Genomic DNA, 288358 nt, shown 5'->3' with positions numbered 1-288358 from the left:
ACGCAGCGGCCTTCACGTTCCTTTTCACGTCATCGTGGACCACGCTCAGTTGTGCCGGCTCTGCTGCAAAGTGTCTGCCCCACTCTTGACTCACCCTTTCCCAGCTTTCGCAGTCGTCGCCTTGATCGAATGCCAATTCCAAGTCATAGCCCACCACTGGCTTTAAGCCCACGATTTTGAAACACACCGTAGTGTACACCGCGGGGCTGTTTTGAGCCTGCAGCACCAAGCCCCTGCACAAGAGCGCCTCTTCCAATCTGTGAAACATCACAGACTTTACCATGACCCCGATCAAACCAATTTCCAGGGGCGAGACTGTTCTGCGTTTCGGAAATATTTCCGGGAAAAGATTCACGAAGGGAATAGGTCTGTCCATGGCTCTGTTCAGTGTATTTAGACTGGACACAATTGTTTGGTTTGGTTTGATTTTTATTTATTCTTATATTTTTTTTTTAAGTTGCATTCTTTTATTTTCTTCGGTTTAAAATTCCTTTACTGTCTTCCTTTCGTTTCTTTTCAAACTATGTTTTTTATTCAGATGAGTCCCATACTGTGTGCTCATCACATGCCCAGTAATCCGGCCTTAACATATGTTCTCCAGTCTTCACAAAAGCACTCTGACCACCACTGAAAGGATCCGGCCACAATGGGAAATCTCCAACCCAGCAGAGACTGAGCCCGACCACCAGCAAAACGGTCCGACTGAGAAGAGTTCAACTCCGGCTGCCTCTGAAATTGTCCAACTCACAGCAAAAGCAAACAGAGAGAGCCCGCCTTCTGACTCTGTGTGCTTCTGACTGCCTTTGAGAAAGACAGACTCCACACGTTGCCAGCCGACCGACGAGCTCATGAGCGAGTGAGGGAGCGTGAAGCACACAACCAGTCACAGATCTAGATGTAGTGTTCACAGCACAGCCAAAGGCAAAGCCGTTAGATGCAGTCTTTGGAGTGCAGCCGAAGACAAAGCCACAGCAGGCTTTGTGCACACCATGGCCATGAAGTCTGACAAGATGCCTCAGCGGAAGGAGCGAGCGACGTTGCCTTATAGAGAATCTGACACCGCCGTGGTAAAAGAGGTGGATTTGCCCAAAGACAGGAGAGCCCTGTTCCTCGCGTTGGACACCGAGGCTCTGCACGACCACGAGACGGTCGAGCTGGCTTTTCATGCTTTGCGGCCCTGCGAAAGGTCCATGGTGCAGCTTCTCCTCTACCTCACGTACTGCTGCAAAGGACAGGTGCTCCAGTTGACGTTGGAGGACCCGGATTTTTCGAGCATGTCAGCTCCAGTCAGGGAAGATTTCGCACATGGACGCCTCATTTGTTTCGTGTTGGATATGAACAGGGGCGACTTTCTGGAAGCTTCTGACTTCGCGACCAACGGACGTGAGCCGCCTGGACGTTGGGATCGCGATGAGAACGACCCAGCCGAGTACGTGTCCGGCGGCAGGCTGCTGAGTTTCGTGGAGGCAGACGCGAGCGTGTTTAGAAGCCCTGGAGGGGGGGGTGAGGCCGACGCGGCGGACCAGCCCTTCGACTCGGGTTCCGACAGCGAGCCTGATGGGGGCGAGGACGAGCCCGGCCGAGACGAGGCGTTCGAGGCGGCCGACATCGACTGCGAGCTCGGAGAGGAGGCCTACAACGCCTTCATGAGACTTCAGCTCGTCAGGCAGAAAGCGGCATCCCTGAACAACGCTATGATTGTAATGAGGGACCCTAAAGCAGAACTGAGCCCTGTGTTCGAGTGGTTAGACATTCACAGTGACACGCTGAACCCCGATAAGATAGACAGGAAAAGGGTCAAGGAACTTCAGGGCTCTATGTTCATGCCCGCCAGCCAGGGCGGGAAGCAGACAGTCACGCTGCCCGAGGCTATTGCCGATCTGACACTGAAGTCTCTCGCGGAGGCGATAGGGAGGATCACGGACACCCAGAGTCGGGGGCAAGGCAAGGAGCTGTTCGAGCGCCTGATCTCGAGACTCACTGAGGACAATTGGAGAGGGCACAAAGTGGTGCGAAAGTACAACTCGGCCATCCCGAACGATGCGAGGTTCTTGGAGGAGGCGAGAGCCTTCACTAGAGCGCTAGCACACGGAACCTCGGCCCAGGTCTCTGTGGGCAGGCTCCTGGTGTTTAGGTACTCGGTCGAAAGACTGATAGACAGGGACAATCCTGACGCTTTCCTAAACTCCATGCTCCACAGGCACATGCCGGTGGCAAAGCGTCGCATATCGAGAGTGCTGCGAGAGATCGAGGCCAACCGCAGGACCCGGAATCTCGCCCGGCTGTTGAGGGACGGCCGGTGCCACTGCACTCGTCCTGGCCCGGCCGTGGACCGAGATTGTCGAGGGAGGAAGTGCCGGGAAGACTGTCAGACTGCGTACGCGTGCTTCTACAACATATCAGAGCAGCACCCCTTCTCCGTGAGCAGATGCGACTACAACCATTACTTTGCACACCTGTACCCTCACCTGGGAAAACTCGAACGCCTTAGCAAGGACATGAAGGTGAAATACGGAGGACACAGGCACTTTGAGAGCATAGCCAACATGGTCTTTGATATCCTCGCCAAGCGCCGTTCCTCAGACACCAATCCGCTGTACGCTGGGCTCCAGGACCTGATGGGAGAAGGGATGCTCAAATCGCGCTTGTCTCTCGGCCGTGCTCTCCCCGACATACACAGGGAGCTGTGCCTGGGAATCCCGGCGGACGACTACTTCGACGACTACGACAAGGACCCGCGTTCACTGAACCCGGTGAAAGTCTACGACCATGCGCTGGTGCGCTACATGTTCTCTGACAGCCTCCAGGTGGGCAGGCTTTTTCAGGCCTCCACCACCTTCAATTACGTGGTGACCAACACCGCGCCCAGGTACACAATCGAACGGATCATGTTGTTCAACGTCACCGGGCCCGGGGAGGGCAAGAGCTACGCCAACAATGTGCTAAACTGCCAGTTCAAGCAGGTGAAGGGCTGCATAGAGACGCTCACGTCCTTCACCCCGCAGGCTTTCAAGTACAAGCAGCAGAGGAAAGCTTGCGTGGTGATGATAGACGATGCTCACATCACCCACGAGAAAAACCTAAAGGCCCTGGACAAGGAGTCCAGCGTGATACCCAACACGTTCAAGAACCTGCTGGACACCAGTGTCTTGGAGAGCGACGTGGTGGGCAAGGATGCGTTCAGCGGGAAAGTGGACACCGTGAGGTATCAGGCGGTGCACAACTGCGGGTTCGTGTGGAACACCAACACACTGGGGTTTGTGAGCGATGCCTGGGCAGACCGCTGCATGATCATGGAATCCGAGTTCTCTGCCCACGTGACTCGGACGCGCAGCTCGAAACAGCTTCAGGACACGGTGGAGAAGCACTCCATGGACAAGGTGGCCGCCCTCTGCCTCTACAGGCAGAACCTGGTGCAGTCGGCTACCATGATCGCGGAGTCAGAGATCATGCAGTTCGACAGGAGGTTCGATCAGGCCAGAGACGCCTGCGTCAAGGCCATGTACGCAAGTCATGTCGTGTGCTCGGGAGCCCTGAGCAGGAGGGTGTCCTTCTGCATCAACCAGCTGGTTTTTGCCGAGGCCATGAAACTGGCCTGCCACTTTGTGTTCGACGTGTGGATCCCCCCGTGGACCGAGGTGCCCGACGAGGAGAGCTTTCCGGACCTCGGCAGTTTCGTAACGCACCTGAACAGGAACCGACTTAGGGCCCTTGACAGGCTGTCTTTCGGACAGATCTGCCTGGAGACCAACGCCGTGTACAAGCTGTGTGCGGCCGCCTGTCTGCCGGACATCTGCCCCCGCGTGCTGGACGGGCAGGGACGTTTTGCCTGCAGGGCGCTGGGTCACCTTCTTTGCCAGGTGCGAGAGAGGGGCCTGAAGACCGTTGTCAAGGACGGTCAGATGTGCGTTTCGGGCGTCGATGCGGTGCGATTCTCCGGCCCCGAGTTCAGAGGCAGCAACGACGCTGCTCACGAGATGCTCCAGCTTTGCACGAACTGCACATTTCCCGAACGTGGCAAGTCTGGTCCCAGGAGCCACAGGCTCTGCACCTGCAAATGCGCCCCCTCTCAGAACGTGCAGCAGGGCAGGCGTGGGCACGCTCGACCCAAAAAGGTGAGTTCCGTCACCCTTTCTCTCGAAGCTGTCTACGACATGCTGGCTCTGTACGCGCCCGGGGCGCACTCGGGCTATTGGAACCAGCTGGGCGAAGCGATGATGGACGCCTACAACAACGAAAATGTCGAGAAGACAAACGCATTCGGGACCGCACAGGCAGCCGAAGATGAGGAGGAGGATCGGCGCGCGAGGCTGGTGTTTTCTCTGGACTTCAGCGATGACCCGGTCCGCTCTCTGATACTCGAGGCGGCGGCTGGGGTGGACCCTCTGAACGAACTCTCATTCAACAAATGCGCCATCGGAGGACAACTGTTTCGCTGCACTGCGCCTTTGTACTACGGAGGGCTGGTGGCGAGAGCCTTCAGACTCAGGGGAGAAAACCCGCCACGGGGATCGCTCGACCACCGACATGAGAGGGAGTCCCAGAGAGGCCCCACAGACACGTTTCACGGACCTCGCTTGAGCGTTTACTCGACCGAGTTCTCGGGTTTGCCGGTGAAAAACGTGAGCTCTTTCTGCACCACGCGGACTGTGTACCACCAGGAGCGAATTCTGCTGACAGCGGAAAATGGCGCCCGCAGGCCCATCGTCGAGCTGGAGCCTGATTGGGAGTGGCTGGAAGCCTCTGAGGTTTTCAACAGACTGCACGGTTGTGACGCTTTTACCGTCGAAGGTTTGAAACGAGACTATGCGGTGGCCATGACTGTAGTCAAGGGGGAAGACGCGTCCAGAGCACCGACGAGATCGCGAAGGTTGGCCCGTGCGATGAGCGTTTTGCGTGAGGGCAACGGCCGTGCGGCTCTGGAAATGAGAACGTGGCCTTCTTGTACTAAGGAAACTCGGCTCGAAGCCAGGACTTGTGGACTGGGAGGGACGCGCAAACATCAGAGCTCCAGATCATTCGGCTCACTGAACCTCAACAAACGACGAAAACGTTGACGAAGAAACTCAGAGCACGACAAAATTTCTGGACAAATGTCTTGTATTTTTAATTCATTTTATTTTTATGAGATCATCCCCAAGTCACGTTGAAATAAAAGTCTTCACACAAAAACTATTCTGGGTTTGTTTGGTTTTCATTTTCACTTTTCTTTGTTTTTTATTATACAGCCGGTTAAAATCCCACACAATATTCACAATAGCCTCAGATGTAATTTCCAAAGGCCAACTTTCTCCTCATTTAGCTGAGCTTTTGGTCCCCCCCCCCCCCCCCTCAACAACAAAAAAAAAAAAAGAACAAAAGAAAACAAAAGAAGAAAAAAAAGAATAACATAAAAAATAAAGCGATAGGATCTGAGTTTCACACCTTTTCATTTAGTATAGCCACAAACGTATAGTGTCCCACATTGGACTTTGGATTTTCTGCGATGGACGTGGAAGATCTAAGGAAAGGCGTGGAGGACCACCTGCACCTGCACACTCTCTTCGACTCAAGCACGGGACTTCACTGGCTTTTTGTCGTCAGCTTGTTCTGGGAGTACCGAAAAAGCGGGTTAGACGCTGCTGGTTGGTTAGCGGACAGCCTCCTGAGACTGAACACCAACACCGATGTTCGTCCGCTGTTTTGGGGCGCGCTGGACAAAATGGACAGATGCGTTGCCACGTGCGACACAGAGTTGACGCTCGTCGAGCTTTTGACGAAAAGCATCACGGAATCTCAGCCAAAGCCAAGCCCTCCTAAGGAAACGAGCTCACCCTACCCACGTGGCCGAATGTTGATGTCTGTGGATCCGACCGATGTCACCATTCATAGTCGAAATCCGCTCTTGCAGGGGCTGCTTGTGTTCCACCTTCTCCTCTAGAACGTATCGTAAGATCACGCTCTGCTGCTCTGAAAAATGGAAGAAAGGATGATGGACGGCTCAAATCCTGAGCTACCTTCCGAAAGGTCTCTGGGCATCGCCGCAGCCGCAGTGAAAGTCCCAAGGAACGGATTTCCTGCGTCTAAAGAGAAGTTCCTCCGCCGAAGAAGGCGGTTGGCAACCATTTTCTCAGCGCCGCTGACTGGGATAGATGAAGAAGAATCAGAGCCCGTCGCTGATTTTGAAGCCAAGACCTCCACAGAGGACTGCGCCGGCCAAGTGCAAGTACGTAAGAAAAACGAGCTCACCCCAGCCACGTAGTTGAACGTTGCTGTCTGTGATAACTAACAAGCCTTTTGCATTCTTAGGAACTCTGCATCACCGAATCAACCCCAGCAGACGCTTTGGTCTCTCCACTGCAGACTGGGAAAGGTGAAGCCGAATTGCAGCCCGTCGCTACATTCGCATTCAAGCCCTCCGCAGAGAACTACGTCGGCCAGTTGCAAGTGCGTAAGAAAAACACGCTCGCAGTCGAAGGCAACAGTTTGTACTCGTGAAACAAAACAGGCCTTTTGCATTTACAGGAACTGTCCCAAAAGTACTACTGGCCTCTTCCCAGCTACACGTACGAGGACCTAATAGAAGACCAGTGGGGTATGGCCTGCGGATTTCGTTGCTTGTGCTTTTCATCTGCCACCTTTCATGGCGGCGTAACCACAGTGGATGTGCACGCAACAGGTACCACTAACGTGACACTGTGATCCGTTTCCCCTACATTCCATCACTTTCAACGCGACCTGTTGTCTCACACAGGGATCGGCACCTCCAAGAAGGTGGCAAAGGTCGCGTCAGCGAAGGCTGCGCTGGATGTCCTGAAACTCCTCGCCCCGCTCGCTGAGAGACCCTAGCCGGCAGGCTGAACGCAATGGATTCTGAGTCTTCACCGCCAGATGACAACTCATCTCTGTCTCGTGCGCCGCCCATCGACCGACCTTGCATATGGAGCCTGGTCCTCACAATTGACGCTCTGCTGATGGTAGCGGCGTACCTTTTGTGTGTTCTCTGCTCATATGGCAAGAAGCGCAGACGATACAGCAAGATGCCGCCCGTTACTGTGTAATTGTCGCTGTGACACAGATGAGGTTGCTTGTCTCTAAGTCTGGAATAAAACAACACTCGAATATGAATTGAATCTGTGTATTTTTTATTGTGTCGAGAGCTTGACATTGTGAAAATGGTAGTTAAAATGAAAAGACAAAGCAAGACAAAAATGAAAAACAAAACACGGTATTGTGCGCAGCAGGACCGCATTAAAGGGTCCTTGTTGTCTTCTCTGCTCCTTCTCGGGCTCCCGCTTTTAACCTGTGAAAGTTTGGAAAGATTGAAAGAGTGAAATATGCAGCCGTCCCCTGCTTTCTTTTGTACAAAACCTACATGAACAATCTTCTTTAAAATAATATTTTTCAAGCACCTTAGCTCTGCTTCACACAACCTAAGGGTGTGTTGAGCGACGCTGAGCCTCAGGCGCTGAGCCCGCTAACACTTTTGGCTCTGTGTCCCACCGCGTGCAGGTCTCGTCGGCCTCACGGCAAGTTGAAGAGATGAACGGTTGGCGTTCGGTTATAGTCTGGTACACACCACCGTCCCCTTGAGCGTGCGGTTTGTAGATGTTGCCAACTGGCCTTCTGCAGAACCTGTGCATGATGAGCACCAAGCCCAGCACCAACAAAGGTCCTGCGACCATTGCGTACGCCGCCCAGTCGTTTCGCTCGTACATCCACCGGAAGCTGTAATTCTCGTTCACCATCGTCTCGCTGTCCGTCAAGTTAACACAGGGCAATTAGTATACCCTTGGTCTGCCTGGGTTTGGGTCGAAAGCACCAAACAGCACAGAATCTACGAGCACAACAAGATGCTTTCCACAGCTGACGACACAGTGAGGAATCCCTGAGCCCTCTGAGCTAACTTTGTCTAGCACATCGTTGTCCCGGCTTCGGCGAAAGGTTGGATCCGACCACCGTTTGAAGCGTCACCCCTCATAGTCGTGTTCAAAAGCGGCTCCCGCTGGTGCTGCTTGAATTTCACCTTCTCCTGTGGAACTCATCGGAACCTCACGCTCTGCTACTCGGAAAGATGGGAGAAAGAATGACGAACTACTCAAACCATGAGCTACCGGCCGCAAGCTCTCTGGTCATCTCCACAGCCGCAGTGGAAGTTGACCGCGAGAGCGGCTTTTCCGTCGGCACCCGATGCGGGACGGGATTCGATTTGACCAGCAGGACCACCGGACTATTTCTGGACTACATTACAACTCCCCATCGCCCCGATTGTGCCAGCGAAAACAGGGAACAGCAAGGAAGGCTGAATGGAGACAGGCTTGCACCGACGGCAGACAAGCTAGGGCAAACGAGCGGCAGCTTGTCGCCTCTGGGACCGTCGCCTCGGATTCAGCGGGGATTCTCGCCTTCCTCTTTTCTAACCCCTGTGGAGCAGCCTGTCCCGAGGATCGGGGTTCCTGCTTTAAGAGCGAAGATGCCCAACCAGAGAAGGCGGTTGAAATCTCACGGCTGCATCAGGAAAAGACTTTTTTAAAGGTGTAACGCATACCCGGCGTGGTGCGAACATGTCTTCTCCCACACTGAAATTGTTCTCTCCAGCTTTGTTTACTCAGTGTTTTGCATTAAAATGCTTTGAAAGATGCCTATCATATGTGTCATTTGTATCACATAAGGGTCTCCGGCATTCGGCTTCAGAGCCTCTAGTCCCTTATACCGGGACAAAAGTGGCCATAAAGAGGGAAAACACACATTAGTGAGTTGAGAGACTATAGACTTTTAATCAAGAAAGCACATTCAACAAAATATGTACATGGTTTTGGTAGTACGTGAAAAGCTATAGCAATCCCATGTTGGGGAAAATGAAGGTCGATTTATGTAGATTGCCTCCTCGTGACTACTGCTTCGGCGGGGCGTTCGAGGGTCCTCGAGAAGCGGCTTCTTTTACGCGGTGGGCTTCGTCGGCTCATACCCCATGGCCACAGGGCCTGGCTTACTACCGGGGCTGGTGCTGCGACCGCTTTCCCTTCGAATGCCCTCCGTGGACCCTGACAGAGAACATCGGATGCGTAGGTGCAGTCTGACGATAGGTCTTGGGTGAGATTGGGACCCTGCACCTCCGCATCCAGCCCCCCTTTTCCTGTTCCTTAGCACCAGCCACCACCACACTTCAGGCAGCACTTCCGCACATTTTGTGAGAACGGATGACGACTTGGCGTTGCACAGTTCTCATAACACATGCTGTAGCAGCAATCAGCTTCTTTTTTAGGAACAATGCGTCTCAGTACTTTATCTTCACGATCACCAACACCAGCAAGGGGCAGGTGACAGTGGACAAGAAAAGAGCCACTGAGGCAGCTGCAGTTCCGCGGACAGCTGCCCTCTCGCACTGCCGCTCTCTCAGTGTACACTCGACTGCTTTGGACTCAAACTTCTCCACGTATCTCTTGATGGTGGCGTTCAGCGTCTCGACCGCTCGTGTCACTGAAACCGCTCGGTCGAGGAGATCGAGGTGTGCGTCTGTTACAGCTTGCATCTCGAGGACCTTCGCCCTCTCGTCCTCTCCTTTTGAGAGGGTCTGTGGTTCGCCTGCCACTAGTATCTCCTCTGACCTGCCCCTCCAACTCTCTGCCTCGACCCCCTTCGTCAGGGAGTAGGAGGCGGAACGGGTGTCGTAGCACAGAGGCCCAAAGCACGCAGACCCGCACACCAACGGGCATTCTGGGCCGAACTTGCTGCCGCGCATTGCGTGGCACACGGAAAATGTGTCTCGGTCGACAAGGAGCGCCTCGCACAGGCCTCTCCTGTCGCATCTCGGTTCTCTGTAACTGAAGCTCGAGTCGTTCACCATGCCCCTGTCTAGCCAGCACGTCCGATTTTCCACGGACGAGTCCACAAACAGCATGAACCAGCGCGACAGCAACACGGGTTGCCACTTTTTCCTCTCAACGTCCAACGCAAGCCCACCGTGGGTCGAAAGAGAGAAGATCGGACGAGCAGCCATTGGTATGTCTGTGTGAAATTCTGAGGGTGATCCGGGTGCACAGCCCGTCATGTCGGCCCTCATCAGGCCCTGTGCGCAAACCGCAAGTCTCTCTCTGGCCCCGACAAACGCGAATGTGACGGCATTCAGCTGGGCCGAGAGAAGCAGGGCTCCGCTCTTCCACGCGTTCATCCTTTCCACAAATGGGCTGCCACTTGACCTAGACAAAGAGACGTCGTTGTCCGCGTAGATTTGTGTACGAAATCCTTCCGCTGTTCCCTTGGCGGCTGCCTGGGTCTCTTCTATCAAAGACCTGTGGTACTTCATCACGTCCACCGACCTCAGCGCTTGCGGACCACGATTTTTTGAGCCGAGCTCTCTATCCAAGTGCGCGTCGGCCAGAGCCATCAGGTCCCCGAAAGCTGCCTGTAGCTCCCTCGCTGTCCGGATCTGGCTGCTGAGGGCTGTGGACAACGCGAAATCCGCATCTCGCCAGCTCCCTGAGCCGCAGATGATGTCGCAGCTCAACCGCTCGCCGTTGTCAGGTAGGCCTTGGCAGGCGACTTTGGCGCACTCCGGATAGTCCACTGAGACGAAGGACGTCAGATTCCAGTTGAGGTTGAATCGGTATGAGAGGAACGCCTGACCGTCTCCCGCTCGCAGTATCTTCCATCTCCCGGGTCTGAGTATGACCCTGCGATCACTAGGCACCGAGGGTCCGCTTTCCCCGGTCACCACGGCCCCCGGGGTTGGGCGGAAAAGAGTCAGAGCGACCGTCAAGAGAAGTAAAGCTGACGTAGTCGGCCGTTTCATTTCAGTTTTCTGTACCTTGGAGTCCGAGACCGGGTGCAGATTGTGCAAAGGGCGGCCATCATGGCGCCATTGATTAGTATGGATACCATGACGGCGGTCACACACAACGCCGAGGAGCGCTCCATTGCCAGAGCTCTGCGCTCATACGCCCTGCGTTCCAGCGCGTCGTCTCTTTGAGCTCGCGTCTCGAGCTGCAAAACCTCAGAGGCCAACCTTGCCAGACTTCCGTTGGCGTATTGAAGGCAGCCCAGGAACCGGGAGAGAGGAGATCCCCCTTCGGGAGGAGTATTGCAATGGTGAGGCGCGGGCGAGATTGAGGTCGACAGGGCGAGGGATTGAGCCTTCCGAGCGCAGTCTCTCGATGCGGAGTGGACTCGCTCTCTGGGCCTCGCGAAAAATCCGGGGTAGCTCTGCAGCCCGTGCCTGGGTCCCTCCGAGCCGAAAGAAAAAGGCTCCAAGTTGCATGGAACAACAGTGAGAATGGCTCCGTGCTCCGCTCGTAACAGAATCCTGAGCAGGACATTGTCTCCTGAGTGGACCGCAAACTGCAATGCCGCGGGGTACCCCGTCGCTCCCTCGGGCCAGTCTCCTTCTGCAAAGTCCGCGAGTTCCAGGCATGAACCGCTTTCGGCGAAGCACTCGAGCACCAAACTTAACATGTCGCGGGCTTTCCAGGGCCCAGAGATGGCCGGGTTAGTCTCCTCCGAACCCCCTTTGCCCGACAGCCACTCCGCCTCTTGTTTTGTGAGAACCAACGGAGGTAACTGCTGTGCTGACTCCAGCAGTTTTCGAAGTACGGCCTTCATCTCGGGCTTTGTCGGCGAGGGCACAGACACCTCCAATCTCACATTTGTCTGATTCCCACGAACTCGTCGTGAGCAGCATCCGATCCCCCAGTACTCGCTCTGGGTTCTTTGCTTGCAAAGCGGCCTCTTTTCACTCCGCGTTCTTGAGACCTGCGTCCGGAGCCCAGCCTGCCTCAACTGTTCAGTGGTGCTCCCCTGATAAATGTAGATCCTGTCCGCGTGGACGAAGGCCACTATGTTCCCTCTGGGAGTAAGTCTCACCACTCGTGCCCCGACAGGCACCGAGTTGGAGACTTCCACCCGCTCTCGTAGGAGCTGGGCTCCACCGCCCTCCAGAGGGTCGCCGATGTTCATGCGTGAAGACAGACCCAGTCTCAATCCCGGAACTCCCGGGATAGATACGAAGCCTTTGGCGAGGGGATCATTCTCTGCAGCTCGCTGAAAAAACATCCCTTCCTCTAGCTTGTATATACCGTTGACCCTGACGTGGGACGAACCCCCGTCTTCGAACAAGGAGCTCCTCGTGTAACTATAGTGCAGGGTCCCGAACTGTCGCGCTGCTGAGTCTATCGCTGCAGCGAGCTCCGCAAACAGCGGAGTGCCACTTGGCCTTCCAAACGTATGGTCCAGGCATCCCAGTGAGTACCGGGTCACCCCCCACCTCGCCATGTCTGAGACAATGTCCCCGAGCTCGCCTGCCGAATACAAGTGGCTGGCTGAGCTCTTTCTCTCTGCGTGCCTGTTGCTCTTCCTCATCGCAGTGCAATCAGCGTTGAGCTCGTAGCGGGCTGTCGGCAGCGTCACAGCGATGCCCGCGCCGTTGTTTGACCTGCGGCCGAGCTCCACGAAAACGGACAGCCCCGTGAACCCGTGCAGTGCTTCCTCTGCAATCAATCTGGTCGAGTGCGGGTCCCTGGAGTCGTACTTTCGAAAGGGCCAGCGTCTGGGTTTAGTCCACTCGCAGGGCCTCTCCAATCTGTCCATCCAGGAGTCCAGGTCTAGCAAGGCACCGCGCTGAGATGCCACTTCACCGGCTTCCTGCAGGGCGGCCTCGGCCTCTTCCACCTGACTCGTTTCGAGCCACAGAGCTGGCTCCGGGGTCTCCGATCCTTTCTGGGAGACCTCTGCTGGCCTCAGATCTGCAGGGCACAGCGCATACACCGTGTCTCGCTCTCGACACATGGTGCAGTTCTGCCCAGAGGCTTTCATGGGCCCGCAGTCGAGCAGAGGTCGTCCTCTTTGCTGTCGGTACAGAACCTTGCCGTACTCCCCATACAGCGTCCTGATCTTTGAGCACTCAGAGTAAGCTTTGGTGCATGCGAAGCGCTTTTCGTTCCCGTACCTCACCGACATCAAGTGAGCGAGGGTCTCTCCGGACAGTGCGGGCAGGACGTCCACGCGAGACCCGTACATGTTGCGCAGGACTTGAAAGTAGCTCCAGAATGTGGGCTCACGTGGGTCAGCATCCAACACTGCGACTTTCAGTTCGGGGCAACCACTCAGCAACCAATCCAGCACTGCGGACGTCTCCTCCACGCTCAGGCCTCTGCCTTTCGGCTTTGGACGAACGATCCTCACTCCAATCTTACCCCCCCATTCTTGACGAATCATCTCGTGCAAAGTCTCCTTGGTCCGCAAAGGCACGCTTGGGCCAGTCAATTTCTTCTGGCTTTTTTTGCTCGCTTGCCGCACGGCGAGACTAAGGTAAGGCCCATCGTCACGTCCTACGGTGTCGTCCAGAAGCACGGGCACCTCGAGCAGCATCACGTCACAGCTCTTCACGTCAAGAGGCGGATTAGGCGAGCCGCGCCTGGGGGACGGGGAGCCGTTGAACACTTCGGTGGTGGCCGAGCAGAGACGCTCAGTCTTGCGTGTTGTCGTACCCCACAGCGTTCGACCCCTGGCTGCGCGGATGCTGGACTGCTCGCCCGACACCACGAGCGTCCAGTCATTGAATCCGTCGCTGGGGTAAGCGCGCCTGAGGCCGATCAGAGCGCACACGGGTGAGCAAGGTCCTGCGGGGGAACCATACCGCAGAAGGTCTCTCGTGCAGTTGCAACCAGGGCTCAGGCAGCCTATTTTGACGTCTGTTGTTGAAGACGGCCCTCCCGTGGCAAAGTCGACTCTCAGGCTTGCAGATTCGAAAAGTCCGCAGACGAAACCTTTCACCAACAGGGAGACGTCCAGCTCCTCCACAAAAGAGCCATCCGGGTAGAAATATTTTTTGTAGTCCTTGTACCACAGGCCCGCGTTAGGGGCAAACTCGTACTTGGCTTTGTCCGCAAACACCACCTTGGTCCCGTTGCCCTTGAGCAGCCAACGACCTGCCGCGTTCCACTCGAACGTGAAAGAATGGTTTTTCGTGCGCATGCCAGAAGGAAACACGATTTTCGCGACAATTGTGACCTGTGTGCCTTCCTCCACCCACAGCGGCCCGGCAGGCTCTAGGAACACGGTTGGCTCCGCACGAGGCCCTTTGGGCTCCCCCATCAAAGGCTTTAAGACTTGCTCGTACATTTTACGGGCCTCTACGTACGCACCGACTCTGTTCAAGGCGAAATACAGGTTCTCGGCCAGGTCTTGGCCCATTATGCGGAAAAGTGGAGCAAAGTCCGCCGTGCATATCTGGAAGGTACGGGCGATCGAGACAGAAACAAATGAGCACACACTGTAAGCGGCGTTTTCGTCTAAATCGTAGATCCATGCTCTGGTCAGCTCGTTCAAAGCATGATGTAAGACGGGAGAGCGTCGCACGTCCCTGGATCCCTCAAGCAGAGCGTACTCCTCAGGCCTGCCGCATACGGTGTCGTGCCATACGGTTCCTCGGACGATCTTCGTCTCTCCTGGCGGACACGTACTCCTGTGGAGCTGGCACGTCTGCTCCGTGCCGACACTCGTGACGAAGTATCCCCCAGGACAAACCTGTGCGCAACTGCGTTTATTCTTAGATGGTTGCGAGATCAGGGGCTGCCCGAGCGGACAGTGATGGGCACACGTTTTCCGGCCGTAGTCTAAGCATCGCACAAGCACAGACTTAACTCTGAACCAATTATCGCAGTGCGTTTTATATTTCAGGCAATTCTTGAGATTGCTCGTGTCTAACACTTGTTGCTGCGAACGAGCGACGGTCCAACATTTGAAGAAGACCGCCGCAAGCAGCAACCGCGCGTGCCACCTTGATAACTTGAACATTCTTGCTGTAATCATTTCATTTTTGTTTTTTGTTTTTCTAGTCGACAATGGCAGCCACGGCCGACGTGTCTGTCGACTAAGGGCTGATCAGTTAATTCGACCTAGCGAGATTGCAGGCACGCGGAGCTATGGCGCCACCCCAGCGATTTCATCCACCGCAATGCAAGACGATTCTGAGTCTGTTCGACGGGACTGGCAGCATATGTAGGCCTTTCATTGCGGCCGGCTGGACGGTGCGCAGGCTCGATGTGGACGGGAGGCACGGGGCGGACATAGTGGCGGATGTCAGGCAGTGGGACCCGAGCAGGGACTGGCAGGGGCCAGCGCCTGACGTTGTTTTTGCCGGGCCTCCATGCGAGAACTACAGCTTGGCCAGGACCAGAGCCAGTAGGCCGAGGGACCTGAGGCTCGCAGACTCGCTGGTGACCAAGACCTTGGAGATCATAGAACACTTTCACAGACAAAACCCTCGCTTGCAGTACTTTGTCGAGAACCCTGATTCCAGCATGCTCTGGAGGCGATGGGTTTCTCACCGGCTGTACCAGGAACCAGGCAAGCACTACCTGAGCTCCTTCGTCGAGTGCATGAATGCGACCAGAGGCAAGAAGAGCTATAGGTACTTGACTTGGGCCAAACGCAAAAGTTTCAGTTCAGGCTGCGGAGACATACATGCCGTCAGGCTGGACTATTGCATGTACGGCACCAACTACAGAAAGAGGACAAGGCTGATGACCAACAGCCCTTTCGAGGGTGCGCAGTGCAAAAAGAACTGCTCTGGTTTCAGAGAGGGCAAGCATGGGGAAGCGGCTCAGCGAGGACCCTATGACAGAGGGGTTGGGCAGAAGAGCCACTCCCTGAACGAGCTGCACGCGTATCCCGCGCGACTGGTGGACGCGATATTTGCACACGTCAGCCGGGCCGAGTGGCGCGCACGACACGGGCTGAGCCCGCCGACTGCAGAGCCTGTCTTGAGACCGGTCTCAAGACAGGTGAAGCTGCAGAATAATATGAGATGTGACTGAGTGGATGAGATGTGCTGACACAGTATATCTCGGGGTCCATACCGAACGTCCGATTGTGGGTCGTTTCAAAAACTCTGACCAAAAAGAAAAACCCGACAGCCTCTGTGTCCCCTGCCTTGATATGTCTTGGCGATCGTACACATACACTTTTACTTGCTGCTTGATTTTCTACTAAGTGTTCCAAATAAAACTCTAACTGGAAGAAAAAAAAAAACAGTCTGTGATTCTTGTCTAACCTAGTCTGTCTCGAGATGTCTGGCTAAGTTTGCGTATGACTTTATGTGCTCAAAGGCTCTCTGCGGTATCCTAGGCAGAATAAAATGTTGAAACTCTAAACAAAAAAAATAGAAAAGAAATAATGAAAGCAACACATACAAGACTCAAATGTGATTGGGTGCACATTTTATTAGTTCACACATCTGTAGTGATCCATTTGTAAGACACAGATTTTCAAAGCAGAGCAACAGAACAGAGAAGGGAAAAAAAAAAAAAAACAGTAGATGTCAAACAACCCCAGTTTCCTGCAGTAAGTGCCTTACGATCATCAGTTACAAGCAGTTCTGGCATGTCTTCCTCCCTCAAGCTACGAAACATTTGGCTTTGGTATGTGAGTCAAAGACCAGGGCGCAAAGCTTGGTCTTGGAATGTACCCTTCCGTGAATCGGGCATGGGTAAGTCTCGGACCTCTCGTTGGCTTGCACATACACCAGCCCCGATCCGGTCATCTTCAACGTCACCGGCACGCCCCACTGATCTGAAAGTCTCCTAGCCTCGCTTTCTGCCAGTGCTTGCTCCGGGGCCCGGGGTGGCTCAGTTTCAGGACCTGGCCGGGTTCTCCCTGCCCCGAGTGTGTGTTCAAAGCGCCCCCCGAGAGACGTCACGTCGGGAGCGATAGGGTTCGAGGAGAGGCCCACAGAGAGAGCTCGGGGGTCCTCTAAGTGAGAATCCTCTATGTCTTCTCGAGCGTTAAACGTGTCCACGTACTCGAAAGCATAGCCGTCCTTGCCGCAGTTTGGAAGTCTCACGCACTTTCTGCAAAAATATGGAGCTCTGTCGATCGCCGAGCGCCTGCTCGAGCTGGGATTTGGGCCCTTCACTCTCAGCCATCCTGATCCGGATGCCCTCCGCTCACTGACTGCTTTTTTGAGATCGCACAGCCCGCATTGAGACGGGTCGTCCGGGTAAGAGAGCACAGTGTAGCGCAGGGACCTTTTTTCCATCTCTTTCAGCAGCTGCCCATACGCTTCTATCCCGTCGAAGCTGCACAGTTCGATCGGCAGGTACCACAGGATCCTTAAGCTCAGCTTAGCCATGGCCGTGGACACCTTTTGATACGCTGCGAATTTCCCCAGCGATTGGCACAGGTCCGTCAAAAGCTCAGGGTTCCCCTGGACCTCCGCCTTTTTCACCTCAGCCAGCCTGAGCACAGATTCCGCTGCCACGAGAACCAGGCTCGAGACCACGTTCTGACACACGCGAGCCTTGGTGGCTCGGTCCGTCCTGCTCGAAAACTTCTCGCTGCATCCCTGACAGCACTTGAGGTCCAGGTCCAGGTTCAGCCTGCTGACGGGTCTGCCTGGCAGAAAGACCTCGTTGTAACAAGGGGGTGGTTCTTCGCAGGGCGACCTCGTGATAAGGGTGCTTAGGTGGCCTCTGGAGGTTACGGTGTACCTGCGCGAAACCTTTCCTGTTGACCGATTGACCGGGTCTTCCATGAGAAGCACCGGGTTTATCGATCCCCATCGACAGCGCTCAGGCAGGGGACCCAGGGCTCCCGAGGCTCGTTTCAGGCAATAGTCGACCAGGTCGTTGAAGCGTAGCTCAGCACCCGTGAACATGGTGTATGCGTAAGGAAATCCCTTTGGGCCGTCCGTGAGCGTTCCGGTCAGATTGTTGAAGGCGATGTAGGTCTCTCCGACCCCGTGGGCCTCTCCCAGATCCGGTCCGCCTGACTCTTTGTCTGTGCCGCCCGCAAAGTCCTCCTCTTCGCCGTCCTCTGGGCCGCCCTCATCCTTCTTTTCACCGGAGCACCTGTTTCGTTCGCAAAGAGGGGTCTCCGCCTCAGCAACGGAGCTCTTCGGTTCCTCACCTGTGGTCTTGCCTTCAGAGCGCTCGGCCTCTAGGGGATCCACGGCAGGGTCTGCGTCTCCTTTGTAGTACCCCCATCGCGAAAACGACAAGTGGTCCGATCCCACAAGCGGTATGCCGTGCAGAGCGACGTGCTCTTCCACGCTGCGGTCGAGCAACCCGCCCGGAGCCACCATGTCCTTCACTTCGGGCGGCCCGGACCGGACCTCAGACGTGAGGTGCAGGCTCAGAGCTCGGCTGAACAGGGCGTAATGGTGCATCACGTCGTACTGCCTGCGTAGCATCTCCTCCACGGAGCGCATGAACAAGACTTGCAGCCGGGCTCCGAGCCTGGTGTCTTCATCGTCCTGCTCTGGCTTCTTCACGTAGTGATTCAGGAAAAGAAAACAGTCCACTCCTTTGGACAAGCACAGTCTGGAGAGCTTGTCCTGATCCGCCGCCTGCTGCAGGACACTAAGGTGCTGGTGGCCTGGGTGCTCGCGGCCCGAATATGAGTCTGTGTGAAATCGCACGTCTCGATCGAGGGTGCAGGCTTTACTAGAGGACCCAGGCAGGACGAGGTCTATGAGTGCTTGGACGACCACGATCGAGTCGCTCTCAAAGTTTCGATTCAGGATCCTTGCTGTGCACCTGTCTCCGGGGCGCAAGTTCAGAGCCATGGAAGACGTGTTCCACACGTGCCACTCGCTCTCCGCGGATCCTCTCGTCAGGAAGCAGATGGACATGGAGTAGAACGAGGGTCTCAGACGCTCTGTCTGAGGACCAGGGAACTGTTGCTGCTCTGTGCCTGTCACCCTCTCTTTGGCACGCTTCATCGCGTGAACAATATTGGACGGGAGGGTAGAGAGCTGCGGGGACGTCTATGTTCTTTTCCTTCTTGTCTTTATTTTTTCTAGCAATCCGTGAAGTCAGTCTAGGTTTCTGGGGCCGACAGTGGCGCCTGTCTCCGAATCTCGATGACCCGTTATAGAACCAAACAATGGAGGCCTTCTCGGAGAACGATCGTCAGGGCTTTCATTTTGTGGGCAACAGCGAGGCCCGCGCTCACCGGGTGCGCGACCGCACATGTAGCACCACAGTTTGTCAGCCAGCGTGATGTATATCCCGTGGGTGAGATGAACCTTCGGAGAAAGGTCCGTTCCGTCCGGAGCCCACACAGCCTGAGGGTGAGCGATTAGGCCCCTGGTGAACCTTACTTGGCCTAGCTCAATGTCGATGCGCTCTTGCGTGGAGTTTGCAGGCAGGGCAGAGCAAGTCCCTCCTGAAACAAAAACATGCTGGTTCAGATAGGTCTCGCCCGGCGCCGCAACGCCTTTGTCGAAGCCGCAGGAGAAACTGATCCCAGTGTTCGTTGGCCTGCTTAACACCCGTTTCATCGTCCTTTCTTGGCATTCCCAGCAGCAGCATTGCCTGTGCGAAAAACGAATTGTCATCCGGGTGGACGTCTCGGCCTCCATTTGTGCTGTTCATCCACTTGAGCCTGTGTGACATCAAAGTACGAGCCTAGACCGATCGGAACATACTCACCGTCCCTGCGGACGATGTTGCTGTATACTGTAGGTTTGTCTCCCTGTCGTCGCTCCATCCCCTTGACTGGTTTGACACCTGCTGCAAGCATGGCTGTATAATATTTGTGAGACAGAATCCTCGAGCCTGAGATAAGAGTTGCTTACCTGGCACAGATGTCTGAAGCTGGTGTTAAGAAATACAAAAGGGGATAAAGAGTCTGAAAGGGAAAGGGCCTACGGACAAACGAGGACGAAGAGGAAGATTCAAATAAAGGTGACGGCAAAAGAAAAACGAGAAAAGAAATAAGAAGAACAAGAAAAGGAGCAAGGTGACAGAGGATGAAATCAATAAGAATGGGCGAGGAGAACGAGTAAAACGAGTGCCCACTCACGTCGTTGCTGCTAGACAGAAAGTGAGCGAAGGACGAGCCCTTGTACCCGGGATCGAATCTGTACACCCGGTTCTCTGGGCTTCCCTGAACGCTCACGGTCCTCTCAGTCTGAAGGAAGGATGGCAGTCTCTGGAGTTCCTCCATGACGGCTTCCACCCCAAGCCTCAGTGTGGTGCACATGTGTTTGTTCTGAGCCTGCACCATGACGTTGATGTCCAAGTGCAAGAGCACCGCCGCCAGTATCAGCTTCATCGCCAGGCTCTTGCCGCACTGCCTCGGGGCGAGGCATAGGGTGTACGGGTTTGCATATCGAGCGAACTCTTTTTCTACTTCAAGCAGGTGGCTGCGCGCCGGGTTCTGGTAATCGTAGCTCTCTGAACCCAGAGGCGCTAGGTTCAGCGCACTCAGCAGGGCGTGCTTGTGCCTGAAGAGGTCGTCTCCAAACTGCGCGTTGGTGACGCCCAGCACCACTCCTCTCAAGAGTTCTAGCTGAAAGGGCTCCATGCGCATGCCGTTCATTTGGAAATATTCAAACACCCTTTCTACCATACATCGAAATCGATACATGAGGCGATCGGAAGCATCCCCTTCAAGATTTCCCGAGGCCCGTAACTCGCGCACCCTCGCCTTTGCGCCTTCCAAACCCAGCTCCCGGATCAAGACGGCTTGCGCAACCCGGTCTGTCATCAGACGGTTGTATTCAGAGACCCTCTCCCGCTCGGAGCGCCTGGTCTCCCCCTCCACCTGATCCTTGTAGAGCCTGAGCCGAACGCAGTCCACAGCCACCGCCAAAAGCGCAGGCGCCCCAGAGCCCGGTGCTGGATCGTGTTCGATTTGGTTTTGCAACCAAAGGATGTCATCAGGGTTTGACGACAGGGCTCTCCACAGGCCCGGCCGCGTGAGGCGCGACGAGATAGATCTGCACGCAGGCTCTGTGCTCGCAGAGGGAGAAGAGGGTGAGGCGCTGTGTCCGGCAGAGCTCATAGCACACAGTACCTGGGCTTGCCAAACCCTGGACGAAGAAAGACGCCCCTGCAAGGCCACGGTTAGCGAGTTTGTGCTGCCGCTAAAAATCCACTTCAGGTACTGCTGGCTCTTCTCTGGGAGCCCTGTGAGAGAAGCATCGATACCAAGAGATGCGCATCGGCCGGAAGCGTTAACCGATACCCAAAAGGTTCGCGCCAACCGCGCGATGATGTCCGGGGACTTCGATCCCGAATTCTGCTTCGAAGAGTGGCCCGCGGAAGCCTTTGGGGTGAAATCATTTTGGCTCACAACTGACGGAAGGTTGGTTGTCGTCGACTCGCCCCTCGAAGATGCAAAGTTTTCTTGTCTGAGGCAACGCAATCTCACGAACGCTCTGGCCCTTTGGGAGGTGCAGCCTGAGCTGTGCTCCCAGCTCACCAAGGCCTCGAGTGTGGCGCACTCTGCCTTGATTGGACTGTGCGGGGATGCATGCCGCCTGAGTCGAGGCCGCTTCTACAACCTGTACGCCAAGTACCCTCTGCCCCTGGAGAAGCGAGGCAGCGGCCTCGCCTGCAAACCTCCCGAGAATCGGGGGGCGCCCATCGAAGAACGCGACCTATCTTTCAGAGAGATCCGTTCGGGTAAGGAGTTGCTCTCGATCCTCAGACCTCTCTACGCCACATATTTCGCCCTGGTGGAGGGGGACCCGGCTCTCGAGGAACTCCGGCACAGGGTCGATCTGCTCAAGGCTTGGTGGCTAGTTCGCGAAGAGCGTTCTGAACTGAGCCTCTCTGTCTGCCTGCGTGGCAGTCGGGTCGCCAGATGGGCGTTAGCGTGTGCTTTCTTCCTCACCGACTGTTGAGCCGCGTGGCATGTCTTTTGGACGGACAGAAAATACAGTTTATTAAGCCCGGATGCTGTTCAGCAGGTCAGGTCTTGTTCTTCCGAGGCAAACCGCGCACCTCATGCATCTGAAGACATGGACCATAGGAATATCAATCTAATGGGACCGTTTCTCAACAGGGACGAGACGGTCAGGTTGATGCTCGGCACGAATTTGGGCAGCTATCGCGTAGTCCTCATGCAAGGCTCCTGCAATGTGTGGGTGCGAGGCAGAGATTGCACGGTCCAGTACCAGGCACACAAATGCACGGAAGGCTCTGGATGGTACGCCTACTCGAAATCTCAGTCAAGAATATCAGGTCTGTCAGTGGAGGACCTGATAGAGCTTTGCGTCGAGGACACAATCTGCGAGGAGCAGGAAGAAGAGGAGGTGGTGAAGGAGGACAAGGAAGATGAGAAGGAGGTGGTGCAGGAGGATGATAATGAGGCAGCGCGGTACGACTACGAAGTGATACACAAGCTCTGGGCGCGCAACAAAGGCCGCAGCTATGGTGAAGAAACGAGCCCATATGGTGGAAGGGCTGGGGGGCATCCTGACTCACGAAAGACATGCTGGGGCTCCGGGGGGGGCGTGCCGTACCTCCAGGATGGCGAGAACTCGGTTGATGAGGATGTCGAGAGTGGTGATGAGCTAGACTTCTTGCCCGAAAAAATGGGCAACCTCAAGCTCGTGGCAACGGATCGACTCCAGAAACGCCCCAGCAGCCCAAATCCAGCTCACTGGGACCTGGAAAGACGCCAGCCGGGCAGCCCCCCTCTGCTCCGTTGGGACCTGAAACCCAAGGAGCATCCCGTCACCAGGAGTGCCTTGCCCCGCGGCATGGAAAAGTTTGGTGGTACTCCTCCACTCCGGAGACATCCTGAGCCAAGAGAGCACTGTCTCACCATGCCCGTCTCGCCCACAAAGGCACCCGCGACTCAGGTTCCCAGTGACCTGAAGCTTGAGAAGTGCAGCATGCACAAACACGCTTTTTCCTGCGACAGCTCCCAGAAACCGGCGTGCCCTGGACGAATTCGAATCCCCCCGATTTTTTGTGGTGAACAGGAAGCAGATCCGCAAAGTCCGAAATCAGAGGATGACAGTGAAGAGGATGGGTACGGAAAGGTCTACGGCGAAAAGAGATCTTAAGCGACGAAGCAAGCACCCCAGGAAGAAGTTGCCGAATATATCAGAGAGTACAAGGCAACGTGGTTGAATTGAGTGTATGTGTTCATTTATTTATTTTTTGTTTTGTTTCTGTATCCTCTTTTATTTTCACCCATATCCATCTGGACCACTTCACGTCACCCGTGATATCGTGTCAGGAGAGCAGTAGTTGAGCTCCGTTGAGACAAACGGGTTTTGTCGGATGAGCCTTTTGGTCTCCTTAAGCCCGAGTAACACAGGAGTGGTGGGCAGTGACGAGAAGCCTGTGTCTCATCTCTTTGTCTGTTTCAAGAGAGTACATTCACAAAGAAAAAGAAAGGAAAAAAAAAAAAACTATTCTGACACGACAAGTTACCAGGAACCTCGACCCCACCTCTAGGTTGGATCAGACACACGGTTCAGCAGACAACAGGAGTCTCCAGAATCTCCCCTCGTCCGCCACCACGGCAATGTCAACCACTCCAGGACACGAGTTTTACTCCTCGGATGTAACGCACACAAGAGCTTCATCCTTGACAATCACAACAGAAACCGTGTCGTTCACCAACGCCCGTGGTCTCGAAGGGGACGGTGTCCTCACCACGTTCTCACCCAGAGACAGGGCCAGCTTGGAGCGCGGTGGAGAATCCGGTCGAGGGGGGACGGAGGACGTGCCGGACTCTGTCATCTATGATCAGCTCTCACGGAACCCTGAGTCGCTGAGTAATTCCAACTTCGTGTCCGATTCGCTGGAGAGAGGGATGTCCGCTTCCTCCGATCTAGACGAGGAGGAGAGCGAAAGGTTGGATGAAGATTCTCTTTCTGACTGCAGCCTGCCCGATTGGTACGACCCGGCACTCAGGTGGCATGCCCCCGAAGTCGTAGAACGCATGCGAGGCCAGGGCCTAAGCGTTGACGAAGAGGGATTCTGGTACGACCCGGGCTCCTTCTACTTGGACGGCTTTGAACCTAGAGGCGTTGTGTTTGAAGACGAGAAGTGAAGTTCTGATCCTGATGTATCCCTTGACTCTATTTTTCCTACCTACAGAATTGAACAGTGTTTGCTTTTGTATGTTTTTTTGACTTCATTGTATGAGACTCAATAAAAGTTCTGCTAACTCACAACCTGTGCACGTGTGTTTGGTGCCTCTGAATGAGAGTCCATGAGCTCCTGAGGCTTGTACAGTGAAAAATTATTGGGAGCGGGAGATTGGAGCAAAACAAAAGAAAAAGTGAAGAAAGGAAACAAAACAACGAGAAAGACCAAGCAGTTCATCTTTACCCTTTTACTTTGTATTTTATTGAGGGGAAACAAATGTGACGATACAAAGCGGCGGCACACACAGACAGAGGCACACACAGACAGAGAAGTAGCATTTCACATACAATGAATCTCTCCGCATATTCTGACGGATCTGTCTCCCCCGTGAATTTCGTCTCTGGTGTGGCAGAGCAGCAGAAACGCAGAGAGCACGTCGTCCCTGGTGTACTCGCCACCCTTTGACTTTTTGCCTCCGGTGAGAACGGTCCCACCTACACCCTTGGCTGACTCTGTTATCACGACAGTGGCCATCTCATCCCTCAGTTTGCCCAAGAGCCGCTTCCCGTGCTCTGCGTGCAACCTGTCGGTCAACCTGCTGTCAGGCAGGAAGATGGTGTCTCGGATATCTAGAGCTCGAGCGGTTGCATCTGTGGCCAAATTAATGCCACTCCTTGACCTCCTGTACATATGTACGGCCATGGAGGAGCCGGCCCTCGTGCTGGAGCCAGCGCCGCGACAGACGCCAAGGGCCGCTTCTACGGCCCTGCCCTTTCCGATGGCGTGTGCGTTCCGAGACGTTTTGTGCACGGTTGCATGTCCAAGCGTAAGTGGCGAGGACACGAGGAGATGGTTCTCTCTGCCTTCGCCTCTGCTGAGTCTGTGCGAGGCGGGCCACTCAAGTACCTGGCCCTGGTGAGGGCGAGCTCCCGGAACGTGGCCTCTCTACACACGGTGGTCGCGCTCGGCATGACGGGCTGGATGATGGAGTTGTCGGGGGGTAGGGCTGAGAGCTGCACCTGTGGGGTCTGGGATCAGGCCCTGCAGCTCATCTCGTGCTCCGTTCCAGACGCGGAGACCACTCTTAGCGTGCAAGACGAGAACCAAGTGAGCGCGTACATCTGCACCCTGATGCATGTGAAGCTGGGCTCCGAGGGAGAAGTGCCTCGAGGGCGAGCTCCTGACTACGGAAACATTTTCAGAGATCTTCTGGTGTCCGGCTTAGAGGGGACAGAGGAGGAAGGCGTCGAGCCTGTACGGTCGCGCGTTGAGGATCGTGGATGGGAAACCTACCACTAGCTTGCCTCCGGCGATCTCCACGGCACAACACACTCCGGCGCAAGACCTGGAACCTCCCCCGAACGTCGGGTCCAGACACAAGTAAGCCCTGGTCACAGTCGATCGAGCGAGGTCTTCCAAAGCAGAACAGTTGTTGGAAAGGAACCTGTTGATGACAGAAGCCTCGAACGGGATAGTTGTGTCAGTCTTGCGGTCCTCAGACGAGGTGCTGCTGCTGCCTGTAACCTCACTCTCGAAACCCTTGGGCGAGACCATGTTCATGAGCTCCTTAAGCTGCTCATCCACTGATATGTGTTGTGGGCAGTAGACGCCGAGGCAGCAGCAGGTGAGCCCCGGATCCCTTTCGTGGTACGCGCACTTGAAACTCTGGGACACCACGTGGTAAGCGGGGCTTCCCAGGTCGTCGCGGATGTCCGCGACCTTGTTCAGCCAAGGCGTGTTGTTGACGTGGCTGGTGATGTGAACCTGTTTCCTTCCTCTGAATGCAATGTTGGGCAGGACTGCCAGAAGCACTTTGGAATTCACAAAGCCAACTTCGTCCACCAGGATGAGATCGGCGCTCTGTCCCCTGCTTGCCTGAGAAGGACAGCAAACAAAATGAAAGAAGAGCAAAAGTTTTTTTTTTTTTAAAAAAAAAAAACAAAAAAAAAAACAACAACAACAAAAACATAGAAACACTGTAGCAGCGTGAGTTATACAAGTGGGAGAACAAAGAAGAAGGAGAGGAGAAGAAACAGGAGAACAACACAGAGAAAAAAGAAAGGGCAAATGGGACAGGAGAAGGCTGATCGGGAGACGAATCGAGGTTTGACGCTAAGGAAAGCATCGATGGACCGCTGGCTCTCAGAGTTAATAGACGACCCTCAGTGGGTAAGCCACTGCGTGGAAGAGGGATGCACTTTTGATGACCGATACATCCTGGGCTGTTACGTTTGCTCAGCGCACCTCAGCAAGCACTCCTGCTCGGGATTCAACTGCTCCCTGGTGCGCGCGATGGCCGCCCGGGTTTCTCTCGCCTCGTCATCAGAGGAATGCTCCTGCCCCGTGGTGGGGCTGGCAACATTTCGCAGAGAGGACCCTGACTTCAGGGGACCCTGGTACTCTGGTACGGATGTGACCGTGGGCTACGGAGCGTTGGAAGCGGACCTGCGGACGGGCGGACCCGTAGGCAGGGTGCCGTGGGTTGAAGATCAGCGCAGCGTAACGGCACGTGTGCTGAAATCCTGCCTGCCGGCCATGATCGCGCTGTTCTCCACCATCCTCTCGCGTGAATTTTCAGATGAGTACCAGGCCCTGGAGCGTGGGGAGGGTCAAGTCCTTTCGGAGCGTTGCCGCTGGACGTCTTGCGTGTTCAGACTCGCGGGTTGCATCGAATTTCAAACCGGAGGAGAGCGGGTCAGCGCGGACCTAGGAGATCTGGAAACCGTGAAGGACGCTGCTCTCAAAAGTGCAGCTGCCGTATCGACCCTTTTCTGCTCACCCGAAGCGAGGGTCAAGCGCTTTGTGAAAAAACTTGTGAACAAGCAAAGCGACAAGCATTCGAGGAGAGATGATTTTTACACTCTGGTGATTATGGCCTCCCTTTGCTTCTTCCCGTACTTAAAACTCACCGTGTTGAGCGAACTGTTCAAAAACAGGACCCTGGTGCTCATGTTTTTCGACAAGACCCTCGTCAGGCACAACCAGTGGTCCATACTTGCTACCAACGTCCACCTGCACGTGAAACAGCCTTTGTTTAAGAATGCATTCGCGGACGGCGACCCGGGTCGATACCTGCCTTTGGTTGTAAGGGCCGCCTTGGGCGATTATATTTCGTCATCCAGTCTGAGAAGTGAGCTGAGACCAGGAAGCCGATGCCCACCGGGAACGGAAACCGCCACGAGCCAGCCCAGGCCCCGCTCAGAGAAAATGGAAACAGGGACCGAGGCCGCTCCAGAGGCAAGCGGATAGAGCCCTCTCTGGCGGGCTTCTACGAGATGCATGAAGGAAGAATCGAGGAGAAGAGAATCTGCGTGAGCAACGAGCCGCCTTCGGCACAGCGTTGCAGACAATATCGCGTGGGGTGATGACCTACTGCCTTTATCCGATGTCTTCGCATCTCACGCTGCTCATTTTACCTCTAGGATGGTGTTTTGTCTGCTGTGTTGTACCTACACTACATTCAATAAAATCTCCAATGAAAATGTGACTGGTGTATTGGTTTGTGTCCCTTGTTTTTACCCCCCTCACCTTTTTCAGAAAAAAAAAAAAAGAAAAGGAATTCAGGTTTGGTGTAACAGTTTTATTTCCCATATTTAGTCTCCCTTCTGGTACAATGAAATTATGAAAAGAAAGGTAACAAAAAAAAAAAGAAACTCAGAACCAACATCAGCAAGGCGACTCCACAAGCGTTCCGAAGCAGCACAGAGACATCGAAGGGCCCTAGACCTCATTGTGGCTCTTCTGTCTTGGTTTATATGCCCCCACTTTTTTCCGCTTGGAACACAGAGGTCTTCTCCATTCAACGCCTTTGGGCCGTGAAGGTTTTGGTTTATTCATTTCCACGCTGCGGGAGCCGTCTCGTTCCTGGGAGTCTGTGCTCTCAAGAGGCAGCTCTGCGCGTCGCAGAGCACGATCGGATTTGAGCTTCTGCAAAACCTCTCTCTTCCACTGCAGGTTGACCAAGGATGTCAAGGGAGCGTGTCCGAATTGCACCAAAGCGTCGTATGAGTGCCCTGGGTCGGCGCTCGCTACCCTATCTGCGAAAAATCTCATGAAAGCGATCTCGCATCGCAAGCAGTTCCACGATCTGCTCGAAGGGCGAGTGGGCTGAGGCGATGCGTTGGGCAGAGTCCGGCGCTCCCCCTCGTCCTCTTGCCGACAGCCTGTATCCAACGTGGCCGTTGTCAAACACGTAGATCCCGTCGCGAGACAGTTCCACTGGCGAGTCTCCCATGAGCACGTATCCATGAGGCAGCTTGCGGAGCGTGCAGTATGATGTGATGTGAGCGAATAACCAGATGAGAGAAGCGACCTTTCTGTTATAAGGTGTGGGTCTTGTCGTATGTTTTAGCTGCCTGTTCACTCCCTCACTCAAAGTCACCCCGATCAGGGGGACCCTGGCTACCCGAGACACGCTCCTCACCAGGCTCCACGAGGTCTCCACCGAGAGCCCCGATGCCACCAGGTGCTTGAACAGCACAATCCTCTCAGCCGCCATGTTGTATCTGTCCGTATGTCTCCGGATTGGGTCCAGCAAGGCCATGCACACGTAGGAGAGCAGTTTGTCGTTGGTACCCGTAGAGGCTGTGGAGGCCAAAGAGAGCTTGAGCTGCTCCACCGCGAGGCCCACTCGTGCTCGACTGTCCTCCTCTGCCACCCCGGACCGGCAGTGCCCTTTCACGGCTCCTGTTCAGCGAACCATAAAAGCGGTGGAGCCAGCGCACGGGATGGGCACTCAGGTACCTGGGGGCTTCCAACTCCTCTAGCGTGCGCTTGTACGAACAGAGCCGATGAGCCACTTCTTTTCCAAGAGCGATCTGTTTGTTCATCTCGTCCCGACGCTTCAGGGACTCCAGCTGCTCGAGGAACCTCATGGACCTCGCGCCGTCGCCCGTACTTTCCGCGGGCCGCTCCATTCCCGGGAATGCACCTCCGCTCGGCCCGGCCCTGGCCACCTCTCCGAAGCCTTCGGGGTCACTGAAATCTAGCATGGTCGACCCGACCGAGTCCAGGTCGCAAAGGGGCTCCACGCCCTCGTGCCTCAGCGTGAAGTGGCAGCATGATAACGTTCTCTGGGTTTCCTCCCAAGTGTCCAGGGTAATGTCGGTTTCAAAGTAGCACTCGGGGCACTCCTTGGTGTCTGTGGCCAGCCTCGGAATCACTGGGTAGCGGAGCAACAATGCGAAAAAATCCCTGAGGGAGTCCAGTGCGAGCAGCAATTCCTGGGTCGAGAGCGTCCCAAACTCTCTGCTCAGCCTAGCATACACCTCCAGCGCTTCGGAGAACGTGAGGGGCTGGCTTGGTTGCCTGACGATGGTTTCCCCTTCTTCTATCCCTCTCACAGCGAGCCAAAGGGTGAATTCGTTCACTCGCTCTTTGCCCGGGTCCGATGGGGTGCAGGCGGCCGTGCGGGGCTCAGCAAAGGTCCTGGCGAATTCCAGCAGTGTTGCATCTGCCTCTCCCAGCACGCGAGCCAAGCAAGCTCTGTCGTACAGCTCCGTCAGGGACCTCCGAGTTGTCACCATGTTGCTCTGGTCGCATCTTGCTTCTGCGCCACCAAGGCTTCCAGTGCGCCCGGAACCAGAGTGTTCGCGATGAGCCTCTGACCCTGCCACTCGGCTAGACAAAGCATGAGTCCTATCCATCGCGGGTCCCCTGAACACGAGGGGTGCTTCACGTCCAGCCTGAGACCAGCCGATGGCCAGAGGGTTGTTAGTTGGGCAAACGTGGCCAATCCGCTCTCTGAGAGGAACCGCCTGGGTGAGCCATAGATACGCCGTGGTCCTTGACTCCAGGAGGATAACGGTCCGCCCAACTCACGGTCCAGGCTCTCTGGGATTTCTTCTAACTCGTAGGCCCCGGCCTTTGTCACGATCATGCAGCGAGAGAGTTCTCTGGCGCGCTTCAGTATCTCCCCTCTGCCACCCCTCACCACCAATGTGACACCAAACTTGCCTGGAGGTGCATCCATCGACAACACGTCCCCCAGCGCTAGAGTGCAAAGGACCAAGTCCAAGATCTTGTCCCCCGTCGTGTCTGCAGAACCGTGCTCAAACACTGGCCTCAGGCCACATCCGAATGTCAAAACGGTGTGAACGTGATACGCCAGGGTTGAAAATGCGCAGGGTCTGTAATAGCGCACAAGCTTGCCTCTTCCCGTCAGCTCGAACTGCCTTTTGCAGTTCACATTGGGAGCTGGGGCGAAAAAAATGTGGCCCTCCACAGCAGGGACGTCTGGGACCAATTCGATCTCCAGTCGAGAGTTCAACGTGAGGATACTCGAAATGCCTTTCTCTCGCCAATTGCATTTTACTCTCACAGGTGCAGGTATTGGTGGCACAGGTTCGTCTCCTTTTCCTTCATCTCCAGCTTTTTCTTCTTCTTCTTCTGCATCATCATATACTTCGTCAACGTCAACGTCCTCTTCTCCTGCTTCTTTGTCATCATCCTCGTCTCCTAGCTGCCCAAGTCCATTGTCACCGTCCCTCGTGTTCTGTTCCTGTGCATTTGTTACTCCTGTGTTGAGCATCAGGTTGGCAGCCCTGTGCATCCTCTGGACAAGCGACGCCTTTGTGTCCACCGAGCACCAAAACCTGTCTCGCTCAAGCACGAGTCGACCGTCGGGGCTCCTCTGCCATCTCGGAGGGCTTGGGCCGAGATGGGGAAACCATTCGCAGTGTCCTCGAGCCAGCGCTTTGACCGGCTCTGCATTACCCGTCTCCCACCTGAACTTCAGCTCGGCCACCTTTGCGCAAAACGATCCCGGGTCTCTCTTTGACCATGGCGAGGGTCCGTTCCAGGTCTCGGGGCCACGTATTCCCCCAGGCACTCCGTTCATTTCGCAGAAGGCCCTAAGCGAATCTTTGTTTCGCATTCTCAGAATGTTCTGCTGCTCCTCCGATGGTTCGGCATCCTCTGGTGCGCTCACGAGCACGTGCAGGCCAGGGTCGCCCCGAATTGCAGCAGCCCTCAGGGTTCTGGGCTCAGAATGCAACACCAAGTTACCAGAGTTTCTCACCGGTATGACACCTCTAGACCTTTGGACTAGAAGCGCAATTGCCTTGTCCTTCTGTGAGCTGCCTCCACCCGGGTGCGACACAAGGTACCCCGTCCTTCTGCTTTTCAGCGCGTCCATGTCCCTTGGCAGCGAATGGGTCCACCGACAGGCAAAAGTCAGAGAGTCTGCCTCTGGAGTGTACACCGTCACAGAGCGACTCCTGAAGGGCCCAGTGGCTCCTGCAAACCAAGCAACTGCTTTCTGCAGGTAACCATATAGCCCGCATTGCGAGCATCTGATCTCCAGCTCCGCGTGAATTTCTCGAGAGAGCATGGCACGCGCGAGCGCGCCCGCAAACTCTCGGGCAGAGCTCACCTCGGCCCGAATGTTCCGCCTTTCGAGATCATCTTCGCTGTCATCCTCCAGCTGGTTGTTGGCGTCGTCCTCAGGAATTGGCTTTGCGTACCACCGTCCGGGTTTCGCTATCTCTATCAGGCTGGAGATGGGCACGCGAGACTCACGCTGGAACAGGCTAGTGCCACGATTTGTCACGACGCAGAGGCCCCTCGTCCACTTTTTTTCCAGGGGGCACGTCAAAACGCGCGAGCGCAGCGTGTCAAAACCTCTCCATTCTCTTGGATTCAGTGCCCTGGCATCCTCGTCTTCCATCTCTACTCTCCCGAGGCCATCGCCTAGGTGACCGAGGTTCGTGAACTCCTCCGGAGGAGCTCCGCAGAACCATTTTACCATTGCGATTTCTGAGTCATCTGGGCCCAGGGACCTGGAGCTCCGGGACACCGGGTAATCTCGCTCCCAGTCTCTCAGGCGCCAGGTCTCGGCTGGGACTTTGGTAAAAGTCCATCGAGTTTCCTTCAGCCTCTTCCAGGAGCTCTCGCTCGCTGCATAGCCATCCAAGGGATCCCTGCGCCCCTGACGCATGAACATCTTGTCGATGGCGGAGGCCTTGTCCAGGCACTTGATGCGTGCCCTGGGCTCGAGCGGATCTGGGTCGGGCCACGAGGGGTCTTCGCTCGTTAGAGCGTCGGTCCGGAACAGCGAGCAGCTCTCCACTACCACCGCCACAGACTCCAGCTTCTGAACCAACGGGCCTTCACCCCTCAGGTAGAACAAGGGAGACTCAGAAGCGAACGCCACCATGTGCCCGTCTATCACAGACACCCCGGGTTGTCTGCCGGACGCCGTCGATTCAGATCTCGAGGCCCCCTCGCTCCCCAGTCTGAGGAAGCTCCAGTCACCCAGGCTCGTCGAAACTTTGCTCGGGAAGCGCTCAACCCTCTCAAACAACAGCGTGGGTCCCAGCGTCTCCGAGTACGCTCTTAGCAGGAGATCTTCTTCGTCCCCTCGAGGCAGCAGCACGCTCCCGGGGTGAAGCTCGGAGGCGCTCAGGGGTATGGGCTCGCAGCACCTGGCCAGGAGTGGGGCCAGCCTGTGGTCTCGAGAACAGAGAAAGGCTCCAATCGTGTTGACCCTAAAGCTCCCCGAGTGGTGAAACTCAGCGTCTGTTCCCCTGGTCCAAGCAGATGCACCCCTGTGCCGGCTTAGCGTGAACAACCGGGGGGCCGAGTGGCAGCTCAATCTGCAGCTCTCAGCCAAGTGGCCCAGGAGAGCGTACGCTGGGGGCAAAAGGCCCCGTCCATGCAAGACGAACTCGTAATCGAGCATGATGTCACCGGTGCTCATTTCTGGCACGCAAGGGTGCACGGCTCGGTAAAAGTGAGTCAGACAGGCACTCACGTCGAAGTCCTTCTCTGCCCCCCTTGTTGCCAGTACTCTCGCGCAGTGCCCTAGCATCACTGCCTCGTCCAGGCATGCTTCATATGCGGAGCCGCACTCCCCGGGGCACCTGTCGGCTCTGTCTAGAGCAAAGCGCTTCGGGCGAGCGTTCGGCGCCAGGTTCAGGTTGTATTCGCACAGGGGACGGGAGAATGTATCTTTCGGAAAGCCCTCGCTCGAGTCCTTCTCGTCCCTTGCCACCTCAACCGAAGGAAAGAACTCTCCGTCCCCAATGGCACTGCGGCATGACTGGTCAGCCTGCGCGATGAGCCAGGAACGTGCGTATGGGGGCTCTACAAAACAAGGGCCTCTGGTGAAAGGCTCGTCCACAGCCACCTCGAACTCGCAGCGCCCAGACGTCCTGCGGGAGGATGTGAAAAGGCGCGACAGCCTGCGCTCCTCGTAACCCCTGGCCTGATCGCTGCGAATGGCTCGTTCCACGCCGAACGCGACATCCACAGCGAACGGGGATCGTACGGGTCCGGGGTCAGAGCGGCTCAAGGCAGGCTGGCTCTCCGTCTCCGGGGCATAATTCAGCTGAAAGTAGCATTCGCACGTCTGAGGGATCCTCGAGGAGAGGCCGATCGCGCAAAGGTCGTCGGTGAGCCTAGTGCGATGGGCGCCGCTGGATGCTGGACGCACGCCTTGCGTATTTGGAATCTTTAGGACGGCCCTGTGATGACCGTGTCTCGAGTGAAACACCCCGCAAACCCTCAGTATGTTCAAGTCTGTGGGCCCCAGCGTGCGTATGCCTATCGTGAGCCATTTGAAACAAGAGCTCGGCCCAACTCCCCTTCCGTAAAGGACTAGGTGGCCTGTCCTTTCGGGCACCTCTCGGGTTGGTGGTGAATCTGCGCGTGCCGGAGTTTCTAGCTTGTGGATCTCCTCGGTGTCCGAGTTTGGCGGCGGCCGTCTCGGGTTCCCATGTAGCAGCGCTAGTTCCTCTTCCAACTTCCTGTGGATCGGACTCTCGGGCGATCCCAACGGCTCTAGACACGTGAGACGAGGGCCGGTGCCCGGGAGATACTCAGACACGATTGTCCTGAGCTTTTGTAGGATGCAACAGTCTCTCGCCTCAAAGCGAATGTTGCTTTGATTCAAACCATGTTCAAATCCCATACTTTCCACACTGAGGTAACAAAGAATCAGTGCTTGCGCCTCTTCCTGCCCCAAGGGATCCGAGAACCAGAGGCTTGTTGGTACGTCCGGGCCCACCAGCCTTGAGAAGGTTTCCAGCGCGTACAACACCGCCGTGCAGCTTGCGCCGTCAAACTGAGCCGGCGTGATCACATCCATCGTGCCAGGGATCAGACATACGGCTCGGTCGAATAGGTACTCCTCTGACCTGCAGCCCTGCGGCACCACCATTTCGTATCGGGGGCTCCTGGTGACGCGCAGGGTGGGCGTCCTGCTTGCAGACGGCGACCTATCTTTCCCTCGAACGAAGCGCGAGGATATCAGCAAGCGAGGCACCCCAGGTGCAGCCGTCTCGATCTCTAGCACAGAGTACCCGCAGGGAAACCATTCTGTAAGTCGTCCGCTGGGGACTCTTCCTACTGTCCCCATCCTCCTTCTCCGTTCCTTCTTAGCCTCTTCGGGTTGCCTTCCTGTTCCTTTGCTCCCACCTACGTCTCCGCTCCTGTCGCTCGTGCTACTCGTAGCACAAGATACGCCATCCCTACCCACATTCTGCCTCGACTTGGGCACGATCACCAGCGCGTCCCTCAGAAGGTGCCTCAGCACAGCGACGTGGCCGTTTTCCGCGAGTACAGAGAATGCCAGTGGCGTGGAGATCACCTCCTTCAGAGCCTCCAGGCCAGAAACTGTGAGGAAGTTTCTCTTGATCACTCCGTCGAGTTCCCTGTGAGGGTTCGACATCCCACCAGCACAGGGGCCTTTCATGGGCCCCGCGAACAGAGGATACATCGGCTCCAGGTCTCTCAGGTCCAGGGGGACAGCGGCTTCTCCGGGCAGCACGCATCGCAAGGCGAACCGTGTTCCAAGCCCACAGTCTCCTAGGGCCAGGGCGCACAACGTGCGGACGACCTCTTCTCGGCAGCCGAATGAGAAGAAGAGGCAAACGCGAGCCTTCCAAGAAGACACCACCTGGTAGAGTGACTGACCGTCAGAAGTGTAGATGCGACCGGAGATCACCTCGGCTCCGCGCACGTCCCTCTCCTCGACTGTGTAGCCCACGCTTGTTTCTGGCCACCAGTGGGAAGAGCTGCCCGAACTGCTCTCCGAATGTGTCGAGATCACCAAAGAAGGCTCGGATCCTCCGTCGTCGCGCGCTCTAAAGGCTACGTCTGAAAACACGGACAGCGTTTCCCTGAAAACGGCGAATGCGCTGTCTGAGGGCCGCAGCCTTCTGGGAGTACGAGGCTCCGCGAACTGCCGGATACTCAGCACTCTGCCTTCCTCGTCTGCGGTGACCAGTGCACCGTCGCCCAGCCATGCGGCATAGTGCGACGAGGTTTTCGATGGCATCAGAGGGCTCGGGGAAAGGCGCCGCCGACGCTCCCGCTCGTACACGATGTGGCATCGCGACCTGTACCGCTCAAACCACTCGGGACGAAGACTGGCACGCAGGTTTCGGCCCCGAATTCCGAACAAGTAGGCCAGCTCATCGTCCGTGAGTTTGGACTTGCCAGCGCGGAGGCATGCATACACGTAGCAGATGTACTTATCACACATGCGGACTAGGGGGCCCAAACGCCCCCCTCCCGAACGTTTCAGAGGGGACGGGGCTTCAAGGGAGCTGCTCTCGATCACTTCTACCCCATGGATCCGGTCACCAGCGTGTCTTTCTGCTCCGCCTGGAGCCGAGTGGTCGAACATGCTGGCAGATTGCCGCAGATTACGCTGGCCCAGGCCGTGGAGTCTGTGTTTCGGAGGTATGAGGAAAGGACTTCCACATGTAGGAAGAGGGTCGAATCTACAGACCGTGAGACTTACAGAGGAGAATGCAAAGAGTCCAGAGCGCCGAGGTTTGAGCAGGACGAGGTCGAAATGAACACAGAGGACGAGTTGCTCGATTTGGAGTCTGGATTCGAGAGGTCCTTCGTAAGCCTGAGGAGTATCAAAAGCGAAGAGAGCATGTCTGTGCTCTCTCAAGGCAGTGACGTTGAACTTGAATCCGAATGCGAGTACAATGTTTCCTGGGTACCCGTGAGACGGGAAAGGTACCGGCGTGCCAATTCTGTAAAGAACGGCAGCCTCGGTCCGGGAAATCCTCCGCCGAACGAGCCCGCCAGGTGCCTCAAGTGCGAGGCCTACGACGCCCACTGCAAGGCCGCCGCCGAAAGTTACAGACGGACCTTGAGTGGCTACACGAAGACCGTCTCCGAGCTTATGTTGGGCTTCAAGACGGTCTTGGAGAGGTATCCTGAGCTGAGGGTGGACACGGGAGATGAACGCGTTCACTTCATGGTTCAGGCCGCATTGGGTCGTAATAATCTGGTCCGAGAAATGGTCCGTCTGTCTGCAAGGAGGACGTGCGAACGCACTCTCGGGGAGTCCAGGCAAAGAGAGTCGTGTCAACACGACTCGGCAACCGTGTGCGAAGCGCTGAACTCCTGCTACACGGACGCTGAGGCACTGCGGATGATCCTGGAGCGCTACACCGACCTGTACGTAAGGTACATGGAGGTGTGGAGGGGGATGTGTGCCAAGATATCAAGGGATGTCACACCGCTGGAGTTTCTCGAACTCGTACGGGAAAGGCCTGGGGTGAGCCAAGGTGAGCCGTGGAGCGAGGCCAGAGCATACGTGGGTCGCATGCTCGTCAAAGCGTCTTCGCTGGTGCCAAAGTGTGTGGGGGACGATTGTGCTCGGATGCTCAGGAAGTTGGACGTCGAACTTTCTCGAGCCAGGCCTCTAAACTCAGGGAGTAGCAACAGGTTCCTCGTAGGGTACCTTGAGGACGTGCGTGGGCGTCTGGACAAGGCAGGCTCCGGTGTGTGGAGCTGGGATTGTCACATGAACGATGCCTACTTTGACATCAGGTGCGACTTAGCGGTTCTCGAGAGCCTCATCGGCATTGGTGACATCTCAGTCAGAAGCCTGCTCTATGAGAGATCCCTGCTGATCTCTCAGTTGAGAAAAGTCATGATGAACGAGGGCTCTCTGGAGGTCAACCTGAGCAGGGCACGCTGCAAGCTCGCTGAGGCCAATGCTCTGAGGCGTCGCCTGGAGGCCGCCGGCCCGGTCTTCACGTTCTGAAGGTATCCATATGTGTGTGTGTGTGGGGGGGTGGTGGACACAGACGGTATGGGACACGGCGAGATACTTAACACATAAAGCGGTGAGAGCTCGACTGACCACCCCCCACCCCCTCATCATGGATGTCAACTGCGATTACTTGGTGGTCAGTGGTTTTGACACTGAACCTGACGACCAGATTCACTCTTGTCCACATTGCTCATCTGCACGGTACCTGCGCAGGGCGCTGGTGTACGAGCCCGCAGATGGGGAATGGAGCGGGATCTCGGCTTCCATCTCGGTCAGGCCGGTCACCTTTGAGGAGGCTTCTTACGGTCGCATGGTCCCCTACTTGCTGTCGCATGAGACACGGGACGATCATGGCACCGGACCAGAGGAAGGGGACAAGACCTTGCTTTACTATGTTGTGCATAACAACCTTGCCTCAATTCAAGGCCCAGTGCACTTGAGAGACACGCCGGAATACGGAACCTGGTTGACGGAGGTCGACCGGTGCTCCGTGGCGCTTGGACGGTTGAGAAGCGCGGCTTCCGCATGTGCTCACCTGCCAGACCTGAAGCGATTCGTGCTGGAGCAGAAAAACGACGACGGCCTGCTGCACCTGGCTAGCAAGTGGCTCGCACAGGCCAAAAATTCAGCCGTCGGGATTGAAGCGTTTGGTCCCTTTTTCATCGACGTGGCTTTCGCGCCAATTCTTCACAAGATCATGAGATCTGACTGGCTTGCCAAGCGCAAAAGCAACTGTGGCACCTCCAACGAACTGAAACCAGGCTGGGCGCAGGAATTCTACAACGCCAGCAAGGTCTCGCGCTCACCAGATGGTAAGATGAGATTCGTAGGCCACCCGACTTGCCTTTCTGTGCCGCTTTGCGTGGCGGGGGAGGGGAAGGGGCCCAGCGGCGTGGCTCAGGCCATCCTGAGAGAGATGAGGCTCTGCGGATACACCCCTTGGTCCGCAGTGCACGCAGTGCGGTGCCACGAAAGCTCCTTGCACGGGCTCTCGTGTCCCGAGTGCCGTCGGGTGATTTTTACCCATTGTGCATTTCTCATGGAGTGCGCTGCACTCGAGGCTTCTCTTGAACACGACTGGCTGGTCCGCAATGAAGCTGTGATTCAACTGTGCTGGGTGGTCCATTCCCTCCTTTCACTCGAGATCCGAGCCGCGGTCACTGTAGGAGACCTTTCGGCTGCCTGCAGCGGAGCAGACAGTGAAATGGATTTCGAAGATGTGATGACAGAAGGAACGGAAGAAGTGGAAGGAGAATGGGATATAGGAGAAGAAAACGAACAAGAAGATGAAAAATTAAAAGAACAAGAACAGCCAAATGAAGAAGGAGGAGAAGGTGCGCCGTTCGACACGACACGCTGTCGCGTCGAGGCCAAGGAGATGGACACTTGGGCATTTTTAGTGACCGCGCACTGCGTTGCATTTCAAACCCACGAGCGAAACTGCTCGCTGGATTTGGAAAAATTGGCAGTGCTGTACGCAAACGATCATTTCCCGTCTACTCTTGAGTGTGAGAACGGGGAAGAAGGACACACCCAGAAAACGAGCGCGAAGCCGGACCCCAGACTGTTTGAGATGGCAGCCCTGAACAACGCATTCAACTCTCCCAGGCTCAAATCAGGGAATTGCCTTCAGGAGCGGGACATGCGGGTCCCTCCGGCTGGGAAAGTGTTGTACGGGCTCTCTGCACCAAGGAGGTTCTATGGTTCGGGTTCCGAAGACCAAGCCCGGATACCCAATGCCTTCGTTGACATAGCCGGACGTATCGAGGCCCGGGGTCAGGATCCAGAGGTGATAGCGGACGCCTTCGGGCTTCACTTTCCCAAAGTGTCACCGTGCGCTCTCTGCCATCTGAGCCTGAAAGCGCCTCAGCCTAGCTCGCTGAGGGCAGACGCGAGCTTATTTTGGCCCGTGTTTGTCAACCCCACGAGGTCCTGTCACAAGCTGTTCAAGGCCCTGGCTCTTCCCGTGTCCCCGAGTCCTGCGTACGCACTGGAAACGTTGGCACGAGGATGGAGAAGGGTGCCGGACCGTGTGCGAGGAGAAATGCCCACTGCCACTGGAGGCTGGGTCACGATCCCTCGTGAACATTACGAACGTTATTTCAAGGGCCCTTTGGACCTCTTGACGGGCGCAGGGTTGATGAGCGAGAGCGAAAAGGGGATGATGCTCGAAGCTTTGAGCAAAGGCGTTTTGCCATGCTTCGCTGCCGAAGGGGAAAGCTTACCCGACACGCTTGTGAGTTCCACCCTGGCGTTATCATTCGCGGCCAGTGGGTTAAGGCTCTTTGCATCCGTTGACCTGGCTGGAGGAGGAGAGGGACGGCAAGGAGTCAAGGCAACAGCTCGTTCCGCAGTGAGAGGGACCGTGGCGGGGCTGTTGTACTTCGCGGCGTGGTACGTGCTGGTGTATGGTAACGCTCTGCACTCTGGCCCATGCGCGCTCAAAGTCCTAGCGCGCGAGGCTGGAGGAAATGATGCAAACAGGCACTTGTGTGCGGCCATGGAACTGAAAGCTGACCGTTGCGCCAGAATAACTCCTGCAAGAGGAGACGGTGGAGGGGACGCGGACCTGGACCTGTTCTGCGAATACTCTGTTTGGGGGTACGACGACGGCAGCATCGTGAAAGCTATGCTGATCATATTCGAGGGACTGCTCGATGCTCGGACCGTACTGCGTGCGGCCCAGCTGTACGTACCCGAGCTCACTGCTCAGCTGCCTTTCTCCAAAGCCATGAACTCCGTCCCCAGCACGGTAAAAAGCGCGATCGAGGCAAGGGACGCATGGTTTGCTGCACGCCAAGGCGGAGTAGAGTCGTCTCGGGGTGATCCGCCTTACATATACCTGGGCGATGTGGCCCATGGGATTCACAGCAGCCTGAGAGGCGCTTTAGATGACGGTGACGAGAGGCCCGTCGCGGCTCCTCCGGCGAGCCTTGACGCTCAAGACTCAGACCCGTGGTACGCATGCCTCCTGTATCTTAACGAGAGCGACGACAGAGAGGGGTCACATCTCAGCTACGTGATACAGGACCTGGAGAGAATGACTGTTCTGAACGACCCGGAATGCTGGGAAAACATACTGGAAGGAGAGCTCCCAGACGTTGATTTGGGCATTCGTTGCCCAGACTCTGCAGACGGCACACGGCAAGTCGCGGCCCGTTCGGAGAGTGTCGCTCGAGGCTCCCCACACGTCGCAGGCGGGGTCGCTCCCGGGAATCCAGCCGTACAGGGAGTGGCGCGTTCACAGCTGGATAGCTCTCAGTCGACGCTGGAGAAGTTGCTGGTGGTGGACTCTCTGGATAATCTCGGCTTTGCGGGCCAGAGCATTTTTCCCAGAGAAACCGCTGACATCGATGACTGGCGGCGTTCTGACGGGGCGAGCGCAGCCCCAAGTTTGAGAAGGCCATGCCTGACGAACGTGTGGAACACGACTTACACAAGGACGCATTGGGACGGCACGCGAAACTCGAAACCTGCCCTACGCAGCTCGCGGTCACGCTCTTACCGAACCCTGGCGGAAGCGCTCTGGGTGATGTTCATCGGCGCGTACGGATGCAAAGGGTCGCACTCAGCTCCCCTAACGGTGGAAGCCCTCGCAGTGATCATACACCTAGCCTCCAAGATCATCGATAATGGATCCATCTCCGGCCTAGGGCCCTGCAAGGACATAAGGGCTCTGTGCTGCCACTTGTACCCCGAGCCGCGCCAGTTCCTGCCGGTCGCCTCCGTAGCGGCCGGTATGTTTGGATGCAACGTTGCGGTTTGCTCCCGGGAGACCTTTTATTGCATTCATAACAGCCATCACGAGAACTCGTGGGTCCAGGGTTTTCTGGAGTGCGACGGGTCCTCGTGGCACCTGAGGGACGCGCCGCTGCACACAACTCCGATCGAACTGCTGTTCGAGATCGGACCGAGGCACAGAGCGGGCTCACTTCAAGCCTATGCGAGGCTACACGACCTCGAAGTGATCAATGTTCCTTCGGACGGCTACTGCGGATTCCACAGTGTGGCTCAGCTTCTGTACGGTCGCATGGCCACGGATGAGATCCGCGTGGATTTGGTAAAGAGGATGGCTGAGTTTGTTTTCCTCAACGCAGGAAGGTCAGACATTAGAGAGACGTACCTCCCGGAAACCAGAGCGCGAAACATCTCTGAGCTGGAGCGGCACTTGTCTGAGGAGAAGAGGTGGCTCAGCGTACAGGAATTGGGTTATATGCTAGAAGCTCACGGCAAATGCTTGGGACTACTCACGGACACCTCTTACCCAATCTACGACAAGGCTTGCGCTCACATCGTATGGACACAAAACCATTATGAGCCCCTGAAACCGAAAATGGAATGTCAAAGAAGATGTTGAGCTGTGCTGTTTTTGGTCAGATATGTTTGTCCTAATGAGCTGATGGGAATGAATAAAAAAAATAAATAATAATAAAAACGTACACCAGAGTTTGTGTTGTATGGCTCAATTCTTTATGTTGTACGACAGGAATACATAGGATATATGGAACAGGGTAACAACTCTGGTAGAAAGGACCAAAGATACTGCACAGTCAGAAGGCACTTTTTTTTTTTGTGCGAGAGGAGTACACAGGAAATATGGTACATGGCGACCACTTCGGTCGAAGTTACTCGAGCTACAGCTGTCAGAAAACACATTTGGCACACACATATTGCAGTCCATCGAGTAGGTGGATGAAACCTAATAGTACGTGCTGCTCTGCGTGTCCTCTCCCTGCTGAGGGAGCACTGGTGCGCTTTCCTCTGGCCCGTCTCCCGAATCAAGTTCCTCGCTTGGCTCGGCAAAGGCGGAGAGTAATGCCCTGGTGATCAGGTCACACCTTTGCGACGGGTTCATCTGAGCCAGGGTCACAGGCCCAGTCAGGACGGGCTCGACCACAATTGCCCGATTCCACTTGATGACCTGATTTTGTATCCGTACGACAAACGGGCCATAGGGTTGCACATCGGGCCCTTGGTCGGTGGGCAGCGAACACGTTTTGTATCGTCCGTCTCTCCCCAGCACTTCCTCCAGGGGCCCTTGTGGCCCCGTGGCTCTCTCAGAAAAGCCGCAAAGTGCGTACACCTGGTGGACGAGCTCCTCGTCATCGGGCAATGTCCACTCTCTGAAGTGACCTCTCATTTCCCCTGGTCGGAGCCACGATGCGCAGCCGCGCTCAGTACCGTGGACCCTCTGTCTGCGCACGGGGGGGGCGTAGGTGGGACCCGGGGGCGCTCCAAACACCGTGGCGTAAGCCTGCTTTAGTTTGTCGGCTCCCGCTGTAGGCACGTATTTGTGCAGGTTTAGCTGGGAGAGGGTTTCCCACACAGCGGCCAGACCTTCCAAGGCACCCCAAGCGGGACCGTTACCATCCCAAACGTACAGCGTGTCGGCCAGGCACGCCAGCAGGTCAACCCTGAATCCCGTCTCGACCCTCCAAATTCTAGCGGGCTGTATGCGCTTCATGGTGAAGCCGAGAACCCTCAGGGACAGGATCTGAACTCTCAGTAGGCACTGTAGCACGTGGTAGGCCAGCAGGATCATGTCGTCGTACCCGCATGACATGATTGACCCTCTAGAGCACCCTAGGTTCACGGACCCGGGCCTCTCGCCCACAAAGACACCGACAGCAGTGTCCTCCGTGTCTTTGGTCACGGAGTGTAGGGCGAAGGTGCGTGGAACAAAGGAGTGGACTTGCAGGCGTGTGTGCATGTCAAGCAGCATCACCAGATGCTTGTAGGCCATGTGAATCCTGTGTATGATCAATCCCAGGACATCCTGGACGGTGCACACGGCACCCAGGTAGTGGGTCTTTCTCCCTATCACTCGAAGGAGATGCGGCGTGTCTTCCTTGCACAAGCACGGCAAACTGTCCACCAGAATCTCTGTGAGCTTGTAACCCAGGTCCGGTGGAGCGGCAAGATCCACGGGAAGGTACATCTGCTCCGAAAGCTCGCAATCGAGCAGGTTCCGCTCCACCGTCGGTACGTAGGCAAAGCCCCTGGGCCACGAGAGGTTAGTGCACCGGGCGCGCCCCCGTTTCATGGTATCTCCATCCCTGAATGAGTACTCTCTGCCCAGTGTCCACAAAAACTTTTGACAAGTACTCGCTCCGAGTACCAGGTCCAACACGTCTGACATCCGGTGCTTTTGGTCTTCTGTGCAGCCCTGGCCCCAGGCGTCCCATCTCCCAGGCTTTTTGAGTCCGTGGCACGGCCTGCTTACACAGGCCTCTGCTGAATCGCGTTTCACAGTGGGGTTTCTCATCATATCAGTTATGTCCCTCGAAACAAGGTATGTGATGGGGTGAAAGCGTGCGCGGTCGGCGGATTGCCTCTCCCGCCGCGAGAGCCCTCTGGATTTCCACCTCATGCGATTAGCTGACAGCACGCGCTCACGTTCTGCTTGTAGTTTGGGACTCTCCGCGCGCGCCACCGCGCTGAGACTGTCACCTTTGCTGCAACTGTCCTCTGTTTTGACGCGACCCTGAAACGATCGCCTCTCTTCGCTCCCTACGGGGTCGAGGCCTCTCGGCGTGACGGGCGTCCCTCGAAAGCCGGCCTGCGTTGGCTGTTGCGTCTCTTCGTCCAGACCCTGCTCGGGGTAAAATGACTCTTGAAAGACTCTGTGCGCTGTCTTGGCGCTTGGGAAATCGTCCATGTCTGTATTAGTCTGGAAAGGGTCTGAAGCATTGTCTGTAAAAATGCTGTCCAAGGAGCCTGCCGTGAGCAGCGAGTCTGCCGTGTGGAGGGAGTCTCCCGTGTGTAGGGAGTCTCCGGAGTGGAGGGAGTCAGCCGTGCAGAGAAAGCCGATTGTGTCGAGTGTACTGATCGTATGAAGGGGGCTCACACAGTCATTGCTGCAAGGTTCAAAGTCCTTGAGGGCGAGGAGAGCCAGAGTCGCCTGCTGGTCCTCATTGTCAGGGTTCGCATCAACGTCCAGGTAGGTCACGGTTCGGGGCTCGGTGAAAGGCCCGCTCGACAGCCCGCTCGAAAGAGTCAGTTCGCTCGTGATATTGTGGCACATCTTCCGAATGTTCTCCAGGCCGCTGAATTCTCCTAGCATCTGCCGGCTTACAGATTCAGAAGTCTCTGATAAGAGTGACTCGCTAAGCTCCATCGTCATGCTTTTTGTGATGCACGGATGGCACTGCGTTTCGCTCTTACGCTTCCTCCTACCAGCCTTGGCTCGAGGCGGACTGGTGGCAGGAGCGCATCCCAAAACTTGGGAATCCAGAATTTCTGCGAGGGTCTTACAGCTCTTCGGCAACGTCCTCCGAGACCCCAGCAACGACAGCTCGTCCTCCTTCAGGACCTCAATCATGCAGACGAGCCCGGGAACGGCCGCGGTCTCATCACATCCCATCAACCAGACGAATCGCTCTCTCAAAGAGGTACGATCCCTGTACCCTGGCCCCAGCCATGCGGGTTGCGGCCAGTGCCCCTTCTCTTCAGACCTCATCGGTCGTCCGAGGCGATTCCACACAGCTGACCACAGCTGACCGTCCACCATGCCAGTCCTGCAAAACGAAGAGATGGCAGCCTCCGTTGTCGAGCCGTCTTCCGGGAGCGGATCGAGACGGCCCACAGTGGGCTGCGAGCCCTCGGTTCCTTTACTCGAGGCCGTAAAGGTTCGGCAGTCCGCTCCGGCGTGCAACACGCTCAGCGCCAGGTTCAGGCACGCAGCACGGAAACTCTCTTCATCATCGGTCAGCGCAGAGGCCCGGTAAAGCCCTGGCAGGGAAACCCAGGGAAGCAGCGACATTGTCTCCCCTGTGTGGCGGTTGATGATAAAGGCGCACGGGAGCTTGGAAGTGCTGCGATGAGAGTCGGCATCCTTGGCATTTTGGTACAGAACTCTACAAGGCCTGTGATCAATCGAGCAAAGTTCCCTCAAGGAGTCCAACACGCAGACCAGCGCTCTGCGAACCACGATAGCATGGACCTGCTCTCCTCGGACCTCCTTCAGCCAGCTGTGTAGCGGCAGCCACCCGGCCCCCAACGTGGTCACCAAGTGCATGACTGTTGACGCGGCTCCAACTGCCTGCTCCAATGCGATGCAATCGAGCCGTGGGTAGTGCCGCCCGACCCCCAGTGAGCAGCTACGTTCTTCGTCTTTCAGCGTGTCCCTCAGCTTCGCTCTGCGTTGGTTCTCGTGAGCCCTAGTGGCCTCGTGCAAAGTCTGCTCCAGGTGTTTGTTGGAGATCAACACGCTCAGGATGATGGAAACGTCCCCATGGAGCGTGGTGCGCAGCTCGCGCACCCTCACAAGTGGGTTCCTCAACCGCCTTTGGCTTGCCGTTTCGGGTCCGGACACACGTAGCTCATGAAACAAACACTGGTCCCTCAAAAAACTGTACAGGGGTTCGGGCATCCTCAGGTCGAAGCGATCAGACGATGGAGTCCACGACCGTCCCTGCGGCACCGTGGCCAGGTTGAAGTAGTAGGGAATGGACACGTGTAGCCTGCCGCTAGCTCTGGAGCTCTGCTTGTCCTGATATCTCCACCAGAGCTTGAGCACACTGGCGTGGACGCGAAGCTCAACTTCTGGGTCTTGAGGCAAGCAGTGGGATGCATCGGGACCTAACGCTAGAAGTAGATGCGCAGCCATGTCTCTCAATTCGCTTGGGGACTTGTGAAACGTGTAGCGTCTCCTTTTCACGAGGCTGACGAACAGCATCACAAAGTACGGCGTGTGGAGAACAGCCAAGTGTTCCAACCGTCGTAGGTTCAGCCCCGCTTCCAGCGGTGCGGGCTCAGCGCGGCAATCTTCCACCTCCAGCACGTGGCGACATGCAGTTGGGTCGAAATACAGTTTTGCCCCTCTGCAAAGCTGACAATCTCTGCACTGGCCCGTGGCGAAAAATGAACTTAATCCAATAGAGCCCCTCAGGTGTTGCGGGTGGTAGAAGTAATCCCTGCGCTCTGCCTCGAGGCGGTTATGCTCCCCCGAGGAGTACCCCCGTGCAGCTTGATTGCAGAGGTACCGCAGGGCCTCCTCGACACATTCAAAGCCGTCTCGAACGACGGCTAGCTCCAGAGCGCCAGTGTGCAGTGCCGCGGCTGCAGCCAGCCACTTGGCGACGCCGTCCTTCGGATCCATAGGCGCAACTGGTAAAGAAAAACAAACAGAGGAATGGGTGAAGTGAGATGAAAAGAGGGAGAGGTCATGTTCTTTAAGTTATTCACTGGGTGTTCATTATGTTGCTTCATCTTAACCCAACGGTGGCCCTCGTCTATTGGAAAAGTCAGTGAATATCCTTCGCGCTATCCCCCTAGCGGCCCCTGTCCTCCCAACGCAGCATCACAGTTTGTAAATGTTCAACGAGGTGTCACCGTCCGAGACTGTGTGCGTCACCATCAGTTTGTATCGTCTGTCCCTCCCATGGTAGTACAGGGTGTGTTGCACGGCAATGGCGAGACAGCAAGCCCCGTTTGTCTTTTTGAGAGCCCAGGTCGTGAACTGGTCCCACAAGCCCTGGGGCTCTTGTGCACGGCGTGACTTGGAGCCGCTGCTGAAAGGTGTTGGCTTCAGGGCACCCAGGGATGCCGGCAGCTCGTACCAGAAAGCAGGCGAGCCTGGTCGTGGGAAGCCCATCCTAATCGAGGCCTCTGGGAGCTCGCCGATGGCCGCTGCGGCCAACCCCGCATCTCCTTCGAAATACGTGTGTGCAAAGCAGGAGGTTTCACCCAAGGGCGGCTCGGGCAGAGCCCCAGGAAAACCTTCCATGTCTATAATGATGTAGCGCACGCCGAGGCTCTCGTTTTTGTAGTCTACGGTGCGTACGGCCACGGGCAGCGCACCGACAAACCCGAAGAGCCAGGCAAGCACGTCAGACTCGATCTTCACAGGGTCAGGCACGTGGTTGGACCAGACTACTGCCTGCATTCCCCTGATCTTTGGAACCGCCTTCAAGCAAGCGCTCATCACGTCAAAGGAGTTCCAGCGGAGATCTATCACGCAGGCTTGTTCCGTTCTCATGGAGATCAGGTGGTGGTTGCAGGCGACGGCATTCTCGCCTGACTCTGCAGTTATAAGGTCGAGCGCTAGGGCTTCTCCAAAAAGCCTGTTTCCGTACTCGGGCGCGGGTGCTGTGATGCTGCGCCCAATCACGTACAGGGCGCTGAAGTTGTCGCGACCCGGGAAGAGCTCCAAGGTTATCTCCTGGGGCAGCGAGCTTTCTAGGCAGCACGGTTCTTCCCCCGACGAGGCCGGTCCCCGTCTCTGGATGCAAAAGTTAAACTGCTCCACCACGCTGAGGGGTCTCTCTGCGGTGCAACCGAAGTGGGATGGGCGTGACTTGTAAACGTACAGCCCCGGAGGCAGGGTTCGGGATCGGTCAACCTGGTAAACCAACACTGCGTCGCAGCATTTGGGATATCTCGCGCTCCGGTTGCGAATCAGCCACCTGTACGCCGCTGCCACCGGCTCCATTTCGTAAGCCCAAAGGACTCGGGACTGGGCTCTGGCGGTCTCGCGGGTGGAGCTTCTCACACCTGATTTTGTTGCGCACCGTCTGCTGCGGCGTTCCTCATTTGGAACATCTTTGCCAGACTCCTGGTTGTCGCGCTGACCTGCGGACAGGCTGGACTGATGAGCGCAAGTGCAAGGCTCGTCTTTTGTCCCGTGCCGCAGCAATGAGTCCACCGCGTGCCTAAAGTTAAACCTGTGGTGGAAGCAGTTGGTCGAGCCATCTCCGAGAGATCTCAGGCTCAAGCCTTCCGCTCCGGGGGCATACAGCACACCGTCAATCACTGGTACGGGGTCTAGCGCCAAGGCCTTGTACAAACAGCAGCACAGCTCCCCTTTGGCTTCCATCTGGGACCGAGCTTCCACGGACAAACACGGCAGGTGTTTTCCGATGATGCTGCAAGGAGGGGAGGAAACTCCTCGAGAAGGTCCTCCTGAAACATTCACGGGTAGGGTCCCCGTCGAGCTGTTGATGGAGTGCAAGAAAAAACGTCAGAAGGCCTCAGCGCAGGCCGCTCTCAAGTCTACAAATCTCTACAGGAGAATTTCCACCATCAGCTATGTTGGCGGAGCGTCCAGGGTCAGCAGAGCGCGAGCCAACAAGAGGTCTGGGTGCACCAAGTGCCTGGCATGTCTGGTGACCTTGGTCAAAGGCGGCAAGCGAAGGAGCAGAGCCGGCGTCAAGCTCCGATGTCCTTGTGACGCCAGGGTGTGCGAGACCTGCTTTGTGAACGACCCCCACTGGTACCTGACGGAGCCCCACTTCAGCAGCTGCCCTTCGATCCGCGGGTTCATCTGTTCCGCGTGTGCCTGTTTCGCAGGACTCGTCGAGAAGCCATGTTGCCTCTGGATGTGCTTGGGCTGTTCGGACGGGGTCCGGGAGAACGGCGTAGACTGCTTGCAGTGCTCAAAACCTGCGCCTCGAGGGAAGCCCCGCTTGCGTCGCGCTCTTTGGTGCGAAACGATGAATGTGGGTCGACAGGATGCTGGGGAGCCTTCCTCAAACGCCCTGTGTTGCGACAAGGACAAGGTCTCAGACTGTAAGGAACTGATCAAGGTACGCGTCCTGGAGCGCGTGGCAGAGAGCAGGCACCTGTCGTCGACAGACCTTGCCGTCCTCTTTCCGGAGTGCAAGCCTCCGCTGGGCAGATGCTCGTGCGGGGCGAACGGCGACCCCGATCCGATGTGCCCACGCTGCACCCCCGTGCTGGCCGTGATGGAGCTGCTGGCCAAGAACCCGAGGCCGCTCATGGCATCTTTTGCAGAGCGTGCGGTACCAGGGCGAGCCCTGGCCCGTAACACGTACGACAGGGTGCTGCTCACTGAGATGCTGAATGACAGAGGGCTCCCTTGGTGCGCTAATCGCAACTCTTGCAAAGGCATGCTGGTGAATGCAAGGACGGGGCCCTTGAGGACTCTAATGTCCCCCGAGGCTTACAAGCGATTTGTTTTGGAACGAGTTAAGGCACAGCGGTTGGGCAATGGGGAGCCGGAGGTCACGCCAAAGACATCTTGCTGTGTCCTGTGCCTGCTGTTCAACCAGTCTGCGGCCGTAGCGCAGATGTGCGCTTCTGAGGGTTTCAGGCTGGAGGCTCACCCCACTGAGCCTGTGTACTACTTCAACGTGAAGTTTGCACCTGACGTGGGCCTGCCTGAGGTATCAGTGAGAGACTACCAAGGCTTCCTGATCAACTTTCAAGGGTCTGTTGGAAGCTACAAGCCCACGTTTTACTACAACTGGAGACATATGTTGGAAATGTTACGCAGAGACGCCTCCGGAACAGTGATGCTCGTTCACCCCGGACAAAGGCAGCCTTAGACACTTATCAAAACAAGTTATGAAACGAGTCTCTCTAAAAACGCGATCGTTGGAAAAGAACAAAAAAAAAAAAAAACAGAACAACAAAAAGAAAAGCGTTTCCAAACAACTACATGGTAAATGACAAACTCACATACCTGAAAGAATCTCTCTTCAGTCCTGAGCTGACAGCTCTGCGATCCAGGTTCAGCTGCACAAAAATGATATTGGCCAAAGAGGAAAGTCCTTTCAGAATTCCAGATGAGTATTTGAAGCAAAATGCCCTCCTCTTTCTTGCTCCTTGCAACGTGACAACCTGCTTTGCCTCAGCCCTTGGGAGAATTCCTCCTCCCTCCAGTCGGATGCTTGAATTTATGTGGTCAGATATCACTGTCTCTCCCCCTCCCTCTTTCCCTGCAGCTTTTCCTCCTTCAGACAGAAGACTCCACCTTCTAATTTCTCTATGTTTCTTTATCTGCCTTAGTGCCCTCCTTCTGCTGCTTCTGTCAGAAGTCCAACAGGAGCACAGCAAACAGAGCTTTCTGTGTCTAGGTCTGCCAGGGGAAACCTGCTCTCTGGTGCAAACAGAGCTACACCAGAAGACTGAGATCCCAGGCTCTTCAAACCAGAAACTGTTTCATGCAAACCTAGAGAGGTTTAAGTAAAATTACCTGGCTCTGTAAAAACACCATGGAAGCGAAGACTCAAAAAACGATCGATCCTTCTGCCATGAAAACATTCCGGGAAAAGTATTGGATGTCCAGCCATCGCCTGGGCAAGGGGGGCTTCGGCAAAGTGTTTCTGGGAAAGAGGCGGAGCGACAGGATTTCCGTGGCCCTGAAGTTTGTCCCGCTCTTGCGTACGAGATGCTGCGAGGTCGACGGGACCAGTAAGCCGCTCGAAGTGGTCGCCTTGGAAATGGTCACCAAAGACCCTCCGTTTCCGGGGATCATCCGCATGCTGGACTTTTACAAGACCCGGGGAGCTTGGGTGATAGTCACGGAGACGCCAGAGAACACGCAAGATCTGTTTCACTACATCACGACCTGTAAGCGTCTGTGTGAGGACACGGCCAGAGATTTTCTAGGTCAGGTCATTCAGGCCTTGCTCCACTGTCACAGCCGCGGTGTCGTGCACATGGACGTGAAAGACGAAAACCTGCTGCTGGACCCGTCTACGCACAAGCTGTTACTCATCGACTTTGGTTCTGCCGTTTTCCTTGAACCCGACAAAGTGTACGACACGTTCCACGGGACCGCGGTGTATGCACCCCCCGAACGGCTCACTCAAGGATGCTACAAAGCTCTCCCGTCTGAGGTCTGGTCGTTGGGAATACTTTTGTACGACATGGTGCACGGGGACATACCGTTTCAAAACGGCGAAGAGATCCTACTGGGCGAGCTTTGTTTCAAAAAGGACCTTTCCGAGGACTGCGTGGCCCTGATGCAATGGTGTTTGAGCAGGGCGCCTGAAGAGAGACCGACGCTGAAAGACATACTAGCCCATCCTTGGATGTCAAAGCAAGACTCGGAGATGCACCAGGGAAACGCCTCGGCCGGGGACCCGGCGCGCACGCGAGGGGATCTCCCGCGATTGAAGAACGAAATGCAGCACCGTCCGTCGATGTTGACGCAAGGCTCCGAGAGCCCGGAGGAGCCTGAGGAGGAGGGGGTTAGCCGCACTCCAATCGAAAAGAGAGACGGAGCATTCATTTAAATCGGCAAATGACCTCCATGTTCCTTGGAGTGTTGCTGAAGAGACAGGACTTTCCGCGGCCACTCTGAAGTCTCACAGAGCCGTGTGTCGTCCAGCCTAGGCCCAGCGTTGCATGGGTGGCAGCTTTCTGATAGTTTGGCAAAGTGTGTTCCTTCAGGATTTCTGTGTTGCAATTTTGCCTTAGTCGAATAAAAGTTAAATCTGAACCAACATCATCTTGTGTTTTTCAATTTGTGTTTGCTGGGTCCTGTATGACATAGACCCCAATAATACCTTTTAAAGATAAATTGCTTTATTTTGTATTAGTTGATACAAGACACAAGCTGGCTTTGTAAAGATTGACAAATGCAAAAAAATAATGAAAATAATAATACTACTAATATTAATATCAATAATAATAAAAATAAAATGAATAAAACTACATTGATGTTTACATTGTTTCAATAGCATATTGGTTAGCCTATAAGCAGGATAAATTAAATGATTATTGCATACAGAGGTTAGATGTTTGTGATAAGCGTACACACAGGTTAAATCGAGTGATTATCGTAAGCAGAGTATACATGTTTGTGACTACCTGACACGACTATGAGATTATAGTACGAAGATATTACATGAAGTTACTGTCTCATACAAGATACAAAACGGTACATATTGAGACGGATAATAGCAGGAGGAAACAAATCTCGAAGTCACAAGGCAAAACATTGTTTGGTTTATTTGTTTTTTAGTATTTTTGTCTTCTTTTTTTTAAGGTACTCAATCCACAAAGCCGTCACGCGCCGGGTTGAGTACTAGCAGCAATGGGTATGCCTAAAGTGCGAGTGGCATAGAAACCCTTCCGCCGGTACAGCTCAGCCAGTCCCCTTCGAGGAAGCCCAACGGTGGAGCGCTTTGATAATGTTGCCTGGTTCTGAGTTAAGCCTGGACGCGGAATTGCGTATCTCATCCGTGCAAACGAGCCAGCCGTCTGGCCTCTGTCTGCGCCAGGACGCGGTGGGCTGGCAGATGGGAACATGACGTTCAGGGACAGTGTTGAGGTGTTCCCAAGCAAGACGTGGCCTCCAGGTACCCCTGCAACTGCGCTTCTGTATTCGGTGACACTGCATCACTTGTGGCAAATTGGCTGGACCCTGTAGGATGTTGGTCACCGTTTTTTCGGAACCGATCATCATTGGGTTTGCCTAGAGAAAGATCAACACAGTAAAAGTTGAGATGGCATGCCCCTTAGCGCTCAGGAAAGAATAAAAAATAAATAAATAAATAAATAAATAAAAAAGGTTACTTTGATGGCCCCGTCCTCCCGCTCGCCACCGTAGCACCAGCAGAGTAGAAAGAGAAACGAAAGTGTCCGAAGAACTATCATGCTGCCCACACTCAGGAAAAGGAATGTGTTTGGAAAGTCTGCAAGAGTCAGTAGCTTTTAAAACCCTAAGATAGAAGTCGGATTAAGAAAAAAAAAAAAAAAAAAGAATTGTAGCTTACTCTGATTCAGAGGTGCCGACCGCAGTTTAGGGACTCTGACCTAAGTTCTGAGAGTCCGACCACCACAGACAGAGTCTGACATTAGTCCCTCACCAAGAAAAGTCAAATTATAAAAAAAAATAAATAGTATAAAATATTAAAAAGTTTTCCACGCTCACTTGTTGGGAACATAAAACCACATTGTAAACTAAAACAAAACAGAAAAGTGTTCTACGCGCTGGTTGTTGGGGTTATATGGAACCCACCTTAGACTTAGGTAAATAAATAGTTTTGCACCCTGCCTTGTTGGGTTCGCGAGACAGAAACCTCAACAAATATAGTTCCGAGCGCTAATTCGCAGGGTCCCGGGACCCAAGCATAAACATGAACAAAACCTAGCCAAGGTACACTAAAACACCACATTTGTTCAGAGCGCTGCCTGGCGGGGTCCGTGAGACCCCAACATAAAATAAAACAAAATATAGTTCATCATGAACCTCGACAAAACGTAGTTCCAAACCCTGCCTCCCTGGGCCTGTGTGACCCCAAGGTGCACTAAAAAGATGAATTTGTTCAGTGCGCTGAAATGCGGGATCTGAGAGACCCCAGCGTAAACCTGAACAAAACTTAGTTCCGAGGTCTGCCTCGGCGGGTCCGCGTGACCACAAGGTACACTAAAGTGATGCATTTGTTCCCCGCGCTGCCTCGCTGGGTCAGCGAGACCCCAGCGTGAACCTGGACAAAGCGTAGTTCCGAACCCTGCCTCGCGGGGTCCGCGTGACCCAAGGTACACCAAAAAAAAAAGAACAGTTTCTCCGTGCCTCCCTGCTCTCTGGCTCTGGGGGCCTTGCGGCGGCCCTGCTGGCCCTGGCCTGGGTGGCGGGCTTGGTCGCCCGGGCGGCGGTTGTTCCCTGCCGGTTACCGTGTGGTGTTGGGGGGAATCCGGCTGCCGCTGCTGGTGCGGTGGGGGTCTTGGGGTGGGGATGGCTGGGCACTCTCCCTCCTTCTTTTCACGTTCCACCATCCATTTTAGAAGAACATAAACACTCACCTGAGCACAGGTGTCAGCTCAACAGACTGAATGACTGAAATATTTCACACTAGTTGGTTTTAAGGCATAAGTATGCGTGTGAACACTATCTGTTTTGTGTACATGTCGACAGGTGGACATTTTTGCAACTAACAGGTGTGTTTATAACATTTGAGTGTGTGTGTGGACAGGCTCCGCCCTTTTTTTTTTTGTTTTTTTTTTTTACATTTGAACCTTACCATAATGATTAACAACCAGTAAACTTGTTGCTTTATGCTGCTTCATGGTCTTATCCCCCTTCCCCTCCTATTATCACCCCCTACCCCCCCTCTCTCTAACGTCCCTCTTTCTTCTTCCCCTCTTTCCTTTTCCGTCCGGTCCAACACCAAAGATTTTCAGACATGTTTGAAATTAATAAAGTTTGGCCTCAATTACAAAAGGGGTTTATTCAGACATACCTTTGGTTTGTCTGAAGATTAATAACCCCTCTTGTTAAAGTAAAATATGTCCAACCCAAGAGGCCCTCAGCTCTCATCTGTCTGCCTAGCTGTTGGACAGGACAAGTTAAAAAAAAAAAAAAAAAAAAAAAAGAACAGTTTTTCAGCGCCCTGCCTCACGGGGTCCGAGAGACCCAAGCGTGAGCCTGAACAGAACTTAGTTCCGAACTCTGCCTCTCCGGGTCCGCGGGACCCCAGCGTGAGCCTGAACAGAACTTAGTTCCGAACCCTGCCTCGTGGGGTCAGTGAGACCCCAGCGTGAACCTGGACAAAGCGTAGTTCCGAACCCTGCCTCGCGGGGTCCGCGTGACACAAGGTTCACCAAAAAAAAAAAGAACAGTTTTTCAGCGCCCTGCCTCACGGGGTCCGAGAGACCCAAGCGTAAGCCTGAACAGAACTTAGTTGCGAACCCTGCCTCTCCGGGTCCGGGGGACCCCAGCGTGAGCCTGAACAGAACTTAGTTCCGAACCCTGCCTCGTGGGGTCAGCGAGACCCCAGCGTGAACCTGGACAAAGCGTAGTTCCGAACCCTGCCTCGCGGGGTCCGCGTGACCCAAGGTACACCAAAAAAAAAAAAAAGAACAGTTTTTCAGCGCCCTGCCTCACGGGGTCCGAGAGACCCAAGCGTGAGCCTGAACAGAACTTAGTTCCGAACTCTGCCTCTCCGGGTCCGCGGGACCCCAGCGTGAGCCTGAACAGAACTTAGTTCCGAACCCTGCCTCGCGGGGTCAGCGAGACCCCAGCGTGAACCTGGACAAAGCATAGTTCCGAACCCTGCCTCGCGGGGTCCGCGTGACCCAAGGTACACCATAAAAAAGAACAGTTTTTCAGCGCCCTGCCTCACGGGGTCCGAGAGACCCAGGCGTGAGCCTGAACAGAACTTAGTTCCGAACCCTGCCTCTCCGGGTCCGCGGGACCCCAGCGTGAGCCTGAACAGAACTTAGTTCCGAACCCTGCCTCGCGGGGTCAGCGAGACCCCAGCGTGAACCTGGACAAAGCATAGTTCCGAACCCTGCCTCGCGGGGTCCGCGTGACCCAAGGTACACCATAAAAAAGAACAGTTTTTCAGCGCCCTGCCTCACGGGGTCCGAGAGACCCAAGCGTGAGCCTGAACAGAACTTAGTTCCGAACCCTGCCTCTCCGGGTCCGCGGGACCCCAGCGTGAGCCTGAACAGAACTTAGTTCCGAACCCTGCCTCTCCGGGTCCGCGGGACCCCAGCGTGAGCCTGAACAGAACATTGTTCCGAACCCTGCCTCTCCGGGTCCGCGGGACCCCAGCGTGAGCCTGAACAGAACTTAGTTCCGAACCCTGCCTCGCGGGGTCAGCGAGACCCCAGCGTGAACCTGGACAAAGCATAGTTCCGAACCCTGCCTCGCGGGGTCCGCGTGACCCAAGGTACACCCAAAAAAAAAAAGAACAGTTTTTCAGCGCCCTGCCTCACGGGGTCCGCGGGACCCCAGCGTGAGCCTGAACAGAACTTAGTTCCGAACCCTGCCTCGCGGAGTCCGCGTGACCCAAGGTACACCATAAAAAAGAACAGTTTTTCAGCGCCCTGCCTCACGGGGTCCGAGAGACCCAGGCGTGAGCCTGAACAGAACTTAGTTCCGAACTCTGCCTCTCCGGGTCCGCGGTACCCCAGCGTGAGCCTGAACAGAACTTAGTTCCGAACCCTGCCTCGTGGGGTCAGCGAGACCCCAGCGTGAACCTGGACAAAGCATAGTTCCGAACCCTGCCTCGCGGGGTCCGCGTGACCCAAGGTACACCATAAAAAAGAACAGTTTTTCAGCGCCCTGCCTCACGGGGTCCGAGAGACCCAAGCGTGAGCCTGAACAGAACTTAGTTCCGAACTCTGCCTCTCCGGGTCCGCGGGAGCCCAGCGTGAGCCTGAACAGAACTTAGTTCCGAACCCTGCCTCTCCGGGTCCGCGGGACCCCAGCGTGAGCCTGAACAGAACATTGTTCCGAACCCTGCCTCTCCGGGTCCGCGGGACCCCAGCGTGAGCCTGAACAGAACTTAGTTCCGAACCCTGCCTCTCCGGGTCCGGGGGACCCCAGCGTGAGCCTGAACAGAACTTAGTTCCGAACCCTGCCTCGCGGGGTCAGCGAGACCCCAGCGTTAACCTGGAGAAAGCGTAGTTCCGAACCCTGCCTCGCGGGGTCCGCGTGACCCAAGGTACACAAAAAAAAAAAGAACAGTTTTTCAGCGCCCTGCCTCACGGGGTCCGAGAGACCCAAGCGTGAGCCTGAACAGAACTTAGTTCCGAACTCTGCCTCTCCGGGTCCGCGGGACCCCAGCGTGAGCCTGAACAGAACTTAGTTCCGAACCCTGCCTCTCCGGGTCCGGGGGACCCCAGCGTGAGCCTGAACAGAACTTAGTTCCGAACCCTGCCTCGCGGGGTCAGCGAGACCCCAGCGTGAACCTGGACAAAGCATAGTTCCGAACCCTGCCTCGTGGTGTCCGCGTGACCCAAGGTACACCATAAAAAAGAACAGTTTTTCAGCACCCTGCCTCACGGCGTCCGAGAGACCCAAGCTTGAGCCTGAACAGAACTTAGTTCCGAACCCTGCCTCTCCGGGTCCGCGGGACCCCAGCGTGAGCCTGAACAGAACATTGTTCCGAACCCTGCCTCTCCGGGTCCGCGGGACCCCAGCGTGAGCCTGAACAGAACTTAGTTCCGAACCCTGCCTCGCGGGGTCAGCGAGACCCCAGCGTGAACCTGGACAAACCATAGTTCCGAACCCTGCCTCGCGGGGTCCGCGTGACCCAAGGTACACCCAAAAAAAAAAAAAAAGAACAGTTTTTCAGCGCCCTGCCTCACGGGGTCCGCGGGACCCCAGCGTGAGCCTGAACAGAACTTAGTTCCGAACCCTGCCTCGAGGGGTCCGCGGGACCCCAGCGTGAGCCTGAACAGAACTTAGTTCCGAACCCTGCCTCTCCGGGTCCGCGGGACCCCAGCGTGAGCCTGAACAGAACATTGTTCCGAACCCTGCCTCTCCGGGTCCGCGGGACCCCAGCGTGAGCCTGAACAGAACTTAGTTCCGAACCCTGCCTCGCGGGGTCAGCGAGACCCCAGCGTGAACCTGGACAAAGCATAGTTCCGAACCCTGCCTCGCGGGGTCCGCGTGACCCAAGGTACACCCAAAAAAAAAAAAAAAGAACAGTTTTTCAGCGCCCTGCCTCACGGGGTCCGCGGGACCCCAGCGTGAGCCTGAACAGAACTTAGTTCCGAACCCTGCCTCGAGGGGTCCGCGTGACCCAAGGTACACCAAAAAAAAAAAAGAACAGTTTTTCAGCGCCCAGCCTCACGGGGTCCGAGAGACCCCAGCGTGAGCCTGAACAGAACTTAGTTCCGAACCCTGCCTCTCCGGGTCCGGGGGACCCCAGCGTGAGCCTGAACAGAACTTAGTTCCGAACCCTGCCTCGCGGGGTCAGCGAGACCCCAGCGTGAACCTGGACAAAGCATAGTTCCGAACCCTGCCTCGCGGGGTCCGCGTGACCCAAGGTACACCATAAAAAAGAACAGTTTTTCAGCGCCCTGCCTCACGGGGTCCGAGAGACCCAAGCTTGAGCCTGAACAGAACTTAGTTCCGAACTCTGCCTCTCCGGGTCCGCGGGACCCCAGCGTGAGCCTGAACAGAACTTAGTTCCTAACCCTGCCTCTCCGGGTCCGGGGGACCCCAGCGTGAGCCTGAACAGAACTTAGTTCCGAACCCTGCCTTGCGGGGTCCACGTGACCCTAAGATACGCTAAACGATTCGTTTGTTCATAGCGCTGCCTCACGGGGTCCGAGAGACCACAGCGTGAACCTAAACCAAATATTGATCCTAGCTCTTCCTCGCCGGGTCCGCTAGACCCCAGCGTGATCTTGAACAAAAAGGTACTTCCGAACGCTGCCTCGCTGGGTCCGTTAGACCCCTGGGGAGGGTGAAAGGGGTGTTTATCTTTATATATATATATATTCATAATAATAATAAGAATAAGAATAATACTAACAATAATAATATTAATAATAATAACAATAAAGAAATAAAAAATAAAAAACAACTGTAAGGTTGGCACCATCAGGTGGCAGAGAGGAAGCATGGTGCATGTGGACTAAGACCAAAAAAAGAAAAGGAAAAAGAAACAATGAAGCCCCCCCCCCCCCCCCCAACCCAATTGGTCAAGGATAAAAAAAAAAGAGAAAATAAAGGTGGACTGCATAATGCATTCGGTGGAAATCTTTTCCTAAAAGGATGCCCCTTGTTGGCATTAGATCAAATAGGAAAGAATTCAGGGTTTCAGTGACCCTCAGAGAAACGGCACCCCTGGTGACCGAGGGTAAAAAAAAAAAAAAAAAAAACAGAGTGACCGCAGTAGAGAAAAGGCGACCCCTGCTGTCCGTGAAGTAAAAAAGAACCGGGGAACTGGCGACCCCAAGTGGTCGGGGGTGATAGAGGGTGCCTGAAACGTCTACAAATTTTTGGGGTGAATGACCACTCTTCAGTGGTCAGGGACCAAACCAGGATGAGGGGGTGCGTTTTTAAAATGACCCCCCCATTCCCTTCCTTCAATCCAAGCCTTTTTGTTCCCCCTCTAGGACAGCCAAAGGGTTAAAATAAGCCCCCCCGTTCCTTTATCTAATCCAATTTATTTCTTTTTTCTCTAGGATAGCGCAAGGGTTATAGGTGACAAGAAATAACACTTTCTTCACTTCTAAGTGCATTTTGTACAAAAAAACAGTTTTTCATCAAAAAGTGTCAAAAAAGCATTTTCAGCTCCAAATTGCACTGTTTGGACTTCTCCAGTGACTTGGTGACAAGATATAACACGTTCAACTGCAAATGAGAACTTTGACTTTTGAGTGCATTTTGTACATAAAAATCAGTTTTTCATTCAAAAGTGTCAGAAATGCATTTTAAGCTATAAACAGAACTGTTTGTTCTTCTCCACTTACACGGTGACAGGAAACAACACTTTCTTCACATTTGAGTGCATTTTGTACATATAAATCAGTTTTTCATTCAAAAGTGTCAAAAAATAGCGTTTTTAGCTCCAAATAGCACTGTTTGGACTTCTCTCCTTAAAAGGTGACAAGAAATAACACTTTCCTCACTTCTAAGTGCATTTTGTACAAAAAAACAGTTTTTCATTCAAAAGTGTCAAAAAAGCGTTTTCAGCTCCAAATTGCACTGTTTGGACTTCTCCAGTCACTTGGTGACAAGATATAAGACGTTCTTCAACTGCAAATGAGAACTTTGACTTTTGAGTGCATTTTGGCCACAATAAACAGTTTTTCATTCAAAAGTGTCAAAAAAGCGTTTTCAGCTCCAAATAGAACTGTTTGGACTTCTGCACTTATAAGGTGACAAGAAGTAAGACGTTGTTCAACTGCAAATGAGAACTTTGACTTTTGAGTGCATTTTGTACATAAAAATCAGTTTTTCATTCAAAAGTGTCAAAAATGCGTTTTCAGCTCTAAACAGCACTGTTTGGACTTCTGCACTTATAAGGTGACAAGAAATAAGACGTTGTTCAACTGCAAATGAGAACTTTGACTTTTGAGTGCATTTTGGCCACAAAAAACAGTTTTTCATTCAAAAGTGTCAAAAATGCGTTTTCAGCTCCAAATTGCACTGTTACGACTTCCCCACTTACAAGGTGACAAGAAATAACACTTTCTTCACTTTTGAGTGCATTTTGTACATATAAATCAGTTTTTCATTCAAAAGTGTCAAAATAGCGTTTTTAGCTCCAAATAGCACTGTTTGGACTTCTCTACTTAAAAGGTGACAAGAAATAACACTTTCCTCACTTATAAGTGCATTTTGTACAAAAAAACAGTTTTTCATTCAAAAGTGTCAAAAAAGCGTTTTCAGCTCCAAATAGAACTGTTTGGACTTCTGCACTTATAAGGTGACAAGAAGTAAGACGTTGTTCAACTGCAAATGAGAACTTTGACTTTTGAGTGCATTTTGGCCACAAAAAACAGTGTTTCATTCAAAAGTGTCAAAAATGCGTTTTCAGCTCTAAACAGCACTGTTTGGACTTCTTCACTTACAAGGTGACAATAATTGACACGTTCTTCAACTGCAAATGAGAACTTTGACTTTTGAGTGCATTTTGGCCACAAAAAACAGTTTTTCATTCAAAAGTGTCAGAAATGCATTTTAAGCTATAAACAGAACTGTTTGTTCTTCTCCACTTACACGGTGACAGGAAACAACACTTTCTTCACTTTTGAGTGCATTTTGTACATATAAATCAGTTTTTCATTCAAAAGTGTCAAAATAGCGTTTTTAGCTCCAAATAGCACTGTTTGGACTTCTCTACTTAAAAGGTGACAAGAAATAACACTTTCCTCACTTCTAAGTGCATTTTGTACAAAAAAACAGTTTTTCATCAAAAAGTGTCAAAAAAGCATTTTCAGCTCCAAATTGCACTGTTTGGACTTCTCCAGTGACTTGGTGACAAGATATAACACGTTCAACTGCAAATGAGAACTTTGACTTTTGAGTGCATTTTGTACATATAAATCAGTTTTTCATTCAAAAGTGTCAAAATAGCGTTTTTAGCTCCAAATAGCACTGTTTGGACTTCTCTACTTAAAAGGTGACAAGAAATAACACTTTCCTCACTTCTAAGTGCATTTTGTACAAAAAAACTGTTTTTCATTCAAAAGTGTCAAAAAAGCGTTTTCAGCTCCAAATTGCACTGTTTGGACTTCTCCAGTCACTTGGTGACAAGATATAAGACGTTCTTCAACTGCAAATGAGAACTTTGACTTTTGAGTGCATTTTGGCCACAAAAAACAGTGTTTCATTCAAAAGTGTCAAAAATGCGTTTTCAGCTCTAAACAGCACTGTTTGGACTTCTTCACTTACAAGGTGACAATAATTGACACGTTCTTCAACTGCAAATGAGAACTTTGACTTTTGAGTGCATTTTGGCCACAAAAAACAGTTTTTCATTCAAAAGTGTCAGAAATGCATTTTAAGCTATAAACAGAACTGTTTGTTCTTCTCCACTTACACGGTGACAGGAAACAACACTTTCTTCACATTTGAGTGCATTTTGTACATATAAATCAGTTTTTCATTCAAAAGTGTCAAAAAATAGCGTTTTTAGCTCCAAATAGCACTGTTTGGACTTCTCTCCTTAAAACGTGACAAGAAATAACACTTTCCTCACTTCTAAGTGCATTTTGTACAAAAAAACAGTTTTTCATTCAAAAGTGTCAAAAAAGCGTTTTCAGCTCCAAATTGCACTGTTTGGACTTCTCCAGTCACTTGGTGACAAGATATAAGACGTTCTTCAACTGCAAATGAGAACTTTGACTTTTGAGTGCATTTTGGCCACAATAAACAGTTTTTCATTCAAAAGTGTCAAAAAAGCGTTTTCAGCTCCAAATAGAACTGTTTGGACTTCTGCACTTATAAGGTGACAAGAAGTAAGACGTTGTTCAACTGCAAATGAGAACTTTGACTTTTGAGTGCATTTTGGCCACAAAAAACAGTGTTTCATTCAAAAGTGTCAAAAATGCGTTTTCAGCTCTAAACAGCACTGTTTGGACTTCTTCACTTACAAGGTGACAATAATTGACACGTTCTTCAACTGCAAATGAGAACTTTGACTTTTGAGTGCATTTTGGCCACAAAAAACAGTTTTTCATTCAAAAGTGTCAGAAATGCATTTTAAGCTATAAACAGAACTGTTTGTTCTTCTCCACTTACACGGTGACAGGAAACAACACTTTCTTCACTTTTGAGTGCATTTTGTACATATAAATCAGTTTTTCATTCAAAAGTGTCAAAATAGCGTTTTTAGCTCCAAATAGCACTGTTTGGACTTCTCTACTTAAAAGGTGACAAGAAATAACACTTTCCTCACTTCTAAGTGCATTTTGTACAAAAAAACAGTTTTTCATCAAAAAGTGTCAAAAAAGCATTTTCAGCTCCAAATTGCACTGTTTGGACTTCTCCAGTGACTTGGTGACAAGATATAACACGTTCAACTGCAAATGAGAACTTTGACTTTTGAGTGCATTTTGTACATAAAAATCAGTTTTTCATTCAAAAGTGTCAAAAATGCGTTTTCAGCTCCAAATTGCACTGTTACGACTTCCCCACTTACAAGGTGACAAGAAATAACACTTTCTTCACTTTTGAGTGCATTTTGTACATATAAATCAGTTTTTCATTCAAAAGTGTCAAAATAGCGTTTTTAGCTCCAAATAGCACTGTTTGGACTTCTCTACTTAAAAGGTGACAAGAAATAACACTTTCCTCACTTCTAAGTGCATTTTGTACAAAAAAACAGTTTTTCATTCAAAAGTGTCAAAAAAGCGTTTTCAGCTCCAAATTGCACTGTTTGGACTTCTCCAGTCACTTGGTGACAAGATATAAGACGTTCTTCAACTGCAAATGAGAACTTTGACTTTTGAGTGCATTTTGGCCACAAAAAACAGTGTTTCATTCAAAAGTGTCAAAATAGCGTTTTTAGCTCCAAATAGCACTGTTTGGACTTCTCTACTTAAAGGTGACAAGAAATAACACTTTCTTCACTTCTAAGTGCATTTTGTACAAAAAAACAGTTTTTCATCAAAAAGTGTCAAAAAAGCATTTTCAGCTCCAAATTGCACTGTTTGGACTTCTCCAGTGACTTGGTGACAAGATATAACACGTTCAACTGCAAATGAGAACTTTGACTTTTGAGTGCATTTTGTACATAAAAATCAGTTTTTCATTCAAAAGTGTCAGAAATGCATTTTAAGCTATAAACAGAACTGTTTGTTCTTCTCCACTTACACGGTGACAGGAAACAACACTTTCTTCACATTTGAGTGCATTTTGTACATATAAATCAGTTTTTCATTCAAAAGTGTCAAAAAATAGCGTTTTTAGCTCCAAATAGCACTGTTTGGACTTCTCTCCTTAAAAGGTGACAAGAAATAACACTTTCCTCACTTCTAAGTGCATTTTGTACAAAAAAACAGTTTTTCATTCAAAAGTGTCAAAAAAGCGTTTTCAGCTCCAAATTGCACTGTTTGGACTTCTCCAGTCACTTGGTGACAAGATATAAGACGTTCTTCAACTGCAAATGAGAACTTTGACTTTTGAGTGCATTTTGGCCACAATAAACAGTTTTTCATTCAAAAGTGTCAAAAAAGCGTTTTCAGCTCCAAATAGAACTGTTTGGACTTCTGCACTTATAAGGTGACAAGAAGTAAGACGTTGTTCAACTGCAAATGAGAACTTTGACTTTTGAGTGCATTTTGTACATAAAAATCAGTTTTTCATTCAAAAGTGTCAAAAATGCGTTTTCAGCTCTAAACAGCACTGTTTGGACTTCTGCACTTATAAGGTGACAAGAAATAAGACGTTGTTCAACTGCAAATGAGAACTTTGACTTTTGAGTGCATTTTGGCCACAAAAAACAGTTTTTCATTCAAAAGTGTCAAAAATGCGTTTTCAGCTCCAAATTGCACTGTTACGACTTCCCCACTTACAAGGTGACAAGAAATAACACTTTCTTCACTTTTGAGTGCATTTTGTACATATAAATCAGTTTTTCATTCAAAAGTGTCAAAATAGCGTTTTTAGCTCCAAATAGCACTGTTTGGACTTCTCTACTTAAAAGGTGACAAGAAATAACACTTTCCTCACTTATAAGTGCATTTTGTACAAAAAAACAGTTTTTCATTCAAAAGTGTCAAAAAAGCGTTTTCAGCTCCAAATAGAACTGTTTGGACTTCTGCACTTATAAGGTGACAAGAAGTAAGACGTTGTTCAACTGCAAATGAGAACTTTGACTTTTGAGTGCATTTTGGCCACAAAAAACAGTGTTTCATTCAAAAGTGTCAAAAATGCGTTTTCAGCTCTAAACAGCACTGTTTGGACTTCTTCACTTACAAGGTGACAATAATTGACACGTTCTTCAACTGCAAATGAGAACTTTGACTTTTGAGTGCATTTTGGCCACAAAAAACAGTTTTTCATTCAAAAGTGTCAGAAATGCATTTTAAGCTATAAACAGAACTGTTTGTTCTTCTCCACTTACACGGTGACAGGAAACAACACTTTCTTCACTTTTGAGTGCATTTTGTACATATAAATCAGTTTTTCATTCAAAAGTGTCAAAATAGCGTTTTTAGCTCCAAATAGCACTGTTTGGACTTCTCTACTTAAAAGGTGACAAGAAATAACACTTTCCTCACTTCTAAGTGCATTTTGTACAAAAAAACAGTTTTTCATCAAAAAGTGTCAAAAAAGCATTTTCAGCTCCAAATTGCACTGTTTGGACTTCTCCAGTGACTTGGTGACAAGATATAACACGTTCAACTGCAAATGAGAACTTTGACTTTTGAGTGCATTTTGTACATATAAATCAGTTTTTCATTCAAAAGTGTCAAAAATGCGTTTTCAGCTCTAAACAGCACTGTTTGGACTTCTGCACTTATAAGGTGACAAGAAATAAGACGTTGTTCAACTGCAAATGAGAACTTTGACTTTTGAGTGCATTTTGGCCACAAAAAACAGTTTTTCATTCAAAAGTGTCAAAAATGCGTTTTCAGCTCCAAATTGCACTGTTACGACTTCCCCACTTACAAGGTGACAAGAAATAACACTTTCTTCACTTTTGAGTGCATTTTGTACATATAAATCAGTTTTTCATTCAAAAGTGTCAAAATAGCGTTTTTAGCTCCAAATAGCACTGTTTGGACTTCTCTACTTAAAAGGTGACAAGAAATAACACTTTCCTCACTTATAAGTGCATTTTGTACAAAAAAACAGTTTTTCATTCAAAAGTGTCAAAAAAGCGTTTTCAGCTCCAAATAGAACTGTTTGGACTTCTGCACTTATAAGGTGACAAGAAGTAAGACGTTGTTCAACTGCAAATGAGAACTTTGACTTTTGAGTGCATTTTGGCCACAAAAAACAGTGTTTCATTCAAAAGTGTCAAAAATGCGTTTTCAGCTCTAAACAGCACTGTTTGGACTTCTTCACTTACAAGGTGACAATAATTGACACGTTCTTCAACTGCAAATGAGAACTTTGACTTTTGAGTGCATTTTGGCCACAAAAAACAGTTTTTCATTCAAAAGTGTCAGAAATGCATTTTAAGCTATAAACAGAACTGTTTGTTCTTCTCCACTTACACGGTGACAGGAAACAACACTTTCTTCACTTTTGAGTGCATTTTGTACATATAAATCAGTTTTTCATTCAAAAGTGTCAAAATAGCGTTTTTAGCTCCAAATAGCACTGTTTGGACTTCTCTACTTAAAAGGTGACAAGAAATAACACTTTCCTCACTTCTAAGTGCATTTTGTACAAAAAAACAGTTTTTCATCAAAAAGTGTCAAAAAAGCATTTTCAGCTCCAAATTGCACTGTTTGGACTTCTCCAGTGACTTGGTGACAAGATATAACACGTTCAACTGCAAATGAGAACTTTGACTTTTGAGTGCATTTTGTACATATAAATCAGTTTTTCATTCAAAAGTGTCAAAATAGCGTTTTTAGCTCCAAATAGCACTGTTTGGACTTCTCTACTTAAAAGGTGACAAGAAATAACACTTTCCTCACTTCTAAGTGCATTTTGTACAAAAAAACTGTTTTTCATTCAAAAGTGTCAAAAAAGCGTTTTCAGCTCCAAATTGCACTGTTTGGACTTCTCCAGTCACTTGGTGACAAGATATAAGACGTTCTTCAACTGCAAATGAGAACTTTGACTTTTGAGTGCATTTTGGCCACAAAAAACAGTGTTTCATTCAAAAGTGTCAAAAATGCGTTTTCAGCTCTAAACAGCACTGTTTGGACTTCTTCACTTACAAGGTGACAATAATTGACACGTTCTTCAACTGCAAATGAGAACTTTGACTTTTGAGTGCATTTTGGCCACAAAAAACAGTTTTTCATTCAAAAGTGTCAGAAATGCATTTTAAGCTATAAACAGAACTGTTTGTTCTTCTCCACTTACACGGTGACAGGAAACAACACTTTCTTCACATTTGAGTGCATTTTGTACATATAAATCAGTTTTTCATTCAAAAGTGTCAAAAAATAGCGTTTTTAGCTCCAAATAGCACTGTTTGGACTTCTCTCCTTAAAACGTGACAAGAAATAACACTTTCCTCACTTCTAAGTGCATTTTGTACAAAAAAACAGTTTTTCATTCAAAAGTGTCAAAAAAGCGTTTTCAGCTCCAAATTGCACTGTTTGGACTTCTCCAGTCACTTGGTGACAAGATATAAGACGTTCTTCAACTGCAAATGAGAACTTTGACTTTTGAGTGCATTTTGGCCACAATAAACAGTTTTTCATTCAAAAGTGTCAAAAAAGCGTTTTCAGCTCCAAATAGAACTGTTTGGACTTCTGCACTTATAAGGTGACAAGAAGTAAGACGTTGTTCAACTGCAAATGAGAACTTTGACTTTTGAGTGCATTTTGGCCACAAAAAACAGTGTTTCATTCAAAAGTGTCAAAAATGCGTTTTCAGCTCTAAACAGCACTGTTTGGACTTCTTCACTTACAAGGTGACAATAATTGACACGTTCTTCAACTGCAAATGAGAACTTTGACTTTTGAGTGCATTTTGGCCACAAAAAACAGTTTTTCATTCAAAAGTGTCAGAAATGCATTTTAAGCTATAAACAGAACTGTTTGTTCTTCTCCACTTACACGGTGACAGGAAACAACACTTTCTTCACTTTTGAGTGCATTTTGTACATATAAATCAGTTTTTCATTCAAAAGTGTCAAAATAGCGTTTTTAGCTCCAAATAGCACTGTTTGGACTTCTCTACTTAAAAGGTGACAAGAAATAACACTTTCCTCACTTCTAAGTGCATTTTGTACAAAAAAACAGTTTTTCATCAAAAAGTGTCAAAAAAGCATTTTCAGCTCCAAATTGCACTGTTTGGACTTCTCCAGTGACTTGGTGACAAGATATAACACGTTCAACTGCAAATGAGAACTTTGACTTTTGAGTGCATTTTGTACATAAAAATCAGTTTTTCATTCAAAAGTGTCAAAAATGCGTTTTCAGCTCCAAATTGCACTGTTACGACTTCCCCACTTACAAGGTGACAAGAAATAACACTTTCTTCACTTTTGAGTGCATTTTGTACATATAAATCAGTTTTTCATTCAAAAGTGTCAAAATAGCGTTTTTAGCTCCAAATAGCACTGTTTGGACTTCTCTACTTAAAAGGTGACAAGAAATAACACTTTCCTCACTTCTAAGTGCATTTTGTACAAAAAAACAGTTTTTCATTCAAAAGTGTCAAAAAAGCGTTTTCAGCTCCAAATTGCACTGTTTGGACTTCTCCAGTCACTTGGTGACAAGATATAAGACGTTCTTCAACTGCAAATGAGAACTTTGACTTTTGAGTGCATTTTGGCCACAAAAAACAGTGTTTCATTCAAAAGTGTCAAAATAGCGTTTTTAGCTCCAAATAGCACTGTTTGGACTTCTCTACTTAAAGGTGACAAGAAATAACACTTTCTTCACTTCTAAGTGCATTTTGTACAAAAAAACAGTTTTTCATCAAAAAGTGTCAAAAAAGCATTTTCAGCTCCAAATTGCACTGTTTGGACTTCTCCAGTGACTTGGTGACAAGATATAACACGTTCAACTGCAAATGAGAACTTTGACTTTTGAGTGCATTTTGTACATAAAAATCAGTTTTTCATTCAAAAGTGTCAGAAATGCATTTTAAGCTATAAACAGAACTGTTTGTTCTTCTCCACTTACACGGTGACAGGAAACAACACTTTCTTCACATTTGAGTGCATTTTGTACATATAAATCAGTTTTTCATTCAAAAGTGTCAAAAAATAGCGTTTTTAGCTCCAAATAGCACTGTTTGGACTTCTCTCCTTAAAAGGTGACAAGAAATAACACTTTCCTCACTTCTAAGTGCATTTTGTACAAAAAAACAGTTTTTCATTCAAAAGTGTCAAAAAAGCGTTTTCAGCTCCAAATTGCACTGTTTGGACTTCTCCAGTCACTTGGTGACAAGATATAAGACGTTCTTCAACTGCAAATGAGAACTTTGACTTTTGAGTGCATTTTGGCCACAATAAACAGTTTTTCATTCAAAAGTGTCAAAAAAGCGTTTTCAGCTCCAAATAGAACTGTTTGGACTTCTGCACTTATAAGGTGACAAGAAGTAAGACGTTGTTCAACTGCAAATGAGAACTTTGACTTTTGAGTGCATTTTGTACATAAAAATCAGTTTTTCATTCAAAAGTGTCAAAAATGCGTTTTCAGCTCTAAACAGCACTGTTTGGACTTCTGCACTTATAAGGTGACAAGAAATAAGACGTTGTTCAACTGCAAATGAGAACTTTGACTTTTGAGTGCATTTTGGCCACAAAAAACAGTTTTTCATTCAAAAGTGTCAAAAATGCGTTTTCAGCTCCAAATTGCACTGTTACGACTTCCCCACTTACAAGGTGACAAGAAATAACACTTTCTTCACTTTTGAGTGCATTTTGTACATATAAATCAGTTTTTCATTCAAAAGTGTCAAAATAGCGTTTTTAGCTCCAAATAGCACTGTTTGGACTTCTCTACTTAAAAGGTGACAAGAAATAACACTTTCCTCACTTATAAGTGCATTTTGTACAAAAAAACAGTTTTTCATTCAAAAGTGTCAAAAAAGCGTTTTCAGCTCCAAATAGAACTGTTTGGACTTCTGCACTTATAAGGTGACAAGAAGTAAGACGTTGTTCAACTGCAAATGAGAACTTTGACTTTTGAGTGCATTTTGGCCACAAAAAACAGTGTTTCATTCAAAAGTGTCAAAAATGCGTTTTCAGCTCTAAACAGCACTGTTTGGACTTCTTCACTTACAAGGTGACAATAATTGACACGTTCTTCAACTGCAAATGAGAACTTTGGCTTTTGAGTGCATTTTGGCCACAAAAAACAGTTTTTCATTCAAAAGTGTCAGAAATGCATTTTAAGCTATAAACAGAACTGTTTGTTCTTCTCCACTTACACGGTGACAGGAAACAACACTTTCTTCACTTTTGAGTGCATTTTGTACATATAAATCAGTTTTTCATTCAAAAGTGTCAAAATAGCGTTTTTAGCTCCAAATAGCACTGTTTGGACTTCTCTACTTAAAAGGTGACAAGAAATAACACTTTCCTCACTTCTAAGTGCATTTTGTACAAAAAAACAGTTTTTCATCAAAAAGTGTCAAAAAAGCATTTTCAGCTCCAAATTGCACTGTTTGGACTTCTCCAGTGACTTGGTGACAAGATATAACACGTTCAACTGCAAATGAGAACTTTGACTTTTGAGTGCATTTTGTACATATAAATCAGTTTTTCATTCAAAAGTGTCAAAAATGCGTTTTCAGCTCTAAACAGCACTGTTTGGACTTCTGCACTTATAAGGTGACAAGAAATAAGACGTTGTTCAACTGCAAATGAGAACTTTGACTTTTGAGTGCATTTTGGCCACAAAAAACAGTTTTTCATTCAAAAGTGTCAAAAATGCGTTTTCAGCTCCAAATTGCACTGTTACGACTTCCCCACTTACAAGGTGACAAGAAATAACACTTTCTTCACTTTTGAGTGCATTTTGTACATATAAATCAGTTTTTCATTCAAAAGTGTCAAAATAGCGTTTTTAGCTCCAAATAGCACTGTTTGGACTTCTCTACTTAAAAGGTGACAAGAAATAACACTTTCCTCACTTATAAGTGCATTTTGTACAAAAAAACAGTTTTTCATTCAAAAGTGTCAAAAAAGCGTTTTCAGCTCCAAATAGAACTGTTTGGACTTCTGCACTTATAAGGTGACAAGAAGTAAGACGTTGTTCAACTGCAAATGAGAACTTTGACTTTTGAGTGCATTTTGGCCACAAAAAACAGTGTTTCATTCAAAAGTGTCAAAAATGCGTTTTCAGCTCTAAACAGCACTGTTTGGACTTCTTCACTTACAAGGTGACAATAATTGACACGTTCTTCAACTGCAAATGAGAACTTTGACTTTTGAGTGCATTTTGGCCACAAAAAACAGTTTTTCATTCAAAAGTGTCAGAAATGCATTTTAAGCTATAAACAGAACTGTTTGTTCTTCTCCACTTACACGGTGACAGGAAACAACACTTTCTTCACTTTTGAGTGCATTTTGTACATATAAATCAGTTTTTCATTCAAAAGTGTCAAAATAGCGTTTTTAGCTCCAAATAGCACTGTTTGGACTTCTCTACTTAAAAGGTGACAAGAAATAACACTTTCCTCACTTCTAAGTGCATTTTGTACAAAAAAACAGTTTTTCATCAAAAAGTGTCAAAAAAGCATTTTCAGCTCCAAATTGCACTGTTTGGACTTCTCCAGTGACTTGGTGACAAGATATAACACGTTCAACTGCAAATGAGAACTTTGACTTTTGAGTGCATTTTGTACATATAAATCAGTTTTTCATTCAAAAGTGTCAAAATAGCGTTTTTAGCTCCAAATAGCACTGTTTGGACTTCTCTACTTAAAAGGTGACAAGAAATAACACTTTCCTCACTTCTAAGTGCATTTTGTACAAAAAAACTGTTTTTCATTCAAAAGTGTCAAAAAAGCGTTTTCAGCTCCAAATTGCACTGTTTGGACTTCTCCAGTCACTTGGTGACAAGATATAAGACGTTCTTCAACTGCAAATGAGAACTTTGACTTTTGAGTGCATTTTGGCCACAAAAAACAGTGTTTCATTCAAAAGTGTCAAAAATGCGTTTTCAGCTCTAAACAGCACTGTTTGGACTTCTTCACTTACAAGGTGACAATAATTGACACGTTCTTCAACTGCAAATGAGAACTTTGACTTTTGAGTGCATTTTGGCCACAAAAAACAGTTTTTCATTCAAAAGTGTCAGAAATGCATTTTAAGCTATAAACAGAACTGTTTGTTCTTCTCCACTTACACGGTGACAGGAAACAACACTTTCTTCACATTTGAGTGCATTTTGTACATATAAATCAGTTTTTCATTCAAAAGTGTCAAAAAATAGCGTTTTTAGCTCCAAATAGCACTGTTTGGACTTCTCTCCTTAAAACGTGACAAGAAATAACACTTTCCTCACTTCTAAGTGCATTTTGTACAAAAAAACAGTTTTTCATTCAAAAGTGTCAAAAAAGCGTTTTCAGCTCCAAATTGCACTGTTTGGACTTCTCCAGTCACTTGGTGACAAGATATAAGACGTTCTTCAACTGCAAATGAGAACTTTGACTTTTGAGTGCATTTTGGCCACAATAAACAGTTTTTCATTCAAAAGTGTCAAAAAAGCGTTTTCAGCTCCAAATAGAACTGTTTGGACTTCTGCACTTATAAGGTGACAAGAAGTAAGACGTTGTTCAACTGCAAATGAGAACTTTGACTTTTGAGTGCATTTTGGCCACAAAAAACAGTGTTTCATTCAAAAGTGTCAAAAATGCGTTTTCAGCTCTAAACAGCACTGTTTGGACTTCTTCACTTACAAGGTGACAATAATTGACACGTTCTTCAACTGCAAATGAGAACTTTGACTTTTGAGTGCATTTTGGCCACAAAAAACAGTTTTTCATTCAAAAGTGTCAGAAATGCATTTTAAGCTATAAACAGAACTGTTTGTTCTTCTCCACTTACACGGTGACAGGAAACAACACTTTCTTCACTTTTGAGTGCATTTTGTACATATAAATCAGTTTTTCATTCAAAAGTGTCAAAATAGCGTTTTTAGCTCCAAATAGCACTGTTTGGACTTCTCTACTTAAAAGGTGACAAGAAATAACACTTTCCTCACTTCTAAGTGCATTTTGTACAAAAAAACAGTTTTTCATCAAAAAGTGTCAAAAAAGCATTTTCAGCTCCAAATTGCACTGTTTGGACTTCTCCAGTGACTTGGTGACAAGATATAACACGTTCAACTGCAAATGAGAACTTTGACTTTTGAGTGCATTTTGTACATAAAAATCAGTTTTTCATTCAAAAGTGTCAAAAATGCGTTTTCAGCTCCAAATTGCACTGTTACGACTTCCCCACTTACAAGGTGACAAGAAATAACACTTTCTTCACTTTTGAGTGCATTTTGTACATATAAATCAGTTTTTCATTCAAAAGTGTCAAAATAGCGTTTTTAGCTCCAAATAGCACTGTTTGGACTTCTCTACTTAAAAGGTGACAAGAAATAACACTTTCCTCACTTCTAAGTGCATTTTGTACAAAAAAACAGTTTTTCATTCAAAAGTGTCAAAAAAGCGTTTTCAGCTCCAAATTGCACTGTTTGGACTTCTCCAGTCACTTGGTGACAAGATATAAGACGTTCTTCAACTGCAAATGACTTTTGAGTGCATTTTGGCCACAAAAAACAGTGTTTCATTCAAAAGTGTCAAAAATGCGTTTTCAGCTCTAAACAGCACTGTTTGGACTTCTTCACTTACAAGGTGACAATAATTGACACGTTCTTCAACTGCAAATGAGAACTTTGACTTTTGAGTGCATTTTGGCCACAAAAAACAGTTTTTCATTCAAAAGTGTCAGAAATGCATTTTAAGCTATAAACAGAACTGTTTGTTCTTCTCCACTTACACGGTGACAGGAAACAACACTTTCTTCACATTTGAGTGCATTTTGTACATATAAATCAGTTTTTCATTCAAAAGTGTCAAAAAATAGCGTTTTTAGCTCCAAATAGCACTGTTTGGACTTCTCTCCTTAAAACGTGACAAGAAATAACACTTTCCTCACTTCTAAGTGCATTTTGTACAAAAAAACAGTTTTTCATTCAAAAGTGTCAAAAAAGCGTTTTCAGCTCCAAATTGCACTGTTTGGACTTCTCCAGTCACTTGGTGACAAGATATAAGACGTTCTTCAACTGCAAATGAGAACTTTGACTTTTGAGTGCATTTTGGCCACAATAAACAGTTTTTCATTCAAAAGTGTCAAAAAAGCGTTTTCAGCTCCAAATAGAACTGTTTGGACTTCTGCACTTATAAGGTGACAAGAAGTAAGACGTTGTTCAACTGCAAATGAGAACTTTGACCTTTGAGTGCATTTTGGCCACAAAAAACAGTGTTTCATTCAAAAGTGTCAAAAATGCGTTTTCAGCTCTAAACAGCACTGTTTGGACTTCTTCACTTACAAGGTGACAATAATTGACACGTTCTTCAACTGCAAATGAGAACTTTGACTTTTGAGTGCATTTTGGCCACAAAAAACAGTTTTTCATTCAAAAGTGTCAAAAATGCGTTTTCAGCTCCAAATTGCACTGTTACGACTTCCCCACTTACAAGGTGACAAGAAATAACACTTTCTTCACTTTTGAGTGCATTTTGTACATATAAATCAGTTTTTCATTCAAAAGTGTCAAAAAAGCGTTTTCAGCTCCAAATAGAACTGTTTGGACTTCTGCACTTATAAGGTGACAAGAAGTAAGACGTTGTTCAACTGCAAATGAGAACTTTGACTTTTGAGTGCATTTTGGCCACAAAAAACAGTGTTTCATTCAAAAGTGTCAAAAATGCGTTTTCAGCTCTAAACAGCACTGTTTGGACTTCTTCACTTACAAGGTGACAATAATTGACACGTTCTTCAACTGCAAATGAGAACTTTGACTTTTGAGTGCATTTTGGCCACAAAAAACAGTGTTTCATTCAAAAGTGTCAAAAATGCGTTTTCAGCTCTAAACAGCACTGTTTGGACTTCTTCACTTACAAGGTGACAATAATTGACACGTTCTTCAACTGCAAATGAGAACTTTGACTTTTGAGTGCATTTTGGCCACAAAAAACAGTTTTTCATTCAAAAGTGTCAGAAATGCATTTTAAGCTATAAACAGAACTGTTTGTTCTTCTCCACTTACACGGTGACAGGAAACAACACTTTCTTCACTTTTGAGTGCATTTTGTACATATAAATCAGTTTTTCATTCAAAAGTGTCAAAATAGCGTTTTTAGCTCCAAATAGCACTGTTTGGACTTCTCTCCTTAAAAGGTGACAAGAAATAACACTTTCCTCACTTCTAAGTGCATTTTGTACAAAAAAACAGTTTTTCATTCAAAAGTGTCAAAAAAGCGTTTTCAGCTCCAAATTGCACTGTTTGGACTTCTCCAGTCACTTGGTGACAAGATATAAGACGTTCTTCAACTGCAAATGAGAACTTTGACTTTTGAGTGCATTTTGGCCACAATAAACAGTTTTTCATTCAAAAGTGTCAAAAAAGCGTTTTCAGCTCCAAATAGAACTGTTTGGACTTCTGCACTTATAAGGTGACAAGAAGTAAGACGTTGTTCAACTGCAAATGAGAACTTTGACTTTTGAGTGCATTTTGGCCACAAAAAACAGTGTTTCATTCAAAAGTGTCAAAAATGCGTTTTCAGCTCTAAACAGCACTGTTTGGACTTCTTCACTTACAAGGTGACAATAATTGACACGTTCTTCAACTGCAAATGAGAACTTTGACTTTTGAGTGCATTTTGGCCACAAAAAACAGTTTTTCATTCAAAAGTGTCAGAAATGCATTTTAAGCTATAAACAGAACTGTTTGTTCTTCTCCACTTACACGGTGACAGGAAACAACACTTTTTTCACTTTTGAGTGCATTTTGTACATATAAATCAGTTTTTCATTCAAAAGTGTCAAAATAGCGTTTTTAGCTCCAAATAGCACTGTTTGGACTTCTCTACTTAAAAGGTGACAAGAAATAACACTTTCCTCACTTCTAAGTGCATTTTGTACAAAAAAACAGTTTTTCATCAAAAAGTGTCAAAAAAGCATTTTCAGCTCCAAATTGCACTGTTTGGACTTCTCCAGTGACTTGGTGACAAGATATAACACGTTCAACTGCAAATGAGAACTTTGACTTTTGAGTGCATTTTGTACATAAAAATCAGTTTTTAATTCAAAAGTGTCAAAAATGCGTTTTCAGCTCCAAATTGCACTGTTACGACTTCCCCACTTACAAGGTGACAAGAAATAACACTTTCTTCACTTTTGAGTGCATTTTGTACATATAAATCAGTTTTTCATTCAAAAGTGTCAAAATAGCGTTTTTAGCTCCAAATAGCACTGTTTGGACTTCTCTACTTAAAAGGTGACAAGAAATAACACTTTCCTCACTTCTAAGTGCATTTTGTACAAAAAAACAGTTTTTCATTCAAAAGTGTCAAAAAAGCGTTTTCAGCTCCAAATTGCACTGTTTGGACTTCTCCAGTCACTTGGTGACAAGATATAAGACGTTCTTCAACTGCAAATGAGAACTTTGACTTTTGAGTGCATTTTGGCCACAAAAAACAGTGTTTCATTCAAAAGTGTCAAAAATGCGTTTTCAGCTCTAAACAGCACTGTTTGGACTTCTTCACTTACAAGGTGACAATAATTGACACGTTCTTCAACTGCAAATGAGAACTTTGACTTTTGAGTGCATTTTGGCCACAAAAAACAGTTTTTCATTCAAAAGTGTCAGAAATGCATTTTAAGCTATAAACAGAACTGTTTGTTCTTCTCCACTTACACGGTGACAGGAAACAAAACTTTCTTCACATTTGAGTGCATTTTGTACATATAAATCAGTTTTTCATTCAAAAGTGTCAAAAAATAGCGTTTTTAGCTCCAAATAGCACTGTTTGGACTTCTCTCCTTAAAAGGTGACAAGAAATAACACTTTCCTCACTTCTAAGTGCATTTTGTACAAAAAAACAGTTTTTCATTCAAAAGTGTCAGAAAAGCGTTTTCAGCTCCAAATTGCACTGTTTGGACTTCTCCAGTCACTTGGTGACAAGATATAAGACGTTCTTCAACTGCAAATGAGAACTTTGACTTTTGAGTGCATTTTGGCCACAATAAACAGTTTTCCATTCAAAAGTGTCAAAAAAGCGTTTTCAGCTCCAAATAGAACTGTTTGGACTCCTGCACTTATAAGGTGACAAGAAGTAAGACGTTGTTCAACTGCAAATGAGAACTTTGACTTTTGAGTGCATTTTGGCCACAAAAAACAGTGTTTCATTCAAAAGTTTCAAAAATGCGTTTTCAGCTCTAAACAGCACTGTTTGGACTTCTTCACTTACAAGGTGACAATAATTGACACGTTCTTCAACTGCAAATGAGAACTTTGACTTTTGAGTGCATTTTGGCCACAAAAAACAGTTTTTCATTCAAAAGTGTCAGAAATGCATTTTAAGCTATAAACAGAACTGTTTGTTCTTCTCCACTTACACGGTGACAGGAAACAACACTTTCTTCACATTTGAGTGCATTTTGTACATATAAATCAGTTTTTCATTCAAAAGTGTCAAAATAGCGTTTTTAGCTCCAAATAGCACTGTTTGGACTTCTCTACTTAAAAGGTGACAAGAAATAACACTTTCTTCACTTCTAAGTGCATTTTGTACAAAAAAACAGTTTTTCATCAAAAAGTGTCAAAAAAGCATTTTCAGCTCCAAATTGCACTGTTTGGACTTCTCCAGTGACTTGGTGACAAGATATAACACGTTCAACTGCAAATGAGAACTTTGACTTTTGAGTGCATTTTGTACATAAAAATCAGTTTTTCATTCAAAAGTGTCAAAAAGGCGTTTTCAGCTCTAAACAGCACTGTTTGGACTTCTGCACTTATAAGGTGACAAGAAATAAGACGTTGTTCAAGTGCAAATGAGAACTTTGACTTTTGAGTGCATTTTGGCCACAAAAAACAGTTTTTCATTCAAAAGTGTCAAAAATGCGTTTTCAGCTCCAAATTGCACTGTTACGACTTCCCCACTTACAAGGTGACAATAAATAACACTTTCTTCACTTTTGAGTGCATTTTGTACATATAAATCAGTTTTTCATTCAAAAGTGTCAAAATAGCGTTTTTAGCTCCAAATAGCACTGTTTGGACTTCTCTACTTAAAAGGTGACAAGAAATAACACTTTCCTCACTTCTAAGTGCATTTTGTACAAAAAAACAGTTTTTCATTCAAAAGTGTCAAAAAAGTGTTTTCATCTCCAAATTGCACTGTTTGGACTTCTCCAGTCACTTGGTGACAAGATATAAGACGTTCTTCAACTGCAAATGAGAACTTTGACTTATGAGTGCATTTTGGCCACAATAAACAGTTTTTCATTCAAAAGTGTCAAAAAAGCGTTTTCAGCTCCAAATAGAACTGTTTGGACTTCTGCACTTATAAGGTGACAAGAAGTAAGACGTTGTTCAACTGCAAATGAGAACTTTGACTTTTGAGTGCATTTTGGCCACAAAAAACAGTGTTTCATTCAAAAGTGTCAAAAATGCGTTTTCAGCTCTAAACAGCACTGTTTGGACTTCTTCACTTACAAGGTGACAATAATTGACACGTTCTTCAACTGCAAATGAGAACTTTGACTTTTGAGTGCATTTTGGCCACAAAAAACAGTGTTTCATTCAAAAGTGTCAGAAATGCATTTTAAGCTATAAACAGAACTGTTTGTTCTTCTCCACTTACACGGTGACAGGAAACAACACTTTCTTCACTTTTGAGTGCATTTTGTACATATAAATCAGTTTTTCATTCAAAAGTGTCAAAATAGCGTTTTTAGCTCCAAATAAGCACTGTTTGGACTTCTCTACTTAAAAGGTGACAAGAAATAACACTTTCCTCACTTCTAAGTGCATTTTGTACAAAAAAACAGTTTTTCATTCAAAAGTGTCAAAAAAGCGTTTTCAGCTCCAAATTGCACTGTTTGGACTTCTCCAGTCACTTGGTGACAAGATATAAGACGTTCTTCAACTGCAAACTAGAACTTTGACTTTTGAGTGCATTTTGTACATAAAAATCAGTTTTTCATTCAAAAGTGTCAAAAATGCGTTTTCAGCTCTAAACAGCACTGTTTGGACTTCTGCACTTATAAGGTGACAAGAAATAAGACGTTGTTCAACTGCAAATGAGAACTTTGACTTTTGAGTGCATTTTGGCCACAAAAAACAGTTTTTCTTTCAAAAGTGTCAAAAATGCGTTTTCAGCTCAAAATTGCACTGTTACGACTTCCCCACTTACAAGGTGACAAGAAATAACACTTTCTTCACTTTTGAGTGCATTTTGTACATATAAATCAGTTTTTCATTCAAAAGTGTCAAAATAGCGTTTTTAGCTCCAAATAGCACTGTTTGGACTTCTGCACTTATAAGGTGACAAGAAGTAAGACGCTGTTCAACTGCAAATGAGAACTTTGATTTTTGAGTGCATTTTGGCCACAAAAAACAGTTTTTCTTTCAAAAGTGTCAAAAATGCGTTTTCAGCTCCAAATTGCACTGTTACGACTTCCCCACTTACAAGGTGACAAGAAATAACACTTTCTTCACTTTTGAGTGCATTTTGTACATATAAATCAGTTTTTCATTCAAAAGTGTCAAAATAGCGTTTTTAGCTCCAAATAGCACTGTTTGGACTTCTCTACTTAAAAGGTGACAAGAAATAACACTTTCCTCACTTCTAAGTGCATTTTGTACAAAAAAACAGTTTTTCATTCAAAAGTGTCAAAAAAGTGTTTTCAGCTCCAAATTGCACTGTTTGGACTTCTCCAGTCACTTGGTGACAAGATATAAGACGTTCTTCAACTGCAAATGAGAACTTTGACTTTTGAGTGCATTTTGGCCACAAAAAACAGTTTTTCATTCAAAAGTGTCAGAAATGCATTTTAAGCTATAAACAGAACTGTTTGTTCTTCTCCACTTACACGGTGACAGGAAACAACACTTTCTTCACTTTTGAGTGCATTTTGTACATATAAATCAGTTTTTCATTCAAAAGTGTCAAAATAGCGTTTTTAGCTCCAAATAGCACTGTTTGGACTTCTCTCCTTAAAAGGTGACAAGAAATAACACTTTCCTCACTTCTAAGTGCATTTTGTACAAAAAAACAGTTTTTCATTCAAAAGTGTCAAAAAAGCGTTTTCAGCTCCAAATTGCACTGTTTGGACTTCTCCAGTCACTTGGTGACAAGATATAAGACGTTCTTCAACTGCAAATGAGAACTTTGACTTTTGAGTGCATTTTGGCCACAATAAACAGTTTTTCATTCAAAAGTGTCAAAAAAGCGTTTTCAGCTCCAAATAGAACTGTTTGGACTTCTGCACTTATAAGGTGACAAGAAGTAAGACGTTGTTCAACTGCAAATGAGAACTTTGACTTTTGAGTGCATTTTGGCCACAAAAAACAGTGTTTCATTCAAAAGTGTCAAAAATGCGTTTTCAGCTCTAAACAGCACTGTTTGGACTTCTTCACTTACAAGGTGACAATAATTGACACGTTCTTCAACTGCAAATGATAACTTTGACTTTTGAGTGCATTTTGGCCACAAAAAACAGTTTTTCATTCAAAAGTGTCAGAAATGCATTTTAAGCTATAAACAGAACTGTTTGTTCTTCTCCACTTACACGGTGACAGGAAACAACACTTTTTTCACTTTTGAGTGCATTTTGTACATATAAATCAGTTTTTCATTCAAAAGTGTCAAAATAGCGTTTTTAGCTCCAAATAGCACTGTTTGGACTTCTCTACTTAAAAGGTGACAAGAAATAACACTTTCCTCACTTCTAAGTGCATTTTGTACAAAAAAACAGTTTTTCATCAAAAAGTGTCAAAAAAGCATTTTCAGCTCCAAATTGCACTGTTTGGACTTCTCCAGTGACTTGGTGACAAGATATAACACGTTCAACTGCAAATGAGAACTTTGACTTTTGAGTGCATTTTGTACATAAAAATCAGTTTTTAATTCAAAAGTGTCAAAAATGCGTTTTCAGCTCCAAATTGCACTGTTACGACTTCCCCACTTACAAGGTGACAAGAAATAACACTTTCTTCACTTTTGAGTGCATTTTGTACATATAAATCAGTTTTTCATTCAAAAGTGTCAAAATAGCGTTTTTAGCTCCAAATAGCACTGTTTGGACTTCTCTACTTAAAAGGTGACAAGAAATAACACTTTCCTCACTTCTAAGTGCATTTTGTACAAAAAAACAGTTTTTCATTCAAAAGTGTCAAAAAAGCGTTTTCAGCTCCAAATTGCACTGTTTGGACTTCTCCAGTCACTTGGTGACAAGATATAAGACGTTCTTCAACTGCAAATGAGAACTTTGACTTTTGAGTGCATTTTGGCCACAAAAAACAGTGTTTCATTCAAAAGTGTCAAAAATGCGTTTTCAGCTCTAAACAGCACTGTTTGGACTTCTTCACTTACAAGGTGACAATAATTGACACGTTCTTCAACTGCAAATGAGAACTTTGACTTTTGAGTGCATTTTGGCCACAAAAAACAGTTTTTCATTCAAAAGTGTCAGAAATGCATTTTAAGCTATAAACAGAACTGTTTGTTCTTCTCCACTTACACGGTGACAGGAAACAACACTTTCTTCACATTTGAGTGCATTTTGTACATATAAATCAGTTTTTCATTCAAAAGTGTCAAAAAATAGCGTTTTTAGCTCCAAATAGCACTGTTTGGACTTCTCTCCTTAAAAGGTGACAAGAAATAACACTTTCCTCACTTCTAAGTGCATTTTGTACAAAAAAACAGTTTTTCATTCAAAAGTGTCAGAAAAGCGTTTTCAGCTCCAAATTGCACTGTTTGGACTTCTCCAGTCACTTGGTGACAAGATATAAGACGTTCTTCAACTGCAAATGAGAACTTTGACTTTTGAGTGCATTTTGGCCACAATAAACAGTTTTCCATTCAAAAGTGTCAAAAAAGCGTTTTCAGCTCCAAATAGAACTGTTTGGACTCCTGCACTTATAAGGTGACAAGAAGTAAGACGTTGTTCAACTGCAAATGAGAACTTTGACTTTTGAGTGCATTTTGGCCACAAAAAACAGTGTTTCATTCAAAAGTTTCAAAAATGCGTTTTCAGCTCTAAACAGCACTGTTTGGACTTCTTCACTTACAAGGTGACAATAATTGACACGTTCTTCAACTGCAAATGAGAACTTTGACTTTTGAGTGCATTTTGGCCACAAAAAACAGTTTTTCATTCAAAAGTGTCAGAAATGCATTTTAAGCTATAAACAGAACTGTTTGTTCTTCTCCACTTACACGGTGACAGGAAACAACACTTTCTTCACATTTGAGTGCATTTTGTACATATAAATCAGTTTTTCATTCAAAAGTGTCAAAATAGCGTTTTTAGCTCCAAATAGCACTGTTTGGACTTCTCTACTTAAAAGGTGACAAGAAATAACACTTTCTTCACTTCTAAGTGCATTTTGTACAAAAAAACAGTTTTTCATCAAAAAGTGTCAAAAAAGCATTTTCAGCTCCAAATTGCACTGTTTGGACTTCTCCAGTGACTTGGTGACAAGATATAACACGTTCAACTGCAAATGAGAACTTTGACTTTTGAGTGCATTTTGTACATAAAAATCAGTTTTTCATTCAAAAGTGTCAAAAAGGCGTTTTCAGCTCTAAACAGCACTGTTTGGACTTCTGCACTTATAAGGTGACAAGAAATAAGACGTTGTTCAAGTGCAAATGAGAACTTTGACTTTTGAGTGCATTTTGGCCACAAAAAACAGTTTTTCATTCAAAAGTGTCAAAAATGCGTTTTCAGCTCCAAATTGCACTGTTACGACTTCCCCACTTACAAGGTGACAATAAATAACACTTTCTTCACTTTTGAGTGCATTTTGTACATATAAATCAGTTTTTCATTCAAAAGTGTCAAAATAGCGTTTTTAGCTCCAAATAGCACTGTTTGGACTTCTCTACTTAAAAGGTGACAAGAAATAACACTTTCCTCACTTCTAAGTGCATTTTGTACAAAAAAACAGTTTTTCATTCAAAAGTGTCAAAAAAGTGTTTTCATCTCCAAATTGCACTGTTTGGACTTCTCCAGTCACTTGGTGACAAGATATAAGACGTTCTTCAACTGCAAATGAGAACTTTGACTTATGAGTGCATTTTGGCCACAATAAACAGTTTTTCATTCAAAAGTGTCAAAAAAGCGTTTTCAGCTCCAAATAGAACTGTTTGGACTTCTGCACTTATAAGGTGACAAGAAGTAAGACGTTGTTCAACTGCAAATGAGAACTTTGACTTTTGAGTGCATTTTGGCCACAAAAAACAGTGTTTCATTCAAAAGTGTCAAAAATGCGTTTTCAGCTCTAAACAGCACTGTTTGGACTTCTTCACTTACAAGGTGACAATAATTGACACGTTCTTCAACTGCAAATGAGAACTTTGACTTTTGAGTGCATTTTGGCCACAAAAAACAGTGTTTCATTCAAAAGTGTCAGAAATGCATTTTAAGCTATAAACAGAACTGTTTGTTCTTCTCCACTTACACGGTGACAGGAAACAACACTTTCTTCACTTTTGAGTGCATTTTGTACATATAAATCAGTTTTTCATTCAAAAGTGTCAAAATAGCGTTTTTAGCTCCAAATAAGCACTGTTTGGACTTCTCTACTTAAAAGGTGACAAGAAATAACACTTTCCTCACTTCTAAGTGCATTTTGTACAAAAAAACAGTTTTTCATTCAAAAGTGTCAAAAAAGCGTTTTCAGCTCCAAATTGCACTGTTTGGACTTCTCCAGTCACTTGGTGACAAGATATAAGACGTTCTTCAACTGCAAACTAGAACTTTGACTTTTGAGTGCATTTTGTACATAAAAATCAGTTTTTCATTCAAAAGTGTCAAAAATGCGTTTTCAGCTCTAAACAGCACTGTTTGGACTTCTGCACTTATAAGGTGACAAGAAATAAGACGTTGTTCAACTGCAAATGAGAACTTTGACTTTTGAGTGCATTTTGGCCACAAAAAACAGTTTTTCATTCAAAAGTGTCAAAAATGCGTTTTCAGCTCAAAATTGCACTGTTACGACTTCCCCACTTACAAGGTGACAAGAAATAACACTTTCTTCACTTTTGAGTGCATTTTGTACATATAAATCAGTTTTTCATTCAAAAGTGTCAAAATAGCGTTTTTAGCTCCAAATAGCACTGTTTGGACTTCTGCACTTATAAGGTGACAAGAAGTAAGACGCTGTTCAACTGCAAATGAGAACTTTGATTTTTGAGTGCATTTTGGCCACAAAAAACAGTTTTTCTTTCAAAAGTGTCAAAAATGCGTTTTCAGCTCCAAATTGCACTGTTACGACTTCCCCACTTACAAGGTGACAAGAAATAACACTTTCTTCACTTTTGAGTGCATTTTGTACATATAAATCAGTTTTTCATTCAAAAGTGTCAAAATAGCGTTTTTAGCTCCAAATAGCACTGTTTGGACTTCTCTACTTAAAAGGTGACAAGAAATAACACTTTCCTCACTTCTAAGTGCATTTTGTACAAAAAAACAGTTTTTCATTCAAAAGTGTCAAAAAAGTGTTTTCAGCTCCAAATTGCACTGTTTGGATTTCTCCAGTCACTTGGTGACAAGATATAAGACGTTCTTCAACTGCAAATGAGAACTTTGACTTTTGAGTGCATTTTGGCCACAAAAAACAGTTTTTCATTCAAAAGTGTCAAAAATGCGTTTTCAGCTCCAAATTGCACTGTTACGACTTCCCCACTTACAAGGTGACAATAAATAACACTTTCTTCACTTTTGAGTGCATTTTGTACATATAAATCAGTTTTTCATTCAAAAGTGTCAAAATAGCGTTTTTAGCTCCAAATAGCACTGTTTGGACTTCTCTACTTAAAAGGTGACAAGAAATAACACTTTCCTCACTTCTAAGTGCATTTTGTACAAAAAAACAGTTTTTCATTCAAAAGTGTCAAAAAAGTGTTTTCATCTCCAAATTGCACTGTTTGGACTTCTCCAGTCACTTGGTGACAAGATATAAGACGTTCTTCAACTGCAAATGAGAACTTTGACTTATGAGTGCATTTTGGCCACAATAAACAGTTTTTCATTCAAAAGTGTCAAAAAAGCGTTTTCAGCTCCAAATAGAACTGTTTGGACTTCTGCACTTATAAGGTGACAAGAAGTAAGACGTTGTTCAACTGCAAATGAGAACTTTGACTTTTGAGTGCATTTTGGCCACAAAAAACAGTGTTTCATTCAAAAGTGTCAAAAATGCGTTTTCAGCTCTAAACAGCACTGTTTGGACTTCTTCACTTACAAGGTGACAATAATTGACACGTTCTTCAACTGCAAATGAGAACTTTGACTTTTGAGTGCATTTTGGCCACAAAAAACAGTTTTTCATTCAAAAGTGTCAGAAATGCATTTTAAGCTATAAACAGAACTGTTTGTTCTTCTCCACTTACACGGTGACAGGAAACAACACTTTCTTCACTTTTGAGTGCATTTTGTACATATAAATCAGTTTTTCATTCAAAAGTGTCAAAATAGCGTTTTTAGCTCCAAATAGCACTGTTTGGACTTCTCTACTTAAAAGGTGACAAGAAATAACACTTTCCTCACTTCTAAGTGCATTTTGTACAAAAAAACAGTTTTTCATTCAAAAGTGTCAAAAAAGCGTTTTCAGCTCCAAATTGCACTGTTTGGACTTCTCCAGTCACTTGGTGACAAGATATAAGACGTTCTTCAACTGCAAATGAGAACTTTGACTTTTGAGTGCATTTTGTACATAAAAATCAGTTTTTCATTCAAAAGTGTCAAAAATGCGTTTTCAGCTCTAAACAGCACTGTTTGGACTTCTGCACTTATAAGGTGACAAGAAATAAGACGTTGTGTAACTGCAAATGAGAACTTTGACTTTTGAGTGCATTTTGGCCACAAAAAACAGTTTTTCATTCAAAAGTGTCAAAAATGCGTTTTCAGCTCCAAATTGCACTGTTACGACTTCCCCACTTACAAGGTGACAAGAAATAACACTTTCTTCACTTTTGAGTGCATTTTGTACATATAAATCAGTTTTTCATTCAAAAGTGTCAAAATAGCGTTTTTAGCTCCAAATAGCACTGTTTGGACTTCTGCACTTATAAGGTGACAAGAAGTAAGACGCTGTTCAACTGCAAATGAGAACTTTGATTTTTGAGTGCATTTTGGCCACAAAAAACAGTTTTTCATTCAAAAGTGTCAAAAATGCGTTTTCAGCTCCAAATTGCACTGTTACGACTTCCCCACTTACAAGGTGACAAGAAATAACACTTTCTTCACTTTTGAGTGCATTTTGTACATATAAATCAGTTTTTCATTCAAAAGTGTCAAAATAGCGTTTTTAGCTCCAAATAGCACTGTTTGGACTTCTCTACTTAAAAGGTGACAAGAAATAACACTTTCCTCACTTCTAAGTGCATTTTGTACAAAAAAACAGTTTTTCATTCAAAAGTGTCAAAAAAGTGTTTTCAGCTCCAAATTGCACTGTTTGGACTTCTCCAGTCACTTGGTGACAAGATATAAGACGTTCTTCAACTGCAAATGAGAACTTTGACTTATGAGTGCATTTTGGCCACAATAAACAGTTTTTCATTCAAAAGTGTCAAAAAAGCGTTTTCAGCTCCAAATAGAACTGTTTGGACTTCTGCACTTATAATGTGACAAGAAGTAAGACGTTGTTCAACTGCAAATGAGAACTTTGACTTTTGAGTGCATTTTGGCCACAAAAAACAGTGTTTCATTCAAAAGTGTCAAAAATGCGTTTTCAGCTCTAAACAGCACTGTTTGGACTTCTTCACTTACAAGGTGACAATAATTTACACGTTCTTCAACTGCAAATGAGAACTTTGACTTTTGAGTGCATTTTGGCCACAAAAAACAGTTTTTCATTCAAAAGTGTCAAAAATGCGTTTTCAGCTCCAAATTGCACTGTTACGACTTCCCCACTTACAAGGTGACAAGAAATAACACTTTCTTCACTTTTGAGTGCATTTTGTACATATAAATCAGTTTTTCATTCAAAAGTGTCAAAATAGCGTTTTTAGCTCCAAATAGCACTGTTTGGACTTCTCTACTTAAAAGGTGACAAGAAATAACACTTTCCTCACTTCTAAGTGCATTTTGTACAAAAAAACAGTTTTTCATTCAAAAGTGTCAAAAAAGTGTTTTCAGCTCCAAATTGCACTGTTTGGACTTCTCCAGTCACTTGGTGACAAGATATAAGACGTTCTTCAACTGCAAATGAGAACTTTGACTTATGAGTGCATTTTGGCCACAATAAACAGTTTTTCATTCAAAAGTGTCAAAAAAGCGTTTTCAGCTCCAAATAGAACTGTTTGGACTTCTGCACTTATAATGTGACAAGAAGTAAGACGTTGTTCAACTGCAAATGAGAACTTTGACTTTTGAGTGCATTTTGGCCACAAAAAACAGTGTTTCATTCAAAAGTGTCAAAAATGCGTTTTCAGCTCTAAACAGCACTGTTTGGACTTCTTCACTTACAAGGTGACAATAATTGACACGTTCTTCAACTGCAAATGAGAACTTTGACTTTTGAGTGCATTTTGGCCACAAAAAACAGTTTTTCATTCAAAAGTGTCAGAAATGCATTTTAAGCTATAAACAGAACTGTTTGTTCTTCTCCACTTACACGGTGACAGGAAACAACACTTTCTTCACTTTTGAGTGCATTTTGTACATATAAATCAGTTTTTCATTCAAAAGTGTCAAAATAGCGTTTTTAGCTCCAAATAGCACTGTTTGGACTTCTCTACTTAAAAGGTGACAAGAAATAACACTTTCCTCACTTCTAAGTGCATTTTGTACAAAAAAACAGTTTTTCATTCAAAAGTGTCAAAAAAGCGTTTTCAGCTCCAAATTGCACTGTTTGGACTTCTCCAGTCACTTGGTGACAAGATATAAGACGTTCTTCAACTGCAAATGAGAACTTTGACTTTTGAGTGCATTTTGTACATAAAAATCAGTTTTTCATTCAAAAGTGTCAAAAATGCGTTTTCAGCTCTAAACAGCACTGTTTGGACTTCTGCACTTATAAGGTGACAAGAAATAAGACGTTGTTCAACTGCAAATGAGAACTTTGACTTTTGAATGCATTTTGGCCACAAAAAACAGTTTTTCATTCAAAAGTGTCAAAAATGCGTTTTCAGCTCAAAATTGCACTGTTACGACTTCCCCACTTACAAGGTGACAAGAAATAACACTTTCTTCACTTTTGAGTGCATTTTGTACATATAAATCAGTTTTTCATTCAAAAGTGTCAAAATAGCGTTTTTAGCTCCAAATAGCACTGTTTGGACTTCTGCACTTATAAGGTGACAAGAAGTAAGACGCTGTTCAACTGCAAATGAGAACTTTGATTTTTGAGTGCATTTTGGCCACAAAAAACAGTTTTTCATTCAAAAGTGTCAAAAATGCGTTTTCAGCTCCAAATTGCACTGTTACGACTTCCCCACTTACAAGGTGACAAGAAATAACACTTTCTTCACTTTTGAGTGCATTTTGTACATATAAATCAGTTTTTCATTCAAAAGTGTCAAAATAGCGTTTTTAGCTCCAAATAGCACTGTTTGGACTTCTCTACTTAAAAGGTGACAAGAAATAACACTTTCCTCACTTCTAAGTGCATTTTGTACAAAAAAACAGTTTTTCATTCAAAAGTGTCAAAAAAGTGTTTTCAGCTCCAAATTGCACTGTTTGGACTTCTCCAGTCACTTGGTGACAAGATATAAGACGTTCTTCAACTGCAAATGAGAACTTTGACTTATGAGTGCATTTTGGCCACAATAAACAGTTTTTCATTCAAAAGTGTCAAAAAAGCGTTTTCAGCTCCAAATAGAACTGTTTGGACTTCTGCACTTATAAGGTGACAAGAAGTAAGACGTTGTTCAACTGCAAATGAGAACTTTGACTTTTGAGTGCATTTTGGCCACAAAAAACAGTGTTTCATTCAAAAGTGTCAAAATGCGTTTTCAGCTCTAAACAGCACTGTTTGGACTTCTTCACTTACAAGGTGACAATAATTGACACGTTCTTCAACTGCAAATGAGAACTTTGACTTTTGAGTGCATTTTGGCCACAAAAAACAGTTTTTCATTCAAAAGTGTCAGAAATGCATTTTAAGCTATAAACAGAACTGTTTGTTCTTCTCCACTTACACGGTGACAGGAAACAACACTTTCTTCACTTTTGAGTGCATTTTGTACATATAAATCAGTTTTTCATTCAAAAGTGTCAAAATAGCGTTTTTAGCTCCAAATAGCACTGTTTGGACTTCTCTACTTAAAAGGTGACAAGAAATAACACTTTCCTCACTTCTAAGTGCATTTTGTACAAAAAAACAGTTTTTCATTCAAAAGTGTCAAAAAAGCGTTTTCAGCTCCAAATTGCACTGTTTGGACTTCTCCAGTCACTTGGTGACAAGATATAAGACGTTCTTCAACTGCAAATGAGAACTTTGACTTTTGAGTGCATTTTGTACATAAAAATCAGTTTTTCATTCAAAAGTGTCAAAAATGCGTTTTCAGCTCTACACAGCACTGTTTGGACTTCTGCACTTATAAGGTGACAAGAAATAAGACGTTGTTCAACTGCAAATGAGAACTTTGACTTTTGAGTGCATTTTGGCCACAAAAAACAGTTTTTCATTCAAAAGTGTCAAAAATGCGTTTTCAGCTCAAAATTGCACTGTTACGACTTCCCCACTTACAAGGTGACAAGAAATAACACTTTCTTCACTTTTGAGTGCATTTTGTACATATAAATCAGTTTTTCATTCAAAAGTGTCAAAATAGCGTTTTTAGCTCCAAATAGCACTGTTTGGACTTCTGCACTTATAAGGTGACAAGAAGTAAGACGCTGTTCAACTGCAAATGAGAACTTTGATTTTTGAGTGCATTTTGGCCACAAAAAACAGTTTTTCATTCAAAAGTGTCAAAAATGCGTTTTCAGCTCCAAATTGCACTGTTACGACTTCCCCACTTACAAGGTGACAAGAAATAACACTTTCTTCACTTTTGAGTGCATTTTGTACATAAAAATCAGTTTTTCATTCAAAAGTGTCAAAAATGCGTTTTCAGCTCTAAACAGCACTGTTTGGACTTCTGCACTTATAAGGTGACAAGAAATAAGACGTTGTTCAACTGCAAATGAGAACTTTGACTTTTGAGTGCATTTTGGCCACAAAAAACAGTTTTTCAATCAAAAGTGTCAAAAATGCGTTTTCAGCTCAAAATTGCACTGTTACGACTTCCCCACTTACAAGGTGACAAGAAATAACACTTTCTTCACTTTTGAGTGCATTTTGTACATATAAATCAGTTTTTCATTCAAAAGTGTCAAAATAGCGTTTTTAGCTCCAAATAGCACTGTTTGGACTTCTCTACTTAAAAGGTGACAAGAAATAACACTTTCCTCACTTCTAAGTGCATTTTGTACAAAAAAACAGTTTTTCATTCAAAAGTGTCAAAAAAGTGTTTTCAGCTCCAAATTGCACTGTTTGGACTTCTCCAGTCACTTGGTGACAAGATATAGGACGTTCTTCAACTGCAAATGAGAACTTTGACTTATGAGTGCATTTTGGCCACAATAAACAGTTTTTCATTCAAAAGTGTCAAAAAAGCGTTTTCAGCTCCAAATTGCACTGTTTGGACTTCTCCAGTCACTTGGTGACAAGATATAAGACGTTCTTCAACTGCAAATGAGAACTTTGACTTTTGAGTGCATTTTGTACATAAAAATCAGTTTTTCATTCAAAAGTGTCAAAAATGCGTTTTCAGCTCTACACAGCACTGTTTGGACTTCTGCACTTATAAGGTGACAAGAAATAAGACGTTGTTCAACTGCAAATGAGAACTTTGACTTTTGAGTGCATTTTGGCCACAAAAAACAGTTTTTCATTCAAAAGTGTCAAAAATGCGTTTTCAGCTCAAAATTGCACTGTTACGACTTCCCCACTTACAAGGTGACAAGAAATAACACTTTCTTCACTTTTGAGTGCATTTTGTACATATAAATCAGTTTTTCATTCAAAAGTGTCAAAATAGCGTTTTTAGCTCCAAATAGCACTGTTTGGACTTCTGCACTTATAAGGTGACAAGAAGTAAGACGCTGTTCAACTGCAAATGAGAACTTTGATTTTTGAGTGCATTTTGGCCACAAAAAACAGTTTTTCATTCAAAAGTGTCAAAAATGCGTTTTCAGCTCCAAATTGCACTGTTACGACTTCCCCACTTACAAGGTGACAAGAAATAACACTTTCTTCACTTTTGAGTGCATTTTGTACATAAAAATCAGTTTTTCATTCAAAAGTGTCAAAAATGCGTTTTCAGCTCTAAACAGCACTGTTTGGACTTCTGCACTTATAAGGTGACAAGAAATAAGACGTTGTTCAACTGCAAATGAGAACTTTGACTTTTGAGTGCATTTTGGCCACAAAAAACAGTTTTTCATTCAAAAGTGTCAAAAATGCGTTTTCAGCTCAAAATTGCACTGTTACGACTTCCCCACTTACAAGGTGACAAGAAATAACACTTTCTTCACTTTTGAGTGCATTTTGTACATATAAATCAGTTTTTCATTCAAAAGTGTCAAAATAGCGTTTTTAGCTCCAAATAGCACTGTTTGGACTTCTCTACTTAAAAGGTGACAAGAAATAACACTTTCCTCACTTCTAAGTGCATTTTGTACAAAAAAACAGTTTTTCATTCAAAAGTGTCAAAAAAGTGTTTTCAGCTCCAAATTGCACTGTTTGGACTTCTCCAGTCACTTGGTGACAAGATATAGGACGTTCTTCAACTGCAAATGAGAACTTTGACTTATGAGTGCATTTTGGCCACAATAAACAGTTTTTCATTCAAAAGTGTCAAAAAAGCGTTTTCAGCTCCAAATTGCACTGTTTGGACTTCTCCAGTCACTTGGTGACAAGATATAAGACGTTCTTCAACTGCAAATGAGAACTTTGACTTTTGAGTGCATTTTGTACATAAAAATCAGTTTTTCATTCAAAAGTGTCAAAAATGCGTTTTCAGCTCTAAACAGCACTGTTTGGACTTCTGCACTTATAAGGTGACAAGAAATAAGACGTTGTTCAACTGCAAATGAGAACTTTGACTTTTGAGTGCATTTTGGCCACAAAAAACAGTTTTTCATTCAAAAGTGTCAAAAATGCGTTTTCAGCTCCAAATTGCACTGTTACGACTTCCCCACTTACAAGGTGACAAGAAATAACACTTTCTTCACTTTTGAGTGCATTTTGTACATATAAATCAGTTTTTCATTCAAAAGTGTCAAAATAGCGTTTTTAGCTCCAAATAGCACTGTTTGGACTTCTCTACTTAAAAGGTGACAAGAAATAACACTTTCCTCACTTCTAAGTGCATTTTGTACAAAAAAACAGTTTTTCATTCAAAAGTGTCAAAAAAGTGTTTTCAGCTCCAAATTGCACTGTTTGGACTTCTCCAGTCACTTGGTGACAAAATATAAGACGTTCTTCAACTGCAAATGAGAACTTTGACTTATGAGTGCATTTTGGCCACAAAAAACAGTTTTTCATTCAAAAGTGTCAGTAATGCATTTTAAGCTATAAACAGAACTGTTTGTTCTTCTCCACTTACACGGTGACAGGAAACAACACTTTCTTCACTTTTGAGTGCATTTTGTACATATAAATCAGTTTTTCATTCAAAAGTGTCAAAATAGCGTTTTTAGCTCCAAATAGCACTGTTTGGACTTCTCTACTTAAAAGGTGACAAGAAATAACACTTTCCTCACTTCTAAGTGCATTTTGTACAAAAAAACAGTTTTTCATTCAAAAGTGTCAAAAAAGCGTTTTCAGCTCCAAATTGCACTGTTTGGACTTCTCCAGTCACTTGGTGACAAGATATAAGACGTTCTTCAACTGCAAATGAGAACTTTGACTTTTGAGTGCATTTTGTACATAAAAATCAGTTTTTCATTCAAAAGTGTCAAAAATGCGTTTTCAGCTCTAAACAGCACTGTTTGGACTTCTGCACTTATAAGGTGACAAGAAATAAGACGTTGTTCAACTGCAAATGAGAACTTTGACTTTTGAGTGCATTTTGGCCACAAAAAACAGTTTTTCATTCAAAAGTGTCAAAAATGCGTTTTCAGCTCAAAATTGCACTGTTACGACTTCCCCACTTACAAGGTGACAAGAAATAACACTTTCTTCACTTTTGAGTGCATTTTGTACATATAAATCAGTTTTTCATTCAAAAGTGTCAAAAAAGTGTTTTCAGCTCCAAATTGCACTGTTTGGACTTCTCCAGTCACTTGGTGACAAGATATAAGACGTTCTTCAACTGCAAATGAGAACTTTGACTTATGAGTGCATTTTGGCCACAATAAACAGTTTTTCATTCAAAAGTGTCAAAAAAGCGTTTTCAGCTCCAAATAGAACTGTTTGGACTTCTGCACTTATAAGGTGACAAGAAGTAAGACGTTGTTCAACTGCAAATGAGAACTTTGACTTTTGAGTGCATTTTGGCCACAAAAAACAGTGTTTCATTCAAAAGTGTCAAAAATGCGTTTTCAGCTCTAAACAGCACTGTTTGGACTTCTTCAATTACAAGGTGACAATAATTGACACGTTCTTCAACTGCAAATGAGAACTTTGACTTTTGAGTGCATTTTGGCCACAAAAAACAGTGTTTCATTCAAAAGTGTCAGAAATGCATTTTAAGCTATAAACAGAACTGTTTGTTCTTCTCCACTTACACGGTGACAGGAAACAACACTTTCTTCACTTTTGAGTGCATTTTGTACATATAAATCAGTTTTTCATTCAAAAGTGTCAAAATAGCGTTTTTAGCTCCAAATAGCACTGTTTGGACTTCTCTACTTAAAAGGTGACAAGAAATAACACTTTCCTCACTTCTAAGTGCATTTTGTACAAAAAAACAGTTTTTCATTCAAAAGTGTCAAAAAAGCGTTTTCAGCTCCAAATTGCACTGTTTGGACTTCTCCAGTCACTTGGTGACAAGATATAAGACGTTCTTCAACTGCAAACTAGAACTTTGACTTTTGAGTGCATTTTGTACATAAAAATCAGTTTTTCATTCAAAAGTGTCAAAAATGCGTTTTCAGCTCTAAACAGCACTGTTTGGACTTCTGCACTTATAAGGTGACAAGAAATAAGACGTTGTTCAACTGCAAATGAGAACTTTGACTTTTGAGTGCATTTTGGCCACACAAAACAGTTTTTCATTCAAAAGTGTCAAAAATGCGTTTTCAGCTCAAAATTGCACTGTTACGACTTCCCCACTTACAAGGTGACAAGAAATAACACTTTCTTCACTTTTGAGTGCATTTTGTACATATAAATCAGTTTTTCATTCAAAAGTGTCAAAATAGCGTTTTTAGCTCCAAATAGCACTGTTTGGACTTCTGCACTTATAAGGTGACAAGAAGTAAGACGCTGTTCAACTGCAAATGAGAACTTTGATTTTTGAGTGCATTTTGGCCACAAAAAACAGTTTTTCTTTCAAAAGTGTCAAAAATGCGTTTTCAGCTCCAAATTGCACTGTTACGACTTCCCCACTTACAAGGTGACAAGAAATAACACTTTCTTCACTTTTGAGTGCATTTTGTACATATAAATCAGTTTTTCATTCAAAAGTGTCAAAATAGCGTTTTTAGCTCCAAATAGCACTGTTTGGACTTCTCTACTTAAAAGGTGACAAGAAATAACACTTTCCTCACTTCTAAGTGCATTTTGTACAAAAAAACAGTTTTTCATTCAAAAGTGTCAAAAAAGTGTTTTCAGCTCCAAATTGCACTGTTTGGACTTCTCCAGTCACTTGGTGACAAGATATAAGACGTTCTTCAACTGCAAATGAGAACTTTGACTTATGAGTGCATTTTGGCCACAAAAAACAGTTTTTCATTCAAAAGTGTCAAAAAAGCGTTTTCAGCTCCAAATAGAACTGTTTGGACTTCTGCACTTATAAGGTGACAAGAAGTAAGACGTTGTTCAACTGCAAATGAGAACTTTGACTTTTGAGTGCATTTTGGCCACAAAAAACAGTGTTTCATTCAAAAGTGTCAAAAATGCGTTTTCAGCTCTAAACAGCACTGTTTGGACTTCTTCACTTACAAGGTGACAATAATTGACACGTTCTTAAACTGCAAATGAGAACTTTGACTTTTGAGTGCATTTTGGCCACAAAAAACAGTTTTTCATTCAAAAGTGTCAGAAATGCATTTTAAGCTATAAACAGAACTGTTTGTTCTTCTCCACTTACACGGTGACAGGAAACAACACTTTCTTCACTTTTGAGTGCATTTTGTACATATAAATCAGTTTTTCATTCAAAAGTGTCAAAATAGCGTTTTTAGCTCCAAATAGCACTGTTTGGACTTCTCTACTTAAAAGGTGACAAGAAATAACACTTTCCTCACTTCTAAGTGCATTTTGTACAAAAAAACAGTTTTTCATTCAAAAGTGTCAAAAAAGCGTTTTCAGCTCCAAATTGCACTGTTTGGACTTCTCCAGTCACTTGGTGACAAGATATAAGACGTTCTTCAACTGCAAATGAGAACTTTGACTTTTGAGTGCATTTTGTACATAAAAATCAGTTTTTCATTCAAAAGTGTCAAAAATGCGTTTTCAGCTCTACACAGCACTGTTTGGACTTCTGCACTTATAAGGTGACAAGAAATAAGACGTTGTTCAACTGCAAATGAGAACTTTGACTTTTGAGTGCATTTTGGCCACAAAAAACAGTTTTTCATTCAAAAGTGTCAAAAATGCGTTTTCAGCTCAAAATTGCACTGTTACGACTTCCCCACTTACAAGGTGACAAGAAATAACACTTTCTTCACTTTTGAGTGCATTTTGTACATATAAATCAGTTTTTCATTCAAAAGTGTCAAAATAGCGTTTTTAGCTCCAAATAGCACTGTTTGGACTTCTGCACTTATAAGGTGACAAGAAGTAAGACGCTGTTCAACTGCAAATGAGAACTTTGATTTTTGAGTGCATTTTGGCCACAAAAAACAGTTTTTCATTCAAAAGTGTCAAAAATGCGTTTTCAGCTCCAAATTGCACTGTTACGACTTCCCCACTTACAAGGTGACAAGAAATAACACTTTCTTCACTTTTGAGTGCATTTTGTACATAAAAATCAGTTTTTCATTCAAAAGTGTCAAAAATGCGTTTTCAGCTCTAAACAGCACTGTTTGGACTTCTGCACTTATAAGGTGACAAGAAATAAGACGTTGTTCAACTGCAAATGAGAACTTTGACTTTTGAGTGCATTTTGGCCACAAAAAACAGTTTTTCAATCAAAAGTGTCAAAAATGCGTTTTCAGCTCAAAATTGCACTGTTACGACTTCCCCACTTACAAGGTGACAAGAAATAACACTTTCTTCACTTTTGAGTGCATTTTGTACATATAAATCAGTTTTTCATTCAAAAGTGTCAAAATAGCGTTTTTAGCTCCAAATAGCACTGTTTGGACTTCTCTACTTAAAAGGTGACAAGAAATAACACTTTCCTCACTTCTAAGTGCATTTTGTACAAAAAAACAGTTTTTCATTCAAAAGTGTCAAAAAAGTGTTTTCAGCTCCAAATTGCACTGTTTGGACTTCTCCAGTCACTTGGTGACAAGATATAGGACGTTCTTCAACTGCAAATGAGAACTTTGACTTATGAGTGCATTTTGGCCACAATAAACAGTTTTTCATTCAAAAGTGTCAAAAAAGCGTTTTCAGCTCCAAATTGCACTGTTTGGACTTCTCCAGTCACTTGGTGACAAGATATAAGACGTTCTTCAACTGCAAATGAGAACTTTGACTTTTGAGTGCATTTTGTACATAAAAATCAGTTTTTCATTCAAAAGTGTCAAAAATGCGTTTTCAGCTCTACACAGCACTGTTTGGACTTCTGCACTTATAAGGTGACAAGAAATAAGACGTTGTTCAACTGCAAATGAGAACTTTGACTTTTGAGTGCATTTTGGCCACAAAAAACAGTTTTTCATTCAAAAGTGTCAAAAATGCGTTTTCAGCTCAAAATTGCACTGTTACGACTTCCCCACTTACAAGGTGACAAGAAATAACACTTTCTTCACTTTTGAGTGCATTTTGTACATATAAATCAGTTTTTCATTCAAAAGTGTCAAAATAGCGTTTTTAGCTCCAAATAGCACTGTTTGGACTTCTGCACTTATAAGGTGACAAGAAGTAAGACGCTGTTCAACTGCAAATGAGAACTTTGATTTTTGAGTGCATTTTGGCCACAAAAAACAGTTTTTCATTCAAAAGTGTCAAAAATGCGTTTTCAGCTCCAAATTGCACTGTTACGACTTCCCCACTTACAAGGTGACAAGAAATAACACTTTCTTCACTTTTGAGTGCATTTTGTACATAAAAATCAGTTTTTCATTCAAAAGTGTCAAAAATGCGTTTTCAGCTCTAAACAGCACTGTTTGGACTTCTGCACTTATAAGGTGACAAGAAATAAGACGTTGTTCAACTGCAAATGAGAACTTTGACTTTTGAGTGCATTTTGGCCACAAAAAACAGTTTTTCATTCAAAAGTGTCAAAAATGCGTTTTCAGCTCAAAATTGCACTGTTACGACTTCCCCACTTACAAGGTGACAAGAAATAACACTTTCTTCACTTTTGAGTGCATTTTGTACATATAAATCAGTTTTTCATTCAAAAGTGTCAAAATAGCGTTTTTAGCTCCAAATAGCACTGTTTGGACTTCTCTACTTAAAAGGTGACAAGAAATAACACTTTCCTCACTTCTAAGTGCATTTTGTACAAAAAAACAGTTTTTCATTCAAAAGTGTCAAAAAAGTGTTTTCAGCTCCAAATTGCACTGTTTGGACTTCTCCAGTCACTTGGTGACAAGATATAGGACGTTCTTCAACTGCAAATGAGAACTTTGACTTATGAGTGCATTTTGGCCACAATAAACAGTTTTTCATTCAAAAGTGTCAAAAAAGCGTTTTCAGCTCCAAATTGCACTGTTTGGACTTCTCCAGTCACTTGGTGACAAGATATAAGACGTTCTTCAACTGCAAATGAGAACTTTGACTTTTGAGTGCATTTTGTACATAAAAATCAGTTTTTCATTCAAAAGTGTCAAAAATGCGTTTTCAGCTCTAAACAGCACTGTTTGGACTTCTGCACTTATAAGGTGACAAGAAATAAGACGTTGTTCAACTGCAAATGAGAACTTTGACTTTTGAGTGCATTTTGGCCACAAAAAACAGTTTTTCATTCAAAAGTGTCAAAAATGCGTTTTCAGCTCCAAATTGCACTGTTACGACTTCCCCACTTACAAGGTGACAAGAAATAACACTTTCTTCACTTTTGAGTGCATTTTGTACATATAAATCAGTTTTTCATTCAAAAGTGTCAAAATAGCGTTTTTAGCTCCAAATAGCACTGTTTGGACTTCTCTACTTAAAAGGTGACAAGAAATAACACTTTCCTCACTTCTAAGTGCATTTTGTACAAAAAAACAGTTTTTCATTCAAAAGTGTCAAAAAAGTGTTTTCAGCTCCAAATTGCACTGTTTGGACTTCTCCAGTCACTTGGTGACAAAATATAAGACGTTCTTCAACTGCAAATGAGAACTTTGACTTATGAGTGCATTTTGGCCACAAAAAACAGTTTTTCATTCAAAAGTGTCAGTAATGCATTTTAAGCTATAAACAGAACTGTTTGTTCTTCTCCACTTACACGGTGACAGGAAACAACACTTTCTTCACTTTTGAGTGCATTTTGTACATATAAATCAGTTTTTCATTCAAAAGTGTCAAAATAGCGTTTTTAGCTCCAAATAGCACTGTTTGGACTTCTCTACTTAAAAGGTGACAAGAAATAACACTTTCCTCACTTCTAAGTGCATTTTGTACAAAAAAACAGTTTTTCATTCAAAAGTGTCAAAAAAGCGTTTTCAGCTCCAAATTGCACTGTTTGGACTTCTCCAGTCACTTGGTGACAAGATATAAGACGTTCTTCAACTGCAAATGAGAACTTTGACTTTTGAGTGCATTTTGTACATAAAAATCAGTTTTTCATTCAAAAGTGTCAAAAATGCGTTTTCAGCTCTAAACAGCACTGTTTGGACTTCTGCACTTATAAGGTGACAAGAAATAAGACGTTGTTCAACTGCAAATGAGAACTTTGACTTTTGAGTGCATTTTGGCCACAAAAAACAGTTTTGCATTCAAAAGTGTCAAAAATGCGTTTTCAGCTCAAAATTGCACTGTTACGACTTCCCCACTTACAAGGTGACAAGAAATAACACTTTCTTCACTTTTGAGTGCATTTTGTACATATAAATCAGTTTTTCATTCAAAAGTGTCAAAAAAGTGTTTTCAGCTCCAAATTGCACTGTTTGGACTTCTCCAGTCACTTGGTGACAAGATATAAGACGTTCTTCAACTGCAAATGAGAACTTTGACTTATGAGTGCATTTTGGCCACAATAAACAGTTTTTCATTCAAAAGTGTCAAAAAAGCGTTTTCAGCTCCAAATAGAACTGTTTGGACTTCTGCACTTATAAGGTGACAAGAAGTAAGACGTTGTTCAACTGCAAATGAGAACTTTGACTTTTGAGTGCATTTTGGCCACAAAAAACAGTGTTTCATTCAAAAGTGTCAAAAATGCGTTTTCAGCTCTAAACAGCACTGTTTGGACTTCTTCAATTACAAGGTGACAATAATTGACACGTTCTTCAACTGCAAATGAGAACTTTGACTTTTGAGTGCATTTTGGCCACAAAAAACAGTGTTTCATTCAAAAGTGTCAGAAATGCATTTTAAGCTATAAACAGAACTGTTTGTTCTTCTCCACTTACACGGTGACAGGAAACAACACTTTCTTCACTTTTGAGTGCATTTTGTACATATAAATCAGTTTTTCATTCAAAAGTGTCAAAATAGCGTTTTTAGCTCCAAATAGCACTGTTTGGACTTCTCTACTTAAAAGGTGACAAGAAATAACACTTTCCTCACTTCTAAGTGCATTTTGTACAAAAAAACAGTTTTTCATTCAAAAGTGTCAAAAAAGCGTTTTCAGCTCCAAATTGCACTGTTTGGACTTCTCCAGTCACTTGGTGACAAGATATAAGACGTTCTTCAACTGCAAACTAGAACTTTGACTTTTGAGTGCATTTTGTACATAAAAATCAGTTTTTCATTCAAAAGTGTCAAAAATGCGTTTTCAGCTCTAAACAGCACTGTTTGGACTTCTGCACTTATAAGGTGACAAGAAATAAGACGTTGTTCAACTGCAAATGAGAACTTTGACTTTTGAGTGCATTTTGGCCACACAAAACAGTTTTTCATTCAAAAGTGTCAAAAATGCGTTTTCAGCTCAAAATTGCACTGTTACGACTTCCCCACTTACAAGGTGACAAGAAATAACACTTTCTTCACTTTTGAGTGCATTTTGTACATATAAATCAGTTTTTCATTCAAAAGTGTCAAAATAGCGTTTTTAGCTCCAAATAGCACTGTTTGGACTTCTGCACTTATAAGGTGACAAGAAGTAAGACGCTGTTCAACTGCAAATGAGAACTTTGATTTTTGAGTGCATTTTGGCCACAAAAAACAGTTTTTCTTTCAAAAGTGTCAAAAATGCGTTTTCAGCTCCAAATTGCACTGTTACGACTTCCCCACTTACAAGGTGACAAGAAATAACACTTTCTTCACTTTTGAGTGCATTTTGTACATATAAATCAGTTTTTCATTCAAAAGTGTCAAAATAGCGTTTTTAGCTCCAAATAGCACTGTTTGGACTTCTCTACTTAAAAGGTGACAAGAAATAACACTTTCCTCACTTCTAAGTGCATTTTGTACAAAAAAACAGTTTTTCATTCAAAAGTGTCAAAAAAGTGTTTTCAGCTCCAAATTGCACTGTTTGGACTTCTCCAGTCACTTGGTGACAAGATATAAGACGTTCTTCAACTGCAAATGAGAACTTTGACTTATGAGTGCATTTTGGCCACAAAAAACAGTTTTTCATTCAAAAGTGTCAAAAAAGCGTTTTCAGCTCCAAATAGAACTGTTTGGACTTCTGCACTTATAAGGTGACAAGAAGTAAGACGTTGTTCAACTGCAAATGAGAACTTTGACTTTTGAGTGCATTTTGGCCACAAAAAACAGTGTTTCATTCAAAAGTGTCAAAAATGCGTTTTCAGCTCTAAACAGCACTGTTTGGACTTCTTCACTTACAAGGTGACAATAATTGACACGTTCTTAAACTGCAAATGAGAACTTTGACTTTTGAGTGCATTTTGGCCACAAAAAACAGTTTTTCATTCAAAAGTGTCAGAAATGCATTTTAAGCTATAAACAGAACTGTTTGTTCTTCTCCACTTACACGGTGACAGGAAACAACACTTTCTTCACTTTTGAGTGCATTTTGTACATATAAATCAGTTTTTCATTCAAAAGTGTCAAAATAGCGTTTTTAGCTCCAAATAGCACTGTTTGGACTTCTCTACTTAAAAGGTGACAAGAAATAACACTTTCCTCACTTCTAAGTGCATTTTGTACAAAAAAACAGTTTTTCATTCAAAAGTGTCAAAAAAGTGTTTTCAGCTCCAAATTGCACTGTTTGGACTTCTCCAGTCACTTGGTGACAAGATATAAGACGTTCTTCAACTGCAAATGAGAACTTTGACTTATGAGTGCATTTTGGCCACAAAAAACAGTTTTTCATTCAAAAGTGTCAAAAAAGCGTTTTCAGCTCCAAATAGAACTGTTTGGACTTCTGCACTTATAAGGTGACAAGAAGTAAGACGTTGTTCAACTGCAAATGAGAACTTTGACTTTTGAGTGCATTTTGGCCACAAAAAACAGTGTTTCATTCAAAAGTGTCAAAAATGCGTTTTCAGCTCTAAACAGCACTGTTTGGACTTCTTCACTTACAAGGTGACAATAATTGACACGTTCTTAAACTGCAAATGAGAACTTTGACTTCTGAGTGCATTTTGGCCACAAAAAACAGTTTTTCATTCAAAAGTGTCAGAAATGCATTTTAAGCTATAAACAGAACTGTTTGTTCTTCTCCACTTACACGGTGACAGGAAACAACACTTTCTTCACTTTTGAGTGCATTTTGTACATATAAATCAGTTTTTCATTCAAAAGTGTCAAAATAGCGTTTTTAGCTCCAAATAGCACTGTTTGGACTTCTCTACTTAAAAGGTGACAAGAAATAACACTTTCCTCACTTCTAAGTGCATTTTGTACAAAAAAACAGTTTTTCATTCAAAAGTGTCAAAAAAGCGTTTTCAGCTCCAAATTGCACTGTTTGGACTTCTCCAGTCACTTGGTGACAAGATATAAGACGTTCTTCAACTGCAAATGAGAACTTTGACTTTTGAGTGCATTTTGTACATAAAAATCAGTTTTTCATTCAAAAGTGTCAAAAATGCGTTTTCAGCTCTAAACAGCACTGTTTGGACTTCTGCACTTATAAGGTGACAAGAAATAAGACGTTGTTCAACTGCAAATGAGAACTTTGACTTTTGAGTGCATTTTGGCCACAAAAAACAGTTTTGCATTCAAAAGTGTCAAAAATGCGTTTTCAGCTCAAAATTGCACTGTTACGACTTCCCCACTTACAAGGTGACAAGAAATAACACTTTCTTCACTTTTGAGTGCATTTTGTACATAAAAATCAGTTTTTCATTCAAAAGTGTCAAAAATGCGTTTTCAGCTCTAAACAGCACTGTTTGGATTTCTGCACTTATAAGGTGACAAGAAATAAGACGTTGTTCAACTGCAAATGAGAACTTTGACTTTTGAGTGCATTTTGGCCACAAAAAACAGTTTTTCATTCAAAAGTGTCAAAAATGCGTTTTCAGCTCAAAATTGCACTGTTACGACTTCCCCACTTACAAGGTGACAAGAAATAACACTTTCTTCACTTTTGAGTGCATTTTGTACATATAAATCAGTTTTTCATTCAAAAGTGTCAAAATAGCGTTTTTAGCTCCAAATAGCACTGTTTGGACTTCTCTACTTAAAAGGTGACAAGAAATAACACTTTCCTCACTTCTAAGTGCATTTTGTACAAAAAAACAGTTTTTCATTCAAAAGTGTCAAAAAAGTGTTTTCAGCTCCAAATTGCACTGTTTGGACTTCTCCAGTCACTTGGTGACAAGATATAAGACGTTCTTCAACTGCAAATGAGAACTTTGACTTATGAGTGCATTTTGGCCACAATAAACAGTTTTTCATTCAAAAGTGTCAAAAAAGCGTTTTCAGCTCCAAATTGCACTGTTTGGACTTCTCCAGTCACTTGGTGACAAGATATAAGACGTTCTTCAACTGCAAATGAGAACTTTGACTTTTGAGTGCATTTTGTACATAAAAATCAGTTTTTCATTCAAAAGTGTCAAAAATGCGTTTTCAGCTCTAAACAGCACTGTTTGGACTTCTGCACTTATAAGGTGACAAGAAATAAGACGTTGTTCAACTGCAAATGAGAACTTTGACTTTTGAGTGCATTTTGGCCACAAAAAACAGTTTTTCATTCAAAAGTGTCAAAAATGCGTTTTCAGCTCAAAATTGCACTGTTACGACTTCCCCACTTACAAGGTGACAAGAAATAACACTTTCTTCACTTTTGAGTGCATTTTGTACATATAAATCAGTTTTTCATTCAAAAGTGTCAAAATAGCGTTTTTAGCTCCAAATAGCACTGTTTGGACTTCTCTACTTAAAAGGTGACAAGAAATAACACTTTCCTCACTTCTAAGTGCATTTTGTACAAAAAAACAGTTTTTCATTCAAAAGTGTCAAAAAAGTGTTTTCAGCTCCAAATTGCACTGTTTGGACTTCTCCAGTCACTTGGTGACAAGATATAAGACGTTCTTCAACTGCAAATGAGAACTTTGACTTATGAGTGCATTTTGGCCACAATAAACAGTTTTTCATTCAAAAGTGTCAAAAAAGCGTTTTCAGCTCAAAATTGCACTGTTACGACTTCCCCACTTACAAGGTGACAAGAAATAACACTTTCTTCACTTTTGAGTGCATTTTGTACATATAAATCAGTTTTTCATTCAAAAGTGTCAAAATAGCGTTTTTAGCTCCAAATAGCACTGTTTGGACTTCTCTACTTAAAAGGTGACAAGAAATAACACTTTCCTCACTTCAAAGTGCATTTTGTACAAAAAAACAGTTTTTCATTCAAAAGTGTCAAAAAAGTGTTTTCAGCTCCAAATTGCACTGTTTGGACTTCTCCAGTCACTTGGTGACAAGATATAAGACGTTCTTCAACTGCAAATGAGAACTTTGACTTATGAGTGCATTTTGGCCACAATAAACAGTTTTTCATTCAAAAGTGTCAAAAAAGCGTTTTCAGCTCCAAATAGAACTGTTTGGACTTCTGCACTTATAAGGTGACAAGAAGTAAGACGTTGTTCAACTGCAAATGAGAACTTTGACTTTTGAGTGCATTTTGGCCACAAAAAACAGTGTTTCATTCAAAAGTGTCAAAAATGCGTTTTCAGCTCTAAACAGCACTGTTTGGACTTCTTCACTTACAAGGTGACAATAATTGACACGTTCTTCAACTGCAAATGAGAACTTTGACTTTTGAGTGCATTTTGGCCACAAAAAACAGTTTTTCATTCAAAAGTGTCAGAAATGCATTTTAAGCTATAAACAGAACTGTTTGTTCTTCTCCACTTACACGGTGACAGGAAACAACACTTTCTTCACTTTTGAGTGCATTTTGTACATATAAATCAGTTTTTCATTCAAAAGTGTCAAAATAGCGTTTTTAGCTCCAAATAGCACTGTTTGGACTTCTCTACTTAAAAGGTGACAAGAAATAACACTTTCCTCACTTCTAAGTGCATTTTGTACAAAAAAACAGTTTTTCATTCAAAAGTGTCAAAAAAGCGTTTTCAGCTCCAAATTGCACTGTTTGGACTTCTCCAGTCACTTGGTGACAAGATATAAGACGTTCTTCAACTGCAAATGAGAACTTTGACTTTTGAGTGCATTTTGTACATAAAAATCAGTTTTTCATTCAAAAGTGTCAAAAATGCGTTTTCAGCTCTAAACAGCACTGTTTGGACTTCTGCACTTATAAGGTGACAAGAAATAAGACGTTGTTCAACTGCAAATGAGAACTTTGACTTTTGAGTGCATTTTGGCCACAAAAAACAGTTTTTCATTCAAAAGTGTCAAAAATGCGTTTTCAGCTCAAAATTGCACTGTTACGACTTCCCCACTTACAAGGTGACAAGAAATAACACTTTCTTCACTTTTGAGTGCATTTTGTACATATAAATCAGTTTTTCATTCAAAAGTGTCAAAATAGCGTTTTTAGCTCCAAATAGCACTGTTTGGACTTCTGCACTTATAAGGTGACAAGAAGTAAGACGCTGTTCAACTGCAAATGAGAACTTTGATTTTTGAGTGCATTTTGGCCACAATAAACAGTTTTTCATTCAAAAGTGTCAAAAAAGCGTTTTCAGCTCCAAATAGCACTGTTTGGACTTCTGCACTTATAAGGTGACAATAATTGACACGTTCTTCAACTGCAAATGAGAACTTTGACTTTTGAGTGCATTTTGGCCACAAAAAACAGTGTTTCATTCAAAAGTGTCAAAAATGCGTTTTCAGCTCTAAACAGCACTGTTTGGACTTCTTCACTTACAAGGTGACAATAATTGACACGTTCTTCAACTGCAAATGAGAACTTTGACTTTTGAGTGCATTTTGGCCACAAAAAACAGTTTTTCATTCAAAAGTGTCAGAAATGCATTTTAAGCTATAAACAGAACTGTTTGTTCTTCTCCACTTACACGGTGACAGGAAACAACACTTTCTTCACTTTTGAGTGCATTTTGTACATATAAATCAGTTTTTCATTCAAAAGTGTCAAAATAGCGTTTTTAGCTCCAAATAGCACTGTTTGGACTTCTCTACTTAAAAGGTGACAAGAAATAACACTTTCCTCACTTCTAAGTGCATTTTGTACAAAAAAACAGTTTTTCATTCAAAAGTGTCAAAAAAGCGTTTTCAGCTCCAAATTGCACTGTTTGGACTTCTCCAGTCACTTGGTGACAAGATATAAGACGTTCTTCAACTGCAAATGAGAACTTTGACTTTTGAGTGCATTTTGTACATAAAAATCAGTTTTTCATTCAAAAGTGTCAAAAATGCGTTTTCAGCTCTAAACAGCACTGTTTGGACTTCTGCACTTATAAGGTGACAAGAAATAAGACGTTGTTCAACTGCAAATGAGAACTTTGACTTTTGAGTGCATTTTGGCCACAAAAAACAGTTTTTCATTCAAAAGTGTCAAAAATGCGTTTTCAGCTCAAAATTGCACTGTTACGACTTCCCCACTTACAAGGTGACAAGAAATAACACTTTCTTCACTTTTGAGTGCATTTTGTACATATAAATCAGTTTTTCATTCAAAAGTGTCAAAATAGCGTTTTTAGCTCCAAATAGCACTGTTTGGACTTCTCTACTTAAAAGGTGACAAGAAATAACACTTTCCTCACTTCTAAGTGCATTTTGTACAAAAAAACAGTTTTTCATTCAAAAGTGTCAAAAAAGTGTTTTCAGCTCCAAATTGCACTGTTTGGACTTCTCCAGTCACTTGGTGACAAGATATAAGACGTTCTTCAACTGCAAATGAGAACTTTGACTTATGAGTGCATTTTGGCCACAATAAACAGTTTTTCATTCAAAAGTGTCAAAAAAGCGTTTTCAGCTCCAAATAGAACTGTTTGGACTTCTGCACTTATAAGGTGACAAGAAGTAAGACGTTGTTCAACTGCAAATGAGAACTTTGACTTTTGAGTGCATTTTGGCCACAAAAAACAGTGTTTCATTCAAAAGTGTCAAAAATGCGTTTTCAGCTCTAAACAGCACTGTTTGGACTTCTTCACTTACAAGGTGACAATAATTGACACGTTCTTCAACTGCAAATGAGAACTTTGACTTTTGAGTGCATTTTGGCCACAAAAAACAGTTTTTCATTCAAAAGTGTCAGAAATGCATTTTAAGCTATAAACAGAACTGTTTGTTCTTCTCCACTTACACGGTGACAGGAAACAACACTTTCTTCACTTTTGAGTGCATTTTGTACATATAAATCAGTTTTTCATTCAAAAGTGTCAAAATAGCGTTTTTAGCTCCAAATAGCACTGTTTGGACTTCTCTACTTAAAAGGTGACAAGAAATAACACTTTCCTCACTTCTAAGTGCATTTTGTACAAAAAAACAGTTTTTCATTCAAAAGTGTCAAAAAAGCGTTTTCAGCTCCAAATTGCACTGTTTGGACTTCTCCAGTCACTTGGTGACAAGATATAAGACGTTCTTCAACTGCAAATGAGAACTTTGACTTTTGAGTGCATTTTGTACATAAAAATCAGTTTTTCATTCAAAAGTGTCAAAAATGCGTTTTCAGCTCTAAACAGCACTGTTTGGACTTCTGCACTTATAAGGTGACAAGAAATAAGACGTTGTTCAACTGCAAATGAGAACTTTGACTTTTGAGTGCATTTTGGCCACAAAAAACAGTTTTTCATTCAAAAGTGTCAAAAATGCGTTTTCAGCTCAAAATTGCACTGTTACGACTTCCCCACTTACAAGGTGACAAGAAATAACACTTTCTTCACTTTTGAGTGCATTTTGTACATATAAATCAGTTTTTCATTCAAAAGTGTCAAAATAGCGTTTTTAGCTCCAAATAGCACTGTTTGGACTTCTGCACTTATAAGGTGACAAGAAGTAAGACGCTGTTCAACTGCAAATGAGAACTTTGATTTTTGAGTGCATTTTGGCCACAATAAACAGTTTTTCATTCAAAAGTGTCAAAAAAGCGTTTTCAGCTCCAAATAGCACTGTTTGGACATCTGCACTTATAAGGTGACAATAATTGACACGTTCTTCAACTGCAAATGAGAACTTTGACTTTTGAGTGCATTTTGGCCACAAAAAACAGTGTTTCATTCAAAAGTGTCAAAAATGCGTTTTCAGCTCTAAACAGCACTGTTTGGACTTCTTCACTTACAAGGTGACAATAATTGACACGTTCTTCAACTGCAAATGAGAACTTTGACTTTTGAGTGCATTTTGGCCACAAAAAACAGTTTTTCATTCAAAAGTGTCAAAAATGCGTTTTCAGCTCAAAATTGCACTGTTACGACTTCCCCACTTACAAGGTGACAAGAAATAACACTTTCTTCACTTTTGAGTGCATTTTGTACATATAAATCAGTTTTTCATTCAAAAGTGTCAAAATAGCGTTTTTAGCTCCAAATAGCACTGTTTGGACTTCTGCACTTATAAGGTGACAAGAAGTAAGACGCTGTTCAACTGCAAATGAGAACTTTGATTTTTGAGTGCATTTTGGCCACAATAAACAGTTTTTCATTCAAAAGTGTCAAAAAAGCGTTTTCAGCTCCAAATAGCACTGTTTGGACTTCTGCACTTATAAGGTGACAATAATTGACACGTTCTTCAACTGCAAATGAGAACTTTGACTTTTGAGTGCATTTTGGCCACAAAAAACAGTGTTTCATTCAAAAGTGTCAAAAATGCGTTTTCAGCTCTAAACAGCACTGTTTGGACTTCTTCACTTACAAGGTGACAATAATTGACACGTTCTTCAACTGCAAATGAGAACTTTGACTTTTGAGTGCATTTTGGCCACAAAAAACAGTTTTTCATTCAAAAGTGTCAGAAATGCATTTTAAGCTATAAACAGAACTGTTTGTTCTTCTCCACTTACACGGTGACAGGAAACAACACTTTCTTCACTTTTGAGTGCATTTTGTACATATAAATCAGTTTTTCATTCAAAAGTGTCAAAATAGCGTTTTTAGCTCCAAATAGCACTGTTTGGACTTCTCTACTTAAAAGGTGACAAGAAATAACACTTTCCTCACTTCTAAGTGCATTTTGTACAAAAAAACAGTTTTTCATTCAAAAGTGTCAAAAAAGCGTTTTCAGCTCCAAATTGCACTGTTTGGACTTCTCCAGTCACTTGGTGACAAGATATAAGACGTTCTTCAACTGCAAATGAGAACTTTGACTTTTGAGTGCATTTTGTACATAAAAATCAGTTTTTCATTCAAAAGTGTCAAAAATGCGTTTTCAGCTCTAAACAGCACTGTTTGGACTTCTGCACTTATAAGGTGACAAGAAATAAGACGTTGTTCAACTGCAAATGAGAACTTTGACTTTTGAGTGCATTTTGGCCACAAAAAACAGTTTTTCATTCAAAAGTGTCAAAAATGCGTTTTCAGCTCAAAATTGCACTGTTACGACTTCCCCACTTACAAGGTGACAAGAAATAACACTTTCTTCACTTTTGAGTGCATTTTGTACATATAAATCAGTTTTTCATTCAAAAGTGTCAAAATAGCGTTTTTAGCTCCAAATAGCACTGTTTGGACTTCTGCACTTATAAGGTGACAAGAAGTAAGACGCTGTTCAACTGCAAATGAGAACTTTGATTTTTGAGTGCATTTTGGCCACAATAAACAGTTTTTCATTCAAAAGTGTCAAAAAAGCGTTTTCAGCTCCAAATAGCACTGTTTGGACTTCTGCACTTATAAGGTGACAATAATTGACACGTTCTTCAACTGCAAATGAGAACTTTGACTTTTGAGTGCATTTTGGCCACAAAAAACAGTTTTTCATTCAAAAGTGTCAGAAATGCATTTTAAGCTATAAACAGAACTGTTTGTTCTTCTCCACTTACACGGTGACAGGAAACAACACTTTCTTCACATTTGAGTGCATTTTGTACATATAAATCAGTTTTTCATTCAAAAGTGTCAAAATAGCGTTTTTAGCTCCAAATAGCACTGTTTGGACTTCTCTACTTAAAAGGTGACAAGAAATAACACTTTCCTCACGTCTAAGTGCATTTTGTACAAAAAAACAGTTTTTCATTCAAAAGTGTCAAAAAAGCGTTTTCAGCTCCAAATTGCACTGTTTGGACTTCTCCAGTCACTTGGTGACAAGATATAAGACGTTCTTCAACTGCAAATGAGGACTTTGACTTTTGAGTGCATTTTGGCCACAATAAACAGTTTTTCATTCAAAAGTGTCAAAAAAGCGTTTTCAGCTCCAAATAGAACTGTTTGGACTTCTGCACTTATAAGGTGACAAGAAGTAAGACGTTGTTCAACTGCAAATGAGAACTTTGACTTTTGAGTGCATTTTGGCCACAAAAAACAGTGTTTCATTCAAAAGTGTCAAAAATGCGTTTTCAGCTCTAAACAGCACTGTTTGGACTTCTTCGCTTACAAGGTGACAATAATTGACACGTTCTTCAACTGCAAATGAGAACTTTGACTTTTGAGTGCATTTTGGCCACAAAAAACAGTTTTTTATTCAAAAGTGTCAGAAATGCATTTTAAGCTATAAACAGAACTGTTTGTTCTTCTCCACTTACAAGGTGACAGGAAACAACACTTTCTTCACTTTTGAGTGCATTTTGTACATATAAATCAGTTTTTCATTCAAAAGTGTCAAAAAAGCATTTTCAGCTCCAAATTGCACTGTTTGGACTTCTCCAGTCACTTGGTGACAAGATATAACACGTTCAACTGCAAATGAGAACTTTGACTTTTGAGTGCATTTTGTACATAAAAATCATTTTTTCATTCAAAAGTGTCAAAAATGCGTTTTCAGCTCTAAACAGCACTGTTTGGACTTCTGCACTTATAAGGTGACAAGAAATAAGACGTTGTTCAACTGCAAATGAGAACTTTGACTTTTGAGTGCATTTTGGCCACAAAAAACAGTTTTTCATTCAAAAGTGTCAAAAATGCGTTTTCAGCTCCAAATTGCACTGTTACGACTTCCCCACTTAAAAGGTGACAAGAAATAACACTTTCCTCACTTCTAAGTGCATTTTGTACAAAAAAACAGTTTTTCATTCAAAAGTGTCAAAAAAGCGTTTTCAGCTCCAAATTGCACTGTTTGGACTTCTCCAGTCACTTGGTGACAAGATATAAGACGTTGTTCAACTGCAAATGAGAACTTTGACTTTTGAGTGCATTTTGGCCACAAAAAACAGTGTTTCATTCAAAAGTGTCAAAAATGCGTTTTCAGCTCTAAACAGCACTGTTTGGACTTCTTCACTTACAAGGTGACAATAATTGACACGTTCTTCAACTGCAAATGAGAACTTTGACTTTTGAGTGCATTTTGGCCACAAAAAACAGTTTTTCATTCAAAAGTGTCAGAAATGCATTTTAAGCTATAAACAGAACTGTTTGTTCTTCTCCACTTACACGGTGACAGGAAACAACACTTTCTTCACATTTGAGTGCATTTTGTACATATAAATCAGTTTTTCATTCAAAAGTGTCAAAATAGCGTTTTTAGCTCCAAATAGCACTGTTTGGACTTCTGCACTTATAAGGTGACAAGAAGTAAGACGCTGTTCAACTGCAAATGAGAACTTTGACTTTTGAGTGCATTATGGCCACAATAAACAGTTTTTCATTCAAAAGTGTCAAAAAAGCGTTTTCAGCTCCAAATAGCACTGTTTGGACTTCTGCACTTATAAGGTTACAAGAAGTAAGACGTTGTTCAACTGCAAATGAGAACTTTGACTTTTGAGTGCATTTTGGCCACAAAAAACAGTTTTTCATTCAAAAGTGTCAGAAATGCATTTTAAGCTATAAACAGAACTGTTTGTTCTTCTCCACTTACACGGTGACAGGAAACAACACTTTCTTCACTTTTGAGTGCATTTTGTACATATAAATCAGTTTTTCATTCAAAAGTGTCAAAATAGCGTTTTAGCTCCAAATAGCACTGTTTGGACTTCTCTACTTAAAAGGTGACAAGAAATAACACTTTCCTCACTTCTAAGTGCATTTTGTACAAAAAAACAGTTTTTCATTCAAAAGTGTCAAAAAAGCGTTTTCAGCTCCAAATTGCACTGTTTGGACTTCTCCAGTCACTTGGTGACAAGATATAAGACGTTCTTCAACTGCGAATGAGAACTTTGACTTTTGAGTGCATTTTGTACATAAAAATCAGTTTTTCATTTAAAAGTGTCAAAAATGCGTTTTCAGCTCTAAACAGCACTGTTTGGACTTCTGCACTTATAAGGTGACAAGAAATAAGACGTTGTTCAACTGCAAATGAGAACTTTGACTTTTGAATGCATTTTGGCCACAAAAAACAGTTTTTCATTCAAAAGTGTCAAAAATGCGTTTTCAGCTCAAAATTGCACTGTTACGACATCCCCACTTACAAGGTGACAAGAAATAACACTTTCTTCACTTTTGAGTGCATTTTGTACATATAAATCAGTTTTTCATTCAAAAGTGTCAAAATAGCGTTTTTAGCTCCAAATAGCACTGTTTGGACTTCTGCACTTATAAGGTGACAAGAAGTAAGACGCTGTTCAACTGCAAATGAGAACTTTGATTTTTGAGTGCATTTTGGCCACAAAAAACAGTTTTTCATTCAAAAGTGTCAAAAATGCGTTTTCAGCTCCAAATTGCACTGTTACGACTTCTCTACTTAAAAGGTGACAAGAAATAACACTTTCCTCACTTCTAAGTGCATTTTGTACAAAAAAACAGTTTTTCATTCAAAAGTGTCAAAAAAGTGTTTTCAGCTCCAAATTGCACTGTTTGGACTTCTCCAGTCACTTGGTGACAAGATATAAGACGTTCTTCAACTGCAAATGAGAACTTTGACTTATGAGTGCATTTTGGCCACAATAAACAGTTTTTCATTCAAAAGTGTCAAAAAAGCGTTTTCAGCTCCAAATAGAACTGTTTGGACTTCTGCACTTATAAGGTGACAAGAAGTAAGACGTTGTTCAACTGCAAATGAGAACTTTGACTTTTGAGTGCATTTTGGCCACAAAAAACAGTGTTTCATTCAAAAGTGTCAAAAATGCGTTTTCAGCTCTAAACAGCACTGTTTGGACTTCTTCACTTACAAGGTGACAATAATTGACACGTTCTTCAACTGCAAATGAGAACTTTGACTTTTGAGTGCATTTTGGCCACAAAAAACAGTTTTTCATTCAAAAGTGTCAGAAATGCATTTTAAGCTATAAACAGAACTGTTTGTTCTTCTCCACTTACACGGTGACAGGAAACAACACTTTCTTCACATTTGAGTGCATTTTGTACATATAAATCAGTTTTTCATTCAAAAGTGTCAAAATAGCGTTTTTAGCTCCAAATAGCACTGTTTGGACTTCTCTACTTAAAAGGTGACAAGAAATAACACTTTCCTCACGTCTAAGTGCATTTTGTACAAAAAAACAGTTTTTCATTCAAAAGTGTCAAAAAAGCGTTTTCAGCTCCAAATTGCACTGTTTGGACTTCTCCAGTCACTTGGTGACAAGATATAAGACGTTCTTCAACTGCAAATGAGGACTTTGACTTTTGAGTGCATTTTGGCCACAATAAACAGTTTTTCATTCAAAAGTGTCAAAAAAGCGTTTTCAGCTCCAAATAGAACTGTTTGGACTTCTGCACTTATAAGGTGACAAGAAGTAAGACGTTGTTCAACTGCAAATGAGAACTTTGACTTTTGAGTGCATTTTGGCCACAAAAAACAGTGTTTCATTCAAAAGTGTCAAAAATGCGTTTTCAGCTCTAAACAGCACTGTTTGGACTTCTTCGCTTACAAGGTGACAATAATTGACACGTTCTTCAACTGCAAATGAGAACTTTGACTTTTGAGTGCATTTTGGCCACAAAAAACAGTTTTTTATTCAAAAGTGTCAGAAATGCATTTTAAGCTATAAACAGAACTGTTTGTTCTTCTCCACTTACAAGGTGACAGGAAACAACACTTTCTTCACTTTTGAGTGCATTTTGTACATATAAATCAGTTTTTCATTCAAAAGTGTCAAAAAAGCATTTTCAGCTCCAAATTGCACTGTTTGGACTTCTCCAGTCACTTGGTGACAAGATATAACACGTTCAACTGCAAATGAGAACTTTGACTTTTGAGTGCATTTTGTACATAAAAATCATTTTTTCATTCAAAAGTGTCAAAAATGCGTTTTCAGCTCTAAACAGCACTGTTTGGACTTCTGCACTTATAAGGTGACAAGAAATAAGACGTTGTTCAACTGCAAATGAGAACTTTGACTTTTGAGTGCATTTTGGCCACAAAAAACAGTTTTTCATTCAAAAGTGTCAAAAATGCGTTTTCAGCTCCAAATTGCACTGTTACGACTTCCCCACTTAAAAGGTGACAAGAAATAACACTTTCCTCACTTCTAAGTGCATTTTGTACAAAAAAACAGTTTTTCATTCAAAAGTGTCAAAAAAGCGTTTTCAGCTCCAAATTGCACTGTTTGGACTTCTCCAGTCACTTGGTGACAAGATATAAGACGTTGTTCAACTGCAAATGAGAACTTTGACTTTTGAGTGCATTTTGGCCACAAAAAACAGTGTTTCATTCAAAAGTGTCAAAAATGCGTTTTCAGCTCTAAACAGCACTGTTTGGACTTCTTCACTTACAAGGTGACAATAATTGACACGTTCTTCAACTGCAAATGAGAACTTTGACTTTTGAGTGCATTTTGGCCACAAAAAACAGTTTTTCATTCAAAAGTGTCAGAAATGCATTTTAAGCTATAAACAGAACTGTTTGTTCTTCTCCACTTACACGGTGACAGGAAACAACACTTTCTTCACATTTGAGTGCATTTTGTACATATAAATCAGTTTTTCATTCAAAAGTGTCAAAATAGCGTTTTTAGCTCCAAATAGCACTGTTTGGACTTCTGCACTTATAAGGTGACAAGAAGTAAGACGCTGTTCAACTGCAAATGAGAACTTTGACTTTTGAGTGCATTATGGCCACAATAAACAGTTTTTCATTCAAAAGTGTCAAAAAAGCGTTTTCAGCTCCAAATAGCACTGTTTGGACTTCTGCACTTATAAGGTTACAAGAAGTAAGACGTTGTTCAACTGCAAATGAGAACTTTGACTTTTGAGTGCATTTTGGCCACAAAAAACAGTTTTTCATTCAAAAGTGTCAGAAATGCATTTTAAGCTATAAACAGAACTGTTTGTTCTTCTCCACTTACACGGTGACAGGAAACAACACTTTCTTCACTTTTGAGTGCATTTTGTACATATAAATCAGTTTTTCATTCAAAAGTGTCAAAATAGCGTTTTAGCTCCAAATAGCACTGTTTGGACTTCTCTACTTAAAAGGTGACAAGAAATAACACTTTCCTCACTTCTAAGTGCATTTTGTACAAAAAAACAGTTTTTCATTCAAAAGTGTCAAAAAAGCGTTTTCAGCTCCAAATTGCACTGTTTGGACTTCTCCAGTCACTTGGTGACAAGATATAAGACGTTCTTCAACTGCGAATGAGAACTTTGACTTTTGAGTGCATTTTGTACATAAAAATCAGTTTTTCATTTAAAAGTGTCAAAAATGCGTTTTCAGCTCTAAACAGCACTGTTTGGACTTCTGCACTTATAAGGTGACAAGAAATAAGACGTTGTTCAACTGCAAATGAGAACTTTGACTTTTGAATGCATTTTGGCCACAAAAAACAGTTTTTCATTCAAAAGTGTCAAAAATGCGTTTTCAGCTCAAAATTGCACTGTTACGACATCCCCACTTACAAGGTGACAAGAAATAACACTTTCTTCACTTTTGAGTGCATTTTGTACATATAAATCAGTTTTTCATTCAAAAGTGTCAAAATAGCGTTTTTAGCTCCAAATAGCACTGTTTGGACTTCTGCACTTATAAGGTGACAAGAAGTAAGACGCTGTTCAACTGCAAATGAGAACTTTGATTTTTGAGTGCATTTTGGCCACAAAAAACAGTTTTTCATTCAAAAGTGTCAAAAATGCGTTTTCAGCTCCAAATTGCACTGTTACGACTTCTCTACTTAAAAGGTGACAAGAAATAACACTTTCCTCACTTCTAAGTGCATTTTGTACAAAAAAACAGTTTTTCATTCAAAAGTGTCAAAAAAGTGTTTTCAGCTCCAAATTGCACTGTTTGGACTTCTCCAGTCACTTGGTGACAAGATATAAGACGTTCTTCAACTGCAAATGAGAACTTTGACTTATGAGTGCATTTTGGCCACAATAAACAGTTTTTCATTCAAAAGTGTCAAAAAAGCGTTTTCAGCTCCAAATAGAACTGTTTGGACTTCTGCACTTATAAGGTGACAAGAAGTAAGACGTTGTTCAACTGCAAATGAGAACTTTGACTTTTGAGTGCATTTTGGCCACAAAAAACAGTGTTTCATTCAAAAGTGTCAAAAATGCGTTTTCAGCTCTAAACAGCACTGTTTGGACTTCTTCACTTACAAGGTGACAATAATTGACACGTTCTTCAACTGCAAATGAGAACTTTGACTTTTGAGTGCATTTTGGCCACAAAAAACAGTTTTTCATTCAAAAGTGTCAGAAATGCATTTTAAGCTATAAACAGAACTGTTTGTTCTTCTCCACTTACACGGTGACAGGAAACAACACTTTCTTCACTTTTGAGTGCATTTTGTACATATAAATCAGTTTTTCATTCAAAAGTGTCAAAATAGCGTTTTTAGCTCCAAATAGCACTGTTTGGACTTCTCTACTTAAAAGGTGACAAGAAATAACACTTTCCTCACTTCTAAGTGCATTTTGTACAAAAAAACAGTTTTTCATTCAAAAGTGTCAAAAAAGCGTTTTCAGCTCCAAATTGCACTGTTTGGACTTCTCCAGTCACTTGGTGACAAGATATAAGACGTTCTTCAACTGCAAATGAGAACTTTGACTTTTGAGTGCATTTTGTACATAAAAATCAGTTTTTCATTCAAAAGTGTCAAAAATGCGTTTTCAGCTCTAAACAGCACTGTTTGGACTTCGGCACTTATAAGGTGACAAGAAATAAGACGTTGTTCAACTGCAAATGAGAACTTTGACTTTTGAGTGCATTTTGGCCACAAAAACAGTTTTTCATTCAAAAGTGTCAAAAATGCGTTTTCAGCTCCAAATTGCACTGTTACGACTTCCCCACTTACAAGGTGACAAGAAATAACACTTTCTTCACTTTTGAGTGCATTTTGTACATAAAAATCAGTTTTTCATTCAAAAGTGTCAAAAATGCGTTTTCAGCTCTAAACAGCACTGTTTGGACTTCTGCACTTATAAGGTGACAAGAAATAAGACGTTGTTCAACTGCAAATGAGAACTTTGACTTTTGAGTGCATTTTGGCCACAAAAAACAGTTTTTCATTCAAAAGTGTCAAAAATGCGTTTTCAGCTCAAAATTGCACTGTTACGACTTCCCCACTTATAAGGTGACAAGAAATAACACTTTCTTCACTTTTGAGTGCATTTTGTACATATAAATCAGTTTTTCATTCAAAAGTGTCAAAATAGCGTTTTTAGCTCCAAATAGCACTGTTTGGACTTCTCCAGTCACTTGGTGACAAGATATAAGACGTTCTTCAACTGCAAATGAGAACTTTGACTTTTGAGTGCATTTTGTACATATAAATCAGTTTTTCATTCAAAAGTGTCAAAATAGCGTTTTTAGCTCCAAATAGCACTGTTTGGACTTCTCTACTTAAAAGGTGACAAGAAATAACACTTTCCTCACTTCTAAGTGCATTTTGTACAAAAAAACAGTTTTTCATTCAAAAGTGTCAAAAAAGCGTTTTCAGCTCCAAATTGCACTGTTTGGACTTCTCCAGTCACTTGGTGACAAGATATAAGACGTTCTTCAACTGCAAATGAGAACTTTGACTTTTGAGTGCATTTTGTACATAAAAATCAGTTTTTCATTTAAAAGTGTCAAAAATGCGTTTTCAGCTCTAAACAGCACTGTTTGGACTTCTGCACTTATAAGGTGACAAGAAATAAGACGTTGTTCAACTGCAAATGAGAACTTTGACTTTTGAATGCATTTTGGCCACAAAAAACAGTTTTTCATTCAAAAGTGTCAAAAATGCGTTTTCAGCTCAAAATTGCACTGTTACGACTTCCCCACTTACAAGGTGACAAGAAATAACACTTTCTTCACTTTTGAGTGCATTTTGTACATATAAATCAGTTTTTCATTCAAAAGTGTCAAAATAGCGTTTTTAGCTCCAAATAGCACTGTTTGGACTTCTGCACTTATAAGGTGACAAGAAGTAAGACGCTGTTCAACTGCAAATGAGAACTTTGATTTTTGAGTGCATTTTGGCCACAAAAAACAGTTTTTCATTCAAAAGTGTCAAAAATGCGTTTTCAGCTCCAAATTGCACTGTTACGACTTCTCTACTTAAAAGGTGACAAGAAATAACACTTTCCTCACTTCTAAGTGCATTTTGTACAAAAAAACAGTTTTTCATTCAAAAGTGTCAAAAAAGTGTTTTCAGCTCCAAATTGCACTGTTTGGACTTCTCCAGTCACTTGGTGACAAGATATAAGACGTTCTTCAACTGCAAATGAGAACTTTGACTTATGAGTGCATTTTGGCCACAATAAACAGTTTTTCATTCAAAAGTGTCAAAAAAGCGTTTTCAGCTCCAAATAGAACTGTTTGGACTTCTGCACTTATAAGGTGACAAGAAGTAAGACGTTGTTCAACTGCAAATGAGAACTTTGACTTTTGAGTGCATTTTGGCCACAAAAATCAGTTTTTCATTCAAAAGTGTCAAAAATGCGTTTTCAGCTCTAAACAGCACTGTTTGGACTTCTGCACTTATAAGGTGACAAGAAATAAGACGTTGTTCAACTGCAAATGAGAACTTTGACTTTTGAGTGCATTTTGGCCACAAAAAACAGTTTTTCATTCAAAAGTGTCAAAAATGCGTTTTCAGCTCAAAATTGCACTGTTACGACTTCCCCACTTATAAGGTGACAAGAAATAACACTTTCTTCACTTTTGAGTGCATTTTGTACATATAAATCAGTTTTTCATTCAAAAGTGTCAAAAATGCGTTTTCAGCTCCAAATTGCACTGTTACGACTTCTCTACTTAAAAGGTGACAAGAAATAACACTTTCCTCACTTCTAAGTGCATTTTGTACAAAAAAACAGTTTTTCATTCAAAAGTGTCAAAAAAGTGTTTTCAGCTCCAAATTGCACTGTTTGGACTTCTCCAGTCACTTGGTGACAAGATATAAGACGTTCTTCAACTGCAAATGAGAACTTTGACTTATGAGTGCATTTTGGCCACAATAAACAGTTTTTCATTCAAAAGTGTCAAAAAAGCGTTTTCAGCTCCAAATAGAACTGTTTGGACTTCTGCACTTATAAGGTGACAAGAAGTAAGACGTTGTTCAACTGCAAATGAGAACTTTGACTTTTGAGTGCATTTTGGCCACAAAAATCAGTTTTTCATTCAAAAGTGTCAAAAATGCGTTTTCAGCTCTAAACAGCACTGTTTGGACTTCTGCACTTATAAGGTGACAAGAAATAAGACGTTGTTCAACTGCAAATGAGAACTTTGACTTTTGAGTGCATTTTGGCCACAAAAAACAGTTTTTCATTCAAAAGTGTCAAAAATGCGTTTTCAGCTCAAAATTGCACTGTTACGACTTCCCCACTTATAAGGTGACAAGAAATAACACTTTCTTCACTTTTGAGTGCATTTTGTACATATAAATCAGTTTTTCATTCAAAAGTGTCAAAATAGCGTTTTTAGCTCCAAATAGCACTGTTTGGACTTCTGCACTTATAAGGTGACAAGAAGTAAGACGCTGTTCAACTGCAAATGAGAACTTTGATTTTTGAGTGCATTTTGGCCACAAAAAACAGTTTTTCATTCAAAAGTGTCAAAAATGCGTTTTCAGCTCCAAATTGCACTGTTACGACTTCCCCACTTACAAGGTGACAAGAAATAACACTTTCTTCACTTTTGAGTGCATTTTGTACATAAAAATCAGTTTTTCATTCAAAAGTGTCAAAAATGCGTTTTCAGCTCTAAACAGCACTGTTTGGACTTCTGCACTTATAAGGTGACAAGAAATAAGACGTTGTTCAACTGCAAATGAGAACTTTGACTTTTGAGTGCATTTTGGCCACAAAAAACAGTTTTTCATTCAAAAGTGTCAAAAATGCGTTTTCAGCTCAAAATTGCACTGTTACGACTTCCCCACTTACAAGGTGACAAGAAATAACACTTTCTTCACTTTTGAGTGCATTTTGTACATATAAATCAGTTTTTCATTCAAAAGTGTCAAAATAGCGTTTTTAGCTCCAAATAGCACTGTTTGGACTTCTGCACTTATAAGGTGACAAGAAGTAAGACGCTGTTCAACTGCAAATGAGAACTTTGATTTTTGAGTGCATTTTGGCCACAAAAAACAGTTTTTCATTCAAAAGTGTCAAAAATGCGTTTTCAGCTCCAAATTGCACTGTTACGACTTCCCCACTTACAAGGTGACAAGAAATAACACTTTCTTCACTTTTGAGTGCATTTTGTACATAAAAATCAGTTTTTCATTCAAAAGTGTCAAAAATGCGTTTTCAGCTCTAAACAGCACTGTTTGGACTTCTGCACTTATAAGGTGACAAGAAATAAGACGTTGTTCAACTGCAAATGAGAACTTTGACTTTTGAGTGCATTTTGGCCACAAAAAACAGTTTTTCATTCAAAAGTGTCAAAAATGCGTTTTCAGCTCAAAATTGCACTGTTACGACTTCCCCACTTACAAGGTGACAAGAAATAACACTTTCTTCACTTTTGAGTGCATTTTGTACATATAAATCAGTTTTTCATTCAAAAGTGTCAAAATAGCGTTTTTAGCTCCAAATAGCACTGTTTGGACTTCTCTACTTAAAAGGTGACAAGAAATAACACTTTCCTCACTTCTAAGTGCATTTTGTACAAAAAAACAGTTTTTCATTCAAAAGTGTCAAAAAAGTGTTTTCAGCTCCAAATTGCACTGTTTGGACTTCTCCAGTCACTTGGTGACAAGATATAAGACGTTCTTCAACTGCAAATGAGAACTTTGACTTATGAGTGCATTTTGGCCACAATAAACAGTTTTTCATTCAAAAGTGTCAAAAAAGCGTTTTCAGCTCCAAATTGCACTGTTTGGACTTCTCCAGTCACTTGGTGACAAGATATAAGACGTTCTTCAACTGCAAATGAGAACTTTGACTTTTGAGTGCATTTTGTGCATAAAAATCAGTTTTTCATTCAAAAGTGTCAAAAATGCGTTTTCAGCTCTAAACAGCACTGTTTGGACTTCTGCACTTATAAGGTGACAAGAAATAAGACGTTGTTCAACTGCAAATGAGAACTTTGACTTTTGAGTGCATTTTGGCCACAAAAAACAGTTTTTCATTCAAAAGTGTCAAAAATGCGTTTTCAGCTCAAAATTGCACTGTTACGACTTCCCCACTTACAAGGTGACAAGAAATAACACTTTCTTCACTTTTGAGTGCATTTTGTACATATAAATCAGTTTTTCATTCAAAAGTGTCAAAATAGCGTTTTTAGCTCCAAATAGCACTGTTTGGACTTCTCTACTTAAAAGGTGACAAGAAATAACACTTTCCTCACTTCTAAGTGCATTTTGTACAAAAAAACAGTTTTTCATTCAAAAGTGTCAAAAAAGTGTTTTCAGCTCCAAATTGCACTGTTTGGACTTCTCCAGTCACTTGGTGACAAGATATAAGACGTTCTTCAACTGCAAATGAGAACTTTGACTTATGAGTGCATTTTGGCCACAATAAACAGTTTTTCATTCAAAAGTGTCAAAAAAGCGTTTTCAGCTCCAAATAGAACTGTTTGGACTTCTGCACTTATAAGGTGACAAGAAGTAAGACGTTGTTCAACTGCAAATGAGAACTTTGACTTTTGAGTGCATTTTGGCCACAAAAAACAGTGTTTCATTCAAAAGTGTCAAAAATGCGTTTTCAGCTCTAAACAGCACTGTTTGGACTTCTTCACTTACAAGGTGACAATAATTGACACGTTCTTCAACTGCAAATGAGAACTTTGACTTTTGAGTGCATTTTGGCCACAAAAAACAGTTTTTCATTCAAAAGTGTCAGAAATGCATTTTAAGCTATAAACAGAACTGTTTGTTCTTCTCCACTTACACGGTGACAGGAAACAACACTTTCTTCACTTTTGAGTGCATTTTGTACATATAAATCAGTTTTTCATTCAAAAGTGTCAAAATAGCGTTTTTAGCTCCAAATAGCACTGTTTGGACTTCTCTACTTAAAAGGTGACAAGAAATAACACTTTCCTCACTTCTAAGTGCATTTTGTACAAAAAAAACAGTTTTTCATTCAAAAGTGTCAAAAAAGCGTTTTCAGCTCCAAATTGCACTGTTTGGACTTCTCCAGTCACTTGGTGACAAGATATAAGACGTTCTTCAACTGCAAATGAGAACTTTGACTTTTGAGTGCATTTTGTACATAAAAATCAGTTTTTCATTCAAAAGTGTCAAAAATGCGTTTTCAGCTCTAAACAGCACTGTTTGGACTTCTGCACTTATAAGGTGACAAGAAATAAGACGTTGTTCAACTGCAAATGAGAACTTTGACTTTTGAGTGCATTTTGGCCACAAAAAACAGTTTTTCATTCAAAAGTGTCAAAAATGCGTTTTCAGCTCAAAATTGCACTGTTACGACTTCCCCACTTACAAGGTGACAAGAAATAACACTTTCTTCACTTTTGAGTGCATTTTGTACATATAAATCAGTTTTTCATTCAAAAGTGTCAAAATAGCGTTTTTAGCTCCAAATAGCACTGTTTGGACTTCTGCACTTATAAGGTGACAAGAAGTAAGACGCTGTTCAACTGCAAATGAGAACTTTGATTTTTGAGTGCATTTTGGCCACAATAAACAGTTTTTCATTCAAAAGTGTCAAAAAAGCGTTTTCAGCTCCAAATAGCACTGTTTGGACTTCTGCACTTATAAGGTGACAATAATTGACACGTTCTTCAACTGCAAATGAGAACTTTGACTTTTGAGTGCATTTTGGCCACAAAAAACAGTTTTTCATTCAAAAGTGTCAGAAATGCATTTTAAGCTATAAACAGAACTGTTTGTTCTTCTCCACTTACACGGTGACAGGAAACAACACTTTCTTCACATTTGAGTGCATTTTGTACATATAAATCAGTTTTTCATTCAAAAGTGTCAAAATAGCGTTTTTAGCTCCAAATAGCACTGTTTGGACTTCTCTACTTAAAAGGTGACAAGAAATAACACTTTCCTCACTTCTAAGTGCATTTTGTACAAAAAAACAGTTTTTCATTCAAAAGTGTCAAAAAAGTGTTTTCAGCTCCAAATTGCACTGTTTGGACTTCTCCAGTCACTTGGTGACAAGATATAAGACGTTCTTCAACTGCAAATGAGAACTTTGACTTATGAGTGCATTTTGGCCACAATAAACAGTTTTTCATTCAAAAGTGTCAAAAAAGCGTTTTCAGCTCCAAATAGAACTGTTTGGACTTCTGCACTTATAAGGTGACAAGAAGTAAGACGTTGTTCAACTGCAAATGAGAACTTTGACTTTTGAGTGCATTTTGGCCACAAAAAACAGTGTTTCATTCAAAAGTGTCAAAAATGCGTTTTCAGCTCTAAACAGCACTGTTTGGACTTCTTCACTTACAAGGTGACAATAATTGACACGTTCTTCAACTGCAAATGAGAACTTTGACTTTTGAGTGCATTTTGGCCACAAAAAACAGTTTTTCATTCAAAAGTGTCAGAAATGCATTTTAAGCTATAAACAGAACTGTTTGTTCTTCTCCACTTACACGGTGACAGGAAACAACACTTTCTTCACTTTTGAGTGCATTTTGTACATATAAATCAGTTTTTCATTCAAAAGTGTCAAAATAGCGTTTTTAGCTCCAAATAGCACTGTTTGGACTTCTCTACTTAAAAGGTGACAAGAAATAACACTTTCCTCACTTCTAAGTGCATTTTGTACAAAAAAAACAGTTTTTCATTCAAAAGTGTCAAAAAAGCGTTTTCAGCTCCAAATTGCACTGTTTGGACTTCTCCAGTCACTTGGTGACAAGATATAAGACGTTCTTCAACTGCAAATGAGAACTTTGACTTTTGAGTGCATTTTGTACATAAAAATCAGTTTTTCATTCAAAAGTGTCAAAAATGCGTTTTCAGCTCTAAACAGCACTGTTTGGACTTCTGCACTTATAAGGTGACAAGAAATAAGACGTTGTTCAACTGCAAATGAGAACTTTGACTTTTGAGTGCATTTTGGCCACAAAAAACAGTTTTTCATTCAAAAGTGTCAAAAATGCGTTTTCAGCTCAAAATTGCACTGTTACGACTTCCCCACTTACAAGGTGACAAGAAATAACACTTTCTTCACTTTTGAGTGCATTTTGTACATATAAATCAGTTTTTCATTCAAAAGTGTCAAAATAGCGTTTTTAGCTCCAAATAGCACTGTTTGGACTTCTGCACTTATAAGGTGACAAGAAGTAAGACGCTGTTCAACTGCAAATGAGAACTTTGATTTTTGAGTGCATTTTGGCCACAATAAACAGTTTTTCATTCAAAAGTGTCAAAAAAGCGTTTTCAGCTCCAAATAGCACTGTTTGGACTTCTGCACTTATAAGGTGACAATAATTGACACGTTCTTCAACTGCAAATGAGAACTTTGACTTTTGAGTGCATTTTGGCCACAAAAAACAGTTTTTCATTCAAAAGTGTCAGAAATGCATTTTAAGCTATAAACAGAACTGTTTGTTCTTCTCCACTTACACGGTGACAGGAAACAACACTTTCTTCACATTTGAGTGCATTTTGTACATATAAATCAGTTTTTCATTCAAAAGTGTCAAAATAGCGTTTTTAGCTCCAAATAGCACTGTTTGGACTTCTCTACTTAAAAGGTGACAAGAAATAACACTTTCCTCACGTCTAAGTGCATTTTGTACAAAAAAACAGTTTTTCATTCAAAAGTGTCAAAAAAGCGTTTTCAGCTCCAAATTGCACTGTTTGGACTTCTCCAGTCACTTGGTGACAAGATATAAGACGTTCTTCAACTGCAAATGAGAACTTTGACTTTTGAGTGCATTTTGGCCACAATAAACAGTTTTTCATTCAAAAGTGTCAAAAAAGCGTTTTCAGCTCCAAATAGAACTGTTTGGACTTCTGCACTTATAAGGTGACAAGAAGTAAGACGTTGTTCAACTGCAAATGAGAACTTTGACTTTTGAGTGCATTTTGGCCACAAAAAACAGTGTTTCATTCAAAAGTGTCAAAAATGCGTTTTCAGCTCTAAACAGCACTGTTTGGACTTCTTCGCTTACAAGGTGACAATAATTGACACGTTCTTCAACTGCAAATGAGAACTTTGACTTTTGAGTGCATTTTGGCCACAAAAAACAGTTTTTTATTCAAAAGTGTCAGAAATGCATTTTAAGCTATAAACAGAACTGTTTGTTCTTCTCCACTTACAAGGTGACAGGAAACAACACTTTCTTCACTTTTGAGTGCATTTTGTACATATAAATCAGTTTTTCATTCAAAAGTGTCAAAAAAGCATTTTCAGCTCCAAATTGCACTGTTTGGACTTCTCCAGTCACTTGGTGACAAGATATAACACGTTCAACTGCAAATGAGAACTTTGACTTTTGAGTGCATTTTGTACATAAAAATCATTTTTTCATTCAAAAGTGTCAAAAATGCGTTTTCAGCTCTAAACAGCACTGTTTGGACTTCTGCACTTATAAGGTGACAAGAAATAAGACGTTGTTCAACTGCAAATGAGAACTTTGACTTTTGAGTGCATTTTGGCCACAAAAAACAGTTTTTCATTCAAAAGTGTCAAAAATGCGTTTTCAGCTCCAAATTGCACTGTTACGACTTCCCCACTTACAAGGTGACAAGAAATAACACTTTCTTCACTTTTGAGTGCATTTTGTACATATAAATCAGTTTTTCATTCAAAAGTGTCAAAATAGCGTTTTTAGCTCCAAATAGCACTGTTTGGACTTCTCTACTTAAAAGGTGACAAGAAATAACACTTTCCTCACTTCTAAGTGCATTTTGTACAAAAAAACAGTTTTTCATTCAAAAGTGTCAAAAAAGCGTTTTCAGCTCCAAATTGCACTGTTTGGACTTCTCCAGTCACTTGGTGACAAGATATAAGACGTTGTTCAACTGCAAATGAGAACTTTGACTTTTGAGTGCATTTTGGCCACAAAAAACAGTGTTTCATTCAAAAGTGTCAAAAATGCGTTTTCAGCTCTAAACAGCACTGTTTGGACTTCTTCACTTACAAGGTGACAATAATTGACACGTTCTTCAACTGCAAATGAGAACTTTGACTTTTGAGTGCATTTTGGCCACAAAAAACAGTTTTTCATTCAAAAGTGTCAGAAATGCATTTTAAGCTATAAACAGAACTGTTTGTTCTTCTCCACTTACACGGTGACAGGAAACAACACTTTCTTCACATTTGAGTGCATTTTGTACATATAAATCAGTTTTTCATTCAAAAGTGTCAAAATAGCGTTTTTAGCTCCAAATGGCACTGTTTGGACTTCTGCACTTATAAGGTGACAAGAAGTAAGACGCTGTTCAACTGCAAATGAGAACTTTGACTTTTGAGTGCATTTTGGCCACAATAAACAGTTTTTCATTCAAAAGTGTCAAAAAAGCGTTTTCAGCTCCAAATAGCACTGTTTGGACTTCTGCACTTATAAGGTTACAAGAAGTAAGACGTTGTTCAACTGCAAATGAGAACTTTGACTTTTGAGTGCATTTTGGCCACAAAAAACAGTTTTTCACTCAAAAGTGTCAGAAATGCATTTTAAGCTATAAACAGAACTGTTTGTTCTTCTCCACTTACACGGTGACAGGAAACAACACTTTCTTCACTTTTGAGTGCATTTTGTACATATAAATCAGTTTTTCATTCAAAAGTGTCAAAATAGCGTTTTTAGCTCCAAATAGCACTGTTTGGACTTCTCTACTTAAAAGGTGACAAGAAATAACACTTTCCTCACTTCTAAGTGCATTTTGTACAAAAAAACAGTTTTTCATTCAAAAGTGTCAAAAAAGCGTTTTCAGCTCCAAATTGCACTGTTTGGACTTCTCCAGTCACTTGGTGACAAGATATAAGACGTTCTTCAACTGCAAATGAGAACTTTGACTTTTGAGTGCATTTTGTACATAAAAAACAGTTTTTCATTCAAAAGTGTCAAAAATGCGTTTTCAGCTCCAAATTGCACTGTTACGACTTCCCCACTTACAAGGTGACAAGAAATAACACTTTCTTCACTTTTGAGTGCATTTTGTACATATAAATCAGTTTTTCATTCAAAAGTGTCAAAATAGCGTTTTTAGCTCCAAATAGCACTGTTTGGACTTCTCTACTTAAAAGGTGACAAGAAATAACACTTTCCTCACTTCTAAGTGCATTTTGTACAAAAAAACAGTTTTTCATTCAAAAGTGTCAAAAAAGCGTTTTCAGCTCCAAATTGCACTGTTTGGACTTCTCCAGTCACTTGGTGACAAGATATAAGACGTTGTTCAACTGCAAATGAGAACTTTGACTTTTGAGTGCATTTTGGCCACAAAAAACAGTGTTTCATTCAAAAGTGTCAAAAATGCGTTTTCAGCTCTAAACAGCACTGTTTGGACTTCTTCACTTACAAGGTGACAATAATTGACACGTTCTTCAACTGCAAATGAGAACTTTGACTTTTGAGTGCATTTTGGCCACAAAAAACAGTTTTTCATTCAAAAGTGTCAGAAATGCATTTTAAGCTATAAACAGAACTGTTTGTTCTTCTCCACTTACACGGTGACAGGAAACAACACTTTCTTCACATTTGAGTGCATTTTGTACATATAAATCAGTTTTTCATTCAAAAGTGTCAAAATAGCGTTTTTAGCTCCAAATGGCACTGTTTGGACTTCTGCACTTATAAGGTGACAAGAAGTAAGACGCTGTTCAACTGCAAATGAGAACTTTGACTTTTGAGTGCATTTTGGCCACAATAAACAGTTTTTCATTCAAAAGTGTCAAAAAAGCGTTTTCAGCTCCAAATAGCACTGTTTGGACTTCTGCACTTATAAGGTTACAAGAAGTAAGACGTTGTTCAACTGCAAATGAGAACTTTGACTTTTGAGTGCATTTTGGCCACAAAAAACAGTTTTTCACTCAAAAGTGTCAGAAATGCATTTTAAGCTATAAACAGAACTGTTTGTTCTTCTCCACTTACACGGTGACAGGAAACAACACTTTCTTCACTTTTGAGTGCATTTTGTACATATAAATCAGTTTTTCATTCAAAAGTGTCAAAATAGCGTTTTTAGCTCCAAATAGCACTGTTTGGACTTCTCTACTTAAAAGGTGACAAGAAATAACACTTTCCTCACTTCTAAGTGCATTTTGTACAAAAAAACAGTTTTTCATTCAAAAGTGTCAAAAAAGCGTTTTCAGCTCCAAATTGCACTGTTTGGACTTCTCCAGTCACTTGGTGACAAGATATAAGACGTTCTTCAACTGCAAATGAGAACTTTGACTTTTGAGTGCATTTTGTACATAAAAATCAGTTTTTCATTCAAAAGTGTCAAAAATGCGTTTTCAGCTCTAAACAGCACTGTTTGGACTTCTGCACTTATAAGGTGACAAGAAATAAGACGTTGTTCAACTGCAAATGAGAACTTTGACTTTTGAATGCATTTTGGCCACAAAAAACAGTTTTTCATTCAAAAGTGTCAGAAATGCATTTTAAGCTATAAACAGAACTGTTTGTTCTTCTCCACTTACACGGTGACAGGAAACAACACTTTCTTCACTTTTGAGTGCATTTTGTACATATAAATCAGTTTTTCATTCAAAAGTGTCAAAATAGCGTTTTTAGCTCCAAATAGCACTGTTTGGACTTCTCTACTTAAAAGGTGACAAGAAATAACACTTTCCTCACTTCTAAGTGCATTTTGTACAAAAAAACAGTTTTTCATTCAAAAGTGTCAAAAATGCGTTTTCAGCTCAAAATTGCACTGTTACGACTTCCCCACTTACAAGGTGACAAGAAATAACACTTTCTTCACTTTTGAGTGCATTTTGTACATATAAATCAGTTTTTCATTCAAAAGTGTCAAAATAGCGTTTTTAGCTCCAAATAGCACTGTTTGGACTTCTGCACTTATAAGGTGACAAGAAATAAGACGTTGTTCAACTGCAAATGAGAACTTTGACTTTTGAATGCATTTTGGCCACAAAAAACAGTTTTTCATTCAAAAGTGTCAGAAATGCATTTTAAGCTATAAACAGAACTGTTTGTTCTTCTCCACTTACACGGTGACAGGAAACAACACTTTCTTCACTTTTGAGTGCATTTTGTACATATAAATCAGTTTTTCATTCAAAAGTGTCAAAATAGCGTTTTTAGCTCCAAATAGCACTGTTTGGACTTCTCTACTTAAAAGGTGACAAGAAATAACACTTTCCTCACTTCTAAGTGCATTTTGTACAAAAAAACAGTTTTTCATTCAAAAGTGTCAAAAATGCGTTTTCAGCTCAAAATTGCACTGTTACGACTTCCCCACTTACAAGGTGACAAGAAATAACACTTTCTTCACTTTTGAGTGCATTTTGTACATATAAATCAGTTTTTCATTCAAAAGTGTCAAAATAGCGTTTTTAGCTCCAAATAGCACTGTTTGGACTTCTCTACTTAAAAGGTGACAAGAAATAACACTTTCCTCACTTCTAAGTGCATTTTGTACAAAAAAACAGTTTTTCATTCAAAAGTGTCAAAAAAGTGTTTTCAGCTCCAAATTGCACTGTTTGGACTTCTCCAGTCACTTGGTGACAAGATATAAGACGTTCTTCAACTGCAAATGAGAACTTTGACTTATGAGTGCATTTTGGCCACAATAAACAGTTTTTCATTCAAAAGTGTCAAAAAAGCGTTTTCAGCTCCAAATAGAACTGTTTGGACTTCTGCACTTATAAGGTGACAAGAAGTAAGACGTTGTTCAACTGCAAATGAGAACTTTGACTTTTGAGTGCATTTTGGCCACAAAAAACAGTGTTTCATTCAAAAGTGTCAAAAATGCGTTTTCAGCTCTAAACAGAACTATTTGGACTTCTTCACTTACAAGGTGACAATAATTGACACGTTCTTCAACTGCAAATGAGAACTTTGACTTTTGAGTGCATTTTGGCCACAAAAAACAGTTTTTCATTCAAAAGTGTCAGAAATGCATTTTAAGCTATAAACAGAACTGTTTGTTCTTCTCCACTTACACGGTGACAGGAAACAACACTTTCTTCACATTTGAGTGCATTTTGTACATATAAATCAGTTTTTCATTCAAAAGTGTCAAAATAGCGTTTTTAGCTCCAAATGGCACTGTTTGGACTTCTGCACTTATAAGGTGACAAGAAGTAAGACGCTGTTCAACTGCAAATGAGAACTTTGACTTTTGAGTGCATTTTGGCCACAATAAACAGTTTTTCATTCAAAAGTGTCAAAAAAGCGTTTTCAGCTCCAAATAGCACTGTTTGGACTTCTGCACTTATAAGGTTACAAGAAGTAAGACGTTGTTCAACTGCAAATGAGAACTTTGACTTTTGAGTGCATTTTGGCCACAAAAAACAGTTTTTCACTCAAAAGTGTCAGAAATGCATTTTAAGCTATAAACAGAACTGTTTGTTCTTCTCCACTTACACGGTGACAGGAAACAACACTTTCTTCACTTTTGAGTGCATTTTGTACATATAAATCAGTTTTTCATTCAAAAGTGTCAAAATAGCGTTTTTAGCTCCAAATAGCACTGTTTGGACTTCTCTACTTAAAAGGTGACAAGAAATAACACTTTCCTCACTTCTAAGTGCATTTTGTACAAAAAAACAGTTTTTCATTCAAAAGTGTCAAAAAAGCGTTTTCAGCTCCAAATTGCACTGTTTGGACTTCTCCAGTCACTTGGTGACAAGATATAAGACGTTCTTCAACTGCAAATGAGAACTTTGACTTTTGAGTGCATTTTGTACATAAAAATCAGTTTTTCATTCAAAAGTGTCAAAAATGCGTTTTCAGCTCTAAACAGCACTGTTTGGACTTCTGCACTTATAAGGTGACAAGAAATAAGACGTTGTTCAACTGCAAATGAGAACTTTGACTTTTGAATGCATTTTGGCCACAAAAAACAGTTTTTCATTCAAAAGTGTCAGAAATGCATTTTAAGCTATAAACAGAACTGTTTGTTCTTCTCCACTTACACGGTGACAGGAAACAACACTTTCTTCACTTTTGAGTGCATTTTGTACATATAAATCAGTTTTTCATTCAAAAGTGTCAAAATAGCGTTTTTAGCTCCAAATAGCACTGTTTGGACTTCTCTACTTAAAAGGTGACAAGAAATAACACTTTCCTCACTTCTAAGTGCATTTTGTACAAAAAAACAGTTTTTCATTCAAAAGTGTCAAAAATGCGTTTTCAGCTACAAATTGCACTGTTACGACTTCCCCACTTACAAGGTGACAAGAAATAACACTTTCTTCACTTTTGAGTGCATTTTGTACATATAAATCAGTTTTTCATTCAAAAGTGTCAAAATAGCGTTTTTAGCTCCAAATAGCACTGTTTGGACTTCTGCACTTATAAGGTGACAAGAAATAAGACGTTGTTCAACTGCAAATGAGAACTTTGACTTTTGAATGCATTTTGGCCACAAAAAACAGTTTTTCATTCAAAAGTGTCAGAAATGCATTTTAAGCTATAAACAGAACTGTTTGTTCTTCTCCACTTACACGGTGACAGGAAACAACACTTTCTTCACTTTTGAGTGCATTTTGTACATATAAATCAGTTTTTCATTCAAAAGTGTCAAAATAGCGTTTTTAGCTCCAAATAGCACTGTTTGGACTTCTCTACTTAAAAGGTGACAAGAAATAACACTTTCCTCACTTCTAAGTGCATTTTGTACAAAAAAACAGTTTTTCATTCAAAAGTGTCAAAAATGCGTTTTCAGCTCAAAATTGCACTGTTACGACTTCCCCACTTACAAGGTGACAAGAAATAACACTTTCTTCACTTTTGAGTGCATTTTGTACATATAAATCAGTTTTTCATTCAAAAGTGTCAAAATAGCGTTTTTAGCTCCAAATAGCACTGTTTGGACTTCTCTACTTAAAAGGTGACAAGAAATAACACTTTCCTCACTTCTAAGTGCATTTTGTACAAAAAAACAGTTTTTCATTCAAAAGTGTCAAAAAAGTGTTTTCAGCTCCAAATTGCACTGTTTGGACTTCTCCAGTCACTTGGTGACAAGATATAAGACGTTCTTCAACTGCAAATGAGAACTTTGACTTATGAGTGCATTTTGGCCACAATAAACAGTTTTTCATTCAAAAGTGTCAAAAAAGCGTTTTCAGCTCCAAATAGAACTGTTTGGACTTCTGCACTTATAAGGTGACAAGAAGTAAGACGTTGTTCAACTGCAAATGAGAACTTTGACTTTTGAGTGCATTTTGGCCACAAAAAACAGTGTTTCATTCAAAAGTGTCAAAAATGCGTTTTCAGCTCTAAACAGCACTGTTTGGACTTCTTCACTTACAAGGTGACAATAATTGACACGTTCTTCAACTGCAAATGAGAACTTTGACTTTTGAGTGCATTTTGTACATAAAAATCAGTTTTTCATTCAAAAGTGTCAAAAATGCGTTTTCAGCTCTAAACAGCACTGTTTGGACTTCTGCACTTATAAGGTGACAAGAAATAAGACGTTGTTCAACTGCAAATTAGAACTTTGACTTTTGAGTGCATTTTGGCCACAAAAAACAGTTTTTCATTCAAAAGTGTCAAAAATGCGTTTTCAGCTCCAAATTGCACTGTTACGACTTCCCCACTTACAAGGTGACAAGAAATAACACTTTCTTCACTTTTGAGTGCATTTTGTACATAAAAATCAGTTTTTCATTCAAAAGTGTCAAAAATGCGTTTTCAGCTCTAAATAGCACTGTTTGGACTTCTGCACTTATAAGGTGACAAGAAATAAGACGTTGTTCAACTGCAAATGAGAACTTTGACTTTTGAGTGCATTTTGGCCACAAAAAACAGTTTTTCATTCAAAAGTGTCAAAAATGCGTTTTCAGCTCAAAATTGCACTGTTACGACTTCCCCACTTACAAGGTGACAAGAAATAACACTTTCTTCACTTTTGAGTGCATTTTGTACATATAAATCAGTTTTTCATTCAAAAGTGTCAAAATAGCGTTTTTAGCTCCAAATAGCACTGTTTGGACTTCTCTACTTAAAAGGTGACAAGAAATAACACTTTCCTCACTTCTAAGTGCATTTTGTACAAAAAAACAGTTTTTCATTCAAAAGTGTCAAAAAAGTGTTTTCAGCTCCAAATTGCACTGTTTGGACTTCTCCAGTCACTTGGTGACAAGATATAAGACGTTCTTCAACTGCAAATGAGAACTTTGACTTATGAGTGCATTTTGGCCACAATAAACAGTTTTTCATTCAAAAGTGTCAAAAAAGCGTTTTCAGCTCCAAATAGAACTGTTTGGACTTCTGCACTTATAAGGTGACAAGAAGTAAGACGTTGTTCAACTGCAAATGAGAACTTTGACTTTTGAGTGCATTTTGGCCACAAAAAACAGTGTTTCATTCAAAAGTGTCAAAAATGCGTTTTCAGCTCTAAACAGCACTGTTTGGACTTCTTCACTTACAAGGTGACAATAATTGACACGTTCTTCAACTGCAAATGAGAACTTTGACTTTTGAGTGCATTTTGGCCACAAAAAACAGTTTTTCATTCAAAAGTGTCAGAAATGCATTTTAAGCTATAAACAGAACTGTTTGTTCTTCTCCACTTACACGGTGACAGGAAACAACACTTTCTTCACTTTTGAGTGCATTTTGTACATATAAATCAGTTTTTCATTCAAAAGTGTCAAAATAGCGTTTTTAGCTCCAAATAGCACTGTTTGGACTTCTCTACTTAAAAGGTGACAAGAAATAACACTTTCCTCACTTCTAAGTGCATTTTGTACAAAAAAAACAGTTTTTCATTCAAAAGTGTCAAAAAAGCGTTTTCAGCTCCAAATTGCACTGTTTGGACTTCTCCAGTCACTTGGTGACAAGATATAAGACGTTCTTCAACTGCAAATGAGAACTTTGATTTTGGAGTGCATTTTGTACATAAAAATCAGTTTTTCATTCAAAAGTGTCAAAAATGCGTTTTCAGCTCTAAACAGCACTGTTTGGACTTCTGCACTTATAAGGTGACAAGAAATAAGACGTTGTTCAACTGCAAATGAGAACTTTGACTTTTGAGTGCATTTTGGCCACAAAAAACAGTTTTTCATTCAAAAGTGTCAAAAATGCGTTTTCAGCTCAAAATTGCACTGTTACGACTTCCCCACTTACAAGGTGACAAGAAATAACACTTTCTTCACTTTTGAGTGCATTTTGTACATATAAATCAGTTTTTCATTCAAAAGTGTCAAAATAGCGTTTTTAGCTCCAAATAGCACTGTTTGGACTTCTGCACTTATAAGGTGACAAGAAGTAAGACGCTGTTCAACCACAAATGAGAACTTTGATTTTTGAGTGCATTTTGGCCACAAAAAACAGTTTTTCATTCAAAAGTGTCAAAAATGCGTTTTCAGCTCCAAATTGCACTGTTACGACTTCCCCACTTACAAGGTGACAAGAAATAACACTTTCTTCACTTTTGAGTGCATTTTGTACATATAAATCAGTTTTTCATTCAAAAGTGTCAAAATAGCGTTTTTAGCTCCAAATAGCACTGTTTGGACTTCTCTACTTAAAAGGTGACAAGAAATAACACTTTCCTCACTTCTAAGTGCATTTTGTACAAAAAAACAGTTTTTCATTCAAAAGTGTCAAAAAAGTGTTTTCAGCTCCAAATTGCACTGTTTGGACTTCTCCAGTCACTTGGTGACAAGATATAAGACGTTCTTCAACTGCAAATGAGAACTTTGACTTTTGAGTGCATTTTGGCCACAATAAACAGTTTTTCATTCAAAAGTGTCAAAAAAGCGTTTTCAGCTCCAAATTGCACTGTTTGGACTTCTCCAGTCACTTGGTGACAAGATATAAGACGTTCTTCAACTGCAAATGAGAACTTTGACTTTTGAGTGCATTTTGTACATAAAAATCAGTTTTTCATTCAAAAGTGTCAAAAATGCGTTTTCAGCTCTAAACAGCACTGTTTGGACTTCTGCACTTATAAGGTGACAAGAAATAAGACGTTGTTCAACTGCAAATGAGAACTTTGACTTTTGAGTGCATTTTGGCCACAAAAAACAGTTTTTCATTAAAAAGTGTCAAAAATGCGTTTTCAGCTCAAAATTGCACTGTTACGACTTCCCCACTTACAAGGTGACAAGAAATAACACTTTCTTCACTTTTGAGTGCATTTTGTACATATAAATCAGTTTTTCATTCAAAAGTGTCAAAATAGCGTTTTTAGCTCCAAATAGCACTGTTTGGACTTCTGCACTTATAAGGTGACAAGAAGTAAGACGCTGTTCAACTGCAAATGAGAACTTTGATTTTTGAGTGCATTTTGGCCACAATAAACAGTTTTTCATTCAAAAGTGTCAAAAAAGCGTTTTCAGCTCCAAATAGCACTGTTTGGACTTCTGCACTTATAAGGTGACAATAATTGACACGTTCTTCAACTGCAAATGAGAACTTTGACTTTTGAGTGCATTTTGGCCACAAAAAACAGTTTTTCATTCAAAAGTGTCAAAAATGCGTTTTAAGCTATAAACAGAACTGTTTGTTCTTCTCCACTTACACGGTGACAGGAAACAACACTTTCTTCACATTTGAGTGCATTTTGTACATATAAATCAGTTTTTCATTCAAAAGTGTCAAAATAGCGTTTTTAGCTCCAAATAGCACTGTTTGGACTTCTCTACTTAAAAGGTGACAAGAAATAACACTTTCCTCACGTCTAAGTGCATTTTGTACAAAAAAACAGTTTTTCATTCAAAAGTGTCAAAAAAGCGTTTTCAGCTCCAAATTGCACTGTTTGGACTTCTCCAGTCACTTGGTGACAAGATATAAGACGTTCTTCAACTGCAAATGAGAACTTTGACTTTTGAGTGCATTTTGGCCACAATAAACAGTTTTTCATTCAAAAGTGTCAAAAAAGCGTTTTCAGCTCCAAATTGCACTGTTTGGACTTCTGCACTTATAAGGTGACAAGAAGTAAGACGTTGTTCAACTGCAAATGAGAACTTTGACTTTTGAGTGCATTTTGGCCACAAAAAACAGTGTTTCATTCAAAAGTGTCAAAAATGCGTTTTCAGCTCTAAACAGCACTGTTTGGACTTCTTCGCTTACAAGGTGACAATAATTGACACGTTCTTCAACTGCAAATGAGAACTTTGACTTTTGAGTGCATTTTGGCCACAAAAAACAGTTTTTTATTCAAAAGTGTCAGAAATGCATTTTAAGCTATAAACAGAACTGTTTGTTCTTCTCCACTTACAAGGTGACAGGAAACAACACTTTCTTCACTTTTGAGTGCATTTTGTACATATAAATCAGTTTTTCATTCAAAAGTGTCAAAAAAGCATTTTCAGCTCCAAATTGCACTGTTTGGACTTCTCCAGTCACTTGGTGACAAGATATAACACGTTCAACTGCAAATGAGAACTTTGACTTTTGAGTGCATTTTGTACATAAAAATCATTTTTTCATTCAAAAGTGTCAAAAATGCGTTTTCAGCTCTAAACAGCACTGTTTGGACTTCTGCACTTATAAGGTGACAAGAAATAAGACGTTGTTCAACTGCAAATGAGAACTTTGACTTTTGAGTGCATTTTGGCCACAAAAAACAGTTTTTCATTCAAAAGTGTCAAAAATGCGTTTTCAGCTCCAAATTGCACTGTTACGACTTCCCCACTTACAAGGTGACAAGAAATAACACTTTCTTCACTTTTGAGTGCATTTTGTACATATAAATCAGTTTTTCATTCAAAAGTGTCAAAAAAGCGTTTTCAGCTCCAAATTGCACTGTTTGGACTTCTCCAGTCACTTGGTGACAAGATATAAGACGTTGTTCAACTGCAAATGAGAACTTTGACTTTTGAGTGCATTTTGGCCACAATAAACAGTTTTTCATTCAAAAGTGTCAAAAAAGCGTTTTCAGCTCCAAATTGCACTGTTTGGACTTCTGCACTTATAAGGTGACAAGAAGTAAGACGTTGTTCAACTGCAAATGAGAACTTTGACTTTTGAGTGCATTTTGGCCACAAAAAACAGTGTTTCATTCAAAAGTGTCAAAAATGCGTTTTCAGCTCTAAACAGCACTGTTTGGACTTCTTCGCTTACAAGGTGACAATAATTGACACGTTCTTCAACTGCAAATGAGAACTTTGACTTTTGAGTGCATTTTGGCCACAAAAAACAGTTTTTTATTCAAAAGTGTCAGAAATGCATTTTAAGCTATAAACAGAACTGTTTGTTCTTCTCCACTTACAAGGTGACAGGAAACAACACTTTCTTCACTTTTGAGTGCATTTTGTACATATAAATCAGTTTTTCATTCAAAAGTGTCAAAAAAGCATTTTCAGCTCCAAATTGCACTGTTTGGACTTCTCCAGTCACTTGGTGACAAGATATAACACGTTCAACTGCAAATGAGAACTTTGACTTTTGAGTGCATTTTGTACATAAAAATCATTTTTTCATTCAAAAGTGTCAAAAATGCGTTTTCAGCTCTAAACAGCACTGTTTGGACTTCTGCACTTATAAGGTGACAAGAAATAAGACGTTGTTCAACTGCAAATGAGAACTTTGACTTTTGAGTGCATTTTGGCCACAAAAAACAGTTTTTCATTCAAAAGTGTCAAAAATGCGTTTTCAGCTCCAAATTGCACTGTTACGACTTCCCCACTTACAAGGTGACAAGAAATAACACTTTCTTCACTTTTGAGTGCATTTTGTACATATAAATCAGTTTTTCATTCAAAAGTGTCAAAAAAGCGTTTTCAGCTCCAAATTGCACTGTTTGGACTTCTCCAGTCACTTGGTGACAAGATATAAGACGTTGTTCAACTGCAAATGAGAACTTTGACTTTTGAGTGCATTTTGGCCACAATAAACAGTTTTTCATTCAAAAGTGTCAAAAAAGCGTTTTCAGCTCCAAATTGCACTGTTTGGACTTCTGCACTTATAAGGTGACAAGAAGTAAGACGTTGTTCAACTGCAAATGAGAACTTTGACTTTTGAGTGCATTTTGGCCACAAAAAACAGTGTTTCATTCAAAAGTGTCAAAAATGCGTTTTCAGCTCTAAACAGCACTGTTTGGACTTCTTCGCTTACAAGGTGACAATAATTGACACGTTCTTCAACTGCAAATGAGAACTTTGACTTTTGAGTGCATTTTGGCCACAAAAAACAGTTTTTTATTCAAAAGTGTCAGAAATGCATTTTAAGCTATAAACAGAACTGTTTGTTCTTCTCCACTTACAAGGTGACAGGAAACAACACTTTCTTCACTTTTGAGTGCATTTTGTACATATAAATCAGTTTTTCATTCAAAAGTGTCAAAAAAGCATTTTCAGCTCCAAATTGCACTGTTTGGACTTCTCCAGTGACTTGGTGACAAGATATAACACGTTCAACTGCAAATGAGAACTTTGACTTTTGAGTGCATTTTGTACATAAAAATCATTTTTTCATTCAAAAGTGTCAAAAATGCGTTTTCAGCTCTAAACAGCACTGTTTGGACTTCTGCACTTATAAGGTGACAAGAAATAAGACGTTGTTCAACTGCAAATGAGAACTTTGACTTTTGAGTGCATTTTGGCCACAAAAAACAGTTTTTCATTCAAAAGTGTCAAAAATGCGTTTTCAGCTCCAAATTGCACTGTTACGACTTCCCCACTTACAAGGTGACAAGAAATAACACTTTCTTCACTTTTGAGTGCATTTTGTACATATAAATCAGTTTTTCATTCAAAAGTGTCAAAAAAGCGTTTTCAGCTCCAAATTGCACTGTTTGGACTTCTCCAGTCACTTGGTGACAAGATATAAGACGTTGTTCAACTGCAAATGAGAACTTTGACTTTTGAGTGCATTTTGGCCACAAAAAACAGTGTTTCATTCAAAAGTGTCAAAAATGCGTTTTCAGCTCTAAACAGCACTGTTTGGACTTCTTCACTTACAAGGTGACAATAATTGACACGTTCTTCAACTGCAAATGAGAACTTTGACTTTTGAGTGCATTTTGGCCACAAAAAACAGTTTTTCATTCAAAAGTGTCAGAAATGCATTTTAAGCTATAAACAGAACTGTTTGTTCTTCTCCACTTACACGGTGACAGGAAACAACACTTTCTTCACATTTGAGTGCATTTTGTACATATAAATCAGTTTTTCATTCATAAGTGTCAAAATAGCGTTTTTAGCTCCAAATAGCACTGTTTGGACTTCTGCACTTATAAGGTGACAAGAAGTAAGACGCTGTTCAACTGCAAATGAGAACTTTGACTTTTGAGTGCATTTTGGCCACAATAAACAGTTTTTCATTCAAAAGTGTCAAAAAAGCGTTTTCAGCTCCAAATAGCATTGTTTGGACTTCTGCACTTATAAGGTGACAAGAAGTAAGACGTTGTTCAACTGCAAATGAGAACTTTGACTTTTGAGTGCATTTTGGCCACAAAAAACAGTGTTTCATTCAAAAGTGTCAAAAATGCGTTTTCAGCTCTAAACAGCACTGTTTGGACTTCTTCACTTACAAGGTGACAATAATTGACACGTTCTTCAACTGCAAATGAGAACTTTGACTTTTGAGTGCATTTTGGCCACAAAAAACAGTTTTTCATTCAAAAGTGTCAGAAATGCATTTTAAGCTATAAACAGAACTGTTTGTTCTTCTCCACTTACACGGTGACAGGAAACAACACTTTCTTCACTTTTGAGTGCATTTTGTACATATAAATCAGTTTTTCATTCAAAAGTGTCAAAATAGCGTTTTTAGCTCCAAATAGCACTGTTCGGACTTCTCTACTTAAAAGGTGACAAGAAATAACACTTTCCTCACTTCTAAGTGCATTTTGTACAAAAAAACAGTTTTTCATTCAAAAGTGTCAAAAAAGCGTTTTCAGCTCCAAATTGCACTGTTTGGACTTCTCCAGTCACTTGGTGACAAGATATAAGACGTTCTTCAACTGCAAATGAGAACTTTGACTTTTGAGTGCATTTTGTACATAAAAATCAGTTTTTCATTCAAAAGTGTCAAAAATGCGTTTTCAGCTCTAAACAGCACTGTTTGGACTTCTGCACTTATAAGGTGACAAGAAATAAGACGTTGTTCAACTGCAAATGAGAACTTTGACTTTTGAGTGCATTTTGGCCACAAAAAACAGTTTTTCATTCAAAAGTGTCAAAAATGCGTTTTCAGCTCAAAATTGCACTGTTACGACTTCCCCACTTACAAGGTGACAAGAAATAACACTTTCTTCACTTTTGAGTGCATTTTGTACATATAAATCAGTTTTTCATTCAAAAGTGTCAAAATAGCGTTTTTAGCTCCAAATAGCACTGTTTGGACTTCTGCACTTATAAGGTGACAAGAAGTAAGACGCTGTTCAACTGCAAATGAGAACTTTGATTTTTGAGTGCATTTTGGCCACAAAAAACAGTTTTTCATTCAAAAGTGTCAAAAATGCGTTTTCAGCTCCAAATTGCACTGTTACGACTTCCCCACTTACAAGGTGACAAGAAATAACACTTTCTTCACTTTTGAGTGCATTTTGTACATATAAATCAGTTTTTCATTCAAAAGTGTCAAAATAGCGTTTTTAGCTCCAAATAGCACTGTTTGGACTTCTCTACTTAAAAGGTGACAAGAAATAACACTTTCCTCACTTCTAAGTGCATTTTGTACAAAAAAACAGTTTTTCATTCAAAAGTGTCAAAAAAGTGTTTTCAGCTCCAAATTGCACTGTTTGGACTTCTCCAGTCACTTGGTGACAAGATATAAGACGTTCTTCAACTGCAAATGAGAACTTTGACTTATGAGTGCATTTTGGCCACAATAAACAGTTTTTCATTCAAAAGTGTCAAAAAGGCGTTTTCAGCTCCAAATAGTACTGTTTGGACCTCTGTACTTATAAGGTGACAAGAAGTAAGACGTTGTTCAACTGCAAATGAGAACTTTGACTTTTGAGTGCATTTTGGCCACAAAAAACAGTTTTTCATTCAAAAGTGTCAAAAAAGCGTTTTCAGCTCTAAACAGCACTGTTTGGACTTTTTCACTTACAAGGTGACAATAAATAACACGTTCTTCAACTGCAAATGAGAACTTTGACTTTTGAGTGCATTTTGGCCACAAAAAACAGTTTTTCATTCAAAAGTGTCAGAAATGCATTTTAAGCTATAAACAGAACTGTTTGTTCTTCTCCACTTACACGGTGACAGGAAACAACACTTTCTTCACTTTTGAGTGCATTTTGTACATATAAATCAGTTTTTCATTCAAAAGTGTCAATATAGCGTTTTTAGCTCCAAATAGCACTGTTTGGACTTCTCTAGTTAAAAGGTGACAAGAAATAACACTTTCCTCACTTCTAAGTGCATTTTGTACAAAAAAACAGTTTTTCATTCAAAAGTGTCAAAAAAGCGTTTTCAGCTCCAAATTGCACTGTTTGGACTTCTCCAGTGACTTGGTGACAAGATATAAGACGTTCTACAAACTGCAAATGAGAAATTTGACTTTTGAGTGCATTTTGGCCACAATAAACAGTTTTTCATTCAAAAGTGTCAAAAAAGCGTTTTCAGCTCCAAATAGCACTGTTTGGACTTCTGCACTTATAAGGTGACAAGAAGTAAGACGTTGTTCAACTGCAAATGAGAACTTTGACTTTTGAGTGCATTTTGGCTACAAAAAACAGTGTTTCATTCAAAAGTGTCAAAAATGCGTTTTCAGCTCCAAATAGCACTGTTTGGACTTCTGCACTTATAAGGTGACAAGAAGTAAGACGTTGTTCAACTGCAAATGAGAACTTTGACTTTTGAGTGCATTTTGGCCACAAAAAACAGTTTTTCATTCAAAAGTGTCAAAAAAGCGTTTTCAGCTCCAAATAGCATTGTTTGGACTTCTGCACTTATAAGGTGACAAGAAGTAAGACGTTGTTCAACTGCAAATGAGAACTTTGACTTTTGAGTGCATTTTGGCCACAAAAAACAGTGTTTCATTCAAAAGTGTCAAAAATGCGTTTTCAGCTCTAAACAGCACTGTTTGGACTTCTTCACTTACAAGGTGACAATAATTGACACGTTCTTCAACTGCAAATGAGAACTTTGACTTTTGAGTGCATTTTGGCCACAAAAAACAGTTTTTCATTCAAAAGTGTCAGAAATGCATTTTAAGCTATAAACAGAACTGTTTGTTCTTCTCCACTTACACGGTGACAGGAAACAACACTTTCTTCACTTTTGAGTGCATTTTGTACATATAAATCAGTTTTTCATTCAAAAGTGTCAAAATAGCGTTTTTAGCTCCAAATAGCACTGTTTGGACTTCTCTACTTAAAAGGTGACAAGAAATAACACTTTCCTCACTTCTAAGTGCATTTTGTACAAAAAAACAGTTTTTCATTCAAAAGTGTCAAAAAAGCGTTTTCAGCTCCAAATTGCACTGTTTGGACTTCTCCAGTCACTTGGTGACAAGATATAAGACGTTCTTCAACTGCAAATGAGAACTTTGACTTTTGAGTGCATTTTGTACATAAAAATCAGTTTTTCATTCAAAAGTGTCAAAAATGCGTTTTCAGCTCTAAACAGCACTGTTTGGACTTCTGCACTTATAAGGTGACAAGAAATAAGATGTTGTTCAACTGCAAATGAGAACTTTGACTTTTGAGTGCATTTTGGCCACAAAAAACAGTTTTTCATTCAAAAGTGTCAAAAATGCGTTTTCAGCTCAAAATTGCACTGTTACGACTTCCCCACTTACAAGGTGACAAGAAATAACACTTTCTTCACTTTTGAGTGCATTTTGTACATATAAATCAGTTTTTCATTCAAAAGTGTCAAAATAGCGTTTTTAGCTCCAAATAGCACTGTTTGGACTTCTGCACTTATAAGGTGACAAGAAGTAAGACGCTGTTCAACTGCAAATGAGAACTTTGATTTTTGAGTGCATTTTGGCCACAAAAAACAGTTTTTCATTCAAAAGTGTCAAAAATGCGTTTTCAGCTCCAAATTGCACTGTTACGACTTCCCCACTTACAAGGTGACAAGAAATAACACTTTCTTCACTTTTGAGTGCATTTTGTACATATAAATCAGTTTTTCATTCAAAAGTGTCAAAATAGCGTTTTTAGCTCCAAATAGCACTGTTTGGACTTCTCTACTTAAAAGGTGACAAGAAATAACACTTTCCTCACTTCTAAGTGCATTTTGTACAAAAAAACAGTTTTTCATTCAAAAGTGTCAAAAAAGTGTTTTCAGCTCCAAATTGCACTGTTTGGACTTCTCCAGTCACTTGGTGACAAGATATAAGACGTTCTTCAACTGCAAATGAGAACTTTGACTTATGAGTGCATTTTGGCCACAATAAACAGTTTTTCATTCAAAAGTGTCAAAAAGGCGTTTTCAGCTCCAAATAGTACTGTTTGGACCTCTGTACTTATAAGGTGACAAGAAGTAAGACGTTGTTCAACTGCAAATGAGAACTTTGACTTTTGAGTGCATTTTGGCCACAAAAAACAGTTTTTCATTCAAAAGTGTCAAAAAAGCGTTTTCAGCTCTAAACAGCACTGTTTGGACTTTTTCACTTACAAGGTGACAATAAATAACACGTTCTTCAACTGCAAATGAGAACTTTGACTTTTGAGTGCATTTTGGCCACAAAAAACAGTTTTTCATTCAAAAGTGTCAGAAATGCATTTTAAGCTATAAACAGAACTGTTTGTTCTTCTCCACTTACACGGTGACAGGAAACAACACTTTCTTCACTTTTGAGTGCATTTTGTACATATAAATCAGTTTTTCATTCAAAAGTGTCAATATAGCGTTTTTAGCTCCAAATAGCACTGTTTGGACTTCTCTAGTTAAAAGGTGACAAGAAATAACACTTTCCTCACTTCTAAGTGCATTTTGTACAAAAAAACAGTTTTTCATTCAAAAGTGTCAAAAAAGCGTTTTCAGCTCCAAATTGCACTGTTTGGACTTCTCCAGTGACTTGGTGACAAGATATAAGACGTTCTACAAACTGCAAATGAGAAATTTGACTTTTGAGTGCATTTTGGCCACAATAAACAGTTTTTCATTCAAAAGTGTCAAAAAAGCGTTTTCAGCTCCAAATAGCACTGTTTGGACTTCTGCACTTATAAGGTGACAAGAAGTAAGACGTTGTTCAACTGCAAATGAGAACTTTGACTTTTGAGTGCATTTTGGCTACAAAAAACAGTGTTTCATTCAAAAGTGTCAAAAATGCGTTTTCAGCTCCAAATAGCACTGTTTGGACTTCTGCACTTATAAGGTGACAAGCAGTAAGACGTTGTTCAACTGCAAATGAGAACTTTGACTTTTGAGTGCATTTTGGCTACAAAAAACAGTTTTTCATTCAAAAGTGTCAAAAAAGCGTTTTCAGCTCCAAATTGCACTGTTTGGACTTCTCCAGTCACTTGGTGACAAGATATAAGACGTTCTTCAACTGCAAATGAGAACTTTGACTTTTGAGTGCATTTTGGCCACAATAAACAGTTTTTCATTCAAAAGTGTCAAAAAAGCGTTCTCAGCTCTAAACAGCACTGTTTGGACTTCTTCACTTACAAGGTGACAATAAATAACACATTTTTCAACTGCAAATGATAACTTTGACTTTTGAGTGCATTTTGGCCACAATAAACAGTTTTTCATTCAAAAGTGTCAAAAAAGCGTTTTCAGCTCCAAATAGTACTGTTTGGACTTCTGTACTTGTAAGGTGACAAGACACAAGACGTTGTTCAACTGCAAATGAGAATTTTGATTTTTGAGTGCATTTTGGCCACAAAAAACAGTTTTTCATTCAAAAGTGTCAAAAAAGCGTTTTCAGCTCTAAACAGCACTGTTTGGACTTCTTCACTTACAAGGTGACAAGAAGTAAGACGTTGTTCAACTGCAAATGAGAACTTTGACTTTTGAGTGCATTTTGGCCACAAAAAACAGTTTTTCATTCAAAAGTGTCAGAAATGCATTTTAAGCTATAAACAGAACTGTTTGTTCTTCTCCACTTACACGGTGACGGGAAACAACACTTTCTTCACTTTTGAGTGCATTTTGTACATATAAATCAGTTTTTCATTCAAAAGTGTCAAAATAGCGTTTTTAGCTCCAAATAGCACTGTTTGGACTTCTCTACTTAAAAGGTGACAAGAAATAACACTTTCCTCACTTCTAAGTGCATTTTGTACAAAAAAACAGTTTTTCATTCAAAAGTGTCAAAAAAGCGTTTTCAGCTCCAAATTGCACTGTTTGGACTTCTCCAGTCACTTGGTGACAAGATATAAGACGTTCTTCAACTGCAAATGAGAACTTTGACTTTTGAGTGCATTTTGGCCACAATACACAGTTTTTCATTCAAAACTGTCAAAAAAGCGTTTTTAGCTCCAAATAGCACTGTTTGGACTTCTGCACTTATAAGGTGACAAGAAGTAAGACGTTGTTCAACTGCAAATGAGAACTTTGACTTTTGAGTGCATTTTGGCCACAAAAAACAGTGTTTCATTCAAAAGTGTCAAAAATGCGTTTTCAGCTCTAAACAGCACTGTTTGGACTTCTTCACTTACAAGGTGACAATAATTGACACGTTCTTCAACTGCAAATGAGAACTTTGACTTTTGAGTGCATTTTGGCCACAAAAAAACAGTTTTTCATCAAAAAGTGTCAAAAAAGCATTTTCAGCTCCAAATTGCACTGTTTGGACTTCTCCAGTGACTTGGTGACAAGATATAACACGTTCAACTGCAAATGAGAACTTTGACTTTTGAGTGCATTTTGTACATAAAAATCAGTTTTTCATTCAAAAGTGTCAAAAATGCGTTTTCAGCTCTAAACAGCACTGTTTGGACTTCTGCACTTATAAGGTGACAAGAAATAAGACGTTGTTCAACTGCAAATGAGAACTTTGACTGTTGAGTGCATTTTGGCCACAAAAAACAGTTTTTCATTCAAAAGTGTCAAAAATGCGTTTTCAGCTCCAAATTGCACTGTTACGACTTCCCCACTTACAAGGTGACAAGAAATAACACTTTCTTCACTTTTGAGTGCATTTTGTACATATAAATCAGTTTTTCATTCAAAAGTGTCAAAATAGCGTTTTTAGCTCCAAATAGCACTGTTTGGACTTCTCTACTTAAAAGGTGACAAGAAATAACACTTTCCTCACTTCTAAGTGCATTTTGTACAAAAAAACAGTTTTTCATTCAAAAGTGTCAAAAATGCGTTTTCAGCTCCAAATTGCACTGTTTGGACTTCTGCACTTATAAGGTGACAAGACACAAGAAGTTGTTCAACTGCAAATGAGAACTTTGACTTTTGAGTGCATTTTGGCCACAAAAAACAGTGTTTCATTCAAAAGTGTCACAAAGGCGTTTTCAGCTCCAAATAGTACTGTTTGGACTTCTGCACTTATAAGGTGACAAGACACAAGACGTTGTTCAACTGCAAATGAGAACTTTGACTTTTGAGTGCATTTTGGCCACAAAAAACAGTTTTTCATTCAAAAGTGTCAAAAATGCGTTTTCAGCTCCAAATTGCACTGTTACGACTTCCCCACTTACAAGGTGACAAGAAATAACACTTTCTTCACTTTTGAGTGCATTTTGTACATATAAATCAGTTTTTCATTCAAAAGTGTCAAAAATGCGTTTTCAGCTCCAAATTGCACTGTTTGGACTTCTGCACTTATAAGGTGACAAGACACAAGAAGTTGTTCAACTGCAAATGAGAACTTTGACTTTTGAGTGCATTTTGGCCACAAAAAACAGTGTTTCATTCAAAAGTGTCACAAAGGCGTTTTCAGCTCCAAATAGTACTGTTTGGACTTCTGCACTTATAAGGTGACAAGACACAAGACGTTGTTCAACTGCAAATGAGAACTTTGACTTTTGAGTGCATTTTGGCCACAAAAAACAGTTTTTCATTCAAAAAGGTCAGAAATGCATTTTAAGCTATAAACAGAACTGTTTGTTCCTCTCCACTTACACGGTGACAGGAAACAACACTTTCTTCACATTTGAGTGCATTTTGTACATATAAATCAGTTTTTCATTCAAAAGTGTCAAAATAGCGTTTTTAGCTCCAAATAGCACTGTTTGGACTTCTCTCCTTAAAAGGTGACAAGAAATAACACTTTCCTCACTTCTAAGTGCATTTTGTACAAAAAAACAGTTTTTCATTCAAAAGTGTCAAAAAAGCATTTTCAGCTCCAAATTGCACTGTTTGGACTTCTCCAGTCACTTGGTGACAAGATATAAGACGTTCTTCAACTGCAAATGAGAACTTTGACTTTTGAGTGCATTTTGGCCACAATAAACAGTTTTTCATTCAAAAGTGTCAAAAAAGCATTTTCAGCTCCAAATTGCACTGTTTGGACTTCTCCAGTGACTTGGTGACAAGATATAACACGTTCAACTGCAAATGAGAGCTTTGACTTTTGAGTGCATTTTGTACATAAAAATCAGTTTTTCATTCAAAAGTGTCAAAAATGCGTTTTCAGCTCTAAACAGCACTGTTTGGACTTCTGCACTTATAAGGTGACAAGAAATAAGACGTTGTTCAACTGCAAATGAGAACTTTGACTTTTGAGTGCATTTTGGCCACAAAAAACAGTTTTTCATTCAAAAGTGTCAAAAATGCGTTTTCAGCTCCAAATTGCACTGTTACGACTTCCCCACTTACAAGGTGACAAGAACTAACACTTTCTTCACTTTTGAGTGCATTTTGTACATATAAATCAGTTTTTCATTCAAAAGTGTCAAAATAGCGTTTTTAGCTCCAAATAGCACTGTTTGGACTTCTCTACTTAAAAGGTGACAAGAAATAACACTTTCCTCACTTCTAAGTGCATTTTGTACAAAAAAACAGTTTTTCATTCAAAAGTGTCAAAAAAGCGTTTTCAGCTTCAAATTGCACTGTTTGGACTTCTCCAGTCACTTGGTGACAAGATATAAGACGTTCTTCAACTGCAAATGAGAAATTTGACTTTTGAGTGCATTTTGTCCACAATACACAGTTTTTCATTCAAAAGTGTCAAAAAAGCGTTTTCAGCTCCAAATTGCACTGTTTGGACTTCTCCAGTCACTTGGTGACAAGATATAAGACGTTCTTCAACTGCAAATGAGAACTTTGACTTTTGAGTGCATTTTGGCCACAATACACAGTTTTTCATTCAAAAGTGTCAAAAAAGCGTTTTCAGCTCCAAATAGCACTGTTTGGACTTCTGCACTTATAAGGTGACAAGAAGTAAGACGTTGTTCAACTGCAAATGAGAACTTTGACTTTTGAGTGCATTTTGGCCACAAAAAACAGTTTTTCATTCAAAAGTGTCAAAAATGCGTTTTCAGCTCCAAATTGCACTGTTACGACTTCCCCACTTACAAGGTGACAAGAAATAACACTTTCTTCACTTTTTAGTGCATTTTGTACATATAAATCAGTTTTTCATTCAAAAGTGTCAAAATAGCGTTTTTAGCTCCAAATAGCACTGTTTGGACTTCTCTACTTAAAAGGTGACAAGAAATAACACTTTCCTCACTTCGAAGTGCATTTTGTACAAAAAAACAGTTTTTCATTCAAAAGTGTCAGAAATGCATTTTAAGCTATAAACAGAACTGTTTGTTCTTCTCCACTTACACGGTGACAGGAAACAACACTTTCTTCACTTTTGAGTGCATTTTGTACATATAAATCAGTTTTTCATTCAAAAGTGTCAAAATAGCGTTTTTAGCTCCAAATAGCACTGTTTGGACTTCTCTACTTAAAAGGTGACAAGAAATAACACTTTCCTCACTTCTAAGTGCATTTTGTACAAAAAAACAGTTTTTCATCAAAAAGTGTCAAAAAAGCATTTTCAGCTCCAAATTGCACTGTTTGGACTTCTCCAGTGACTTGGTGACAAGATATAACACGTTCAACTGCAAATGAGAACTTTGACTTTTGAGTGCATTTTGGCCACAAAAAACAGTTTTTCATTCAAAAGTGTCAAAAATGCGTTTTCAGCTCCAAATTGCACTGTTACGACTTCCCCACTTACAAGGTGACAAGAAATAACACTTTCTTCACTTTTGAGTGCATTTTGTACATATAAATCAGTTTTTCATTCAAAGTGTCAAAATAGCGTTTTTAGCTCCAAATAGCACTGTTTGGACTTCTCTACTTAAAAGGTGACAAGAAATAACACTTTCCTCACTTCTAAGTGCATTTTGTACAAAAAAACAGTTTTTCATCAAAAAGTGTCAAAAAAGCATTTTCAGCTCCAAATTGCACTGTTTGGACTTCTCCAGTGACTTGGTGACAAGATATAACACGTTCAACTGCAAATGAGAACTTTGACTTTTAAGTGCATTTTGTACATAAAAATCAGTTTTTCATTCAAAAGTGTCAAAAATGCGTTTTCAGCTCCAAATAGCACTGTTTGGACTTCTGCACTTATAAGGTGACAAAATATAAGACGTTCTTCAACTGCAAATGAGAACTTTGACTTTTGAGTGCATTTTGGCCACAATAAACAGTTTTTCATTCAAAAGTGTCAAAAAAAGCGTTTTCAGCTCCAAATTGCACTGTTACGACTTCCCCACTTACAAGGTGACAAGAAATAACACTTTCTTCACTTTTGAATGCATTTTGTACATATAAATCAGTTTTTCATTCAAAAGTGTCAAAATAGCGTTTTTAGCTCCAAATAGCACTGTTTGGACTTCTCTACTTAAAAGGTGACAAGAAATAACACTTTCCTCACTTCTAAGTGCATTTTGTACAAAAAAACAGTTTTTCATTCAAAAGTGTCAGAAATGCATTTTAAGCTATAAACAGAACTGTTTGTTCTTCTCCACTTACACGGTGACAGGAAACAACACTTTCTTCACTTTTGAGTGCATTTTGTACATATAAATCAGTTTTTCATTCAAAAGTGTCAAAATAGCGTTTTTAGCTCCAAATAGCACTGTTTGGACTTCTCTACTTAAAAGGTGACAAGAAATAACACTTTCCTCACTTCTAAGTGCATTTTGTACAAAAAAACAGTTTTTCATCAAAAAGTGTCAAAAAAGCATTTTCAGCTCCAAATTGCACTGTTTGGACTTCTCCAGTGACTTGGTGACAAGATATAACACGTTCAACTGCAAATGAGAACTTTGACTTTTGAGTGCATTTTGTACATAAAAATCAGTTTTTCATTCAAAAGTGTCAAAAATGCGTTTTCAGCTCTAAACAGCACTGTTTGGACTTCTGCACTTTTAAGGTGACAAGAAATAAGACGTTGTTCAACTGCAAATGAGAACTTTGACTTTTGAGTGCATTTTGGCCACAAAAAACAGTTTTTCATTCAAAAGTGTCAAAAATGCGTTTTCAGCTCCAAATTGCACTGTTACGACTTCCCCACTTACAAGGTGACAAGAAATAACACTTTCTTCACTTTTGAGTGCATTTTGTACATATAAATCAGTTTTTCATTCAAAAGTGTCAAAATAGCGTTTTTAGCTCCAAATAGCACTGTTTGGACTTCTCCAGTGACTTGGTGACAAGATATAACACGTTCAACTGCAAATGAGAACTTTGACTTTCGAGTGCATTTTGTACATAAAAATCAGTTTTTCATTCAAAAGTGTCAAAAATGCGTTTTCAGCTCTAAACAGCACTGTTTGGACATCTGCACTTATAAGGTGACAAGAAATAAGACGTTGTTCAACTGCAAATGAGAACTTTGACTTTTGAGTGCATTTTGGCCACAAAAAACAGTTTTTCATTCAAAAGTGTCAAAAATGCGTTTTCGGCTCCAAATTGCACTGTTACGACTTCCCCACTTACAAGGTGACAAGAACTAACACTTTCTTCACTTTTGAGTGCATTTTGTACATATAAATCAGTTTTTCATTCAAAAGTGTCAAAATAGCGTTTTTAGCTCCAAATAGCACTGTTTGGACTTCTCTACTTAAAAGGTGACAAGAAATAACACTTTCCTCACTTCTAAGTGCATTTTGTACAAAAAAACAGTTTTTCATTCAAAAGTGTCAAAAAAGCGTTTTCAGCTTCAAATTGCACTGTTTGGACTTCTCCAGTCACTTGGTGACAAGATATAAGACGTTCTTCAACTGCAAATGAGAAATTTGACTTTTGAGTGCATTTTGGCCACAATACACAGTTTTTCATTCAAAAGTGTCAAAAAAGCGTTTTCAGCTCCAAATTGCACTGTTTGGACTTCTCCAGTCACTTGGTGACAAGATATAAGACGTTCTTCAACTGCAATTGAGAACTTTGACTTTTGAGTGCATTTTGGCCACAATACACAGTTTTTCATTCAAAAGTGTCAAAAAAGCGTTTTCAGCTCCAAATAGCACTGTTTGGACTTCTGCACTTATAAGGTGACAAGAAGTAAGACGTTGTTCAACTGCAAATGAGAACTTTGACTTTTGAGTGCATTTTGGCCACAAAAAACAGTTTTTCATTCAAAAGTGTCAGAAATGCATTTTAAGCTATAAACAGAACTGTTTGTTCTTCTCCACTTACACGGTGACGGGAAACAACACTTTCTTCACTTTTGAGTGCATTTTGTACATATAAATCAGTTTTTCATTCAAAAGTGTCAAAATAGCGTTTTTAGCTCCAAATAGCACTGTTTGGACTTCTCTACTTAAAAGGTGACAAGAAATAACACTTTCCTCACTTCTAAGTGCATTTTGTACAAAAAAACAGTTTTTCATTCAAAAGTGTCAAAAAAGCGTTTTCAGCTCCAAATTGCACTGTTTGGACTTCTCCAGTCACTTGGTGACAAGATATAAGACGTTCTTCAACTGCAAATGAGAACTTTGACTTTTGAGTGCATTTTGGCCACAATACACAGTTTTTCATTCAAAACTGTCAAAAAAGCGTTTTTAGCTCCAAATAGCACTGTTTGGACTTCTGCACTTATAAGGTGACAAGAAGTAAGACGTTGTTCAACTGCAAATGAGAACTTTGACTTTTGAGTGCATTTTGGCAACAAAAAACAGTGTTTCATTCAAAAGTGTCAAAAATGCGTTTTCAGCTCTAAACAGCACTGTTTGGACTTCTTCACTTACAAGGTGACAATAATTGACACGTTCTTCAACTGCAAATGAGAACTTTGACTTTTGAGTGCATTTTGGCCACAAAAAAACAGTTTTTCATCAAAAAGTGTCAAAAAAGCATTTTCAGCTCCAAATTGCACTGTTTGGACTTCTCCAGTGACTTGGTGACAAGATATAACACGTTCAACTGCAAATGAGAACTTTGACTTTTGAGTGCATTTTGTACATAAAAATCAGTTTTTCATTCAAAAGTGTCAAAAATGCGTTTTCAGCTCTAAACAGCACTGTTTGGACTTCTGCACTTATAAGGTGACAAGAAATAAGACGTTGTTCAACTGCAAATGAGAACTTTGACTTTTGAGTGCATTTTGGCCACAAAAAACAGTTTTTCATTCAAAAGTGTCAAAAATGCGTTTTCAGCTCCAAATTGCACTGTTACGACTTCCCCACTTACAAGGTGACAAGAAATAACACTTTCTTCACTTTTGAGTGCATTTTGTACATATAAATCAGTTTTTCATTCAAAAGTGTCAAAATAGCGTTTTTAGCTCCAAATAGCACTGTTTGGACTTCTCTACTTAAAAGGTGACAAGAAATAACACTTTCCTCACTTCTAAGTGCATTTTGTACAAAAAAACAGTTTTTCATTCAAAAGTGTCAAAAATGCGTTTTCAGCTCCAAATTGCACTGTTTGGACTTCTGCACTTATAAGGTGACAAGACACAAGAAGTTGTTCAACTGCAAATGAGAACTTTGACTTTTGAGTGCATTTTGGCCACAAAAAACAGTGTTTCATTCAAAAGTGTCACAAAGGCGTTTTCAGCTCCAAATAGTACTGTTTGGACTTCTGCACTTATAAGGTGACAAGACACAAGACGTTGTTCAACTGCAAATGAGAACTTTGACTTTTGAGTGCATTTTGGCCACAAAAAACAGTTTTTCATTCAAAAAGGTCAGAAATGCATTTTAAGCTATAAACAGAACTGTTTGTTCTTCTCCACTTACACGGTGACAGGAAACAACACTTTCTTCACATTTGAGTGCATTTTGTACATATAAATCAGTTTTTCATTCAAAAGTGTCAAAATAGCGTTTTTAGCTCCAAATAGCACTGTTTGGACTTCTCTCCTTAAAAGGTGACAAGAAATAACACTTTCCTCACTTCTAAGTGCATTTTGTACAAAAAAACAGTTTTTCATTCAAAAGTGTCAAAAAAGCGTTTTCAGCTCCAAATTGCACTGTTTGGACTTCTCCAGTCACTTGGTGACAAGATATAAGACGTTCTTCAACTGCAAATGAGAACTTTGACTTTTGAGTGCATTTTGGCCACAATAAACAGTTTTTCATTCAAAAGTGTCAAAAAAGCATTTTCAGCTCCAAATTGCACTGTTTGGACTTCTCCAGTGACTTGGTGACAAGATATAACACGTTCAACTGCAAATGAGAACTTTGACTTTTGAGTGCATTTTGTACATAAAAATCAGTTTTTCATTCAAAAGTGTCAAAAATGCGTTTTCAGCTCTAAACAGCACTGTTTGGACTTCTGCACTTATAAGGTGACAAGAAATAAGACGTTGTTCAACTGCAAATGAGAACTTTGACTTTTGAGTGCATTTTGGCCACAAAAAACAGTTTTTCATTCAAAAGTGTCAAAAATGCGTTTTCAGCTCCAAATTGCACTGTTACGACTTCCCCACTTACAAGGTGACAAGAACTAACACTTTCTTCACTTTTGAGTGCATTTTGTACATATAAATCAGTTTTTCATTCAAAAGTGTCAAAATAGCGTTTTTAGCTCCAAATAGCACTGTTTGGACTTCTCTACTTAAAAGGTGACAAGAAATAACACTTTCCTCACTTCTAAGTGCATTTTGTACAAAAAAACAGTTTTTCATTCAAAAGTGTCAAAAAAGCGTTTTCAGCTTCAAATTGCACTGTTTGGACTTCTCCAGTCACTTGGTGACAAGATATAAGACGTTCTTCAACTGCAAATGAGAAATTTGACTTTTGAGTGCATTTTGTCCACAATACACAGTTTTTCATTCAAAAGTGTCAAAAAAGCGTTTTCAGCTCCAAATTGCACTGTTTGGACTTCTCCAGTCACTGGGTGACAAGATATAAGACGTTCTTCAACTGCAAATGAGAACTTTGACTTTTGAGTGCATTTTGGCCACAATACACAGTTTTTCATTCAAAAGTGTCAAAAAAGCGTTTTCAGCTCCAAATAGCACTGTTTGGACTTCTGCACTTATAAGGTGACAAGAAGTAAGACGTTGTTCAACTGCAAATGAGAACTTTGACTTTTGAGTGCATTTTGGCCACAAAAAACAGTTTTTCATTCAAAAGTGTCAAAAATGCGTTTTCAGCTCCAAATTGCACTGTTACGACTTCCCCACTTACAAGGTGACAAGAAATAACACTTTCTTCACTTTTTAGTGCATTTTGTACATATAAATCAGTTTTTCATTCAAAAGTGTCAAAATAGCGTTTTTAGCTCCAAATAGCACTGTTTGGACTTCTCTACTTAAAAGGTGACAAGAAATAACACTTTCCTCACTTCTAAGTGCATTTTGTACAAAAAAACAGTTTTTCATTCAAAAGTGTCAGAAATGCATTTTAAGCTATAAACAGAACTGTTTGTTCTTCTCCACTTACACGGTGACAGGAAACAACACTTTCTTCACTTTTGAGTGCATTTTGTACATATAAATCAGTTTTTCATTCAAAAGTGTCAAAATAGCGTTTTTAGCTCCAAATAGCACTGTTTGGACTTCTCTACTTAAAAGGTGACAAGAAATAACACTTTCCTCACTTCTAAGTGCATTTTGTACAAAAAAACAGTTTTTCATCAAAAAGTGTCAAAAAAGCATTTTCAGCTCCAAATTGCACTGTTTGGACTTCTCCAGTGACTTGGTGACAAGATATAACACGTTCAACTGCAAATGAGAACTTTGACTTTTGAGTGCATTTTGGCCACAAAAAACAGTTTTTCATTCAAAAGTGTCAAAAATGCGTTTTCAGCTCCAAATTGCACTGTTACGACTTCCCCACTTACAAGGTGACAAGAAATAACACTTTCTTCACTTTTGAGTGCATTTTGTACATATAAATCAGTTTTTCATTCAAAGTGTCAAAATAGCGTTTTTAGCTCCAAATAGCACTGTTTGGACTTCTCTACTTAAAAGGTGACAAGAAATAACACTTTCCTCACTTCTAAGTGCATTTTGTACAAAAAAACAGTTTTTCATCAAAAAGTGTCAAAAAAGCATTTTCAGCTCCAAATTGCACTGTTTGGACTTCTCCAGTGACTTGGTGACAAGATATAACACGTTCAACTGCAAATGAGAACTTTGACTTTTAAGTGCATTTTGTACATAAAAATCAGTTTTTCATTCAAAAGTGTCAAAAATGCGTTTTCAGCTCCAAATAGCACTGTTTGGACTTCTGCACTTATAAGGTGACAAAATATAAGACGTTCTTCAACTGCAAATGAGAACTTTGACTTTTGAGTGCATTTTGGCCACAATAAACAGTTTTTCATTCAAAAGTGTCAAAAAAAGCGTTTTCAGCTCCAAATTGCACTGTTACGACTTCCCCACTTACAAGGTGACAAGAAATAACACTTTCTTCACTTTTGAATGCATTTTGTACATATAAATCAGTTTTTCATTCAAAAGTGTCAAAATAGCGTTTTTAGCTCCAAATAGCACTGTTTGGACTTCTCTACTTAAAAGGTGACAAGAAATAACACTTTCCTCACTTCTAAGTGCATTTTGTACAAAAAAACAGTTTTTCATTCAAAAGTGTCAGAAATGCATTTTAAGCTATAAACAGAACTGTTTGTTCTTCTCCACTTACACGGTGACAGGAAACAACACTTTCTTCACTTTTGAGTGCATTTTGTACATATAAATCAGTTTTTCATTCAAAAGTGTCAAAATAGCGTTTTTAGCTCCAAATAGCACTGTTTGGACTTCTCTACTTAAAAGGTGACAAGAAATAACACTTTCCTCACTTCTAAGTGCATTTTGTACAAAAAAACAGTTTTTCATCAAAAAGTGTCAAAAAAGCATTTTCAGCTCCAAATTGCACTGTTTGGACTTCTCCAGTGACTTGGTGACAAGATATAACACGTTCAACTGCAAATGAGAACTTTGACTTTTGAGTGCATTTTGTACATAAAAATCAGTTTTTCATTCAAAAGTGTCAAAAATGCGTTTTCAGCTCTAAACAGCACTGTTTGGACTTCTGCACTTTTAAGGTGACAAGAAATAAGACGTTGTTCAACTGCAAATGAGAACTTTGACTTTTGAGTGCATTTTGGCCACAAAAAACAGTTTTTCATTCAAAAGTGTCAAAAATGCGTTTTCAGCTCCAAATTGCACTGTTACGACTTCCCCACTTACAAGGTGACAAGAAATAACACTTTCTTCACTTTTGAGTGCATTTTGTACATATAAATCAGTTTTTCATTCAAAAGTGTCAAAATAGCGTTTTTAGCTCCAAATAGCACTGTTTGGACTTCTCCAGTGACTTGGTGACAAGATATAACACGTTCAACTGCAAATGAGAACTTTGACTTTCGAGTGCATTTTGTACATAAAAATCAGTTTTTCATTCAAAAGTGTCAAAAATGCGTTTTCAGCTCTAAACAGCACTGTTTGGACATCTGCACTTATAAGGTGACAAGAAATAAGACGTTGTTCAACTGCAAATGAGAACTTTGACTTTTGAGTGCATTTTGGCCACAAAAAACAGTTTTTCATTCAAAAGTGTCAAAAATGCGTTTTCGGCTCCAAATTGCACTGTTACGACTTCCCCACTTACAAGGTGACAAGAACTAACACTTTCTTCACTTTTGAGTGCATTTTGTACATATAAATCAGTTTTTCATTCAAAAGTGTCAAAATAGCGTTTTTAGCTCCAAATAGCACTGTTTGGACTTCTCTACTTAAAAGGTGACAAGAAATAACACTTTCCTCACTTCTAAGTGCATTTTGTACAAAAAAACAGTTTTTCATTCAAAAGTGTCAAAAAAGCGTTTTCAGCTTCAAATTGCACTGTTTGGACTTCTCCAGTCACTTGGTGACAAGATATAAGACGTTCTTCAACTGCAAATGAGAAATTTGACTTTTGAGTGCATTTTGGCCACAATACACAGTTTTTCATTCAAAAGTGTCAAAAAAGCGTTTTCAGCTCCAAATTGCACTGTTTGGACTTCTCCAGTCACTTGGTGACAAGATATAAGACGTTCTTCAACTGCAAATGAGAACTTTGACTTTTGAGTGCATTTTGGCCACAATACACAGTTTTTCATTCAAAAGTGTCAAAAAAGCGTTTTCAGCTCCAAATAGCACTGTTTGGACTTCTGCACTTATAAGGTGACAAGAAGTAAGACGTTGTTCAACTGCAAATGAGAACTTTGACTTTTGAGTGCATTTTGGCCACAAAAAACAGTTTTTCATTCAAAAGTGTCAAAAATGCGTTTTCAGCTCCAAATTGCACTGTTACGACTTCCCCACTTACAAGGTGACAAGAAATAACACTTTCTTCACTTTTTAGTGCATTTTGTACATATAAATCAGTTTTTCATTCAAAAGTGTCAAAATAGCGTTTTTAGCTCCAAATAGTACTGTTTGGACTTCTGTACTTGTAAGGTGACAAGACACAAGACGTTGTTCAACTGCAAATGAGAACTTTGATTTTTGAGTGCATTTTGGCCACAAAAAACAGTTTTTCATTCAAAAGTGTCAAAAAAGCGTTTTCAGCTCTAAACAGCACTGTTTGGACTTCTTCACTTACAAGGTGACAAGAAGTAAGACGTTGTTCAACTGCAAATGAGAACTTTGACTTTTGAGTGCATTTTGGCCACAAAAAACAGTTTTTCATTCAAAAGTGTCAGAAATGCATTTTAAGCTATAAACAGAACTGTTTGTTCTTCTCCACTTACACGGTGACGGGAAACAACACTTTCTTCACTTTTGAGTGCATTTTGTACATATAAATCAGTTTTTCATTCAAAAGTGTCAAAATAGCGTTTTTAGCTCCAAATAGCACTGTTTGGACTTCTCTACTTAAAAGGTGACAAGAAATAACACTTTCCTCACTTCTAAGTGCATTTTGTACAAAAAAACAGTTTTTCATTCAAAAGTGTCAAAAAAGCGTTTTCAGCTCCAAATTGCACTGTTTGGACTTCTCCAGTCACTTGGTGACAAGATATAAGACGTTCTTCAACTGCAAATGAGAACTTTGACTTTTGAGTGCATTTTGGCCACAATACACAGTTTTTCATTCAAAAGTGTCAAAAAAGCGTTTTTAGCTCCAAATAGCACTGTTTGGACTTCTGCACTTATAAGGTGACAAGAAGTAAGACGTTGTTCAACTGCAAATGAGAACTTTGACTTTTGAGTGCATTTTGGCCACAAAAAACAGTGTTTCATTCAAAAGTGTCAAAAATGCGTTTTCAGCTCTAAACAGCACTGTTTGGACTTCTTCACTTACAAGGTGACAATAATTGACACGTTCTTCAACTGCAAATGAGAACTTTGACTTTTGAGTGCATTTTGGCCACAAAAAAACAGTTTTTCATCAAAAAGTGTCAAAAAAGCATTTTCAGCTCCAAATTGCACTGTTTGGACTTCTCCAGTGACTTGGTGACAAGATATAACACGTTCAACTGCAAATGAGAACTTTGACTTTTGAGTGCATTTTGTACATAAAAATCAGTTTTTCATTCAAAAGTGTCAAAAATGCGTTTTCAGCTCTAAACAGCACTGTTTGGACTTCTGCACTTATAAGGTGACAAGAAATAAGACGTTGTTCAACTGCAAATGAGAACTTTGACTTTTGAGTGCATTTTGGCCACAAAAAACAGTTTTTCATTCAAAAGTGTCAAAAATGCGTTTTCAGCTCCAAATTGCACTGTTACGACTTCCCCACTTACAAGGTGACAAGAAATAACACTTTCTTCACTTTTGAGTGCATTTTGTACATATAAATCAGTTTTTCATTCAAAAGTGTCAAAATAGCGTTTTTAGCTCCAAATAGCACTGTTTGGACTTCTCTACTTAAAAGGTGACAAGAAATAACACTTTCCTCACTTCTAAGTGCATTTTGTACAAAAAAACAGTTTTTCATTCAAAAGTGTCAAAAATGCGTTTTCAGTTCCAAATAGCACTGTTTGGACTTCTGCACTTATAAGGTGACAAGACACAAGAAGTTGTTCAACTGCAAATGAGAACTTTGACTTTTGAGTGCATTTTGGCCACAAAAAACAGTGTTTCATTCAAAAGTGTCACAAAGGCGTTTTCAGCTCCAAATAGTACTGTTTGGACTTCTGCACTTATAAGGTGACAAGACACAAGACGTTGTTCAACTGCAAATGAGAACTTTGACTTTTGAGTGCATTTTGGCCACAAAAAACAGTTTTTCATTCAAAAAGGTCAGAAATGCATTTTAAGCTATAAACAGAACTGTTTGTTCTTCTCCACTTACACGGTGACAGGAAACAACACTTTCTTCACATTTGAGTGCATTTTGCACATATAAATCAGTTTTTCATTCAAAAGTGTCAAAATAGCGTTTTTAGCTCCAAATAGCACTGTTTGGACTTCTCTCCTTAAAAGGTGACAAGAAATAACACTTTCCTCACTTCTAAGTGCATTTTGTACAAAAAAACAGTTTTTCATTCAAAAGTGTCAAAAAAGCGTTTTCAGCTCCAAATTGCACTGTTTGGACTTCTCCAGTCACTTGGTGACAAGATATAAGACGTTCTTCAACTGCAAATGAGAACTTTGACTTTTGAGTGCATTTTGGCCACAATAAACAGTTTTTCATTCAAAAGTGTCAAAAAAGCATTTTCAGCTCCAAATTGCACTGTTTGGACTTCTCCAGTGACTTGGTGACAAGATATAACACGTTCAACTGCAAATGAGAACTTTGACTTTTGAGTGCATTTTGTACATAAAAATCAGTTTTTCATTCAAAAGTGTCAAAAATGCGTTTTCAGCTCTAAACAGCACTGTTTGGACTTCTGCACTTATAAGGTGACAAGAAATAAGACGTTGTTCAACTGCAAATGAGAACTTTGACTTTTGAGTGCATTTTGGCCACAAAAAACAGTTTTTCATTCAAAAGTGTCAAAAATGCGTTTTCAGCTCCAAATTGCACTGTTACGACTTCCCCACTTACAAGGTGACAAGAACTAACACTTTCTTCACTTTTGAGTGCATTTTGTACATATAAATCAGTTTTTCATTCAAAAGTGTCAAAATAGCGTTTTTAGCTCCAAATAGCACTGTTTGGACTTCTCTACTTAAAAGGTGACAAGAAATAACACTTTCCTCACTTCTAAGTGCATTTTGTACAAAAAAACAGTTTTTCATTCAAAAGTGTCAAAAAAGCGTTTTCAGCTTCAAATTGCACTGTTTGGACTTCTCCAGTCACTTGGTGACAAGATATAAGACGTTCTTCAACTGCAAATGAGAAATTTGACTTTTGAGTGCATTTTGGCCACAATACACAGTTTTTCATTCAAAAGTGTCAAAAAAGCGTTTTCAGCTCCAAATTGCACTGTTTGGACTTCTCCAGTCACTTGGTGACAAGATATAAGACGTTCTTCAACTGCAAATGAGAACTTTGACTTTTGAGTGCATTTTGGCCACAATACACAGTTTTTCATTCAAAAGTGTCAAAAAAGCGTTTTCAGCTCCAAATAGCACTGTTTGGACTTCTGCACTTATAAGGTGACAAGAAGTAAGACGTTGTTCAACTGCAAATGAGAACTTTGACTTTTGAGTGCATTTTGGCCACAAAAAACAGTTTTTCATTCAAAAGTGTCAAAAATGCGTTTTCAGCTCCAAATTGCACTGTTACGACTTCCCCACTTACAAGGTGACAAGAAATAACACTTTCTTCACTTTTTAGTGCATTTTGTACATATAAATCAGTTTTTCATTCAAAAGTGTCAAAAATGCGTTTTCAGCTCCAAATTGCACTGTTTGGACTTCTGCACTTATAAGGTGACAAGACACAAGAAGTTGTTCAACTGCAAATGAGAACTTTGACTTTTGAGTGCATTTTGGCCACAAAAAACAGTGTTTCATTCAAAAGTGTCACAAAGGCGTTTTCAGCTCCAAATAGTACTGTTTGGACTTCTGCACTTATAAGGTGACAAGACACAAGACGTTGTTCAACTGCAAATGAGAACTTTGACTTTTGAGTGCATTTTGGCCACAAAAAACAGTTTTTCATTCAAAAAGGTCAGAAATGCATTTTAAGCTATAAACAGAACTGTTTGTTCTTCTCCACTTACACGGTGACAGGAAACAACACTTTCTTCACATTTGAGTGCATTTTGTACATATAAATCAGTTTTTCATTCAAAAGTGTCAAAATAGCGTTTTTAGCTCCAAATAGCACTGTTTGGACTTCTCTCCTTAAAAGGTGACAAGAAATAACACTTTCCTCACTTCTAAGTGCATTTTGTACAAAAAAACAGTTTTTCATTCAAAAGTGTCAAAAAAGCGTTTTCAGCTCCAAATTGCACTGTTTGGACTTCTCCAGTCACTTGGTGACAAGATATAAGACGTTCTTCAACTGCAAATGAGAACTTTGACTTTTGAGTGCATTTTGGCCACAATAAACAGTTTTTCATTCAAAAGTGTCAAAAAAGCATTTTCAGCTCCAAATTGCACTGTTTGGACTTCTCCAGTGACTTGGTGACAAGATATAACACGTTCAACTGCAAATGAGAACTTTGACTTTTGAGTGCATTTTGTACATAAAAATCAGTTTTTCATTCAAAAGTGTCAAAAATGCGTTTTCAGCTCTAAACAGCACTGTTTGGACTTCTGCACTTATAAGGTGACAAGAAATAAGACGTTGTTCAACTGCAAATGAGAACTTTGACTTTTGAGTGCATTTTGGCCACAAAAAACAGTTTTTCATTCAAAAGTGTCAAAAATGCGTTTTCAGCTCCAAATTGCACTGTTACGACTTCCCCACTTACAAGGTGACAAGAACTAACACTTTCTTCACTTTTGAGTGCATTTTGTACATATAAATCAGTTTTTCATTCAAAAGTGTCAAAATAGCGTTTTTAGCTCCAAATAGCACTGTTTGGACTTCTCTACTTAAAAGGTGACAAGAAATAACACTTTCCTCACTTCTAAGTGCATTTTGTACAAAAAAACAGTTTTTCATTCAAAAGTGTCAAAAAAGCGTTTTCAGCTTCAAATTGCACTGTTTGGACTTCTCCAGTCACTTGGTGACAAGATATCAGACGTTCTTCAACTGCAAATGAGAAATTTGACTTTTGAGTGCATTTTGGCCACAATACACAGTTTTTCATTCAAAAGTGTCAAAAAAGCGTTTTCAGCTCCAAATTGCACTGTTTGGACTTCTCCAGTCACTTGGTGACAAGATATAAGACGTTCTTCAACTGCAAATGAGAACTTTGACTTTTGAGTGCATTTTGGCCACAATACACAGTTTTTCATTCAAAAGTGTCAAAAAAGCGTTTTCAGCTCCAAATAGCACTGTTTGGACTTCTGCACTTATAAGGTGACAAGAAGTAAGACGTTGTTCAACTGCAAATGAGAACTTTGACTTTTGAGTGCAGTTTGGCCACAAAAAACAGTTTTTCATTCAAAAGTGTCAAAAATGCGTTTTCAGCTCCAAATTGCACTGTTACGACTTCCCCACTTACAAGGTGACAAGAAATAACACTTTCTTCACTTTTTAGTGCATTTTGTACATATAAATCAGTTTTTCATTCAAAAGTGTCAAAATAGCGTTTTTAGCTCCAAATAGCACTGTTTGGACTTCTCTACTTAAAAGGTGACAAGAAATAACACTTTCCTCACTTCTAAGTGCATTTTGTACAAAAAAACAGTTTTTCATTCAAAAGTGTCAGAAATGCATTTTAAGCTATAAACAGAACTGTTTGTTCTTCTCCACTTACACGGTGACAGGAAACAACACTTTCTTCACTTTTGAGTGCATTTTGTACATATAAATCAGTTTTTCATTCAAAAGTGTCAAAATAGCGTTTTTAGCTCCAAATAGCACTGTTTGGACTTCTCTACTTAAAAGGTGACAAGAAATAACACTTTCCTCACTTCTAAGTGCATTTTGTACAAAAAAACAGTTTTTCATCAAAAAGTGTCAAAAAAGCATTTTCAGCTCCAAATTGCACTGTTTGGACTTCTCCAGTGACTTGGTGACAAGATATAACACGTTCAACTGCAAATGAGAACTTTGACTTTTGAGTGCATTTTGGCCACAAAAAACAGTTTTTCATTCAAAAGTGTCAAAAATGCGTTTTCAGCTCCAAATTGCACTGTTACGACTTCCCCACTTACAAGGTGACAAGAAATAACACTTTCTTCACTTTTGAGTGCATTTTGTACATATAAATCAGTTTTTCATTCAAAAGTGTCAAAATAGCGTTTTTAGCTCCAAATAGCACTGTTTGGACTTCTCTACTTAAAAGGTGACAAGAAATAACACTTTCCTCACTTCTAAGTGCATTTTGTACAAAAAAACAGTTTTTCATCAAAAAGTGTCAAAAAAGCATTTTCAGCTCCAAATTGCACTGTTTGGACTTCTCCAGTGACTTGGTGACAAGATATAACACGTTCAACTGCAAATGAGAACTTTGACTTTTGAGTGCATTTTGTACATATAAATCAGTTTTTCATTCAAAAGTGTCAAAAATGCGTTTTCAGCTCCAAATAGCACTGTTTGGACTTCTGCACTTATAAGGTGACAAAATATAAGACGTTCTTCAACTGCAAATGAGAACTTTGACTTCTGAGTGCATTTTGGCCACAATAAACAGTTTTTCATTCAAAAGTGTCAAAAAAAGCGTTTTCAGCTCCAAATTGCACTGTTACGACTTCCCCACTTACAAGGTGACAAGAAATAACACTTTCTTCACTTTTGAATGCATTTTGTACATATAAATCAGTTTTTCATTCAAAAGTGTCAAAATAGCGTTTTTAGCTCCAAATAGCACTGTTTGGACTTCTCTACTTAAAAGGTGACAAGAAATAACACTTTCCTCACTTCTAAGTGCATTTTGTACAAAAAAACAGTTTTTCATCAAAAAGTGTCAAAAAAGCATTTTCAGCTCCAAATTGCACTGTTTGGACTTCTCCAGTGACTTGGTGACAAGATATAACACGTTCAACTGCAAATGAGAACTTTGACTTTTGAGTGCATTTTGTACATAAAAATCAGTTTTTCATTCAAAAGTGTCAAAAATGCGTTTTCAGCTCTAAACAGCACTGTTTGGACTTCTGCACTTTTAAGGTGACAAGAAATAAGACGTTGTTCAACTGCAAATGAGAACTTTGACTTTTGAGTGCATTTTGGCCACAAAAAACAGTTTTTCATTCAAAAGTGTCAAAAATGCGTTTTCAGCTCCAAATTGCACTGTTACGACTTCCCCACTTACAAGGTGACAAGAAATAACACTTTCTTCACTTTTGAGTGCATTTTGTACATATAAATCAGTTTTTCATTCAAAAGTGTCAAAATAGCGTTTTTAGCTCCAAATAGCACTGTTTGGACTTCTCCAGTGACTTGGTGACAAGATATAACACGTTCAACTGCAAATGAGAACTTTGACTTTCGAGTGCATTTTGTACATAAAAATCAGTTTTTCATTCAAAAGTGTCAAAAATGCGTTTTCAGCTCTAAACAGCACTGTTTGGACATCTGCACTTATAAGGTGACAAGAAATAAGACGTTGTTCAACTGCAAATGAGAACTTTGACTTTTGAGTGCATTTTGGCCACAAAAAACAGTTTTTCATTCAAAAGTGTCAAAAATGCGTTTTCAGCTCCAAATTGCACTGTTACGACTTCCCCACTTACAAGGTGACAAGAACTAACACTTTCTTCACTTTTGAGTGCATTTTGTACATATAAATCAGTTTTTCATTCAAAAGTGTCAAAATAGCGTTTTTAGCTCCAAATAGCACTGTTTGGACTTCTCTACTTAAAAGGTGACAAGAAATAACACTTTCCTCACTTCTAAGTGCATTTTGTACAAAAAAACAGTTTTTCATTCAAAAGTGTCAAAAAAGCGTTTTCAGCTTCAAATTGCACTGTTTGGACTTCTCCAGTATCTTGGTGACAAGATATAAGACGTTCTTCAACTGCAAATGAGAAATTTGACTTTTGAGTGCATTTTGGCCACAATACACAGTTTTTCATTCAAAAGTGTCAAAAAAGCGTTTTCAGCTCCAAATTGCACTGTTTGGACTTCTCCAGTCACTTGGTGACAAGATATAAGACGTTCTTCAACTGCAAATGAGAACTTTGACTTTTGAGTGCATTTTGGCCACAATACACAGTTTTTCATTCAAAAGTGTCAAAAAAGCGTTTTCAGCTCCAAATAGCACTGTTTGGACTTCTGCACTTATAAGGTGACAAGAAGTAAGACGTTGTTCAACTGCAAATGAGAACTTTGACTTTTGAGTGCATTTTGGCCACAAAAAACAGTTTTTCATTCAAAAGTGTCAAAAATGCGTTTTCAGCTCCAAATTGCACTGTTACGACTTCCCCACTTACAAGGTGACAAGAAATAACACTTTCTTCACTTTTTAGTGCATTTTGTACATATAAATCAGTTTTTCATTCAAAAGTGTCAAAATAGCGTTTTTAGCTCCAAATAGCACTGTTTGGACTTCTCTACTTAAAAGGTGACAAGAAATAACACTTTCCTCACTTCTAAGTGCATTTTGTACAAAAAAACAGTTTTTCATTCAAAAGTGTCAGAAATGCATTTTAAGCTATAAACAGAACTGTTTGTTCTTCTCCACTTACACGGTGACAGGAAACAACACTTTCTTCACTTTTGAGTGCATTTTGTACATATAAATCAGTTTTTCATTCAAAAGTGTCAAAATAGCGTTTTTAGCTCCAAATAGCACTGTTTGGACTTCTCTACTTAAAAGGTGACAAGAAATAACACTTTCCTCACTTCTAAGTGCATTTTGTACAAAAAAACAGTTTTTCATCAAAAAGTGTCAAAAAAGCATTTTCAGCTCCAAATTGCACTGTTTGGACTTCTCCAGTGACTTGGTGACAAGATATAACACGTTCAACTGCAAATGAGAACTTTGACTTTTGAGTGCATTTTGGCCACAAAAAACAGTTTTTCATTCAAAAGTGTCAAAAATGCGTTTTCAGCTCCAAATTGCACTGTTACGACTTCCCCACTTACAAGGTGACAAGAAATAACACTTTCTTCACTTTTGAGTGCATTTTGTACATATAAATCAGTTTTTCATTCAAAAGTGTCAAAATAGCGTTTTTAGCTCCAAATAGCACTGTTTGGACTTCTCTACTTAAAAGGTGACAAGAAATAACACTTTCCTCACTTCTAAGTGCATTTTGTACAAAAAAACAGTTTTTCATCAAAAAGTGTCAAAAAAGCATTTTCAGCTCCAAATTGCACTGTTTGGACTTCTCCAGTGACTTGGTGACAAGATATAACACGTTCAACTGCAAATGAGAACTTTGACTTTTGAGTGCATTTTGTACATAAAAATCAGTTTTTCATTCAAAAGTGTCAAAAATGCGTTTTCAGCTCCAAATAGCACTGTTTGGACTTCTGCACTTATAAGGTGACAAAATATAAGACGTTCTTCAACTGCAAATGAGAACTTTGACTTTTGAGTGCATTTTGGCCACAATAAACAGTTTTTCATTCAAAAGTGTCAAAAAAAGCGTTTTCAGCTCCAAATTGCACTGTTACGACTTCCCCACTTACAAGGTGACAAGAAATAACACTTTCTTCACTTTTGAGTGCATTTTGTACATATAAATCAGTTTTTCATTCAAAAGTGTCAAAATAGCGTTTTTAGCTCCAAATAGCACTGTTTGGACTTCTCTACTTAAAAGGTGACAAGAAATAACACTTTCCTCACTTCTAAGTGCATTTTGTACAAAAAAACAGTTTTTCATTCAAAAGTGTCAGAAATGCATTTTAAGCTATAAACAGAACTGTTTGTTCTTCTCCACTTACACGGTGACAGGAAACAACACTTTCTTCACTTTTGAGTGCATTTTGTACATATAAATCAGTTTTTCATTCAAAAGTGTCAAAATAGCGTTTTTAGCTCCAAATAGCACTGTTTGGACTTCTCTACTTAAAAGGTGACAAGAAATAACACTTTCCTCACTTCTAAGTGCATTTTGTACAAAAAAACAGTTTTTCATCAAAAAGTGTCAAAAAAGCATTTTCAGCTCCAAATTGCACTGTTTGGACTTCTCCAGTAACTTGGTGACAAGATATAACACGTTCAACTGCAAATGAGAACTTTGACTTTTGAGTGCATTTTGTACATAAAAATCAGTTTTTCATTCAAAAGTGTCAAAAATGCGTTTTCAGCTCTAAACAGCACTGTTTGGACATCTGCACTTATAAGGTGACAAGAAATAAGACGTTGTTCAACTGCAAATGAGAACTTTGACTTTTGAGTGCATTTTGGCCACAAAAAACAGTTTTTCATTCAAAAGTGTCAAAAAAGCGTTTTCAGCTCCAACTTGCACTGTTACGACTTCCCCACTTACAAGGTGACAAGAAATAACAATTTCTTCACTTTTGAGTGCATTTTGTACATATAAATCAGTTTTTCATTCAAAAGTGTCAAAATAGCGTTTTTAGCTCCAAATAGCACTGTTTGGACTTCTCTACTTAAAAGGTGACAAGAAAAAAGACTTTCCTCACTTCTAAGTGCATTTTGTACAAAAAAACAGTTTTTCATCAAAAAGTGTCAAAAAAGCATTTTCAGCTCCAAATTGCACTGTTTGGACTTCTCCAGTGACTTGGTGACAAGATATAACACGTTCAACTGTAAATGAGAACTTTGTCTTTTGAGTGCATTTTGGCCACAATAAACAGTTTTTCATTCAAAAGTGTCAAAAAAGGCGTTTTCAGCTCCAAATAGTACTGTTTGGACTTCTGCACTTATAAGGTGACAAGACACAAGACGTTGTTCAACTGCAAATGAGAACTTTGACTTTTGAGTGCATTTCGGCCACAAAAAACAGTGTTTCATTCAAAAGTGTCAAAAATGCGTTTTCAGCTCCAAATTGCACATTTACGACTTCCCCACTTACAAGGTGACAAGAAATAACACTTTCCTCACTTTTGAGTGCATTTTGTACATAAAAATCTGTTTTTCATTCAAAAGTGTCAAAAAAGCGTTTTCAGCTCCAAATAGCACTGTTTGGACTTCTGCACTTATAAGGTGACAGGAAATAAGACGTTGTTCAACTGCAAATGAGAACTTTGACTTTTGAGTGCATTTTGGCCACAAAAAACTGTTTTTCATTCAAAAGTGTCAAAAAAGCGTTTTCAGCTCCAACTTGCACTGTTACGACTTCCCCACTTACAAGGTGACAAGAAATAACAATTTCTTCACTTTTGAGTGCATTTTGTACATATAAATCAGTTTTTCATTCAAAAGTGTCAAAATAGCGTTTTTAGCTCCAAATAGCACTGTTTGGACTTCTCTACTTAAAAAGTGACAAGAAAAAAGACTTTCCTCACTTCTAAGTGCATTTTGTACAAAAAAACAGTTTTTCATCAAAAAGTGTCAAAAAAGCATTTTCAGCTCCAAATTGCACTGTTTGGACTTCTCCAGTGACTTGGTGACAAGATATAACACGTTCAACTGTAAATGAGAACTTTGTCTTTTGAGTGCATTTTGGCCACAATAAACAGTTTTTCATTCAAAAGTGTCAAAAAGGCGTTTTCAGCTCCAAATAGTACTGTTTGGACTTCTGCACTTATAAGGTGACAAGACACAAGACGTTGTTCAACTGCAAATGAGAACTTTGACTTTTGAGTGCATTTCGGCCACAAAAAACAGTGTTTCATTCAAAAGTGTCAAAAATGCGTTTTCAGCTCCAAATTGCACATTTACGACTTCCCCACTTACAAAGTGACAAGAAATAACACTTTCCTTACTTTTGAGTGCATTTTGTACATATAAATCAGTTTTTCATTCAAAAGTGTCAAAAAAGCGTTTTCAGCTCCAAATAGCACTATTTGGACTTCTGCACTTATAAGGTGACAAGAAATAACACATTCTTCACTTTTGAGTCCATTTTGGCCACAAAAAACAGTTTTTCATTCAAAAGTGTCAAAGAAGCTTTTTCAGCTCCAAATTGCACTGTTACGACTTCCCCACTTACAAGGTGACAAGAAATAACACTCTCCTCACTTTTGAGTGCATTTTGTACATAAAAATCAGTTTTTCATTCAAAAGTGTCAAAGAAGCGTTTTCAGCTCCAAATAGCACTGTTTGGACTTCTGCACTTATAAGGTGACAAGAAGGAAGACGTTGTTAAACTGCAAATGAGAACTTTGACTTTTGAGTTCATTTTGGCCACAAAAAACAGTTTTTCAGTCAAAAGTGTCATAAAAGCGTTTTCAGCTCCAAATAGCACTGTTTGTCCTTCTCCACTTACAAGGTGACAAGAAATAACACTTTCTTCACTTTTGAGTCCATTTTGGCCACAAAAAACAGTTTTTCATTCAAAAGTGTCAAAGAAGCTTTTTCAGCTCCAAATTGCACTGTTACGACTTCCCCACTTACAAGGTGACAAGAAATAACACTCTCCTCACTTTTGAGTGCATTTTGTACATAAAAATCAGTTTTTCATTCAAAAGTGTCAAAGAAGCGTTTTCAGCTCCAAATAGCACTGTTTGGACTTCTCTACTTAAAAAGTGACAAGAAAAAAGACTTTCCTCACTTCTAAGTGCATTTTGTACAAAAAAACAGTTTTTCATCAAAAAGTGTCAAAAAAGCATTTTCAGCTCCAAATTGCACTGTTTGGACTTCTCCAGTGACTTGGTGACAAGATATAACACGTTCAACTGTAAATGAGAACTTTGTCTTTTGAGTGCATTTTGGCCACAATAAACAGTTTTTCATTCAAAAGTGTCAAAAAGGCGTTTTCAGCTCCAAATAGTACTGTTTGGACTTCTGCACTTATAAGGTGACAAGACACAAGACGTTGTTCAACTGCAAATGAGAACTTTGACTTTTGAGTGCATTTCGGCCACAAAAAACAGTGTTTCATTCAAAAGTGTCAAAAATGCGTTTTCAGCTCCAAATTGCACATTTACGACTTCCCCACTTACAAAGTGACAAGAAATAACACTTTCCTCACTTTTGAGTGCATTTTGTACATATAAATCAGTTTTTCATTCAAAAGTGTCAAAAAAGCGTTTTCAGCTCCAAATAGCACTATTTGGACTTCTGCACTTATAAGGTGACAAGAAATAACACATTCTTCACTTTTGAGTCCATTTTGGCCACAAAAAACAGTTTTTCATTCAAAAGTGTCAAAGAAGCTTTTTCAGCTCCAAATTGCACTGTTACGACTTCCCCACTTACAAGGTGACAAGAAATAACACTCTCCTCACTTTTGAGTGCATTTTGTACATAAAAATCAGTTTTTCATTCAAAAGTGTCAAAGAAGCGTTTTCAGCTCCAAATAGCACTGTTTGGACTTCTGCACTTATAAGGTGACAAGAAGGAAGACGTTGTTAAACTGCAAATGAGAACTTTGACTTTTGAGTTCATTTTGGCCACAAAAAACAGTTTTTCAGTCAAAAGTGTCATAAAAGCGTTTTCAGCTCCAAATAGCACTGTTTGTCCTTCTCCACTTACAAGGTGACAAGAAATAACACTTTCTTCACTTTTGAGTCCATTTTGGCCACAAAAAACAGTTTTTCATTCAAAAGTGTCAAAGAAGCTTTTTCAGCTCCAAATTGCACTGTTACGACTTCCCCACTTACAAGGTGACAAGAAATAACACTCTCCTCACTTTTGAGTGCATTTTGTACATAAAAATCAGTTTTTCATTCAAAAGTGTCAAAGAAGCGTTTTCAGCTCCAAATAGCACTGTTTGGACTTCTGCACTTATAAGGTGACAAGAAGTAAGACGTTGTTAAACTGCAAATGAGAACTTTGACTTTTGAGTGCATTTTGGCCACAAAAAACAGTTTTTCATTCAAAAGTGTCAAAAAAGCGTTTTCAGCTCCAAATTGCACTGTTTCGACTTCCCCACTTAGAAGGTGACAAGAAATAACACTTTCTTCACTTTTGAGTGCATTTTGTACATATAAATCAGTTTTTCATTCAAAAGTGTCAAAAAAGCGTTTTCAGCTCTAAACAGCACTGTTTGGACTTCTTCACTTACAAAGTGTCAAGAATTAACACGTTCTTCAACTGCAAATGAAAACTTTGACTTTTGAGTGCATTTTGGCCACAATAAAAAGTTTTTCATTCAAAAGTGTCAAAAAGGCGTTTTCAGCTCCAAATAGTACTGTTTGGACTTCTGCACTTATAAGGTGACAAGACACAAGACGTTGTTCAACTGCAAATGAGAACTTTGACTTTTGAGTGCATTTTGGCCACAAAAAACAGTGTTTCATTCAAAAGTGTCAAAAATGCGTTTTCAGCTCTAAACAGCAGTTTGGACTTCTTCACTTACAAGGTGACAATAATTAACACGTTCTTCAACTGCAAATGAGAACTTTGACTTTTGAGTGCATTTTGGCCACAAAAAACAGTTTTTCATTCAAAAGTGTCAAAAAAGCGTTTTCAGCTCCAAATTGCACTGTTTCGACTTCCCCACTTAGAAGGTGACAAGAAATAACACTTTCTTCACTTTTGAGTGCATTTTGTACATATAAATCAGTTTTTCATTCAAAAGTGTCAAAAAAGCGTTTTCAGCTCTAAACAGCACTGTTTGGACTTCTTCACTTACAAAGTGTCAAGAATTAACACGTTCTTCAACTGCAAATGAAAACTTTGACTTTTGAGTGCATTTTGGCCGCAATAAAAAGTTTTTCATTCAAAAGTGTCAAAAAGGCGTTTTCAGCTCCAAATAGTACTGTTTGGACTTCTGCACTTATAAGGTGACAAGACACAAGACGTTGTTCAACTGCAAATGAGAACTTTGACTTTTGAGTGCATTTTGGCCACAAAAAACAGTGTTTCATTCAAAAGTGTCAAAAATGCGTTTTCAGCTCTAAACAGCAGTTTGGACTTCTTCACTTACAAGGTGACAATAATTAACACGTTCTTCAACTGCAAATGAGAACTTTGACTTTTGAGTGCATTTTGGCCACAAAAAACAGTTTTTCATTCAAAAGTGTCAGAAATGCATTTTAAGCTATAAACAGAACTGTTTGTTCTTCTCCACTTACACGGTGACAGGAAACAACACTTTCTTCACTTTTGAGTGCATTTTGTACATATAAATCAGTTTTTCATTCAAAAGTGTCAAAATAGCGTTTTTAGCTCCAAATAGCACTGTTTGGACTTCTCTACTTAAAAGGTGACAAGAAATAACACTTTCCTCACTTCTAAGTGCATTTTGTACAAAAAAACAGTTTTTCATCAAAAAGTGTCAAAAAAGCATTTTCTGCTCTAAATTTCACTGTTTGGACTTCTCCAGTGACTTGGTGACAAGATATAACACGTTCAACTGCAAATGAGAACTTTGACTTTTGAGTGCATTTTGGCCACAATAAACAGTTTTTCATTCAAAAGTGTCAAAAAGGCGTTTTGAGCTCCAAATAGTACTGTTTGGACTTCTGCACTTATAAGGTGACAAGACACAAGACGTTGTTCAACTGCAAATGAGAACTTTGACTTTTGAGTGCATTTTGGCCACAAAAAACAGTGTTTCATTCAAAAGTGTCAAAAATGCGTTTTCAGCTCCATATTGCACATTTACGACTTCCCCACTTACAAGGTGACAAGAAATAACACTTTCCTCACTTTTGAGTGCATTTTGTACATAAAAATCAGTTTTTCATTCAAAAGTGTCAAAAAAGCGTTTTCAGCTCCAAATAGCACTGTTTGGACTTCTGCACTTATAAGGTGACAAGAAGTAAGACGTTGTTCAACTGCAAATGAGAACTTTGACTTTTGAGTGCATTTTGGCCACAAAAAACAGTTTTTCATTCAAAAGTGTCAAAAAAGCGTTTTCAGCTCCAAATTGCACTGTTACGACTTCCCCACTTAGAAGGTGACAAGAAATAACACTTTCTTTACTTTTGAGTGCATTTTGTACATATAAATCAGTTTTTCATTCAAAAGTGTCAAAATAGCGTTTTTAGCTCCAAATAGCACTGTTTGTTCTTCTCCACTTACACGGTGACAAGAAACAACACTTTCTTCACTTTTGAGTGCATTTTGTACATATAAATCAGTTTTTCATTCAAAAGTGTCAAAAATGCGTTTTCAGCTCCAAATTGCACTGTTACGACTTCCCCACTTACAAGGTGACAAGAAATAACACTCTCCTCCCTTTTGAGTGCATTTTGTATGTAAAAATCAGTTTTTCATTCAAAAGTGTCAAAGAAGCGTTTTCAGCTACAAATAGCACTGTTTGTTCTTCTCCACTTACAAAGGGACAAGAAGAAACACGTTCTTCAACTGCAAATGAAAACTTTGACTTTTGAGTGCATTTTGGCCACAATAAACAGTTTTTGATTCAAATGTGTCAAAAAGGCGTTTTCAGCTCCAAATAGTACTGTTTGGACTTCTGCACTTATGTGACAAGACACAAGACGTTGTTCAACTGCAAATGAGAACTTTAACTTTTGAGTGCATTTTGGCCACAAAAAACAGTTTTTCATTCAAAAGTGTCAAAAAAGCGTTTTCAGCTCTAAACAGCACTGTTTGGACTTCTTCACTTACAAGGTGACAATAAATAACACGTTCTTCAACTGCAAATGAGAACTTTGACTTTTGAGTGCATTTTGGCCACAATAAACAGTTTTTCATTCAAAAGTGTCAAAAAAGCATTTTCAGCTCCAAATAGCACTGTTTGGACTTCTGCACTTACAAGGTGACAAGAAATAACACTTTCCTCTCTTTTGAGTGCATTTTGGCCACAAAAAACAGTTTTTCATTCAAAAGTGTCAAAAAAGCGTTTTCAGCTCTAAACAGCACTGTTTGGACTTCTTCACTTACAAGGTGACAATAAATAACACGTTCTTCAACTGCAAATGAGAACTTTGACTTTTGAGTGCATTTTGTACATAAAAATCAGTTTTTCATTCAAAAGTGTCAAAAAAGCGTTTTCAGCTCCAAATAACACTGATTGGTCTTGTGCACTTATAAGGTGACTAGAAATAAGATGTTGTTCAACTGCAAATGAGAACTTTGACTTTTGAGTGCATTTTGGCCACAAAAAACAGTGTTTCATTCAAAAGTGTCAAAAATGCGTTTTCAGCTCCAAATTGCACATTTACGACTTCCCCACTTACAAGGTGACAATAAATAACACTTTCCTCACTTTTGAGTGCATTTTGTACATAAAAATCAGTTTTTCATTCAAAAGTGTCAAAAAAGCGTTTTCAACTCCAAATAGCACTGTTTGGACTTCTGCACTTATAAGGTGACAAGAAATAAGACGTTGTTCAACTGCAAATGAGAACTTTGACTTTTGAGTGCATTTTGGCCACAAAAAACAGTTTTTCATTCAAAAGTGTCAAAAAAGCGTTTTCAGCTCCAAATTGCACTGTTACGACTTCCCCACTTACAAGGTGACAAGAAATAACACTTTCTTCACTTTTGAGTGCATTTTGTACATATAAATCAGTTTTTCATTCAAAAGTGTGAAAATAGCGTTTTTAACTCCAAATAGCACTGTTTGTTCTTCTCCACTTACACGGTGACAAGAAACAACACTTTCTTCACTTTTGAGTGCATTTTGTACATATAAATCAGTTATTCATTCAAAAGTGTCAAAAATGCGTTTTCAGCTCCAAATTGCACTGTTACGACTTCCCCACTTACAAGGTGACAAGAAATAACACTCTCCTCACTTTTGAGTGCATTTTGTACATAAAAATCAGTTTTTCATTCAAAAGTGTCAAAGAAGCGTTTTCAGCTATAAATAGCACTGTTTGTTCTTCTCCACTTACAAAGGGACAAGAAGAAACACGTTCTTCAACTGCAAATGAAAACTTTGACTTTTGAGTGCATTTTGGCCACAAAAAACAGTGTTTCATTCAAAAGTGTCAAAAATGCGTTTTCAGCTCCAAATTGCACATTTACGACTTCCCCACTTACAAGGTGACAATAAATAACACTTTCCTCACTTTTGAGTGCATTTTGTACATAAAAATCAGTTTTTCATTCAAAAGTGTCAAAAAAGCGTTTTCAGCTCCAAATAGCACTGTTTGGACTTCTGCACTTATAAGGTGACAAGAAATAAGACGTTGTTCCACTGCAACTGAGAACTTTGACTTTTGAGTGCATTTTGGCCACAAAAAACAGTTTTTCATTCAAAAGTGTCAAAAAAGCGTTTTCAGCTCCAAATTGCACTGTTACGACTTCCCCACTTACAAGGTGACAAGAAATAACACTTTCTTCACTTTTGAGTGCATTTTGTACATATAAATCAGTTTTTCATTCAAAAGTGTCAAAATAGCGTTTTTAGCTCCAAATAGCATTGTTTGTTCTTCTCCACTTACACGGTGACAAGAAACAACACTTTCTTCACTTTTGAGTGCATTTTGTACATATAAATCAGTTTTTCATTCAAAAGTGTCAAAAATGCGTTTCCAGCTCCAAATTGCACTGTTACGACTTCCCCACTTACAAGGTGACAAGAAATAACACTCTCCTCACTTTTGAGTGCATTTTGTACATAAAAATCAGTTTTTCATTCAAAAGTGTCAAAGAAGCGTTTTCAGCTATAAATAGCACTGTTTGTTCTTCTCCACTTACAAAGGGACAAGAAGAAACACGTTCTTCAACTGCAAATGAAAACTTTGACTTTTGAGTGCATTTTGGCTACAATAAACAGTTTTTCATTCAAAAGTGTCAAAAAGGCGTTTTCAGCTCCAAATAGTACTGTTTGGACTTCTGCACTTATGTGACAAGACACAAGACGTTGTTCAACTGCAAATTAGAACTTTGACGTTTGAGTGCATTTTGGCCACAAAAAACAGTTTTTCATTCAAAAGTGTCAAAAAAGCGTTTTCAGCTATAAACAGCACTGTTTGGACTTCTTCACTTACAAGGTGACAATAAATAACACGTTGTTCAACTGCAAATGAGAACTTTGACTTTTGAGTGCATTTTGGCCACAAAAAACAGTGTATCATTCAAAAGTGTCAAAAATGCGTTTTCAGCTCTAAACAGCACTGTTTGGACTTCTTCACTTACAAGGTGACAATAATTAACACGTTCTTCAACTGCAAATGAGAACTTTGACTTTTGAGTGCATTTTGTACAAAAAAACAGTTTTTCATTCAAAAGTGTCAGAAATGCATTTTAAGCTATAAACAGAACTGTTTGTTCTTCTCCACTTACACGGTGACAGGAAACAACACTTTCTTCACTTTTGAGTGCATTTTGTACATATAAATCAGTTTTTCATTCAAAAGTGTCAAAATAGCGTTTTTAGCTCCAAATAGCACTGTTTGGACTTCTCTACTTAAAAGGTGACAAGAAATAACACTTTCCTCACTTCTAAGTGCATTTTGTACAAAAAAACTGTTTTTCATCAAAAAGTGTCAAAAAAGCATTTTCAGCTCCAAATTGCACTGTTTGGACTTCTCCTGTGACTTGGTGACATGATATAACACGTTCAACTGTAAATGAGAACTTTGACTTTTGAGTGCATTTTGGCCACAATAAACAGTTTTTCATTCAAAAGTGTCAAAAAGGCGTTTTCAGCTCCAAATAGTACTGTTTGGACTTCTGCACTTATAAGGTGACAAGAAAAAAACACGTTGTTCAACTGCTAATGAAAACTTTGACTTTTGAGTGCATTTTGGCCACAATAAACAGTTTTTCATTCAAAAGTGTCAAAAAAGCATTTTCAGCTCCAAATTGCACTGTTTGGACTTATCCACTTACAAAGGGACAAGAAGAAACACGTTCTTCAACTGCAAATGAAAACTTTTGGCCACAATAAACAGTTTTTCATTCAAAAGTGTCAAAATAGCGTTTTTAGCTCTAAACAGCACTGTTTGGACTTCTTCACTTACAAGGTGACAATAAATAACACGTTCTTCAACTGCAAATGATAACTTTGACTTTTGAGTGCATTTTGGCCACAAAAAACAGTTTTTCATTCAAAAGTGTCAGAAATGCATTTTAAGCTATAAACAGAACTGTTTGTTCTTCTCCACTTACACGGTGACAGGAAACAACACTTTCTTCACTTTTGAGTGCATTTTGTACAAAAAAACAGTTTTTCATTCAAAAGTGTCAAAATAGCGTTTTTAGCTCCAAATAGCACTGTTTGGACTTCTCTACTTAAAAGGTGACAAGAAATAACACTTTCCTCACTTATAAGTGCATTTTGTACAAAAAAACAGTTTTTCATCAAAAAGTGTCAAAAAAGCATTTTCAGCTCCAAATTGCACTGTTTGGACTTCTCCAGTGACTTGGTGACAAGATATAACACGTTCAACTGCAAATGAGAACTTTGACTTTTGAGTGCATTTTGTACATAAAAATCAGTTTTTCATTCAAAAGTGTCAAAAATGCGTTTTCAGCTCTAAACAGCACTGTTTGGACTTCTGCACTTATAAGGTGACAAAAAATAAGACGTTGTTCAAGTGCAAATGAGAACTTTGACTTTTGAGTGCATTTTGGCCACAAAAAACAGTTTTTCATTCAAAAGTGTCAAAAATGCGTTTTCAGCTCCAAATTGCACTGTTACGACTTCCCCACTTACAAAGTGACAAGAAATAACACTTTCTTCACTTTTGAGTGCATTTTGGCCACAATAAACAGTTTTTCATTCAAAAGTGTCAAAAAAGCGTTTTCAGCTCCAAATAGAACTGTTTGGACTTCTGCACTTATAAGGTGACAAGAAGTAAGACGTTGTTCAACTGCAAATGAGAACTTTGACTTTTGAGTGCATTTTGGCCACAAAAAACAGTTTTTCATTCAAAAGTGTCAAAAATGCGTTTTCAGCTCCAAATTGCACTGTTACGACTTCCCCACTTACAAGGTGACAAGAAATAACACTTTCTTCACTTTTGAGTGCATTTTGTACATATAAATCAGTTTTTCATTCAAAAGTGTCAAAAAAGCGTTTTCAGCTCCAAATAGCACTGTTTGGACTTCTGCACTTATAAGTTTACAAGAAGTAAGACGTTGTTCAACTGCAAATGAGAACTTTGACTTTTGAGTGCATTTTGGCCACAAAAAACAGTTTTTCATTCAAAAGTGTCAGAAATGCATTTTAAGCTATAAACAGAACTGTTTGTTCTTCTCCACTTACACGGTGACAGGAAACAACACTTTCTTCACTTTTGAGTGCATTTTGTACATATAAATCAGTTTTTCATTCAAAAGTGTCAAAATAGCGTTTTTAGCTCTAAACAGCACTGTTTGGACTTCTTCACTTACAAGGTGACAATAAATAACACGTTCTTCAACTGCAAATGATAACTTTGACTTTTGAGTGCATTTTGTACATAAAAATCAGTTTTTCATTCAAAAGTGTCAAAAAAGCGTTTTCAGCTCCAAATAGCACTGTTTGGACTTCTGCACTTATAAGGTTACAAGAAGTAAGACGTTGTTCAACTGCAAATGAGAACTTTGACTTTTGAGTGCATTTTGGCCACAAAAAACAGTTTTTCATTCAAAAGTGTCAAAAAAGCGTTTTCAGCTCTAAACAGCACTGTTTGGACTTCTTCACTTACAAGGTGACAATAAATAACACGTTCTTCAACTGCAAATGATAACTTTGACTTTTGAGTGCATTTTGTACATAAAAATCAGTTTTTCTTTCAAAAGTGTCAAAAAAGCGTTTTCAGCTCCAAATAGCACTGTTTGGACTTCTGCACTTATAAGGTTACAAGAAGTAAGACGTTGTTCAACTGCAAATGAGAACTTTGACTTTTGAGTGCATTTTGGCCACAAAAAACAGTTTTTCATTCAAAAGTGTCAAAAATGCGTTTTCAGCTCCAAATTGCACTGTTACGACTTCCCCACTTACAAGGTGACAAGAAATAACACTTTCTTCACTTTTGAGTGCATTTTGTACATATAAATCAGTTTTTCATTCAAAAGTGTCAAAAAAGCGTTTTCAGCTCCAAATAGCACTGTTTGGACTTCTGCACTTATAAGTTTACAAGAAGTAAGACGTTGTTCAACTGCAAATGAGAACTTTGACTTTTGAGTGCATTTTGGCCACAAAAAACAGTTTTTCATTCAAAAGTGTCAGAAATGCATTTTAAGCTATAAACAGAACTGTTTGTTCTTCTCCACTTACACGGTGACAGGAAACAACACTTTCTTCATTTTTGAGTGCATTTTGTACATATAAATCAGTTTTTCATTCAAAAGTGTCAAAATAGCGTTTTTAGCTCTAAACAGCACTGTTTGGACTTCTTCACTTACAAGGTGACAATAAATAACACGTTCTTCAACTGCAAATGATAACTTTGACTTTTGAGTGCATTTTGTACATAAAAATCAGTTTTTCATTCAAAAGTGTCAAAAAAGCGTTTTCAGCTCCAAATAGCACTGTTTGGACTTCTGCACTTATAAGGTTACAAGAAGTAAGACGTTGTTCAACTGCAAATGAGAACTTTGACTTTTGAGTGCATTTTGGCCACAAAAAACAGTTTTTCATTCAAAAGTGTCAAAAAAGCGTTTTCAGCTCTAAACAGCACTGTTTGGACTTCTTCACTTACAAGGTGACAATAAATAACACGTTCTTCAACTGCAAATGATAACTTTGACTTTTGAGTGCATTTTGTACATAAAAATCAGTTTTTCATTCAAAAGTGTCAAAAATGCGTTTTCAGCTCCAAATTGCACTGTTACGACTTCCCCACTTACAAGGTGACAAGAAATAACACTTTCTTCACTTTTGAGTGCATTTTGTACATATAAATCAGTTTTTCATTCAAAAGTGTCAAAAAAGCGTTTTCAGCTCCAAATAGCACTGTTTGGACTTCTGCACTTATAAGTTTACAAGAAGTAAGACGTTGTTCAACTGCAAATGAGAACTTTGACTTTTGAGTGCATTTTGGCCACAAAAAACAGTTTTTCATTCAAAAGTGTCAGAAATGCATTTTAAGCTATAAACAGAACTGTTTGTTCTTCTCCACTTACACGGTGACAGGAAACAACACTTTCTTCATTTTTGAGTGCATTTTGTACATATAAATCAGTTTTTCATTCAAAAGTGTCAAAATAGCGTTTTTAGCTCTAAACAGCACTGTTTGGACTTCTTCACTTACAAGGTGACAATAAATAACACGTTCTTCAACTGCAAATGATAACTTTGACTTTTGAGTGCATTTTGGCCACAAAAAACAGTTTTTCATTCAAAAGTGTCAGAAATGCATTTTAAGCTATAAACAGAACTGTTTGTTCTTCTCCACTTACACGGTGACAGGAAACAACACTTTCTTCACTTTTGAGTGCATTTTGTACAAAAAAACAGTTTTTCATTCAAAAGTGTCAAAATAGCGTTTTTAGCTCCAAATAGCACTGTTTGGACTTCTCTACTTAAAAGGTGACAAGAAATAACACTTTCCTCACTTATAAGTGCATTTTGTACAAAAAAACAGTTTTTCATCAAAAAGTGTCAAAAAAGCATTTTCAGCTCCAAATTGCACTGTTTGGACTTCTCCAGTGACTTGGTGACAAGATATAACACGTTCAACTGCAAATGAGAACTTTGACTTTTGAGTGCATTTTGTACATAAAAATCAGTTTTTCATTCAAAAGTGTCAAAAATGCGTTTTCAGCTCTAAACAGCACTGTTTGGACTTCTGCACTTATAAGGTGACAAAAAATAAGACGTTGTTCAAGTGCAAATGAGAACTTTGACTTTTGAGTGCATTTTGGCCACAAAAAACAGTTTTTCATTCAAAAGTGTCAAAAATGCGTTTTCAGCTCCAAATTGCACTGTTACGACTTCCCCACTTACAAAGTGACAAGAAATAACACTTTCTTCACTTTTGAGTGCATTTTGGCCACAATAAACAGTTTTTCATTCAAAAGTGTCAAAAAAGCGTTTTCAGCTCCAAATAGAACTGTTTGGACTTCTGCACTTATAAGGTGACAAGAAGTAAGACGTTGTTCAACTGCAAATGAGAACTTTGACTTTTGAGTGCATTTTGGCCACAAAAAACAGTTTTTCATTCAAAAGTGTCAAAAATGCGTTTTCAGCTCCAAATTGCACTGTTACGACTTCCCCACTTACAAGGTGACAAGAAATAACACTTTCTTCACTTTTGAGTGCATTTTGTACATATAAATCAGTTTTTCATTCAAAAGTGTCAAAAAAGCGTTTTCAGCTCCAAATAGCACTGTTTGGACTTCTGCACTTATAAGTTTACAAGAAGTAAGACGTTGTTCAACTGCAAATGAGAACTTTGACTTTTGAGTGCATTTTGGCCACAAAAAACAGTTTTTCATTCAAAAGTGTCAGAAATGCATTTTAAGCTATAAACAGAACTGTTTGTTCTTCTCCACTTACACGGTGACAGGAAACAACACTTTCTTCACTTTTGAGTGCATTTTGTACATATAAATCAGTTTTTCATTCAAAAGTGTCAAAATAGCGTTTTTAGCTCTAAACAGCACTGTTTGGACTTCTTCACTTACAAGGTGACAATAAATAACACGTTCTTCAACTGCAAATGATAACTTTGACTTTTGAGTGCATTTTGTACATAAAAATCAGTTTTTCATTCAAAAGTGTCAAAAAAGCGTTTTCAGCTCCAAATAGCACTGTTTGGACTTCTGCACTTATAAGGTTACAAGAAGTAAGACGTTGTTCAACTGCAAATGAGAACTTTGACTTTTGAGTGCATTTTGGCCACAAAAAACAGTTTTTCATTCAAAAGTGTCAAAAAAGCGTTTTCAGCTCTAAACAGCACTGTTTGGACTTCTTCACTTACAAGGTGACAATAAATAACACGTTCTTCAACTGCAAATGATAACTTTGACTTTTGAGTGCATTTTGTACATAAAAATCAGTTTTTCTTTCAAAAGTGTCAAAAAAGCGTTTTCAGCTCCAAATAGCACTGTTTGGACTTCTGCACTTATAAGGTGACAAGAAGTAAGACGTTGTTCAACTGCAAATGAGAACTTTGACTTTTGAGTGCATTTTGGCCACAAAAAACAGTTTTTCATTCAAAAGTGTCAAAAATGCGTTTTCAGCTCCAAATTGCACTGTTACGACTTCCCCACTTACAAGGTGACAAGAAATAACACTTTCTTCACTTTTGAGTGCATTTTGTACATATAAATCAGTTTTTCATTCAAAAGTGTCAAAAAAGCGTTTTCAGCTCCAAATAGCACTGTTTGGACTTCTGCACTTATAAGTTTACAAGAAGTAAGACGTTGTTCAACTGCAAATGAGAACTTTGACTTTTGAGTGCATTTTGGCCACAAAAAACAGTTTTTCATTCAAAAGTGTCAGAAATGCATTTTAAGCTATAAACAGAACTGTTTGTTCTTCTCCACTTACACGGTGACAGGAAACAACACTTTCTTCATTTTTGAGTGCATTTTGTACATATAAATCAGTTTTTCATTCAAAAGTGTCAAAATAGCGTTTTTAGCTCTAAACAGCACTGTTTGGACTTCTTCACTTACAAGGTGACAATAAATAACACGTTCTTCAACTGCAAATGATAACTTTGACTTTTGAGTGCATTTTGTACATAAAAATCAGTTTTTCATTCAAAAGTGTCAAAAAAGCGTTTTCAGCTCCAAATAGCACTGTTTGGACTTCTGCACTTATAAGGTTACAAGAAGTAAGACGTTGTTCAACTGCAAATGAGAACTTTGACTTTTGAGTGCATTTTGGCCACAAAAAACAGTTTTTCATTCAAAAGTGTCAAAAAAGCGTTTTCAGCTCTAAACAGCACTGTTTGGACTTCTTCACTTACAAGGTGACAATAAATAACACGTTCTTCAACTGCAAATGATAACTTTGACTTTTGAGTGCATTTTGTACATAAAAATCAGTTTTTCATTCAAAAGTGTCAAAAATGCGTTTTCAGCTCCAAATTGCACTGTTACGACTTCCCCACTTACAAGGTGACAAGAAATAACACTTTCTTCACTTTTGAGTGCATTTTGTACATATAAATCAGTTTTTCATTCAAAAGTGTCAAAAAAGCGTTTTCAGCTCCAAATAGCACTGTTTGGACTTCTGCACTTATAAGTTTACAAGAAGTAAGACGTTGTTCAACTGCAAATGAGAACTTTGACTTTTGAGTGCATTTTGGCCACAAAAAACAGTTTTTCATTCAAAAGTGTCAGAAATGCATTTTAAGCTATAAACAGAACTGTTTGTTCTTCTCCACTTACACGGTGACAGGAAACAACACTTTCTTCATTTTTGAGTGCATTTTGTACATATAAATCAGTTTTTCATTCAAAAGTGTCAAAATAGCGTTTTTAGCTCTAAACAGCACTGTTTGGACTTCTTCACTTACAAGGTGACAATAAATAACACGTTCTTCAACTGCAAATGATAACTTTGACTTTTGAGTGCATTTTGGCCACAAAAAACAGTTTTTCATTCAAAAGTGTCAGAAATGCATTTTAAGCTATAAACAGAACTGTTTGTTCTTCTCCACTTACACGGTGACAGGAAACAACACTTTCTTCACTTTTGAGTGCATTTTGTACAAAAAAACAGTTTTTCATTCAAAAGTGTCAAAATAGCGTTTTTAGCTCCAAATAGCACTGTTTGGACTTCTCTACTTAAAAGGTGACAAGAAATAACACTTTCCTCACTTATAAGTGCATTTTGTACAAAAAAACAGTTTTTCATCAAAAAGTGTCAAAAAAGCATTTTCAGCTCCAAATTGCACTGTTTGGACTTCTCCAGTGACTTGGTGACAAGATATAACACGTTCAACTGCAAATGAGAACTTTGACTTTTGAGTGCATTTTGTACATAAAAATCAGTTTTTCATTCAAAAGTGTCAAAAATGCGTTTTCAGCTCTAAACAGCACTGTTTGGACTTCTGCACTTATAAGGTGACAAAAAATAAGACGTTGTTCAAGTGCAAATGAGAACTTTGACTTTTGAGTGCATTTTGGCCACAAAAAACAGTTTTTCATTCAAAAGTGTCAAAAATGCGTTTTCAGCTCCAAATTGCACTGTTACGACTTCCCCACTTACAAAGTGACAAGAAATAACACTTTCTTCACTTTTGAGTGCATTTTGGCCACAATAAACAGTTTTTCATTCAAAAGTGTCAAAAAAGCGTTTTCAGCTCCAAATAGAACTGTTTGGACTTCTGCACTTATAAGGTGACAAGAAGTAAGACGTTGTTCAACTGCAAATGAGAACTTTGACTTTTGAGTGCATTTTGGCCACAAAAAACAGTTTTTCATTCAAAAGTGTCAAAAATGCGTTTTCAGCTCCAAATTGCACTGTTACGACTTCCCCACTTACAAGGTGACAAGAAATAACACTTTCTTCACTTTTGAGTGCATTTTGTACATATAAATCAGTTTTTCATTCAAAAGTGTCAAAAAAGCGTTTTCAGCTCCAAATAGCACTGTTTGGACTTCTGCACTTATAAGTTTACAAGAAGTAAGACGTTGTTCAACTGCAAATGAGAACTTTGACTTTTGAGTGCATTTTGGCCACAAAAAACAGTTTTTCATTCAAAAGTGTCAGAAATGCATTTTAAGCTATAAACAGAACTGTTTGTTCTTCTCCACTTACACGGTGACAGGAAACAACACTTTCTTCACTTTTGAGTGCATTTTGTACATATAAATCAGTTTTTCATTCAAAAGTGTCAAAATAGCGTTTTTAGCTCTAAACAGCACTGTTTGGACTTCTTCACTTACAAGGTGACAATAAATAACACGTTCTTCAACTGCAAATGATAACTTTGACTTTTGAGTGCATTTTGTACATAAAAATCAGTTTTTCATTCAAAAGTGTCAAAAAAGCGTTTTCAGCTCCAAATAGCACTGTTTGGACTTCTGCACTTATAAGGTTACAAGAAGTAAGACGTTGTTCAACTGCAAATGAGAACTTTGACTTTTGAGTGCATTTTGGCCACAAAAAACAGTTTTTCATTCAAAAGTGTCAAAAAAGCGTTTTCAGCTCTAAACAGCACTGTTTGGACTTCTTCACTTACAAGGTGACAATAAATAACACGTTCTTCAACTGCAAATGATAACTTTGACTTTTGAGTGCATTTTGTACATAAAAATCAGTTTTTCTTTCAAAAGTGTCAAAAAAGCGTTTTCAGCTCCAAATAGCACTGTTTGGACTTCTGCACTTATAAGGTTACAAGAAGTAAGACGTTGTTCAACTGCAAATGAGAACTTTGACTTTTGAGTGCATTTTGGCCACAAAAAACAGTTTTTCATTCAAAAGTGTCAAAAATGCGTTTTCAGCTCCAAATTGCACTGTTACGACTTCCCCACTTACAAGGTGACAAGAAATAACACTTTCTTCACTTTTGAGTGCATTTTGTACATATAAATCAGTTTTTCATTCAAAAGTGTCAAAAAAGCGTTTTCAGCTCCAAATAGCACTGTTTGGACTTCTGCACTTATAAGTTTACAAGAAGTAAGACGTTGTTCAACTGCAAATGAGAACTTTGACTTTTGAGTGCATTTTGGCCACAAAAAACAGTTTTTCATTCAAAAGTGTCAAAAATGCGTTTTCAGCTCCAAATTGCACTGTTACGACTTCCCCACTTACAAAGTGACAAGAAATAACACTTTCTTCACTTTTGAGTGCATTTTGGCCACAATAAACAGTTTTTCATTCAAAAGTGTCAAAAAAGCGTTTTCAGCTCCAAATAGAACTGTTTGGACTTCTGCACTTATAAGGTGACAAGAAGTAAGACGTTGTTCAACTGCAAATGAGAACTTTGACTTTTGAGTGCATTTTGGCCACAAAAAACAGTTTTTCATTCAAAAGTGTCAAAAATGCGTTTTCAGCTCCAAATTGCACTGTTACGACTTCCCCACTTACAAGGTGACAAGAAATAACACTTTCTTCACTTTTGAGTGCATTTTGTACATATAAATCAGTTTTTCATTCAAAAGTGTCAAAAAAGCGTTTTCAGCTCCAAATAGCACTGTTTGGACTTCTGCACTTATAAGTTTACAAGAAGTAAGACGTTGTTCAACTGCAAATGAGAACTTTGACTTTTGAGTGCATTTTGGCCACAAAAAACAGTTTTTCATTCAAAAGTGTCAGAAATGCATTTTAAGCTATAAACAGAACTGTTTGTTCTTCTCCACTTACACGGTGACAGGAAACAACACTTTCTTCACTTTTGAGTGCATTTTGTACATATAAATCAGTTTTTCATTCAAAAGTGTCAAAATAGCGTTTTTAGCTCTAAACAGCACTGTTTGGACTTCTTCACTTACAAGGTGACAATAAATAACACGTTCTTCAACTGCAAATGATAACTTTGACTTTTGAGTGCATTTTGTACATAAAAATCAGTTTTTCATTCAAAAGTGTCAAAAAAGCGTTTTCAGCTCCAAATAGCACTGTTTGGACTTCTGCACTTATAAGGTTACAAGAAGTAAGACGTTGTTCAACTGCAAATGAGAACTTTGACTTTTGAGTGCATTTTGGCCACAAAAAACAGTTTTTCATTCAAAAGTGTCAAAAAAGCGTTTTCAGCTCTAAACAGCACTGTTTGGACTTCTTCACTTACAAGGTGACAATAAATAACACGTTCTTCAACTGCAAATGATAACTTTGACTTTTGAGTGCATTTTGTACATAAAAATCAGTTTTTCTTTCAAAAGTGTCAAAAAAGCGTTTTCAGCTCCAAATAGCACTGTTTGGACTTCTGCACTTATAAGGTTACAAGAAGTAAGACGTTGTTCAACTGCAAATGAGAACTTTGACTTTTGAGTGCATTTTGGCCACAAAAAACAGTTTTTCATTCAAAAGTGTCAAAAATGCGTTTTCAGCTCCAAATTGCACTGTTACGACTTCCCCACTTACAAGGTGACAAGAAATAACACTTTCTTCACTTTTGAGTGCATTTTGTACATATAAATCAGTTTTTCATTCAAAAGTGTCAAAAAAGCGTTTTCAGCTCCAAATAGCACTGTTTGGACTTCTGCACTTATAAGTTTACAAGAAGTAAGACGTTGTTCAACTGCAAATGAGAACTTTGACTTTTGAGTGCATTTTGGCCACAAAAAACAGTTTTTCATTCAAAAGTGTCAGAAATGCATTTTAAGCTATAAACAGAACTGTTTGTTCTTCTCCACTTACACGGTGACAGGAAACAACACTTTCTTCATTTTTGAGTGCATTTTGTACATATAAATCAGTTTTTCATTCAAAAGTGTCAAAATAGCGTTTTTAGCTCTAAACAGCACTGTTTGGACTTCTTCACTTACAAGGTGACAATAAATAACACGTTCTTCAACTGCAAATGATAACTTTGACTTTTGAGTGCATTTTGTACATAAAAATCAGTTTTTCATTCAAAAGTGTCAAAAAAGCGTTTTCAGCTCCAAATAGCACTGTTTGGACTTCTGCACTTATAAGGTTACAAGAAGTAAGACGTTGTTCAACTGCAAATGAGAACTTTGACTTTTGAGTGCATTTTGGCCACAAAAAACAGTTTTTCATTCAAAAGTGTCAAAAAAGCGTTTTCAGCTCTAAACAGCACTGTTTGGACTTCTTCACTTACAAGGTGACAATAAATAACACGTTCTTCAACTGCAAATGATAACTTTGACTTTTGAGTGCATTTTGTACATAAAAATCAGTTTTTCATTCAAAAGTGTCAAAAATGCGTTTTCAGCTCCAAATTGCACTGTTACGACTTCCCCACTTACAAGGTGACAAGAAATAACACTTTCTTCACTTTTGAGTGCATTTTGTACATATAAATCAGTTTTTCATTCAAAAGTGTCAAAAAAGCGTTTTCAGCTCCAAATAGCACTGTTTGGACTTCTGCACTTATAAGTTTACAAGAAGTAAGACGTTGTTCAACTGCAAATGAGAACTTTGACTTTTGAGTGCATTTTGGCCACAAAAAACAGTTTTTCATTCAAAAGTGTCAGAAATGCATTTTAAGCTATAAACAGAACTGTTTGTTCTTCTCCACTTACACGGTGACAGGAAACAACACTTTCTTCATTTTTGAGTGCATTTTGTACATATAAATCAGTTTTTCATTCAAAAGTGTCAAAATAGCGTTTTTAGCTCTAAACAGCACTGTTTGGACTTCTTCACTTACAAGGTGACAATAAATAACACGTTCTTCAACTGCAAATGATAACTTTGACTTTTGAGTGCATTTTGGCCACAAAAAACAGTTTTTCATTCAAAAGTGTCAGAAATGCATTTTAAGCTATAAACAGAACTGTTTGTTCTTCTCCACTTACACGGTGACAGGAAACAACACTTTCTTCACTTTTGAGTGCATTTTGTACAAAAAAACAGTTTTTCATTCAAAAGTGTCAAAATAGCGTTTTTAGCTCCAAATAGCACTGTTTGGACTTCTCTACTTAAAAGGTGACAAGAAATAACACTTTCCTCACTTATAAGTGCATTTTGTACAAAAAAACAGTTTTTCATCAAAAAGTGTCAAAAAAGCATTTTCAGCTCCAAATTGCACTGTTTGGACTTCTCCAGTGACTTGGTGACAAGATATAACACGTTCAACTGCAAATGAGAACTTTGACTTTTGAGTGCATTTTGTACATAAAAATCAGTTTTTCATTCAAAAGTGTCAAAAATGCGTTTTCAGCTCTAAACAGCACTGTTTGGACTTCTGCACTTATAAGGTGACAAAAAATAAGACGTTGTTCAAGTGCAAATGAGAACTTTGACTTTTGAGTGCATTTTGGCCACAAAAAACAGTTTTTCATTCAAAAGTGTCAAAAATGCGTTTTCAGCTCCAAATTGCACTGTTACGACTTCCCCACTTACAAAGTGACAAGAAATAACACTTTCTTCACTTTTGAGTGCATTTTGGCCACAATAAACAGTTTTTCATTCAAAAGTGTCAAAAAAGCGTTTTCAGCTCCAAATAGAACTGTTTGGACTTCTGCACTTATAAGGTGACAAGAAGTAAGACGTTGTTCAACTGCAAATGAGAACTTTGACTTTTGAGTGCATTTTGGCCACAAAAAACAGTTTTTCATTCAAAAGTGTCAAAAATGCGTTTTCAGCTCCAAATTGCACTGTTACGACTTCCCCACTTACAAGGTGACAAGAAATAACACTTTCTTCACTTTTGAGTGCATTTTGTACATATAAATCAGTTTTTCATTCAAAAGTGTCAAAAAAGCGTTTTCAGCTCCAAATAGCACTGTTTGGACTTCTGCACTTATAAGTTTACAAGAAGTAAGACGTTGTTCAACTGCAAATGAGAACTTTGACTTTTGAGTGCATTTTGGCCACAAAAAACAGTTTTTCATTCAAAAGTGTCAGAAATGCATTTTAAGCTATAAACAGAACTGTTTGTTCTTCTCCACTTACACGGTGACAGGAAACAACACTTTCTTCACTTTTGAGTGCATTTTGTACATATAAATCAGTTTTTCATTCAAAAGTGTCAAAATAGCGTTTTTAGCTCTAAACAGCACTGTTTGGACTTCTTCACTTACAAGGTGACAATAAATAACACGTTCTTCAACTGCAAATGATAACTTTGACTTTTGAGTGCATTTTGTACATAAAAATCAGTTTTTCATTCAAAAGTGTCAAAAAAGCGTTTTCAGCTCCAAATAGCACTGTTTGGACTTCTGCACTTATAAGGTTACAAGAAGTAAGACGTTGTTCAACTGCAAATGAGAACTTTGACTTTTGAGTGCATTTTGGCCACAAAAAACAGTTTTTCATTCAAAAGTGTCAAAAAAGCGTTTTCAGCTCTAAACAGCACTGTTTGGACTTCTTCACTTACAAGGTGACAATAAATAACACGTTCTTCAACTGCAAATGATAACTTTGACTTTTGAGTGCATTTTGTACATAAAAATCAGTTTTTCTTTCAAAAGTGTCAAAAAAGCGTTTTCAGCTCCAAATAGCACTGTTTGGACTTCTGCACTTATAAGGTTACAAGAAGTAAGACGTTGTTCAACTGCAAATGAGAACTTTGACTTTTGAGTGCATTTTGGCCACAAAAAACAGTTTTTCATTCAAAAGTGTCAAAAATGCGTTTTCAGCTCCAAATTGCACTGTTACGACTTCCCCACTTACAAGGTGACAAGAAATAACACTTTCTTCACTTTTGAGTGCATTTTGTACATATAAATCAGTTTTTCATTCAAAAGTGTCAAAAAAGCGTTTTCAGCTCCAAATAGCACTGTTTGGACTTCTGCACTTATAAGTTTACAAGAAGTAAGACGTTGTTCAACTGCAAATGAGAACTTTGACTTTTGAGTGCATTTTGGCCACAAAAAACAGTTTTTCATTCAAAAGTGTCAGAAATGCATTTTAAGCTATAAACAGAACTGTTTGTTCTTCTCCACTTACACGGTGACAGGAAACAACACTTTCTTCACTTTTGAGTGCATTTTGTACATATAAATCAGTTTTTCATTCAAAAGTGTCAAAATAGCGTTTTTAGCTCTAAACAGCACTGTTTGGACTTCTTCACTTACAAGGTGACAATAAATAACACGTTCTTCAACTGCAAATGATAACTTTGACTTTTGAGTGCATTTTGTACATAAAAATCAGTTTTTCATTCAAAAGTGTCAAAAAAGCGTTTTCAGCTCCAAATAGCACTGTTTGGACTTCTGCACTTATAAGGTTACAAGAAGTAAGACGTTGTTCAACTGCAAATGAGAACTTTGACTTTTGAGTGCATTTTGGCCACAAAAAACAGTTTTTCATTCAAAAGTGTCAAAAAAGCGTTTTCAGCTCTAAACAGCACTGTTTGGACTTCTTCACTTACAAGGTGACAATAAATAACACGTTCTTCAACTGCAAATGATAACTTTGACTTTTGAGTGCATTTTGTACATAAAAATCAGTTTTTCTTTCAAAAGTGTCAAAAAAGCGTTTTCAGCTCCAAATAGCACTGTTTGGACTTCTGCACTTATAAGGTTACAAGAAGTAAGACGTTGTTCAACTGCAAATGAGAACTTTGACTTTTGAGTGCATTTTGGCCACAAAAAACAGTTTTTCATTCAAAAGTGTCAGAAATGCATTTTAAGCTATAAACAGAACTGTTTGTTCTTCTCCACTTACACGGTGACAGGAAACAACACTTTCTTCACTTTTGAGTGCATTTTGTACATATAAATCAGTTTTTCATTCAAAAGTGTCAAAATAGCGTTTTTAGCTCCAAATAGCACTGTTTGGACTTCTCTCCTTAAAAGGTGACAAGAAATAACACTTTCCTCACTTCTAAGTGCATTTTGTACAAAAAAACAGTTTTTCATTCAAAAGTGTCAAAAAAGCGTTTTCAGCTCCAAATTGCACTGTTTGGACTTCTCCAGTCACTTGGTGACAAGATATAAGACGTTCTTCAACTCCAAATGAGAACTTTGACTTTTGAGTGCATTTTGGCCACAATAAACAGTTTTTCATTCAAAAGTGTCAAAAAAGCGTTTTCAGCTCCAAATAGAACTGTTTGGACTTCTGCACTTATAAGGTGACAAGAAGTAAGACGTTGTTCAACTGCAAATGAGAACTTTGACTTTTGAGTGCATTTTGGCCACAAAAAACAGTGTTTCATTCAAAAGTGTCAAAAATGCGTTTTCAGCTCTAAACAGCACTGTTTGGACTTCTTCACTTACAAGGTGACAATAATTGACACGTTCTTCAACTGCAAATGAGAACTTTGACTTTTGAGTGCATTTTGGCCACAAAAAACAGTTTTTCATTCAAAAGTGTCAGAAATGCATTTTAAGCTATAAACAGAACTGTTTGTTCTTCTCCACTTACACGGTGACAGGAAACAACACTTTCTTCACATTTGAGTGCATTTTGTACATATAAATCAGTTTTTCATTCAAAAGTGTCAAAATAGCGTTTTTAGCTCCAAATAGCACTGTTTGGACTTCTCTACTTAAAAGGTGACAAAGGTGACAACACTTTCCTCACTTCTAAGTGCATTTTGTACAAAAAAACAGTTTTTCATCAAAAAGTGTCAAAAAAGCATTTTCAGCTCCAAATTGCACTGTTTGGACTTCTCCAGTGACTTGGTGACAAGATATAACACGTTCAACTGCAAATGAGAACTTTGACTTTTGAGTGCATTTTGTACATAAAAATCAGTTTTTCATTCAAAAGTGTCAAAAAGGCGTTTTCAGCTCTAAACAGCACTGTTTGGACTTCTGCACTTATAAGGTGACAAGAAATAAGACGTTGTTCAAGTGCAAATGAGAACTTTGACTTTTGAGTGCATTTTGGCCACAAAAAACAGTTTTTCATTCAAAAGTGTCAAAAATGCGTTTTCAGCTCCAAATTGCACTGTTTGGACTTCTTCACTTACAAGGTGACAATAAATAACACGTTCTTCAACTGCAAATGATAACTTTGACTTTTGAGTGCATTTTGTACATATAAATCAGTTTTTCTTTCAAAAGTGTCAAAAAAGCGTTTTCAGCTCCAAATAGCACTGTTTGGACTTCTGCACTTATAAGGTTACAAGAAGTAAGACGTTGTTCAACTGCAAATGAGAACTTTGACTTTTGAGTGCATTTTGGCCACAAAAAACAGTTTTTCATTCAAAAGTGTCAGAAATGCATTTTAAGCTATAAACAGAACTGTTTGTTCTTCTCCACTTACACGGTGACAGGAAACAACACTTTCTTCACTTTTGAGTGCATTTTGTACATATAAATCAGTTTTTCATTCAAAAGTGTCAAAATAGCGTTTTTAGCTCCAAATAGCACTGTTTGGACTTCTCTCCTTAAAAGGTGACAAGAAATAACACTTTCCTCACTTCTAAGTGCATTTTGTACAAAAAAACAGTTTTTCATTCAAAAGTGTCAAAAAAGCGTTTTCAGCTCCAAATTGCACTGTTTGGACTTCTCCAGTCACTTGGTGACAAGATATAAGACGTTCTTCAACTGCAAATGAGAACTTTGACTTTTGAGTGCATTTTGGCCACAATAAACAGTTTTTCATTCAAAAGTGTCAAAAAAGCGTTTTCAGCTCCAAATAGAACTGTTTGGACTTCTGCACTTATAAGGTGACAATAATTGACACGTTCTTCAACTGCAAATGAGAACTTTGACTTTTGAGTGCATTTTGGCCACAAAAAACAGTTTTTCATTCAAAAGTGTCAGAAATGCATTTTAAGCTATAAACAGAACTGTTTGTTCTTCTCCACTTACACGGTGACAGGAAACAACACTTTCTTCACATTTGAGTGCATTTTGTACATATAAATCAGTTTTTCATTCAAAAGTGTCAAAATAGCGTTTTTAGCTCCAAATAGCACTGTTTGGACTTCTCTACTTAAAAGGTGACAAAGGTGACAACACTTTCCTCACTTCTAAGTGCATTTTGTACAAAAAAACAGTTTTTCATCAAAAAGTGTCAAAAAAGCATTTTCAGCTCCAAATTGCACTGTTTGGACTTCTCCAGTGACTTGGTGACAAGATATAACACGTTCAACTGCAAATGAGAACTTTGACTTTTGAGTGCATTTTGTACATAAAAATCAGTTTTTCATTCAAAAGTGTCAAAAAGGCGTTTTCAGCTCTAAACAGCACTGTTTGGACTTCTGCACTTATAAAGTGACAAGAAATAAGACGTTGTTCAAGTGCAAATGAGAACTTTGACTTTTGAGTGCATTTTGGCCACAAAAAACAGTTTTTCATTCAAAAGTGTCAAAAATGCGTTTTCAGCTCCAAATTGCACTGTTACGACTTCCCCACTTACAAGGTGACAAGAAATAACACTTTCTTCACTTTTGAGTGCATTTTGTACATATAAATCAGTTTTTCATTCAAAAGTGTCAAAATAGCGTTTTTAGCTCCAAATAGCACTGTTTGGACTTCTCTACTTAAAAGGTGACAAGAAATAACACTTTCCTCACTTCTAAGTGCATTTTGTACAAAAAAACAGTTTTTCATCAAAAAGTGTCAAAAAAGCATTTTCAGCTCCAAATTGCACTGTTTGGACTTCTCCAGTGACTTGGTGACAAGATATAACACGTTCAACTGCAAATGAGAACTTTGACTTTTGAGTGCATTTTGTACATAAAAATCAGTTTTTCATTCAAAAGTGTCAAAAATGCGTTTTCAGCTCTAAACAGCACTGTTTGGACTTCTGCACTTATAAGGTGACAAAAAATAAGACGTTGTTCAAGTGCAAATGAGAACTTTGACTTTTGAGTGCATTTTGGCCACAAAAAACAGTTTTTCATTCAAAAGTGTCAAAAATGCGTTTTCAGCTCCAAATTGCACTGTTACGACTTCCCCACTTACAAAGTGACAAGAAATAACACTTTCTTCACTTTTGAGTGCATTTTGGCCACAATAAACAGTTTTTCATTCAAAAGTGTCAAAAAAGCGTTTTCAGCTCCAAATAGAACTGTTTGGACTTCTGCACTTATAAGGTGACAAGAAGTAAGACGTTGTTCAACTGCAAATGAGAACTTTGACTTTTGAGTGCATTTTGGCCACAAAAAACAGTTTTTCATTCAAAAGTGTCAAAAATGCGTTTTCAGCTCCAAATTGCACTGTTACGACTTCCCCACTTACAAGGTGACAAGAAATAACACTTTCTTCACTTTTGAGTGCATTTTGTACATATAAATCAGTTTTTCATTCAAAAGTGTCAAAAAAGCGTTTTCAGCTCCAAATAGCACTGTTTGGACTTCTGCACTTATAAGTTTACAAGAAGTAAGACGTTGTTCAACTGCAAATGAGAACTTTGACTTTTGAGTGCATTTTGGCCACAAAAAACAGTTTTTCATTCAAAAGTGTCAGAAATGCATTTTAAGCTATAAACAGAACTGTTTGTTCTTCTCCACTTACACGGTGACAGGAAACAACACTTTCTTCACTTTTGAGTGCATTTTGTACATATAAATCAGTTTTTCATTCAAAAGTGTCAAAATAGCGTTTTTAGCTCTAAACAGCACTGTTTGGACTTCTTCACTTACAAGGTGACAATAAATAACACGTTCTTCAACTGCAAATGATAACTTTGACTTTTGAGTGCATTTTGTACATAAAAATCAGTTTTTCATTCAAAAGTGTCAAAAAAGCGTTTTCAGCTCCAAATAGCACTGTTTGGACTTCTGCACTTATAAGGTTACAAGAAGTAAGACGTTGTTCAACTGCAAATGAGAACTTTGACTTTTGAGTGCATTTTGGCCACAAAAAACAGTTTTTCATTCAAAAGTGTCAAAAAAGCGTTTTCAGCTCTAAACAGCACTGTTTGGACTTCTTCACTTACAAGGTGACAATAAATAACACGTTCTTCAACTGCAAATGATAACTTTGACTTTTGAGTGCATTTTGTACATAAAAATCAGTTTTTCTTTCAAAAGTGTCAAAAAAGCGTTTTCAGCTCCAAATAGCACTGTTTGGACTTCTGCACTTATAAGGTTACAAGAAGTAAGACGTTGTTCAACTGCAAATGAGAACTTTGACTTTTGAGTGCATTTTGGCCACAAAAAACAGTTTTTCATTCAAAAGTGTCAGAAATGCATTTTAAGCTATAAACAGAACTGTTTGTTCTTCTCCACTTACACGGTGACAGGAAACAACACTTTCTTCACTTTTGAGTGCATTTTGTACATATAAATCAGTTTTTCATTCAAAAGTGTCAAAATAGCGTTTTTAGCTCCAAATAGCACTGTTTGGACTTCTCTACTTAAAAGGTGACAAGAAATAACACTTTCCTCACTTCTAAGTGCATTTTGTACAAAAAAACAGTTTTTCATCAAAAAGTGTCAAAAAAGCATTTTCAGCTCCAAATTGCACTGTTTGGACTTCTCCAGTGACTTGGTGACAAGATATAACACGTTCAACTGCAAATGAGAACTTTGACTTTTGAGTGCATTTTGTACATAAAAATCAGTTTTTCATTCAAAAGTGTCAAAAATGCGTTTTCAGCTCTAAACAGCACTGTTTGGACTTCTGCACTGATAAGGTGACAAGAAATAAGACGTTGTTCAAGTGCAAATGAGAACTTTGACTTTTGAGTGCATTTTGGCCACAAAAAAACAGTTTTTCATTCAAAAGTGTCAAAAATGCGTTTTCAGCTCCAAATTGCACTGTTACGACTTCCCCACTTACAAAGTGACAAGAAATAACACTTTCTTCACTTTTGAGTGCATTTTGGCCACAATAAACAGTTTTTCATTCAAAAGTGTCAAAAAAGCGTTTTCAGCTCCAAATAGAACTGTTTGGACTTCTGCACTTATAAGGTGACAAGAAGTAAGACGTTGTTCAACTGCAAATGAGAACTTTGACTTTTGAGTGCATTTTGGCCACAAAAAACAGTTTTTCATTCAAAAGTGTCAAAAATGCGTTTTCAGCTCCAAATTGCACTGTTACGACTTCCCCACTTACAAGGTGACAAGAAATAACACTTTCTTCACTTTTGAGTGCATTTTGTACATATAAATCAGTTTTTCATTTAAAAGTGTCAAAAAAGCGTTTTCAGCTCCAAATAGCACTGTTTGGACTTCTGCACTTATAAGGTTACAAGAAGTAAGATGTTGTTCAACTGCAAATGAGAACTTTGACTTTTGAGTGCATTTTGGCCACAAAAAACAGTTTTTCATTCAAAAGTGTCAGAAATGCATTTTAAGCTATAAACAGAACTGTTTGTTCTTCTCCACTTACACGGTGACAGGAAACAACACTTTCTTCACTTTTGAGTGCATTTTGTACATATAAATCAGTTTTTCATTCAAAAGTGTCAAAATAGCGTTTTTAGCTCTAAACAGCACTGTTTGGACTTCTTCACTTAAAAGGTGACAATAAATAACACGTTCTTCAACTGCAAATGATAACTTTGACTTTTGAGTGCATTTTGTACATAAAAATCAGTTTTTCATTCAAAAGTGTCAAAAATGCGTTTTCAGCTCTAAACAGCACTGTTTGGACTTCTGCACTTATAAGGTGACAAAAAATAAGACGTTGTTCAAGTGCAAATGAGAACTTTGACTTTTGAGTGCATTTTGGCCACAAAAAACAGTTTTTCATTCAAAAGTATCAAAAATGCGTTTTCAGCTCCAAATTGCACTGTTACGACTTCCCCACTTACAAAGTGACAAGAAATAACACTTTCTTCACTTTTGAGTGCATTTTGGCCACAATAAACAGTTTTTCATTCAAAAGTGTCAAAAAAGCGTTTTCAGCTCCAAATAGAACTGTTTGGACTTCTGCACTTATAAGGTGACAAGAAGTAAGACGTTGTTCAACTGCAAATGAGAACTTTGACTTTTGAGTGCATTTTGGCCACAAAAAACAGTTTTTCATTCAAAAGTGTCAAAAATGCGTTTTCAGCTCCAAATTGCACTGTTACGACTTCCCCACTTACAAGGTGACAAGAAATAACACTTTCTTCACTTTTGAGTGCATTTTGTACATATAAATCAGTTTTTCATTCAAAAGTGTCAAAAAAGCGTTTTCAGCTCCAAATAGCACTGTTTGGACTTCTGCACTTATAAGTTTACAAGAAGTAAGACGTTGTTCAACTGCAAATGAGAACTTTGACTTTTGAGTGCATTTTGGCCACAAAAAACAGTTTTTCATTCAAAAGTGTCAGAAATGCATTTTAAGCTATAAACAGAACTGTTTGTTCTTCTCCACTTACACGGTGACAGGAAACAACACTTTCTTCATTTTTGAGTGCATTTTGTACATATAAATCAGTTTTTCATTCAAAAGTGTCAAAATAGCGTTTTTAGCTCTAAACAGCACTGTTTGGACTTCTTCACTTACAAGGTGACAATAAATAACACGTTCTTCAACTGCAAATGATAACTTTGACTTTTGAGTGCATTTTGTACATAAAAATCAGTTTTTCATTCAAAAGTGTCAAAAAAGCGTTTTCAGCTCCAAATAGCACTGTTACGACTTCCCCACTTACAAGGTGACAAGAAATAACACTTTCTTCACTTTTGAGTGCATTTTGTACATATAAATCAGTTTTTCATTCAAAAGTGTCAAAAAAGCGTTTTCAGCTCCAAATAGCACTGTTTGGACTTCTGCACTTATAAGTTTACAAGAAGTAAGACGTTGTTCAACTGCAAATGAGAACTTTGACTTTTGAGTGCATTTTGGCCACAAAAAACAGTTTTTCATTCAAAAGTGTCAGAAATGCATTTTAAGCTATAAACAGAACTGTTTGTTCTTCTCCACTTACACGGTGACAGGAAACAACACTTTCTTCATTTTTGAGTGCATTTTGTACATATAAATCAGTTTTTCATTCAAAAGTGTCAAAATAGCGTTTTTAGCTCTAAACAGCACTGTTTGGACTTCTTCACTTACAAGGTGACAATAAATAACACGTTCTTCAACTGCAAATGATAACTTTGACTTTTGAGTGCATTTTGTACATAAAAATCAGTTTTTCATTCAAAAGTGTCAAAAAAGCGTTTTCAGCTCCAAATAGCACTGTTTGGACTTCTGCACTTATAAGGTTACAAGAAGTAAGACGTTGTTCAACTGCAAATGAGAACTTTGACTTTTGAGTGCATTTTGGCCACAAAAAACAGTTTTTCATTCAAAAGTGTCAAAAAAGCGTTTTCAGCTCTAAACAGCACTGTTTGGACTTCTTCACTTACAAGGTGACAATAAATAACACGTTCTTCAACTGCAAATGATAACTTTGACTTTTGAGTGCATTTTGTACATAAAAATCAGTTTTTCTTTCAAAAGTGTCAAAAAAACGTTTTCAGCTCCAAATAGCACTGTTTGGACTTCTGCACTTATAAGGTTACAAGAAGTAAGACGTTGTTCAACTGCAAATGAGAACTTTGACTTTTGAGTGCATTTTGGCCACAAAAAACAGTTTTTCATTCAAAAGTGTCAGAAATGCATTTTAAGCTATAAACAGAACTGTTTGTTCTTCTCCACTTACACGGTGACAGGAAACAACACTTTCTTCACTTTTGAGTGCATTTTGTACAAAAAAACAGTTTTTCATCAAAAAGTGTCAAAAAAGCATTTTCAGCTCCAAATTGCACTGTTTGGACTTCTCCAGTGACTTGGTGACAAGATATAACACGTTCAACTGCAAATGAGAACTTTGACTTTTGAGTGCATTTTGTACATAAAAATCAGTTTTTCATTCAAAAGTGTCAAAAAGGCGTTTTCAGCTCTAAACAGCACTGTTTGGACTTCTGCACTTATAAGGTGACAAGAAATAAGACGTTGTTCAAGTGCAAATGAGAACTTTGACTTTTGAGTGCATTTTGGCCACAAAAAACAGTTTTTCATTCAAAAGTGTCAAAAATGCGTTTTCAGCTCCAAATTGCACTGTTACGACTTCCCCACTTACAAGGTGACAAGAAATAACACTTTCTTCACTTTTGAGTGCATTTTGTACATATAAATCAGTTTTTCATTCAAAAGTGTCAAAATAGCGTTTTTAGCTCCAAATAGCACTGTTTGGACTTCTCTACTTAAAAGGTGACAAGAAATAACACTTTCCTCACTTCTAAGTGCATTTTGTACAAAAAAACAGTTTTTCATCAAAAAGTGTCAAAAAAGCATTTTCAGCTCCAAATTGCACTGTTTGGACTTCTCCAGTGACTTGGTGACAAGATATAACACGTTCAACTGCAAATGAGAACTTTGACTTTTGAGTGCATTTTGTACATAAAAATCAGTTTTTCATTCAAAAGTGTCAAAAATGCGTTTTCAGCTCTAAACAGCACTGTTTGGACTTCTGCACTTATAAGGTGACAAAAAATAAGACGTTGTTCAAGTGCAAATGAGAACTTTGACTTTTGAGTGCATTTTGGCCACAAAAAACAGTTTTTCATTCAAAAGTGTCAAAAATGCGTTTTCAGCTCCAAATTGCACTGTTACGACTTCCCCACTTACAAAGTGACAAGAAATAACACTTTCTTCACTTTTGAGTGCATTTTGGCCACAATAAACAGTTTTTCATTCAAAAGTGTCAAAAAAGCGTTTTCAGCTCCAAATAGAACTGTTTGGACTTCTGCACTTATAAGGTGACAAGAAGTAAGACGTTGTTCAACTGCAAATGAGAACTTTGACTTTTGAGTGCATTTTGGCCACAAAAAACAGTTTTTCATTCAAAAGTGTCAAAAATGCGTTTTCAGCTCCAAATTGCACTGTTACGACTTCCCCACTTACAAGGTGACAAGAAATAACACTTTCTTCACTTTTGAGTGCATTTTGTACATATAAATCAGTTTTTCATTCAAAAGTGTCAAAAAAGCGTTTTCAGCTCCAAATAGCACTGTTTGGACTTCTGCACTTATAAGTTTACAAGAAGTAAGACGTTGTTCAACTGCAAATGAGAACTTTGACTTTTGAGTGCATTTTGGCCACAAAAAACAGTTTTTCATTCAAAAGTGTCAGAAATGCATTTTAAGCTATAAACAGAACTGTTTGTTCTTCTCCACTTACACGGTGACAGGAAACAACACTTTCTTCACTTTTGAGTGCATTTTGTACATATAAATCAGTTTTTCATTCAAAAGTGTCAAAATAGCGTTTTTAGCTCTAAACAGCACTGTTTGGACTTCTTCACTTACAAGGTGACAATAAATAACACGTTCTTCAACTGCAAATGATAACTTTGACTTTTGAGTGCATTTTGTACATAAAAATCAGTTTTTCATTCAAAAGTGTCAAAAAAGCGTTTTCAGCTCCAAATAGCACTGTTTGGACTTCTGCACTTATAAGGTTACAAGAAGTAAGACGTTGTTCAACTGCAAATGAGAACTTTGACTTTTGAGTGCATTTTGGCCACAAAAAACAGTTTTTCATTCAAAAGTGTCAGAAATGCATTTTAAGCTATAAACAGAACTGTTTGTTCTTCTCCACTTACACGGTGACAGGAAACAACACTTTCTTCACTTTTGAGTGCATTTTGTACATATAAATCAGTTTTTCATTCAAAAGTGTCAAAATAGCGTTTTTAGCTCCAAATAGCACTGTTTGGACTTCTCTACTTAAAAGGTGACAAGAAATAACACTTTCCTCACTTCTAAGTGCATTTTGTACAAAAAAACAGTTTTTCATCAAAAAGTGTCAAAAAAGCATTTTCAGCTCCAAATTGCACTGTTTGGACTTCTCCAGTGACTTGGTGACAAGATATAACACGTTCAACTGCAAATGAGAACTTTGACTTTTGAGTGCATTTTGTACATAAAAATCAGTTTTTCATTCAAAAGTGTCAAAAATGCGTTTTCAGCTCTAAACAGCACTGTTTGGACTTCTGCACTTATAAGGTGACAAGAAATAAGACGTTGTTCAAGTGCAAATGAGAACTTTGACTTTTGAGTGCATTTTGGCCACAAAAAAACAGTTTTTCATTCAAAAGTGTCAAAAATGCGTTTTCAGCTCCAAATTGCACTGTTACGACTTCCCCACTTACAAAGTGACAAGAAATAACACTTTCTTCACTTTTGAGTGCATTTTGGCCACAATAAACAGTTTTTCATTCAAAAGTGTCAAAAAAGCGTTTTCAGCTCCAAATAGAACTGTTTGGACTTCTGCACTTATAAGGTGACAAGAAGTAAGACGTTGTTCAACTGCAAATGAGAACTTTGACTTTTGAGTGCATTTTGGCCACAAAAAACAGTTTTTCATTCAAAAGTGTCAAAAATGCGTTTTCAGCTCCAAATTGCACTGTTACGACTTCCCCACTTACAAGGTGACAAGAAATAACACTTTCTTCACTTTTGAGTGCATTTTGTACATATAAATCAGTTTTTCATTCAAAAGTGTCAAAAAAGCGTTTTCAGCTCCAAATAGCACTGTTTGGACTTCTGCACTTATAAGGTTACAAGAAGTAAGACGTTGTTCAACTGCAAATGAGAACTTTGACTTTTGAGTGCATTTTGGCCACAAAAAACAGTTTTTCATTCAAAAGTGTCAGAAATGCATTTTAAGCTATAAACAGAACTGTTTGTTCTTCTCCACTTACACGGTGACAGGAAACAACACTTTCTTCACTTTTGAGTGCATTTTGTACATATAAATCAGTTTTTCATTCAAAAGTGTCAAAATAGCGTTTTTAGCTCTAAACAGCACTGTTTGGACTTCTTCACTTACAAGGTGACAATAAATAACACGTTCTTCAACTGCAAATGATAACTTTGACTTTTGAGTGCATTTTGTACATAAAAATCAGTTTTTCATTCAAAAGTGTCAAAAAAGCGTTTTCAGCTCCAAATAGCACTGTTTGGACTTCTGCACTTATAAGGTTACAAGAAGTAAGACGTTGTTCAACTGCAAATGAGAACTTTGACTTCTGAGTGCATTTTGGCCACAAAAAACAGTTTTTCATTCAAAAGTGTCAAAAAAGCGTTTTCAGCTCTAAACAGCACTGTTTGGACTTCTTCACTTACAAGGTGACAATAAATAACACGTTCTTCAACTGCAAATGATAACTTTGACTTTTGAGTGCATTTTGTACATAAAAATCAGTTTTTCTTTCAAAAGTGTCAAAAAAGCGTTTTCAGCTCCAAATAGCACTGTTTGGACTTCTGCACTTATAAGGTTACAAGAAGTAAGACGTTGTTCAACTGCAAATGAGAACTTTGACTTCTGAGTGCATTTTGGCCACAAAAAACAGTTTTTCATTCAAAAGTGTCAAAAAAGCGTTTTCAGCTCTAAACAGCACTGTTTGGACTTCTTCACTTACAAGGTGACAATAATTAACACGTTCTTCAACTGCAAATGAGAACTTTGACTTTTGAGTGCATTTTGGCCACAAAAAACAGTTTTTCATTCAAAAGTGTCAGAAATGCATTTTAAGCTATAAACAGAACTGTTTGTTCTTCTCCACTTACACGGTGACAGGAAACAACACTTTCTTCACTTTTGAGTGCATTTTGTACATATAAATCAGTTTTTCATTCAAAAGTGTCAAAATAGCGTTTTTAGCTCCAAATAGCACTGTTTGGACTTCTCTACTTAAAAGGTGACAAGAAATAACACTTTCCTCACTTCTAAGTGCATTTTGTACAAAAAAACAGTTTTTCATCAAAAAGTGTCAAAAAAGCATTTTCAGCTCCAAATTGCACTGTTTGGACTTCTCCAGTGACTTGGTGACAAGATATAACACGTTCAACTGCAAATGAGAACTTTGACTTTTGAGTGCATTTTGTACATAAAAATCAGTTTTTCATTCAAAAGTGTCAAAAATGCGTTTTCAGCTCTAAACAGCACTGTTTGGACTTCTGCACTTATAAGGTGACAAGAAATAAGACGTTGTTCAAGTGCAAATGAGAACTTTGACTTTTGAGTGCATTTTGGCCACAAAAAAACAGTTTTTCATTCAAAAGTGTCAAAAATGCGTTTTCAGCTCCAAATTGCACTGTTACGACTTCCCCACTTACAAAGTGACAAGAAATAACACTTTCTTCACTTTTGAGTGCATTTTGGCCACAATAAACAGTTTTTCATTCAAAAGTGTCAAAAAAGCGTTTTCAGCTCCAAATAGCACTGTTTGGACTTCTGCACTTATAAGGTTACAAGAAGTAAGACGTTGTTCAACTGCAAATGAGAACTTTGACTTTTGAGTGCATTTTGGCCACAAAAAACAGTTTTTCATTCAAAAGTGTCAGAAATGCATTTTAAGCTCTAAACAGAACTGTTTGTTCTTCTCCACTTACACGGTGACAGGAAACAACACTTTCTTCACTTTTGAGTGCATTTTGTACATATAAATCAGTTTTTCATTCAAAAGTGTCAAAATAGCGTTTTTAGCTCTAAACAGCACTGTTTGGACTTCTTCACTTACAAGGTGACAATAAATAACACGTTCTTCAACTGCAAATGATAACTTTGACTTTTGAGTGCATTTTGTACATAAAAATCAGTTTTTCATTCAAAAGTGTCAAAAAAGCGTTTTCAGCTCCAAATAGCACTGTTTGGACTTCTGCACTTATAAGGTTACAAGAAGTAAGACGTTGTTCAACTGCAAATGAGAACTTTGACTTCTGAGTGCATTTTGGCCACAAAAAACAGTTTTTCATTCAAAAGTGTCAAAAAAGCGTTTTCAGCTCTAAACAGCACTGTTTGGACTTCTTCACTTACAAGGTGACAATAAATAACACGTTCTTCAACTGCAAATGATAACTTTGACTTTTGAGTGCATTTTGTACATAAAAATCAGTTTTTCTTTCAAAAGTGTCAAAAAAGCGTTTTCAGCTCCAAATAGCACTGTTTGGACTTCTGCACTTATAAGGTTACAAGAAGTAAGACGTTGTTCAACTGCAAATGAGAACTTTGACTTCTGAGTGCATTTTGGCCACAAAAAACAGTTTTTCATTCAAAAGTGTCAAAAAAGCGTTTTCAGCTCTAAACAGCACTGTTTGGACTTCTTCACTTACAAGGTGACAATAAATAACACGTTCTTCAACTGCAAATGATAACTTTGACTTTTGAGTGCATTTTGTACATAAAAATCAGTTTTTCTTTCAAAAGTGTCAAAAAAGCGTTTTCAGCTCCAAATAGCACTGTTTGGACTTCTGCACTTATAAGGTTACAAGAAGTAAGACGTTGTTCAACTGCAAATGAGAACTTTGACTTTTGAGTGCATTTTGGCCACAAAAAACAGTTTTTCATTCAAAAGTGTCAGAAATGCATTTTAAGCTATAAACAGAACTGTTTGTTCTTCTCCACTTACACGGTGACAGGAAACAACACTTTCTTCACTTTTGAGTGCATTTTGTACATATAAATCAGTTTTTCATTCAAAAGTGTCAAAATAGCGTTTTTAGCTCCAAATAGCACTGTTTGGACTTCTCTACTTAAAAGGTGACAAGAAATAACACTTTCCTCACTTCTAAGTGCATTTTGTACAAAAAAACAGTTTTTCATCAAAAAGTGTCAAAAAAGCATTTTCAGCTCCAAATTGCACTGTTTGGACTTCTCCAGTGACTTGGTGACAAGATATAACACGTTCAACTGCAAATGAGAACTTTGACTTTTGAGTGCATTTTGTACATAAAAATCAGTTTTTCATTCAAAAGTGTCAAAAATGCGTTTTCAGCTCTAAACAGCACTGTTTGGACTTCTGCACTTATAAGGTGACAAGAAATAAGACGTTGTTCAAGTGCAAATGAGAACTTTGACTTTTGAGTGCATTTTGGCCACAAAAAAACAGTTTTTCATTCAAAAGTGTCAAAAATGCGTTTTCAGCTCCAAATTGCACTGTTACGACTTCCCCACTTACAAAGTGACAAGAAATAACACTTTCTTCACTTTTGAGTGCATTTTGGCCACAATAAACAGTTTTTCATTCAAAAGTGTCAAAAAAGCGTTTTCAGCTCCAAATAGAACTGTTTGGACTTCTGCACTTATAAGGTGACAAGAAGTAAGACGTTGTTCAACTGCAAATGAGAACTTTGACTTTTGAGTGCATTTTGGCCACAAAAAACAGTTTTTCATTCAAAAGTGTCAAAAATGCGTTTTCAGCTCCAAATTGCACTGTTACGACTTCCCCACTTACAAAGTGACAAGAAATAACACTTTCTTCACTTTTGAGTGCATTTTGGCCACAATAAACAGTTTTTCATTCAAAAGTGTCAAAAAAGCGTTTTCAGCTCCAAATAGCACTGTTTGGACTTCTGCACTTATAAGGTTACAAGAAGTAAGACGTTGTTCAACTGCAAATGAGAACTTTGACTTTTGAGTGCATTTTGGCCACAAAAAACAGTTTTTCATTCAAAAGTGTCAGAAATGCATTTTAAGCTCTAAACAGAACTGTTTGTTCTTCTCCACTTACACGGTGACAGGAAACAACACTTTCTTCACTTTTGAGTGCATTTTGTACATATAAATCAGTTTTTCATTCAAAAGTGTCAAAATAGCGTTTTTAGCTCTAAACAGCACTGTTTGGACTTCTTCACTTACAAGGTGACAATAAATAACACGTTCTTCAACTGCAAATGATAACTTTGACTTTTGAGTGCATTTTGTACATAAAAATCAGTTTTTCATTCAAAAGTGTCAAAAAAGCGTTTTCAGCTCCAAATAGCACTGTTTGGACTTCTGCACTTATAAGGTTACAAGAAGTAAGACGTTGTTCAACTGCAAATGAGAACTTTGACTTTTGAGTGCATTTTGGCCACAAAAAACAGTTTTTCATTCAAAAGTGTCAGAAATGCATTTTAAGCTATAAACAGAACTGTTTGTTCTTCTCCACTTACACGGTGACAGGAAACAACACTTTCTTCACTTTTGAGTGCATTTTGTACATATAAATCAGTTTTTCATTCAAAAGTGTCAAAATAGCGTTTTTAGCTCCAAATAGCACTGTTTGGACTTCTCTACTTAAAAGGTGACAAGAAATAACACTTTCCTCACTTCTAAGTGCATTTTGTACAAAAAAACAGTTTTTCATCAAAAAGTGTCAAAAAAGCATTTTCAGCTCCAAATTGCACTGTTTGGACTTCTCCAGTGACTTGGTGACAAGATATAACACGTTCAACTGCAAATGAGAACTTTGACTTTTGAGTGCATTTTGTACATAAAAATCAGTTTTTCATTCAAAAGTGTCAAAAATGCGTTTTCAGCTCTAAACAGCACTGTTTGGACTTCTGCACTTATAAGGTGACAAGAAATAAGACGTTGTTCAAGTGCAAATGAGAACTTTGACTTTTGAGTGCATTTTGGCCACAAAAAAACAGTTTTTCATTCAAAAGTGTCAAAAATGCGTTTTCAGCTCCAAATTGCACTGTTACGACTTCCCCACTTACAAAGTGACAAGAAATAACACTTTCTTCACTTTTGAGTGCATTTTGGCCACAATAAACAGTTTTTCATTCAAAAGTGTCAAAAAAGCGTTTTCAGCTCCAAATAGAACTGTTTGGACTTCTGCACTTATAAGGTGACAAGAAGTAAGACGTTGTTCAACTGCAAATGAGAACTTTGACTTTTGAGTGCATTTTGGCCACAAAAAACAGTTTTTCATTCAAAAGTGTCAAAAATGCGTTTTCAGCTCCAAATTGCACTGTTACGACTTCCCCAATTACAAAGTGACAAGAAATAACACTTTCTTCACTTTTGAGTGCATTTTGGCCACAATAAACAGTTTTTCATTCAAAAGTGTCAAAAAAGCGTTTTCAGCTCCAAATAGCACTGTTTGGACTTCTGCACTTATAAGGTTACAAGAAGTAAGACGTTGTTCAACTGCAAATGAGAACTTTGACTTTTGAGTGCATTTTGGCCACAAAAAACAGTTTTTCATTCAAAAGTGTCAGAAATGCATTTTAAGCTCTAAACAGAACTGTTTGTTCTTCTCCACTTACACGGTGACAGGAAACAACACTTTCTTCACTTTTGAGTGCATTTTGTACATATAAATCAGTTTTTCATTCAAAAGTGTCAAAATAGCGTTTTTAGCTCTAAACAGCACTGTTTGGACTTCTTCACTTACAAGGTGACAATAAATAACACGTTCTTCAACTGCAAATGATAACTTTGACTTTTGAGTGCATTTTGTACATAAAAATCAGTTTTTCATTCAAAAGTGTCAAAAATGCGTTTTCAGCTCTAAACAGCACTGTTTGGACTTCTGCACTTATAAGGTGACAAAAAATAAGACGTTGTTCAAGTGCAAATGAGAACTTTGACTTTTGAGTGCATTTTGGCCACAAAAAACAGTTTTTCATTCAAAAGTGTCAAAAATGCGTTTTCAGCTCCAAATTGCACTGTTACGACTTCCCCACTTACAAAGTGACAAGAAATAACACTTTCTTCACTTTTGAGTGCATTTTGGCCACAATAAACAGTTTTTCATTCAAAAGTGTCAAAAAAGCGTTTTCAGCTCCAAATAGAACTGTTTGGACTTCTGCACTTATAAGGTGACAAGAAGTAAGACGTTGTTCAACTGCAAATGAGAACTTTGACTTTTGAGTGCATTTTGGCCACAAAAAACAGTTTTTCATTCAAAAGTGTCAAAAATGCGTTTTCAGCTCCAAATTGCACTGTTACGACTTCCCCACTTACAAGGTGACAAGAAATAACACTTTCTTCACTTTTGAGTGCATTTTGTACATATAAATCAGTTTTTCATTCAAAAGTGTCAAAATAGCGTTTTTAGCTCCAAATAGCACTGTTTGGACTTCTGCACTTATAAGGTGACAAGAAGTAAGACGCTGTTCAACTGCAAATGAGAACTTTGACTTTTGAGTGCATTTTGGCCACAATAAACAGTTTTTCATTCAAAAGTGTCAAAAAAGCGTTTTCAGCTCCAAATAGCACTGTTTGGACTTCTGCACTTATAAGGTGACAAAAAGTAAGACGTTGTTCAACTGCAAATGAGAACTTTGACTTTTGAGTGCATTTTGGCCACAAAAAACAGTTTTTCATTCAAAAGTGTCAGAAATGCATTTTAAGCTATAAACAGAACTGTTTGTTCTTCTCCACTTACACGGTGACAGGAAACAACACTTTCTTCATTTTTGAGTGCATTTTGTACATATAAATCAGTTTTTCATTCAAAAGTGTCAAAATAGCGTTTTTAGCTCTAAACAGCACTGTTTGGACTTCTTCACTTACAAGGTGACAATAAATAACACGTTCTTCAACTGCAAATGATAACTTTGACTTTTGAGTGCATTTTGTACATAAAAATCAGTTTTTCATTCAAAAGTGTCAAAAAGGCGTTTTCAGCTCCAAATAGCACTGTTTGGACTTCTGCACTTATAAGGTTACAAGAAGTAAGACGTTGTTCAACTGCAAATGAGAACTTTGACTTTTGAGTGCATTTTGGCCACAAAAAACAGTTTTTCATTCAAAAGTGTCAAAAAAGCGTTTTCAGCTCTAAACAGCACTGTTTGGACTTCTTCACTTACAAGGTGACAATAAATAACACGTTCTTCAACTGCAAATGATAACTTTGACTTTTGAGTGCATTTTGTACATAAAAATCAGTTTTTCATTCAAAAGTGTCAAAAATGCGTTTTCAGCTCCAAATTGCACTGTTACGACTTCCCCACTTACAAGGTGACAAGAAATAACACTTTCTTCACTTTTGAGTGCATTTTGTACATATAAATCAGTTTTTCATTCAAAAGTGTCAAAAAAGCGTTTTCAGCTCCAAATAGCACTGTTTGGACTTCTGCACTTATAAGTTTACAAGAAGTAAGACGTTGTTCAACTGCAAATGAGAACTTTGACTTTTGAGTGCATTTTGGCCACAAAAAACAGTTTTTCATTCAAAAGTGTCAGAAATGCATTTTAAGCTATAAACAGAACTGTTTGTTCTTCTCCACTTACACGGTGACAGGAAACAACACTTTCTTCATTTTTGAGTGCATTTTGTACATATAAATCAGTTTTTCATTCAAAAGTGTCAAAATAGCGTTTTTAGCTCTAAACAGCACTGTTTGGACTTCTTCACTTACAAGGTGACAATAAATAACACGTTCTTCAACTGCAAATGATAACTTTGACTTTTGAGTGCATTTTGTACATAAAAATCAGTTTTTCATTCAAAAGTGTCAAAAAAGCGTTTTCAGCTCCAAATAGCACTGTTTGGACTTCTGCACTTATAAGGTTACAAGAAGTAAGACGTTGTTCAACTGCAAATGAGAACTTTGACTTTTGAGTGCATTTTGGCCACAAAAAACAGTTTTTCATTCAAAAGTGTCAAAAAAGCGTTTTCAGCTCTAAACAGCACTGTTTGGACTTCTTCACTTACAAGGTGACAATAAATAACACGTTCTTCAACTGCAAATGATAACTTTGACTTTTGAGTGCATTTTGTACATAAAAATCAGTTTTTCTTTCAAAAGTGTCAAAAAAACGTTTTCAGCTCCAAATAGCACTGTTTGGACTTCTGCACTTATAAGGTTACAAGAAGTAAGACGTTGTTCAACTGCAAATGAGAACTTTGACTTTTGAGTGCATTTTGGCCACAAAAAACAGTTTTTCATTCAAAAGTGTCAGAAATGCATTTTAAGCTATAAACAGAACTGTTTGTTCTTCTCCACTTACACGGTGACAGGAAACAACACTTTCTTCACTTTTGAGTGCATTTTGTACAAAAAAACAGTTTTTCATCAAAAAGTGTCAAAAAAGCATTTTCAGCTCCAAATTGCACTGTTTGGACTTCTCCAGTGACTTGGTGACAAGATATAACACGTTCAACTGCAAATGAGAACTTTGACTTTTGAGTGCATTTTGTACATAAAAATCAGTTTTTCATTCAAAAGTGTCAAAAAGGCGTTTTCAGCTCTAAACAGCACTGTTTGGACTTCTGCACTTATAAGGTGACAAGAAATAAGACGTTGTTCAAGTGCAAATGAGAACTTTGACTTTTGAGTGCATTTTGGCCACAAAAAACAGTTTTTCATTCAAAAGTGTCAAAAATGCGTTTTCAGCTCCAAATTGCACTGTTACGACTTCCCCACTTACAAGGTGACAAGAAATAACACTTTCTTCACTTTTGAGTGCATTTTGTACATATAAATCAGTTTTTCATTCAAAAGTGTCAAAATAGCGTTTTTAGCTCCAAATAGCACTGTTTGGACTTCTCTACTTAAAAGGTGACAAGAAATAACACTTTCCTCACTTCTAAGTGCATTTTGTACAAAAAAACAGTTTTTCATCAAAAAGTGTCAAAAAAGCATTTTCAGCTCCAAATTGCACTGTTTGGACTTCTCCAGTGACTTGGTGACAAGATATAACACGTTCAACTGCAAATGAGAACTTTGACTTTTGAGTGCATTTTGTACATAAAAATCAGTTTTTCATTCAAAAGTGTCAAAAATGCGTTTTCAGCTCTAAACAGCACTGTTTGGACTTCTGCACTTATAAGGTGACAAAAAATAAGACGTTGTTCAAGTGCAAATGAGAACTTTGACTTTTGAGTGCATTTTGGCCACAAAAAACAGTTTTTCATTCAAAAGTGTCAAAAATGCGTTTTCAGCTCCAAATTGCACTGTTACGACTTCCCCACTTACAAAGTGACAAGAAATAACACTTTCTTCACTTTTGAGTGCATTTTGGCCACAATAAACAGTTTTTCATTCAAAAGTGTCAAAAAAGCGTTTTCAGCTCCAAATAGAACTGTTTGGACTTCTGCACTTATAAGGTGACAAGAAGTAAGACGTTGTTCAACTGCAAATGAGAACTTTGACTTTTGAGTGCATTTTGGCCACAAAAAACAGTTTTTCATTCAAAAGTGTCAAAAATGCGTTTTCAGCTCCAAATTGCACTGTTACGACTTCCCCACTTACAAGGTGACAAGAAATAACACTTTCTTCACTTTTGAGTGCATTTTGTACATATAAATCAGTTTTTCATTCAAAAGTGTCAAAAAAGCGTTTTCAGCTCCAAATAGCACTGTTTGGACTTCTGCACTTATAAGTTTACAAGAAGTAAGACGTTGTTCAACTGCAAATGAGAACTTTGACTTTTGAGTGCATTTTGGCCACAAAAAACAGTTTTTCATTCAAAAGTGTCAGAAATGCATTTTAAGCTATAAACAGAACTGTTTGTTCTTCTCCACTTACACGGTGACAGGAAACAACACTTTCTTCACTTTTGAGTGCATTTTGTACATATAAATCAGTTTTTCATTCAAAAGTGTCAAAATAGCGTTTTTAGCTCTAAACAGCACTGTTTGGACTTCTTCACTTACAAGGTGACAATAAATAACACGTTCTTCAACTGCAAATGATAACTTTGACTTTTGAGTGCATTTTGTACATAAAGATCAGTTTTTCATTCAAAAGTGTCAAAAAGGCGTTTTCAGCTCCAAATAGCACTGTTTGGACTTCTGCACTTATAAGGTTACAAGAAGTAAGACGTTGTTCAACTGCAAATGAGAACTTTGACTTTTGAGTGCATTTTGGCCACAAAAAACAGTTTTTCATTCAAAAGTGTCAAAAAAGCGTTTTCAGCTCTAAACAGCACTGTTTGGACTTCTTCACTTACAAGGTGACAATAAATAACACGTTCTTCAACTGCAAATGATAACTTTGACTTTTGAGTGCATTTTGTACATAAAAATCAGTTTTTCTTTCAAAAGTGTCAAAAAAGCGTTTTCAGCTCCAAATAGCACTGTTTGGACTTCTGCACTTATAAGGTTACAAGAAGTAAGACGTTGTTCAACTGCAAATGAGAACTTTGACTTTTGAGTGCATTTTGGCCACAAAAAACAGTTTTTCATTCAAAAGTGTCAGAAATGCATTTTAAGCTATAAACAGAACTGTTTGTTCTTCTCCACTTACACGGTGACAGGAAACAACACTTTCTTCACTTTTGAGTGCATTTTGTACATATAAATCAGTTTTTCATTCAAAAGTGTCAAAATAGCGTTTTTAGCTCCAAATAGCACTGTTTGGACTTCTCTACTTAAAAGGTGACAAGAAATAACACTTTCCTCACTTCTAAGTGCATTTTGTACAAAAAAACAGTTTTTCATCAAAAAGTGTCAAAAAAGCATTTTCAGCTCCAAATTGCACTGTTTGGACTTCTCCAGTGACTTGGTGACAAGATATAACACGTTCAACTGCAAATGAGAACTTTGACTTTTGAGTGCATTTTGTACATAAAAATCAGTTTTTCATTCAAAAGTGTCAAAAATGCGTTTTCAGCTCTAAACAGCACTGTTTGGACTTCTGCACTTATAAGGTGACAAGAAATAAGACGTTGTTCAAGTGCAAATGAGAACTTTGACTTTTGAGTGCATTTTGGCCACAAAAAAACAGTTTTTCATTCAAAAGTGTCAAAAATGCGTTTTCAGCTCCAAATTGCACTGTTACGACTTCCCCACTTACAAAGTGACAAGAAATAACACTTTCTTCACTTTTGAGTGCATTTTGGCCACAATAAACAGTTTTTCATTCAAAAGTGTCAAAAAAGCGTTTTCAGCTCCAAATAGAACTGTTTGGACTTCTGCACTTATAAGGTGACAAGAAGTAAGACGTTGTTCAACTGCAAATGAGAACTTTGACTTTTGAGTGCATTTTGGCCACAAAAAACAGTTTTTCATTCAAAAGTGTCAAAAATGCGTTTTCAGCTCCAAATTGCACTGTTACGACTTCCCCACTTACAAGGTGACAAGAAATAACACTTTCTTCACTTTTGAGTGCATTTTGTACATATAAATCAGTTTTTCATTCAAAAGTGTCAAAAAAGCGTTTTCAGCTCCAAATAGCACTGTTTGGACTTCTGCACTTATAAGGTTACAAGAAGTAAGACGTTGTTCAACTGCAAATGAGAACTTTGACTTTTGAGTGCATTTTGGCCACAAAAAACAGTTTTTCATTCAAAAGTGTCAGAAATGCATTTTAAGCTCTAAACAGAACTGTTTGTTCTTCTCCACTTACACGGTGACAGGAAACAACACTTTCTTCACTTTTGAGTGCATTTTGTACATATAAATCAGTTTTTCATTCAAAAGTGTCAAAATAGCGTTTTTAGCTCTAAACAGCACTGTTTGGACTTCTTCACTTACAAGGTGACAATAAATAACACGTTCTTCAACTGCAAATGATAACTTTGACTTTTGAGTGCATTTTGTACATAAAAATCAGTTTTTCATTCAAAAGTGTCAAAAATGCGTTTTCAGCTCTAAACAGCACTGTTTGGACTTCTGCACTTATAAGGTGACAAAAAATAAGACGTTGTTCAAGTGCAAATGAGAACTTTGACTTTTGAGTGCATTTTGGCCACAAAAAACAGTTTTTCATTCAAAAGTGTCAAAAATGCGTTTTCAGCTCCAAATTGCACTGTTACGACTTCCCCACTTACAAAGTGACAAGAAATAACACTTTCTTCACTTTTGAGTGCATTTTGGCCACAATAAACAGTTTTTCATTCAAAAGTTTCAAAAAAGCGTTTTCAGCTCCAAATAGAACTGTTTGGACTTCTGCACTTATAAGGTGACAAGAAGTAAGACGTTGTTCAACTGCAAATGAGAACTTTGACTTTTGAGTGCATTTTGGCCACAAAAAACAGTTTTTCATTCAAAAGTGTCAAAAATGCGTTTTCAGCTCCAAATTGCACTGTTACGACTTCCCCACTTACAAGGTGACAAGAAATAACACTTTCTTCACTTTTGAGTGCATTTTGTACATATAAATCAGTTTTTCATTCAAAAGTGTCAAAATAGCGTTTTTAGCTCCAAATAGCACTGTTTGGACTTCTGCACTTATAAGGTGACAAGAAGTAAGACGCTGTTCAACTGCAAATGAGAACTTTGACTTTTGAGTGCATTTTGGCCACAATAAACAGTTTTTCATTCAAAAGTGTCAAAAAAGCGTTTTCAGCTCCAAATAGCACTGTTTGGACTTCTGCACTTATAAGGTGACAAAAAGTAAGACGTTGTTCAACTGCAAATGAGAACTTTGACTATTGAGTGCATTTTGGCCACAAAAAACAGTTTTTCATTCAAAAGTGTCAGAAATGCATTTTAAGCTATAAACAGAACTGTTTGTTCTTCTCCACTTACACGGTGACAGGAAACAACACTTTCTTCATTTTTGAGTGCATTTTGTACATATAAATCAGTTTTTCATTCAAAAGTGTCAAAATAGCGTTTTTAGCTCTAAACAGCACTGTTTGGACTTCTTCACTTACAAGGTGACAATAAATAACACGTTCTTCAACTGCAAATGATAACTTTGACTTTTGAGTGCATTTTGTACATAAAAATCAGTTTTTCATTCAAAAGTGTCAAAAAAGCGTTTTCAGCTCCAAATAGCACTGTTTGGACTTCTGCACTTATAAGGTTACAAGAAGTAAGACGTTGTTCAACTGCAAATGAGAACTTTGACTTTTGAGTGCATTTTGGCCACAAAAAACAGTTTTTCATTCAAAAGTGTCAAAAAAGCGTTTTCAGCTCTAAACAGCACTGTTTGGACTTCTTCACTTACAAGGTGACAATAAATAACACGTTCTTCAACTGCAAATGATAACTTTGACTTTTGAGTGCATTTTGTACATAAAAATCAGTTTTTTATTCAAAAGTGTCAAAAATGCGTTTTCAGCTCCAAATTGCACTGTTACGACTTCCCCACTTACAAGGTGACAAGAAATAACACTTTCTTCACTTTTGAGTGCATTTTGTACATATAAATCAGTTTTTCATTCAAAAGTGTCAAAAAAGCGTTTTCAGCTCCAAATAGCAGTTTGGACTTCTGCACTTATAAGTTTACAAGAAGTAAGACGTTGTTCAACTGCAAATGAGAACTTTGACTTTTGAGTGCATTTTGGCCACAAAAAACAGTTTTTCATTCAAAAGTGTCAAAAAAGCGTTTTCAGCTCCAAATAGCACTGTTTGGACTTCTGCACTTATAAGGTGACAAGAAGTAAGACGTTGTTCAACTGCAAATGAGAACTTTGACTTTTGAGTGCATTTTGGCCACAAAAAACAGTTTTTCATTCAAAAGTGTCAAAAATGCGTTTTCAGCTCCAAATTGCACTGTTACGACTTCCCCACTTACAAGGTGACAAGAAATAACACTTTCTTCACTTTTGAGTGCATTTTGTACATATAAATCAGTTTTTCATTCAAAAGTGTCAAAAAAGCGTTTTCAGCTCCAAATAGCACTGTTTGGACTTCTGCACTTATAAGTTTACAAGAAGTAAGACGTTGTTCAACTGCAAATGAGAACTTTGACTTTTGAGTGCATTTTGGCCACAAAAAACAGTTTTTCATTCAAAAGTGTCAGAAATGCATTTTAAGCTATAAACAGAACTGTTTGTTCTTCTCCACTTACACGGTGACAGGAAACAACACTTTCTTCATTTTTGAGTGCATTTTGTACATATAAATCAGTTTTTCATTCAAAAGTGTCAAAATAGCGTTTTTAGCTCTAAACAGCACTGTTTGGACTTCTTCACTTACAAGGTGACAATAAATAACACGTTCTTCAACTGCAAATGAGAACTTTGACTTTTGAGTGCATTTTGTACATAAAAATCAGTTTTTCATTCAAAAGTGTCAAAAAAGCGTTTTCAGCTCCAAATAGCACTGTTTGGACTTCTGCACTTATAAGGTGACAAGAAGTAAGACGTTGTTCAACTGCAAATGAGAACTTTGACTTTTGAGTGCATTTTGGCCACAAAAAACAGTTTTTCATTCAAAAGTGTCAAAAATGCGTTTTCAGCTCCAAATTGCACTGTTACGACTTCCCCACTTACAAGGTGACAAGAAATAACACTTTCTTCACTTTTGAGTGCATTTTGTACATATAAATCAGTTTTTCATTCAAAAGTGTCAAAAAAGCGTTTTCAGCTCCAAATAGCACTGTTTGGACTTCTGCACTTATAAGTTTACAAGAAGTAAGACGTTGTTCAACTGCAAATGAGAACTTTGACTTTTGAGTGCATTTTGGCCACAAAAAACAGTTTTTCATTCAAAAGTGTCAGAAATGCATTTTAAGCTATAAACAGAACTGTTTGTTCTTCTCCACTTACACGGTGACAGGAAACAACACTTTCTTCATTTTTGAGTGCATTTTGTACATATAAATCAGTTTTTCATTCAAAAGTGTCAAAATAGCGTTTTTAGCTCTAAACAGCACTGTTTGGACTTCTTCACTTACAAGGTAACAATAAATAACACGTTCTTCAACTGCAAATGATAACTTTGACTTTTGAGTGCATTTTGTACATAAAAATCAGTTTTTCATTCAAAAGTGTCAAAAAAGCGTTTTCAGCTCCAAATAGCACTGTTTGGACTTCTGCATTTATAAGGTTACAAGAAGTAAGACGTTGTTCAACTGCAAATGAGAACTTTGACTTTTGAGTGCATTTTGGCCACAAAAAACAGTTTTTCATTCAAAAGTGTCAAAAAAGCGTTTTCAGCTCTAAACAGCACTGTTTGGACTTCTTCACTTACAAGGTGACAATAAATAACACGTTCTTCAACTGCAAATGATAACTTTGACTTTTGAGTGCATTTTGTACATAAAAATCAGTTTTTCTTTCAAAAGTGTCAAAAAAACGTTTTCAGCTCCAAATAGCACTGTTTGGACTTCTGCACTTATAAGGTTACAAGAAGTAAGACGTTGTTCAACTGCAAATGAGAACTTTGACTTTTGAGTGCATTTTGGCCACAAAAAACAGTTTTTCATTCAAAAGTGTCAGAAATGCATTTTAAGCTATAAACAGAACTGTTTGTTCTTCTCCACTTACACGGTGACAGGAAACAACACTTTCTTCACTTTTGAGTGCATTTTGTACAAAAAAACAGTTTTTCATCAAAAAGTGTCAAAAAAGCATTTTCAGCTCCAAATTTCACTGTTTGGACTTCTCCAGTGACTTGGTGACAAGATATAACACGTTCAACTGCAAATGAGAACTTTGACTTTTGAGTGCATTTTGTTCATAAAAATCAGTTTTTCATTCAAAAGTGTCAAAAAGGCGTTTTCAGCTCTAAACAGCACTGTTTGGACTTCTGCACTTATAAGGTGACAAGAAATAAGAAGTTGTTCAAGTGCAAATGAGAACTTTGACTTTTGAGTGCATTTTGGCCACAAAAAACAGTTTTTCATTCAAAAGTGTCAAAAATGCGTTTTCAGCTCCAAATTGCACTGTTACGACTTCCCCACTTACAAGGTGACAAGAAATAACACTTTCTTCACTTTTGAGTGCATTTTGTACATATAAATCAGTTTTTCATTCAAAAGTGTCAAAATAGCGTTTTTAGCTCCAAATAGCACTGTTTGGACTTCTCTACTTAAAAGGTGACAAGAAATAACACTTTCCTCACTTCTAAGTGCATTTTGTACAAAAAAACAGTTTTTCATCAAAAAGTGTCAAAAAAGCATTTTCAGCTCCAAATTGCACTGTTTGGACTTCTCCAGTGACTTGGTGACAAGATATAACACGTTCAACTGCAAATGAGAACTTTGACTTTTGAGTGCATTTTGTACATAAAAATCAGTTTTTCATTCAAAAGTGTCAAAAATGCGTTTTCAGCTCTAAACAGCACTGTTTGGACTTCTGCACTTATAAGGTGACAAAAATTAAGACGTTGTTCAAGTGCAAATGAGAACTTTGACTTTTGAGTGCATTTTGGCCACAAAAAACAGTTTTTCATTCAAAAGTGTCAAAAATGCGTTTTCAGCTCCAAATTGCACTGTTACGACTTCCCCACTTACAAAGTGACAAGAAATAACACTTTCTTCACTTTTGAGTGCATTTTGGCCACAATAAACAGTTTTTCATTCAAAAGTGTCAAAAAAGCGTTTTCAGCTCCAAATAGAACTGTTTGGACTTCTGCACTTATAAGGTGACAAGAAGTAAGACGTTGTTCAACTGCAAATGAGAACTTTGACTTTTGAGTGCATTTTGGCCACAAAAAACAGTTTTTCATTCAAAAGTGTCAAAAATGCGTTTTCAGCTCCAAATTGCACTGTTACGACTTCCCCACTTACAAGGTGACAAGAAATAACACTTTCTTCACTTTTGAGTGCATTTTGTACATATAAATCAGTTTTTCATTCAAAAGTGTCAAAAAAGCGTTTTCAGCTCCAAATAGCACTGTTTGGACTTCTGCACTTATAAGTTTACAAGAAGTAAGACGTTGTTCAACTGCAAATGAGAACTTTGACTTTTGAGTGCATTTTGGCCACAAAAAACAGTTTTTCATTCAAAAGTGTCAGAAATGCATTTTAAGCTATAAACAGAACTGTTTGTTCTTCTCCACTTACACGGTGACAGGAAACAACACTTTCTTCATTTTTGAGTGCATTTTGTACATATAAATCAGTTTTTCATTCAAAAGTGTCAAAATAGCGTTTTTAGCTCTAAACAGCACTGTTTGGACTTCTTCACTTACAAGGTGACAATAAATAACACGTTCTTCAACTGCAAATGATAACTTTGACTTTTGAGTGCATTTTGTACATAAAAATCAGTTTTTCATTCAAAAGTGTCAAAAAAGCGTTTTCAGCTCCAAATAGCACTGTTTGGACTTCTGCACTTATAAGGTTACAAGAAGTAAGACGTTGTTCAACTGCAAATGAGGACTTTGACTTTTGAGTGCATTTTGGCCACAAAAAACAGTTTTTCATTCAAAAGTGTCAGAAATGCATTTTAAGCTATAAACAGAACTGTTTGTTCTTCTCCACTTACACGGTGACAGGAAACAACACTTTCTTCACTTTTGAGTGCATTTTGTACATATAAATCAGTTTTTCATTCAAAAGTGTCAAAAAAGCATTTTCAGCTCCAAATTGCACTGTTTGGACTTCTCCAGTGACTTGGTGACAAGATATAACACGTTCAACTGCAAATGAGAACTTTGACTTTTGAGTGCATTTTGTACATAAAAATCAGTTTTTCATTCAAAAGTGTCAAAAATGCGTTTTCAGCTCTAAACAGCACTGTTTGGACTTCTGCACTTATAAGGTGACAAGAAATAAGACGTTGTTCAAGTGCAAATGAGAACTTTGACTTTTGAGTGCATTTTGGCCACAAAAAAACAGTTTTTCATTCAAAAGTGTCAAAAATGCGTTTTCAGCTCCAAATTGCACTGTTACGACTTCCCCACTTACAAAGAGACAAGAAATAACACTTTCTTCACTTTTGAGTGCATTTTGGCCACAATAAACAGTTTTTCATTCAAAAGTGTCAAAAAAGCGTTTTCAGCTCCAAATAGAACTGTTTGGACTTCTGCACTTATAAGGTTACAAGAAGTAAGACGTTGTTCAACTGCAAATGAGAACTTTGACTTTGAGTGCATTTTGGCCACAAAAAACAGTTTTTCATTCAAAAGTGTCAAAAAAGCGTTTTCAGCTCTAAACAGCACTGTTTGGACTTCTTCACTTACAAGGTGACAATAAATAACACGTTCTTCAACTGCAAATGATAACTTTGACTTTTGAGTGCATTTTGTACATAAAAATCAGTTTTTCTTTCAAAAGTATCAAAAAAGCGTTTTCAGCTCCAAATAGCACTGTTTGGACTTCTGCACTTATAAGGTTACAAGAAGTAAGACGTTGTTCAACTGCAAATGAGAACTTTGACTTTTGAGTGCATTTTGGCCACAAAAAACAGTTTTTCATTCAAAAGTGTCAGAAATGCATTTTAAGCTATAAACAGAACTGTTTGTTCTTCTCCACTTACACGGTGACAGGAAACAACACTTTCTTCACTTTTGAGTGCATTTTGTACATATAAATCAGTTTTTCATTCAAAAGTGTCAAAATAGCGTTTTTAGCTCCAAATAGCACTGTTTGGACTTCTCTACTTAAAAGGTGACAAGAAATAACACTTTCCTCACTTCTAAGTGCATTTTGTACAAAAAAACAGTTTTTCATCAAAAAGTGTCAAAAAAGCATTTTCAGCTCCAAATTGCACTGTTTGGACTTCTCCAGTGACTTGGTGACAAGATATAACACGTTCAACTGCAAATGAGAACTTTGACTTTTGAGTGCATTTTGTACATAAAAATCAGTTTTTCATTCAAAAGTGTCAAAAATGCGTTTTCAGCTCTAAACAGCACTGTTTGGACTTCTGCACTTATAAGGTGACAAAAAATAAGACGTTGTTCAAGTGCAAATGAGAACTTTGACTTTTGAGTGCATTTTGGCCACAAAAAACAGTTTTTCATTCAAAAGTGTCAAAAATGCGTTTTCAGCTCCAAATTGCACTGTTACGACTTCCCCACTTACAAAGTGACAAGAAATAACACTTTCTTCACTTTTGAGTGCATTTTGGCCACAATAAACAGTTTTTCATTCAAAAGTGTCAAAAAAGCGTTTTCAGCTCCAAATAGAACTGTTTGGACTTCTGCACTTATAAGGTGACAAGAAGTAAGACGTTGTTCAACTGCAAATGAGAACTTTGACTTTTGAGTGCATTTTGGCCACAAAAAACAGTTTTTCATTCAAAAGTGTCAAAAATGCGTTTTCAGCTCCAAATTGCACTGTTACGACTTCCCCACTTACAAGGTGACAAGAAATAACACTTTCTTCACTTTTGAGTGCATTTTGTACATATAAATCAGTTTTTCATTCAAAAGTGTCAAAAAAGCGTTTTCAGCTCCAAATAGCACTGTTTGGACTTCTGCACTTATAAGTTTACAAGAAGTAAGACGTTGTTCAACTGCAAATGAGAACTTTGACTTTTGAGTGCATTTTGGCCACAAAAAACAGTTTTTCATTCAAAAGTGTCAGAAATGCATTTTAAGCTATAAACAGAACTGTTTGTTCTTCTCCACTTACACGGTGACAGGAAACAACACTTTCTTCACTTTTGAGTGCATTTTGTACATATAAATCAGTTTTTCATTCAAAAGTGTCAAAATAGCGTTTTTAGCTCTAAACAGCACTGTTTGGACTTCTTCACTTACAAGGTGACAATAAATAACACGTTCTTCAACTGCAAATGATAACTTTGACTTTTGAGTGCATTTTGTACATAAAAATCAGTTTTTCATTCAAAAGTGTCAAAAAAGCGTTTTCAGCTCCAAATAGCACTGTTTGGACTTCTGCACTTATAAGGTTACAAGAAGTAAGACGTTGTTCAACTGCAAATGAGAACTTTGACTTTTGAGTGCATTTTGGCCACAAAAAACAGTTTTTCATTCAAAAGTGTCAGAAATGCATTTTAAGCTATAAACAGAACTGTTTGTTCTTCTCCACTTACACGGTGACAGGAAACAACACTTTCTTCACTTTTGAGTGCATTTTGTACATATAAATCAGTTTTTCATTCAAAAGTGTCAAAATAGCGTTTTTAGCTCCAAATAGCACTGTTTGGACTTCTCTACTTAAAAGGTGACAAGAAATAACACTTTCCTCACTTCTAAGTGCATTTTGTACAAAAAAACAGTTTTTCATCAAAAAGTGTCAAAAAAGCATTTTCAGCTCCAAATTGCACTGTTTGGACTTCTCCAGTGACTTGGTGACAAGATATAACACGTTCAACTGCAAATGAGAACTTTGACTTTTGAGTGCATTTTGTACATAAAAATCAGTTTTTCATTCAAAAGTGTCAAAAATGCGTTTTCAGCTCTAAACAGCACTGTTTGGACTTCTGCACTTATAAGGTGACAAGAAATAAGACGTTGTTCAAGTGCAAATGAGAACTTTGACTTTTGAGTGCATTTTGGCCACAAAAAAACAGTTTTTCATTCAAAAGTGTCAAAAATGCGTTTTCAGCTCCAAATTGCACTGTTACGACTTCCCCACTTACAAAGTGACAAGAAATAACACTTTCTTCACTTTTGAGTGCATTTTGGCCACAATAAACAGTTTTTCATTCAAAAGTGTCAAAAAAGCGTTTTCAGCTCCAAATAGAACTGTTTGGACTTCTGCACTTATAAGGTGACAAGAAGTAAGACGTTGTTCAACTGCAAATGAGAACTTTGACTTTTGAGTGCATTTTGGCCACAAAAAACAGTTTTTCATTCAAAAGTGTCAAAAATGCGTTTTCAGCTCCAAATTGCACTGTTACGACTTCCCCACTTACAAGGTGACAAGAAATAACACTTTCTTCACTTTTGAGTGCATTTTGTACATATAAATCAGTTTTTCATTCAAAAGTGTCAAAAAAGCGTTTTCAGCTCCAAATAGCACTGTTTGGACTTCTGCACTTATAAGGTTACAAGAAGTAAGACGTTGTTCAACTGCAAATGAGAACTTTGACTTTTGAGTGCATTTTGGCCACAAAAAACAGTTTTTCATTCAAAAGTGTCAGAAATGCATTTTAAGCTATAAACAGAACTGTTTGTTCTTCTCCACTTACACGGTGACAGGAAACAACACTTTCTTCACTTTTGAGTGCATTTTGTACATATAAATCAGTTTTTCATTCAAAAGTGTCAAAATAGCGTTTTTAGCTCTAAACAGCACTGTTTGGACTTCTTCACTTACAAGGTGACAATAAATAACACGTTCTTCAACTGCAAATGATAACTTTGACTTTTGAGTGCATTTTGTACATAAAAATCAGTTTTTCATTCAAAAGTGTCAAAAAAGCGTTTTCAGCTCCAAATAGCACTGTTTGGACTTCTGCACTTATAAGGTTACAAGAAGTAAGACGTTGTTCAACTGCAAATGAGAACTTTGACTTCTGAGTGCATTTTGGCCACAAAAAACAGTTTTTCATTCAAAAGTGTCAAAAAAGCGTTTTCAGCTCTAAACAGCACTGTTTGGACTTCTTCACTTACAAGGTGACAATAAATAACACGTTCTTCAACTGCAAATGATAACTTTGACTTTTGAGTGCATTTTGTACATAAAAATCAGTTTTTCTTTCAAAAGTGTCAAAAAAGCGTTTTCAGCTCCAAATAGCACTGTTTGGACTTCTGCACTTATAAGGTTACAAGAAGTAAGACGTTGTTCAACTGCAAATGAGAACTTTGACTTCTGAGTGCATTTTGGCCACAAAAAACAGTTTTTCATTCAAAAGTGTCAAAAAAGCGTTTTCAGCTCTAAACAGCACTGTTTGGACTTCTTCACTTACAAGGTGACAATAATTAACACGTTCTTCAACTGCAAATGAGAACTTTGACTTTTGAGTGCATTTTGGCCACAAAAAACAGTTTTTCATTCAAAAGTGTCAGAAATGCATTTTAAGCTATAAACAGAACTGTTTGTTCTTCTCCACTTACACGGTGACAGGAAACAACACTTTCTTCACTTTTGAGTGCATTTTGTACATATAAATCAGTTTTTCATTCAAAAGTGTCAAAATAGCGTTTTTAGCTCCAAATAGCACTGTTTGGACTTCTCTACTTAAAAGGTGACAAGAAATAACACTTTCCTCACTTCTAAGTGCATTTTGTACAAAAAAACAGTTTTTCATCAAAAAGTGTCAAAAAAGCATTTTCAGCTCCAAATTGCACTGTTTGGACTTCTCCAGTGACTTGGTGACAAGATATAACACGTTCAACTGCAAATGAGAACTTTGACTTTTGAGTGCATTTTGTACATAAAAATCAGTTTTTCATTCAAAAGTGTCAAAAATGCGTTTTCAGCTCTAAACAGCACTGTTTGGACTTCTGCACTTATAAGGTGACAAGAAATAAGACGTTGTTCAAGTGCAAATGAGAACTTTGACTTTTGAGTGCATTTTGGCCACAAAAAAACAGTTTTTCATTCAAAAGTGTCAAAAATGCGTTTTCAGCTCCAAATTGCACTGTTACGACTTCCCCACTTACAAAGTGACAAGAAATAACACTTTCTTCACTTTTGAGTGCATTTTGGCCACAATAAACAGTTTTTCATTCAAAAGTGTCAAAAAAGCGTTTTCAGCTCCAAATAGCACTGTTTGGACTTCTGCACTTATAAGGTTACAAGAAGTAAGACGTTGTTCAACTGCAAATGAGAACTTTGACTTTTGAGTGCATTTTGGCCACAAAAAACAGTTTTTCATTCAAAAGTGTCAGAAATGCATTTTAAGCTCTAAACAGAACTGTTTGTTCTTCTCCACTTACACGGTGACAGGAAACAACACTTTCTTCACTTTTGAGTGCATTTTGTACATATAAATCAGTTTTTCATTCAAAAGTGTCAAAATAGCGTTTTTAGCTCTAAACAGCACTGTTTGGACTTCTTCACTTACAAGGTGACAATAAATAACACGTTCTTCAACTGCAAATGATAACTTTGACTTTTGAGTGCATTTTGTACATAAAAATCAGTTTTTCATTCAAAAGTGTCAAAAAAGCGTTTTCAGCTCCAAATAGCACTGTTTGGACTTCTGCACTTATAAGGTTACAAGAAGTAAGACGTTGTTCAACTGCAAATGAGAACTTTGACTTCTGAGTGCATTTTGGCCACAAAAAACAGTTTTTCATTCAAAAGTGTCAAAAAAGCGTTTTCAGCTCTAAACAGCACTGTTTGGACTTCTTCACTTACAAGGTGACAATAAATAACACGTTCTTCAACTGCAAATGATAACTTTGACTTTTGAGTGCATTTTGTACATAAAAATCAGTTTTTCTTTCAAAAGTGTCAAAAAAGCGTTTTCAGCTCCAAATAGCACTGTTTGGACTTCTGCACTTATAAGGTTACAAGAAGTAAGACGTTGTTCAACTGCAAATGAGAACTTTGACTTCTGAGTGCATTTTGGCCACAAAAAACAGTTTTTCATTCAAAAGTGTCAAAAAAGCGTTTTCAGCTCTAAACAGCACTGTTTGGACTTCTTCACTTACAAGGTGACAATAAATAACACGTTCTTCAACTGCAAATGATAACTTTGACTTTTGAGTGCATTTTGTACATAAAAATCAGTTTTTCTTTCAAAAGTGTCAAAAAAGCGTTTTCAGCTCCAAATAGCACTGTTTGGACTTCTGCACTTATAAGGTTACAAGAAGTAAGACGTTGTTCAACTGCAAATGAGAACTTTGACTTTTGAGTGCATTTTGGCCACAAAAAACAGTTTTTCATTCAAAAGTGTCAGAAATGCATTTTAAGCTATAAACAGAACTGTTTGTTCTTCTCCACTTACACGGTGACAGGAAACAACACTTTCTTCACTTTTGAGTGCATTTTGTACATATAAATCAGTTTTTCATTCAAAAGTGTCAAAATAGCGTTTTTAGCTCCAAATAGCACTGTTTGGACTTCTCTACTTAAAAGGTGACAAGAAATAACACTTTCCTCACTTCTAAGTGCATTTTGTACAAAAAAACAGTTTTTCATCAAAAAGTGTCAAAAAAGCATTTTCAGCTCCAAATTGCACTGTTTGGACTTCTCCAGTGACTTGGTGACAAGATATAACACGTTCAACTGCAAATGAGAACTTTGACTTTTGAGTGCATTTTGTACATAAAAATCAGTTTTTCATTCAAAAGTGTCAAAAATGCGTTTTCAGCTCTAAACAGCACTGTTTGGACTTCTGCACTTATAAGGTGACAAGAAATAAGACGTTGTTCAAGTGCAAATGAGAACTTTGACTTTTGAGTGCATTTTGGCCACAAAAAAACAGTTTTTCATTCAAAAGTGTCAAAAATGCGTTTTCAGCTCCAAATTGCACTGTTACGACTTCCCCACTTACAAAGTGACAAGAAATAACACTTTCTTCACTTTTGAGTGCATTTTGGCCACAATAAACAGTTTTTCATTCAAAAGTGTCAAAAAAGCGTTTTCAGCTCCAAATAGAACTGTTTGGACTTCTGCACTTATAAGGTGACAAGAAGTAAGACGTTGTTCAACTGCAAATGAGAACTTTGACTTTTGAGTGCATTTTGGCCACAAAAAACAGTTTTTCATTCAAAAGTGTCAAAAATGCGTTTTCAGCTCCAAATTGCACTGTTACGACTTCCCCACTTACAAAGTGACAAGAAATAACACTTTCTTCACTTTTGAGTGCATTTTGGCCACAATAAACAGTTTTTCATTCAAAAGTGTCAAAAAAGCGTTTTCAGCTCCAAATAGCACTGTTTGGACTTCTGCACTTATAAGGTTACAAGAAGTAAGACGTTGTTCAACTGCAAATGAGAACTTTGACTTTTGAGTGCATTTTGGCCACAAAAAACAGTTTTTCATTCAAAAGTGTCAGAAATGCATTTTAAGCTCTAAACAGAACTGTTTGTTCTTCTCCACTTACACGGTGACAGGAAACAACACTTTCTTCACTTTTGAGTGCATTTTGTACATATAAATCAGTTTTTCATTCAAAAGTGTCAAAATAGCGTTTTTAGCTCTAAACAGCACTGTTTGGACTTCTTCACTTACAAGGTGACAATAAATAACACGTTCTTCAACTGCAAATGATAACTTTGACTTTTGAGTGCATTTTGTACATAAAAATCAGTTTTTCATTCAAAAGTGTCAAAAAAGCGTTTTCAGCTCCAAATAGCACTGTTTGGACTTCTGCACTTATAAGGTTACAAGAAGTAAGACGTTGTTCAACTGCAAATGAGAACTTTGACTTTTGAGTGCATTTTGGCCACAAAAAACAGTTTTTCATTCAAAAGTGTCAGAAATGCATTTTAAGCTATAAACAGAACTGTTTGTTCTTCTCCACTTACACGGTGACAGGAAACAACACTTTCTTCACTTTTGAGTGCATTTTGTACATATAAATCAGTTTTTCATTCAAAAGTGTCAAAATAGCGTTTTTAGCTCCAAATAGCACTGTTTGGACTTCTCTACTTAAAAGGTGACAAGAAATAACACTTTCCTCACTTCTAAGTGCATTTTGTACAAAAAAACAGTTTTTCATCAAAAAGTGTCAAAAAAGCATTTTCAGCTCCAAATTGCACTGTTTGGACTTCTCCAGTGACTTGGTGACAAGATATAACACGTTCAACTGCAAATGAGAACTTTGACTTTTGAGTGCATTTTGTACATAAAAATCAGTTTTTCATTCAAAAGTGTCAAAAATGCGTTTTCAGCTCTAAACAGCACTGTTTGGACTTCTGCACTTATAAGGTGACAAGAAATAAGACGTTGTTCAAGTGCAAATGAGAACTTTGACTTTTGAGTGCATTTTGGCCACAAAAAAACAGTTTTTCATTCAAAAGTGTCAAAAATGCGTTTTCAGCTCCAAATTGCACTGTTACGACTTCCCCACTTACAAAGTGACAAGAAATAACACTTTCTTCACTTTTGAGTGCATTTTGGCCACAATAAACAGTTTTTCATTCAAAAGTGTCAAAAAAGCGTTTTCAGCTCCAAATAGAACTGTTTGGACTTCTGCACTTATAAGGTGACAAGAAGTAAGACGTTGTTCAACTGCAAATGAGAACTTTGACTTTTGAGTGCATTTTGGCCACAAAAAACAGTTTTTCATTCAAAAGTGTCAAAAATGCGTTTTCAGCTCCAAATTGCACTGTTACGACTTCCCCACTTACAAAGTGACAAGAAATAACACTTTCTTCACTTTTGAGTGCATTTTGGCCACAATAAACAGTTTTTCATTCAAAAGTGTCAAAAAAGCGTTTTCAGCTCCAAATAGCACTGTTTGGACTTCTGCACTTATAAGGTTACAAGAAGTAAGACGTTGTTCAACTGCAAATGAGAACTTTGACTTTTGAGTGCATTTTGGCCACAAAAAACAGTTTTTCATTCAAAAGTGTCAGAAATGCATTTTAAGCTCTAAACAGAACTGTTTGTTCTTCTCCACTTACACGGTGACAGGAAACAACACTTTCTTCACTTTTGAGTGCATTTTGTACATATAAATCAGTTTTTCATTCAAAAGTGTCAAAATAGCGTTTTTAGCTCTAAACAGCACTGTTTGGACTTCTTCACTTACAAGGTGACAATAAATAACACGTTCTTCAACTGCAAATGATAACTTTGACTTTTGAGTGCATTTTGTACATAAAAATCAGTTTTTCATTCAAAAGTGTCAAAAATGCGTTTTCAGCTCTAAACAGCACTGTTTGGACTTCTGCACTTATAAGGTGACAAAAAATAAGACGTTGTTCAAGTGCAAATGAGAACTTTGACTTTTGAGTGCATTTTGGCCACAAAAAACAGTTTTTCATTCAAAAGTGTCAAAAATGCGTTTTCAGCTCCAAATTGCACTGTTACGACTTCCCCACTTACAAAGTGACAAGAAATAACACTTTCTTCACTTTTGAGTGCATTTTGGCCACAATAAACAGTTTTTCATTCAAAAGTGTCAAAAAAGCGTTTTCAGCTCCAAATAGAACTGTTTGGACTTCTGCACTTATAAGGTGACAAGAAGTAAGACGTTGTTCAACTGCAAATGAGAACTTTGACTTTTGAGTGCATTTTGGCCACAAAAAACAGTTTTTCATTCAAAAGTGTCAAAAATGCGTTTTCAGCTCCAAATTGCACTGTTACGACTTCCCCACTTACAAGGTGACAAGAAATAACACTTTCTTCACTTTTGAGTGCATTTTGTACATATAAATCAGTTTTTCATTCAAAAGTGTCAAAATAGCGTTTTTAGCTCCAAATAGCACTGTTTGGACTTCTGCACTTATAAGGTGACAAGAAGTAAGACGCTGTTCAACTGCAAATGAGAACTTTGACTTTTGAGTGCATTTTGGCCACAATAAACAGTTTTTCATTCAAAAGTGTCAAAAAAGCGTTTTCAGCTCCAAATAGCACTGTTTGGACTTCTGCACTTATAAGGTGACAAAAAGTAAGACGTTGTTCAACTGCAAATGAGAACTTTGACTTTTGAGTGCATTTTGGCCACAAAAAACAGTTTTTCATTCAAAAGTGTCAGAAATGCATTTTAAGCTATAAACAGAACTGTTTGTTCTTCTCCACTTACACGGTGACAGGAAACAACACTTTCTTCATTTTTGAGTGCATTTTGTACATATAAATCAGTTTTTCATTCAAAAGTGTCAAAATAGCGTTTTTAGCTCTAAACAGCACTGTTTGGACTTCTTCACTTACAAGGTGACAATAAATAACACGTTCTTCAACTGCAAATGATAACTTTGACTTTTGAGTGCATTTTGTACATAAAAATCAGTTTTTCATTCAAAAGTGTCAAAAAAGCGTTTTCAGCTCCAAATAGCACTGTTTGGACTTCTGCACTTATAAGGTTACAAGAAGTAAGACGTTGTTCAACTGCAAATGAGAACTTTGACTTTTGAGTGCATTTTGGCCACAAAAAACAGTTTTTCATTCAAAAGTGTCAAAAAAGCGTTTTCAGCTCTAAACAGCACTGTTTGGACTTCTTCACTTACAAGGTGACAATAAATAACACGTTCTTCAACTGCAAATGATAACTTTGACTTTTGAGTGCATTTTGTACATAAAAATCAGTTTTTCATTCAAAAGTGTCAAAAATGCGTTTTCAGCTCCAAATTGCACTGTTACGACTTCCCCACTTACAAGGTGACAAGAAATAACACTTTCTTCACTTTTGAGTGCATTTTGTACATATAAATCAGTTTTTCATTCAAAAGTGTCAAAAAAGCGTTTTCAGCTCCAAATAGCACTGTTTGGACTTCTGCACTTATAAGTTTACAAGAAGTAAGACGTTGTTCAACTGCAAATGAGAACTTTGACTTTTGAGTGCATTTTGGCCACAAAAAACAGTTTTTCATTCAAAAGTGTCAGAAATGCATTTTAAGCTATAAACAGAACTGTTTGTTCTTCTCCACTTACACGGTGACAGGAAACAACACTTTCTTCATTTTTGAGTGCATTTTGTACATATAAATCAGTTTTTCATTCAAAAGTGTCAAAATAGCGTTTTTAGCTCTAAACAGCACTGTTTGGACTTCTTCACTTACAAGGTGACAATAAATAACACGTTCTTCAACTGCAAATGATAACTTTGACTTTTGAGTGCATTTTGTACATAAAAATCAGTTTTTCATTCAAAAGTGTCAAAAAAGCGTTTTCAGCTCCAAATAGCACTGTTTGGACTTCTGCACTTATAAGGTTACAAGAAGTAAGACGTTGTTCAACTGCAAATGAGAACTTTGACTTTTGAGTGCATTTTGGCCACAAAAAACAGTTTTTCATTCAAAAGTGTCAAAAAAGCGTTTTCAGCTCTAAACAGCACTGTTTGGACTTCTTCACTTACAAGGTGACAATAAATAACACGTTCTTCAACTGCAAATGATAACTTTGACTTTTGAGTGCATTTTGTACATAAAAATCAGTTTTTCTTTCAAAAGTGTCAAAAAAACGTTTTCAGCTCCAAATAGCACTGTTTGGACTTCTGCACTTATAAGGTTACAAGAAGTAAGACGTTGTTCAACTGCAAATGAGAACTTTGACTTTTGAGTGCATTTTGGCCACAAAAAACAGTTTTTCATTCAAAAGTGTCAGAAATGCATTTTAAGCTATAAACAGAACTGTTTGTTCTTCTCCACTTACACGGTGACAGGAAACAACACTTTCTTCACTTTTGAGTGCATTTTGTACAAAAAAACAGTTTTTCATCAAAAAGTGTCAAAAAAGCATTTTCAGCTCCAAATTGCACTGTTTGGACTTCTCCAGTGACTTGGTGACAAGATATAACACGTTCAACTGCAAATGAGAACTTTGACTTTTGAGTGCATTTTGTACATAAAAATCAGTTTTTCATTCAAAAGTGTCAAAAAGGCGTTTTCAGCTCTAAACAGCACTGTTTGGACTTCTGCACTTATAAGGTGACAAGAAATAAGACGTTGTTCAAGTGCAAATGAGAACTTTGACTTTTGAGTGCATTTTGGCCACAAAAAACAGTTTTTCATTCAAAAGTGTCAAAAATGCGTTTTCAGCTCCAAATTGCACTGTTACGACTTCCCCACTTACAAGGTGACAAGAAATAACACTTTCTTCACTTTTGAGTGCATTTTGTACATATAAATCAGTTTTTCATTCAAAAGTGTCAAAATAGCGTTTTTAGCTCCAAATAGCACTGTTTGGACTTCTCTACTTAAAAGGTGACAAGAAATAACACTTTCCTCACTTCTAAGTGCATTTTGTACAAAAAAACAGTTTTTCATCAAAAAGTGTCAAAAAAGCATTTTCAGCTCCAAATTGCACTGTTTGGACTTCTCCAGTGACTTGGTGACAAGATATAACACGTTCAACTGCAAATGAGAACTTTGACTTTTGAGTGCATTTTGTACATAAAAATCAGTTTTTCATTCAAAAGTGTCAAAAATGCGTTTTCAGCTCTAAACAGCACTGTTTGGACTTCTGCACTTATAAGGTGACAAAAAATAAGACGTTGTTCAAGTGCAAATGAGAACTTTGACTTTTGAGTGCATTTTGGCCACAAAAAACAGTTTTTCATTCAAAAGTGTCAAAAATGCGTTTTCAGCTCCAAATTGCACTGTTACGACTTCCCCACTTACAAAGTGACAAGAAATAACACTTTCTTCACTTTTGAGTGCATTTTGGCCACAATAAACAGTTTTTCATTCAAAAGTGTCAAAAAAGCGTTTTCAGCTCCAAATAGAACTGTTTGGACTTCTGCACTTATAAGGTGACAAGAAGTAAGACGTTGTTCAACTGCAAATGAGAACTTTGACTTTTGAGTGCATTTTGGCCACAAAAAACAGTTTTTCATTCAAAAGTGTCAAAAATGCGTTTTCAGCTCCAAATTGCACTGTTACGACTTCCCCACTTACAAGGTGACAAGAAATAACACTTTCTTCACTTTTGAGTGCATTTTGTACATATAAATCAGTTTTTCATTCAAAAGTGTCAAAAAAGCGTTTTCAGCTCCAAATAGCACTGTTTGGACTTCTGCACTTATAAGTTTACAAGAAGTAAGACGTTGTTCAACTGCAAATGAGAACTTTGACTTTTGAGTGCATTTTGGCCACAAAAAACAGTTTTTCATTCAAAAGTGTCAGAAATGCATTTTAAGCTATAAACAGAACTGTTTGTTCTTCTCCACTTACACGGTGACAGGAAACAACACTTTCTTCACTTTTGAGTGCATTTTGTACATATAAATCAGTTTTTCATTCAAAAGTGTCAAAATAGCGTTTTTAGCTCTAAACAGCACTGTTTGGACTTCTTCACTTACAAGGTGACAATAAATAACACGTTCTTCAACTGCAAATGATAACTTTGACTTTTGAGTGCATTTTGTACATAAAGATCAGTTTTTCATTCAAAAGTGTCAAAAAGGCGTTTTCAGCTCCAAATAGCACTGTTTGGACTTCTGCACTTATAAGGTTACAAGAAGTAAGACGTTGTTCAACTGCAAATGAGAACTTTGACTTTTGAGTGCATTTTGGCCACAAAAAACAGTTTTTCATTCAAAAGTGTCAAAAAAGCGTTTTCAGCTCTAAACAGCACTGTTTGGACTTCTTCACTTACAAGGTGACAATAAATAACACGTTCTTCAACTGCAAATGATAACTTTGACTTTTGAGTGCATTTTGTACATAAAAATCAGTTTTTCTTTCAAAAGTGTCAAAAAAGCGTTTTCAGCTCCAAATAGCACTGTTTGGACTTCTGCACTTATAAGGTTACAAGAAGTAAGACGTTGTTCAACTGCAAATGAGAACTTTGACTTTTGAGTGCATTTTGGCCACAAAAAACAGTTTTTCATTCAAAAGTGTCAGAAATGCATTTTAAGCTATAAACAGAACTGTTTGTTCTTCTCCACTTACACGGTGACAGGAAACAACACTTTCTTCACTTTTGAGTGCATTTTGTACATATAAATCAGTTTTTCATTCAAAAGTGTCAAAATAGCGTTTTTAGCTCCAAATAGCACTGTTTGGACTTCTCTACTTAAAAGGTGACAAGAAATAACACTTTCCTCACTTCTAAGTGCATTTTGTACAAAAAAACAGTTTTTCATCAAAAAGTGTCAAAAAAGCATTTTCAGCTCCAAATTGCACTGTTTGGACTTCTCCAGTGACTTGGTGACAAGATATAACACGTTCAACTGCAAATGAGAACTTTGACTTTTGAGTGCATTTTGTACATAAAAATCAGTTTTTCATTCAAAAGTGTCAAAAATGCGTTTTCAGCTCTAAACAGCACTGTTTGGACTTCTGCACTTATAAGGTGACAAGAAATAAGACGTTGTTCAAGTGCAAATGAGAACTTTGACTTTTGAGTGCATTTTGGCCACAAAAAAACAGTTTTTCATTCAAAAGTGTCAAAAATGCGTTTTCAGCTCCAAATTGCACTGTTACGACTTCCCCACTTACAAAGTGACAAGAAATAACACTTTCTTCACTTTTGAGTGCATTTTGGCCACAATAAACAGTTTTTCATTCAAAAGTGTCAAAAAAGCGTTTTCAGCTCCAAATAGAACTGTTTGGACTTCTGCACTTATAAGGTGACAAGAAGTAAGACGTTGTTCAACTGCAAATGAGAACTTTGACTTTTGAGTGCATTTTGGCCACAAAAAACAGTTTTTCATTCAAAAGTGTCAAAAATGCGTTTTCAGCTCCAAATTGCACTGTTACGACTTCCCCACTTACAAGGTGACAAGAAATAACACTTTCTTCACTTTTGAGTGCATTTTGTACATATAAATCAGTTTTTCATTCAAAAGTGTCAAAATAGCGTTTTTAGCTCCAAATAGCACTGTTTGGACTTCTGCACTTATAAGGTGACAAGAAGTAAGACGCTGTTCAACTGCAAATGAGAACTTTGACTTTTGAGTGCATTTTGGCCACAATAAACAGTTTTTCATTCAAAAGTGTCAAAAAAGCGTTTTCAGCTCCAAATAGCACTGTTTGGACTTCTGCACTTATAAGGTGACAAAAAGTAAGACGTTGTTCAACTGCAAATGAGAACTTTGACTATTGAGTGCATTTTGGCCACAAAAAACAGTTTTTCATTCAAAAGTGTCAGAAATGCATTTTAAGCTATAAACAGAACTGTTTGTTCTTCTCCACTTACACGGTGACAGGAAACAACACTTTCTTCATTTTTGAGTGCATTTTGTACATATAAATCAGTTTTTCATTCAAAAGTGTCAAAATAGCGTTTTTAGCTCTAAACAGCACTGTTTGGACTTCTTCACTTACAAGGTGACAATAAATAACACGTTCTTCAACTGCAAATGATAACTTTGACTTTTGAGTGCATTTTGTACATAAAAATCAGTTTTTCATTCAAAAGTGTCAAAAAAGCGTTTTCAGCTCCAAATAGCACTGTTTGGACTTCTGCACTTATAAGGTTACAAGAAGTAAGACGTTGTTCAACTGCAAATGAGAACTTTGACTTTTGAGTGCATTTTGGCCACAAAAAACAGTTTTTCATTCAAAAGTGTCAAAAAAGCGTTTTCAGCTCTAAACAGCACTGTTTGGACTTCTTCACTTACAAGGTGACAATAAATAACACGTTCTTCAACTGCAAATGATAACTTTGACTTTTGAGTGCATTTTGTACATAAAAATCAGTTTTTCATTCAAAAGTGTCAAAAATGCGTTTTCAGCTCCAAATTGCACTGTTACGACTTCCCCACTTACAAGGTGACAAGAAATAACACTTTCTTCACTTTTGAGTGCATTTTGTACATATAAATCAGTTTTTCATTCAAAAGTGTCAAAAAAGCGTTTTCAGCTCCAAATAGCAGTTTGGACTTCTGCACTTATAAGTTTACAAGAAGTAAGACGTTGTTCAACTGCAAATGAGAACTTTGACTTTTGAGTGCATTTTGGCCACAAAAAACAGTTTTTCATTCAAAAGTGTCAAAAAAGCGTTTTCAGCTCCAAATAGCACTGTTTGGACTTCTGCACTTATAAGGTGACAAGAAGTAAGACGTTGTTCAACTGCAAATGAGAACTTTGACTTTTGAGTGCATTTTGGCCACAAAAAACAGTTTTTCATTCAAAAGTGTCAAAAATGCGTTTTCAGCTCCAAATTGCACTGTTACGACTTCCCCACTTACAAGGTGACAAGAAATAACACTTTCTTCACTTTTGAGTGCATTTTGTACATATAAATCAGTTTTTCATTCAAAAGTGTCAAAAAAGCGTTTTCAGCTCCAAATAGCACTGTTTGGACTTCTGCACTTATAAGTTTACAAGAAGTAAGACGTTGTTCAACTGCAAATGAGAACTTTGACTTTTGAGTGCATTTTGGCCACAAAAAACAGTTTTTCATTCAAAAGTGTCAGAAATGCATTTTAAGCTATAAACAGAACTGTTTGTTCTTCTCCACTTACACGGTGACAGGAAACAACACTTTCTTCATTTTTGAGTGCATTTTGTACATATAAATCAGTTTTTCATTCAAAAGTGTCAAAATAGCGTTTTTAGCTCTAAACAGCACTGTTTGGACTTCTTCACTTACAAGGTGACAATAAATAACACGTTCTTCAACTGCAAATGATAACTTTGACTTTTGAGTGCATTTTGTACATAAAAATCAGTTTTTCATTCAAAAGTGTCAAAAAAGCGTTTTCAGCTCCAAATAGCACTGTTTGGACTTCTGCACTTATAAGGTGACAAGAAGTAAGACGTTGTTCAACTGCAAATGAGAACTTTGACTTTTGAGTGCATTTTGGCCACAAAAAACAGTTTTTCATTCAAAAGTGTCAAAAATGCGTTTTCAGCTCCAAATTGCACTGTTACGACTTCCCCACTTACAAGGTGACAAGAAATAACACTTTCTTCACTTTTGAGTGCATTTTGTACATATAAATCAGTTTTTCATTCAAAAGTGTCAAAAAAGCGTTTTCAGCTCCAAATAGCACTGTTTGGACTTCTGCACTTATAAGTTTACAAGAAGTAAGACGTTGTTCAACTGCAAATGAGAACTTTGACTTTTGAGTGCATTTTGGCCACAAAAAACAGTTTTTCATTCAAAAGTGTCAGAAATGCATTTTAAGCTATAAACAGAACTGTTTGTTCTTCTCCACTTACACGGTGACAGGAAACAACACTTTCTTCATTTTTGAGTGCATTTTGTACATATAAATCAGTTTTTCATTCAAAAGTGTCAAAATAGCGTTTTTAGCTCTAAACAGCACTGTTTGGACTTCTTCACTTACAAGGTGACAATAAATAACACGTTCTTCAACTGCAAATGATAACTTTGACTTTTGAGTGCATTTTGTACATAAAAATCAGTTTTTCATTCAAAAGTGTCAAAAAAGCGTTTTCAGCTCCAAATAGCACTGTTTGGACTTCTGCATTTATAAGGTTACAAGAAGTAAGACGTTGTTCAACTGCAAATGAGAACTTTGACTTTTGAGTGCATTTTGGCCACAAAAAACAGTTTTTCATTCAAAAGTGTCAAAAAAGCGTTTTCAGCTCTAAACAGCACTGTTTGGACTTCTTCACTTACAAGGTGACAATAAATAACACGTTCTTCAACTGCAAATGATAACTTTGACTTTTGAGTGCATTTTGTACATAAAAATCAGTTTTTCTTTCAAAAGTGTCAAAAAAACGTTTTCAGCTCCAAATAGCACTGTTTGGACTTCTGCACTTATAAGGTTACAAGAAGTAAGACGTTGTTCAACTGCAAATGAGAACTTTGACTTTTGAGTGCATTTTGGCCACAAAAAACAGTTTTTCATTCAAAAGTGTCAGAAATGCATTTTAAGCTATAAACAGAACTGTTTGTTCTTCTCCACTTACACGGTGACAGGAAACAACACTTTCTTCACTTTTGAGTGCATTTTGTACAAAAAAACAGTTTTTCATCAAAAAGTGTCAAAAAAGCATTTTCAGCTCCAAATTTCACTGTTTGGACTTCTCCAGTGACTTGGTGACAAGATATAACACGTTCAACTGCAAATGAGAACTTTGACTTTTGAGTGCATTTTGTTCATAAAAATCAGTTTTTCATTCAAAAGTGTCAAAAAGGCGTTTTCAGCTCTAAACAGCACTGTTTGGACTTCTGCACTTATAAGGTGACAAGAAATAAGACGTTGTTCAAGTGCAAATGAGAACTTTGACTTTTGAGTGCATTTTGGCCACAAAAAACAGTTTTTCATTCAAAAGTGTCAAAAATGCGTTTTCAGCTCCAAATTGCACTGTTACGACTTCCCCACTTACAAGGTGACAAGAAATAACACTTTCTTCACTTTTGAGTGCATTTTGTACATATAAATCAGTTTTTCATTCAAAAGTGTCAAAATAGCGTTTTTAGCTCCAAATAGCACTGTTTGGACTTCTCTACTTAAAAGGTGACAAGAAATAACACTTTCCTCACTTCTAAGTGCATTTTGTACAAAAAAACAGTTTTTCATCAAAAAGTGTCAAAAAAGCATTTTCAGCTCCAAATTGCACTGTTTGGACTTCTCCAGTGACTTGGTGACAAGATATAACACGTTCAACTGCAAATGAGAACTTTGACTTTTGAGTGCATTTTGTACATAAAAATCAGTTTTTCATTCAAAAGTGTCAAAAATGCGTTTTCAGCTCTAAACAGCACTGTTTGGACTTCTGCACTTATAAGGTGACAAAAATTAAGACGTTGTTCAAGTGCAAATGAGAACTTTGACTTTTGAGTGCATTTTGGCCACAAAAAACAGTTTTTCATTCAAAAGTGTCAAAAATGCGTTTTCAGCTCCAAATTGCACTGTTACGACTTCCCCACTTACAAAGTGACAAGAAATAACACTTTCTTCACTTTTGAGTGCATTTTGGCCACAATAAACAGTTTTTCATTCAAAAGTGTCAAAAAAGCGTTTTCAGCTCCAAATAGAACTGTTTGGACTTCTGCACTTATAAGGTGACAAGAAGTAAGACGTTGTTCAACTGCAAATGAGAACTTTGACTTTTGAGTGCATTTTGGCCACAAAAAACAGTTTTTCATTCAAAAGTGTCAAAAATGCGTTTTCAGCTCCAAATTGCACTGTTACGACTTCCCCACTTACAAGGTGACAAGAAATAACACTTTCTTCACTTTTGAGTGCATTTTGTACATATAAATCAGTTTTTCATTCAAAAGTGTCAAAAAAGCGTTTTCAGCTCCAAATAGCACTGTTTGGACTTCTGCACTTATAAGTTTACAAGAAGTAAGACGTTGTTCAACTGCAAATGAGAACTTTGACTTTTGAGTGCATTTTGGCCACAAAAAACAGTTTTTCATTCAAAAGTGTCAGAAATGCATTTTAAGCTATAAACAGAACTGTTTGTTCTTCTCCACTTACACGGTGACAGGAAACAACACTTTCTTCATTTTTGAGTGCATTTTGTACATATAAATCAGTTTTTCATTCAAAAGTGTCAAAATAGCGTTTTTAGCTCTAAACAGCACTGTTTGGACTTCTTCACTTACAAGGTGACAATAAATAACACGTTCTTCAACTGCAAATGATAACTTTGACTTTTGAGTGCATTTTGTACATAAAAATCAGTTTTTCATTCAAAAGTGTCAAAAAAGCGTTTTCAGCTCCAAATAGCACTGTTTGGACTTCTGCACTTATAAGGTTACAAGAAGTAAGACGTTGTTCAACTGCAAATGAGGACTTTGACTTTTGAGTGCATTTTGGCCACAAAAAACAGTTTTTCATTCAAAAGTGTCAGAAATGCATTTTAAGCTATAAACAGAACTGTTTGTTCTTCTCCACTTACACGGTGACAGGAAACAACACTTTCTTCACTTTTGAGTGCATTTTGTACATATAAATCAGTTTTTCATTCAAAAGTGTCAAAAAAGCATTTTCAGCTCCAAATTGCACTGTTTGGACTTCTCCAGTGACTTGGTGACAAGATATAACACGTTCAACTGCAAATGAGAACTTTGACTTTTGAGTGCATTTTGTACATAAAAATCAGTTTTTCATTCAAAAGTGTCAAAAATGCGTTTTCAGCTCTAAACAGCACTGTTTGGACTTCTGCACTTATAAGGTGACAAGAAATAAGACGTTGTTCAAGTGCAAATGAGAACTTTGACTTTTGAGTGCATTTTGGCCACAAAAAAACAGTTTTTCATTCAAAAGTGTCAAAAATGCGTTTTCAGCTCCAAATTGCACTGTTACGACTTCCCCACTTACAAAGAGACAAGAAATAACACTTTCTTCACTTTTGAGTGCATTTTGGCCACAATAAACAGTTTTTCATTCAAAAGTGTCAAAAAAGCGTTTTCAGCTCCAAATAGAACTGTTTGGACTTCTGCACTTATAAGGTTACAAGAAGTAAGACGTTGTTCAACTGCAAATGAGAACTTTGACTTTGAGTGCATTTTGGCCACAAAAAACAGTTTTTCATTCAAAAGTGTCAAAAAAGCGTTTTCAGCTCTAAACAGCACTGTTTGGACTTCTTCACTTACAAGGTGACAATAAATAACACGTTCTTCAACTGCAAATGATAACTTTGACTTTTGAGTGCATTTTGTACATAAAAATCAGTTTTTCTTTCAAAAGTATCAAAAAAGCGTTTTCAGCTCCAAATAGCACTGTTTGGACTTCTGCACTTATAAGGTTACAAGAAGTAAGACGTTGTTCAACTGCAAATGAGAACTTTGACTTTTGAGTGCATTTTGGCCACAAAAAACAGTTTTTCATTCAAAAGTGTCAGAAATGCATTTTAAGCTATAAACAGAACTGTTTGTTCTTCTCCACTTACACGGTGACAGGAAACAACACTTTCTTCACTTTTGAGTGCATTTTGTACATATAAATCAGTTTTTCATTCAAAAGTGTCAAAATAGCGTTTTTAGCTCCAAATAGCACTGTTTGGACTTCTCTACTTAAAAGGTGACAAGAAATAACACTTTCCTCACTTCTAAGTGCATTTTGTACAAAAAAACAGTTTTTCATCAAAAAGTGTCAAAAAAGCATTTTCAGCTCCAAATTGCACTGTTTGGACTTCTCCAGTGACTTGGTGACAAGATATAACACGTTCAACTGCAAATGAGAACTTTGACTTTTGAGTGCATTTTGTACATAAAAATCAGTTTTTCATTCAAAAGTGTCAAAAATGCGTTTTCAGCTCTAAACAGCACTGTTTGGACTTCTGCACTTATAAGGTTACAAGAAGTAAGACGTTGTTCAACTGCAAATGAGAACTTTGACTTTTGAGTGCATTTTGGCCACAAAAAACAGTTTTTCATTCAAAAGTGTCAGAAATGCATTTTAAGCTATAAACAGAACTGTTTGTTCTTCTCCACTTACACGGTGACAGGAAACAACACTTTCTTCACTTTTGAGTGCATTTTGTACATATAAATCAGTTTTTCATTCAAAAGTGTCAAAATAGCGTTTTTAGCTCCAAATAGCACTGTTTGGACTTCTCTACTTAAAAGGTGACAAGAAATAACACTTTCCTCACTTCTAAGTGCATTTTGTACAAAAAAACAGTTTTTCATCAAAAAGTGTCAAAAAAGCATTTTCAGCTCCAAATTGCACTGTTTGGACTTCTCCAGTGACTTGGTGACAAGATATAACACGTTCAACTGCAAATGAGAACTTTGACTTTTGAGTGCATTTTGTACATAAAAATCAGTTTTTCATTCAAAAGTGTCAAAAATGCGTTTTCAGCTCTAAACAGCACTGTTTGGACTTCTGCACTTATAAGGTGACAAGAAATAAGACGTTGTTCAAGTGCAAATGAGAACTTTGACTTTTGAGTGCATTTTGGCCACAAAAAAACAGTTTTTCATTCAAAAGTGTCAAAAATGCGTTTTCAGCTCCAAATTGCACTGTTACGACTTCCCCACTTACAAAGTGACAAGAAATAACACTTTCTTCACTTTTGAGTGCATTTTGGCCACAATAAACAGTTTTTCATTCAAAAGTGTCAAAAAAGCGTTTTCAGCTCCAAATAGAACTGTTTGGACTTCTGCACTTATAAGGTGACAAGAAGTAAGACGTTGTTCAACTGCAAATGAGAACTTTGACTTTTGAGTGCATTTTGGCCACAAAAAACAGTTTTTCATTCAAAAGTGTCAAAAATGCGTTTTCAGCTCCAAATTGCACTGTTACGACTTCCCCACTTACAAGGTGACAAGAAATAACACTTTCTTCACTTTTGAGTGCATTTTGTACATATAAATCAGTTTTTCATTCAAAAGTGTCAAAAAAGCGTTTTCAGCTCCAAATAGCACTGTTTGGACTTCTGCACTTATAAGGTTACAAGAAGTAAGACGTTGTTCAACTGCAAATGAGAACTTTGACTTTTGAGTGCATTTTGGCCACAAAAAACAGTTTTTCATTCAAAAGTGTCAGAAATGCATTTTAAGCTCTAAACAGAACTGTTTGTTCTTCTCCACTTACACGGTGACAGGAAACAACACTTTCTTCACTTTTGAGTGCATTTTGTACATATAAATCAGTTTTTCATTCAAAAGTGTCAAAATAGCGTTTTTAGCTCTAAACAGCACTGTTTGGACTTCTTCACTTACAAGGTGACAATAAATAACACGTTCTTCAACTGCAAATGATAACTTTGACTTTTGAGTGCATTTTGTACATAAAAATCAGTTTTTCATTCAAAAGTGTCAAAAATGCGTTTTCAGCTCTAAACAGCACTGTTTGGACTTCTGCACTTATAAGGTGACAAAAAATAAGACGTTGTTCAAGTGCAAATGAGAACTTTGACTTTTGAGTGCATTTTGGCCACAAAAAACAGTTTTTCATTCAAAAGTGTCAAAAATGCGTTTTCAGCTCCAAATTGCACTGTTACGACTTCCCCACTTACAAAGTGACAAGAAATAACACTTTCTTCACTTTTGAGTGCATTTTGGCCACAATAAACAGTTTTTCATTCAAAAGTTTCAAAAAAGCGTTTTCAGCTCCAAATAGAACTGTTTGGACTTCTGCACTTATAAGGTGACAAGAAGTAAGACGTTGTTCAACTGCAAATGAGAACTTTGACTTTTGAGTGCATTTTGGCCACAAAAAACAGTTTTTCATTCAAAAGTGTCAAAAATGCGTTTTCAGCTCCAAATTGCACTGTTACGACTTCCCCACTTACAAGGTGACAAGAAATAACACTTTCTTCACTTTTGAGTGCATTTTGTACATATAAATCAGTTTTTCATTCAAAAGTGTCAAAATAGCGTTTTTAGCTCCAAATAGCACTGTTTGGACTTCTGCACTTATAAGGTGACAAGAAGTAAGACGCTGTTCAACTGCAAATGAGAACTTTGACTTTTGAGTGCATTTTGGCCACAATAAACAGTTTTTCATTCAAAAGTGTCAAAAAAGCGTTTTCAGCTCCAAATAGCACTGTTTGGACTTCTGCACTTATAAGGTGACAAAAAGTAAGACGTTGTTCAACTGCAAATGAGAACTTTGACTATTGAGTGCATTTTGGCCACAAAAAACAGTTTTTCATTCAAAAGTGTCAGAAATGCATTTTAAGCTATAAACAGAACTGTTTGTTCTTCTCCACTTACACGGTGACAGGAAACAACACTTTCTTCATTTTTGAGTGCATTTTGTACATATAAATCAGTTTTTCATTCAAAAGTGTCAAAATAGCGTTTTTAGCTCTAAACAGCACTGTTTGGACTTCTTCACTTACAAGGTGACAATAAATAACACGTTCTTCAACTGCAAATGATAACTTTGACTTTTGAGTGCATTTTGTACATAAAAATCAGTTTTTCATTCAAAAGTGTCAAAAAAGCGTTTTCAGCTCCAAATAGCACTGTTTGGACTTCTGCACTTATAAGGTTACAAGAAGTAAGACGTTGTTCAACTGCAAATGAGAACTTTGACTTTTGAGTGCATTTTGGCCACAAAAAACAGTTTTTCATTCAAAAGTGTCAAAAAAGCGTTTTCAGCTCTAAACAGCACTGTTTGGACTTCTTCACTTACAAGGTGACAATAAATAACACGTTCTTCAACTGCAAATGATAACTTTGACTTTTGAGTGCATTTTGTACATAAAAATCAGTTTTTCATTCAAAAGTGTCAAAAATGCGTTTTCAGCTCCAAATTGCACTGTTACGACTTCCCCACTTACAAGGTGACAAGAAATAACACTTTCTTCACTTTTGAGTGCATTTTGTACATATAAATCAGTTTTTCATTCAAAAGTGTCAAAAAAGCGTTTTCAGCTCCAAATAGCAGTTTGGACTTCTGCACTTATAAGTTTACAAGAAGTAAGACATTGTTCAACTGCAAATGAGAACTTTGACTTTTGAGTGCATTTTGGCCACAAAAAACAGTTTTTCATTCAAAAGTGTCAAAAAAGCGTTTTCAGCTCCAAATAGCACTGTTTGGACTTCTGCACTTATAAGGTGACAAGAAGTAAGACGTTGTTCAACTGCAAATGAGAACTTTGACTTTTGAGTGCATTTTGGCCACAAAAAACAGTTTTTCATTCAAAAGTGTCAAAAATGCGTTTTCAGCTCCAAATTGCACTGTTACGACTTCCCCACTTACAAGGTGACAAGAAATAACACTTTCTTCACTTTTGAGTGCATTTTGTACATATAAATCAGTTTTTCATTCAAAAGTGTCAAAAAAGCGTTTTCAGCTCCAAATAGCACTGTTTGGACTTCTGCACTTATAAGTTTACAAGAAGTAAGACGTTGTTCAACTGCAAATGAGAACTTTGACTTTTGAGTGCATTTTGGCCACAAAAAACAGTTTTTCATTCAAAAGTGTCAGAAATGCATTTTAAGCTATAAACAGAACTGTTTGTTCTTCTCCACTTACACGGTGACAGGAAACAACACTTTCTTCATTTTTGAGTGCATTTTGTACATATAAATCAGTTTTTCATTCAAAAGTGTCAAAATAGCGTTTTTAGCTCTAAACAGCACTGTTTGGACTTCTTCACTTACAAGGTGACAATAAATAACACGTTCTTCAACTGCAAATGATAACTTTGACTTTTGAGTGCATTTTGTACATAAAAATCAGTTTTTCATTCAAAAGTGTCAAAAAAGCGTTTTCAGCTCCAAATAGCACTGTTTGGACTTCTGCACTTATAAGGTGACAAGAAGTAAGACGTTGTTCAACTGCAAATGAGAACTTTGACTTTTGAGTGCATTTTGGCCACAAAAAACAGTTTTTCATTCAAAAGTGTCAAAAATGCGTTTTCAGCTCCAAATTGCACTGTTACGACTTCCCCACTTACAAGGTGACAAGAAATAACACTGTCTTCACTTTTGAGTGCATTTTGTACATATAAATCAGTTTTTCATTCAAAAGTGTCAAAAAAGCGTTTTCAGCTCCAAATAGCACTGTTTGGACTTCTGCACTTATAAGTTTACAAGAAGTAAGACGTTGTTCAACTGCAAATGAGAACTTTGACTTTTGAGTGCATTTTGGCCACAAAAAACAGTTTTTCATTCAAAAGTGTCAGAAATGCATTTTAAGCTATAAACAGAACTGTTTGTTCTTCTCCACTTACACGGTGACAGGAAACAACACTTTCTTCATTTTTGAGTGCATTTTGTACATATAAATCAGTTTTTCATTCAAAAGTGTCAAAATAGCGTTTTTAGCTCTAAACAGCACTGTTTGGACTTCTTCACTTACAAGGTGACAATAAATAACACGTTCTTCAACTGCAAATGATAACTTTGACTTTTGAGTGCATTTTGTACATAAAAATCAGTTTTTCATTCAAAAGTGTCAAAAAAGCGTTTTCAGCTCCAAATAGCACTGTTTGGACTTCTGCATTTATAAGGTTACAAGAAGTAAGACGTTGTTCAACTGCAAATGAGAACTTTGACTTTTGAGTGCATTTTGGCCACAAAAAACAGTTTTTCATTCAAAAGTGTCAAAAAAGCGTTTTCAGCTCTAAACAGCACTGTTTGGACTTCTTCACTTACAAGGTGACAATAAATAACACGTTCTTCAACTGCAAATGATAACTTTGACTTTTGAGTGCATTTTGTACATAAAAATCAGTTTTTCTTTCAAAAGTGTCAAAAAAACGTTTTCAGCTCCAAATAGCACTGTTTGGACTTCTGCACTTATAAGGTTACAAGAAGTAAGACGTTGTTCAACTGCAAATGAGAACTTTGACTTTTGAGTGCATTTTGGCCACAAAAAACAGTTTTTCATTCAAAAGTGTCAGAAATGCATTTTAAGCTATAAACAGAACTGTTTGTTCTTCTCCACTTACACGGTGACAGGAAACAACACTTTCTTCACTTTTGAGTGCATTTTGTACAAAAAAACAGTTTTTCATCAAAAAGTGTCAAAAAAGCATTTTCAGCTCCAAATTTCACTGTTTGGACTTCTCCAGTGACTTGGTGACAAGATATAACACGTTCAACTGCAAATGAGAACTTTGACTTTTGAGTGCATTTTGTTCATAAAAATCAGTTTTTCATTCAAAAGTGTCAAAAAGGCGTTTTCAGCTCTAAACAGCACTGTTTGGACTTCTGCACTTATAAGGTGACAAGAAATAAGACGTTGTTCAAGTGCAAATGAGAACTTTGACTTTTGAGTGCATTTTGGCCACAAAAAACAGTTTTTCATTCAAAAGTGTCAAAAATGCGTTTTCAGCTCCAAATTGCACTGTTACGACTTCCCCACTTACAAGGTGACAAGAAATAACACTTTCTTCACTTTTGAGTGCATTTTGTACATATAAATCAGTTTTTCATTCAAAAGTGTCAAAATAGCGTTTTTAGCTCCAAATAGCACTGTTTGGACTTCTCTACTTAAAAGGTGACAAGAAATAACACTTTCCTCACTTCTAAGTGCATTTTGTACAAAAAAACAGTTTTTCATCAAAAAGTGTCAAAAAAGCATTTTCAGCTCCAAATTGCACTGTTTGGACTTCTCCAGTGACTTGGTGACAAGATATAACACGTTCAACTGCAAATGAGAACTTTGACTTTTGAGTGCATTTTGTACATAAAAATCAGTTTTTCATTCAAAAGTGTCAAAAATGCGTTTTCAGCTCTAAACAGCACTGTTTGGACTTCTGCACTTATAAGGTGACAAAAATTAAGACGTTGTTCAAGTGCAAATGAGAACTTTGACTTTTGAGTGCATTTTGGCCACAAAAAACAGTTTTTCATTCAAAAGTGTCAAAAATGCGTTTTCAGCTCCAAATTGCACTGTTACGACTTCCCCACTTACAAAGTGACAAGAAATAACACTTTCTTCACTTTTGAGTGCATTTTGGCCACAATAAACAGTTTTTCATTCAAAAGTGTCAAAAAAGCGTTTTCAGCTCCAAATAGAACTGTTTGGACTTCTGCACTTATAAGGTGACAAGAAGTAAGACGTTGTTCAACTGCAAATGAGAACTTTGACTTTTGAGTGCATTTTGGCCACAAAAAACAGTTTTTCATTCAAAAGTGTCAAAAATGCGTTTTCAGCTCCAAATTGCACTGTTACGACTTCCCCACTTACAAGGTGACAAGAAATAACACTTTCTTCACTTTTGAGTGCATTTTGTACATATAAATCAGTTTTTCATTCAAAAGTGTCAAAAAAGCGTTTTCAGCTCTAAACAGCACTGTTTGGACTTCTTCACTTACAAGGTGACAATAAATAACACGTTCTTCAACTGCAAATGATAACTTTGACTTTTGAGTGCATTTTGTACATAAAAATCAGTTTTTCATTCAAAAGTGTCAAAAAAGCGTTTTCAGCTCCAAATAGCACTGTTTGGACTTCTGCACTTATAAGGTGACAAGAAGTAAGACGTTGTTCAACTGCAAATGAGAACTTTGACTTTTGAGTGCATTTTGGCCACAAAAAACAGTTTTTCATTCAAAAGTGTCAAAAATGCGTTTTCAGCTCCAAATTGCACTGTTACGACTTCCCCACTTACAAGGTGACAAGAAATAACACTTTCTTCACTTTTGAGTGCATTTTGTACATATAAATCAGTTTTTCATTCAAAAGTGTCAAAAAAGCGTTTTCAGCTCCAAATAGCACTGTTTGGACTTCTGCACTTATAAGTTTACAAGAAGTAAGACGTTGTTCAACTGCAAATGAGAACTTTGACTTTTGAGTGCATTTTGGCCACAAAAAACAGTTTTTCATTCAAAAGTGTCAGAAATGCATTTTAAGCTATAAACAGAACTGTTTGTTCTTCTCCACTTACACGGTGACAGGAAACAACACTTTCTTCATTTTTGAGTGCATTTTGTACATATAAATCAGTTTTTCATTCAAAAGTGTCAAAATAGCGTTTTTAGCTCTAAACAGCACTGTTTGGACTTCTTCACTTACAAGGTGACAATAAATAACACGTTCTTCAACTGCAAATGATAACTTTGACTTTTGAGTGCATTTTGTACATAAAAATCAGTTTTTCATTCAAAAGTGTCAAAAAAGCGTTTTCAGCTCCAAATAGCACTGTTTGGACTTCTGCATTTATAAGGTTACAAGAAGTAAGACGTTGTTCAACTGCAAATGAGAACTTTGACTTTTGAGTGCATTTTGGCCACAAAAAACAGTTTTTCATTCAAAAGTGTCAAAAAAGCGTTTTCAGCTCTAAACAGCACTGTTTGGACTTCTTCACTTACAAGGTGACAATAAATAACACGTTCTTCAACTGCAAATGATAACTTTGACTTTTGAGTGCATTTTGTACATAAAAATCAGTTTTTCTTTCAAAAGTGTCAAAAAAACGTTTTCAGCTCCAAATAGCACTGTTTGGACTTCTGCACTTATAAGGTTACAAGAAGTAAGACGTTGTTCAACTGCAAATGAGAACTTTGACTTTTGAGTGCATTTTGGCCACAAAAAACAGTTTTTCATTCAAAAGTGTCAGAAATGCATTTTAAGCTATAAACAGAACTGTTTGTTCTTCTCCACTTACACGGTGACAGGAAACAACACTTTCTTCACTTTTGAGTGCATTTTGTACAAAAAAACAGTTTTTCATCAAAAAGTGTCAAAAAAGCATTTTCAGCTCCAAATTTCACTGTTTGGACTTCTCCAGTGACTTGGTGACAAGATATAACACGTTCAACTGCAAATGAGAACTTTGACTTTTGAGTGCATTTTGTTCATAAAAATCAGTTTTTCATTCAAAAGTGTCAAAAAGGCGTTTTCAGCTCTAAACAGCACTGTTTGGACTTCTGCACTTATAAGGTGACAAGAAATAAGACGTTGTTCAAGTGCAAATGAGAACTTTGACTTTTGAGTGCATTTTGGCCACAAAAAACAGTTTTTCATTCAAAAGTGTCAAAAATGCGTTTTCAGCTCCAAATTGCACTGTTACGACTTCCCCACTTACAAGGTGACAAGAAATAACACTTTCTTCACTTTTGAGTGCATTTTGTACATATAAATCAGTTTTTCATTCAAAAGTGTCAAAATAGCGTTTTTAGCTCCAAATAGCACTGTTTGGACTTCTCTACTTAAAAGGTGACAAGAAATAACACTTTCCTCACTTCTAAGTGCATTTTGTACAAAAAAACAGTTTTTCATCAAAAAGTGTCAAAAAAGCATTTTCAGCTCCAAATTGCACTGTTTGGACTTCTCCAGTGACTTGGTGACAAGATATAACACGTTCAACTGCAAATGAGAACTTTGACTTTTGAGTGCATTTTGTACATAAAAATCAGTTTTTCATTCAAAAGTGTCAAAAATGCGTTTTCAGCTCTAAACAGCACTGTTTGGACTTCTGCACTTATAAGGTGACAAAAATTAAGACGTTGTTCAAGTGCAAATGAGAACTTTGACTTTTGAGTGCATTTTGGCCACAAAAAACAGTTTTTCATTCAAAAGTGTCAAAAATGCGTTTTCAGCTCCAAATTGCACTGTTACGACTTCCCCACTTACAAAGTGACAAGAAATAACACTTTCTTCACTTTTGAGTGCATTTTGGCCACAATAAACAGTTTTTCATTCAAAAGTGTCAAAAAAGCCTTTTCTTCAGCTTTGGAACAGAAACTGTTGAATCTTGGGATGAGTGGAGGAGCAAAAGGTTTGCTGTTTGAACTGGAGGACTTTTGATTTTCAGGCCCACAGCCCGTGGCCTCACAAGCAGCAGTCCTTTTTTTATTTCAGTATGTTTAAAATGCGTTTTCAGCTCCAAATTGCACTGTTACGACTTCCCCACTTACAAGGTGACAAGAAATAACACTTTCTTCACTTTTGAGTGCATTTTGTACATATAAATCAGTTTTTCATTCAAAAGTGTCAAAAAAGCGTTTTCAGCTCCAAATAGCACTGTTTGGACTTCTGCACTTATAAGTTTACAAGAAGTAAGACGTTGTTCAACTGCAAATGAGAACTTTGACTTTTGAGTGCATTTTGGCCACAAAAAACAGTTTTTCATTCAAAAGTGTCAGAAATGCATTTTAAGCTATAAACAGAACTGTTTGTTCTTCTCCACTTACACGGTGACAGGAAACAACACTTTCTTCATTTTTGAGTGCATTTTGTACATATAAATCAGTTTTTCATTCAAAAGTGTCAAAATAGCGTTTTTAGCTCTAAACAGCACTGTTTGGACTTCTTCACTTACAAGGTGACAATAAATAACACGTTCTTCAACTGCAAATGATAACTTTGACTTTTGAGTGCATTTTGTACATAAAAATCAGTTTTTCATTCAAAAGTGTCAAAAAAGCGTTTTCAGCTCCAAATAGCACTGTTTGGACTTCTGCACTTATAAGGTTACAAGAAGTAAGACGTTGTTCAACTGCAAATGAGGACTTTGACTTTTGAGTGCATTTTGGCCACAAAAAACAGTTTTTCATTCAAAAGTGTCAGAAATGCATTTTAAGCTATAAACAGAACTGTTTGTTCTTCTCCACTTACACGGTGACAGGAAACAACACTTTCTTCACTTTTGAGTGCATTTTGTACATATAAATCAGTTTTTCATTCAAAAGTGTCAAAAAAGCATTTTCAGCTCCAAATTGCACTGTTTGGACTTCTCCAGTGACTTGGTGACAAGATATAACACGTTCAACTGCAAATGAGAACTTTGACTTTTGAGTGCATTTTGTACATAAAAATCAGTTTTTCATTCAAAAGTGTCAAAAATGCGTTTTCAGCTCTAAACAGCACTGTTTGGACTTCTGCACTTATAAGGTGACAAGAAATAAGACGTTGTTCAAGTGCAAATGAGAACTTTGACTTTTGAGTGCATTTTGGCCACAAAAAAACAGTTTTTCATTCAAAAGTGTCAAAAATGCGTTTTCAGCTCCAAATTGCACTGTTACGACTTCCCCACTTACAAAGAGACAAGAAATAACACTTTCTTCACTTTTGAGTGCATTTTGGCCACAATAAACAGTTTTTCATTCAAAAGTGTCAAAAAAGCGTTTTCAGCTCCAAATAGAACTGTTTGGACTTCTGCACTTATAAGGTTACAAGAAGTAAGACGTTGTTCAACTGCAAATGAGAACTTTGACTTTGAGTGCATTTTGGCCACAAAAAACAGTTTTTCATTCAAAAGTGTCAAAAAAGCGTTTTCAGCTCTAAACAGCACTGTTTGGACTTCTTCACTTACAAGGTGACAATAAATAACACGTTCTTCAACTGCAAATGATAACTTTGACTTTTGAGTGCATTTTGTACATAAAAATCAGTTTTTCTTTCAAAAGTATCAAAAAAGCGTTTTCAGCTCCAAATAGCACTGTTTGGACTTCTGCACTTATAAGGTTACAAGAAGTAAGACGTTGTTCAACTGCAAATGAGAACTTTGACTTTTGAGTGCATTTTGGCCACAAAAAACAGTTTTTCATTCAAAAGTGTCAGAAATGCATTTTAAGCTATAAACAGAACTGTTTGTTCTTCTCCACTTACACGGTGACAGGAAACAACACTTTCTTCACTTTTGAGTGCATTTTGTACATATAAATCAGTTTTTCATTCAAAAGTGTCAAAATAGCGTTTTTAGCTCCAAATAGCACTGTTTGGACTTCTCTACTTAAAAGGTGACAAGAAATAACACTTTCCTCACTTCTAAGTGCATTTTGTACAAAAAAACAGTTTTTCATCAAAAAGTGTCAAAAAAGCATTTTCAGCTCCAAATTGCACTGTTTGGACTTCTCCAGTGACTTGGTGACAAGATATAACACGTTCAACTGCAAATGAGAACTTTGACTTTTGAGTGCATTTTGTACATAAAAATCAGTTTTTCATTCAAAAGTGTCAAAAATGCGTTTTCAGCTCTAAACAGCACTGTTTGGACTTCTGCACTTATAAGGTGACAAAAATTAAGACGTTGTTCAAGTGCAAATGAGAACTTTGACTTTTGAGTGCATTTTGGCCACAAAAAACAGTTTTTCATTCAAAAGTGTCAAAAATGCGTTTTCAGCTCCAAATTGCACTGTTACGACTTCCCCACTTACAAAGTGACAAGAAATAACACTTTCTTCACTTTTGAGTGCATTTTGGCCACAATAAACAGTTTTTCATTCAAAAGTGTCAAAAAAGCGTTTTCAGCTCCAAATAGAACTGTTTGGACTTCTGCACTTATAAGGTGACAAGAAGTAAGACGTTGTTCAACTGCAAATGAGAACTTTGACTTTTGAGTGCATTTTGGCCACAAAAAACAGTTTTTCATTCAAAAGTGTCAAAAATGCGTTTTCAGCTCCAAATTGCACTGTTACGACTTCCCCACTTACAAGGTGACAAGAAATAACACTTTCTTCACTTTTGAGTGCATTTTGTACATATAAATCAGTTTTTCATTCAAAAGTGTCAAAAAAGCGTTTTCAGCTCCAAATAGCACTGTTTGGACTTCTGCACTTATAAGTTTACAAGAAGTAAGACGTTGTTCAACTGCAAATGAGAACTTTGACTTTTGAGTGCATTTTGGCCACAAAAAACAGTTTTTCATTCAAAAGTGTCAGAAATGCATTTTAAGCTATAAACAGAACTGTTTGTTCTTCTCCACTTACACGGTGACAGGAAACAACACTTTCTTCATTTTTGAGTGCATTTTGTACATATAAATCAGTTTTTCATTCAAAAGTGTCAAAATAGCGTTTTTAGCTCTAAACAGCACTGTTTGGACTTCTTCACTTACAAGGTGACAATAAATAACACGTTCTTCAACTGCAAATGATAACTTTGACTTTTGAGTGCATTTTGTACATAAAAATCAGTTTTTCATTCAAAAGTGTCAAAAAAGCGTTTTCAGCTCCAAATAGCACTGTTTGGACTTCTGCACTTATAAGGTTACAAGAAGTAAGACGTTGTTCAACTGCAAATGAGGACTTTGACTTTTGAGTGCATTTTGGCCACAAAAAACAGTTTTTCATTCAAAAGTGTCAGAAATGCATTTTAAGCTATAAACAGAACTGTTTGTTCTTCTCCACTTACACGGTGACAGGAAACAACACTTTCTTCACTTTTGAGTGCATTTTGTACATATAAATCAGTTTTTCATTCAAAAGTGTCAAAAAAGCATTTTCAGCTCCAAATTGCACTGTTTGGACTTCTCCAGTGACTTGGTGACAAGATATAACACGTTCAACTGCAAATGAGAACTTTGACTTTTGAGTGCATTTTGTACATAAAAATCAGTTTTTCATTCAAAAGTGTCAAAAATGCGTTTTCAGCTCTAAACAGCACTGTTTGGACTTCTGCACTTATAAGGTGACAAGAAATAAGACGTTGTTCAAGTGCAAATGAGAACTTTGACTTTTGAGTGCATTTTGGCCACAAAAAAACAGTTTTTCATTCAAAAGTGTCAAAAATGCGTTTTCAGCTCCAAATTGCACTGTTACGACTTCCCCACTTACAAAGAGACAAGAAATAACACTTTCTTCACTTTTGAGTGCATTTTGGCCACAATAAACAGTTTTTCATTCAAAAGTGTCAAAAAAGCGTTTTCAGCTCCAAATAGAACTGTTTGGACTTCTGCACTTATAAGGTTACAAGAAGTAAGACGTTGTTCAACTGCAAATGAGAACTTTGACTTTGAGTGCATTTTGGCCACAAAAAACAGTTTTTCATTCAAAAGTGTCAAAAAAGCGTTTTCAGCTCTAAACAGCACTGTTTGGACTTCTTCACTTACAAGGTGACAATAAATAACACGTTCTTCAACTGCAAATGATAACTTTGACTTTTGAGTGCATTTTGTACATAAAAATCAGTTTTTCTTTCAAAAGTATCAAAAAAGCGTTTTCAGCTCCAAATAGCACTGTTTGGACTTCTGCACTTATAAGGTTACAAGAAGTAAGACGTTGTTCAACTGCAAATGAGAACTTTGACTTTTGAGTGCATTTTGGCCACAAAAAACAGTTTTTCATTCAAAAGTGTCAGAAATGCATTTTAAGCTATAAACAGAACTGTTTGTTCTTCTCCACTTACACGGTGACAGGAAACAACACTTTCTTCACTTTTGAGTGCATTTTGTACATATAAATCAGTTTTTCATTCAAAAGTGTCAAAATAGCGTTTTTAGCTCCAAATAGCACTGTTTGGACTTCTCTACTTAAAAGGTGACAAGAAATAACACTTTCCTCACTTCTAAGTGCATTTTGTACAAAAAAACAGTTTTTCATCAAAAAGTGTCAAAAAAGCATTTTCAGCTCCAAATTGCACTGTTTGGACTTCTCCAGTGACTTGGTGACAAGATATAACACGTTCAACTGCAAATGAGAACTTTGACTTTTGAGTGCATTTTGTACATAAAAATCAGTTTTTCATTCAAAAGTGTCAAAAATGCGTTTTCAGCTCTAAACAGCACTGTTTGGACTTCTGCACTTATAAGGTGACAAGAAATAAGACGTTGTTCAAGTGCAAATGAGAACTTTGACTTTTGAGTGCATTTTGGCCACAAAAAAACAGTTTTTCATTCAAAAGTGTCAAAAATGCGTTTTCAGCTCCAAATTGCACTGTTACGACTTCCCCACTTACAAAGAGACAAGAAATAACACTTTCTTCACTTTTGAGTGCATTTTGGCCACAATAAACAGTTTTTCATTCAAAAGTGTCAAAAAAGCGTTTTCAGCTCCAAATAGAACTGTTTGGACTTCTGCACTTATAAGGTGACAAGAAGTAAGACGTTGTTCAACTGCAAATGAGAACTTTGACTTTTGAGTGCATTTTGGCCACAAAAAAACAGTTTTTCATTCAAAAGTGTCAAAAATGCGTTTTCAGCTCCAAATTGCACTGTTACGACTTCCCCACTTACAAGGTGACAAGAAATAACACTTTCTTCACTTTTGAGTGCATTTTGTACATATAAATCAGTTTTTCATTCAAAAGTGTCAAAAAAGCGTTTTCAGCTCCAAATAGCACTGTTTGGACTTCTGCACTTATAAGGTTACAAGAAGTAAGACGTTGTTCAACTGCAAATGAGAACTTTGACTTTTGAGTGCATTTTGGCCACAAAAAACAGTTTTTCATTCAAAAGTGTCAGAAATGCATTTTAAGCTATAAACAGAACTGTTTGTTCTTCTCCACTTACACGGTGACAGGAAACAACACTTTCTTCACTTTTGAGTGCATTTTGTACATATAAATCAGTTTTTCATTCAAAAGTGTCAAAATAGCGTTTTTAGCTCTAAACAGCACTGTTTGTTCTTCTCCACTTACACGGTGACAGGAAACAACACTTTCTTCATTTTTGAGTGCATTTTGTACATATAAATCAGTTTTTCATTCAAAAGTGTCAAAATAGCGTTTTTAGCTCTAAACAGCACTGTTTGGACTTCTTCACTTACAAGGTGACAATAAATAACACGTTCTTCAACTGCAAATGATAACTTTGACTTTTGAGTGCATTTTGTACATAAAAATCAGTTTTTCATTCAAAAGTGTCAAAAAAGCGTTTTCAGCTCCAAATAGCACTGTTTGGACTTCTGCACTTATAAGGTTACAAGAAGTAAGACGTTGTTCAACTGCAAATGAGAACTTTGACTTTTGAGTGCATTTTGGCCACAAAAAACAGTTTTTCATTCAAAAGTGTCAAAAAAGCGTTTTCAGCTCTAAACAGCACTGTTTGGACTTCTTCACTTACAAGGTGACAAAAAATAACACGTTCTTCAACTGCAAATGATAACTTTGACTTTTGAGTGCATTTTGTACATAAAAATCAGTTTTTCTTTCAAAAGTGTCAAAAAAACGTTTTCAGCTCCAAATAGCACTGTTTGGACTTCTGCACTTATAAGGTTACAAGAAGTAAGACGTTGTTCAACTGCAAATGAGAACTTTGACTTTTGAGTGCATTTTGGCCACAAAAAACAGTTTTTCATTCAAAAGTGTCAGAAATGCATTTTAAGCTATAAACAGAACTGTTTGTTCTTCTCCACTTACACGGTGACAGGAAACAACACTTTCTTCACTTTTGAGTGCATTTTGTACAAAAAAACAGTTTTTCATCAAAAAGTGTCAAAAAAGCATTTTCAGCTCCAAATTGCACTGTTTGGACTTCTCCAGTGACTTGGTGACAAGATATAACACGTTCAACTGCAAATGAGAACTTTGACTTTTGAGTGCATTTTGTACATAAAAATCAGTTTTTCATTCAAAAGTGTCAAAAAGGCGTTTTCAGCTCTAAACAGCACTGTTTGGACTTCTGCACTTATAAGGTGACAAGAAATAAGACGTTGTTCAAGTGCAAATGAGAACTTTGACTTTTGAGTGCATTTTGGCCACAAAAAACAGTTTTTCATTCAAAAGTGTCAAAAATGCGTTTTCAGCTCCAAATTGCACTGTTACGACTTCCCCACTTACAAGGTGACAAGAAATAACACTTTCTTCACTTTTGAGTGCATTTTGTACATATAAATCAGTTTTTCATTCAAAAGTGTCAAAATAGCGTTTTTAGCTCCAAATAGCACTGTTTGGACTTCTCTACTTAAAAGGTGACAAGAAATAACACTTTCCTCACTTCTAAGTGCATTTTGTACAAAAAAACAGTTTTTCATCAAAAAGTGTCAAAAAAGCATTTTCAGCTCCAAATTGCACTGTTTGGACTTCTCCAGTGACTTGGTGACAAGATATAACACGTTCAACTGCAAATGAGAACTTTGACTTTTGAGTGCATTTTGTACATAAAAATCAGTTTTTCATTCAAAAGTGTCAAAAATGCGTTTTCAGCTCTAAACAGCACTGTTTGGACTTCTGCACTTATAAGGTGACAAAAAATAAGACGTTGTTCACGTGCAAATGAGAACTTTGACTTTTGAGTGCATTTTGGCCACAAAAAACAGTTTTTCATTCAAAAGTGTCAAAAATGCGTTTTCAGCTCCAAATTGCACGGTTACGACTTCCCCACTTACAAAGTGACAAGAAATAACACTTTCTTCACTTTTGAGTGCATTTTGGCCACAATAAACAGTTTTTCATTCAAAAGTGTCAAAAAAGCGTTTTCAGCTCCAAATAGAACTGTTTGGACTTCTGCACTTATAAGGTGACAAGAAGTAAGACGTTGTTCAACTGCAAATGAGAACTTTGACTTTTGAGTGCATTTTGGCCACAAAAAACAGTTTTTCATTCAAAAGTGTCAAAAATGCGTTTTCAGCTCCAAATTGCACTGTTACGACTTCCCCACTTACAAGGTAACAAGAAATAACACTTTCTTCACTTTTGAGTGCATTTTGTACATATAAATCAGTTTTTCATTCAAAAGTGTCAAAAAAGCGTTTTCAGCTCCAAATAGCACTGTTTGGACTTCTGCACTTATAAGTTTACAAGAAGTAAGACGTTGTTCAACTGCAAATGAGAACTTTGACTTTTGAGTGCATTTTGGCCACAAAAAACAGTTTTTCATTCAAAAGTGTCAGAAATGCATTTTAAGCTATAAACAGAACTGTTTGTTCTTCTCCACTTACACGGTGACAGGAAACAACACTTTCTTCACTTTTGAGTGCATTTTGTACATATAAATCAGTTTTTCATTCAAAAGTGTCAAAATAGCGTTTTTAGCTCTAAACAGCACTGTTTGGACTTCTTCACTTACAAGGTGACAATAAATAACACGTTCTTCAACTGCAAATGATAACTTTGACTTTTGAGTGCATTTTGTACATAAAAATCAGTTTTTCATTCAAAAGTGTCAAAAAAGCGTTTTCAGCTCCAAATAGCACTGTTTGGACTTCTGCACTTATAAGGTTACAAGAAGTAAGACGTTGTTCAACTGCAAATGAGAATTTTGACTTTTGAGTGCATTTTGGCCACAAAAAACAGTTTTTCATTCAAAAGTGTCAAAAAAGCGTTTTCAGCTCTAAACAGCACTGTTTGGACTTCTTCACTTACAAGGTGACAATAACACGTTCTTCAACTGCAAATGATAACTTTGACTTTTGAGTGCATTTTGTACATAAAAATCAGTTTTTCATTCAAAAGTGTCAAAAAAGCGTTTTCAGCTCCAAATAGCACTGTTTGGACTTCTGCACTTATAAGGTTACAAGAAGTAAGACGTTGTTCAACTGCAAATGAGAACTTTGACTTTTGAGTGCATTTTGGCCACAAAAAACAGTTTTTCATTCAAAAGTGTCAGAAATGCATTTTATGCTATAAACAGAACTGTTTGTTCTTCTCCACTTACACGGTGACAGGAAACAACACTTTCTTCACTTTTGAGTGCATTTTGTACATATAAATCAGTTTTTCATTCAAAAGTGTCAAAATAGCGTTTTTAGCTCCAAATAGCACTGTTTGGACTTCTCTACTTAAAAGGTGACAAGAAATAACACTTTCCTCACTTCTAAGTGCATTTTGTACAAAAAAACAGTTTTTCATCAAAAAGTGTCAAAAAAGCATTTTCAGCTCCAAATTGCACTGTTTGGACTTCTCCAGTGACTTGGTGACAAGATATAACACGTTCAACTGCAAATGAGAACTTTGACTTTTGAGTGCATTTTGTACATAAAAATCAGTTTTTCATTCAAAAGTGTCAAAAATGCGTTTTCAGCTCTAAACAGCACTGTTTGGACTTCTGCACTTATAAGGTGACAAGAAATAAGACGTTGTTCAAGTGCAAATGAGAACTTTGACTTTTGAGTGCATTTTGGCCACAAAAAAACAGTTTTTCATTCAAAAGTGTCAAAAATGCGTTTTCAGCTCCAAATTGCACTGTTACGACTTCCCCACTTACAAAGTGACAAGAAATAACACTTTCTTCACTTTTGAGTGCATTTTGGCCACAATAAACAGTTTTTCATTCAAAAGTGTCAAAAAAGCGTTTTCAGCTCCAAATAGAACTGTTTGGACTTCTGCACTTATAAGGTGACAAGAAGTAAGACGTTGTTCAACTGCAAATGAGAACTTTGACTTTTGAGTGCATTTTGGCCACAAAAAACAGTTTTTCATTCAAAAGTGTCAAAAATGCGTTTTCAGCTCCAAATTGCACTGTTACGACTTCCCCACTTACAAGGTGACAAGAAATAACACTTTCTTCACTTTTGAGTGCATTTTGTACATATAAATCAGTTTTTTATTCAAAAGTGTCAAAAAAGCGTTTTCAGCTCCAAATAGCACTGTTTGGACTTCTGCACTTATAAGGTTACAAGAAGTAAGACGTTGTTCAACTGCAAATGAGAACTTTGACTTTTGAGTGCATTTTGGCCACAAAAAACAGTTTTTCATTCAAAAGTGTCAGAAATGCATTTTAAGCTATAAACAGAACTGTTTGTTCTTCTCCACTTACACGGTGACAGGAAACAACACTTTCTTCACTTTTGAGTGCATTTTGTACATATAAATCAGTTTTTCATTCAAAAGTGTCAAAATAGCGTTTTTAGCTCTAAACAGCACTGTTTGGACTTCTTCACTTACAAGGTGACAATAAATAACACGTTCTTCAACTGCAAATGATAACTTTGACTTTTGAGTGCATTTTGTACATAAAAATCAGTTTTTCATTCAAAAGTGTCAAAAAAGCGTTTTCAGCTCCAAATAGCACTGTTTGGACTTCTGCACTTATAAGGTTACAAGAAGTAAGACGTTGTTCAACTGCAAATGAGAACTTTGACTTCTGAGTGCATTTTGGCCACAAAAAACAGTTTTTCATTCAAAAGTGTCAAAAAAGCGTTTTCAGCTCTAAACAGCACTGTTTGGACTTCTTCACTTACAAGGTGACAATAAATAACACGTTCTTCAACTGCAAATGATAACTTTGACTTTTGAGTGCATTTTGTACATAAAAATCAGTTTTTCTTTCAAAAGTGTCAAAAAAGCGTTTTCAGCTCCAAATAGCACTGTTTGGACTTCTGCACTTATAAGGTTACAAGAAGTAAGACGTTGTTCAACTGCAAATGAGAACTTTGACTTCTGAGTGCATTTTGGCCACAAAAAACAGTTTTTCATTCAAAAGTGTCAAAAAAGCGTTTTCAGCTCTAAACAGCACTGTTTGGACTTCTTCACTTACAAGGTGACAATAAATAACACGTTCTTCAACTGCAAATGATAACTTTGACTTTTGAGTGCATTTTGTACATAAAAATCAGTTTTTCTTTCAAAAGTGTCAAAAAAGCGTTTTCAGCTCCAAATAGCACTGTTTGGACTTCTGCACTTATAAGGTTACAAGAAGTAAGACGTTGTTCAACTGCAAATGAGAACTTTGACTTTTGAGTGCATTTTGGCCACAAAAAACAGTTTTTCATTCAAAAGTGTCAGAAATGCATTTTAAGCTATAAACAGAACTGTTTGTTCTTCTCCACTTACACGGTGACAGGAAACAACACTTTCTTCACTTTTGAGTGCATTTTGTACATATAAATCAGTTTTTCATTCAAAAGTGTCAAAATAGCGTTTTTAGCTCCAAATAGCACTGTTTGGACTTCTCTACTTAAAAGGTGACAAGAAATAACACTTTCCTCACTTCTAAGTGCATTTTGTACAAAAAAACAGTTTTTCATCAAAAAGTGTCAAAAAAGCATTTTCAGCTCCAAATTGCACTGTTTGGACTTCTCCAGTGACTTGGTGACAAGATATAACACGTTCAACTGCAAATGAGAACTTTGACTTTTGAGTGCATTTTGTACATAAAAATCAGTTTTTCATTCAAAAGTGTCAAAAATGCGTTTTCAGCTCTAAACAGCACTGTTTGGACTTCTGCACTTATAAGGTGACAAGAAATAAGACATTGTTCAAGTGCAAATGAGAACTTTGACTTTTGAGTGCATTTTGGCCACAAAAAAACAGTTTTTCATTCAAAAGTGTCAAAAATGCGTTTTCAGCTCCAAATTGCACTGTTACGACTTCCCCACTTACAAAGTGACAAGAAATAACACTTTCTTCACTTTTGAGTGCATTTTGGCCACAATAAACAGTTTTTCATTCAAAAGTGTCAAAAAAGCGTTTTCAGCTCCAAATAGAACTGTTTGGACTTCTGCACTTATAAGGTGACAAGAAGTAAGACGTTGTTCAACTGCAAATGAGAACTTTGACTTTTGAGTGCATTTTGGCCACAAAAAACAGTTTTTCATTCAAAAGTGTCAAAAATGCGTTTTCAGCTCCAAATTGCACTGTTACGACTTCCCCACTTACAAGGTGACAAGAAATAACACTTTCTTCACTTTTGAGTGCATTTTGTACATATAAATCAGTTTTTCATTCAAAAGTGTCAAAAAAGCGTTTTCAGCTCCAAATAGCACTGTTTGGATTTCTGCACTTATAAGGTTACAAGAAGTAAGACGTTGTTCAACTGCAAATGAGAACTTTGACTTTTGAGTGCATTTTGGCCACAAAAAACAGTTTTTCATTCAAAAGTGTCAGAAATGCATTTTAAGCTCTAAACAGAACTGTTTGTTCTTCTCCACTTACACGGTGACAGGAAACAACACTTTCTTCACTTTTGAGTGCATTTTGTACATATAAATCAGTTTTTCATTCAAAAGTGTCAAAATAGCGTTTTTAGCTCTAAACAGCACTGTTTGGACTTCTTCACTTACAAGGTGACAATAAATAACACGTTCTTCAACTGCAAATGATAACTTTGACTTTTGAGTGCATTTTGTACATAAAAATCAGTTTTTCATTCAAAAGTGTCAAAAATGCGTTTTCAGCTCTAAACAGCACTGTTTGGACTTCTGCACTTATAAGGTGACAAAAAATAAGACGTTGTTCAAGTGCAAATGAGAACTTTGACTTTTGAGTGCATTTTGGCCACAAAAAACAGTTTTTCATTCAAAAGTGTCAAAAATGCGTTTTCAGCTCCAAATTGCACTGTTACGACTTCCCCACTTACAAGGTGACAAGAAATAACACTTTCTTCACTTTTGAGTGCATTTTGTACATATAAATCAGTTTTTCATTCAAAAGTGTCAAAATAGCGTTTTTAGCTCCAAATAGCACTGTTTGGACTTCTGCACTTATAAGGTGACAAGAAATAAGACGTTGTTCAAGTGCAAATGAGAACTTTGACTTTTGAGTGCATTTTGGCCACAAAAAAACAGTTTTTCATTCAAAAGTGTCAAAAATGCGTTTTCAGCTCCAAATTGCACTGTTACGACTTCCCCACTTACAAAGTGACAAGAAATAACACTTTCTTCACTTTTGAGTGCATTTTGGCCACAATAAACAGTTTTTCATTCAAAAGTGTCAAAAAAGCGTTTTCAGCTCCAAATAGAACTGTTTGGACTTCTGCACTTATAAGGTGACAAGAAGTAAGACGTTGTTCAACTGCAAATGAGAACTTTGACTTTTGAGTGCATTTTGGCCACAAAAAACAGTTTTTCATTCAAAAGTGTCAAAAATGCGTTTTCAGCTCCAAATTGCACTGTTACGACTTCCCCACTTACAAGGTGACAAGAAATAACACTTTCTTCACTTTTGAGTGCATTTTGTACATATAAATCAGTTTTTCATTCAAAAGTGTCAAAAAAGCGTTTTCAGCTCCAAATAGCACTGTTTGGACTTCTGCACTTATAAGGTTACAAGAAGTAAGACGTTGTTCAACTGCAAATGAGAACTTTGACTTTTGAGTGCATTTTGGCCACAAAAAACAGTTTTTCATTCAAAAGTGTCAGAAATGCATTTTAAGCTCTAAACAGAACTGTTTGTTCTTCTCCACTTACACGGTGACAGGAAACAACACTTTCTTCACTTTTGAGTGCATTTTGTACATATAAATCAGTTTTTCATTCAAAAGTGTCAAAATAGCGTTTTTAGCTCTAAACAGCACTGTTTGGACTTCTTCACTTACAAGGTGACAATAAATAACACGTTCTTCAACTGCAAATGATAACTTTGACTTTTGAGTGCATTTTGTACATAAAAATCAGTTTTTCATTCAAAAGTGTCAAAAATGCGTTTTCAGCTCTAAACAGCACTGTTTGGACTTCTGCACTTATAAGGTGACAAAAAATAAGACGTTGTTCAAGTGCAAATGAGAACTTTGACTTTTGAGTGCATTTTGGCCACAAAAAACAGTTTTTCATTCAAAAGTGTCAAAAATGCGTTTTCAGCTCCAAATTGCACTGTTACGACTTCCCCACTTACAAAGTGACAAGAAATAACACTTTCTTCACTTTTGAGTGCATTTTGTACATATAAATCAGTTTTTCATTCAAAAGTGTCAAAAAAGCGTTTTCAGCTCCAAATAGAACTGTTTGGACTTCTGCACTTATAAGGTGACAAGAAGTAAGACGTTGTTCAACTGCAAATGAGAACTTTGACTTTTGAGTGCATTTTGGCCACAAAAAACAGTTTTTCATTCAAAAGTGTCAAAAATGCGTTTTCAGCTCCAAATTGCACTGTTACGACTTCCCCACTTACAAGGTGACAAGAAATAACACTTTCTTCACTTTTGAGTGCATTTTGTACATATAAATCAGTTTTTCATTCAAAAGTGTCAAAATAGCGTTTTTAGCTCCAAATAGCACTGTTTGGACTTCTGCACTTATAAGGTGACAAGAAGTAAGACGCTGTTCAACTGCAAATGAGAACTTTGACTTTTGAGTGCATTTTGGCCACAATAAACAGTTTTTCATTCAAAAGTGTCAAAAAAGCGTTTTCAGCTCCAAATAGCACTGTTTGGACTTCTGCACTTATAAGGTGACAAAAAGTAAGACGTTGTTCAACTGCAAATGAGAACTTTGACTTTTGAGTGCATTTTGGCCACAAAAAACAGTTTTTCATTCAAAAGTGTCAGAAATGCATTTTAAGCTATAAACAGAACTGTTTGTTCTTCTCCACTTACACGGTGACAGGAAACAACACTTTCTTCATTTTTGAGTGCATTTTGTACATATAAATCAGTTTTTCATTCAAAAGTGTCAAAAAAGCGTTTTTAGCTCTAAACAGCACTGTTTGGACTTCTTCACTTACAAGGTGACAATAAATAACACGTTCTTCAACTGCAAATGATAACTTTGACTTTTGAGTGCATTTTGTACATAAAAATCAGTTTTTCATTCAAAAGTGTCAAAAAAGCGTTTTCAGCTCCAAATAGCACTGTTTGGACTTCTGCACTTATAAGGTTACAAGAAGTAAGACGTTGTTCAACTGCAAATGAGAACTTTGACTTTTGAGTGCATTTTGGCCACAAAAAACAGTTTTTCATTCAAAAGTGTCAAAAAAGCGTTTTCAGCTCTAAACAGCACTGTTTGGACTTCTTCACTTACAAGGTGACAATAAATAACACGTTCTTCAACTGCAAATGATAACTTTGACTTTTGAGTGCATTTTGTACATAAAAATCAGTTTTTCATTCAAAAGTGTCAAAAATGCGTTTTCAGCTCCAAATTGCACTGTTACGACTTCCCCACTTACAAGGTGACAAGAAATAACACTTTCTTCACTTTTGAGTGCATTTTGTACATATAAATCAGTTTTTCATTCAAAAGTGTCAAAAAAGCGTTTTCAGCTCCAAATAGCACTGTTTGGACTTCTGCACTTATAAGTTTACAAGAAGTAAGACGTTGTTCAACTGCAAATGAGAACTTTGACTTTTGAGTGCATTTTGGCCACAAAAAACAGTTTTTCATTCAAAAGTGTCAGAAATGCATTTTAAGCTATAAACAGAACTGTTTGTTCTTCTCCACTTACACGGTGACAGGAAACAACACTTTCTTCATTTTTGAGTGCATTTTGTACATATAAATCAGTTTTTCATTCAAAAGTGTCAAAATAGCGTTTTTAGCTCTAAACAGCACTGTTTGGACTTCTTCACTTACAAGGTGACAATAAATAACACGTTCTTCAACTGCAAATGATAACTTTGACTTTTGAGTGCATTTTGTACATAAAAATCAGTTTTTCATTCAAAAGTGTCAGAAATGCATTTTAAGCTATAAACAGAACTGTTTGTTCTTCTCCACTTACACGGTGACAGGAAACAACACTTTCTTCACTTTTGAGTGCATTTTGTACAAAAAAACAGTTTTTCATCAAAAAGTGTCAAAAAAGCATTTTCAGCTCCAAATTGCACTGTTTGGACTTCTCCAGTGACTTGGTGACAAGATATAACACGTTCAACTGCAAATGAGAACTTTGACTTTTGAGTGCATTTTGTACATAAAAATCAGTTTTTCATTCAAAAGTGTCAAAAAGGCGTTTTCAGCTCTAAACAGCACTGTTTGGACTTCTGCACTTATAAGGTGACAAGAAATAAGACGTTGTTCAAGTGCAAATGAGAACTTTGACTTTTGAGTGCATTTTGGCCACAAAAAACAGTTTTTCATTCAAAAGTGTCAAAAATGCGTTTTCAGCTCCAAATTGCACTGTTACGACTTCCCCACTTACAAGGTGACAAGAAATAACACTTTCTTCACTTTTGAGTGCATTTTGTACATATAAATCAGTTTTTCATTCAAAAGTGTCAAAATAGCGTTTTTAGCTCCAAATAGCACTGTTTGGACTTCTCTACTTAAAAGGTGACAAGAAATAACACTTTCCTCACTTCTAAGTGCATTTTGTACAAAAAAACAGTTTTTCATCAAAAAGTGTCAAAAAAGCATTTTCAGCTCCAAATTGCACTGTTTGGACTTCTCCAGTGACTTGGTGACAAGATATAACACGTTCAACTGCAAATGAGAACTTTGACTTTTGAGTGCATTTTGTACATAAAAATCAGTTTTTCATTCAAAAGTGTCAAAAATGCGTTTTCAGCTCTAAACAGCACTGTTTGGACTTCTGCACTTATAAGGTGACAAAAAATAAGACGTTGTTCAAGTGCAAATGAGAACTTTGACTTTTGAGTGCATTTTGGCCACAAAAAACAGTTTTTCATTCAAAAGTGTCAAAAATGCGTTTTCAGCTCCAAATTGCACTGTTACGACTTCCCCACTTACAAAGTGACAAGAAATAACACTTTCTTCACTTTTGAGTGCATTTTGGCCACAATAAACAGTTTTTCATTCAAAAGTGTCAAAAAAGCGTTTTCAGCTCCAAATAGAACTGTTTGGACTTCTGCACTTATAAGGTGACAAGAAGTAAGACGTTGTTCAACTGCAAATGAGAACTTTGACTTTTGAGTGCATTTTGGCCACAAAAAACAGTTTTTCATTCAAAAGTGTCAAAAATGCGTTTTCAGCTCCAAATTGCACTGTTACGACTTCCCCACTTACAAGGTGACAAGAAATAACACTTTCTTCACTTTTGAGTGCATTTTGTACATATAAATCAGTTTTTCATTCAAAAGTGTCAAAAAAGCGTTTTCAGCTCCAAATAGCACTGTTTGGACTTCTGCACTTATAAGTTTACAAGAAGTAAGACGTTGTTCAACTGCAAATGAGAACTTTGACTTTTGAGTGCATTTTGGCCACAAAAAACAGTTTTTCATTCAAAAGTGTCAGAAATGCATTTTAAGCTATAAACAGAACTGTTTGTTCTTCTCCACTTACACGGTGACAGGAAACAACACTTTCTTCACTTTTGAGTGCATTTTGTACATATAAATCAGTTTTTCATTCAAAAGTGTCAAAATAGCGTTTTTAGCTCTAAACAGCACTGTTTGGACTTCTTCACTTACAAGGTGACAATAAATAACACGTTCTTCAACTGCAAATGATAACTTTGACTTTTGAGTGCATTTTGTACATAAAAATCAGTTTTTCATTCAAAAGTGTCAAAAAAGCGTTTTCAGCTCCAAATAGCACTGTTTGGACTTCTGCACTTATAAGGTTACAAGAAGTAAGACGTTGTTCAACTGCAAATGAGAACTTTGACTTTTGAGTGCATTTTGGCCACAAAAAACAGTTTTTCATTCAAAAGTGTCAAAAAAGCGTTTTCAGCTCTAAACAGCACTGTTTGGACTTCTTCACTTACAAGGTGACAATAAATAACACGTTCTTCAACTGCAAATGATAACTTTGACTTTTGAGTGCATTTTGTACATAAAAATCAGTTTTTCTTTCAAAAGTGTCAAAAAAGCGTTTTCAGCTCCAAATAGCACTGTTTGGACTTCTGCACTTATAAGGTTACAAGAAGTAAGACGTTGTTCAACTGCAAATGAGAACTTTGACTTTTGAGTGCATTTTGGCCACAAAAAACAGTTTTTCATTCAAAAGTGTCAGAAATGCATTTTAAGCTATAAACAGAACTGTTTGTTCTTCTCCACTTACACGGTGACAGGAAACAACACTTTCTTCACTTTTGAGTGCATTTTGTACATATAAATCAGTTTTTCATTCAAAAGTGTCAAAATAGCGTTTTTAGCTCCAAATAGCACTGTTTGGACTTCTCTACTTAAAAGGTGACAAGAAATAACACTTTCCTCACTTCTAAGTGCATTTTGTACAAAAAAACAGTTTTTCATCAAAAAGTGTCAAAAAGCATTTTCAGCTCCAAATTGCACTGTTTGGACTTCTCCAGTCACTTGGTGACAAGATATAACACGTTCAACTGCAAATGAGAACTTTGACTTTTGAGTGCATTTTGTACATAAAAATCAGTTTTTCATTCAAAAGTGTCAAAAATGCGTTTTCAGCTCTAAACAGCACTGTTTGGACTTCTGCACTTATAAGGTGACAAGAAATAAGACGTTGTTCAAGTGCAAATGAGAACTTTGACTTTTGAGTGCATTTTGGCCACAAAAAAACAGTTTTTCATTCAAAAGTGTCAAAAATGCGTTCTCAGCTCCAAATTGCACTGTTACGACTTCCCCACTTACAAAGTGACAAGAAATAACACTTTCTTCACTTTTGAGTGCATTTTGGCCACAATAAACAGTTTTTCATTCAAAAGTGTCAAAAAAGCGTTTTCAGCTCCAAATAGAACTGTTTGGACTTCTGCACTTATAAGGTGACAAGAAGTAAGACGTTGTTCAACTGCAAATGAGAACTTTGACTTTTGAGTGCATTTTGGCCACAAAAAACAGTTTTTCATTCAAAAGTGTCAAAAATGCGTTTTCAGCTCCAAATTGCACTGTTACGACTTCCCCACTTACAAGGTGACAAGAAATAACACTTTCTTCACTTTTGAGTGCATTTTGTACATATAAATCAGTTTTTCATTCAAAAGTGTCAAAAAAGCGTTTTCAGCTCCAAATAGCACTGTTTGGACTTCTGCACTTATAAGGTTACAAGAAGTAAGACGTTGTTCAACTGCAAATGAGAACTTTGACTTTTGAGTGCATTTTGGCCACAAAAAACAGTTTTTCATTCAAAAGTGTCAGAAATGCATTTTAAGCTATAAACAGAACTGTTTGTTCTTCTCCACTTACACGGTGACAGGAAACAACACTTTCTTCACTTTTGAGTGCATTTTGTACATATAAATCAGTTTTTCATTCAAAAGTGTCAAAATAGCGTTTTTAGCTCTAAACAGCACTGTTTGGACTTCTTCACTTACAAGGTGACAATAAATAACACGTTCTTCAACTGCAAATGATAACTTTGACTTTTGAGTGCATTTTGTACATAAAAATCAGTTTTTCATTCAAAAGTGTCAAAAAAGCGTTTTCAGCTCCAAATAGCACTGTTTGGACTTCTGCACTTATAAGGTTACAAGAAGTAAGACGTTGTTCAACTGCAAATGAGAACTTTGACTTCTGAGTGCATTTTGGCCACAAAAAACAGTTTTTCATTCAAAAGTGTCAAAAAAGCGTTTTCAGCTCTAAACAGCACTGTTTGGACTTCTTCACTTACAAGGTGACAATAAATAACACGTTCTTCAACTGCAAATGATAACTTTGACTTTTGAGTGCATTTTGTACATAAAAATCAGTTTTTCTTTCAAAAGTGTCAAAAAAGCGTTTTCAGCTCCAAATAGCACTGTTTGGACTTCTGCACTTATAAGGTTACAAGAAGTAAGACGTTGTTCAACTGCAAATGAGAACTTTGACTTCTGAGTGCATTTTGGCCACAAAAAACAGTTTTTCATTCAAAAGTGTCAAAAAAGCGTTTTCAGCTCTAAACAGCACTGTTTGGACTTCTTCACTTACAAGGTGACAATAAATAACACGTTCTTCAACTGCAAATGATAACTTTGACTTTTGAGTGCATTTTGTACATAAAAATCAGTTTTTCTTTCAAAAGTGTCAAAAAAGCGTTTTCAGCTCCAAATAGCACTGTTTGGACTTCTGCACTTATAAGGTTACAAGAAGTAAGACGTTGTTCAACTGCAAATGAGAACTTTGACTTTTGAGTGCATTTTGGCCACAAAAAACAGTTTTTCATTCAAAAGTGTCAGAAATGCATTTTAAGCTATAAACAGAACTGTTTGTTCTTCTCCACTTACACGGTGACAGGAAACAACACTTTCTTCACTTTTGAGTGCATTTTGTACATATAAATCAGTTTTTCATTCAAAAGTGTCAAAATAGCGTTTTTAGCTCCAAATAGCACTGTTTGGACTTCTCTACTTAAAAGGTGACAAGAAATAACACTTTCCTCACTTCTAAGTGCATTTTGTACAAAAAAACAGTTTTTCATCAAAAAGTGTCAAAAAAGCATTTTCAGCTCCAAATTGCACTGTTTGGACTTCTCCAGTGACTTGGTGACAAGATATAACACGTTCAACTGCAAATGAGAACTTTGACTTTTGAGTGCATTTTGTACATAAAAATCAGTTTTTCATTCAAAAGTGTCAAAAATGCGTTTTCAGCTCTAAACAGCACTGTTTGGACTTCTGCACTTATAAGGTGACAAGAAATAAGACGTTGTTCAAGTGCAAATGAGAACTTTGACTTTTGAGTGCATTTTGGCCACAAAAAAACAGTTTTTCATTCAAAAGTGTCAAAAATGCGTTTTCAGCTCCAAATTGCACTGTTACGACTTCCCCACTTACAAAGTGACAAGAAATAACACTTTCTTCACTTTTGAGTGCATTTTGGCCACAATAAACAGTTTTTCATTCAAAAGTGTCAAAAAAGCGTTTTCAGCTCCAAATAGAACTGTTTGGACTTCTGCACTTATAAGGTGACAAGAAGTAAGACGTTGTTCAACTGCAAATGAGAACTTTGACTTTTGAGTGCATTTTGGCCACAAAAAACAGTTTTTCATTCAAAAGTGTCAAAAATGCGTTTTCAGCTCCAAATTGCACTGTTACGACTTCCCCACTTACAAGGTGACAAGAAATAACACTTTCTTCACTTTTGAGTGCATTTTGTACATATAAATCAGTTTTTCATTCAAAAGTGTCAAAAAAGCGTTTTCAGCTCCAAATAGCACTGTTTGGACTTCTGCACTTATAAGGTTACAAGAAGTAAGACGTTGTTCAACTGCAAATGAGAACTTTGACTTTTGAGTGCATTTTGGCCACAAAAAACAGTTTTTCATTCAAAAGTGTCAGAAATGCATTTTAAGCTCTAAACAGAACTGTTTGTTCTTCTCCACTTACACGGTGACAGGAAACAACACTTTCTTCACTTTTGAGTGCATTTTGTACATATAAATCAGTTTTTCATTCAAAAGTGTCAAAATAGCGTTTTTAGCTCTAAACAGCACTGTTTGGACTTCTTCACTTACAAGGTGACAATAAATAACACGTTCTTCAACTGCAAATGATAACTTTGACTTTTGAGTGCATTTTGTACATAAAAATCAGTTTTTCATTCAAAAGTGTCAAAAATGCGTTTTCAGCTCTAAACAGCACTGTTTGGACTTCTGCACTTATAAGGTGACAAAAAATAAGACGTTGTTCAAGTGCAAATGAGAACTTTGACTTTTGAGTGCATTTTGGCCACAAAAAACAGTTTTTCATTCAAAAGTGTCAAAAATGCGTTTTCAGCTCCAAATTGCACTGTTACGACTTCCCCACTTACAAAGTGACAAGAAATAACACTTTCTTCACTTTTGAGTGCATTTTGGCCACAATAAACAGTTTTTCATTCAAAAGTGTCAAAAAAGCGTTTTCAGCTCCAAATAGAACTGTTTGGACTTCTGCACTTAAAAGGTGACAAGAAGTAAGACGTTGTTCAACTGCAAATGAGAACTTTGACTTTTGAGTGCATTTTGGCCACAAAAAACAGTTTTTCATTCAAAAGTGTCAAAAATGCGTTTTCAGCTCCAAATTGCACTGTTACGACTTCCCCACTTACAAGGTGACAAGAAATAACACTTTCTTCACTTTTGAGTGCATTTTGTACATATAAATCAGTTTTTCATTCAAAAGTGTCAAAAAAGCGTTTTCAGCTCCAAATAGCACTGTTTGGACTTCTGCACTTATAAGTTTACAAGAAGTAAGACGTTGTTCAACTGCAAATGAGAACTTTGACTTTTGAGTGCATTTTGGCCACAAAAAACAGTTTTTCATTCAAAAGTGTCAGAAATGCATTTTAAGCTATAAACAGAACTGTTTGTTCTTCTCCACTTACACGGTGACAGGAAACAACACTTTCTTCATTTTTGAGTGCATTTTGTACATATAAATCAGTTTTTCATTCAAAAGTGTCAAAATAGCGTTTTTAGCTCTAAACAGCACTGTTTGGACTTCTTCACTTACAAGGTGACAATAAATAACACGTTCTTCAACTGCAAATGATAACTTTGACTTTTGAGTGCATTTTGTACATAAAAATCAGTTTTTCATTCAAAAGTGTCAAAAAAGCGTTTTCAGCTCCAAATAGCACTGTTTGGACTTCTGCACTTATAAGGTTACAAGAAGTAAGACGTTGTTCAACTGCAAATGAGAACTTTGACTTTTGAGTGCATTTTGGCCACAAAAAACAGTTTTTCATTCAAAAGTGTCAAAAAAGCGTTTTCAGCTCTAAACAGCACTGTTTGGACTTCTTCACTTACAAGGTGACAATAAATAACACGTTCTTCAACTGCAAATGATAACTTTGACTTTTGAGTGCATTTTGTACATAAAAATCAGTTTTTCTTTCAAAAGTGTCAAAAAAACGTTTTCAGCTCCAAATAACACTGTTTGGACTTCTGCACTTATAAGGTTACAAGAAGTAAGACGTTGTTCAACTGCAAATGAGAACTTTGACTTTTGAGTGCATTTTGGCCACAAAAAACAGTTTTTCATTCAAAAGTGTCAGAAATGCATTTTAAGCTATAAACAGAACTGTTTGTTCTTCTCCACTTACACGGTGACAGGAAACAACACTTTCTTCACTTTTGAGTGCATTTTGTACAAAAAAACAGTTTTTCAACAAAAAGTGTCAAAAAAGCATTTTCAGCTCCAAATTGCACTGTTTGGACTTCTCCAGTGACTTGGTGACAAGATATAACACGTTCAACTGCAAATGAGAACTTTGACTTTTGAATGCATTTTGTACATAAAAATCAGTTTTTCATTCAAAAGTGTCAAAAATGCGTTTTCAGCTCTAAACAGCACTGTTTGGACTTCTGCACTTATAAGGTGACAAAAATTAAGACGTTGTTCAAGTGCAAATGAGAACTTTGACTTTTGAGTGCATTTTGGCCACAAAAAACAGTTTTTCATTCAAAAGTGTCAAAAATGCGTTTTCAGCTCCAAATTGCACTGTTACGACTTCCCCACTTACAAAGTGACAAGAAATAACACTTTCTTCACTTTTGAGTGCATTTTGGCCACAATAAACAGTTTTTCATTCAAAAGTGTCAAAAAAGCGTTTTCAGCTCCAAATAGCACTGTTTGGACTTCTGCACTTATAAGTTTACAAGAAGTAAGACGTTGTTCAACTGCAAATGAGAACTTTGACTTTTGAGTGCATTTTGGCCACAAAAAACAGTTTTTCATTCAAAAGTGTCAGAAATGCATTTTAAGCTATAAACAGAACTGTTTGTTCTTCTCCACTTACACGGTGACAGGAAACAACACTTTCTTCATTTTTGAGTGCATTTTGTACATATAAATCAGTTTTTCATTCAAAAGTGTCAAAATAGCGTTTTTAGCTCTAAACAGCACTGTTTGGACTTCTTCACTTACAAGGTGACAATAAATAACACGTTCTTCAACTGCAAATGATAACTTTGACTTTTGAGTGCATTTTGTACATAAAAATCAGTTTTTCATTCAAAAGTGTCAAAAAAGCGTTTTCAGCTCCAAATAGCACTGTTTGGACTTCTGCACTTATAAGGTTACAAGAAGTAAGACGTTGTTCAACTGCAAATGAGAACTTTGACTTTGAGTGCATTTTGGCCACAAAAAACAGTTTTTCATTCAAAAGTGTCAAAAAAGCGTTTTCAGCTCTAAACAGCACTGTTTGGACTTCTTCACTTACAAGGTGACAATAAATAACACGTTCTTCAACTGCAAATGATAACTTTGACTTTTGAGTGCATTTTGTACATAAAAATCAGTTTTTCTTTCAAAAGTGTCAAAAAAGCGTTTTCAGCTCCAAATAGCACTGTTTGGACTTCTGCACTTATAAGGTTACAAGAAGTAAGACGTTGTTCAACTGCAAATGAGAACTTTGACTTTTGAGTGCATTTTGGCCACAAAAAACAGTTTTTCATTCAAAAGTGTCAGAAATGCATTTTAAGCTATAAACAGAACTGTTTGTTCTTCTCCACTTACACGGTGACAGGAAACAACACTTTCTTCACTTTTGAGTGCATTTTGTACATATAAATCAGTTTTTCATTCAAAAGTGTCAAAATAGCGTTTTTAGCTCCAAATAGCACTGTTTGGACTTCTCTACTTAAAAGGTGACAAGAAATAACACTTTCCTCACTTCTAAGTGCATTTTGTACAAAAAAACAGTTTTTCATCAAAAAGTGTCAAAAAAGCATTTTCAGCTCCAAATTGCACTGTTTGGACTTCTCCAGTGACTTGGTGACAAGATATAACACGTTCAACTGCAAATGAGAACTTTGACTTTTGAGTGCATTTTGTACATAAAAATCAGTTTTTCATTCAAAAGTGTCAAAAATGCGTTTTCAGCTCTAAACAGCACTGTTTGGACTTCTGCACTTATAAGGTGACAAGAAATAAGACGTTGTTCAAGTGCAAATGAGAACTTTGACTTTTGAGTGCATTTTGGCCACAAAAAAACAGTTTTTCATTCAAAAGTGTCAAAAATGCGTTTTCAGCTCCAAATTGCACTGTTACGACTTCCCCACTTACAAAGTGACAAGAAATAACACTTTCTTCACTTTTGAGTGCATTTTGGCCACAATAAACAGTTTTTCATTCAAAAGTGTCAAAAAAGCGTTTTCAGCTCCAAATAGAACTGTTTGGACTTCTGCACTTATAAGGTGACAAGAAGTAAGACGTTGTTCAACTGCAAATGAGAACTTTGACTTTTGAGTGCATTTTGGCCACAAAAAAACAGTTTTTCATTCAAAAGTGTCAAAAATGCGTTTTCAGCTCCAAATTGCACTGTTACGACTTCCCCACTTACAAGGTGACAAGAAATAACACTTTCTTCACTTTTGAGTGCATTTTGTACATATAAATCAGTTTTTCATTCAAAAGTGTCAAAAAAGCGTTTTCAGCTCCAAATAGCACTGTTTGGACTTCTGCACTTATAAGGTTACAAGAAGTAAGACGTTGTTCAACTGCAAATGAGAACTTTGACTTTTGAGTGCATTTTGGCCACAAAAAACAGTTTTTCATTCAAAAGTGTCAGAAATGCATTTTAAGCTATAAACAGAACTGTTTGTTCTTCTCCACTTACACGGTGACAGGAAACAACACTTTCTTCACTTTTGAGTGCATTTTGTACATATAAATCAGTTTTTCATTCAAAAGTGTCAAAATAGCGTTTTTAGCTCTAAACAGCACTGTTTGGACTTCTTCACTTACAAGGTGACAATAAATAACACGTTCTTCAACTGCAAATGATAACTTTGACTTTTGAGTGCATTTTGTACATAAAAATCAGTTTTTCATTCAAAAGTGTCAAAAAAGCGTTTTCAGCTCCAAATAGCACTGTTTGGACTTCTGCACTTATAAGGTTACAAGAAGTAAGACGTTGTTCAACTGCAAATGAGAACTTTGACTTCTGAGTGCATTTTGGCCACAAAAAACAGTTTTTCATTCAAAAGTGTCAAAAAAGCGTTTTCAGCTCTAAACAGCACTGTTTGGACTTCTTCACTTACAAGGTGACAATAAATAACACGTTCTTCAACTGCAAATGATAACTTTGACTTTTGAGTGCATTTTGTACATAAAAATCAGTTTTTCTTTCAAAAGTGTCAAAATAGCGTTTTCAGCTCCAAATAGCACTGTTTGGACTTCTGCACTTATAAGGTTACAAGAAGTAAGACGTTGTTCAACTGCAAATGAGAACTTTGACTTTTGAGTGCATTTTGGCCACAAAAAACAGTTTTTCATTCAAAAGTGTCAGAAATGCATTTTAAGCTATAAACAGAACTGTTTGTTCTTCTCCACTTACACGGTGACAGGAAACAACACTTTCTTCACTTTTGAGTGCATTTTGTACATATAAATCAGTTTTTCATTCAAAAGTGTCAAAATAGCGTTTTTAGCTCCAAATAGCACTGTTTGGACTTCTCTACTTAAAAGGTGACAAGAAATAACACTTTCCTCACTTCTAAGTGCATTTTGTACAAAAAAACAGTTTTTCATCAAAAAGTGTCAAAAAAGCATTTTCAGCTCCAAATTGCACTGTTTGGACTTCTCCAGTGACTTGGTGACAAGATATAACACGTTCAACTGCAAATGAGAACTTTGACTTTTGAGTGCATTTTGTACATAAAAATCAGTTTTTCATTCAAAAGTGTCAAAAATGCGTTTTCAGCTCTAAACAGCACTGTTTGGACTTCTGCACTTATAAGGTGACAAGAAATAAGACGTTGTTCAAGTGCAAATGAGAACTTTGACTTTTGAGTGCATTTTGGCCACAAAAAACAGTTTTTCATTCAAAAGTGTCAAAAATGCGTTTTCAGCTCCAAATTGCACTGTTACGACTTCCCCACTTACAAGGTGACAAGAAATAACACTTTCTTCACTTTTGAGTGCATTTTGTACATATAAATCAGTTTTTCATTCAAAAGTGTCAAAATAGCGTTTTTAGCTCCAAATAGCACTGTTTGGACTTCTCTACTTAAAAGGTGACAAGAAATAACACTTTCCTCACTTCTAAGTGCATTTTGTACAAAAAAACAGTTTTTCATTCAAAAGTGTCAAAAAAGCGTTTTCAGCTCCAAATTGCACTGTTTGGACTTCTCCAGTCACTTGGTGACAAGATATAAGACGTTCTTCAACTGCAAATGAGAACTTTGACTTATGAGTGCATTTTGGCCACAAAAAACAGTGTTTCATTCAAAAGTGTCAAAAAAGCGTTTTCAGCTCCAAATAGAACTGTTTGGACTTCTGCACTTATAAGGTGACAAGAAGTAAGATGTTGTTCAACTGCAAATGAGAACTTTGACTTTTGAGTGCATTTTGGCCACAAAAAACAGTTTTTCATTCAAAAGTGTCAGAAATGCATTTTAAGCTATAAACAGAACTGTTTGTTCTTCTCCACTTACACGGTGACAGGAAACAACACTTTCTTCACTTTTGAGTGCATTTTGTACATATAAATCAGTTTTTCATTCAAAAGTGTCAAAATAGCGTTTTTAGCTCCAAATAGCACTGTTTGGACTTCTCTACTTAAAAGGTGACAAGAAATAACACTTTCCTCACTTCTAAGTGCATTTTGTACAAAAAAACAGTTGTTCATTCAAAAGTGTCAAAAAAGCGTTTTCAGCTCCAAATTGCACTGTTTGGACTGCTCCAGTCACTTGGTGACAAGATATAAGACGTTCTTCAACTGCAAATGAGAACTTTGACTTTTGAGTGCATTTTGGCCACAATAAACAGTTTTTCATTCAAAAGTGTCAGAAAAGCGTTTTCAGCTCCAAATAGAACTGTTTGGACTTCTGCACTTATAAGGTGACAAGAAATAAGACGTTGTTCAAGTGCAAATGAGAACTTTGACTTTTGAGTGCATTTTGGCCACAAAAAACAGTTTTTCATTCAAAAGTGTCAAAAATGCGTTTTCAGCTCCAAATTGCACTGTTACGACTTCCCCACTTACAAGGTGACAAGAAATAACACTTTCTTCACTTTTGAGTGCATTTTGTACATATAAATCAGTTTTTCATTCAAAAGTGTCAAAATAGCGTTTTTAGCTCCAAATAGCACTGTTTGGACTTCTGCACTTATAAGGTGACAAGAAGTAAGACGCTGTTCAACTGCAAATGAGAACTTTGACTTTTGAGTGCATTTTGGCCACAATAAACAGTTTTTCATTCAAAAGTGTCAAAAAAGCGTTTTCAGCTCCAAATAGCACTGTTTGGACTTCTGCACTTATAAGGTGACAAAAAGTAAGACGTTGTTCAACTGCAAATGAGAACTTTGACTTTTGAGTGCATTTTGGCCACAAAAAACAGTGTTTCATTCAAAAGTGTCAGAAATGCATTTTAAGCTATAAACAGAACTGTTTGTTCTTCTCCACTTACACGGTGACAGGAAACAACACTTTCTTCACTTTTGAGTGCATTTTGTACATATAAATCAGTTTTTCATTCAAAAGTGTCAAAATAGCGTTTTTAGCTCCAAATAGCACTGTTTGGACTTCTCTACTTAAAAGGTGACAAGAAATAACACTTTCCTCACTTCTAAGTGCATTTTGTACAAAAAAACAGTTTTTCATCAAAAAGTGTCAAAAAAGCATTTTCAGCTCCAAATTGCACTGTTTGGACTTCTCCAGTGACTTGGTGACAAGATATAACACGTTCAACTGCAAATGAGAACTTTGACTTTTGAGTGCATTTTGTACATAAAAATCAGTTTTTCATTCAAAAGTGTCAAAAATGCGTTTTCAGCTCTAAACAGCACTGTTTGGACTTCTGCACTTATAAGGTGACAAGAAATAAGACGTTGTTCAAGTGCAAATGAGAACTTTGACTTTTGAGTGCATTTTGGCCACAAAAAACAGTTTTTCATTCAACAGTGTCAAAAATGCGTTTTCAGCTCCAAATTGCACTGTTACGACTTCCCCACTTACAAGGTGACAAGAAATAACACTTTCTTCACTTTTGAGTGCATTTTGTACATATAAATCAGTTTTTCATTCAAAAGTGTCAAAATAGCGTTTTTAGCTCCAAATAGCACTGTTTGGACTTCTCTACTTAAAAGGTGACAAGAAATAACACTTTCCTCACTTCTAAGTGCATTTTGTACAAAAAAACAGTTTTTCATTCAAAAGTGTCAAAAAAGCGTTTTCACCTCCAAATTGCACTGTTTGGACTTCTCCAGTCACTTGGTGACAAGATATAAGACGTTCTTCAACTGCAAATGAGAACTTTGACTTATGAGCGCATTTTGGCCACAAAAAACAGTTTTTCATTCAAAAGTGTCAAAAAAGCGTTTTCAGCTCTAAACAGCACTGTTTGGACTTCTTCACTTACAAGGTGACAATAAATAACACGTTCTTCAACTGCAAATGATAACTTTGACTTTTGAGTGCATTTTGTACATAAAAATCAGTTTTTCTTTCAAAAGTGTCAAAAAAGCGTTTTCAGCTCCAAATAGCACTGTTTGGACTTCTGCACTTATAAGGTTACAAGAAGTAAGACGTTGTTCAACTGCAAATGAGAACTTTGACTTTTGAGTGCATTTTGTACATATAAATCAGTTTTTCATCAAAAAGTGTCAAAAAAGCATTTTCAGCTCCAAATTGCACTGTTTGGACTTCTCCAGTGACTTGGTGACAAGATATAACACGTTCAACTGCAAATGAGAACTTTGACTTTTGAGTGCATTTTGTACATAAAAATCAGTTTTTCATTCAAAAGTGTCAAAAATGCGTTTTCAGCTCTAAACAGCACTGTTTGGACTTCTGCACTTATAAGGTGACAAGAAATAAGACGTTGTTCAAGTGCAAATGAGAACTTTGACTTTTGAGTGCATTTTGGCCACAAAAAACAGTTTTTCATTCAAAAGTGTCAAAAATGCGTTTTCAGCTCCAAATTGCACTGTTACGACTTCCCCACTTACAAAGTGACAAGAAATAACACTTTCTTCACTTTTGAGTGCATTTTGGCCACAATAAACAGTTTTTCATTCAAAAGTGTCAAAAAAGCGTTTTCAGCTCCAAATAGAACTGTTTGGACTTCTGCACTTATAAGGTGACAAGAAGTAAGACGTTGTTCAACTGCAAATGAGAACTTTGACTTTTGAGTGCATTTTGGCCACAAAAAACAGTTTTTCATTCAAAAGTGTCAAAAATGCGTTTTCAGCTCCAAATTGCACTGTTACGACTTCCCCACTTACAAGGTGACAAGAAATAACACTTTCTTCACTTTTGAGTGCATTTTGTACATATAAATCAGTTTTTCATTCAAAAGTGTCAAAAAAGCGTTTTCAGCTCCAAATAGCACTGTTTGGACTTCTGCACTTATAAGGTTACAAGAAGTAAGACGTTGTTCAACTGCAAATGAGAACTTTGACTTTTGAGTGCATTTTGGCCACAAAAAACAGTTTTTCATTCAAAAGTGTCAGAAATGCATTTTAAGCTATAAACAGAACTGTTTGTTCTTCTCCACTTACACGGTGACAGGAAACAACACTTTCTTCACTTTTGAGTGCATTTTGTACATATAAATCAGTTTTTCATTCAAAAGTGTCAAAATAGCGTTTTTAGCTCTAAACAGCACTGTTTGGACTTCTTCACTTACAAGGTGACAATAAATAACACGTTCTTCAACTGCAAATGATAACTTTGACTTTTGAGTGCATTTTGTACATAAAAATCAGTTTTTCATTCAAAAGTGTCAAAAAAGCGTTTTCAGCTCCAAATAGCACTGTTTGGACTTCTGCACTTATAAGGTTACAAGAAGTAAGACGTTGTTCAACTGCAAATGAGAACTTTGACTTTTGAGTGCATTTTGGCCACAAAAAACAGTTTTTCATTCAAAAGTGTCAAAAAAGCGTTTTCAGCTCTAAACAGCACTGTTTGGACTTCTTCACTTACAAGGTGACAATAAATAACACGTTCTTCAACTGCAAATGATAACTTTGACTTTTGAGTGCATTTTGTACATAAAAATCAGTTTTTCTTTCAAAAGTGTCAAAAAAGCGTTTTCAGCTCCAAATAGCACTGTTTGGACTTCTGCACTTATAAGGTGACAAGAAGTAAGACGCTGTTCAACTGCAAATGAGAACTTTGACTTTTGAGTGCATTTTGGCCACAATAAACAGTTTTTCATTCAAAAGTGTCAAAAAAGCGTTTTCAGCTCCAAATAGCACTGTTTGGACTTCTGCACTTATAAGGTGACAAAAAGTAAGACGTTGTTCAACTGCAATTGAGAACTTTGACTTTTGAGTGCATTTTGGCCACAAAAAACAGTGTTTCATTCAAAAGTGTCAGAAATGCATTTTAAGCTATAAACAGAACTGTTTGTTCTTCTCCACTTACACGGTGACAGGAAACAACACTTTCTTCACTTTTGAGTGCATTTTGTACATATAAGTCAGTTTTTCATTCAAAAGTGTCAAAATAGCGTTTTTAGCTCCAAATAGCACTGTTTGGACTTCTCTACTTAAAAGGTGACAAGAAATAACACTTTCCTCACTTCTAAGTGCATTTTGTACAAAAAACAGTTTTTCATCAAAAAGTGTCAAAAAAGCATTTTCAGCTCCAAATTGCACTGTTTGGACTTCTCCAGTGACTTGGTGACAAGATATAACACGTTCAACTGCAAATGAGAACTTTGACTTTTGAGTGCATTTTGTACATAAAAATCAGTTTTTCATTCAAAAGTGTCAAAAAAGCGTTTTCAACTCTAAACAGCACTGTTTGGACTTCTGCACTTATAAGGTGACAAGAAATAAGACGTTGTTCAACTGCAAATGAGAACTTTGACTTTTGAGTGCATTTTGGCCACAAAAAACAGTTTTTCATTCAAAAGTGTCAAAAATGCGTTTTCAGCTCCAAATTGCACTGTTACGACTTCCCCACTTACAAGGTGACAAGAAATAACACTTTCTTCACTTTTGAGTGCATTTTGTACATATAAATCAGTTTTTCATTCAAAAGTGTCAAAATAGCGTTTTTAGCTCCAAATAGCACTGTTTGGACTTCTCTACTTAAAAGGTGACAAGAAATAACACTTTCCTCACTTCTAAGTGCATTTTGTACAAAAAAACAGTTTTTCATTCAAAAGTGTCAAAAAAGCGTTTTCACCTCCAAATTGCACTGTTTGGACTTCTCCAGTCACTTGGTGACAAGATATAAGACGTTCTTCAACTGCAAATGAGAACTTTGACTTTTGAGTGCATTTTGGCCACAAAAACAGTGTTTCATTCAAAAGTGTCAAAAATGCGTTTTCAGCTCTAAACAGCACTGTTTGGACTTCTTCACTTACAAGGTGACAATAATTGACACGTTCTTCAACTGCAAATGAGAACTTTGACTTTTGAGTGCATTTTGGCCACAAAAAACAGTTTTTCATTCAAAAGTGTCAGAAATGCATTTTAAGCTATAAACAGAACTGTTTGTTCCTCTCCACTTACACGGTGACAGGAAACAACACTTTCTTCACATTTGAGTGCATTTTGTACATAAAAATCAGTTTTTCATTCAAAAGTGTCAAAAATGCGTTTTCAGCTCCAAATTGCACTGTTACGACTTCCCCACTTACAAGGTGACAAGAAATAACACTTTCTTCACTTTTGAGTGCATTTTGTACATATAAATCAGTTTTTCATTCAAAAGTGTCAAAATAGCGTTTTTAGCTCCAAATAGCACTGTTTGGACTTCTCTACTTAAAAGGTGACAAGAAATAACACTTTCCTCACTTCTAAGTGCATTTTGTACAAAAAAACAGTTTTTCATTCAAAAGTGTCAAAAAAGCGTTTTCAGCTCCAAATTGCACTGTTTGGACTTCTCCTGTCACTTGGTGACAAGATATAAGACGTTCTTCAACTGCAAATGAGAACTTTGACTTATGAGTGCATTTTGGCCACAAAAAACAGTGTTTCATTCAAAAGTGTCAAAAAAGCGTTTTCAGCTCCAAATTGCACTGTTTGGACTTCTCCAGTCACTTGGTGACAAGATATAAGACGTTCTTCAACTGCAAATGAGAACTTTGACTTTTGAGTGCATTTTGGCCACAAAAAACAGTGTTTCATTCAAAAGTGTCAAAAATGCGTTTTCAGCTCTAAACAGCACTGTTTGGACTTCTTCACTTACAAGGTGACAATAATTGACACGTTCTTCAACTGCAAATGAGAACTTTGACTTTTGAGTGCATTTTGTACATAAAAATCAGTTTTTCATTCAAAAGTGTCAAAAATGCGTTTTCAGCTCTAAACAGCACTGTTTGGACTTCTGCACTTATAAGGTGACAAGAAATAAGACGTTGTTCAAGTGCAAATGAGAACTTTGACTTTTGAGTGCATTTTGGCCACAAAAAACAGTTTTTCATTCAAAAGTGTCAAAAATGCGTTTTCAGCTCCAAATTGCACTGTTACGACTTCCCCACTTACACGGTGACAGGAAACAACACTTTCTTCACATTTGAGTGCATTTTGTACATATAAATCAGTTTTTCATTCAAAAGTGTCAAAAAATAGCGTTTTTAGCTCCAAATAGCACTGTTTGGACTTCTCTCCTTAAAAGGTGACAAGAAATAACACTTTCCTCACTTCTAAGTGCATTTTGTACAAAAAAACAGTTTTTCATTCAAAAGTGTCAAAAAAGCGTTTTCAGCTCCAAATTGCACTGTTTGGACTTCTCCAGTCACTTGGTGACAAGATATAAGACGTTCTTCAACTGCAAATGAGAACTTTGACTTTTGAGTGCATTTTGGCCACAATAAACAGTTTTTCATTCAAAAGTGTCAAAAAAGCGTTTTCAGCTCCAAATAGAACTGTTTGGACTTCTGCACTTATAAGGTGACAAGAAGTAAGACGTTGTTCAACTGCAAATGAGAACTTTGACTTTTGAGTGCATTTTGGCCACAAAAAACAGTTTTTCATTCAAAAGTGTCAAAAATGCGTTTTCAGCTCTAAACAGCACTGTTTGGACTTCTTCACTTACAAGGTGACAATAATTGACACGTTCTTCAACTGCAAATGAGAACTTTGACTTTTGAGTGCATTTTGGCCACAAAAAACAGTTTTTCATTCAAAAGTGTCAGAAATGCATTTTAAGCTATAAACAGAACTGTTTGTTCTTCTCCACTTACACGGTGACAGGAAACAACACTTTCTTCACTTTTGAGTGCATTTTGTACATATAAATCAGTTTTTCATTCAAAAGTGTCAAAATAGCGTTTTTAGCTCTAAACAGCACTGTTTGGACTTCTTCACTTACAAGGTGACAATAAATAACACGTTCTTCAACTGCAAATGATAACTTTGACTTTTGAGTGCATTTTGTACATAAAAATCAGTTTTTCATTCAAAAGTGTCAAAAAAGCGTTTTCAGCTCCAAATAGCACTGTTTGGACTTCTGCACTTATAAGGTTACAAGAAGTAAGACGTTGTTCAACTGCAAATGAGAACTTTGACTTTTGAGTGCATTTTGGCCACAAAAAACAGTTTTTCATTCAAAAGTGTCAAAAAAGCGTTTTCAGCTCTAAACAGCACTGTTTGGACTTCTTCACTTACAAGGTGACAATAAATAACACGTTCTTCAACTGCAAATGATAACTTTGACTTTTGAGTGCATTTTGTACATAAAAATCAGTTTTTCTTTCAAAAGTGTCAAAAAAGCGTTTTCAGCTCCAAATAGCACTGTTTGGACTTCTGCACTTATAAGGTTACAAGAAGTGAGACGTTGTTCAACTGCAAATGAGAACTTTGACTTTTGAGTGCATTTTGGCCACAAAAAACAGTTTTTCATTCAAAAGTGTCAGAAATGCATTTTAAGCTATAAACAGAACTGTTTGTTCTTCTCCACTTACACGGTGACAGGAAACAACACTTTCTTCACTTTTGAGTGCATTTTGTACATATAAATCAGTTTTTCATTCAAAAGTGTCAAAATAGCGTTTTTAGCTCCAAATAGCACTGTTTGGACTTCTCTACTTAAAAGGTGACAAGAAATAACACTTTCCTCACTTCTAAGTGCATTTTGTACAAAAAAACAGTTTTTCATTCAAAAGTGTCAAAAAAGTGTTTTCAGCTCCAAATTGCACTGTTTGGACTTCTCCAGTCACTTGGTGACAAGATATAACACGTTCAACTGCAAATGAGAACTTTGACTTTTGAGTGCATTTTGTACATAAAAATCAGTTTTTCATTCAAAAGTGTCAAAAATGCGTTTTCAGCTCTAAACAGCACTGTTTGGACTTCTGCACTTATAAGGTGACAAGAAATAAGACGTTGTTCAAGTGCAAATGAGAACTTTGACTTTTGAGTGCATTTTGGCCACAAAAAACAGTTTTTCATTCAAAAGTGTCAAAAATGCGTTTTCAGCTCCAAATTGCACTGTTACGACTTCCCCACTTACAAGGTGACAAGAAATAACACTTTCTTCACTTTTGAGTGCATTTTGTACATATAAATCAGTTTTTCATTCAAAAGTGTCAAAATAGCGTTTTTAGCTCCAAATAGCACTGTTTGGACTTCTCTACTTAAAAGGTGACAAGAAATAACACTTTCCTCACTTCTAAGTGCATTTTGTACAAAAAAACAGTTTTTCATTCAAAAGTGTCAAAAAAGCGTTTTCAGCTCCAAATTGCACTGTTTGGACTTCTCCTGTCACTTGGTGACAAGATATAAGACGTTCTTCAACTGCAAATGAGAACTTTGACTTATGAGTGCATTTTGGCCACAAAAAACAGTGTTTCATTCAAAAGTGTCAAAAAAGCGTTTTCAGCTGCAAATAGAACTGTTTGGACTTCTGCACTTATAAGGTGACAAGAAATAAGACGTTGTTCAACTGCAAATGAGAACTTTGACTTTTGAGTGCATTTTGGCCACAAAAAACAGTTTTTCATTCAAAAGTGTCAGAAATGCATTTTAAGCTATAAACAGAACTGTTTGTTCTTCTCCACTTACACGGTGACAGGAAACAACACTTTCTTCACTTTTGAGTGCATTTTGTACATATAAATCAGTTTTTCATTCAAAAGTGTCAAAATAGCGTTTTTAGCTCCAAATAGCACTGTTTGGACTTCTCTACTTAAAAGGTGACAAGAAATAACACTTTCCTCACTTCTAAGTGCATTTTGTACAAAAAAACAGTTGTTCATTCAAAAGTGTCAAAAAAGCGTTTTCAGCTCCAAATTGCACTGTTTGGACTAATCCAGTCACTTGGTGACAAGATATAAGACGTTCTTCAACTGCAAATGAGAACTTTGACTTTTGAGTGCATTTTGGCCACAATAAACAGTTTTTCATTCAAAAGTGTCAAAAAAGCGTTTTCAGCTCCAAATAGAACTGTTTGGACTTCTGCACTTATAAGGTGACAAGAAATAAGACGTTGTTCAAGTGCAAATGAGAACTTTGACTTTTGAGTGCATTTTGGCCACAAAAAACAGTTTTTCATTCAAAAGTGTCAAAAATGCGTTTTCAGCTCCAAATTGCACTGTTACGACTTCCCCACTTACAAGGTGACAAGAAATAACACTTTCTTCACTTTTGAGTGCATTTTGTACATATAAATCAGTTTTTCATTCAAAAGTGTCAAAATAGCGTTTTTAGCTCCAAATAGCACTGTTTGGACTTCTGCACTTATAAGGTGACAAGAAGTAAGACGCTGTTCAACTGCAAATGAGAACTTTGACTTTTGAGTGCATTTTGGCCACAATAAACAGTTTTTCATTCAAAAGTGTCAAAAAAGCGTTTTCAGCTCCAAATAGCACTGTTTGGACTTCTGCACTTATAAGGTGACAAAAAGTAAGACGTTGTTCAACTGCAATTGAGAACTTTGACTTTTGAGTGCATTTTGGCCACAAAAAACAGTGTTTCATTCAAAAGTGTCAGAAATGCATTTTAAGCTATAAACAGAACTGTTTGTTCTTCTCCACTTACACGGTGACAGGAAACAACACTTTCTTCACTTTTGAGTGCATTTTGTACATATAAGTCAGTTTTTCATTCAAAAGTGTCAAAATAGCGTTTTTAGCTCCAAATAGCACTGTTTGGACTTCTCTACTTAAAAGGTGACAAGAAATAACACTTTCCTCACTTCTAAGTGCATTTTGTACAAAAAACAGTTTTTCATCAAAAAGTGTCAAAAAAGCATTTTCAGCTCCAAATTGCACTGTTTGGACTTCTCCAGTGACTTGGTGACAAGATATAACACGTTCAACTGCAAATGAGAACTTTGACTTTTGAGTGCATTTTGTACATAAAAATCAGTTTTTCATTCAAAAGTGTCAAAAAAGCGTTTTCAACTCTAAACAGCACTGTTTGGACTTCTGCACTTATAAGGTGACAAGAAATAAGACGTTGTTCAACTGCAAATGAGAACTTTGACTTTTGAGTGCATTTTGGCCACAAAAAACAGTTTTTCATTCAAAAGTGTCAAAAATGCGTTTTCAGCTCCAAATTGCACTGTTACGACTTCCCCACTTACAAGGTGACAAGAAATAACACTTTCTTCACTTTTGAGTGCATTTTGTACATATAAATCAGTTTTTCATTCAAAAGTGTCAAAATAGCGTTTTTAGCTCCAAATAGCACTGTTTGGACTTCTCTACTTAAAAGGTGACAAGAAATAACACTTTCCTCACTTCTAAGTGCATTTTGTACAAAAAAACAGTTTTTCATTCAAAAGTGTCAAAAAAGCGTTTTCACCTCCAAATTGCACTGTTTGGACTTCTCCAGTCACTTGGTGACAAGATATAAGACGTTCTTCAACTGCAAATGAGAACTTTGACTTTTGAGTGCATTTTGGCCACAAAAACAGTGTTTCATTCAAAAGTGTCAAAAATGCGTTTTCAGCTCTAAACAGCACTGTTTGGACTTCTTCACTTACAAGGTGACAATAATTGACACGTTCTTCAACTGCAAATGAGAACTTTGACTTTTGAGTGCATTTTGGCCACAAAAAACAGTTTTTCATTCAAAAGTGTCAGAAATGCATTTTAAGCTATAAACAGAACTGTTTGTTCCTCTCCACTTACACGGTGACAGGAAACAACACTTTCTTCACATTTGAGTGCATTTTGTACATAAAAATCAGTTTTTCATTCAAAAGTGTCAAAAATGCGTTTTCAGCTCCAAATTGCACTGTTACGACTTCCCCACTTACAAGGTGACAAGAAATAACACTTTCTTCACTTTTGAGTGCATTTTGTACAAAAAAACAGTTTTTCATTCAAAAGTGTCAAAAAAGCGTTTTCAGCTCCAAATTGCACTGTTTGGACTTCTCCAGTCACTTGGTGACAAGATATAAGACGTTCTTCAACTGCAAATGAGAACTTTGACTTTTGAGTGCATTTTGGCCACAAAAAACAGTGTTTCATTCAAAAGTGTCAAAAATGCGTTTTCAGCTCTAAACAGCACTGTTTGGACTTCTTCACTTACAAGGTGACAATAATTGACACGTTCTTCAACTGCAAATGAGAACTTTGACTTTTGAGTGCATTTTGTACATAAAAATCAGTTTTTCATTCAAAAGTGTCAAAAATGCGTTTTCAGCTCTAAACAGCACTGTTTGGACTTCTGCACTTATAAGGTGACAAGAAATAAGACGTTGTTCAAGTGCAAATGAGAACTTTGACTTTTGAGTGCATTTTGGCCACAAAAAACAGTTTTTCATTCAAAAGTGTCAAAAATGCGTTTTCAGCTCCAAATTGCACTGTTACGACTTCCCCACTTACACGGTGACAGGAAACAACACTTTCTTCACATTTGAGTGCATTTTGTACATATAAATCAGTTTTTCATTCAAAAGTGTCAAAAAATAGCGTTTTTAGCTCCAAATAGCACTGTTTGGACTTCTCTCCTTAAAAGGTGACAAGAAATAACACTTTCCTCACTTCTAAGTGCATTTTGTACAAAAAAACAGTTTTTCATTCAAAAGTGTCAAAAAAGCGTTTTCAGCTCCAAATTGCACTGTTTGGACTTCTCCAGTCACTTGGTGACAAGATATAAGACGTTCTTCAACTGCAAATGAGAACTTTGACTTTTGAGTGCATTTTGGCCACAATAAACAGTTTTTCATTCAAAAGTGTCAAAAAAGCGTTTTCAGCTCCAAATAGAACTGTTTGGACTTCTGCACTTATAAGGTGACAAGAAGTAAGACGTTGTTCAACTGCAAATGAGAACTTTGACTTTTGAGTGCATTTTGGCCACAAAAAACAGTTTTTCATTCAAAAGTGTCAAAAATGCGTTTTCAGCTCTAAACAGCACTGTTTGGACTTCTTCACTTACAAGGTGACAATAATTGACACGTTCTTCAACTGCAAATGAGAACTTTGACTTTTGAGTGCATTTTGGCCACAAAAAACAGTTTTTCATTCAAAAGTGTCAGAAATGCATTTTAAGCTATAAACAGAACTGTTTGTTCTTCTCCACTTACACGGTGACAGGAAACAACACTTTCTTCACTTTTGAGTGCATTTTGTACATATAAATCAGTTTTTCATTCAAAAGTGTCAAAATAGCGTTTTTAGCTCTAAACAGCACTGTTTGGACTTCTTCACTTACAAGGTGACAATAAATAACACGTTCTTCAACTGCAAATGATAACTTTGACTTTTGAGTGCATTTTGTACATAAAAATCAGTTTTTCATTCAAAAGTGTCAAAAAAGCGTTTTCAGCTCCAAATAGCACTGTTTGGACTTCTGCACTTATAAGGTTACAAGAAGTAAGACGTTGTTCAACTGCAAATGAGAACTTTGACTTTTGAGTGCATTTTGGCCACAAAAAACAGTTTTTCATTCAAAAGTGTCAAAAAAGCGTTTTCAGCTCTAAACAGCACTGTTTGGACTTCTTCACTTACAAGGTGACAATAAATAACACGTTCTTCAACTGCAAATGATAACTTTGACTTTTGAGTGCATTTTGTACATAAAAATCAGTTTTTCTTTCAAAAGTGTCAAAAAAGCGTTTTCAGCTCCAAATAGCACTGTTTGGACTTCTGCACTTATAAGGTTACAAGAAGTAAGACGTTGTTCAACTGCAAATGAGAACTTTGACTTTTGAGTGCATTTTGGCCACAAAAAACAGTTTTTCATTCAAAAGTGTCAGAAATGCATTTTAAGCTATAAACAGAACTGTTTGTTCTTCTCCACTTACACGGTGACAGGAAACAACACTTTCTTCACTTTTGAGTGCATTTTGTACATATAAATCAGTTTTTCATTCAAAAGTGTCAAAATAGCGTTTTTAGCTCCAAATAGCACTGTTTGGACTTCTCTACTTAAAAGGTGACAAGAAATAACACTTTCCTCACTTCTAAGTGCATTTTGTACAAAAAAACAGTTTTTCATTCAAAAGTGTCAAAAAAGTGTTTTCAGCTCCAAATTGCACTGTTTGGACTTCTCCAGTCACTTGGTGACAAGATATAACACGTTCAACTGCAAATGAGAACTTTGACTTTTGAGTGCATTTTGTACATAAAAATCAGTTTTTCATTCAAAAGTGTCAAAAATGCGTTTTCAGCTCTAAACAGCACTGTTTGGACTTCTGCACTTATAAGGTGACAAGAAATAAGACGTTGTTCAAGTGCAAATGAGAACTTTGACTTTTGAGTGCATTTTGGCCACAAAAAACAGTTTTTCATTCAAAAGTGTCAAAAATGCGTTTTCAGCTCCAAATTGCACTGTTACGACTTCCCCACTTACAAGGTGACAAGAAATAACACTTTCTTCACTTTTGAGTGCATTTTGTACATATAAATCAGTTTTTCATTCAAAAGTGTCAAAATAGCGTTTTTAGCTCCAAATAGCACTGTTTGGACTTCTCTACTTAAAAGGTGACAAGAAATAACACTTTCCTCACTTCTAAGTGCATTTTGTACAAAAAAACAGTTTTTCATTCAAAAGTGTCAAAAAAGCGTTTTCAGCTCCAAATTGCACTGTTTGGACTTCTCCTGTCACTTGGTGACAAGATATAAGACGTTCTTCAACTGCAAATGAGAACTTTGACTTATGAGTGCATTTTGGCCACAAAAAACAGTGTTTCATTCAAAAGTGTCAAA

At 38.8% G+C, this 288358-nt stretch overlaps 1 pseudogene across 1 annotated transcript; it reads left to right on the top strand.

Moving 5' to 3' along the window:
• The first annotated feature begins 49769 nt into the window (after nucleotides 1-49769).
• LOC144987725 (serine/threonine-protein kinase pim-2 pseudogene) lies at nucleotides 49770-51222 on the top strand (annotated as a pseudogene). Its single transcript, XR_013651391.1, has one exon. The product of XR_013651391.1 is annotated as a serine/threonine-protein kinase pim-2 pseudogene (transcript).
• The last annotated feature ends 237136 nt before the right edge of the window (nucleotides 51223-288358 follow it).

This window comes from Oryzias latipes, chromosome 19 (assembly GCF_053564925.1).
Source record: "Oryzias latipes strain Hd-rR chromosome 19, Olatipes_Hd-rR_3.1".
In the NCBI taxonomy this organism is placed as follows: Eukaryota; Metazoa; Chordata; class Actinopteri; order Beloniformes; family Adrianichthyidae; genus Oryzias; species Oryzias latipes.
This window is presented reverse-complemented; position numbering and strand designations above follow the sequence as displayed.